General features: G+C 48.4%; 1 protein-coding gene across 1 annotated transcript; it reads left to right on the top strand.

Moving 5' to 3' along the window:
- Positions 1 to 1,027: 1,027 nt before the first annotated feature.
- Positions 1,028 to 179,683, top strand: LOC138516035 (protein NipSnap homolog 3A-like). The gene is made up of 6 exons (XM_069630842.1): positions 1,028 to 1,432; positions 53,964 to 54,171; positions 74,850 to 75,005; positions 154,875 to 155,024; positions 162,640 to 162,726; positions 179,444 to 179,683. The coding sequence occupies exons 1-6, from the start codon at positions 1,388 to 1,390 to the stop codon at positions 179,518 to 179,520; spliced, it is 723 nt and encodes a 240-aa protein (XP_069486943.1). The 5' UTR covers positions 1,028 to 1,387; the 3' UTR covers positions 179,521 to 179,683.
- Positions 179,684 to 243,793: the final 64,110 nt, after the last annotated feature.

Here is a 243,793-nt window from a genome sequence, read left to right as displayed (position 1 = left end):
AGTTTAAGGAACTGGAGGAATGAATGTAGTGCAACCTCCAACCGATACCTTACCGATTCCTGTTGCTAATGCCTTGCGCAGCCAACATAGCCCCCTGCCACATGGGGTGAGGCTTTTCCAGCATCCGTTGAATTACTTGTAGACTCAAATGCGAGTCATGTTGCTCACTATAACTGTTTCACAATAATTTTACTTGTAACTGGCATATTCTATTAATTCCTGCTAACGACTTGCGCAGCCGATGTAGCCCTTTGCGACATGGGGCGAGGCTTTTCTGGCATGAGTTGGACTACTTGTAACATCAAATTAGAGTTATGTTGCTCACTAGAACTGTTTCACAATAATGTAACTTCCAACTGGCTTATTCTATTTATTCCTGCTGCTAATGCCTTGCACAGACGGCATAGCCCCCTGCGACATGGGGTGAGGCTTTTCCTGCATGCCTTGGGTGAGCCACCGTTGTACCATTCCCCTTCTGGCTTGATGTGATCCCATACGTTTTACCATGTGGATTATGGGCCCAATTGCGCGTCAGGTAGTTCACCATTTCACAACAATGTAACATGTAACCTTTAACTGCCCAGTAACTTTAACTAGCACCTAAATGACTCAGGGCTTTGTGCACTGCTACACATGTAAACATTAAATAAATACAAAGGCAATTAACTTTCTTTAGGGGTGGCAGCTGTGTGGTGCATAGATTATAATACAAAAAGGTTTTCCAATGTAAAATCACATTTATCGCCTTCCACAGTAAAGTAAAAACTGCAATCCTGTTTCTAACGGCAGTTACAACTGAGTTTACCTTTTTGACATGTGGGCGGTGCCTTGTGCATTCGGGCGGAGTCACTTTGTGGCTGTGGGCAGGGCATACATCCCACGGTTTTTGATTTTCAGCAAACAATACTTCCCCATGGAATATTAATTGTAAGTAAACACACACGTGCCCCCCTACAGATTCACTTTGCAAAGAAAATAGCCCTTTCTCATTCACATACAAATGTAGCTGTTGGAGAATTGTCAGACTGAACTGAAAGGTCCCACTCGGAATAGGAAGGGAGGTTGGAAGAAATTCTTATCGATTCTTTACACGCACGAACAATATTTTGAAATCGGCGTAGATTGGGGGGAAGTGTCACAAAGCAAACAAACAATCTGCAAAGGCCATTTGAAAAAAAGGAAAAAGGAGCGCTGGGTGGCACAGCTGTGCGCGCCTCAATGTGACCCGCGGCAAGAGCCCCTCCTACTACTTCACGAGAGACATCGGCTGCGCCTGAAAGTCAAAGGAGAGGTTTCAATTCAATTTCAGGACCCTGTAGGATTTCTCTTGGTTTTATGGGTATTTATTTCCGAAACATATCCAGAGAGCGATAGGAACTACAATACCATGCTGGCATTACGGAGTTTGTTGCGCAAAACGCCGACGATACAGGTAAAGAACATGTTTTCCAGAGAAGGCTGATAGGGGGCAAGAACCTACGAAACTAAAATTCTCTGTAGGCACGACAATCCTAACTGCTACACACGTGTCTTTGATCTAATGACCTTCATCGTTTAAAGGTCGGTCGACCGTCCATTCACTTCCTCCGAAAACGTTATTTTGGATAGAAAGGGAAAAGGGATCCTTCAATCATAAACAGAGAGCTCTTATAAAGAACTAGAGCGCTAACATTCGAGCAATGAATGTGACAGCTATAGACGCCATGTTGGTGGATAAAACCTTACAAGCCCTAACTTTTTACGGCCGGTAGCAGTGTTTGTATTCAAAAATAGTTTTTCTCCTCTTTCATACTCCGAATCGCAGCAATAAGGGTTGGGGCCCTGACACAGACTATGATTCTGTTCTTAGGACAGGTGCAGCGGTGCAATTAGGCTAACATTGAGGGCGGGCCGCCGGGGAGAGGAGAGACGGAGGGTCGGGGTAACTCTCATTCATGCCGACATTCTGAAGCACATGGGAGGGCGATTTCGTCAGCAATCGGCAGAAATGAATTTCCCCATAGGAATGCATTGGGGTTAGCAGTGGTAGAAGTGTATGGTATTTGATGGAAAAAAGTTTGGAGGGGCGTGGTCAGAGGCGGGCCAACTGAAAGAGTGTAAAAGTGGGCGGGGCTAGAAAAAGCATAAATATTCTGATTGACTATTTAAAATTGGAGAGACTAGCTATTAAAGGTCACTACTCAAGAACAAGGGGGTGGCTTCCAAAATGTTCTTTTTTTTTCTTCAATTATGTAATTTTACCACTTTAGGGCTTGTTCAGGCCTGCTCCTGGATAAGAGGCGATAGAAAGAATATAGAGTAGTGTAAATGATGTGGAGAAAGAAGTATGTTTGTGTGTATATATTTGTGTGATCAAGCACCTAGTGTGCGGTGCAAAACACGCTGCCTTTTTTCCTTTCTCACACCATATGTTTTTTTTGGTCAAACTTTGTGTTGGACTGTGATTGTCTAGTCCGGGTCTTTATTTTCGCAGTGTGGCCAAGTTCGATCCCGGCACTTTGTGTGCCGTTTTGTGGCACAACTCCATTAGCCTACTAGAAGACATTCTTTAACTTAACGCTTTAAGCGTTATCACTCCACTCACCCAATCACTACATCGTCCGCCCAAAGCTTCCTCGTGTAAGCACAGCCAGGCAGCAGCAGTCGCAGATTGTGTGTATTTGTGTAGCAAAAGAAAAAAAGACACGCTAGTAAGCAGGCTCAGGGCCTGATTTACAAAAGCGTTTTTCAATGTGTAAACCCCATTGAAAAGCGCTTTGTAAAACAGGTCCTCTAGGTGGAACAGAGGCTAGACACTGTGTAAAGGCATGCTTCTCAATGTAAGTGGCGTTCGGATCTTATGTTTTTGAAATGGCGACACCTCCGTGGGGCACTAGTGGGGTGACTCCCTTTAAATCCTGACCCTACTTCCACAAAGCGAATCCTCCGGGCATGGCTCCACCCCAGAAAGCATCATACGCACCTGCAGCAATGCAGGCAAGGAATGAAATAAACTACTGAACTTTGGGAACCGTTCCTGGACCAAGTAAAAAAAGTAAGGGAATGATGTCTACTTTTTTTTTTTTTTTTTAAATAGTTCCCACCCACTTTGACCTCTGGGGGTTAGAATTATTTTAGGTGCGAGAAAGTGAAAAATCGCTTATTTTTCATTGAAAAATCAGGAGTCTCCTGCCTAAATTGGGAGGGTTGGCATGTATGAACTCATCAAATGTTGGGAGAGGGACTAACTGCAGAGACAGGGATGGAGCAAATTTACTTGAGTGGGGGCATCTAATTTTTTTTACACATTCTAATGATTTGACAATGGGCTCCCTCCCAACCTTATTTATATGGCCCCTCAGCGTTGAAAGCAGACGATTTTGTATTGGGTGGGTGCAAGCCCATTGAATTCTATGGGTGGGTAGCAGGGAGGCTTGGCAGGTGATTTAACTATATCTAATGTGGGGGATACCTGCCCAAAGGGTGTGAGTTGAGAGCTGTCGCCTGTCCTCCCTACCCTTTGAATCTCTCCCCTGACATGCAAGTACTAACACCCCATCATGATTTCAATTGCCTAAAAATGTATGCATACAAATGCAGTGCTAGCAATTCAAAATGCTTTAAATTAGTCATTGCAGAGCCTTTGCTAAGGGTGCAGATTCGGGCACCGTTCATTGTCTGTCTCCCATTCTGTCCTGCCATGGCTCTGTGGGTCAACCAGGACAAATCAAAATAAACGAAAATTTCAGGGGGCTAAAACCCAATCTGCCCAATGGTAGCTGCGCCACTGGTTAGATGCTTCACATCCTTTGGAATGACTGTGTTTCAAAGTGACTACCACCAGTGTTATTGGTTCTTTAAATACCGGATGAGCCGGCGGCCTGCATGAAGGCCGTATAAAGGCCCTGTTTGCGCCTAGGACCCCCTTCTTCACGACGAGCACCGAGGGTAGAGGGCAGGAGCCCCCCTCCTCTGATGCTGCCACGGACACCAGGCTGCATCCCCAAGCAAGCACAGACCGGCATTACACGGCCTGCCTGACCGTGTCGCAATCCTGTGCCTGACCTGCCCATGCCGGGCGCGACGCGGCACCACAGCGAGGCTGAGCCTCTATCTGGCCCTTATTTTGCATTCAGCATCCGCCGGCAGGCGGATGAGCCGGCGGCCTGCATGAAGGCCGTATAAAGGCCCTGTTTGCGCCTAGGACCCCCCTCTTCACAACGACCACCGAGGGTAGAGGGCAGGAGCCCCCCTCCTCTGATGCTGCCACGGACACCAGGCTGCATCCCCAAGCAAGCACAGACCGGCATTACACGGCCTGCCTGACCGTGTCCCAATCCTGTGCCTGACCTGCCCATGCCGGGCGCGACACGGCACCACAGCGAGGCTGAGCCTCGATCTGGCCCTTATTTTGCATTCAGCATCCGGCGGCAGGCGGATGAGCCGGCAGCCTGCATGAAGGCCGTATAAAGGCCCTGTTTGCGCCTGTTAGCGGCCTGGAGCGGTATTGAGCGTCCCCAGAAAACTCCTATAGGCAGAACTAGAATCGCATCAGGAGCTCAAACCGCCCGTTCTCCGCATGCCCTCGCCGCTTCTATCATCCAGTCTCGGAGCATGCATCTGCAAACATCTGCAAATAACGCTCACAGCATGAAGGTAAACCTATAGGCAAACGTTCAATATTATCCTTGCATGAGCTGCCTGATTGTCCTAGCATCCCCGCCCAAGACTGATTTCACAACTTCCATAGTACACCCCACCCATCGTCTGCCGTACCGCATTTCTGCTATCGTGATATCTCTAAGTGATCTGCTCCTCCATAGTATCACATATTGTGCCCCATGGTCATGTGCAGTCTCCCTTTGACCTATGCTGAGCCCTGTGTTGTGTCCCATGGTCGCCATTAGACCACATTTAACCTATGCTGAGCCTTGTGTTGTGCCCCATGGTCGCCATTAGACCACATTTAACCTATGCTGAGCCCTGTGTTGTGCCCTATGGTCGCCATTAGACCACATTTAACCTATGCTGAGCCCTGTGTTGTGCCCTATGGTCGCCATTAGACCACATTTAACCTATGCTGAGCTCTGTGTTGTGCCCTATGGTCGCCATTAGACCACATTTAACCTATGCTGAGCCTTGTGTTGCACCCTGTTGCGCCTTAGATGTGCTTTATTAGTGAATGCCTCACCTAGCCTATATGTGCCTTGTTAGTGAATGCCTCACCTAGCCTAGATCTGCCCTGCCACTAAATTACCCATTTGTGCCTTGCTAGTGAATGCCTCACCTAGCCTAGATGTGCCCCTCTACTGAATTGCCCATTTGTGCCTTGTTAGTGAATGCCTCACCTAGCCCATTTGTGCCTTATTGGTGAATGCCTCACCTAGCCTAGATGCGCCTTGCTACTGAATTGCCCATTTGTGCCTTGTTAGTGAATGCCTCACCTAGCCCATTTGTGCCTTACTGGTAAATGCCTCACCTAGCCTATTTGTGCCTCGCTACTGAACGCCCATATGCACCTTGCCACTGAATATCCATTTGTGCATTGTTAGTGAACGCCTTTACGTGCCTCGCTACTGAATGCCATATGCACCATGCCACTGAATACCCATTTGTGCCTTGTTAGTGAACGCCCCACCCTGCCTATAGTCCTAAGCACCCACGTGCACATATCTGGATTCACTAAAAATGCTGCATCCATTATTGCACTACAGCATTATAGCTGTTACTCTAAGTTTTATCACCATGACCCAAGAACACCTTACGGCATCTCCTGCTTCGATATCAGACCCGACCCTACATACGTTGCCCAACATAGTGACTAATAACCCTACCAACTCCCCACCAAATAATATTAGTACCAGAGGTGAAACCTTCACCTCCCTCCCACGCACCTTACCAGACAGAAATCTTAAACTTCGCGCAAGACTCGCACAACTATATGAACCACCTACAAGAACCTTACCATCAACCAACCTAAAAACAAATTACCCACATAAACCACACCAGACGGTAACAACAAATGTCACTACAATCAAAACACAAAAGTTCAAGACCTCAGATACCAACTTAACTACCCCTAGCCAAGCAAACATGCCTAAAGAGACGCTAGTACTCAAAGGAGCGCTCCTTAATGCGAGATCACTTGTCGCCCATGCCCTTGACATAGCCGACCTCATTACAGAACACAATCTGGACTTCCTGGCAGTAACCGAGACCTGGCTACATAACGCAGCTGGACCATCGCTAATGCCAGCCATTCCAGAAGGCTACACCATAACAAGACAAGATAGGGATGGCACACGAGGTGGTGGAATTGCCATCATCTCCAAATTGAGCCTCTCTCTCAGAACACCCCCTCCTCAAATCCTACAATCCTGTGAAAATATCTTGGTTAAATTCCAGATAAATAACATACAAACCCTCACCATCCACTTAATTTATAGACCCCCAGGTCCTCTCGGTACCTTCGACGAGGACTTGCATAGCCTAATCACCAACAACCTTAAACCTACCTCCCAGCTTCTATTATTAGGAGATTTTAACCTTGGCTTTAATGATCCTATGGACAAACAAGCCTCAGACATAGCCAATACCATCAATGCATCAGGCCTGTCTCAGAAAGTCAACAGACCCACTCACTCCAAAGGGAGACCACTAGACTGGATAGCAGATTACAACTGCACAGCTTCTATCACTTCCATCTCTCCCCAATCATGGACAGATCACTCTCTCATAACCTTTAACCTATATACAGCCAGACCCTCTCCGACGGTCCCATTGTTAGCACCTCCTTGTCTAACCAGAAACAAAAAAAGTATTACAGCGGAAAAAGTCACTTCTCTAAAACATCCCCACTAGAAGTAGAAAAAATCATTCTTTCACTCAAACCATCTAACTGCAAGGGCGATACTTGCCCAGCACAGTTAATAAAAGACGCTGCCAGAGACCACTCACCATTTATTTCTAAATTAATCAATGCCTCCTTCACATCAGGCACTATCCCAGCCAATTTAAAACACTCCTGGGTGCTCCCACTTCTCAAAAAACAGACCTTAGACCCACCTATCCCAACCAACTACCGCCCCATTACCACTGTGCCATTCCTCCTCAAAATATTGGACAAAGCCGCCTATATTCAGATACAAAAGCACCTTGACTTGTATAAGCTCCTAGGAGCAAGACAATCTGGTTTCCGTCCACTTCATGGAACAGAAACCGCCTTAATTGATTTAAAGACGCAGGTCGACGAGCTGAGGGATGGAGGAGGAACAACACTCTTGCTCCTACTTGATCTCTCAGCAGCATTCAACTTGGTTGATCACAAGGTACTCTGCAAACACCTGGACTCTGCTGCCCATTTCTCTCCTGAGGCCATCAAGAGGCTAGAATCTTTCCTCAGCGAAAGAACAATGAGAGTTTTTTCCCCTTCGGCCGCAGCTGACCCTACCCCTATATTATGTGGTGTTCCCCAGGGTTCCTGTGTCTCGCCTACCCTATACAATATCTTCACCAAACCCTTGTTCGATGATCTGGACCTTCTGGGTATCACCTACACTAACTATGCAGATGATACACAGATTCTCCTCCCGCTTTCTGGGGATCATAGGAAGGACTCGGAATTGGTGAACAGGGTATATCTCGTTGTTCAAGCATGGATGGCCACACATGGCCTGTGCTTGAATGACGACAAGACGGAGTTGATAATCCTGGGAACACATATGAACACCAAAAAATTAGGTCAGGAATTCTCCTCCTTCAACATTGATGGAAATCCTATCAGGGTCTCCAAGGAAGTAAAAACCCCTGGTTTCTACTTGGATTCCACACTATCATTCGACAAACAACTAAAATCCTTGGCCTCCACCACCGCCTACACCTGCAAACTGATAAGAGCAGGTAAGCCTTTCCTCTCTAATGACAGTTGCATGATCTTGGCTAGAGCACTTATCCTCTCCAGGATCGACTACTGTAATGCCCTTTACAGTGGCGCCAACAAATCTACCATCCAGAAACTTCAAATGCTCCAAAACAATGCCCTGCGAGCAGCGCTTGGCATAAATAAAAGAGCACACATTTCCACCATTAGACGTCAACACAAATGGCTATCTACAAACCACAAAATTCAATTAAAAATGATCTCCTTGACTCATAAAGCTCTTAACAACGCCGCCCCAAGCTACCTCACGAACAAAATACAAAAAAAAACCTCCATCAGACCTATTAGAGCTACCAACACTAACTGTCTGGTAGTACCTAGATTTAAACTAACCACGGTCGGTGGGAATAGTTTCCCTGTGAAGGCGGCTAAAACCTGGAATCTATTACCCAACAATCTAAGAGCAGATCAGACGTACCCACTATTCAGAAGGAATGCTATCCAATATCTTATCTCCAACAACCACTAGATATAGGTTTATAGTATTCCCAGACCTGACACTGGTCCCTCTCCTCTGTCTCACGATATGTTATGCGTACCATCTTCTATGTAACTCATCGACCTGCACGATGATGGTCCTGCACATTTGTATACTATTACTGTATCTTGTATAATATGTATAACTTGTATAATATCTATAATATCCATTACTGTATCTTGTATAATATGTATAACTTTTACTGTATCCTGTATAATCTGTAATGATGTAAGCTTCGCATTATCCTACCTGCTGCGCCCTTCTACCTATGGGTCTGGAGCGCATTAGAAATAAAACAAACAAACAAACAAACAAACCATCTATACAAATACATTATAGTTTAAGAAATTGATGGTCTATTTTATTAAATGATCTGAATTTTTGAATCGTGCAATATTGGAACAAAATCAGTACAAGAAAGTCATAGAATGAATACAAAATAATTGTAAAAATCGGAATAGCGCAAAGACAATCTTTAAAGAAATTTATGTTTTTTTAATTAAATAGTATGGATTTTATTGTAATTATCCTAAATGGAAATGTAAAAGTTATAACTTTTTATAACTAAAACATTAAAAAAAAATTAAATTATCTGTCCCTCTGCTGGGAAGAACCTTTTGCAAATTACAAAATAACAGTCAGCGTCACAGTCTATGGCAGGTTAGGTGATCTTGCAATGTTTGAATAGGAGAAAGGAAATTCTTGCTCTATATATAAAAGTGAAATCTTTATATATATTTGGCACTGTGCAGTGGATTACAGCACAGCACGAACTCATGACGTAAAATTGGATGTCTGTGGCATGGCCCTATTGAAGTCAATGGAAATTACAACATTTTTGTTTTGGGGCAAAGGTTTTCCTGAGCAGGTGAGTATTTTGGAGTCTATGGCATTATGGAGCCTGCTGTGAAAGTCAAATCAGTCTTGGGGAGTTGGCACCCTCTGTAACCAGACATACCTCTCAACCTTTTTAGTCTCAAAGGCAGATCAAATCAGATATTTTTGAAGGGTGAGAGCCCACTGAAGTTGAGACTTGTCGTTAGCATGAACTGAGTCCAGGGCGGGTGACCGCCTCAAAATGCAGGTGAGTTGAGACCATAGGTCTCAACCTTTAGTGGCCCAAGGACGGGTGAAAACACTGATTTGGTTTTTGGTGGATGAAAGCCGATTGACTTATATGGGCGTGTAAGGGGCCTGGCAGGTTAGAAAACTGCTTACATGGCGAGTGACGACCCCCAAAAGCATGTGAGTTGACAGGTCTGGTTGAAACAGTGATGGGGGTTAGCAATCGGTGGGTGGCCCATCAGACTCTACACCTATTATTATAAATGCTACCCTCACAATTTTATGTTGTTGCTGAAAATATTTTTCACCTTTTATGAGCATGCAGCAGCAAGGAAGATGTCCTTGGTTTCCCTTTCAGTATTTCAGAAAATATTGCCCTTTTTACTCTCTGCCTCCTAAAGTATTCTCCAACCAATGTTAGTCAAATTAACTAGACATCATTCATGATGGGGAAAGCAAAGCTACAATAATGCTCCTTTTTGTTTAACGTAAGGATATATGTTTGTCATTTTGGTTTATAAGGCATCTCTATGAAACAGAGTATTATTTTAACTCTTTAAAGACGTACATTATCACATATTATCAGCTAAATGTGATACAATATGTGTTCAAGTTTTTGGAGTTCAGAATATTCTCAAATATTGGCTTCAACTCTTAAGTAAATGGTATGATCCTGGGAAAATCATTTCAGATTACATTTCTGGGTCTGCCAAAAATGGAACACTAAGTAAGGGTTTTGTGCTGTGGGGATGAGGATGTAGGGTGCCAGGTATGGGTCTTTTGCCAGATCATCTTGTGTTTGTCTCTCTTTAAGAGCCAAGTGTGAAGGCATCATGAAGCAAGACACAGGCAACAGATTCAAAGTTCAAACAGAACTTAAATGTCAGGATGGTTGAAGGCCTAACTTTCCCTATTATAAGGTGGGATTTCCCTACCTAAAAAAACCAAGGATAGTTTGAGTCAGAAAGTTCAACTTAAAAGTCTGTTTGTGTCCAAAACCTATACTTGCCCTCAGAACTAAAGCTAGACAATGTGTAGGGATGTCAGCAATACAAGAAATAGTGTTCCAAATCAAGTTCTGTGCTTCTTCCAGCTCCTGGCTTACTTTTCAGCTCCACTTCCCCAAGTTCAAAATAGTTTCACAAAAGTCTCCGGATTTCCTTTCACAAGTTCAAGACGGTTCCACAACACTTCGGGGTTCCTATCCCCAAGTTCAAAACAGTTCCACAAAGTTACAGGGTTCCCTTCCCTAAGTTCAAGACAGCCAATTTCTACTTATTCTCCCTCTTTCAATATTCAAAAAAGAGCTCCAGATCAATTCTACACTTCTTCTGGTTTCTTAACAGTTCAATCAGATTTCTTTCTCCTGTTTCACTTCGGCAACCTCTGTGGCTTTCACAATTGGGGTTCCCCTGATATAGGGGCAGTGGTCAAACCAGACGATCCTCCCATTACAGGTTGCGCAACCAGGAACCCTAGGCTCTCTTGCCCACACAGGCTCTTCTGTATCTTTACCTGTGTGATGGTTCACACTCACTTGGCTTCTCCTTCTCAGCCTCTTGGCTTTACCCCAATGTGTTCTTTCCTCTGCCAGTCTTTGGCCTTGCCACAATGTATTTTCACATATAGTTCACTCTGTTGTGGTTTCGTTCCTTTACCACCTTGCTTTCGTGCTCTCTGGCCATCTTCCATACTTGCTTTCTTCTGTGTTTCATACGACTCAGGCTTTGCTTTCAATAGGCAGTATATGAATTTCACACACACTTGTCATCAGGTTATAGCTTTGCCAAAAGCTTTCATTTAGTTTGGTATTCAATATCTGTGATCTTTTAATCTCCCGTTTGCATGTTATATCGTCCTTCTTTCTCTCCACCGGTTGGTTTGGGTTAATTTCATCTTGCGCATGCTTTTTCATTCATTCATTATCTATTTTGGTTTTCCCACAGCCCCCAGGAGCATCCCGGTTTGAGTGATCTTCCCTCTTCACTCACCGGTCTCTGGCGTCTCCTGGTGGCAGCTGTGCTGTGCTTTCGGTTTGGGCTCCGCCGACAAGTTTTCCTTTGACGGCAAGCCCCGATCGCACTTCAGTTTCTCTCTGTATCCCAGGGGCAACTCTGCTTTTCTCTCTGCGGACGCTGTCAGTTACTTTCCTTCTTTCTTCAGTGTCCACAGCTCTGGCTGTGGACCTCTGACCATTTGAGGCTCCCATATCTGTGGGCTTCTCACAGACCGCCTGGCCCTTGGCCCCACAGCTTCTTGGGGTCACCTGCTGGCATCCTGGCTCTCCTGCAGGACCCACCTCAGTTGCCTCCTCGTATTCAGGATTCCCAGATGGTCTCTTTGCTGCTGGTGTCTTCCTTTTTTATACACATGAAACCACTTGACAGGTTGCAGGTGTGTGTCCCAATTGGTAATTGCCTGGTTGCAATTAGTGGAGCGCTTGAGACATGTCTGACCTTTACAACACTCTGCAGGTCTCTTCCTCGTCTCAGTACTATAGTGGTGAAATTAGTTACTCGTGTTCACTACTCCTAGTCGTCTCTTCCTCGTCCCAGTACTATAGTGGGTTAAATGAGGGGAATTAAGGGAAGATGGTTTGCAATAGTCCTTGAAGGAAAGGGGGGGGGGAGATTGGCTCTCATAAGAGAAAGGAGGATACACTTTCTCGTCTGCCGACCTCCCATTGTTCGTCCTTCTGCTAATATTTCCGACTCCAGCACTGCCACCTACCTTCTCGGTCATCCGACCCATGAAGTGTGTCAGTTGAGGCTTTCCAGGGTACTTCTCCTCATCTGGCACCTTTGGCTGACTCACCCTGACACAGCCCTCTCTAACCTTCATCTCTCTATCTCTAACACTCTGGGTGTCCTTGCCCTTGTCATGAGGATCCGCTTGAAGCCCAAATCCCAAAAGTGCAACTCTTGGTACGATTCCGACCTCACCGCCCTTAAACGCAAGGGTAGGGCTACGGAGAGGGAGTGGAGGGCATCGGGCGCACCCCCTGACAAACTGGCCTGCCGCCTGCTCCAAAGGCATTACAGGCTCTCTGTCCTCTCTAAGAAGAGAGCCAACATCCAAGCCCACATCTCTGTGGCATCTAACAACTCAGCCGAACGTTTCAAGATCTGCAAGGAGCTGGTCAATCCTGCTGCAGTCTCTAACTCTCCTGTTCCCTCCCAGGCCCTCTGCACGGTATTGGCCTCTCATTTCACTACTAAAACTCAGGACATCCTGTCCACCCTCTCTTCCTCTACCTCCTCCTCTACCACTCCTGGCCCGTCTGAGGCCGTCTCTCCTCCTCCTTTCTCCTCCTATCCCCTGTTCACCCCTGACAATGTTTCTAAATAAGTCTGATCTATGAAAGTCTTGTCAAAGCAGGTTCTCCCCTGATCATCCAGAACAATCAAGGACCACATCGACACCCTTGCCCCAGCCTTGGCCGATTTCTGCAATCACTTCTTTGCCACTTGAACTTTCCCCTCCCCCCATAGCACTCTCTTGTGCACCCCCTTCTAAAGAAGCCCTTGGCCGATCCTTCTTCTCCGGCTAACTATCGCCCGATCTCCATCACTCCTTTCCTGGGCAAACTCTTGGAAAAGCTGGCCATCTCCCAGCTTAATCTACATACTGAATCTATTGGTTGCCTCCATGACCACCAGTTTGGATTCAGAGCTGGCAGAAGCACGGAAACCGCTCTCCTGAACACCCGTGAAGACTTGCCCTCCAATCTTGACTCTAATCTCCCTTCTGTCCTCATTCTCCTTGATATATCCTCTGCTTTTGACACGGTTAACCATACCATCCTGCTCAATCGTCTCCAAAACAACCTTGTTATTACTGATCAAGCCCTGGCCTGGTTGACCTCCTTTCTCACTGACCAACCCTCTCAGATCCAACTGGGGTCTTTCCTCTATTCTTTCTATCTCTCTACTTGTGGTGTTCGCTAGGGGTCTAACCTCTCTTCCGCCCCGACTCTTCAACCACTACCTGGCACCTCTTTCCCATTACATTGCTATTTTCTGCTTCAATTTTCAATGTTATGTGGATGACACTTAGCTCTCTTTCAGGCTCCCATAAGCCACCTCTGCTTCTTCTCTCAAACCAGACTGTCTGCCCATAATTCAGGAATGGTGTGTCACCAATGGTCTCTGCCTTAATGCCAGTAAGACTGAGATCCTCCTCATCAGGACACCCGCTCCTTCCTTCCCTCTCTCTCTCTCTGGCCACCCACTGTGGGCCCTCATCCTGCTCCTGCCTGTGAGGCTAAGAACCTTGGTGTCCTCTTCGACTCTACCCTCTCCTTCTCTCCTCACATCTCTGACGTCTCTAAGAAGTCAAACTATCAGCTGCACCTCCTCAGAGGTATTCTTCCTTTTCCCACTTTCCCCCAGAAGTTCACTGTCTCCAGAGCTCTGGTCCTCTCTAGGATGACCTATTGCAACAGCCTCTTTCTAAATCTTCCTGCCTCTACTCTTTGACCTTTACAACTTATCCAGAACAGGACTGCAAGACTTGTCCTTGGCCTCAAGCCCAGGGATCCTATCTTTCCAGCTCTGAAATCTCTTTGCTGGCTCCCCATGGCTGCAAGGATCAACTCTGCACCATCCACAAGGCTTTTTGGGGCCTGGGACCGCTGTACCTCCAACTTTCTCTTCCAAAACATCTTCCTTCTTTAGCTCTCCGCTCATCCACCTCCAATTCTCTGAGGGTCAGACACCTCTCTCCAAGCAGAGAGTCAGGGGCAGCTCTATCTCCTTGGCTGGGGCCTCTCTCTGGAACAGCCTCCCTGCCTCTCCCAAACTTGAGCAGAACCACCTCCGGTTCTGGAATCTACTCAAGACCTTCCTTTTCGCTTCCGCTTTCTCTCTTCCTCTCCACTGCTGATGCACCGGACTGCTCCACGCACTGGTCACATGGTCACCCTCTGAACTCGGGCCCAGGCTCCTGCATGTCCAGTTGCCCTTGCACTGCCTCTGGGCTCCCCAGCACTTAAGGGTTTGTATCTGCAACCCTACAGTCCCTTCTCTCTGCACTTATGAGCAACCCGCGGGCTGCACTTGTGAGTTAACTGCACTTCCCCCTTTGCCTACCCCCTGGCCCTTCTCCCCTTCCTTCTTCCCTGCACTTGCGTGATCTGAATAACACAAGGCCTAGTAAGATCGTTATTTTTTTCCTCCCTTTGTTTCCCCTCTCCTTGTCTTGACGTGCCTAGAAACACTTGTGTACAGGCACGTTATAAATGCCACATCATATCATATGATATCATGCATGGTCAATGTGATTTGACCAGGCTCACACAATTTAAGCAAGTGCCCTAATTGAAATGTAGGCCTCGCTTCTCACTTTGTAAAACGTTAGGCCTCTGTAATACATGTTTCTATTTGGGCATTGTTATTTTCTAAGCCTAGGTCGCCACACTTGTCCTCCCTGCCACTACATTCTCTAAGACCAAACAACTAGCACCCTACATGCACTAGCACAAACAGCGACAAATTAAAAATAATCATGATGTGTTTAACACTGGCCATCATTACGAGTTCGGCGGAAAAATGGCTGAATTACTGTTACCCCCGAGCATCCTGGCAGAATTTCTGCTGAATCATAAGTATGCGGGCACGCGCGCCACCCATCAGCGACAACATCAATTGTGCCGCAAAAGCGTACACCGACGGTAAGTCTGCCAATTTTCAGCAGAACTACGGTTACTGCTGTATTTTGACAGAATTACTGTACGGTAATTACCACTGAACAGGAAGTCGTCATGATGCGAACAGAAGTTCTCTGGTGGCCATCTTTAAAATCAAAATCCAGTCTTAATCACCATTATGGAAGTGCCATCCACCCCCAGAAGGCACAATAATCATGTCAGGAGGCAAGGCAAATGTGCCTGGAATGTGGCAACGCAAGCAGAAATTCACTGAGCAGGAGCTCATGTGCTTGCTGGGCAGGTGGTGGCCAAGGCAAAAGAGCTGTACGGGTCACAACACCTCAAAAAGGTGGTAGCCATAGGACATGTCCCACGAGGCAGTGAGGACATGTGCAAAAGGTGGAACAACCCCAAAGCTCGAATCCACACTCTCATCTCCAACCACTGTCGGTAGACAGCAGCCACTGATGGAGGAACTGTTGCCCCACTGCATCTGAAACCCTGGGAGGACGGGGAGCAGCATCCTCCACATGGCAGCCCTGGAGGGCGTGGGATCGCTAGAGGTCAGAGCCAGCAGCCAGGAAGACCCCAGTGAGTTCATGGGTGAATAATGGGCCCCATGCACAACAACACAAATAGCATGTTGACATACACATACTTGCATCCAGCTGAGACTAACTCAGACAATGTACAAACATTCAATGTGACATGGCAGGACAGTACATCAGGAGGCATGGAAGGCCTGAACCCCAAAATGTAGAAGGAACGGGCCATGTTGTAAGAAGCATTGGGTGTCTGTTCATGATACTTGCTGTTCCATGGTAGTTGTCTAACATGGAACAGCAAGTATCATGAACAGTCACCCAATCACAAGTCACATCCCCACCACCCCTATAGCGAGCATGCCAAGCACCCATGTACAGACATATCAGCCAAACTGCTCACACACACGTAACATATGGCACTTAATCAACACCTATAGATGTGCGGCTCAAACGTACAACTAGCCCAACAGCCAGTAGCTGTAAGGCCTGCATGAAGATTGTATCCCACCTAATTTTGCACTCGCACCGCCATAGCTAGCAAGGTATTTCATAGCTAAGAGTACAACAGGATACATATGCATTATTGGGCCTGACCTACATGGGCACACATTACCTTGCACAACTGTGAAGCACATGACACCGCAGTCCAAGCAATGCACACATTCTCGACTGTCCATATGCACACACACCCATAAAGCTAGTAAACCATCATACTGTCTGCCACATGAAGGCCCCCATGGGGCGGTAGCACACTTTGACCAGATAGTAGATAGAACACTACATGAAAAATCACCCTACTAAATTCCATAAAGGTATGGATGCACTATTTCCTGTCTCGCAACAGGCAAACAAGACAACCAGGACCCTATGGAAGGCAGCAGCAACTCCAGCACACCTGCCCCAGGAACTTGCAAAAAGGGTAAAGTCCATGCTGCACTCACGAAGGGAACTGCCCACAAGACCGCCAAACACCACAGTACAAAGGCACTGCTGCTGCCACCTCTGGGGGCACCGGCAAACCTGGCTCAGTCGTGCCACCAACTCCGGTCTTTACGAAGGCTGCAGGACCTCCCACCACTTCTGGGCAGTCTGACGACCAACCCATCCACACAAGTGCCAACTACATGCAGGCACGTCACCAGGCCACTGCACCCGCTGAGTCTGCTACCACTGCCCCAACCTTTGCAGCTTCCCCTGTGAGGCAGATATCCTCGGACATATCGCCCCTGCCCAGCCTATAGCCCATGCAGTCCAAACCTTTCCCCTTGTCTTCTTGCCGTACGCTCCGTTATCACTGTCCCGAGGATATGGATTCCCAAACTCAGGATGAAGAGGAGCAAGGAGGCCAGGCATTGAAGGAAGGTGCCCCAATCCGTCTCCCAGGCCAGTGCAGGAACACACCCTCAATGCCACCTGGGAGAGGCTCGCCCAGATCGAGCAGCGCCAGGAGGCAATGCAGCAGATGGCCCAGGACCAACTGGGACACTCTCAGGCGATGTGTGATGCTGTGCTCAGTGCCTCCAGACAGGTGGCCACTTCCCTGGACCGTCTGCGTTGGTGTGCAGCAGACGCCACTGCCAGCAACACCCTAATGAGCCAAAGGATACGGGAGTTGGCTGAGCACTAGTCTGCCACACCTGAGACAATGTCCAGGGCCTTCACCCTCACATTGCAGCACCTCCAGGGCAGTGAACCTGACAGTTCCATGTCGGCCACCCCTATTCAGGGATCAGTGGCAAGCATACCACCAAGGCGCTGCCAGCACCGCACAAGTCATGCAACCACACCTACAACAAACGGGGATAAGGGAAGAAGGTAGTGGACACTTTAATGGGACAGACTGGAGACCACAGGGTGTGGGGAGAGTGATGGTGTTGGGGATGAGGGTTTGGGGAGGGTGAGGTGTTGGGAGGGTGATGGTTTTGGTGATGATGGTTTGGGGAGGGTCATTATGTTGGGGATGAGGGTGTGGGGAGAGTCATGGTGTTGGGGATGAGGTACATAGTTGTACAATAAATCACTTTGTACCACAGCAATTGAATCCAGTGCTTATTTCATTAGAGTGATATATGTGAATACAGTGGCAGTTAAATGTACAGTGATGGGTGAAGAATGTTGGCCCTCTATTAGGCAGAACTATATGCAGTACCCTTTGGGAATACCACACACACAATTAAGACTACAAGTGACAGTACAAATTCACCTTTGGTCCAACCCTGTACTACACAGTAAAGTGGTAGCGATGGATGAGCAGCCAGACTTATCTCAAAAGTAAAGTGAGCAATAGCAATAGTTACACAAAGGACAGCAATTACTATGGTTAAAACAAACACTGACTCAAGGTTTCTGAGTAAACGAATATACATTTATTTACACATCAGTTGTAAAACAATTCACTAAGTAAAGCAGCAGAAAAATCACACTCTTAATACACTAGACAACACCTGATGAATTCTGGACAAGTTAATCCCAAAATGAAGTGTGAGCAAAATGGCACTCCAGTAATTTAAAAGGGAGGGAAAGACAAGGTTATACAAAATTAAGCAGCACCAACAAGTAAGTAGGAAGGGCAATCTAGAAAAGGCTTGCTACAATGAGGATTCAAATCAATAGGCCTGGGCCAATGTTAATGGTACAGAGTCTTTGCAGAGGATCACACAGTTCAGAGTAGTTTGCGGTTAAGTCTTTGCCAAGAGTTCGAAACGAAGTTGGTCGGAAGAAAAGGTACTTAAAAGAGTAGAGAAGGACAAGCCCTCGGATTGGTGAAAGATTTCAAACACTTTCACTGCGGTTGGACGGAACAAATGACCGGGTTAGAACAGTACCTTAAATGAAGAAGAAGGCTGTAGCTGAGGCAGACGTTCCTGGCAGATCCTGCAGGATCACGGTTCCTGAAGCTTTCGGACTGACGCGAAGTAGGAAGACTGGAGGGTCCTGCACTGCCCAGGGAAGAAACTAGCAGCAGAGCAAAGCAATGAAAAAAAGGTGCGCCCCTTAAAACCCAAACAGGGTCCGGTCCTCCTGGCTATCTGGTTCACTGCAGCTGTGCACAGCAAATTCGACCAGGGGAGGGAGGCCTTGCTTGGTGTTTGGTGAACTGGTCGATCCACCCAGCTCAAGGGAAGAAGATTCCTTGCAGATCTTCTCTGTCGTCGAAGTTTGGAGATTCGGACTCGCAGCAGGGCTTCACCGGGAGGTTCAGTCGTGGTAGTGGTCCTCTTCTTTCAGCTTCTCTTGGCGACTCTGCCTTCCAAGCCCCAGAGACCTGCTTTTTGTGCAATTTTCCCCCATTCACACAGCCTGGCTGTCAATCATACAGCAGGGTGCCTGTCCTGGCGGAACAGTCACCACAGCCAATCATACAGAGTGCGACATGGGTCTCCAAGGAGACCCTGTGCAGGGAGTCTCAAACCCCTCCCTCACATCCTGTCCCCCTCAGACATTTAGGCGCATAAGGAGGGCTTCTGTGCAGAAGTCCACCAAAGGACTGCAAACAAAGCAACCAAACCTGGTTTGGTGTGCAGAGTAAAACACGAGAAAGACCTTTACATAAAGAAATGGCGAATAAACCCAGCCGGAACCAAATAAAAGTAAATGGGGTCCAGCGGATTTAAGTTTGAGGCTACTAACTTAGCCTAAAACAGTACCAAGGCTATTTACATATACTGCGGTAGGAAAAATAGGGTAGATGCCACTGCCACCAGCCAAATCTTAACGAAAGGAGAACGAAATAAGAGAGACAGACAAAAAGGGATAACTATTAACCCTTTCCAGTACTCTATGGAAGATAGTTTGTACCAGGTCTTTGCATTTAAAAAGACTAATAATGTCAATGGAAACTTTACATGTTCTGCGAGACAGTAGTCTGTCCCAGAACATGGAGTTTAAATTGGGAAGTCTGAAAAAGACAACCCTGTGTCACTGCACTAAAGGTGCTGTGTGACACACAGTAAAAAGATGATGCCTATGGAGTAGGTGAGGCTCCACATTCTAGGAACACACAAATGTTAAACACACACAGTAAAACACATGTAAGAGTGGGAAAAAGGCTCACACTCTTACCAGGTGAAAAAAATAAATCCTAGAAATCCAGCAAAGCTGCTGAGGGACTCAGTAGGTAAGGGAAATTAGCCATTCTGAAGAATCCTCCCTAATACCCTCTACTCGGTCTTAACAGACAGAACCAAAATGCTGTGGTGATCTTGGCAAGGGCAGCATAATTATAGACCAGTCTCTAAGCACCGGACCGGGATTCGGACCTGTGTTACGCTGTGTTGTCTTGCTTCCAAGTGAAACGCTCTGGCCCATACTTGTTTTCTTTTAGTCCTAACAACCATTTCATATTTTTTTTATATCGTTTTACATAAAATAGTACTTTTGGTGAACTACTGGTGGCTGTAACTCTATGAAGCTTTTTATCAGTTGTGTTATTCTTTTTCAGTTTGTAGTATTATTTTTCATTAGACTGTTGTTAATCACACTGTTAAAAACAAGCATCCAATAAAAATGGTTTTGATGGTTTCAGTTTATTGCATTTTCGATTACAAGGCAAGAAAGTAGTAAATACGTGTTCTGAACTTACTCAGCAATTCCAAGAATCTCAGCAGGTTGGTGCTTGCCGACACATTATTAATAGGCATAGTAAAAACAGCTCATTCAGCATGGTGGACAAATCTATCCTCCCCTGAAAAGGAGTTGTTACATTGCTTGATAGAGACAAGAACTATTGTTGGCACATTTTGTTTACAAATGATTTGGCATTGTGTGTCTTGATGCATATACACTAACAATGAAATGGTGTTCTTCAGAAAAACGATTTGGTTGTGTGAACCATTTGAACAATCATTTTTATAAGAATTGGTGTTACCATGATTATGTTTTATAAATGTATAAATATTAAAATATGTATGTTATTTTTGATAATTATGAGTTGTCTCTTGAATTATGTTGAATAGAATATGTGTGGATGTGCCAGGTGGATACTAGAAACAACCTTCTAGCTTAAAGGGAGGAAGCTGTAGTTGTGGGATTTTCCGTTGTACATGTTATATTGTAGTCCTCACCCACACGGCCCCTAAAAAGAGGACAATTACAGCTCTGTAAAGCTGATGAGATTTTCGATTACAAGACAAGAAGTAGTAAATACGTGTTCTGAACGTACTCAGCAATTCCAAGAATCTCAGCAGGTTGGTGCTTGCCGACACATTATTAATAGGCATGGTAAAAACAGGTCATTCAGCATGGTGTATGGCATTCTAATTACTATGTCTAACACTACCAGAACGTATGCCTAAAGAAAAAGGTACATTTGGGAAGGTGACCTGATTGAACCAAACTTGTAAAAATGCAACAAAAGAACCACAGATTGGTTTCTCTGCTGTTTCGTATCATCTTATTCATTTTGTGCAACTTATTTGATACATGCATAAAAACATTTCTCTAGAGAGCAAGGAGACAGGGACCAGACGGAGATGGGAATAATACACCCAATGCAATTAGTGACCTCCCGAAGAGTGGTTAGGCCAGCAGTTCAAGAGAGCAGCAGTGCCGAATTCCATTTTGCCCTGTTAACACAGTAGTAGATTCCATTATGCCAAGGCAGCACAGCCGCGTCTGGTTCCATTATGGCCAGAGTGCCATTATGGCCCAGAATACCACTGTAGTGCCAGAACCCTTTATGGTTAGTACAATAAGGCTTATTTCCGGTATGCCAAGTAATACCAGATTCGATTATGCCCAGTTAACAGAGAAAGCCTGGCCAGATACCTTTACACATAGATAATACAGTAAGGCATAGTGTCATTATGCAGAGTTGGCACAATATGACGTATGGTTGTGTGTGTTGCGGTAGCAAAGCCCAGCTGGGTGTTTGGACTTTGCCCTTGACTGGATATTGTGAGGTTAGGGGGGTGATCCCAGAATGCAACATTTCCCCTTGAGGTGGCCGTCGGCGGGACCTCGCAGGGAGAGATTCGCCATTTGGGTACAAGGACTTGCATTCTGTGAAGAAACTCGCTCCCCCGACCTTCCTATGAGCCCCTCACACTATCACTACCTTAAAAGATAAAAACTGAACAGAGCACTGTGTGCTATTGTAACACAACTTCTAATATTAAAACCCAACACAAATCCACTGAGAAAAAAAGAGCAGAGGAGTAGCTTTGATCAATCCTCAATGGCAAATAGAGAATAGTGTGAACAGTGGGAACCACAGAGTAAGAAAGAATACTCCAGGGAAAGAGAAGGACAACGATCCTCCGCTGGTGAGGACCCATCTCAGATGCATAAAAAGCAAAGAAGGACTGGTATTAGAGAGACGTGTTCACCGAGCAGGTGAATTCCGAGGAGTTTGAGCCTGGGAGAGAGACACCAGGCATTCCAGGAGGTCATCAGTCAAGAGGCCATGGAGAATGAAGAAGGAAAATGCTGCAGGGGCCAGCAGGAAGCTGACGCGTGTGTTTGTGTGTGTGTGTGTGGCAAGCATTGCCAGGTGGTGGCGTGACTCTACCGTGTGATCCGACAACGATGCTGAGACTATCCAGCAGAATACTCTGCGGCTCCGCTAAGACCTAAGCAGCAAAGGAAAGGAAGATGCTGGTAGCGTTTACTGCCACAGCGTGACCACGACCCCAAGGAAGAACCAGTGATGCCAACCCGACAAGCTAGAGGTAACGGGAATGGCGGGAGACCCGGGAGGTGCCACGGGTGGGTGCTAAACAGCAGAGAATATCACAAATACCGTGAGTTCAGTTCATCATACTTGTCTCAGTAACTGTGACAGCAGCAAAGAGTATAACGAATACCAAGGGACTCATCATACCCGTCTCGGTAACTGTAGAAGCAGCAGTGTATACAACAAATTCTGAGGCACTCTTCACACTGGTCCCAGTGATTACAAAAGCTGTAAAGATAGCGAAGAAAGTCAAAAGACTGGTAATACTTGTCTCAGTCCAATACGTAAGTAAAGAGGATCAGAAGGACCTACATGCTGGTTCCCATCAGTGGATATACTTGGAAGATAACGAAGTGGTAAAAGGTCTCAGTGGAATGAAAGACTGTGAAACAAGTGCAAGTGAGAGAGATATTGATACAAAGGAAATCCAGGGGAGTAGAGGCCAAGACCCTCGAGCAGGGAAACTAGGAACTGTAAATAAGTCAAGAAAAGGGGATACTTGAGAGAAGGTGGAATGAGGAAATACAGAAACTGATTAACTACATCACACAAAACTATCTCAAGATAAACTATTAAGGCTAAGAAGGCTTGTCCAGGAAAAGGGAGTCTTTTTCCTGGAACCCCTTTTTGTTTTATTGGTTGGCGCAACCCTTAGTGGTAGGGTCAGTGTAGGGTAGTTTTTGGACAGAGGATAGACTGTTTTGATTTGGACTACCTCACTGATGACAAGCACCCTAGTTTGATTTCTGTTAGGTAGGGAAAACCCCTTTTTGGTAGGGATAAATGGGTCTTTTGTTTATTATTTTGATAAAATCACAGGTATAAATGCCAACTCTTGGTCTTTCTCCTTCTTCTGACCTACCACACTATCCACCTTCCTCTCCAACAAATCACACATATTGTACTTGCCACCCTTTTCTACTACATCTCACCCTATCTAATATGGGGTTCTGAAAGAGGCATCTGCCCTGCCCCCTGATGTTTAGCATATACCTTAGCTCTGCAACTGCCCTAATCCGCTCCTTCCGGCTCTTGGTAGAACTACACTGATCACAAACCAATCATATTCAAAATCTCTAAGCACTATTCCTCCATTAAACCTGCCTCACATAGATCAATCGCTGTATGACAATCAATCACCTTTTCAACCCAGGCAAAACAGAGATGATGTTATGTGAGATCACCTCCCTCTTTAAACAACCTACTTCATAGACCATCACTTTGAGCCCTCCACCTCCACCTACCAAGACCAAAAACCAAAACTATGAACTATTGGTTGTCTCATGGATTTTAACCTGTCCCTGAGCCTCCAAATCAACTCTATGGTTAAAAGCTCATGTGTTAATCGGTTTCCTCAATTCCAGCATTACCACAAAAAGTTATTGTAATCATCTTCTTGCGCTTGGATTACATTAAGGCTTTCTGCTGTGGGTTCCAACTTATTGTAGGATGTTTTAATTGGGCGACCTCCAATTTGGGGGAATTTTCCAGTCACCTCAAACATGGAGTGCACAATTCTTATTTATTGAATAAAGTTCTTTATATGAATTGGGACCCCCAATTTAATAATAGGGATTCCCACCAGCCCTCTTTTCCCCCAACCTTTTGGGACAGGAAACATGAAAGATTGTGCATAAGGTCTATTTATTAACAAAATAGAAATACTTGAATCAATTAAAATATAAACAAATTATGCATCTCGGAAATTCTAGCATCAATGGTCAAAGATTCCTTGGTTGCAGTATATGTGGAAAAGGTCTCTTCAATGAATGCACCTGCACTTTTTCCTCCTGATATCTTACTGTCTGATTTGGAGAAAACAGTTTATATGACTTCTTTTAGTATCTTGGTTAAAGAACAGCGCAAGTCCAATGAATTACTGGTAGCAGCTAATCGATTGATTGCATCCATTAGGCAGGCGGACTTGCTGCAATTCTATCTCACTTCGGGTTCCCAATAATCTGATTGGTGGCTGATTGCTCAGGCTTGTTTTATTTGTTTAAGGCTTGTGCTCATACAGCTAGTTAGAAAGGTTTTCCCTACTCCTTTTGTGGGCATGTGAGGATGTTTTGCATTCTATAATCTTATGTTCTGCCTATGATAAAATCGGACGATCATCGATTTTTCTGCTTCTTAGTCTCTGTTATTTTTGTTATAACCAGATTTCCCGTATGTTGCTTGGTCTATGTTAATGTTCTTAAAGAGGGCCATGTTTGTCAGGAGTACTATTCATACAGTTAAATAATTGAAATAGTTGAGAACTTTTAAGTATTCGTTTGAACTGCTCTGGCTTTTTATGCTTGTCAACGTAGATTTCTATATTTGCAACTGTTATGTTATTTTCACTGTGTGTATTTTAATTATTGTTTGATGGATTTGGTTTTATCCAAATAAACATATTTTTATTCAGGTGTCTTAAGATGGACTAGCACCTCTGTTTTCTTGTGGGTTGTCTGTATATCTATGGGGGGTCGGCTACTCAGGCTCTCGTGTACTTTGCCTCCCTTGGATATCATGGGATTTTGTATTTCCCCATAGTTGTTGCAGACCTTGACCAGCCACCTCCCTTTCTTATGCCTAAACGACATACCTGATACTCTGTTGTACTCTCTCTAAAGAAGGTTGGTGTCTCCAGTGGAGGTAGGCTGCTTCATGTTGGACAACGTTCTGGTGCTCTCCAGTGGCAGCCTTCTCAGGGGCTTGCTGGAGGCTCTTTTGCTGGCTTCCTCCATCGGTGGCCTCTTGATGGTCCACTGGTTTTCTTGTATTTCTATTTGTATCTATTTGGTTTATATATATTGTATTTATTTGGTTTCTCTTCCTCTTTCTTTCTCCTGCGGCGGCCTTCTCATGGGCTTGCTGGGGTCTCTTCTCATTCCTGTGTCCGCGTATCTCTGGACGAGAGTGGAAAACTTTGTTTGCTTGGAGTTCCTAGACTCAGCAAAGTTCTCTGGGCTACTCGCCCACCAGGTAAAGTCTGTGTCTTACGTCCAGGTAGTGCTGGTACCATGCGATGGTGGTGGCATCCGCATTTGCGCATTTCCAGTCCAGCTGATTGACTGTACGTCAGCTGGTCTCGGTCTCCAGGTGATGATTGAAAACTCTTCGTATGTGTCTTTGGAATGAGAGACAAAGTTATGTTGCCTACTGGATTTAATTGTTTTGGGGTCAGTATTAATATTAGAAAAAGAAAAGGCTTTATCACTTTAACAAACTCTTTGGTACCCAAAGGCAGCAAACACAGGATTTGAGGAAGATCTTGATTAAAACTGGGAGTCCTTGTCCACTAAGGGGAAAGTCATTTTCACTGAGATCCTCCTTGCCCATAAACCTGGGGTGGGTCTTGCCCAGCAAGCTCACCTTTCTAGTCTCAATGAGGATGGCTCCCCCTTCGGGATAAGAGACAAATACACTTTTCTCTGCAAGGCCTGGTTGAGAATCGACACCAGACAAAATTTATAGTTGAGCTCCAAAGCCAATGTTTAGACTCTTCTTCTGGGAAAGCAAGCCCCATGATGTCCTGTAGTTTGTTGGCGGATGGAAGGAATACCATTTGGCAGTTCAGGCATGCCGTTCATACTGGTAAGTACACAGTAACTTAACTGCAATAATGACTATAAAATAAAAACAAAACAAAGTTACACTTTCAATTTTTCTCACCTTAACTTGAGCAAATTTGTTAATGAAGGATGAGAATGAGAAATCTAATGACATGGAATAGTTCAATACTTCAGATACCAAGCGTGGGCATGAAATTGCTGATAAGAGTGAAAAAACATGGAATCACATCTGGGATGTCTGTAGAAAAAAACAGTCATTGGGTACCAATACCCAAACCTAGCATATGTATCCATTTGTGCGTACACATACATTTATAGCACATTTGCATTAACCATTCTAAAATATCATTTGTTTGATTTTGTTTGTGTGAGAACTATGACTCAAAGTGATGCTACAGAGACAAGTCACAAAACAGTGTGCACAAAAAAATTGTTAGTATCATAACTTTACATGAAGTAATACTATTGTCAAACAATGTATGAGTGAGACTTTCCGCATAGTGCATAATGAATTTATTCACTGCTGTGTGATTCCAGTTGTTGTGGTACTTAAGGAAAAATATGGGATGCTGGGCTTTAAACCCTGGTTTCTTGGTTACACAGTTTACAGTTCAAGCAGTACTGTAGACTGTTCCCTCTTAAGTGTTTAAACCAAAAAAGAATTGTGTATATTTGTCTTTTACAGGCTAAACCATGACTCTCTTCAATAAATCTGACTTACAAAGGACCAACTCATTTTATAAACGTAAGCTGATATTAAGCAATACATTGAAATCAAAGCAGATTTGCAAGAACAGGTATGATTCACAAGGATTAGAACACCTGCAGGGCTTTACATGTTACCTACAGATCTCAGCAAGAGCAAACTTGCTGAGCTACCCATTATATGTAAAAACAAGGGAAACTGTGAGGAATTGCCATCTGGTAAGGCTATAAAAGCACTCGCATGTTTGATTTTTATTAAATAAGTAAAATGCAGGTAATTTGATTTCAGGATGGGTGGTCTGCTAATCAGACCCCCTCTCTGAATGCTCCATGCCAAAGGACAGTGTACACCAGTGACCAGCTGTATCAGTCTCCACAATCTGCATCTCCTTCTCTCCAGGTCCGAAGAGCAGGTTCAGAGGTCACAGGTGCTCTGTTTGCCAGCTTCTGTGATGGCAAAGTCTGCATTTAAGTCTACACTTTTGTTCCAAAACCATTCTAATTATGCTAAACCATCACCTGGCAGCAGGATAATCTGGAAATATAAGCCATACCTAGGTTTTGGTATGGTTGCTGATAGTTCACATAATTATTAAAGCCACATAGCATACAACTGACAACCGTGTGAGCTCAGAACTGCTATGAGAGGTGATGTGGAATTCAGGCACCTGGCGGCATAAGTCACAGGACCCTTTAAAGCAGGATTGCTTTTGCCCAATCCTAGGGGGCCTTTTCCCTTTGTAAGGAAAGAGTCTACCATTCCTGTCTTGATTAGTTTTGGCCCTTTACAGCGTCAAGAAGAATTTGTTTGGATCTTGTTGAGGGGTGGCGGGAGGGAGGAGGGGCGCAGGCCTTTCCAAAGACCTCCATTTGTGAGGTGAAGGCAGGTGTTCAAAAGCAGAGGTAAAGTCTGCTCCCTAAGCATCCCCAGGACACATTGGGGTGAGCTGCTGGTGGAGCAAGATTGCCTCTCTCTGCCAGCTGCACTGGTACCCAAGCTCCTCACTGGAGCTAAAGAACTCCTGCAGGTACTACCTAACCCGCCCCCCTTTGTCAGTAGTGAAGAGAAAAAGGACAATGGATCAGGACTTACATCACCAGAAGAACCAATGTAACTGGTTCCCTGCATTTCTACAGCATTGATTCGCCATCGAAGTATCAACAACCATGTTCAAACACCTTCAAGCCAACAGCATCTCAAGTGTTGCGTTTCACACTTTTCTTTTTTTTTAACTCTTTACCGTTTTCATACAGTGTCAGCAAACAAATTACAATCACAGGTACATAAACAGCATGATACTTTTCAACAAATCAAATGACAACCTTGTCGAAAAAGTAAGAATGGAACCATTCCACTCCTACTTTTAAAGCCACATATTCCAAGGCCATCATATACCACCAAACCTATGCCTTTTATTAAACAGAATAAAAGATACACAAACACATATAACCCACACTACACAACACACAATCATACAGACACAAAACTAGCACACATACCTGTATTCTCACAATGCTTTTCAAACTTTTTCTAAACTCTTTAAACCATGTTGCTGCTCCTTGAACCAGTTCACTATTGCAGGGCACAAGCTGAGCATGTTGCTTGCGCCGGCTCGAACAAGAAGCTTGCGGCTGTGAAATACTTCGAACTGCCGGTTCCATGTGTTAATATCCCCGCAAAAATATCGCCATACAAAAATATCGCCATATTTTTGCTGCGATATTAAGGCATGAAACCTGCGGGGGACACCCCTAGTGCCCCTTCATTATTTCTAAAGGAGCGGGGTACACCCCACTCCTAAAACCCCCAAAAATTATCCCCACCAAAAAATATCGCCTATGTCCGCAGACGGCCATATATACAGTGATATTTTTGGTGAGGATAATATGTAGGGATACCGAACTGCTACGTTTTGAACCATGCCTCAAACAATCTGCATCCTCGTCATTGACCCAAGCTCGACCATTAAACTGAACCTGGCGAACCCATTGACCTTTATCCTTTAAACACCCGAATGGAACCGCAACAATCTTCATCTCAAACCCATCTCAATACCTGCTCCCTGTCTGGGTCAGTGACTCATGGCATCCGAACCTGGTGCGACCCATTCACACAACGTTAAGAACCCTGGTTTGACGCTGTAGAACCAGAAAGAATAAAGAAAGGTACTATTGCAAGACCATAGCCCTCTTGATCCACTTTTGGGACCCTAGAGACTGATAAACCACCCATTTGAACCTGTCATTAACCATGACATATCATTTTTCCTAACATTGTTTTGATTGTTTTGCCTTTCACTCCTGCTACATTACCCAGAGTCCTTCCACCATTTACATTCTGCATAGCCTATGTTCTTTCCACAGGGGTGTTGTTTTGTTAGAATTTTTATACTGCGTGTATTGCACATGTTGTCTTTAGTTAAAGTATATATAGATGTATAGAATATTGCTGGGGCATTCCTTTATTTTGGCCTGTTGTACTGTTGATGTTGTTGCTACTGTCATCACATGTATATCCCTCTTAGGAGTATAGCCTGCTCTTGACATTGCAAATGTATATTTTTGATTGGACTCACTGTTGTTTGGTAGAGGTGTGAGGATTGACTGTGCGATTTAGCCAATACTCATCCTTGTACAACTGTGGGACAGTCAGACATCCACTGTCTGTTCAAGTGCTGTCCAGGCAGCAGCAGGGCTATGCTCCCTACCTGATGGGGACAAAATATGTATGCCTCCATAGCCTTCTATGTTCCTAATGTCTAGGGACGCCCCGACCATCCATGTCCACACACCGCTAGTCCACAGGGAAAACTTAAGTAGGTAAGGACCCAACACCGGATGGGCAGGGAGGGACCAGAATCCTGTAACCTAAACATTGGCCAACCCCATGGTGGGGGGGAACACGCCCGCATCAGCCAGGTACACATACCACTAGAGTAATACAGAGGAAAACTGCCACTCCTCAACATGTCTGCCAACTAGGCGGACAAACTACAATACTCCCAACACACAGGATAATCGTGGATGTTTGAGCACAGAAATGCAAAGACAAAAGGTAAGGAAAACCCACTAACCCAACTCTAAAACCTCAACTTTCTGCATACACTTCTCATACAGAAACTCACACAACCACCTCTTTGCACAGCAATCCGCACGTACTTCACCACATTGCAACAACAGACTAACTACACATAACCCGGCACAACAGCACATGGGAATTCACACCTACCCGAAAACTGCACTTAAGCTCAGCAAACGGTGAAAACCGAACTGAAGCTGCCAACGGGACATCACAACTCTCGCTCTCTTATTCCCACCCCACTCCACCCTTTTCTTCACACCCTCCTTTTCAGATCCACTAGAGCACCTGGGGAGAACTCCGGTGGTGACGGTGCAGGGTACAAATACCTTTAACATTATACATGTAAGTCTAATGGTTGTTCTCTCTGGCCACAATAAAAGCAAGGGATGTAGGATAAGAATCTGTTTGATGCATGGCCTTTGGTTTGCCCTGCTGACATCTACATACCTAAGGGCTCGATTTCCAGGCAATCTCACCCTCTGCTCACAGAGGAGTCAAAGATGGGGGCACGGCCCAATCAGGGCCTTCCCTAGAGATGCCACTGTCTAACACAGCGTTATTCAGACTGTGGGGCACGCATGAACAGAAAAGAAAACATGATCCATTACAAACGGATCGGGCTGTTACTTCATCAACAAGCAACAGCCCAATCCATGGCCCCTGCCACACATGCTTAGTGCGACTGGGGCCGGGTCTTTGTGGGGCCTCAGGCTCCAATAAGGGCCTATTCAGGAAGACCAAAGAAAAAAGCACACACCTTCTTTTGCCGTGATGACCAGTCATCGCGGCAATAGAAGGTATGTGCTTTTCCTTGTTGTTTCATGGATAGGCTCCTAATGGAGCCTGAGGCCACACAAAGGCCCAGCCCCTGTCACACTAAGGACAGGACGTGGGGGCCTTTGTGGGGTCTCAGGCTCTATTAGGAGCCTAGTCATGAAACAAGGAAAAGCACACACCTTCTTTTGCAGGGATGACCAGCCCCTCCCATCTGAATGATGCAGAGCAGGAAATCACTAATGATGGCTCATTAGTGACATACTGCCCTACCTTCAGATGGGAGGGGGTGGTAGGGTGGGTGGGCCAGTCCATGTCAGCCAGCTTCTGTAAACCTGCATTTGGCAAGGGTCACAGCTATGCTGCTGGCTCATTCTGGCTGACAGCCAATGAGGATGGAAGGCACCACTTCTTCCAGCAATAAATAATACTCACCTGTAGCTTCAGTGATCCTGCTGCAGATTGCGTCCATCAACTCCGGAGTAGCATGCTGGCACGAGGTACCTGCTTTTCTATTCTTTTACTTTCAAAAGGTAAGTGGTATTTATATACATGACCAATAAATAAAGTGCCCAGAAACACGAGGAACGAGGCGTGGGGGCCTCTGTTCTATTTCATAGAACAGGGCCCCCAAGCTCCTCGTTTCTCCTGCAGCAGCAGTGGCCAGGGATACCACCAGGGCATTTCATCCTTTTCACATCAGAGGGGCCTTCACTGAGTCTTGGGGGTGGGGGGAGCAAAGGCCCCCATGTTGCCAGTCAGAATTCATTTAGCTCCGCAATGTATTCAGTTCTCTGTTTTTTGTCCTGGTGCTTAAAATGTGTGCTTTGCATTAAAAGCTATGTGACGCAGACTGGTTCCACTCTAAGCGGGGAAAAAATTAGGACTGAGGGAACTCTGTACAAGTGAATAGAACGAAGACCCCATGGTCCTCCTTTCTCATGCAGCAGCAGTGGCCAGGGAAGGTGCTAGGGCATTTCATCCTTTTCAAATTAGAAGCACCATGGCATTTCAAACGTTTCACATGAGACGGACCTTCACTGATTCCTCCACATCAGCCTCTTGCTGACATAGAAGGGTTTATAGCTGCTCAGTGGGCATTTAGTGGTTTAGAACCCTGCTAGCCTGCCATCTTGTGATAATCGGTAGCTACTAACCTTACCTTTGTTGCCATTGCAGGCCTCACTTGTCCCACAGCAACAGCAGAGTCCGCTTGCCAGTGCCTGATAGTCCAAAAATTCTCTTTAATTGTATGCACTTGTAATTGCAGCACTATTTACAATGTGAACTAGAAGTGTGTTTACAATGTTGATTGTTCCAAAATAGATCTCCTAGTGTGCTGTTTTGGGTCAAGTGGCCCCCTTTAGGCTGTACAAAATGATACATTGTCTGGTTGACATACTTTGTGATTTGTGTATTTTGAAAAGGAAACTATAAGACCACTAGAATTCACCACTCCACAAACACCCAATCCCACCTTTTGGGGCATTCATGGGGACGTGGGAACCCTGAGGTAAGAGCCATAGCTGGGTATCCTGCTGAATTTCGGTTGTACAGTTCTTTTGGAATGCTGTAAAATGGAGGAGTTGTGTTTTCCAAACCATTGCCTGGTTTATTTTTTGTGAAGCGATGGGTGAAGCCGCTATGGTGGGGGTCTGAAGGCTTACTGGAGGCAAAGGTAGAATTTCTTTCTTAAAGGACCACCACGTAATGTCCCAATGGTTTGTGGCTAGTACAAGCAGTCAGCAATGTCCCTTGTCTTTCTTTGTATTCTGGAAACTAAACAGATCTTCAAACCGGGACCCATAGGAAATATAAAACACCACAACACTTGTGGTGCACTGTTGGCGGACCATGTTTTTTCCAGCCCCTAATTTTTGCTCAAAAGCCTTCTGGTGCATGTGTGATTGTGTCACAGCTACATGTTTTGCATTTTTGTTTTCGATTATCGTTTTCACATCCTACTGTACCTCATTCGTATATAAATGCAGTTATCAACAAAGCATATGAAAAGGCATTAAAATGGGAGTTCAAATGTTTTCATAGGTGAGGAACCCATTTTGAAATGGAGCACTTCTTTTTGCCCAAAAACGGTACTGTGAAAAGGAAGGCAGATGCAGACATTGACACAGGAAAAAAACCTGGAAAACCCAGGACGTATGATGGCACATATTTAGATCTTGGATTTACTTCCAATGTGATCAGAGGTGAAATGAGGCCTCAGTGTGTGGTGTGTGGAAACTTTAGCCAATGAGAGCCTGAAACCAACCAAATTAAGACGCCACTTGGAAACAAAACATGGGGATCTCATTGGCAAGAGCAGAGACTTCTTTGCTCGCAAGTTACAAGTCATTAGTCAGCAGAAAAGTACAGTGTAGAATATATTGCTTCTACTCCAGCCAGTGCACTAAAAGCATTTTATGATGTTGCCTACCGCCTTGCCAAAAATAAAAAACCTTTCACCGACGCTAAGAAAGTAGTTCTACCAGCAGCCATGGCAACGTGCAAGAGAATAGGTGCTAAAAGTTTAACAGGTAGGCTAAAAATGATTCCTCTGTCAGACACCACCATCAGCTGAAGTGTGTCTGAGGTGGCAGAAAATATCACTGCACAATTAATCACACAGCTGCAAACCAGTCTCTTTGCTTTACAGTTGGATGAGGCAACAGATATATCCCGAGAGGCTCATTTAATAGCGTATGTAAGGTACTTTGGGGCAACCACAATATTGGAAGACTTTTTGTTTTGTAAGGCCATTAAAACCAGGGCAACAGCATCAGAACTGACATTTTAAATGATTTGATAAGCAGCCACTGTTTGAGATGGGAAGCCTATGTAGGAATCTGCACAGATGGTGCCCCTTCAATTTTTGTAGATAGAAGGCCAAAGTGTTGCATGGACACACTGCATAATTCACTGTGAAGCGCTTGCTGCTCGGAATATGGACAATTAACTTTCTGATGTACTCAATTCAGCTGTAAAAATAGTTAAGGCCATCAAAGCACAGCCAACAAGAGCACATCTCTTTGCAATTATGTGGGCAGAAATGGGGTCAGAACAAGATGGTTTGCTCTTTCACACAGAAGACAGATGGCTGTCCAGGGGAAGAGTGATGCAACGTGTGTTTGAAATCCAAAACAAAGTGCGGGAATTCCTATTGGATGTAGACACTGGTAAAGCAAACCATCTGTGTGATCCCCGCTGGCTTGTGCTCTTGGCATACCTTGCTGATATTTTCGATAAGCTAAATACCCTCAATATGTCTTTGCAAGGTGCCAATTAATTTACAATGAATAACAAGTATTTGCCTTCAAGAGGAAGCTAGAACTCTGGAAAAGAACAATTTGAGCTGGGGTAGCAGTTTAGTTCCCATTGCTTGCAGAAGCAATTGAGGAAACAGAGTACAACTTGCTGCATGTCCTAGAACCAATCACAAGTCACCTAACAACGTTAATGTCCAGCTTTGATAAATATTTCCCTCAAGAAAATGCTGGCATTAATGACTGGGTGATGCAGCCTTTTCTGGGAGAGGAGGTGGTGCATCTTCCTTTTGATGCCCAGGAGGAGCTGATTGGTGTTCAGTCGGACACTACTCTGCAATCTGAATTTAGGAACATTGCAGTGGGTGACTTTTGGCTGAAGGTAATCCTGGAGTATCCTACATTGGCAAGGTCTGTTATACAGTCCCTCTGACCCTTTGGGCCTTCTTACTTGTGCGAAATGGGCTTTTCGGCATTGGCTGTACTGAAAACTAAATGCTGCACAAGGCTGAAAGTGGAGGACAACCTCAGAGTGGCAGTCTCAAAAATAAAGCCACACATCGACTCACTTTCTGCAGAGAGACAGTCCCACCCTTCCCATTAATAATTGCTCTGTAAAATCAAATAGCTTTCTGCTGAATATACAAATAGGAATGTATTTTGAGAAAATAAAAGCCCTACTGGAGAATGTTGTGTTTACTTGCACGGTTTCTATGTTTGGATTGGAAATGATTGTCCCACTGTCTTGGAATAGACAGTCCCAACAACATATCCCTTCAAAATGATGGCACGACGCATTCTGCAGCCATCTCTATAAAACACCAACACAGATGTGCGGGGCAGGGGGATCCCGAACAATTTATTTTTTGCTCAGGGGGTCCTTGGCATAAAAAGTTTGAAGACCACTGGTCGAACAGGTCTCAAACTCCTTTCCTACCTCTGATAAATACACCTTGTCTGGGGTGAAGCAACTATCCATCGTTACTGTTATTAAGTTGTGTTTTATAGAACCCAATCCCTTGATACATTTCTAAGAAATTGCACAATTTTCTCACAGAACATCCCGCGATACAAACACAATGATTTATTCAGGTATCTTACATGCATAATGAAATTCCCTCTACATACCTCAACTCAAAAAGTCTTAATTGAATATACTATCTCCATGTGGATAAAGAACAAACACGTCTCCAAATGAACACAAAAATACTGATCTATAATTCATAGTAAAATGAAACATTATGATGGACTTTATATGTTGAGACTATGAGGAAATGTGCACCACGTTGATGTGAGCCATCCCTAAATGTGTTTGGTATGTTTTGGAGGGCTACATATGTAGGTCGTGCCTTGCAAGGCAAAGAGGCAATGCTAGCTGAATGAGGCACAAGATCTGGACATTTCCGCAGGCCGCACAGGCTGCATGCGGGAAGCGAACACGTTCCTGAAAGCAGGAGGATCATGCAAAGTGCAGGACAGTGATACATCTTGACTCCAGTACTTCCAGTGGCCTCCAGATTTTTGTTAATTTTTTTTAAAAAAAATGTATTTTATAAAAACACACACTCCTAACAAATAGGCTTTTCCGTAGCTGTTTGTGTATATATGTGTGGGGATTGATGCACCATGGGGGAGGTGTATTTGTGTGTGAGAGTGTGCGTGGATTGATTTAAGGTCAAAGCTTTTCTCTGTTAAACAGGATGATGTGCTGTGTCTGATCGTGTCTGAAGATAGAGTGATATGGCCATGTGTAGTGAGCAGTGAGTTATAGAGCAGTGGTGTGGGTCGGTGAGTTTGCCCCTGGGTGGAAGGGTGGGCAAGTACATTTAAGGTGGGTTGGGGGGAATGAGTGCCTGGACAAGATTTGATGTCATCCGATGGGTTTGTGGGTGTGTGGGGAAAATGGGCATGTTATTGGAATGACGAGTTTGTGTGTGCATTAAAAAGTCAACCAGGGGGGGCATGGTCTGGCACCGACGAGGATGGATTCCTAGCGCTGCATCACCCTCCTGCGTTTTAAGAAAATACTTCATACCGCAATGCTGCATAACCTTTCTTTTATCTATAAAGCCCTGAACGTACCTGGTGTGGCTGGTGGTGAGGTACGGTCTTGTGGTCTCACTTTTCTGCAGGATGGGAGCATCCGTTCTCGGTACTGACAAAAGCTGCTACAGAAGGCGGTTGATGCTGTGGAGAAGCTTGGTTTCACTTCCTCAGGCAATGTTACACACAGTAAAGGCCTACTGTTGTATCTACATCACCACCTAATTGACAAAAGAATATATACGTATATGAAAGCTGACTTTTCTTTGTAAAGGTAACTTTATCCTAAATAACACTTTTTGCATGGTGGAAGCGGTTCTAATAATTTATATAGGCTTGAGGCACTATCTGCCTATATATTGACAGCCATTTTCCTTGTTGAAGGCATTTCCTTTCTCAAGCAAAGAACTCTGCTGGGATACTTCAATTTATAATCATAGTTATTTATTATTATCATTATTATTATAGTGTCAATGAGAAGTGGTGCTAAGACTCAGGAAATAAGGAAATCCAAGCCGCTGCCCTCCCTGCCACCAATAAAAGGACAAAAAGTGAATTGCCTCCCCCTGTTTCACCTACAGAGGCTAACATGGATATTCTACTACAAGCGATAAAGTCACTTAAACCTTTTATAGAGGCTATAAATAATAAGCTACAGTAATTGGATGACAAATGGAGCACATTTGAAAACAGAATTAAAGGATAGTTCCGGGACTTTTTTTTTATTGTCCCTACGGGTCGGCCATGTGTTTGTAAGCATAAATCGGTAGATCGTAGGAAACTTTCCTATGGACCTTACCCGACTTTTCGCCCATTATCGCACTCGAAATCAGCCTCCATTTTGTGATAATCCTATCATTCCGCCGCATCGACCTGGCTCACCTGCCTTTGCGGCACTAAATCAAATCCCCCGCCCCTGAAACAGACTTTATCAAAACATTCATATTCCCCGCCTCTATCCGTGACGTGACTGAGCTGCGTAGGCAAACGCGCCCAGGCGTCTTCTACGCGACTCCACACAGACCCCGGAAATCAACACAGATCAGCTCACAATACAGCGCACCACAATTCGGAATATGAAACTGTACTTTGAAATCAAACCGCAAGATTGTAAATGTGGTAAAGTACATTTATTTGACATCAAATGTTTAGAGAATATTCAGCGATTTGCATTTTTATTTGCTCATGTTCCAAAAAGTTCGTATTGAGGAACGCGATGGTCCTTTGCTGTACACAGGGTCTTAGAGCATCTCACAATACAGCACCACAATTCGGAATGTGAAACCGTGGTTTAAAAGCAAACGGCAAGATTGTACATTTGGCAAAGTACGTTTATTGGACATCAAATGTTTAGAGAATATTCAGCGATTTGCATTTTTCTTTGCTCTCGATCCAAATTAGTTCGTCTTGAGGGAAGCGATGTTCGTGTGCAGTACACAGGGTGTTGGTTTACGATAAAAATAAGCTCTTCTGTCGCACTGATAATCGCATGGCTGTTCCAACAACGAGGCACTAGGCCACCACAACGGTAGGTATGTTGCTCACGGTAGCAGCAGTTCTCCTCCTCAGTTGGCATTAGCTCGCACCGATTGCACGTGCACCAGGTGGAGACGCCGTCCATGCGACATGGTCCAGGCTCTTCATCCGTTGACTGGTCCTCCCAACTGCCGTCCGAATCCCCATCGTTTTCGCGTGCTTGACTTTCCAGTAGTTCTTCCTCGGTGTACTCGGGCTCGTACATATACGGCATTATTGTGGCCATTGTGCGGTAAAGATAGTAAAATAATTTACAGAGATGGTACAGGTGTTCACACGGGCTACAAGCGGCGAAGGTAGCTGACCAGAGCACTGAAACGAGTCACAGAATACTCAAAGTAACACAGAGAGAGGAATGGAATCGAAAATCTGCTGCTGTGTGTTGTGAAACGGTCTGTTTATACTTATTGGGGAAAGAGGCGTCCTGCCATTTCCATGGCAACACGTCAATAGCTGAGGCGCAGCGATTGTTGACACGAGACGTGCTTGAAATGGGCAGTACGCGTCTGCTGATGTCAGGCTCAGGGGCGGGGGATTTGATTTAGTGCCGCAAAGGCAGGTGAGCCAGGTCGATGCGGCGGAATGATAGGATTATCACAAAATGGAGGCTGATTTCGAGTGCGATAATGGGCGAAAAGTCGGGTAAGGTCCATAGGAAAGTTTCCTACGATCTACCGATTTATGCTTACAAACACATGGCCGACCCGTAGGGACAATAAAAAAAAAGTCCCGGAACTATCCTTTAAGGAGGTAGAGCACAGAGTGAGTTCTGTCAAAGATATCTCCCCAAGAGTTATTTCCCTGGAACAATCTGTTAAGGACCTACAGAAGCACAATGAGGAATTAGAAAATAGGGGGAGGCGTAACAACCTTTGTATTTCGGGCTTACCTGAAAATGCTTCCAGCCCTGCTTCACACTCCTCCAGATATTATATTCAACATTCAAAGGGCACATCATATTGGTCCTGTGAGATCCTCTCGATCTGCTCATCCCATGCCACATGCTATAATATTTTTACTGTTGGAATATACACAACTACAACATATTATAACCAGAGCAAAACAAAAGAACTCCCTAATTTGGCATGGCAACATAATCTTTATCTCGCAGGATGTAGCCAAGCAGACTGCCCAGTGAAGAAAGGAATTCCTCACTTATCTCCCAGCGTTAAAACAACTCAAGGCAAGATATGGCCTTTACCATCCATGTTCATTTAAGGTCACCATCAACACTAGAACTTCAGTCTTCGATGATCTGGCTGATCTAAAGGCTTTTATTAGATCCTTAAAAAATTACAGGATGACTACATCATTGCCTGTATATCCCTCAGACTCTGGCACATGAGTTTTCTAAGGTTATTCATTTCACCTCATGTTTTTTTATTGGTCTTGCTTTGCGGTCACATTAACAACTCTCTAGTTCACGGGTGGGGAACATGTCTGGGTAGTCGTCTTCCCCTTGAATCTGTTATTGGTGCCACACACTCCTATTATTCTACTTCCACCTTTTGTAAACTTGATGTGCTAATTTCTTCCTACGTTTTATCTCTTCACTCAGACTCCTTCTATCCTAAATATTCCTCTTAACTCTATTATATTAATGTCACGTTTTTACTTCTCCTTACCCTTCTTTTTGTGTCTACCCCATATGTTCTACCGTCCCGTCATGGTGCACTTATTTATAATCGCAAAGGTATAGATCTCTGAATTGGCTCTTTTTCATAATGTGTTGCTCAATTTGATTTCTATAATGTTTATACGCCTTATTAATTGCTTTTGAGTTATTATGATGGGTGTTCATTGTGTCTCATGGAATGTTAAAGGTATTAATAACCCAATCAAGCGATATGAAGTTATTGCGTATCTTAAGAAATGTAATCCCTCTGTTGCCTGCATTCAAGAGACGCATTTGTCCTTAACGGAATCCATGAAAATTAATAATTTTGGGTTCAAGAGGTCATCTCTAGCCCTGCCCTGGGGAAAAAAATGGTGTTGCGATATTAATTAACAAAAATGTTCCCTATAAATTACTTGATCAGAGCATGGATAATGAAGGAAGATGTGTTTGGGTAAAACAGCAAATTGGACCCGATATAATATTCATTATGAACATTCATGGACCACCCGCCCCTGACCCAGGATTTTGGGATACCTTCCAAAGAAATGTATTACAGTCTAATCTTACCAACCTTATTGTTTGTGGTTATTTTAATAATGTTCTTGACCCATTTCTCGAAAGAAGGCATAGATGCATTTTTAAACGATCCAAATCTCATGACTCATTAATTCGTGGAATAGCTGAATTAGGCCCGATAGATACATGGAGGCCCTCTCACCTTACGCATGCTGGATATACCTTCCATTCTCTCTCACATGACACCCTCTTACGTCTTGATTATATTTGTGCTGCTAAATCCTTGTCGGGTACAATTATCGACTCCCAAATTCATAATATTATTATCTCTGACCATGCCCCTGTTATAACCACTTTCGATTTCCTTGATATTCCAAAACACCCCACCAGATGATTCAATAATATATTATTAAAAGACAAACACTTCGCTGCCAGTTACCAGTTTTACGCAGCAGTTTTTCCGGGATAATAAGGATGATGATACGTCAGCGCCTAATAACTGGTATGCTTTTAAGGCTGCCTTTAGAGGAGATGTCATAGTTTACGTGAACAAAAAAGAAAAAGGAATATAAAAAGGCGCTAGATACATTATTTAATTCACTTAATAAAGCTGAGAAACAGTACTATTTATCACCCTCTCAAACAGGACATCATGAGGTGTTGTCTTTGCGAATTCAAATTGATAAAAAACTAACTGAATTGGCATCTGGTACTATACTAAATATAAATCTAATATTTATCAAACCTCCAATAAAGCGAACAAAGCTCTTGCGTCATATCTCAAAGCCCGAAAAGCGAACACTTTTATCTAACACATTAAAAACGTGTATGGCGTTACTGTCACTAAATATGATTACAACCTGCATGCATTCCAAACATTGCATACTAATTTATACCCCCCGAAACAAATACTTCAACCGATTTGGATTCTTTTTTCCAGAACATCAAAAGGGATTCATATTCTGGCGCCAATCTTAAAGGCCTGGATGCTCATATCAATATCCATGAGATAACTTGTGTAGTTTCTAATTTACGAACAGGCCAGGCCTCTGGTCCAGATGGTTTATCCATCGAATTCTTTAACCACTCTCTTTGAATTCCCCTAAACTGGAGGCGTTGTTTTCTTGTTTTAGTAACAGGCATTTCTCGCCTCAAACATTCACCGAAGCATTATAAATTCTGCTCCTGAAAGCTCAAAAAGATTCAGACTCCCAAAGAATTCTAGACCTATTTAATTAATGTAGAATGCAAAATCTTTGCCAAAGTTTTGGCAAACAGAATTGAATCTCTCCTACCAAAACTAATAACATCTGACCAAGTAGGATATGTGAAAGGAAGGAATATTTCTTCCAATGCAAGATTGCTATTTGATATCATACACCTTGTGGACGAAAACAGACAGACATGATTAAGCAGCAATTGCAAAAAAAAGGCCTTTGATCGTATCAGTTGGGACTATCTCTTTAGGGCCTTACGCTGGCATGGTTGTGATGATGGTTGTGTGTCCCTTGTTAAACTATTATACTCGGATCCTAAATCCTCTATTTATATCAAATGACAATCATCAGCATTTTTCCCCTCTTAGGACGAGTATAAGGCAGGGCTGTCCTTTATCCCCAATATTATACATCTGATCTCTTGAATCACTAATTGAATGTATTAGAAATGATACAAATATCCCGAGTATAGGATGTGGTAAATTCAAATCCAAGATAGCTGCCTATGTAGATGATATTCTCATTCTCCTGAAAAAAACCCTAAAGATCACCTCCTAAATTTACTTGCGGTATTAGACTCCTTTTCCTTGGTTTCCGGGTATAAACTTAATAAAGAAAAATCTGAGATTCCACCCTTAAACGCTTTTTGCTTCAAACATGAAATTGACGCTTATGGTTATAAATGGTGTCATAGCTCATTAAAATATTTGGGACTTATTTTTTTCCCCCCTCAGTATGCGGCTCTGTGAAACTAAACACAGACGCCCTCCTACATAGAAATAGTCAATCAACATCCCTTGGGTCTCCTTTGTACTTGTCCTGGTGGGGGCAGCTAGGAACAATCAAAATGATGCTTTCGTCTATTATTTTTTACTATTTGCAAATGCTACAGGTCCCCCTTCCTTCTACCTTTTTAAATCGGTCAATTCAATCTTGTTAGGTTTTATTTGGGGAAAGGGAAAAGTAAAAGAATTGCTATAAGTAAACTTCAAGCTCCTTACGAAGAAGTCAGAGTTAGATTCCCAGATTTTAGGCATTATCATGAGGCATTCATTCTCAAACAAACTCGCTCTTGGTATGCCTCAGGTGCTAATCTGGATTTCTCTGTCTGGTACTCTTTGGAGAAATACATAATTTCCCCTATTCATATTTTTATTTTGTTTAAATATTTAGTTCCACATGCTCTAAACTCAGCAGTCCTATCAAAGCCTATAGATGTGCTCGAAGAACGTTTCTGTTCCCCAAGGTCAATGCCCCCTCCAGGGCTTTTTCATAAAAAGGATACCACTTTTAAAGGTTGGCCGCTACATCGGAAGCACTGGCAAAATAAGGTAATTAGGTTTATTTACCAAATTTATCAGGGAACCAGATGGAAATCCTTTCATGATCTCAGAAATTATTTCAATATTCCTCCATCGGAATATATTTTCTATAATAAAATGGTTAATGGTTGCCTTGATGCATTTGATCACTTTACTAACAACGTATTAATCCCCGATCCTGTTAGAATATTGACTCTGGCCGCAGCTTCCGATGTTAAAGCCACACATTTTCATAGGATGCTGGGAAGTGTTATACCATGTGATCTCAGATGGCCTGTTGAATCCCATTGGGGGAATGACTGTGGCGCTAAGTTTGATAATATTATCTGGCGCAAATTATGGCCTAGAATCAAATGCATATCTCATGCAGCAAACATAACTCGTATTCTTTTTCATGCACGGAGCCTTCATAACCCCAATCAAACTTCTCAAGACTCCATATGGCTCCAATGGTGGCTGTTGGTCATGTGGAAATGATTGTGGGTCCTATGTTCATATGTTCTATGAATGTCCTTATGTGCACTAATTTTGCCAGAAAGTTTGGGCCTTATTAGAAAAGATATTTAATATGCATCTCCCTTTATCTCTCACAGATATTCTGTTGGGAAGTATTGCTTGTGGTATGGTTATTAATGACCCCCCCTCTTTTATTTGACCTCTTCAAAACCATTGCTATTAAACTAACTACAGACAATTGGAAATCATCGCAAAGCTTAACTGTTAGGGGTTGGTGGAAAAATATTTGTCATATTCAGAGACTGGAACATTATATGGTCCCCCGTCTCAACCTAATTTCTGAATATGATGCTAAATGGATGTACTTTACTAATTAACCTTTCACAATATGACGGCTCATGCCTCATAAATGTTTATCAGATTATTATGTACCATATATGATCTCCTTTTCCCTTGACAAGCCTGCCCCGGCCCTTCTGTGTTAAATTCATTGTACCATTAATTCCTTCCCTTCTTCCTTGTGTGTCGTGTTCGGTCGTGTTGGCTTTGTCTAGCCCCATGTTTGTCTGTCCATCCCATAGTTTAATAGATTTAGATCATACAAGATTGCAGGCTTAACCCTGTATTAATGCATTGGTTAGTTGATCTCCTTCTCAATGAATAATGGAGATCTAACCTATTCATGTTTTTTTCACTGTTCATGTTAATTGAATAAGGTGCATTATGAATGTTTATTTCATATGGCATTCGAAGTATATCTTGCCAAACTATGATCTAATGTTATGCATTATTTGTTTTTTTATATCTTAAAACGTAATTGAAATCTACAAAACTAAAAAATAAAGTCAACCAGATTTTGCAGGATTGTGAGATGGATGCCTGGATGGACAGGTGGAGTGTGGAGTTAATTGACCTTGTGGAACAGGAGTAGAAAATGACGGTTTGGCAACACCCTCCATCCACCACCCTTCTCTACTGAAAAATGCCTGGAAAGTGCAAGCACACGGCCTAAAGCACACACAGACATGCATTGCAAGGACAGCAGCTGGTAAGCTACCTTAGCGCAGACTCAGTCCAACAATGGGGGTCATTACGAGTTTGGAGGCAGCCAAGGTGCGACTAGCACCATGGCTGCCTCCAAACCCGTGTACGGGTCCGTGGTGTCGGAATGGGGACTTACCGGGACATTCCGACCTTTGCGGACCCGGTAAGTCCCCATTCCGAAAACCATTCCCCATTCCCATTCCAGCCCCCATAGGGCTCAATGGGAATGGGGAGGGAGCTAAGAACGGGCCAGCAAATAGCGGGCCCGTTATCTCCCTGGTCCCTTAACGGGTCGCGCTAAGGGCGGCTGGTAAAACCAGCCGGCCCTAGTGGGACCCGCAAAGGGACCTCGGAATGCGGCGGTAGGGGGTTAACGGTGCCGTTAACCCTTTTCCGCCGCACTCGGAATGAGGCCCATAACGACAGAACTAGTTTCACTTACATAGAAAGAATAGGTGTAGCATCATGGGTTGCTGACTGGCTTCCTTAGACACGGATAATGTACCACATGGGCAGGTTTAGAGTAGTTCACCATCATGCTCAAAAAGCATCCAACAACTTCACATGCTTTGCCAAGCTGCACGTGCCATGTGAAACGCACCGACCTACTGTATGTTTTTAATTATCTTGCTATAACACGCATTCTAATATGCAACGTCTCAGTCAGGCAGGTTCTCAAATAAGCCATCAGAATTAGAAACAGTGAACATATCGCGAGAGCAAATATGCAATAAATAACAGGCATGCTGTTACCACAAGGCGATGCATTGTGTGCGGCGGCTGAGTCCCTCTTCCTCTCCTGTCCTTGCACAGCAGGCGACTGGAAAAGCAGCTGCTGCAGAGAATTTTACGTTCTCTCTTACTGGAGGTATTCACCTTCTACCACCAGTAACTTTGTGGATTTCTGGCTGCCCGCCCGCTCGGATGTTAGCTATGCCCAGAGCATTTTAGCAACCATCACAATGGTGCTTGCACTTATCACGCCTCACTTTAAGTCAAGTCACAAATAGTGTCGTAACTCCTTTGAAGGGCTACAGCAACTCCATTCTGGGGCGGCGGAAGCGTTGTGACATGTAGCACTGGCATTTCCCTGTCTGCGTACAGAGTGCTACTATTTTGGGAATCTTAAATATCTAGTTGCATCAAACAAATGAAAATGCATGTGTTGCGTGTTTCCATGACGTTTTCACATCATCTCTGGGTGTAAATGAGTGCATGGGAATGGATACTGTGTACCTGACGATATCTCCTGGCCACGCTGTGGGCCTATTTCACAGAAGCGTTTCATAATGGCAAAGTCCCATTGGAAAACAGTCTGTGAAGCAGGCCCCATATATTTGACCATGAACGCTTACTTCTATCTAACGGGCAGCTACTGACTCCAGCACCACATTTTTAAAGGGGCCCTTCCTCATTTGCACGACTGCGCTGTAGCTGGGCTAGTGCTAGACACAAAATCCACCAGGCTTAAAATCGGGCCTTTACTGTACCCTTCCTTACCACACTAAGCAGATACAGCAGCAGCAGCAGGGAAGGTTTCACTCACTCAAAATGCAGCATATGCATTAGCAGTAAAACATTACTCGCTTAAAGGAGAGGCTTCTCACAACGAAAAGGCACAGCACAGGTAGCGGCAGTGCATGTTTCCCTCATGCACAGAAAATGCACTGCAAGCCAGGCACAGTGTCAGCGTCCTTCCCCTGCCAAAGTGGTGCATCCCAGACTTCTCTCGCATGAACAGAATAGGCAGAGAACAGTCTGCAGCAATGCAAAATCACCCCACAGGCTAAATAGCCACAGAGGTGGAGTACAGGCAGCAACCATGTACTCCTCCCTTACACGCACTGCAGAATACGATGTAGGTACAGTAGCAGTGCAACCCTACAAAGGAAACCCAGGAATATGCGGTATGGGCAGCAGCAGATGAAGCCCCCCCCCTCCAATTTGAAAAACATATCCTGGGCAACAGAGCAAGATGACCTCCGAAGTAGAACAGGCGCAGCACAGAGAACAGCATTGCAGAACACATTCTTGTCCTAACTTGTTCAAGCTGCAATGAAGCACTCATCCGAGAATTCCAGTTTCCGGATTTCTCCCATCTTTGTTGCAAAATCTTAAGAGAGAGCTGTATATGATCCCTCTGGAGTAATGGGGGAAAGGGCTTGTAGCGAGATCATCAAACATCTCATTTTTTTGAGGTAGGCATGCTGAAGTGCTGCCTCCCAGGCCTCTCCCAGCCCCTTAGACCCACCCTTTACCTGGAAGAGCTTCTCAATAAAGAATCTTGGGCCTGTTAGATTATTATTCGGAAATGAACATAGTAACGTGTAAAGCACATCCAGTGTCAAGAATCACTGTGGAAAATGCATCACTGTTATTACACAGTCTTTGCAAAATCGGTTTGCATTGCACACATCACTCCTTTTTGTAGTCTACAGTGCCACCACACCCTCTATAGTCTGTTTGCATCTGAGGACTGTATCTTATTTCTCCCTTTAATATCTAAATAGTTCGAGGGACAGTCTATCACAGTGGTCTTCAAACCTTTTTGGCCAGGGCCCCCCTGAGCAAAATTTGGGCAGGTCGGGACCCCCCAGAAATGCCAAATGGACAGTATATATTGCGCGCCGTCACCTGCTCCCATCAAAGTCGCTGGGCTCCCTCATCCCACTCCTACCCAGTCGCTGGTCTCTCCCCACCCCATCACACACCCAGGGCTCTCCCCACTCTGCTCCCATCACTATCCCATGGTTCCCGCCCATTGTGCTCCCACCATAGTCCCTCGGTTCCCCCATCCCGTTCCCAACACAGTCTGAGGGCCAGTGGCGGCTGGTGAATCTTTTTTAAGTGGAGGGGCATTAAGGGGAGGTTCGGGGGGGTTTCCCCCTGTGAATTTTTTTTTAAATAATAGGTTAAAATGTTGCATTGTAGAGCATAATTTTAACAAAAAATGGGTAAATAGCCAAACAGTTTGCAATTGTTGCTGGGAGTCCAGGGGGCAGGCATTGATATTTTATTTCTATCGCGCTCGTACACAAGTGTTTCAGAGCGTGACAAGGCAAGGGAGGGGAACAGAGGAGAATAAAACAGCGATCTTACTAGGCCCAGTGACATTGAGAACGCGCAAGTGTGAGGGGAAAAGTGCATGGAAGGGGGGAGAAGTGGAAAGTGCGAAGCAGAGGAGAAACAGATAAATAACAATAAATAAATAATAAAGGCAACAAACAGTGGTAGTGCAGCCAGCAATTTGCAAGTGCTACGTTTAAGGCAGCAGACAGGGTAGGTCTGATAAGTGCAGGAAGAAAGATGGTTCTCCTCAAGTTTTAGAGTGGCAGGGCGCTGTTCCAGAGGGAGGCCCCAGCCGAAGACGGAGATCTACCCCCAGCTCGTTTCTTTGATAAACGACTGACCCTGAGGGAGTTGGAGGTAGAGGAGTGAAGAGCTCGAGAGGGGAGGTATTTGCGGAGGAATAGCTGAAGGTATTTTGGACCGAGGCCCCAGAAAGCCTTGTGGACAAGGCAGAGGGTTTTGAATGATAGATGTCCGGTAAAAAGATACCATCCCTGTCCCCTGGGCCCCACTGGTCCTAACACAATGAACATGATTATGTGTATATGCAAGGCGCTGCACATTCATACAGCAATCACTCTATCATTCACATGAGCATCCATCACCATACACTCACTCATAACGCATCCATACACATGTTTAAATAAAAACAATGAACATAAACGTACCTTCTGCATTGGCCTGTGTGTGGGTGCTGCTCCAGCTGCTCTGTCCGTATGTGCGAGGAGGCGCAGGAGCTCCCCCTCGGACATACAGACATGCAGTGCCCCAGCCAGCATTTCCAATGAGCTATGCAATGCTGGCAAAGCAAAACGCCCCAGCACTTGCATGGCTCAGTGAGCATGTGCGGCTGGGGAACTAAACTGAACTGTCAAAGGGAAACAGTGTTTCCCTTTGACAGTTCAGCCAGCCCAGGAGCACTCCATTAGCTGGATAAAGCAGCTGAGGGAGTGCTCACTGTTTCACTGGGCTGGCTCCTTAGCTCCTCCATAATGGGTGAGGGGCCACTATGCAGTTAGTAATGTTGACCATTGTTGCTGAATATATCACAATTTACTTACATTTTAACACAAAGCACCCCTTTGGGTACTATTGAAACAGTGGGCTTCATAACTACTCTGGCGGTAGCTGTGCCGGTAAAACCGGCACGGCTGCCACTGGAGTTGCATCCGGGTCTGGCACCCGCGAATGGGCAATTACTAGGTCATGCCGAGTTAGGCGGACATGATAATTGCCCTTTCGAAGGTGCCGGTAGATCCCCATTCCCATTTGAGCCCCATATGGCTCAAATGGGAAGGGGGAGCTCGGATGCACCGGCACCGTTAATAACGGTGCCGGTGCATCCGACGAGCTGAGGTCAGACCTGGCGGGGGCTGTCAAGCACCCACGAGCACAACTCTTACTATGGCGGAACGGTAGCAACGGTGCCGGTAGCTTGCCAGCACCGTTGTTACTGGTCCGCCATAGTAGTAATGAGGCCGTCTGTGACGAAAGGAATGAATATCCATTTACAACTGTGGGCCACTTTTTCATTGTTGCCTGAGACAGTTTCATGCTTCAGCCCGCCCATGTGGGCCACCCCTGCCCATTTCTTCCAATCTAAAAAGAAAAAAAAAAAAAAAAAAAAAAAAAAAAACTTTTTTCATGCTGAGCTCTCAGGGCCCCCCTGGGATGCACCCGCGGACCCCTAGGGGGTCGCGACCCACAGTTTGAATACCACTGGTCATCTTTCCGCAGCACCAATTCAGACTAAGTGAAGCAGTTGGAAGCCAGTTCCAAATGTAAAATTCCCAATTACAGCATTCGTGGCATTTCTTTCAGTTGTGCTGTGCAGTTCTTGCAATTAAATTATCTGGTTTAGAGCTGCTATTCTACCCCTGCTTGTTTTTCCTATTTTGCAGAGCTGCATGCCAGAATGCCATTTTTTATAATGAACATGGAAAAGAACCCAACAAACTCCCTTTCGATGTCCACACCGGAGGTGACAGAACTAGGTTTCAATCCACATCTACCTGTAGAACCATCTTTCTTTTAACAAATATAAAGAGATGGAAGGCTCAGATTTCACAAAAAATAGATCATATGTTTATTATTTTATCATAAATCATAAAACAGACCATTAGGGCACATTTGCAAATCTCAACAACATAAAACATATTCTAAAAAAAGACAATTAATCAGCAATTTAAATTCTTGCGTTCATTCGAAAGGTGCATTGTAGAGTGAGTGATGTTAGTAACACATGGATGACTTTAGAATGGCCCATTCATGTTTGCTTCAATGTACAGCCCCCATCTAAGTTGTGTCGACGTAAGTAGATCTGTTTCCAGCCTTAATATTTAGTTTGCACCACGACTGTCCCTCGTTCTTGAACTGGTTGGTCGTGTGTGTAAGGCTTTCCTCAGGACACATTAAAACCCTCATCTTGGAGGATGCCACGTTTTACAAGTACTATTGTAGAGTTGTCTTTCAAAATCTATAAAAACAGACACATATATATCAGTATGTACAAGCTTGAGCCTATCATTATTCACAGTATCTTTTGTCATAGAGTGGGTGAGGCCATATTTTCAACCTCTCAAACTATTTAGGTGGCCATCATATGATTTATTGCATTTTTCGGTATTTTGCTAGTTTGTACAGTGCTGCTAGTTTCTGCTTTCGCTATCATTTAGGTTTATATCTTACAATTTCATTAGGTCTTATATTTTAACCTTTTTGAATGAGTAACCTAAGTATTTCTACTACTATACATGCAATCTTCTTTTATAGATATCGATTGTTATCTGCATATTATTTATATTGAGAGAGTAGCGTAGAGACTCGAAACATACCTTTCTGGCTTCTTATTGAGTCATATATTCATTCATCAATCGATGAGTGTCACAATGTTTCTTAAAAAGGACCGTATTTTCAAAAAAGTTTTCTTTCAAAGTCTAAATGTAGATGACAAAGCACATAGACGTGTTAAATTGGTGTAGTGAAATCTGCAGAACTGCGTATTTATTGGGCAAGAAGGCAATTAGTTGTATCATGCAGCCTAGCTAGTGCAACCCCTGTTGCTCATCTGTGGATAACTCTCTCAGACAAACACTTTTCAGTGTGGTTCGCGGGGAGCCAGCATACGTGAATGGCACGCTGAAAAAAGAAAGAAAAGAGACGCCCAAAAGCACGGACGAAATTAGTATCATTCCGCACAGGCGCGAGTGAAAGATTCACGACTATTGAATCACTTACTATTTTGTTTCTTTTCCTATCAGCACTCTGGGATGTGTAGTTGCTACAGAATACCGCTGCGCAAGGAGAATTCGGAAGATGTTGTTGTTGTAAAAACGCTCAACGTCACGGGCAGCGCTTGCGCTGTATAAATGATCACATGATGTTAGCGAGACTAGCCCCTCAGCCCAACAATCACAGTGTCTTTTTTAGGCCGCCATCTTGAGAAGTTCAAGGCAGCTATCTAATGCAATATATGGAATTAGCATTAGATATTTTAGAGACAGATGCGTGTGTTAATATAAGCGCTGGAGCTATTCGTGCCTCAGACACAGATATATTCTCAGAAAACTGAGAGGTATGTGGATCTATATCAAATTGGACAGAATCAAAATGTGTCATATATGTTTTTCTCAGTGCTGTAATGGGGCTAGATGATTATTTACGTAAAAAAAGGCCACAGATAGATTCAGACCATGTTTTACTGAGTCCAAATTATATATCCACTTTTGTTCCAGTCTTCGTAATTTTAGATCGCGGTCGCCACCGCGGGGATGATTGTCAATTTTTTGTAACACACACCAAAAGATGTCATCGTGTGAGTGTTTGGCTTTCTTGTAGTGTTCCACAAGCGGTTTATCTGCAGTGCTATTTCTAATACAACATCGATGTTCACCAATTCTGGTCCGTACTGGCCGTTTGGTCTTGCCAATGTAAAAAAGCCCACAAGGGCATTTAATGCAATAAATGACCCACTTGGTGGCACAATTGCTGAATGCATTTAGCTTCCACATTCTTCCTTTCAAGTCAATGGTTTTGAGATTGTTGGTGAACTGGCACATGGTGCATTTTCCACACTTAAAGTGTCCTATCACTGGTGGTAAATGCCAGCGTGTGAGCTGAGTATTTTCACTTATCTTTGGCCGTGGATAGGTATGAACTAATTTATCTCCGATATTAGTTTGCCACTTGAAGGCAAAACGAGGAGGTGGAATGTTGAAGTCTTCAGTGTTAATCGATTTCCAATTAGCTAGTATCGTTTTTCTTAGATTATTGCTAATGGGAGTAAAAGTAGACACACAAGTGATTTTTTGTTTGTTAGATAAACACTCAGCTCTCGAGATATTTGATGCCTTTTTTATGATCTTCTAATGATGTGGGGTGGGTATCCCCTAGCCTTCAGACTTTGTTTTAATACCTGACTCTGATTTTTGAAATCTGCTTCATCAGTGCAGTTACGTTGAATACGGAGGAACTGACCAAAGGGTAAGTTCTCTCTCGATGCTTGTGGGTGGTAACTATTGAATTGTAATAACGTATTCTTTTGAGTAGGTTTTTTGTACTGGCTGGTTCCCACCTTGTTGTCAGGCCTACGATAGACCAAAAGATCCAAAAAGGCAATTCTTTCACTGTTGGATTCACATGTAAATTTTATGGAGACGTCTCTTGCATTGAGCCATGTATTGAAAGCACTCAACTCCTTATTAGTGCCATGCCACATCACAAACATATCATCGATGTAGCGGTACCAGGCTTTTATATTTTCCCGGTATGATTGTCAAGGGCATAAACATTGGTGGTCCATGTGCAGATTGGCCAAGTCGGGGGCAAACGTAGCCCCCATACATGTGCCATGGAGCTGTTGGAAAAAAACACCAATGCGTATGAAGACATTTCTGGTTAGAGCTAAATAGATGCATTCTGCAATAAATGCTGAAGGCGGGTGTTTATCCTCACGTGTTTCTAGGAGATTCAGCATAACCTCTATACATTTGGTTTGTGGTATATTAGTATAGAGAGACGTCACATCAAGTGTGACGAAAATGTCTCGTGATTCTATGGTAAGTTCATTTAGAATTTTTATCATGGCGGTAGAGTCCTGTACGAATGACTGTATCCTATTGACAAAAGGCCTGAGGAAGACATCTGCATAGACCGACAGTGGTTCAAGCAATGAACCAATAGCCGAAACAATTGGGCGACTAGGAGGTGTGTTAGGATCTTTCTGGACTTTTGAGAGGCAATAAAAAGCTGGAATAACAGACTGTCTATTGATGAGAAACATCCTTTTGTCATCATTGATCCATCCCTCATCTGAGGCATGTGTCATCAGGCTTATTATCTCCTCCATGATATCTTTGTTAGGATCAGTGGGTATTTGTTTATAAATCGATGTATCGAGCAGCTGTTTTTCCACTTCCAATTTATATAAATTGGAGTCCCACAGAACAATTCCCCCACCTTTGTCGGCCGGTTTTATGACAAAAAGAGTGTTATTTTCAAGGTTTCTGAGAGCAGTCCGCTCTACTTTAGACAGATTGTCTTTATGGTAATTTTTTTGTTCACAGAGAAGTTTTACATCTCGTAGGATTCTATTCTCAAAGGCCAAAATTTCTGCTGATACCATCAATTGTACTGGTATAAAGGTGGAGGGTGGCTTTTTTCCAGATCGATTGTCATCGATCTTCTGATTGGGTTCTTTATCATGGAAGAAGTACTTAAGTCTAATGATGCGGAAAAAGTTTCTCATTTCAATTTCAGTCTGGAAGGCATTTGCCTTACAGACAGGGACAAAAGATAAGCCCTTACTAAGCAAGGACTGTTCTGCAGAGGACAGTACATTTTATAATCCTCTCCTTATCCAACAGAATGCAGTACTTCCTCTCTGCCTCATCTGCCTCGAAACAGCGCTTCTCCCTCCTTCCCCATTTCCTACATACACCTGCTCTTTTCCACAACAGCACCCTTTTTCTTGTCCTCCCGTTAGCCTTTACTTCACTTCCCCCCCTTAACCTTCACCCGCACACCCTCCCTCTCATCCCCATTTTCTCCCTTCTGTCCCACTCATATAGCTGCTAAGCCCCCAATGTTGTGTGTAATACCTTCTGTCAGAGAAATAATTTCAGCCAATAGCAATTTTCAGTTGGGAGTTTTGTTTTCATTTTTCCATTCCAAAATAGAGGCTTGCACAAACTATAGGACCACATGTGCCAGAATGCAAAGTTCTTGCTGTTGGCTAAAAAGCCTGGCTTGAGACAAATTATATGGGACCACTCGGAAGCTAGCCTCACCCTTTTTCCGTGCACTCTTCCTTTCTGTTGCATTCTTCTGCACGGTCTTCCTCTCCACTGTCACATATTCCTTTTCTTGACAACCTCCCCTCCTTCTATTCTCCACCAATGTGCTCTCTCTCCTCATTCTCTAGGCATACGAAAATCCTTCCTATCTCAATCACGCTTAAACCCTTTGTTCACTTTCTGTTTGTTTCTGCCGTTTTTCTCCACTACACATTTCCTCCTCCTTTACCCCTCATCCCTAGGCTCACAGGAGGGCAGCCTGATCAAAGAATTGAAAAGGCCTGCTTCTCATCATTGTGCTGAGTAGTGCAGGGGCACAATATGCCCTTGCTTGCCCCCCCAAACCAAGCCCCTCTAACTTCCCATTCATTGTTATGCCACTGCAAGAATACCTGCAAGGACATTTGTGAAAACAAACTCCACACAGCGAATGTATTTATCAACCCAGTGCAACTTTGGAGGCAAGTGCAGGACTGACCCTTGCTTCATACACTTGCGCCCCTTGCCGAGTTTGCCACAGGCGAGCACCTGGGTGGCCTAGTGGTAGCACCGGCCCTGAATGGATGCAACACACACACACACACAATAATGTAGCAGTGCCTAGTGCCACTGCTTGGCCTGTGTCTCTCCTTCGCTGGACCTAGGCAAGTACCATGAGGTAAGGCAGGAGTCCTAGTCCTACCTGTACCAGGAGCTTACTTTGTGACAAGTACTCGCTGTCTACGCTTTAATTTGGGGTCTTGCTACCCGGGTGACGAGATATTGAGAGGGAGGGGAGCCCTAAAGTAGGTCACTGGAAGAAAGAGTGGTTCAGAGAGCCTGGCGGAAGTCACTCTTTTGCAGGTGTGCTTCATGTCAAGCATCCATTGAACTCCCTAACTTGATGGTGTTTGTTATCTTTCAGCCTATTTGTTTTAATCAGCATCAGTCCCCTGTTTTCTCCATTACGTCTAGTCACCCGTTAAAGCGCTGCAACCCATGTGGAAGACCTAAACACATGCCAGCCTGTGCACCCAAATGTGGGTGTTCAATGCAAGGGCCATCAGGGAGAATGGTAATTGGATTCTGTCAGCTGATGTTTGAGTGAAGGACTTTTGATTCTTTGTCTCCTATTTGAGTCCTTTTACATATTTCTTCCTCAGGCATGTGCATCCTTTGCATCCGCACCCCAGCAGGATCATGGCAGATTCTATGAACTGCGTACATACGACGTTAAACCAGCAAAGATGAACGAGTGCATGAAACTACTTGCTGACCGTATACATCTGCGAACAGCTCATTCGGACATGGTTGGCTTCTGGACAGTGGAGATGGGTGGTCTGAACAAGGTCTTCCACATCTGGACATATGGTACGTTCCTGAAGTCTTTCATTGGTATGATCCAGCCATGCTGTCTTGGATGTGCTGCATAAAAGCATTGGAGCATGCTTACCTTTAATGCTTATGTACTACTGTCCCAGTCAAGGTGTTGTAAACGTTTGTTAAAGATAGATTGATAGATGTACATACTTTTATTGAACATACCGGAAAAGACCTATGACCCTAAAAACGACCCCATGTGCACATGTATTTAAAGACTATTTTTTGGTGTTGGCAAGTGCACCAGACATGACCCACAGTATCTGCTGAATCAGTTCAAAGGCCAAATGCAAAGAAGTTCTCTACAGTATTCTTGGCAAGCAATGTAGGGTTTGTAACTACAAGTACTCTGATATTCTAGCACTGCCTTCCTCTAAGCCTTTGGGATGGTCACTCTAGCAGCTGGAGGGAACTCAAGTATTTGCACAGGACAAATAAAAGCTTTGGTCACTGGGTGGAGTGAGATAAAACTCTTGTTACAACGGGTACTATTACAATGGTACGTGTCTACGTACACATGTCCCACTCCGGTGTTCACTGTAAAGCCCATCCCATACCCGGTTTTCATCACATTTATTTGTAAGGTCTTCGCTGTCCTCACAGCCCTTTCACTCTTACAGGCCTGGGGTCAATCCTTTCTCTGTTTTGCACGGGGGTGCCTCCAGTTGTGTCCTTTCACACTCTCCAAAGTCATGTCCTTTCTCTCAATTGTGTCGCGCCACTGTATCACAGGCACTTTCTCCTATCCCTGCCACTTGCTAGATAGACTTGCCTTCTCCCATTACAAATCATTGGGGAAGTGGAAAGATGGTCGGCAGTATCACATACTGTGATGAATCTAACAGTATCGTCACTTCTACCATGGGGGAACTCTCTTCCGAAATGGCATGGGAAGGGCAGCCGCTTAGTTTATCCCAACCCTGGGGTGGATGCCTGAGGTTGGATCATGTGGGGAGAGAGGACCCTCATGAGACGGAGAGTGGTGAGTCACAAGAAACGTGGCACCCACCTTTCCATTCTGGATATTAACTCCCCACTAGATTCACAGACTGTTGTAGCTTACTGTGGTATTGAACCCGTTCAGCCATCTTATACTGACATTAGGGTTCTTCCTGGCAAATTACACCAAAGTACTGAGATAGCCTGTTGTGGTATCAAACCCGTCCAGCCATTTTATATTGACATCAGGGTTCCTTCTGACAAGTTATACCAAAGTACTGAGACGAGAAAGAAGACTGGAGTGATGAAGATTACTAGAAACGGGAGGCCTACACTGCGTTCTATTCATTAGCGTGACCTACACAGTAGCGGGACGTTTAAAAAATACCCATCAGCTGTGTGAATGGAGAGGATCACAGGGAGAGGGACACTGCAGAGTGGACCCACTGCATGCAATGCTGGTCAGAAGTTGGAAAGCAAGCAGAGTGCTGTCCGGCGCTGGAAATGTTATCCGGACAAGGCTGGGAAGCCAGAGGTCTGCTGTAGTGAGAGTGACGGCAGGCTGTCAGGAGACGCATCAGATCATGCGAGAAGAGGAGATGGGGTGGAATTCTGCACTGAGCCGCCAGCAAGCCACAGCAACTGCGGGACGACGCGATGAACACTGGAGCAGCCAAAACAAACTGATGAGCCCAGAGGGGTAGAGCGGGGCATTTCAGGGTGAATGCCACGCACTGTAGGGAAGGTTCAAGACCCTGTTGAGGCGGGCGGAAAGCCCTTTGACAAGTAATGAAAATACCGAACAAGACGGTCGAGGCTCTATAATCAAACTGATAAGAAAAGCATCTAATAGGCTATTAAGTGTACACGTTTGAGACCTACCTATGTTGAAAAGTCCTGGCAGGAGAGTAAACCAGGCCTAACTGACTGTGTAAATATTGTGAAGTTCTGGTAGGAGGACAATCCAGGCCATAGTGAATGTGAGTCTGGAGACCCGCATTTTAATTGTGTGAAAGCTAGGGTAAGGGAGCCATATACCCCCTGAGTGGAAAAGTTGTGGAAGAACTGTGAATTGCAAAAGATCTGTACACTGTGGAGTAATTCAAGAGGTGAGGGAGAACCCTTAGTGTGTGATGCTAGGGGAAGGGCACCATTCCCCCTTCATTGGAAAGTTGCCTTTTGCGAAGGAAAAGAACTGTGGTAGAGAACTGAAGAGAAGCAGAAAAAAGAACTTCTCCCATTGTGCTGAGAGCTGTGAAACCTTGGGGAGCCTTATTGTAAAAGGAGAGGAACCCTTTATTGTATGAGGTACATGGGAAGGAAGATACACCTCATGCTCTGAACAAGTGTATGAGGAAAAGTGTTGTAGAGAAATAAAAATGCGTTAAACAGCACAAGAGAAAGAGGAAGAACCCTTAAGTGTAAAAGGACTAGGCGAAGGAAGTCCCTTTGAAAGATTTAACAAAGAGAGATGGCACGTGAAGTGGAGACTGGTGATTAAACAAAAACTGGGGAAAATCACGTTGTGGAAAGAACAAGAATTTGGTAGCTATTTTGTTTGCAACCAAGGAAGTGGTTGATGACCTCCATAGGAGAAAGAAAAGCCCTCCCTTGGAGAACGGTGGGCTTTGTAGAGACTACAGGTGGCCAGTTGAAAGACCTTTTCCCTTTGACTTTTTCTTAGGTTTAGCGTGTAAAGGTCAGGATAGATTTTGGACACAGGATGGAGAACTCTTTGTAATTTTGGACATTCTGACACTGACATCCTTTAGTTTTGTTGAGGCTGGGAAACCCCTCATAGTATTAGTGCGATATAGATCTTTCTCCAACCCTGCTTTTGCTTTAATAAAAATGTATAACCACCACTACAGTGTCTCTGTGTCCGAGCCTTACTCCTGACTCATTACAGTATGCAATAACATGATCCTTTCTGATTGGGTGGTGTTCAGTGGAGGGGTAGAGAACAGTAATGTGCATGAGCGAGTCAGTGTGTATAAAGAGAAAGCGGTTTGTTTTAGGAGGTTAGGGTGGGGCAGCTGGAGATAAGGTTGAGGCCTAGTGATTCCTGCTGGAATGGGTAGGGTGTCAGCGTGAATTTGCATGTTTTTTGGCAGAGAGCCGAGAGGCAAGGTTCGGAGCTTGCATGAAGTTTGCAATCAAATTTGATTGGTCCGGGGGGGATGGAGTCTAGGTGAAGATCTTTGAAGAATCAGTCTTTCTTGCTGGGGTGTTCAGGAAGGCACATTTGAGTTTTAGGGGGGACTGAAAGCAGACTGTGATGTGATGTAGTGAAGACAGTGTAATGTCAAGCGGTGGAGAGTTAGTGATGGTTTTGTTGTGCATGATACCCAATCCGACCCCTGTTTTGTTGACCCAGTGATGTTGGCAAAGGAGATAATGTTACTGAGGCGGGAAGTCATGTGGATTTTTTTATTCAGCTATATCCAGGTCCGGCGCTTAAATGAATAGTGGTCTTGCATCACAATTTGTGGAGATCGGAGAAGACAGAAAAAAGTAAGGGGAAAACAGGGAGAATTGGAGGAAAGAATGGCAACGGATTAAGGGAGTGGATGGAAAGGGAGAAGATGGGAAGGCAGACGGCACAGTATTGTTCCATCTTCAGGCACTCTTACCTGGCAATGCATGACAGCACCGGCATCCTGGCAGCCCATCCATGTGGAAAGATCTTACCAGGATCGACCATTCATGGTCCTTTTCAGGCAGCTGATATTTGTACCCTCCTGCTAGGGGTGCTTATTCTCAGATCTCTCTGCAGAGAGACACGGTCCTATGTTTCACTTCCTCACCATCTGTCCTGATGGGGCAGCCTATGTCTTGGGTTTTGGAGATTTTCCACTGGATTTTCCTCAACAAGATAACCATGGTTTACCAAATTCCGGTGTCCCTGGGTTTCGAGGGGGTCTGGATCAGCCTGTCTGCTTCATTCCAGGATTAATGCTGTTCTGGTGTTTCCCAGATTTTCTTACTGTCCTGAGATGGTACGTGATCATACAGTATGGCTTGGGATTGGCACCCTCCCTGAGCGGGCTGGCCAAGTCTGGTGACTGGTTGGTTCCTGTTTGGCATCAGCAGGGATCTGGTTCGCTGCTCTGTTGATTTCCGTGGTGTCACATGGTCTTTGTACAAGCAGGCAGAACTTTTCTCCCCGTTAGCAAGTGAATCTTATGCTCTCTAAACTCTGAATCTGCAGCTACAGTGCAACATTCTGTACTTTTGTGTTGGGTCTTTTTTTTTTACAAATGCTTGTGGATGCAGCAAGCTCCAAGAGTGGTCTCTCATGTTCATGGGGCTTTCCTATTCTGCCTGTTTGTTGTTTTTCATGGACTTTGCGTTTAGGGATTTTATACTGCTATCTTTCATGGGTCTCAGTATATATTGGGTCTTCCATTCACACTTCACTCTGGCTTTTCAGTTCCTAACATCTCCATCCTAATTCCTTTGTCCTCCTTTACTCTTCTTCAACCCATCTCCTCAATACATTCTTCTGTCTCTCCTCTGATGTCTCCTCCAAACACTCCTCATTTCTCCTTCCAACTCCCTCCATAGTACACTCATTACCAGTCTCTATCTCTTGTCTCGTCCAATGGCCTCCTGAACCCTGTGATGAATCCCACAGACACCTCACTAATTCCTTGCTCAAGTCTCTTCCCAGGTGGGCAGGGAATGGCTGTCGCTTTCTGATCCTCACCTTGGGGGTTCTGCGGTAGGATCACCTGGGAGGAGGAAAGGCCCTGGGGAATGTGGGATGAGACACGCAATATTTGTCTTCCTCTAGGGGATGGCTCTGCAATGACAAAATATATAATGGCTGTAATTACCATTGTGCTGTTCCATAAGATACACTTATGATTATGGGTGTAAAAATCATCACCCCCTAGACCTTAGGAGAAATCAAAACCCTTCTAAAATTTGGGAGACCTGGAAACCTGAAGATCTCCCTAACACCCAAAGGTGCAGTGAAAGGAATGTGTAAATAATACTGGCTTAAAAGAGTTGCCTTTCCCTTTTCAATCAAGGCTAATGACTAAACCTTGTAAAGTTCCTTTAAAGAATTCCATAAGGAACAAACTGGGGGTTAAAAGTAAAACAACTGAAATAAGAAAACCACATTTTTCCATTAGGGACTTCAAGTCCCATAATCCCCTAAGTACTGGGACAAAGAAGAGGGCTGAAAAGGTACAATGTTGCAGGAGTAGTCAGTTCATTTAGGCAGATGACCCACACCTGAGGGAGACAGACTTAAAAGTTGTCATTGTTGATGAAGAGCAGAGAGAGCCAGAAGCAGCGTGGCACATGCTGGCAGCCCAGGCAGAAGCTGGAGGAGAGGAAAGACGCCGGGACCACTGATTGACAGATATCAGCTGCTGGTCCTGAGAGGGTCTGTGTCTCCAGAAATCTGAAGTGCAGAGGTTGTGCAGTGCGAAGCGTGCAGGAGGAGAGCTTGCCCCCGTGGTGAACTGATCTGCAGCAGCTGTGCAGCAGGAAGCGTTCAGGAGGCTGTGTCGGTTGGCTAACGTGCACCCGAGGGCCTCAAGGCTGTCTCCGTTGGCTGGCATCCAGAAGAGGGCCTCGGGAGCAAGAGGAGCTCCAATTGCAGTTGGCGTGGGCGAAGGTGGACTAACCAAAGTAGTTTGCCGGATCGTGAGGCGCCACAGCAGCAGAAGTCCTGTGAGCGATGAGGGAATGGAATGGAGGCATACGTCTTACCCGGTGAGTCCACAAGCTATTAGTGACCATGGAGTGCTCAGTCCCCGCTCGCTTGTTGAAAGCAGGCATTCGGTGAGTTAGCAATACTCAAATAGAAGAAAAAGTAGTTCAGAGAAGTATATTGAACACCGAAACAGCAATCGCATGTGAGTGAAAGGGATTCCCGAGTTAATTTTGAATACCGAACTATTGCAAAGCAGCAGAAGCAGCACTCGCGTGTGAGTGAATGTGATTCCCATGTTAAAAAACAGAAAAACCCTATTATAACAAAGCCAAATGACTGTATCCTTAGTATGTGGAAAACCCAGCAACCCGAGGGAGTGGCCTTATGAAGAGTTAATGTCTATAAGCATTGCCCAAGCCAAGAGAGACTGAAACCAAGGCAAATACAAACTAGCCAATGTTGGCAACAGTAGAAGGAGGCTAATGCAAGGCCAATGGGCTCTGAAACCTGATGCCCATACTGTTTACAACATATGGTACAGGCTGGGGTAGATACACACTGCCACAGGAGAATCAGGAAGCAACCCTATGCCTATCAGTCTTTGGTTACTTGTGTAGTGGGGAAATTGTGTAGTGGGGAAACAAGAGTGGCAAAAACGCTGCCCTTCTTCCAAAAGATGTCCAGAAGGAGAGGAGCATCATTTGCAGAGGAGTATTAAAGAGCACCAATGTGAATCTTGTTTTCCCTGAAAAGCTGTTAAAAGTTTTGAAGCTGCAATTTGTTGAATACTGTGAAGCTGTTGTGAACCTCTTGTCAGTTGATCTTAACTACAGAAATTGTGAAAGGGGAGTATACCCAGATGTCAAATCCTTGGAGGATGTAGGCCTGGCATGGAAGTAGACCAGGTGGAAGTTGAAGCAGTGCTACAAGGTGGTCCTGACAGAGACACTTAAAAGTTGTTTGTGTTGTAAAGGAAGAGCTGGGCAAGGCTGTTACAGAGAAGTTATATTTCTTTGAGTTATCAGTGTGGCCAATCACCCTGACTAAGACAATCATTGTTGCTATTGAGGAACTGAGAACCTGTTTAAGGAAGAAGAAGAACCTTATATCTTCTGTATTGGAACTTTGTTGCAAACCGGGATTTCCTTGTGTCCTTTTCTTGAAATGTGAAACAGAATCACGTTTAAACCTGGGTAAGGGGAGTTTGCCCAGGTTATAGAGACTGTGAATTATTATTGTTTTGAACTGCCATGTATTTCCTTATTTAGTTGTTATATGTAAGTGTGAGGGACAGATATCCTTTTTTAGAGTGTCTCTGTTAGGCATGATTTGGAGCAGTGCCCTTTGGGTGCACTACAACAACCATGTCCTCCTGGCAATAGGAACCCAACCTTTGGTATACGTCTGTATTACACAGGTTGGTAGTGTGGCTGAGCAGCCAGACTTATCTCAAGAGGGGTCAATGTGAGCAGTAGGGGGGTTTCACAGAGATTCACAGTGACAAGTATCCAAATAAACACTTACACTCAGGGTTCCTTGATTAAACAATTATTAATGTATTTAACAGTCAGTTCAAATAAGCCTTCTTCAGAAGGGGGGCAATATATAAGTAACACACAAATACACTCCAAAATACATACTCTTTGTTTCTCTAAATCAGCAAACACCCATTGGGGATGGCACACAGACACTTCCCTCACCCTCAGGTGACTTAAATAGTTAAGACATTGTGGACATTAATATATTACTGGTGCATTTAGAGCAATACTGAAAAGCATGTCAATGAAAAGGTTATAGTATAAAACAAGAGATTGCACAAGTATTCTTAAGCAGGTAAGTACTTTTGAACCCGCAATGCAAAATAAATTAACCCCTTCCTGGAAGGAAAGGTAAAACACAATGTCAGAGGAAAGAAGAGTTATCCAGGGAACCAGGCCAGCCAATGTCAATTGGGCAAAAGTCTAGGTGGGCTGAAGCACTTCTTGTAGGTGAATAAAAGTCTTGCACAATGTTTTAGAAGTCTTTGTAGAAAAAGTGGAATCAATGTAGGGCCACAAGCTGGGAGGCTTGTGAGAGGTAGAAGGTGCAAGCAACTCAGAAGCAAACAAGACGAGTCTCTACTGGGATCAAGTAAGACTACACCAACAAGAGGTAAGTCCTCTCAATCTTTACAGTACCTGGTTAGAAGAAATGGTTCCAGCTGGCTTCTGTTCCTGTGCAGCTCTGCAGATCTGTTTGTTCCTGGGCCTCAGTTGTCGGGATAAGAGGGAGGATGTCTGGGGACTCCTGCACTGCAACGGGATGTTCAGCGGCAGAAAAGGACAAACTTCTATTCAGCGGCACTTTGCGGTTTCAGCTCCTCACATCTCTGCAAATAGCACCACAGTGGTCTCACGGATACCACTCTGGACTTTCCTTGCATCTGGGGTCCAGCACTCTGTTGAGGTGGCTCAGGCTTGGTCAGTCCTGCTTCAAGGGATTCTGGGGGATCTTCCTTCAGCACGGGTCCGTCTTAAAAGTGATGCACTCTGTTTGGTGTTCCTCTCCCTGGCACTTCGGTTCCAGCTGCAGCAGCAGTGGAAGTATAGCCAGCTCCGAGAGAATGTCCAAACAAGTTCACTTTGGAGTCGATTGGTCCCACCAACTCAAGCAGAGAAGTCGTCCTTGCAGGGCTTCTCCAGTTGAAACGAATTTGGAGCTTCAGCACAGCAGCAGGGCTTCACCGGGCAAACCAATGGTCCAGGAGTTGCAGCAGGCGTCTCTTCCAAGTTCTTCTTCGGATTCATTCGTACAGTGGTCGACTCTGCCTTCCAAGCCAGAAAGCCTCGCCTTTTTGCAGGGTTCTCCCATTCATTCCAGCCTAGCTGTCAATCCCACAAACGGTGGCTTTCCTTGCCGGACATCCAGCCGGCCAATCACCTTTGGGTGCATTTCTGTAACCAAGGGGATTAAGCATAGGGAGTTTCGGGCACCTCCTTCACTTCCTGCCCCTGCCAGACATCTGGAGCCAGAGGCAGGCTTCGCTCGTGAATCCCGCCAAAAAGACAAAACAAACAAAGGGACCAAACCTGGTTTGGCACACAGAGTAAATCTCAAGAAGGACCTTTCTGACAAATGCCAAAAAACGAGACCGGGCCATTTTGACAAAATGGGCACCCATGGGTGCCTTCCCAAGGCTGCAATTGCAGCCCGTGCCAAAAACACACAATGGTAGTAAAAAGTAAACCACTGCCACCAGCAATTAATTGTAGAAATGGTAACATAAAATTGTTACATGAGAAACTAGACAAAGGGGATATTAAGTAACCCCTCCATCACCCTATGGTAAAATAGTGTGTGCTGGGTCTAGAAAGTTACTAAATGTGTAAGTAAAGTCAATTTCACTTTAATGCTCTTGGAAACAGTAGTTGCACCAAGAGAAGGTATTTAAACCTTTGGGAAATCTAAGGGATTCCCCTGTGGCACTGCACTGAATGTGCTGTGTCACAATGCAAAGATGATGTCTATGGAGTTTGTCAGACTCAATAACCACAAGAAGAAACACAGAGTTCAAATCAAAGAAAATTACATGAGAGAATGGGGAAAAAGGGTCTCACTCTCTCCAGGTTAAAAATCAAAAGTCCTAGAGTCCAGCAAAAGTGCTGGGGGTCTCTAGGGTAGAGAGGAATTAGCACATTTCTGAGAATTCTCCCTAACACTTTCCTTTAGTTAATATTAGGCAGGGAAATCCTCGTCAGGGTAGGGATAGTGAGGCGTTCACCCAACCTTCCAATATAATAAAATGGCATTTGTTGAGAAAACTTTACAACATGGTATGCCTCATATTTCTGACCCTTCACAACACACTCCCTTACCTATGCTCTCCATGCATCCTCACAAGCTCACTCTTTGCCCCTGTAATCTACCTTCTCTCTACCTGGTGTTTAACTGTTACTCATCACTCCTTTCTTCCTCCTCCTCTCCTTTACTGTTCTTCCACCTCTCCTGTTCACCACTCAAATCACCCTCCTCTACCGTACCAATTCCCTTTTCGCCTTTACCATCAAACCCCTCTCCAGATAGCCTCCATCCTCCTGCTTTCACCCCCTTTTGTTCTCCTCTTGTGCTGGGGAGCTGGCCCCTATATAGAGCTTGGACTGAATTACCTTTTCCTTTTTGGCTAAAGGGATGTCCTGACCTCTTTAAGCATGCTCAATCCCTTTGATATACTGTAGATGAGACATGTTAGCAGTTTTCAAATGGGGCAGCAGCCATTTTACCACCAATTTCCCAAGGTTTTTCCTGCTGGCTGGGTGGCATTTGTTACTCTTGCTGTATGTTCACTGGTGGGAGTCTTCCCCTTCTGGAGTTCACTATGGCTGTGATATGCACACCACAGGTGAGTGAGCATTCCTCTGAACCAGTAGGGAGGCTGAAAAATCACTTAACCTGCCTGTGGCTTTGCAGCATTTTTTCTCCAATTGGTTCCATTACGAGGAGGGGTAGAACTACCTTCTGCTCCCTCTGATATTTACCATGAAAATGTCACAGGTTCCCCATGGATGTTCACTGCTGCTGTTGGAAAATGCACCTGTGAGGTTCTCAGGCTTTCCCAGCCCCAATCTGCAAGGGGACCTTTTCAGTTCAGTTTAGTAAATGGTTTCCTTGAGTAGAAAAGGTGGATTATGGGAGATGAAGTTCTTCTCTTTATGGCCTGTTGACACAGTCTGGTTAGCCTGCATTTGATGTTTTTGTTCTGGTGTCCTTCTTAACTCCAGGGACCAATTGGAGATGTTCTACATGCCTCTCCTTCCCATATCTGTAGTTGACTCTCCTAGATCCTGTCCATGTTTGTCATCTGACCAAAAGCCAAATTGTGGGTGTCCTGGTTTCTGGATCTTGTGGTTTTCAAACTGGTATGAGTGACTTGGCCTGGGCATGCAGCTGGTCTTGAGACACCAAGGATGGCATCTCCAGGTTCATATGACTATGAGTATGACTGTGAGGTCACTTCGTCAGTAGATTACTTGAGGCCAAGTACATTTGATATGGCACCAGTTTCACCCAGGGGTCTTTCCTGCAACTGTCAGTTGTTGCTAAGTTTTGTATTGGTGCAGTTATGTGTTTGTCTGGGGTTCATGTCCAAGTGGAAGGTTTTTCTTCTACGTGTGTGATCATGTGTATTGTTGCCTGACCATGGAAGAACCATTACTAAAAAGGAGTTCTTCTTTAAATTGGTGTCTGAGGGTCCTTCATGCTGTATGGGATATTTGGTTTTCAACTGAGACAGGTGCGGTGTCTGGCCTTACTTATGGTTTACAGTGTATGTACTGATGCTGGTTATTTTTCCCCGGATGCTTCGTGCAGGTAGGGTGAGTCAGAATATTCTGTCAGTCTCGTGTTCAGATGAGGCAGAACATATGGGGTATTCCTTATTATGGTTTGGAAAAGAGACTGGTTTTCCGCAGTTTCTGAAAGGTCAAGAGATTCTCCAGAATGCATAGTTATCTGGGCACTGGGGTTCCAGAGGTTATTGGCCATCACAGTGAAGGTGATCCCTCCTTGCCTTTTCCTGTTGTACTCGGGAACCATCACTGAGACACCCTTGTTTGACCTTCGCATCTTGCTCGGTACATAAAGGGTGACGTTTTGCACAATTTCTTTCAGCCTTTGCCAGGTGTGATGTGGAATGTTTTTTTTTAAATCCTTAATTTGACAGGAAGCTTGTACAGAGTTTAAAGGGCCTAAGTCATGTGCCTGCATCTGTTTAGACGCAGCAGCTGTCTTGCAGCATCATATTGTGATCTCTGAAGGCTGTTTGTGGGGTAGTTGGAGAGGACTATGCAAAGGCTGTTTGTGTAATCCAACCTTCATAGCATCAGGTGATGGCCTTGAGGGCTCTGTGCCGGAACGACAGATGGGGCATGAAACACTGGATAAATCATAAGTGAAAAAAGCATTTTCTCACCAGTCCTTTGATTAGTGGTTTCAGAGAGGAGGAATTGTTCATAATAAGCCCACGGTAGGGATGATTATTGTTTCCCTTCCTCTTTGTTCTGTTGTACAATGCCAGACCCAAACCTCTGATATCTCACACCACATTATTTGAAATGTCCTTTGGGATATCATGGTGCAAACACCTTCCTGTTACTGCCTTAACGCCTCTGGAAGAAGTTCCACTGAATGCCACATGGGTATGAAACATGTCAGGCAGGGTGACACACCCCAGGATTGCTCAAAACATTTTTGTATAGGTAAACAAACCTGAGTAAACAAAGCAAGCTCAGTCAGTGTCCATGGAGATGTAGTTGAGTTTAGACAGACACAAATAGGCAGACATGTATTGGCGATATAATCATTCACAGGCCAATGCCCATGATCGGTGATCGCAGGGACAAAAGACCATGAACGGAAGCCAGGGGAGCTCAAAGGCCATGCCCCGCCACTCCACCGCACATGAGTGCGCACAGGGGCTGGCCGGCCCCACCTTAAAGTGACCCGGAAGACACAGTAGTGTTGTATGGGAGGCATGGTATCACAAGTATGACACTGACACAAGAATTACAAGTTTCAAAACCTTTATTAAATTCTTGGATTTTGGAAAAACTTCTACTTTGCCCTACAGCTATGATGGGAGTAGTCTCTACTGTGAGAAACAAGAAGGTGTCTCACCCACTAGTCCCCCGGGATCTGTCATCCAGGTGGCCAGGACACGGTCACCACTTTTGGATCCAGTTCCTGTGGGTGGACCAGTGCGGGAGGATCACCTGGGTCAGGGGGGTCCTGTGGGAGTGGGACACCGGATGGTGAGACTCGGTATCCCCTTCCCTGTAATTGGCGCTGAGACGGACAATCGGATTCTGAAAGAAATAACAAGGTCATTTAATAGCGATCAGGAAAGCACTAAAAGTAGACAGAAAAAAACTGAGGAAAAAATTTCTAAACTGCAAGAGACACTTAAAACAACAACGGGATTCTCTCCTGATGAACCATGGAAAAAAAACATGGTGACACAACATGGTGTAGAGAGAGAAAATTAAGAGTGTGAGAAAAAAAGGGATATACAGAAAGTGTGAGAAAAAATAAAAGAAGCAAGAACTAAAAAGATTAATGGATTATTGTGATTATTGTTGAAAAGCAATCACCCTAAAAAGATATATGTAGCTTAACACCTGAGCAGTATACATGATGTGTCCCAATACAATGGTCAGGCGAGGTCAGGCAATTACTGACCGACACTCACACCTGACTTCCATTAAGCTTCCCCACACGATAAAAGGCGGTGAACGAAAGCACACTCTTGAGTGAGGCAAAGCACCCGAGGAAACGGCAGTTTTGATATGGCAGTTGAAAGAAGGTGAACTACGAGGGATTTGCAAAGAGGGCAATTCCCATGACCTTTCTGGAATAAACCATTATGATCAAGAGACCCCGATATTGTACAGTTTAGGACCCGGAGACAAGTCTGAAGAATCCTGCATTGTGTGTCGGAGGTACCTGCGCTTCTCCTACATGACTAATCGAGTCGGGGAGAAGCACCATCCGCTGTGGTACCGTCCTTGGCTCCAAGAACAAAGTAGCGACAGAGAAATCAACACAGCCGGTGAGTTGAGGAGACAGATACAAGACCGGACTGTGATGAAGCCAAGGTTGCAACGAACATTGTAAAAACGAATCTAATGAGAGAAGTGAGTAAAATTGAACTGCTGATGAATGTTTGAACTTTGAAAGAATACAATATTGTTGACAGAGCGGTAAGGCACTGCGTGTGTGCTTAATTAAAGGTCTCTGTAAGGTATCCTGCCAAAAGGTGGCGGAAGTGAAAGTAAAGAATTGTAAAGAGAAAGATTTTGTGAATCGAAAGTGGTCCTGCGGTGGGTCAAGAAAAATCACGTGCATAATGGCAAGTTTGATATAGAAAAGGACAGATTAGAAAATGAGATAAAATGGTCTGAGCCCGATTTGAGGAAGATCAATTAAGAACATTGTGATGAAGTGAGTCTGAGCCCAGCGCAGGGGGGCCCAGGGTGAACAGTAAATCAACTGAGAAATTGTCCATATGAAATCCTGAGAGAAAAGGAACTTTGCCGCATCAGACCCTCTGAAATAAGAGACTTTGAATGGCAAAGAGACTTTGGCACAGCAGGCCCTGATGCTGAGGTTTTGAACTGCATCCTCATGCCACAGAAGCCAGAGTGTGTGCTAAGCTCGAGTGAGCTGCCTTGTCCCGTCCTGAAAACGTGGAGAAGGGGAGCCAATGGCTCAAATATCCGGACATATAATTTCTTGAACACTTCTCTTTTGCATAAAATTGTTTCCCACACTATTTGTATTTAGAAGGAAGAATTGGCAATAGGTTTATTAGTATAGGCCCTTTTATTTTGACAAGACTCTACTAGGACTGCATAATTATTATTATATGTTGGTTGCAGCTTGTTCCCATCTTTAGATTTAGGATTAGATAGGCATTTTACCAACCCATTTGAAAGTTCATTAAACACCCTTGAACTGTGATCACTTGTGTCTGTTTTACTGTTTGATGCCATGCCTTCCTTATATGTGGTGTCAGGAGTGGGATGTGATTCAATTGACATAAATTGAGAATCTATGCTGATAATCGTTGTACCACCAGAAGGGGGGAATAGAATTGTTGAACTCCTTAATCCCGATCGAGTATCCACTCAAGGTTTTGTTTTCCCAGCTTCACGTCCCAACTGGTCAACAAGATTTGTTTTTCAAAACCCAACTATTATTAGATACCCTTCCTCTCTCCCGCTATAACATCCAACAATGGGATTGAATAGTCTTAAAAATACATCCAGCACACAGCTTCATTAGACCTAGCCCTCTGAATCCACCTTTTCCCGAACCTTTTCTTTTTGGTACAAGGTCAGCTTCGGTCCCTGGTCTATCAGGTTTAGAAATCAATCCGTCTAGATTTTCTCCTCCATCGAAATCAGACTAAGAGGAATCAGACGACTTTGAAACCTTATCAGAGGGAGTAGAGATTCATTTTTTCTCTGACTCAAAAGCCCGTTTTCAAGAGAATTTAATGAAATTGGTCGAGCTACAAGCAAGACCCCTACTACCTCTAGGGGTACTACAACCATACCAAGGCCTAGGGAATTTCTTTTTGAACTTCAAAAGAGTAGCAGAGCAATTGGAATGGGAAGAAATCTAAAAATGCGTTATTTAGGACCCCTGTTGAAAGACGAACTAGAGACCGCCTACCAGTTACTTAACCTTGCCCAGGGGGGAACATTTATATCTATAAAAGAGGAGCTTCTAAAAAGGGTAGGTCAAACCTGTAATTTTTATTGGCATAAATTAAGGGCTATTAGACTAAACCCCCGGGAGACCGCCCCTTGAATTGGGAGAACGAATTAAAAACATGGTTGCCCTGTGGATTAACAACAAAACAATGGAAGAATTGGTAGAAATGATCTCTCTGGAGCAATTAACCAATTCTTTACTCCCCCTTTTTGCAAAAGGCAGTACTACAGCTGAACCAACCCACTCTAGTCATGGCTATTGAGACTTCCCAAAACCACTCAGATTCAGTCAAACACTTCCACTCCATGCACAGAAGTGAAGAGCAGAAGGGTCACAAACTAACTTACTGCTACCAGCCCCAGGCACTACATAGAGGGGGAGGATCCTCCAAATCCAAGGAAATTATACTATGAGAAACCTGAAGGTGTCTCCCTGGCTAGTCCCTGGGGATCTGTCATCCAGGTGGCCAGGACACGGCCATCGCTATTGGATCCAGTTCCTGGGGGTGGACTAGTGAGGAAGGATCACCTGGATGGGCGTTCTCGGGGAGTGGGAGTGGGACACCAATGTGTGAGATCCGGTATCCCCCTTCTTTCAACACCTTTTCCCCATCTACCACATAGGACATTCAGAATCACGGCCCCCCTTTTCCGACTGGAACACTTTCACACGACACACCAGAGAACGGACTAACACCAGAGCCGTTTACCTGACATGTCCCAATAAAAGGGTCAGGCACAAAGTCAGGCACAGAATCACACACACCTGACAGCCCTTTCCCTTCCCCACGGGGATAAAAGGTGGATCAGGAGAGCACAGTATGAGCATGGCAAACAGCATGACGAGACAGCTAAGCAGGCACAGCAGTTCAAGCAAAGGAGAAAGGTGGCAGGAATCGAGAGGGTGGTGAGGAGAGAAATGACCTTGCCCTTTTCGTCCCAGACCCACAGAACCTTTGAGGAAGAGAGCCAAAGACCCCAAAAAATAGCACAAGTGTCTTGCAGCAGATGTCAACTGTACATGGGGCAAGCCTATGCTGATAAGCAGGAGCAAGGCTAGCTCCTGCGACCATGGTACCGGGCTTGACTCCAATGAAGAGGAAAGCCAAGTGGTTCAACACAGCCAGTGAGTCGAGGGGAGAACCGATAAGAACCGGGCTGTGTTGAATGAGAAGCGCAAAGTGGCAAGTTTTAACCAAGTTTAATGAACTGTATAAAGAACTGTAAAGTGTTGAGGGGAGACCAGCTGTAGAAGGAAACCAGCCCCACGTGGGTGCTAACTCAAGAGGCTCTGGTCGATCCTCATCTAAGAGACACTACTGGTACCAGAAGGCCATAGAACAGTTGCCGTGCCATAAGAGGTTAAAGTGGTCTTACAGGAGGTCTAGTAACATCCCTGTACAATTAAAAGACATTGATCTACATCAGTGTGAAAGCAAGGGAAACAAATCCCGCCATAAGAGAAAGCATGGTAAGTGAATCTCGCAAATACAAGCAAATATGAAGTTGTTAGGGGTCTGAGCCCGGCAGAGGGAGATCCAGGGGTCAAGCCATCACCCGAATACTGCCAGTCAAGAGGAGTCTGAGCCTAACCGAGGGAGATCCAGGGGTGAAGCTATCATCCAAACTTCAAGTAAGAAAAGAACTGAGATATAAATGGAGGAATACGATATGTGAAGGGTCAACGCCCAGAAAAGGGGGATCCAGGGGTGAAACCATCACACTATCTGGACTTTGGATTACAATTGAGAAGGGTCAGCGCACAGAAGAGGGGGACTCAGGGATGAATCATTGTCACCCTAACAAACTTTCATTTGGTTAAAGGAACCTTTGTTTTTGTTATTTGAACACATCAGGTCCCCGAAAGCAAAAGACTTTCAAAGTAAATGACACTTGTCCAACTACGGTCCTGAGAACTGCCATTGGAACTGTCTGGTGCTGGAGAAGCCCAAGACTGTACTGTGCTACAAACTCCCATTTTACCCCGGTCACAAAACGTGGGGAAGGGAAGCCCAGGCTGCCGCATCCTGACATAATATTTGAGAACACTTCTTTCTTTTCTTGAGAACTATCCCTCACCCCTTTTTGCATTAGTTGTGAGGTTTGGCAATAGGATTCTTAGTATAGGCCTTTTATTTTGACACAATACCACTAGGATTGCCTTATTTTTAATTGGATGGTTGAGGCTTGCTCCAATCTTAGATTTAGTTTTAGATTAGGTGTTTTTCCAACCTTCATACATCATTCATTGTTCAATAAACACCCTTGAACTGTGATCACTTGTGTCTGTCTTACTGGTTGCCACCATGAGTTCCTCACATATGGTGTCAGGTGTGGGATATGATTCGACTGATAGAAATTGAAACCCATGCTATTAATTGTGGTACAACCAGAAGGGGATCATAAAATAGTTGATCTCCTAGAGTTGGACCGTAAATCCCGCTTAAAAGAGGTGGTGTCCTCTCAGTTACATATTCCCTCTGGTCAACAGGATCTGTTTTTTTAAGACTCAAGTCTTACTATATACCCTCCCACTCTCTCATTATATCCAACCGTGGGACTGAATAATTTAAAAAATCTGGCCGGTCCTTTCTTTCATCAGACCCAGTGCTTTAAATCCTGCGCCATTCAAGTGTTTCTTTTTCCCTGGTATTCAGTCTGAATCAGCAGCGGGACCATCAAGGTTAAAACCTAATACCTCCCAGTCCACATCTTGGACAGACTCAAAATCGCATGGCTTTGAAGATTTTTAAACCTTATCCGACTGGGTTGAGAGTTTTTCTGATTCAGACAACACAGGGAGAACCCTTACACCCCCGGAAGAAATGGCAGACCTAGCCAATATTATTGGCAGCTCATCAGATACAAGCCTAAAAACAGACTTCAGGAAAATCTAACTAGGCTCACTGAATTGCAAGCAAGGCCATTAATACCACAAGACGTTCTTCAGCCATATCTGGAAGGTGAAGATCTGGGAAATGTTTTCACAAACTTTGAACGCTTGGCCAAATCAACGTGGGTAGGGGGAGAACTTTAATAAGTGCTATTTGGGACCCTTATTAAAAGGGGAACTCCAAACCTCTTATCAACTACTCAACCTTTCACATGGAGCCTCCTTCCTAGCCATCAAAGAAGGCTTGTTAAAAAGAGTAGGGCAAACCTGCAATTTTTATCAGCAGAAGTTACAAGCCATTATGTTGAACCCAGGAGAAACTCCTTTTGAGATGGGTGAACGGATTAAAAACATGTTGACCCTATTGACTAATAATACAACCCTAGAAGAACTGATCGAAATGGTACCACTAGAGAAATTTACAAATTCCTTACCCCCCTTTTTACAAAAATCCATCCTTCAATTAAATCGACCTACCATAACCATGGCCATTGACACTGCGCAAAACCACTCGGATGCGGAAAAGTACTTCCACCGATCCCATTGATGGGAAAATCGAAGAGATCATAAACCCATCATCGCCCTCCATCCCAGGGAATAGATAAACCAGGGGGGTTATATAGAGCCAAGGAAGGCATACCTTGAGAAAGACTAGAGATTAAGAAGCCCAATTCAAGAACTAAACATGAAAGCAGAAGGGAAGAAGTAAAAGGGAGTAAACCACCTCCTCTGTTCTGTTTTTCCTGTAGAGAAATAAGTTATCTAGCTAGACATTGTCAAAAGAACATCAAAGATAAATCTATGGAAATAGGTTGTATGAAGGGTGAAAGCCGAAGAAGAGTTGGAAACCGTTAGCATCTGTTTATGTCAAACCTCGACCCAATTCATATATGAAAAGGCTTGGGTAAATGGGAAACAAGTAATGGCCCTAATATACTCGGGCCGATTTAGTTACAACAAAAGATCTAGACCACGTGGCCCTTGTCCGACTAACTTGTCTACTTGGAGACGACATATACCCAGAAATTCCAGTACACATTGAAATCTGAGGTGAATCCTGTAAAGTACCATCAGCCATCATTCCAGGCTTGCCGGAAGAAGTTATACTGGGACTGGACGTCCCCATCCTCTGTAATCTCTTACAGGAATCTCCACCTCCCTTTGGAGATTTTCTACCCCAGAGATCCTGGCAAGAGACGTACAACTCCCAAAACGTGCCCATATGGAACTGGGAAAGCCCAGAACCAACCAAACTTAAAACAACCCTGGAAGCCTTGTTCATGGGTTATTGTATGGAGAGCAATGAAACCACTCTACCTCTAACTCCTAAAACCGATCAGCGGAATATGCAAGAGTTCATGGACATCTCTCATCCCTGTCCTCTACTCGGTCTTGAACACAAAAGACCTGACCAAAGAACAGGCATATCCACCTCGCATAGGGGAAGGGCATGTGAGAAACCTGAAGGTGTTTCTCACATGCCCTGGGGATGTGTCATCCAGGTGGCCAGGACACAGCCATCTCTATTGGATCCAGTTCCTGGGGGTGGACCAATGATGGGAGGATCACCAGGATGGGAGGCTCTGGGGGTGTGGGAGTGGGACGCTGACGGGTGAGACGCGGTATCCCCCTTCTTTCAACACCTTTTCCCCATCCTACCACGGAACCACTGCCACCCCCCCCCCTTTTCCAACACGAACACTTTCACACAACACACCAGAATCGGACTAGCACCAGAGCCTTTTACCTGATATGTCCCAATACAACCAATACAAGGGTCAGGCAAAGTCATCAGAATAACACACACCTGACGGCCTTTTCCCTTCCTCACAGGGATAAAAGGTGGAGCAGGAGAGCACAGTACGAGCACGGCAGACAGCACAACGAGACAGCTAAGCAGGCATGGCAGTTCAAGCAAAGGAGAAAGGTGGCAGGAATGTCCGCTCTTGGGCTTTCCAGCATGGGAGCGGGCGTATTTAATAACAATAGGGCGCTGATGCTTTCACATCGAAGTCCTATTGAAGCCATTACCTCCCAGCTCCGGCACGGGAGCGTGGCGGTTTCCATTAGAATAGGGTGCTGATGCATTAACGTCTGCGCCCTATTCCAGTGATTAACTCCCTACTCCAGCCCGGGAATGGGTAGTTACAAAAAAATGTGGTGAGCCCCCACCCCCGGCATTGACCAGGGGCATGCAGCGTGGGGGGTGCCAAATGTTTGTTTCACTGCCCAGGGCACTGCTGGCGCTAAGGCCGCCCCTGCTTCTGATGCCTTCCTCGTTTATGCCTTCTGATATTTTAAATATTGACACCCGATATGCTAATCACCCAAAATATTGTTGGAGACAAAACTGTGTAATGTATTTTGATTATCTTTACTAATTTACTTTTTGCTTTCACAGAATGTAGCCACCACTTTGTGTGTTTGATATGTATATGAACCTGCATTTCATGATAAAGAGAAATGGGGTGGACTAGGAGACTTATAGGAGAAATACTAAGGGCTTCATCCTGAGTTGGGCGGTATCCCAGCGGTAATTGCGCCAGGATACCACCCACCGCTACTAGCATTACCTCAACTCTGGCTGGCACAATTTTGCTGGATCCCGCCTTGTGGTGGGGAGATAAATCCCCATTCCCATTGGTAAAACTCCCACTTTCCGCCCAACTCAATGTTTGGCAGAGTGGTTAATGCAGCGGTAATAGTGTTACCGCCGCATTTTACCTCTCCGACCAACTCAGGATGAGGCCTTAAATGATGTAGACAATGAAAGCCACTTTGGTGTTTGACCTGTACGGATTCCATGCAGACGGCATGTAGGCCTTCTGCCAGCACCCCTGCACTGTGCATAAATGAGTATTGCTATTGTTTCATCAATTGCTTATTTCCTACGTTTTGTCTCTCTCCATCACAGACAGTTTTGCCCATCGGAAAAGAGTCCGCTCAGCACTGCCTCAGGACAGAAACTGGCAGGACACCATGTCTACTTTATTGCCAATGCTCGACAAAATGAATGTGGAAATTGCTTATCTGGTTCCTTGGAGTCAGTTGGGGAAGACCGATGAGGAGGGTGAGTAGAGGCCGCTACTTTCTTTCATTTAATAATACAGTTTGTTGTATTTTTATGCCTAGTGTAGTGGCTAAAAGGTTAAAGCAGAACACTGCTCACATAGTCTTACCTTGTCATCTGCTACAAAGCTTTCTTGTGGGTCTTTTAACAGACAGTTTAATCGGCAAACGTGAAAATAGACAACCGAGTGCCTTTCCTCAAGATTAACCAGCTCAAATCTCTCAAAGCGACCATCACATTTTTCAGGTCACCCTGCTAAACAATGTGGCGGTCCTTGCATATTTAGGGGTGAGTTGTATGTCACATTCAGCTCACATTTTGTATCCGTGTCCTTCAGGTGATCTGTTGTTTGCCTGCTCTTGTGCCTTTTCACTTTCAGGTTTCATTTTCTTTCCTTTGGGGCTTATTGCATGTTTGCTGCCCCTACCGTTCCGTTACTGGCGCCTCATATCCTGGAATTATCGGGATATTCTAGGTGCAGGCAACAGTGATAAATCCCCATCCCATGGAGTTCCACAGGACGCCATCGAGGGGATTGCTGGAATTACCAGCACTGGTAATACTGGTGCTGGAAATTCCGGCATTTATTTGCTGTTACAGACCTGATTTACGTCCAGCTCTTTGTTGGAGGTAAATCAGTTCCCCCACCAGCAAACTTGTGTTTTGCCAGTGCGGAAACATTTCTACCGGCACATTTTCTTGAACGGCAAAACTGTAATGAGGCCCCTTGTCTCCATTAGTGTGCATGCTCCTCTTGCCTCTCACTGGCAACCCCTTTAACGTAAAAAGCTGTACCACCCACTTTAGGTCTAGGGGATGGTGCACCCCGCTTTGTGGGCTCCTCAGAGGAATCCACACTTCACCTTTTATCTTTCCTGCTCCTCATCTTATCGAGCTCCCTGTGAAGAACCCCATGCAGGGTTGCAGCACCATTCTGATCACTAGGCAAGAGGGGCAGCTGGGGGATTTCAGTATGGTCTTCTGGCTGTGTCAGAGGGGTTGGAGACCTTTTGGATACACTTTGCTGTTCTGTATACCATAAGAAAAGGGGGAAGTGCCCAGCTTAACAAGGAACTGCAAGTGTCTTTATTAGTGAGTAAGCTAAGCCTGGTAAGCTGAGCCTGGTAGTATGGCTGGCTGGCTGTTGCACCACACACCCAAGCCAACCTCCCACCCTACTTTGGCAGTGCTGCCAGCTATCACAATAGAGGCGCGGCACCAGGGTCATGTAGGCTGACTTTAGATCAGTGTGCTGGCATGACCAGCAAGAGTTCCCAGTGCGGTCACGTTTCAGCTGTTTATGATCTATGAAACTATATGACTAGCAGAGCAATGCTAGTGTAGGCCACTGTTTTCATTGTGGTGCGACCAAGACTGAATGTTTAAAAAAAAAAAAATTGATCGAACACTTTATCAAAGAGTTGAATGGAGTCTGAGACAACGATTGCTGGTCCTCAGAAATAAGTGTCAGGGTTTAGCCCTGTAAATACCCCCACAATGTAAGCATTAGCCAGTCATCTATGGGAGCAGCACTAAAGCACATCCCATTAACCATCTAGGGATGCTTAAAAGGTGTTGGTTAAAGCAGTGGTGCATAAGGTCTGTGCTACGTTCTTCAACAATACTAATAAACAACAAAATATTGCCTGGCAATCATATTTCTCTCACTGGTTGGGCTGAGGTAATCTTAATTATCTATTGACAAAGAACCAAGCTGCTTGCAGCAGGATTAAAAAGATACATTTCCACCTGAACCATTTGCATGGAGGAGAACAAGTATGTACACCGCTCGTCCCTTGGGACAGGGATGAGTTCTCTGATTCATTTGTAGAGGAGCAGGTGGATGCTTTTTCCCTAACTCCTGCCCCCTCACCGTCATCCTATTGGAACAGTAGGAGAAGAGCCCTATATGGGACTCCATGTGTTGTCCCTATACTGCATCAAGTGTATGAGAGATGATATGCACTCAGACAACCGTATCGAATGTATCCTCGCACTGAAAGAGTGGAAGGATATTGTGTATAAGGATGTCGGCATGCACCATTGGACATCGGTGAGTGAAATCTGATGAGGTCAGAATGATGATATGAAGACGTGTGAAGACCTACTGAAACGATATGAAAATACTTAAGAGTGATGATGTAACTGAAGCAACAAGAGAAACATCTATGAAATAAACGAGTACTCATGTATACAAAAGATGATAAAGTAACTTGTTGACCAATACGTATAAATACTCAGTAACGCAAAGTAGATAAGACATATAGACGCTTGCTATAGGAGAATATGTAACGTGGCTAGGACGGCCATAATTGGAAGATGGGCGCCGGCTTATGCTAAGATTCAATCCAGCTACCTCAGAGACAGACCAAGGTTGCAGAGTCAGGAGATGCTGGAAAACAGCTACATGTGCAAAACTAAGTGGAGTCTATGTTTGCCTGGGGTCAAGGATGCTATTTTTAAGGAATAGCTGCAAACCACAAAGGGAGGCAGACGGATAAACCATGTGCGTGAGACATATTTCCCTTATATTAAACAAGAAGAAAACACCTTCAAGAGCCAGGTATTGAACAATTAAAAGGGTATAAACTCTATACAAAATGGACTGAGCAAGTCTCTAGAGGCCAAGAGGAGTAGTGACACCCAGCATAATTGAATCAAATAGCAGTAAATAAGCGGTCAAAATGGACACATTTGTGGTCTCTTCACACGTGATTCAGAAGTCGAAAACAAGGGCTATTCATTATGCTGTGGATGAAGATAGTGATGTGCTTACAATCCCTTGGATGTCCCGGAACAGAGAGCAGGCTGCAAGGTCAACTACAAATGGGAAACTTTGGCTCATGGTCGAACTGATGAGAGATGATGGACTAATTTGAAAAGAGGGGAGTAATTTGACGTGACTCAAGAACCAGGGTTTCGTATCGGTTACATGCTGCTAACAAGCCGAAAGTCCAAGGTTGGTTGAGAAGGCCAACCAATCAGTCGGTCTATGGCGTAACCTGCTATACAATGCTGCATAGACCATTCCGCTGTCAACTTGTCCGCTATAATCAGTATTATACATATTTAGAGGTAGTTCGAGACTTGCGTTACAGATAAGGGACAGCCAATGGTGCACTAAGCCCTATGTATTTTATAAGTAGATATGTTCCTCTAACCAAGTGTTAGGGAGAATTCTCTTAAAAGGCTAATTTCCCTTACCTATAGAGTTAATTTTTTTCTCCTGCTAAGAGTGAGACCCTTTTATCCCACTCTTAGACAGATTGCTGGTGTGTGTTTTAGGCTATCTTGTGTTCTTATGGTGTATGGGGTTTTCTTACCCTCATAGGAATCATCTTTTTAACATGTGTGGTACACAGCACCCTCCGTGCCATACCACAGGGGTGTCGTAGCGACCCCCAAACATAGACTCCATACCCTGGGACTGACTATTGTCTCCAAGGTCATGTAAAGTCCCCATTGACTTTACTAGTCAATTCTTATGAACAAAACCAGTACAAACTATCTTACTATGGAAGTACTGGGAAGGGTTAATAGTTTTTCCCTAGTGTTCATTTTCGAGAGGGTACCATACAGTCCCTCTCTCAAAAGTTTCTGGCTGGTGGCAGTGGTTACTACCATAAATATTCGACTGCGAATATTTCCCTATGGGATTTTCACATTGTTCGAGGCTACCACTTTTACTGACAGCCTCTAACATACCGCCGGTTTATTTTTATACTAACTTTACTCTGGTAGATTTTTATTGCCAGAACTTTGATAATATTGCTTTCTCGTGTCTTTCTCTATAATCCTAACCCAGGTCGGGGATCCTTTGTTCGTCCTTTTGGCGGGCTTCTGCACAGAAGCCCTCCTCTCGGCGCCACTGAGTCTGGGGTAGACAGGATGTGTGGGAGGGGGAATAGGCACCCTGGACAGGGTTGCCTACGCAACCCAAGTCGCACTCTGCCCTGATAGGCTGGGGGGTTCTCCCACCAGGAGAGCCACCCCACTGTGTGAGTGACAGCTAGGCTGTATGAATGGGGGTCTTGCTGGATAAACGCAGGGTCCTGAGGACTGGAAGACAAGACGTCATCACTGGAACTAAGAAACCAAAGAGGAGAGAAGCTGAAGACCTCTGCAACGACTGAACCACCGGTGAAGCTCTGCTGCAGATCCTCACCTGCAGATCCTCACCACTTTTCTCCAACGACTTGAGAAGATCTTTGCCTGCAAGAGTCTTCTTCCCTTGAGCTGGTGGGGCCAACCAGTTCGTCAATCGCCTTCTAGGACCTGCCTTGGTCGAATCACCAGTGCCCTGCACTCGGAGACCGGATAGCCAGGCACCCGTCCATCAGCGTACCTTTTAATCTGTTTCGGCATCACCGCGGCTGGCTTCTTCCCTGGGCAGTGCAGTAACTCGAACCTTCCTCCACGACGAGAGCCTCTCTTCCTCTGCTGGACAACACGAACTGCAGGAACTTCCAGGAACCACCGCCACCGCAGGAGCCACTTCCACTTTTTCAGGTATATTGTTCCACCAGGCCTCCCGTTTCGAGGGGTACTGCTAAAGGTGTTTGAAATCCTTTACCTACCTCCTGGGTTGGCCGCCCCTATCGACTAACAGTATCTTATACCTTCTGCATACTCCTTTTGAATCGTAAACCAAAGACTTGACTGCAGCTACTAGAACAGTTTGATCATGGGCACATTGCCCTGTACCACTAACTCTGGCATAGGCCTATTGACTTTGGCTAAATCTGTTACAACTGCCTTCACTAGATTGCTTTTCACCCTCAACTGTGTTGATGCACCAGAAACTCTAATAACCACTCTTCCTTCCCCCTTAAATATTGCTGAAGTGCCATTTTGCTTGGTTTTCACCTATGTATGACTATTGCTAAAGTGCTACCTTGCCTAAATTGTTCACAATCCACTTGGGAAGTATTGTTCGTGTGTTTAAGAGGTTAAATCTGTATAACTTGTCCTTTCCCTCCCTTTTGAGAAATTACTAGAGTGCCATTTTTGCTTGGTTGACCCTGTGCCATTTTGCTCCGTTTTCACTCTTGCTCAAACTTTTCTATAATTTAAAGAGGGAGTTGTGTATACTTTTCCTGACTGTTTTAACTTACTTTGATAACTGGGATTTATGTGTTGAACTAGAAGTGTGTAAAATAAATATATATATTCTTTTTAATACAAATCTTTGGTCAGTGTTTCCTTGTACCATAATACTGTAGTCCTAATGTGTAAACCCTGAATACTGCTCATCTTCCTCTTGAGATAAGTCTGACTGCTCAGCCACAGCTACGAACTAAATCTTTGCGGTACGGACTGATACCAAAGGGAATTTATTGCATATACCTGTAGTCTTAATCTGCTGTAGTGCTCCCCAAGGGAACTGCAGTGGATTCTGCCTAACACCAATCCTCCGGCCTATAGGTTTTACAGTGTGCCATGTAGAATGTCATCATAGATGTCACATATTGGGGTATAAAACCTCTATGTAATCAAGTTTGTGTGTCAGTGTGCAAGCATCAGTCTGATGCCTGCCAGTTTACCCTGGCTTTATTAAATTGACAACAAAGTAGTACTTTTCCTTATTCTTTGAGTCTGTCCGGTTATTTGGTCTGAGATCTTTATTGGTAATCCCATCTAGCACAAGAGAAGCTTCAAGGTGCTAGAGCACAGATTCTAAGAGGGAAACCGAATCCACAGAATCTCTGGGGCCAGGATGGAGGAATCCAGATGAATCCCAGTGTAATGTGTACAATGTTTAGAACTATAAACCGCCTCCTGCAGTTCCTTTTCTGGATCGCGAGTCGACCTGTGCGATCGCATGTGAGAGCACATCACAATTTCCCTGTTTTGACCATGCATTTCCAATATATGCAATGCAGTAGCTTGTATTCTATTGGCCTTTCACCATAATATTCTATTTCCTACCCATCTGATCCTTGCTTCATAGCAATGACAGAGGTTAAGATTATTTCTAAACCTTTCAGCCAGCACCTCTCTTGTTTTGCTGTAGTCACCCCGAGTGGGACGAGTATGCCCAGACGTGGGTCCTGTGCCTGCTAGGCCTAGAGACCCAAGCTACTCCTCACTGATGAGGCCCAACAAGGTCGAAACATGTTTGGGAATGCTTGTGGTCTCGTGCAGAAGAGATGTGACCAAGCAGTTTGGGCTGGATTGCCCCTTTTGGGGTGGGACCCAGCCTGATTTGCATATGGTCTTTCCCCTTTTGTAATGGCTTGGCAGGCGAAGAACGATCGTCTGGGGGGTTGCCCAGAGCAATGCCAGAGGTTAAGATTAATTCTTAACCTTCCAGCTATCACCTCTTTTGTTGTGCTCCCTGCTTCATAGCTCACAGACCTAACCGATATAATCTAACTTCAGGCTCACCCCTGAGCTGGCATTAAATGCTCCCACCACAAACCCAGCTATTCCTTGTAGTGGGAGTTTTCCCACCATATCCCTTGACTTTTGATAGAGGATTAAAGGATTGTCAGTTGAGAAGGTAATGTAAAGGTGAAGAAGTACGAGACTGACACAAAGGTGGCATAGTGGTTGCTATAAACTTTTATTTGTTTTAAAAGAAAAGGGAAAAACCTACCTATCCCTAATACTAAGAGAGGTTTCCCTGCCGCAAATAATAAATTAAGGAGATTGTCAGAATGACCAAAAATCATAAATGTCCACCATTTTATCAAATCCTATTTCCATCCCTTACACTTAAATACAACTAAGGAAGAATACTCTGTTGGTTCCAGAAGAATGACTCCCTTCTGGACAGAGGATTCAAACGTTTCTTGAAAATGTACCAGGTGGGATGTCTCCCTTGCCCTGGTTTCTCTTAAAGTTTCCATTGTCCGGGGAAATATCTTCCTTCCCCTGCCTCAATGTCACAGAGGACTGGGGGAATTACTCCCTTTCCCTGGTTTCTTAGCTTCCCAATGCCAGGCGGAAATTACTCCCTTTGCCCTGGCTTCCTTCTTAGTGTCCAACAACACCAGAGGGAATGACTCTCTTCCCAGAGTTACTTTGCTTCTCAATGCCAGGAGGAAATTACTCCCTTTCCCCTGGCTTTCTTTTCAGGCTTACTTAAAGCGTGGGTCTCAGACCACCTGTGGCAGGCCCGGTTCTCTCCTTTACAAGGCACCGCAACCAAGAAGAAGGATGCTGCTTCTTTTGCTTCTGGCTATACTTGGTTCACTGTCCTGCCAAGTCTCTTTGTGGTTTCGTCCCTTCCCCTGCTGCTTGCACAATAGACCTGGTTCACTATCCTGCCAGGCACTATCTATCACATGGCTGGGTGACTGGTAGCTTCTACTACTTTCCAGGTCCCAGACCCTCCTTTCTGAGCTTTCCCCAATCCTCTCTGCTTGCCACCTTCTTCTTAGCTCCCCTTTGCCTGTTCGGCAACCTGTGTACATTGTGTTGTGGTCCACGTGGGTTCCGACCTCTTCCATCCATCTGCGGTTCAGCAGGGGCTTTTCACTGCTTTCTGAGACTTCTTGTTGTGAGCAGTGGCTCTGCACCTTCTACGTTCTTTTGGGTGGTGTGGCTATCGTCCCAGGCTTCAAGGACTGCAAGAGCTTCACTCCGCCAGCTCGGTATGTGGTCTTACCACGCTGGGTCTGCTGCGGAGTGTCCTGCTCCTGGTTCAACTTCCTGGTCTGCTCTGCTCCTTGTCTCATTCGGCTTCTTACGGTACCTTCGGGGAGGTCTTGACCACATGTTTTGTCCTTCTTCCCTTTTTATACCATGGATCCATATTTACTAGTCCACTTATGGTGGTTTTGCTGAATGCTCTACAGCACTCCATGCCTCTACTTCCTCTCAGTATGCATGTTGTTGTTCTCAATTGGGTTAGTGGAGTTCTTCTTCACCCTAGTGTTTTTACAGGATTCACATGGGTAGTCCCTACTCTCCCTCGTCTCAGTATATGGTAGTGAGGTGGAATGGTCTACCTTCCACATATAGATAGAGGTATGTGGGATTAGGTTACCCCGCATACAGTAAGAGTGTGAGGGAGGTTGTAAAGGGGCGGGCGTAGACTGTGTTCTCCGTACCATGTCATCCCACCACTCATAAGTGGTTTTGCTCCCCATCTGATCCTCCTGCAATGCAACACCCCCAAGGAGACTGTTGAACCGTGGCCGCACCCCCTGGCCCAATGGGAAGGGTCTCCCCCTACGGGAGAAGGGACAACTCATCACAGTAAGTATCAATTTCATCACACAATCGCTCATTCGTATCCAAACATTGCCTCATTTGTACCAAACCATATTCATCCCTTAAGGTTGAGGACCATCAATAAACAAGGACGTTGGCAGCGTCCATATACAGAATACACTCAATAGAAATTCAGTGTCCTCTGAGAGGATAAAAAAGCTTAGGCTGAGGTTTAGGGTCAAAGCAATAGGGAGTGCCCAAATGTGTGGAAATAGCTTCTCTGTAAGATCGGTCAGACAGAATACTGAGCCTGATCCCATATAATTTGGAGCAGAAATTAGGTAAAAGTAAATTATGCTAGCTGTACCTATTTTTTTTATCATGCTCCATAAAATACCTTTGTTAGTATATTCACAACCTGCTTCGATGCAGTTTGTGTGGCTTGAACACCAATCCTTCCTCCACCTTCTCCTAGATATTAATTGGGTCCTTGGCACAATCTACCAACGCCGGCCCAATTCCATCATGGTTGTGCAGACTAAACGATCCAGGAATAGAGCCAGGGAATGCGGTTACATTAGTGCAGGAACCAGTGGAACAGGCATAGGAGAACACAGCATGTCGGAGCAGGTGCTGGCAGGAGGAGTGGAAGAATGGTAGACGAAAACCTGTCAGGATCTACCTGGTTTTGCAGCATTATGTGAACCGATCTGAATCGGCGGGGATGTTTTAGTCGCATCATTTTTTAAATTTTTTATTTGTTTATTTATAAATCAACACACAGAGAGTGAAGGGCTCTTGCAATCAGGCGCGGTTTGTGGGTCAGGGCCGGGTAGTTCAGGTCATAGTCCAGTACTGGCGCCCAAATGTCTCGAAATCGATGAAGCAATCCCGCTTTGGCTGCCGTGACCTTTTTGGCTATCAAAATATCCCAGAGTTTGACCCAACAGAGGGCCATCAGGGGCCCATCCGCAGACTTCCAGGTGCGGGCCACCATGATTTTTGCCGCTAGCAAGAACTGGGACACCAAGGCAGCTCTTTTCCCGGACCTCGGGTATGAGCCTGGCAGTGGGATCCCTAGAAGGACCTGTTCGGGCGTGAGCGTAATGATCACCTGGATGACATCCTTTATGGTAGCTAAGTAGAGAGTCCAGAACTCCTTCACTCGGGGGCAGGTCCACCACATGTGGAAGTAGGATCCCGGGAAGCCGCAGAGTCACCAGCAGTGAGGGTCTAGTGCCGGTTGGAAGTGGTCAAGGCGTAGAGGGGAGTAATACCAGCGCAGGAGCAGCTTATGGGCACACTCCTGGTTGGTAAACGGCGGGATGCCGTACGTGTTCTTGTCCAGATGTCCACCCACGTGTGATCCTCAATGGTGTGCCCGAGGTCCGTTTCCCATTGAGACATATAGGAAGGCCTGAACGGAAGGGGATCTTCCTGCAGCAGTCTATATAGGGCAGAAATATTTCCCCGGGCCGGTAGGTCGTTCACCGTCAGCTCTAGTGAAGTAAGGGGTCTTGTGGCTGCCGCACGGGTCTGTGGGTGGGAGCATCAGTGCCTAAATTGGGCGTAGAAGTACCTATCCGTTTCCGCTAACTGGAAAGTCATCTTACAGCGTTCAAAGGTTAGGGGGGAGTCCCCCTCGAAGAGTTGCCCTAGAGTGGCCAGGCCTCTCGCGACCCAGTTTCTAAAGTTCTTGGGATGGGTCCCGGGGGAGAAAGCTGGGTTGAGGAAGATTGGGGAGAGCGCACTCGGGTCTCCTGGAACACCCCGGTATCTGCGAGCCCACTCCCAGGCCTTGATCGTTTGTTTTGTGGCTGTTAGTCTTCCCGGCCAGCTTAGGCGTAAGGCTGTGGGCAGGAACGGGAGGAAACGAAGGGGGAGAGAGAGGCAGGATTGTTCGATCTCCACCCATTTCGGCCGACCCGTAGCAAGCCCCCATGCTTGTAGGTGGGCCATTTGCGCCGCCATTTGGTATTTACAGAGGTCGGGAACCCCCAGGCCTCCCAGTTTCGTGCTGGCCATCATTGACCTCCGTGGGATACACACTTTCTTTCCCCCCCAGATGATGTCCACCATCTTCCTTTGGAGCCGCTGTAGGGGGGGAAGCGGAATGGTGATCGGGAGGGCGGCACAAGCATAGAGGAAGCGAGGAAGTAAGTTCATTTTGCATGTCATGATACGGCCTAGGAGGGAGATCTCTTGCGATTGCCAGCGAGTCAGATCCTTCTCTAGTTCCTCGAAGAGTGACGGAAAGTTAGCCCGATAAACCTTTGTTGGATGTGCGGGGATCTGGACCTCCAGATAGGGGATCGATTTGATGCTCCACTGAAAGGGATATATAAACCATAAGTGTATCCTACCCTCTTGATTCAGTCTAATTTAAAGTAAATTCTGGGGGAGCAAGCAAACAATTTCTTTTCGAGAGTGCTATAAATTGTCTCAATTCACTAAAGCTAACATTTGTCCTCGTCTTAGTGAAATTGAGCTGGTTGGAGGGAGAAAACAACAGTCCTGTGTTGACCTATACCAATAGTCATTGAAAAATTCAAAATCATAGATAAAGTACTCATTCGGAAAAGTAATTTAGTCCAAAACATTTGTACATTTTCTAAAAACTCTTTATTGATTTCTTCAAGGTATAATACATAGATACACATAACAAAGATCAATCAATTTCATGATTCATTGTGTGAAGTGATAGAAAAAACATAAATGAATTCTTTCAAAACATTAGAGCAACTTGACAAACAAGGGTTAAAATTACAACAAGTGTGCTTCTAAATACAATCAAACGACAAATACGGGGAGGAAAAGAAAGACAAAAAAAAACACAACAAAACTAGGGGGAAACTCAAACTGGAGCTGCCCTCAAGTGTGTGGGAAGTTCCTTTCTAGTTAGATTCCCTTGGTTCCCTTTATGGATAGGTATGTCTAAACTGATCCTTTGTCCATAGGGTTGGCTAAATTTATTTTCTTTGGGCTTCAGTTTTCCCCAACCTGTGGGTCTTTAAGCGGTAAAAGAATTCTTTGCTCCACTGAAAGGGACCTCTCTCCTCTAAGGACTCTCGTTCAGCCGGGGACAAGCCCACTCCCAGCGCCGCTGACTTTTGGAAGTTAGTCGCAAATCCCGAGACCACCCCAAAACTGTGGATTTCAGTTAAGGCCTCCCTCATGGATCCCTCAATGTTTGTAATGGTGAGCAGAACGTCGTCCGCATAGAGGGCCACTTTATGTTGCGCGGAGCTGTTCCTCAGGCCACTGATTCTGGGGTTTTGCTGAATTCATTAAGCCAACGGCTCCATAGCCAAGGCAAAGAGCAAAGGGGACAAAGGACATCCCTGTCTCGTTCCACATGTAAGGGAGATAGAGTCTGATAAGCGGCCGTTAATTCTCAGACTAGTCCTAGGGGCCTGGTAGTTCGCAAGGATCATTTTCTGGAAAGTCGGGCCAAAACTAAAGGCCTCCAGAGTGAGGAAGCAGATAAGACCAATCCACCTTGTCGAACACTTTAGTTGTGTCCAGCGCCAGTAAGGCCAGTTGTTGGGAATCCCGAGTGGCGATCTCTATTAGGTCCAGGGCCCTGCGGATGTTGTCTTTTGTCGACCTGTGGTTTATAAACCCCGTTTGATCCGGGTCTATGATGTTTGGAAGGATAGGTGCTAGGCGATTGGCCAGGATCTTGGAATATGTATTGGCACCCAGATTCAGCAGGGCGATGGCTCTATACGAGCTGATGTCATGGGGGTCCTTCCCAGGCTTGGGGATAAGGACCGTGATAGATTCTTGCATTGTTGGAGTGACCGTTCCAGTGGCCACGAAAGAATTGAAGAGGCGGGCCAGAGGGGCCACTAATTGGGGCCGGAAGATTTTGTAAAAGCGTGTGGAGAATCCATCCGGGCCCGGGGCTCTTGGTTTTAAGCTCTTAATGGCTGCCTCCACCTCCTCGGTCGTAATCGGTGCTTCAAGGTCTTCCCTGGCCTCTGGGGTCAGATGCGGGAGGGCCGCCTCTCGAATGTATGAACGGTGCTTGATCGGGTCTTCGGGGCCGCCGTCATTATTTCCAGGTGCTGGGCGGTTGCCAGGCGTATTTTCTCATGGTCCGTGTAGTGGGTCACCCCCTGAGGATAGCGGAGGCCCAGGATAGAATTCCTACTCTTCACCTTTGCCAGCTTGTTAACCAGGAGTATATTGGCCTCGTTGTTATGAGCGTAGTACCATTGCTTGGTCTGGTAAGCAAATTCGCTGTAGCCCCTGCGTAGTGAGCTTCAAGCTTCTTCCTGGCCATTTGTAGGATCCTGTAAGATTTGGGGGCCCAGCCCTTCCTTTTGTGAGTAGCTTCAGTTTCACAGACTTCGGCTTCCAGGATGGCACGAATCGCCAGCTTTCTTTTGTGAAATGCGGCACCTTGGGCAATCAGCTCCCCTCTGAGGACTGCCTTCATGGCATCCCAGGTGTTGGCCGGGGAAGTGTCCTTGTCCCGATTTTCAGTGAAGAAGTGCTTTATGGAGCTGGCAATTGAGTCTCTCACTGCCATGTCTCCCAGGATGGGGTCGTATAGGCACCATCGTTGGCATGGAGGGGGCTCCGTGTCGTGGGACTGCAAGGTCAAAGTGACTGGGGCGTGATCCGAGAGGATCCGGGGGCCGATTACCACATCATCAATGAAGGTCCGGATCTGCGGGGAGGTCAAAATCAGGTCGATCCTGGAGAAAGTACGATGCACATATGAGTAGAAGGTGAAGTCTCTTTCATCCGGGGACAGCACCCTCCAGGAGTCTACAATGTTCAGTATGCGGAACAGGTGGAGCAGGCCTGTGGCCAACTTCAGGTCTCTGGGTGTCGGGGGGGGGGGGGGATTTGTCCCTGAGGGGGACTGGGGCCCTGTTAAAGTCTCCTCCTGTGACGACATGCCCCTCAATGAATGGGAGGAGGGAGTGCTCCAGGTCCTGGTAGAAGCCCTCCTGATATTCGTTCGGAGCGTACACCGAGATATGGGTGTAGAGCTGGCCATGAATGGTGCATTTCATTGCAATGAAGTGACCCTCCTGGCATCGCACCGAGTCAAGGATCTGGGGCTTCAGGTCTTTTGCGAATAAGATAGCGGTGCCACCCTTCTTAGTTCCGTTAGAGGTGAGGAATTGTAGTGGAAAAAGTCTGCTTCGCAAGCGAGGAAAGTCCACTGGGATTAAATGTGTCTCTTGCAAGAAGGCGATCGAGGTCCCGCCGTTTTGTAGCCTTTGTAGAATTGATTTCCTCTTCGGGGGGGGGGGGTGGAGTTGGGGCCCCTAACATTCAGGGTGGTGAACTTGAGTTTCAGGTGCGAGGGTTGGTCCGGAAGATTCACTTGCTGGGGGGGGGGGGGATGTTGAGGAGGAGTCATATCAGCCATGGACATGAGAGCATGTTTATTTCGGGTTCTCTTGTGGTTGAGGGTTTTTGAACTGGTCTTCAATGGGAGATATTCGCATTCAAGAATGACCTCCAACGGGAGGTCCCAACTGCAGCCAGGGGAGTTGATTTAAAACTATCGGCGTGGCCCCTGGGCGCCAAGGCTGTCATCCGACAGAGCCAACATGGTTGAGGGTTTCTCCAAGGGTATAGTGATGGCATCCGCCTTGGAGGGGGTTATGGGCCGCATGGGGTCCGCGGCGAGATGTAAAAGCTTTAAGCGATTCCAGTGCCGAGTGTCTTGTACAGGCATTACTGTGCTTTATTTAGGTTTGCGGTTCCTCTGCGTTCTGGACCATGGGGTCCGTTTCGGCTTTGGGGAGGTTGTGTCTGAGGCCGGGCTGGCTCGGCCCGGAACGGAAGGGTCTGAGGCACCGGGGAAGTCCGGACGAAGGATTGATGCTGCATCGTCAAGGTGGCTGATGGTGCGCGGGGTGCCCTTGTACGAGAACTGCAGAGCCGTAGGAAAGAGCCATCGATAACGGATCTGCTGATCCCAGAAGAAGAGCGATAGAGGCCGGAGCATCCTACGCTTCTGAAGAGTCAGCGGGGAGAGGTCCTGGAAGATCTGTATCGGGATTCCCTGGAATACGAGCTTGTCCCTTGAGCGGCCAATTGCTGCTATGGCCTCCCTGGTGGTGTAGAAGTGGACCCTAGTGATCACATCTGCGGGGGGTCCGTGTCGACACCCCGGCAAGGACGCAGCCTTACGTATTCAGGGAGCTTCTGATCGGAGATTGAAGTGGGCACCCCATGGAGGCACATGTTGTTGCGGCGAGAGTGGTTTTCCATGTCCTCCTGCTTATGTTCAAGGATTTCGGTTCTCTCCACGAGCGACTGGACGGCGCGTTGAATTTCCGTAAGTGAGGTGGAATGATTCGTGGTTAAGTCCTCAACCTCCCCAACCCTCTGCTCGATGCCGGCGACTCTTTGTTCTGTCTGTTCCAATTTGGCGGTGAGCTCCGTCATGCAGGCTCGAAATTCCGATTTAATATCGCTCATGAAAGCTTGGAGGTCCTCCTTGGTCGCGAGCATTCCCCCGCCGCCGGCCGCCTTCTGGGGAGTGAGATTGGGGGGGTCTGTTTTCTTACCCCTCTCCGAGGCTTGCAGCATGGTGGAGATGTTGGCCGATTTAGGGGGCTTCAGTGTTTTGGACATGGCTCCGAGGCAATGGGACGTCGCCCAAGGGTGAGCCTTGTGTCCACGTTCTACGGAGGGCAGAAGGAGGCGGCCAAACAGATGAGTAGGATGGATAGGGCTAGAGCGTCCGAGGCGGTGAGGCAGGCAGATTAAGCTTCTAGATCCTCAAGGAGGTGCAGTCCACCGTGGTTGAGCAGACCAGCAAGATGGGTGGCTGCCTAGAAGGATGGCAGCGGAGACCGGCACCTCCGGCCAGTAGCAAGGAGACGTGGGCAGGGGCGCCCCAGGAAGTCGGGGGAGGGGTCACACTCCATGCAGGGTCAGGACTTGTGGGGTTCGAGGGTCCTCTGAACAAGTGGGGTCAGAGAGGATCAGTAGGCACCCAGGGGGGGTGTTGCGATGGGCCCCAGAGCAAACCGGGGAGAAGCTGGAAGCAAGTAGCGGGGTCTACCCCTAATGGTGAGGGGCTGCAAGTCTCACCTGGGTGATGTACGTGGCCCCCTCACGCGCCGGGGCCACGCTGTAGCTGGAGGGCCTCCGGTGGTAGCCGGGGGAGGTAGGGCCCCCCCGGAACAGCAGGCAGGAGATGGGCAGGGGCACCCCAGGAATAAGAGAAGGTGCTGGTGTAGGTCGGGGGAATGCGCCTGCAAGGGGACTGTGAGGATCGCTGGGACACCAGCAGGGCCGCCGCTGTGAGAGGGCGGTGAGCAGGCCTCCACCTCCAAGTTCAGTTCAGGACCCACGGGGCCGCAGCCACTGGTGGTCTAGTAGCCGGCAAGAAGCCGCCAGAGCCCCGGGTCGCCGCGGCGGGGCGATGGGGTGCGGGCCCCCACCTCCAAGGCAGGGCCAAGCCCCCAGTTCGGCCCCTAGGGCCTCCCCGAGGAGATCCGGGCGGGAGCCCCCCAGCAGGCCCAGGGGGACAAAACGTTGATGCGATGCCTGGCAGGATGGTGCAGCGGACCTGAGGGCCCCGGCTCAGCAGGTGTCAGCAGAGTGACCCGCTCCCAGAAGGTGGCGTCGGGGGTGCCCGCCCACCCCATGGCAAGGGATGGTGTTGTGCCACCGGGTCCTGCTCCCAGCGGGCCACCCCAAGAGCACGCCTACCCGGGCAAGCACGGCGGGCTCCAGCAGCGGGTCCCGCAGTGTCGAAGTTCATGCCCGGGGGGGTGTGTCCCGCTGCAAAGTGTCGGGTGATGCAGGCCTCATACGCGGGCCCCCCGCTATCAGATGCGGCTCAGGGGCTGATGGTGACTGTCGGCCGCCGACTTGAGGTGAATCGCGAGATGCGGCTGCCATTTTGGGCCGTGTTACAGGTGCGGGGGTCCGAGTTCTCCATCGCGTTTTCGCCGTTGGCGGGAGCGTTATGTGCTCAAAATGCTACTGACTGCAGCCCGGGACCTCAGCAGCTGAGGGCTCGCACTTTCGTGCCACGAACCCGGCTGGAAACGAGTAAACTAGGGCTTAGCCGCGGACCCATGCAGAGGCCATCAAAGGAGCTGCCTCATCGATGGTGCTCCAGGCCACGCCCCGTCGCATCATGTTTTACAGAAAAAAGCATGACTCTTGTTAGTGTGCTGTCTATCACTGCATAGGGGACCCATGCCCACGGTACTTGCAATGCCTCTCATGATAAAGATACCCCTCTGGTAAACCAGAGGCCAGTAAAATAGGCATGCTTCAATTCTCCAATAGAGATGCTTACTTACCTTCTGGATGTGTCTGTGACATTGCTCGGCTCCCACCATGGGTCATGCTGTCAAGTATTCTGGGGCGCTCCACTGCGAAATGCAGGGACTGCCCACACAGAACCGTAGAAATCCAGGAAGCAGCATTAGCCACCCTGAAAGTGAGAATACATTGCAATTAAGTGCCGTAACGGGATTGATAGAGGATGACTCTATTAGTTGACTTGGAATTGTATTCTTTACAGACTATAATACGAATAGTGAAATTAAGCTGAAAAGCAGGTACATAATTAAGCAAATGAAATAAATATTTACTTTATATACTTAAATGAACATGAAAATATGCTACAAATTAGCAATGTCTTGCTGTATGCTTGATAGATTCAATGAATAGCTACAGATTATTTTCAAACGAGCTGACCTAGATGGTATCTAATATACCTAAGACCGAACAGGTATATAATTGGTACATGGGTTTCTAGTCTCAGAAAGCAAAAATACTAACTACATTTACCACACACTGAATATGAGAGTTCAGAAATGTGCCAAAGAAAAGCATAAAAGTAGAAAACTAATAGGCAATAAGACTCAATTGTCACATGGATAAAAGCAGGGTTAGTGGTTGTATGAACATCCTCCACATCCTCCACTTAACTGTAAAGAATAATTCCATTTTGAGAAAGACATTTTGAATCAAAATTGCAATTTCTGATACTTTTTCTAATTAAACTCGGTTTCCTTCTCTTGCTCCAAATCTTATTCTTAAAAGGACTTCCTACAATTGGGAAATTGAATTGCTACCAATAGATTTCTTTTGTTAGCCACCCATTTATGATATAGGTGTTGCAAAGGGTGTCATAGTAAAAATGTGACTAGTTATTGGAGTTGATGTCCTAGTGACAGTTATTTATTAGCCTTGAGAAAGCCAGAGGAAGGGCGAAACTGTTAGCCACATAGTCGGCACAGTGGCACATTTCAATTGAATCTATCATTTGACTACAAATGTGAACAAAATCTATTCACCCATGATACTAACACACCAATTTGCAATTGTACCAGGTTGGATTTAATAAAAAATAAAAAATGTATGTTTTGAAAGATCTGAACTCATTATCTTTTCTCTATAGATTACCTTAAAGATTACAAGAGCACACGTTTAGAGACAACAGGTTTTCATATTCATTAATTAAGCTCAAGGTTGTGGGCTTAGTCTCAGAAACACACAGCTTTACCAGTGTGGGTAATTGTAGAAAATATCAAGCCAAATATATAAGAGAAACTAAAGTGTGGACAAACCAGGTCCGACAACCACTGCTTTAGTCAAACCAAGGGCCCACCTTTGTTCTTGTGCTCAGCTCAGCAGCATCTGAACACACAGACCCCCTGATATCAGCAGGCCCCATACAAAGTCCCTTCCCTTATTTCCTTGAACGGGATCTGTCTTCATCCTGGCAAAAACAGAATGTAGATGTGGCTATACAAAATGGGGCTGTACAAAATGATGTAGCTAGCGTTGTTGTCTGTCCTGATTGACTTGCAGCCATGATTACAGGACTAGGAAAGAGGGATGAGTGGGTTTTGAGAGGGTGCTACTCAGAAACCATATCGGAATGACTGTATAACAGGCAAACGTGAATTTCTAATCTTACGTTGTTCTTCCCAGTGTGTGTAGAGTTTCAGGTAACGAGGTTGTGGTATATCCTAACGTGTAATTTGTTCTTATTCTAAATAAGTTTCCAATCCCTGTGTTATTTTGTTTAGACAATATGATAACATCCCATCAACAATGCCCTGCTTCATGGTCCTCTGTCAAGATGCCGTGCCTCTCCTCATCTTCTCTGTATCATTTTTATGTTCTGCCTTGGCCTTTTCATGTCACCCTTCGCTAATCTGTCTTCCTCTGACATATGTCACCAGAAACTTACTTCAACTTATTTTTCTCTGGGTACTACTCGTCAGAGTATCCCCATTTGGCCTCTTTTCTAGTCGTTCTCTTGCCCATGGGAAAGGCTTCAAATATAAAATTGGTGACTAATTCTTCAAAGACCAAGTCTTTAGCCTAACTGACATTTTTTATCATGCCCCATTTTCACTTTTGAAAACAGACCCTGCTCGCTTGTGCGTTTATTTGAGGTCAGTCAACACTCCTGGAGCCAATCTTCTTATCCTGGCTCTGGGTTTAGAAAGTCCTCCATGTGACTTTGTGATCAATGTATGTGTTGTTGAAGTGCACGCAAAGAGTGGTTCAAGTGCAGTCTCCACAGGAAGGTTGTGTGGGACGGTGGTTAGAGAAACTACTTAATTGTTTCTGCGTGTGTATTTGTTTTTGGAGCACAACTTGCTGACTGGCTCTTACATTTTGTGAAACTGCAGCTTGGACACATATTAAGATGTCTCCCATACAAGCTTTAAAATGGGCCATCCTGTGCAAAGTTTGTCTAAGTTCATCCCTGACAAAGGGCGGGGAGAACGGGCCGTGCTTTATCTGCAGCTTCTTCCTATATAATCTCCCAGTTCATGTGTGACGTGTAGGATGCGTACATTCGACTATGATGTTACAGAGTCACCTGATGTTATGCGTGCGCAACGTCAAGGCAGACGTCGCGCATGCACGTTTAATAAAGGGGCCGTCTGAAAAATGACAGTTGCCGCCGGGAGCCCGTAACAGACAGACGTGTGTCGGTGTCTTTCTTAAGGTACTGGGGACTGGGCCTAGTTACGGGTGGAGTCCCGGGGTGAATATCTCACTACAACACTGGCGACGAGGATCCCGCTGAGTGGGGGAGGAAGTGCTCAGCATCCATAATAGGATTTATGAACATTTCTTTCAGAGCCCACTAGACGCGTCACCCGTGCGGTGCATGTGTGAATGCCATTTTGTATTTCTAATGGTTGCAGCCCCACAGGGTGCTCGTGCACCGTTTGAGGACATTGTTTAGGCTATTCACAAAAAAAATAAAGAAGAAGAAAACCAAGACAGAACTAACAAGTTATTTTTGTCACAGAACCTCATGTTCTGACAAGATGGTACATACTTAACAGTGTACCACTCAACAGACTGTGGGGAGAGAGCTGCATCTGTCCTGGTGGTGGATTCATGTGGAAAGTTCCTGATTGTGGAACAATTTTTCTGGGACAATTCTGTGTGGGACAGTTGTCAGGAGTCTCACACCCTCATCAAGCTGGGGAGCAACATTGTCCATCCTGGACTGTCTGAAAGCCTGATGTGCCTCCATCTTCTGCTGCGCTATGAGTTCTACACCACAGTGGACTTGCGGCCTCCACATAGTGTGAGGTGCTTGTGCGGCAATGAGTAGCCCTTTCGATGGCGCCCAAACCTTCGTACTGCCTCCTGCGCAACCTTCCGCCAGGATGCTGCCACGCCAACAAGGTACCCTGGCTCCCATGCCGTAATTCGACATGTCAGGACCCCCATCAAAACTATACCCAAAGTGGTTTGAGATGTACTTTAGGGCCTTAGGTGAAACCGACGATAATGCAAAAGTAGCAACGCTACTGTATGCTGCTGGCTCTGAGGTTCATCGTATCTTTGAGACTCTAAACTTCTCTGCTGTCACGTATCAGGCTGTGAAAGATGCACATTTCTTACCCCTAACCAACCTGGATTTTGATCGCTTTGTGATGACGAGTGAAAAGCAGTGGGAGAATGAGTTTCTGGATAATTTCTGTGGGCAGCTGCATTAACTGGCCAGTACCTGCCGATGGAAGAATGAGGAGGGGATGATCCAAAATCAACTAATCCAGGGTTGCAGTTCGAGTAAACTACAATGTCCAGAGCTCGCTCACGCTGATGCAGATGCTCGATATGGGCAGGTCGTATGAGCTGGCCGAGCCGCTCAAATGGATGCATCAGCCAAGCCAGAGAAGGGTGTGGAAGCCTATGCCATCGGACATGCAGCGAACAGCGGACCCCAACGCCTGATATGGACCCAAAAGAAGAACGACATACCGCAGTAGTGCCAGAAATGCGGGTATGACCTTCCGCACTCCAGTGAATGTCCCTCGAAAACGAGGGTGTGTGGACGCTGTGGGACCGGTGGCCATTTTGCCAGGATGTGCCTAGTTACAAATCCAGTGGTCATCCCGCGAGGTCCGAGCAGACCCAACAGTGGTTGCATACGCAGACAGAGAAGTGTGGCTGCCATTGAACAAGAGCTCCAGGAACTAGACATTGCTGAGGAGGAAGAAGACGATGAAGAGGTATTCTTCATTTTGAACATTGACTCCATCTCAAAGAAGTGCAGGCAGCCCACATGTACATTAGACATCTGCGACACCCCCACTCCAGTGTTGATTGACACGGGTGCATCCGTGTGCGTGATGGCATCACGGCACTACGAGGCTGTACCTGGACTGCCAGTTTTGGCTGACACGAGAGCAAAGATATACTCATTTGGCGGCGACCACCCTCTCCCACTCCAAGGGGTGTTCACTACATCAATCTCACACGCAGGATGCTCGATAAAAGTGAAATTCTTTGTAACGAGTGTTAGCTCACACTCGCTTTTGAGCTGCGCCACGTCCAAGGCGCTGGACATAGTACATTTCGCACTGTCGGTGTACAAAACGGACATCCAAGACCTCACCAACCGTTTTGAGGACATTTTCAAAGGGGTTGGAAAGCTAAAGGGAGAGCCGATCCAGCTGCACATTGACGCGTTGGTGCACCCAACCGCACTGAAGCACAGACGCATACCCTTTCGCCTCCGATAGCAGGTCAAGCAAGAACTTCAAAACCTGGTTGATCTAGACATTATCGAGAAGGTCGAGGGCCCCACACCATGGGTGTCTCCCATAGTGGTGGCGACTAAACGAAAACAACTGGGGGCAGTATGCATCTGTGTAGACATGCGACAGCCCAATATAGCCATTAAGACGGTGTGGTGGTGGCAGAAGTGCTCCAGAATGTTATCAGGGGTGCTCTCGCCGGACTCAAAGGTGTAATCAACCTGAGCGATGACATCCTGGTACATGCCACTTCTGAAACGGAGCATATGATCAGGCTGGAGAAGGTGTTGGAACGGATCCGTGAACTAGGTTTGACCCTGCATTGGGAAAAATGCAAGTTTTTAAAGGAGGGCATCGAGTTCTTCGGATTTGTTTTCCACGCTGGAGGACTCTTACCTGACCCACAAAAGGTGAAGGACATTCGGGAGACCAGGCCCCCAGACGACACTCCCTCCGATGTGCGTAGTTTCCTAGGGATGGTGAACTATTGTGGGAGATCTATCAAGAACCTTGCCTCCCTCTCGGAGCTCCTGAGGGTCCTCACCAAAAAAGACACAGTATGGACATGGTCTGTCAAGGAACAAACTGCCTTCAACACCATCAAGGCCGCGCTTACAGGCGATGAGACAATGTTTTTTTTCCACCTGAAAAAAGAATCCGAGCTGGTAGTAGATGCTAGCCCTGTCGGGCTTGGTGCAGTATTGCTCCAACCCGATTCTCAAGGACAAATGTGGCCTATCGCATATGCCAGTAAGGCCCTAACGGACACAGAAAAAAGATACTCTCAAATTGAGCGGGAAGAACTAGCCATACTGTGGGGCTGTAAGCACTTTAGAATCTACCTTCTAAAAAACCCTGTCTCAGTCATCACAGACCACAAACCCCTGATCCCCATCATGACAGGGGCATCCTCCAAACCGCCTCCGAGGATAGAGAGGTGGATGCTCACCCTCATAGAGTATGGCGTCAAGCTGCAGTAAAGGCCAGGTACACACAACCCAGCGGACTATTTATCCGCCATCCCATAGGTAGCGACGCACAAGCAAGTTGTGTAGAAGGGGAGTGTGAGGAAGTCATTTGGCAGGTGGTAGAAGCATCCATGCCGATAGCCCTAACACTGGACGAAGTGGCCGAATCCTCCAAAGCCGACGTGTGCTTTCAGATAATCCAGCACGCGGTAGGAAATGGCGACTGGAAATCAGTGCTGGCAGACCTGTCCAGGAATGGAAGAGAGGCACAGCATGACCTGCAATTACTGTGGCGTGCACATCATGAACTGTCCACATCTGATGAGGGCCTGCTGCTAAGGGGGAGACAGATTGTAATCCCAAGAGTGCTCGTAGACCGAGTGCTGGAATTTGCGCACAGTGGTCATCAAGGCACCGCCAAGACGAAGGCATGGCTGCGAGCAAAAGTCCGGTTCCCTGATCTCGAAAAAAAGGGTTGATGAGTACATACATCAATGCATTTGGTGTCAGGCAGCTGTACCCGTGAGTAAAGAACCACTCATCGAAACCAATGGAAAGAAGTGACCAGCCCTGGGTTACCGTACATGCAGACTTTGGATCCACCGGAAGAGGCATGTACTTTCTGGTCCTTATCAATCAGTGGTCCTGCTACCCAGAAGTGGAAATAGTAGAGTCGACCTCAAGTGACTAGACCATCCAAGCGACGGACAAGATCTTCGCAACCCATGGTTTTCCCTGAGTTCTGTGTTCTGATAACAGACCCCTGTTTCAGGGCCACAAGTTTGCCACCTTCATGGATGAATGCGGAATAGCACACCAGAAGGTGTCTCCTGGCTGGCCGAGAGCCAATGGGAAGGTGGAGCGCTTCATGCGTACCCTCACCAAAATTTTCCGGATCACTCTGGGCCAGAAGGGAGAGTTAAAAAAAAAAAAATCTATACCAATTTCTCTGTGAATATCAGTCCACGCCCCACCAGTCCACAGGTGTGGCCCCTGCCGAGGCCCTGTTCAACCAGTGCCCGAGAGGCTTGATACCAGAAATGGAGGGACGGCCCCCAGGAATCATTGAGGACCAAAAGACCTTAGAAGAACGAAGAGCAAGAAAACGCCTGGAGGCATCTCAAACTGGCAAGCATTGAAGTAGGGGACACCGTCCTGGTATGGAATCAGCACCCAGAGGGGAGGCTGTCCCTAAACTACGAGCTCACCCCGATGGGGCGGGACTCATTCAATGGGTCTATGGTTACGGTGGCTGACAGCCGGGGGATGATCACGAGGAACTCTTGTTTCTTTAATAAGATCGAAGCTCGAGACCCACAAGAGGAACTTATCGAGTGTGGGTCCCCTACTCACACCAATGAGGGATCACCAGGGCGCCATGACGACGACACTGGGAATCCGATGTCGGATGAACTTCCCCGAGCTGTGAGCCATGAGGATGGGTGGTATCCCCGCTGTGAAGGACGACAATGTCCATCCAGGTTCAAAGACTACGTTCTTGACTGGAGTCTGTGAGTAGCAGACAGGGCAGTAAATGCCCACGTTGGGCACCGTATTGGTTTAGTACGATATTGATTTAGTATGTCATGTTGACAACTCAGATAAGTTAATTGATGTTTTTGTTTGTTTGTTATGAAAAAGCAGGGATGTTACAGAGTCACCTGATGTTATGCGTATGCGACGTCAAGGTGGAAGTCGCGCATGCATGTTTAATGAAGGGGCTGCCCGAAAACAGCAGTTGCCGCCGGGAGCCCGTAACAGGCAGACGTGTGTCGGTGTCTTTCTTAAGGCCCGTGGGACAGGGCCTGGTTACGGGTGGGCCCCCGGGGAGGATATCTCACTAGAACATATCTGCCTGAAAGTCATATGGAAACACAACTAAAATGTGCTCTGAAAAAGAACATTGAAACAGAAAATGCAAATCATTCCCTATTAATGTATTCTGTACACTCAAATCAAATAATCTGCCCTTTAGCCACAAAAACTGCACAAGCAAGTAACGCCAATGCATATCGTGAAACAAAGAGAATAAAACAATATTTTCAGCAAATAAATAACAGCACACCACTTGATGCAACACCTATGTAAAACGATTTAGAAGGCGAGTCACCAATTAATTTATTTGCATCCCCAGGACATATAGACTCCAACCGATTATAATTAATGCAACTTCGACACGGCTGGAAAGGGAAACATCTGATCAAGGAGGAAGCTCACAGCTCATAATAGGATAATGGAATTGTGCATCTTCTCTTTAGGTCCAAGGGACATTAAGTAGTGAAAATAATTTGCACAAAGCACAAGTTCAGTGATTCGCTGCGCACAGTGCCACAATTCGCCATTTCCACAAAACAAGGGAAAAAGAGCTCAAATAAATACTATGGCGTCGGCGCACGCTGCCACTTGCATCAGCTACAGGCCCTCAGAGAGCAGTGGCCTGTGGGGGACATCAAGAGAAGGAATGAACGAGCGCTTGGGAGCAGCGAACCATGTATGACCGTCTGCAAGGCCTTTTCCATATACGATGAGACTTACCTAAACTCCAATAAAGACTCTGATTTTTAGTCCAGGTGTAAAATGCCATCATCTCACTGGCAACTAGCTCTGGTGGGTCGCGCCAGGAGTTGCGTGGCAATTGCCATTTCCAAGAGGTGAGCGTACCGGGAGCCTGAGGGCATGAGTGACCAAACCTGTCGGCACGCAAGTTGCAGAGGACTTTGATTAGCAAATAAATATATTTTCAAAGTATACACTGAAAAGAGCAGCACGTGATGCTGCACATCCCCTCACACCAACTCTTTATGTGTGTAATGTCACCATGCGCCCTCACGCAGGGAATGTCAGGCCTCTACATGACCAACCTTCACAAACCATCTATCATTGTCCACTGATTGCCAGTTTCAGCTGAATTTCTGTTTTAAAAAAAGACCTTTCACTGTATCAGTAAGTGCCACATGCACTGTGGATAATGAAGAAACTGAACATGAGTTGCCGTGAAATGATCTAAGCTATAAGAGACATAAGCAGAGCACAAGACCCTGGCCCAAATACAAGGTCCTGGAGATACTGGTGCACCCAGAGAGAAAACCATCATGCAGGGTGGTCCACCTCCCAATTTCCTCGTGTTATGCCTGGAGCGCCTCCAGTTCCCTGGACAATATGGAAAAGAAGCTTTGAGCACCATGTCTAGGCTACTTGAGGATCTAGTTGTGGAATTTAAAGGAAAACATCACTTTTGCTACACTGCCTAGGTGCCGCGGGACAGGAACAGTTTGAGAACCTTCTGCAGTTTTGATCAAACAGTATCTCAGGAACACTATGTGATTTGGGATACACTATGGGCAAAAGGCAATCCCTCACTTGAAGACGTTCTTAGAGTAGCAAAGGAAGGAGAGCATTGGGCTTTGTGTGTGAAAGAGCTGGAAAAAAGAAGGCAAACTAAGGAAAGCATGCAAGAAGAACTCTCACCTGCGACAGAAGTACACTCTGTGTTGCCCAAGCACGCCAAGCAAGGTCATAGGGGTAATGGTAGCAGAAAATCACAAGCCCCTTTCCTCACTCGTACTGATGAAACTGTGCAAGACAATTTTAAAAAGTGTTGCAGGTGCCATGGTCCGTACTCTGTCAAACAGCGATATGTTCCCCGCCACCAAGATGATTTGCCAGAGGTGTAAAAGAAGGGGTCATTTAGATAAATGCTGCAAAACACGTACCAATGTAAATGCTGTTGAGGAATTGCAAGAAGCGATATAGGATGCTGTGTTTACTGTGAAAGACAGAGACTCGGATGCAGAAACCCAAGGAGAAAATAAGTGTCCTTGGTAAGGTCAAAGGCATAATATATTGTGGCGCTTAGTGCACACTTCAATCCAAGACCATATATGATGCAGTGCTGGGGCCTATCAAACCAAGGATGGTTCCAGAGCACACTAGGCTTCAAAGACAGAAATGGTGAATGTTTCCCACAAATGCAGCACTCCCCTTTGAGCTGGTCACAAGACTCGCTATGAGATTAGATCCCAACACAGAGAAAAAAGTCAGGTTGTGCGAATGTGGAAGGAAACTGGGGTGAAAATCTTCAGCTACAAGTGATATATTCAGAGCTGAAATCCCATTGTCTCCAGAGATTTGCTCTTCGAAACCAGGATCGACACCAATTATGCCAAAAGGGTGAATTGTGCCTTTAATGTTATGTGAGGACTTTAAAGCAAATTTTTGTTCCATGGAAGAACACTGAATCATAGAGTGGAATTGTCTGAGCGGGTATGCCCTTTAGTTGTGGTCCAGAAACCCAATAGGAAATTGAGACGGATTCGTACCAAAATGTCGCCCTCACAATTACGACGGCCGAAAATGACGACTTTTTTTTTTTTAGACCCCCCTTACACCACATATATATGTGGGGGGGTTATAGAATATTATATTAATATGGGGGGTTTGTGAGGGTCTATGTGGTGTAAAGGGGTTTAAAATGAAAAATAAAAGTCAGCATTTTCAGCCATCGCAATTGCAAAGGTCGCAATAATCACATAGATCCAATTGAGACTATTCAATGACTTAATAGCTTTGAATTCATGTATCACTCCGGACAAACTCCAACTCACCATTATAAATAAGCTTACCTTTACCCTGGGCAGAGCCAAATACTTTTCCACATTAGCCTTGAAATTAGCTTATTACCAGGTGAAACTCTAAGTGACATCGAGAAATTGAACAACCATCATAACTCTTTAAGGTTTATTTCAATACATCAGGATGCCTTTCGGTTAATTACCTGCCGCACCTGTCTTTCAAAGAATTATGTGCCAATTGTTTTCAGGATGGTCCTGGAGTAGTATCCTTTCAGGACGTTGTTCGAATCTATGGGAAGGATGCCACAGACCACAATGAACGGCTACAATGTAGTCTAGAAATATTAAAGGGGTCTGGGTTGACTCTTAGTAGGGGCAAATGTAAGCTTAAGAGTCAAGAGATTGGGTAATTAGGACATGTTCTCTCCAATAAAAGGGTTGGCAAAACAGACATTTAATAGCAACAATCCAAAATGCACCAGAGCCTAAAGACAGGAACAATTCTATTATCGTTTTCATGAATGGCAAAGTATTATTTCAGAATTGTGCCACCACACTTTGCCAGTGCCACCATTAATATCCCCATGCTTGTCAATAAATTGCCCAACTTTCATTTGGATAAGGCATGCGAAGAGGAATTCTGACGTGTCAAAAATGCCTTGGCTCAAGCTTCCTCATCAAAAAACTATATACCGGTTTTGGAGAACTTCTTGACTACAGATGCCACTGAGAAAGTCTTGGGAGCTGTTCTTATGCAACAAAAGAAGGGAAGGAGTTGATCATTGCATTAACATTGAGCGTTTAACTAGGGCTGAGGCAAGCTACTCCACCACAGAAAAAGATTTACTGGCTGTCAAGTGAGCAGAAGTTTTTTTTTTCTTGGATCTTAGGGCAGTGAAGCATCATGAAGTATGACACAGACTTCTAGTTTAAATAAAAGATATTTATTTAACTGAAACATAAGGATGGCTGAAGGCCTAACCTGCCCTATGATAATATGGGAATTCCCTACCGGAATAAAACTATGGAAAATCTGTGTCAAAGAGTACAACATAAAAATCTGTTGGTATCCAAAACCTATTCTTACCCTCGCAACTATATTAAACCAATGTGTAAGGATGTTAAACTCAAAAGAAACAGTGATAACTCAATGCTCTATGAAAGAAAAGTCTCAAAGGTTACCTTCTTCATTTCAAGGCACTATAGTTCCAGAACAATCCTTGGGGTTCCCTTTCCCAAGTTTTAAGTAGTACAATCCAGAAAAAAGGGATCTCATGATTCTGTTCCCAAGACAACAAGTATAGTTCAAAAGTGTTGCAATGGTAATGTTGAGCTAGTTTCGTAATGTCTTTAGCTCTCACCAATTAGGATTCTATGGTCTAGGCGCAGTTGTTAGAACACACAGCCTTCCCATCACAGGTCACACAAACAGGAATCCTGGACTCCCATTGGGCTGGTTTCTGGATGTCCTTTTCTTTCACCGTTCAGGGTCCTCTGGTCTAGGCACAGTTGTCAGACCATAAGGTCCACCTGTAACAGGTCACGCAACCAGGGACCCGAGATTTTTCAGCCCAACATACAAGTTCCTTGGCACTTGCTCCTGTGCACCAAGTCACCCTTACTTGACTCTGCTGTGTTGGTCTTCTGGCTTTTAGGGCGCAATCTTATATCCTTTGGCTTTTTCTGGATCGCCTCGTCGCCCCGCCACCATGGATCACACGCCCTTCGGCAAGTAGTTGTCTTGCCACACTGCATTCATGCTTTAAAGTTCATTATTCATGCTTTCTTTAGTCTCTACTGTGGTCAATTGTAAGGTTAGATGTAATTCACTGTGCAACACTGCTTTACTATGATTTGTGTTTCAATCCAGAGTTCAAAAGTATTCTTATGTTTTGTAATCAAATTCAAGTTTGAAGGCACACTTGCACTGTTTCAAGGTAAAGGTGTTTTAGAGTTCGTAATTCATTGTGTTTGTTTATCTCAATGCAAAGTTTCCCTATAATGCGATGTTCAAAAGTCAAAGTCTCATATAGGTCGGTATTCAGTATATTTGTATTTCCTTGTAATGTTAAGGTTTCATGTAGTTCGGTGTTCAGCATACCTTGGTTTCTTCCAATGTTAAGGTTACATGTAGTTTGGTATTCAGCATACCTTGGTTTTGTACAATGTTAAGGTTTCATGTTGTTCGATATTCAGTATACCTGGGTTCCTTTCAAAGCTAAAGTTTAATGTAATTCGGTATTCAGTATAGCTGAGTTTCTTGCAAGATTACATTTTCATAAAGTTCAATATTCAATATGTGGATGGGCACTTGGCGGTCCTGTTCGGAGCTCCCCGGGGCCTGTGTGTCCCTCTGACACTCACTGGCGGTTTGCTCCTGCTGCCTCCGGGTCGTCCTGGAGCTCCCTGGTGCTTGCGTGTCCCGTTGACACTCACTAGCAGCCTGCTCCTGTTCCTGACGGCTTTTGCTGCGGTTTCCACTCCGCTTCTGGGTGTGGAACACAGCCGATGTGAGCCCTGCTCACCTTGCTGCTGCTTACGAACAGCGATTTTGTGAGGCCTGGGTCTGCCGGCGTCCTGGTTTGGCATCCAGTCCCTCCATGGCTGTCCCCCGAAGAGCAGATGCCCTGCTGGTCTCTCTGTTTCTCCTTCATGGTTCTCTTTGCTAGCTCTCCTTGTGGGCTCTCTCCTCGTTGGTTGCTCACTTATACACCTGCAGCCATCTAACAGGCTGCGGGTGGCACAGATTAATTAAACCTGCCTGACCATAGTTCGGCATACGTGCCTGACCTTCCCAGTGTTTGAGATGCAGCTTCCTCGTCTCAGTACCTAAGTGATGAAGAGGCATAATCTGCATTACTCTCAGTTGCCTCTTCTTTGTCTCAGTACTGTCAGGTGTTGTGTGTGGAATCATGAGGGGAGTTGGCTTGTAACAGCCTATAAAGGTTGGGGAGGGTTATGTTGACTGTTACTAGGAAAAGGGGGATAACATGCCTCGTATTGGAGCATCCCACTCTCAATCCTCAAGGGCCCAAGGGGAGTTAGATTGAGAATACCCTCAGGTTTCTCACGGGGTGCACAGAGTTCCAGGTATGAATAGATCACAAACCTGTAATAGATATCCTCAGTGACCAGGCTCTTGAGGTTTGTTTTAGAATTAGCAAATGGGTCACATCCCTGCAGTAAGTGGTGGACCTTTTAGGTGCAAACAGAGCAGCGGACTGCATGTCAGGACTAACCAATGCTGATGAAGGGGATGGGGAAGAGCAATAGGACCAAGTTCTAATGATTGATTAGAGTGTGGTATCAAAGGATGAATGGGATACATGAGGAGTCCTTGTCTAGGATTAAAACAGCACTGGAAAGGAATGAGCATGATAAGGCATTGTTTGTTGACCTTGGTTGTGAAGAGTTAAGGAGTGTCGGACTAGTTGTACATTGAACAAGGTTTAGTCATGAAAGGTGATAAAATATTTTCCCATGTAGGAGTTTCCAAAAGCATTATTGATTTGGTCCATTGAGTGCATCAGGGCATGACAAAAACTAAGCAATGCATCCGGCAAGATGTTTGGTGGCCAGCTTGAGATAGTCAAGTGGAAAATGTTATAAGAGATTACAATATCACTTTGTGCTACATGTGAAAGCAATAAGGACGCCTGTGTGCTGCCCTTTAACCCCATGACCATCATGACAGTACCTAATGTTCCTTAGGAGAGGGTACGTTTTGACATTGGAGTAAGGCGCTATATAAATAAAAATAAATACAAATACAAATTGTGGGACTGGTTTGGATTGAGTCCACACAAACATATTGTTTAGTGTTAATAGCCATTCTGTTAGGGCGGGTGGGAGGATGTGGGGTTTGCCCATAATATTTGCACTAAGAAAACCATCACATTTTTTGAGGATATCTTTATAAGGGAAGGTTATCCATCGAGTCTTCTTATGTTTAATTGAGTCCAGCTGAAATCCTGGGAAGTGGGAATGTTTCTTAAAGGAGTATGGCATTGAGCACTGCACTAATTCGGTCTACTACCCACAAACCAATTGCATTGACTAAAGATGCACCAGGGTCAGCATATAGGGCGCCATTATGATGGGAGCTGATTGGAAAGGGGAGAACCAGGAATGGTTGATTTATTAAAAGACATGAAGCATAATACTAAGGTGTGTCTTTCATGGCTCGGTAGAACAAAAAATCTACATATTGAGTTAAATATAAATAAGAAAAGGGTTAGATCAACGCTAATCCGTAGCTATGCAATATATGACAATGTAAAGCAGTGGTGGCGTTGAAATAGTTATTGGTAACTTAGTAAGAATCCTCTTACGATCCCCTATGACATGCTCCACCCATACATGGCCTCTTCCAACCAGAGTTATAGAGATTGTTGCATGGAGATATCAGGACTGCAAATGGGCGAGTTTGGAATGTAGATGGGCTGTGCAAGTACAGGTGCCTTCTCCAGGATTATGACTTACTCCAAAGGAACAGTGATATTGCAACATTTTAAGGGACCAAGGGACAAATCCAACACCTTCAATACCATAGTCTTTGAAATATGAGACTGCCAATAAACATGTGGTAGTCCAAGCCAATATGGAGATGAGGGATACCACTGGTATAGCCCAGGATAGTGGGTGCTGCCCCAGGAGAGTGTGCAGCAGACCTGCTTACCATAGAGAATATGTGTGATTACTGTAAAAAAGAAGGGAAGAAGGATGCCTTGTTGTATTTTTGTGTGTCCTTTGTTTTTTCACATCTGTTCTAGTTTTCCTTTTCTTTCCTTCCTTTCCTATACACTTTTTGAAAATGGGGCGAGAGGTGTGGCACAAGCAGTCACTGCTGTATGCATCCGTTATAATGCCTCTGACAGTAATAGCTGGATGGAATGTGGGGGGACGTCGAGAAGGGAAGAATGGACGGTCAGGAGCAGATAGCTATGTGTGGCCTGCAATGGGCCGGCCCCCTTGCTATACGATGTAAGGCTTACCTCTGCTCCAATAAAGACTGTGCTTCTTAGTCCATGTGCGCATACCATCATTTCAAATACTTCAATATTACCAGCTTGTTACTAGCAGTTAAGCACTTTACATGTGGGTTTACAGTCCTTGCTGCGGCTATGATATTTTATTGGGGAAAGTTAACGGATCAACAGAAAAAAGAAAACAACTTATTTCAAAACCTTTTCAGGTAAACTTTTAAGCAAAAAAAAGGTGTTAACAATTTTTCTGGGAGGGAAAATGGGGAAAGTGAGAGGACCCTCTGAGGTTTTTGTAAATCTTAAAACCAACAGGGCTCGCCTGGCTTCACTCATCATGTGACTGTGTTGGAGAGAGTTACACCTCATAACAATGAAAGCAATATTGAACGTGAGGAAATCAACACTGTTTTCACGGATGCTAGCAATGTGCAAACAGACTATTCAATCTGTTTATCAATGAAGGAAGCAGAAACATCAACTTGCAAGAAAATTCTTCCCTTTCTATGGAAATTCCACTATCGCAAGCATCATTGAGATCTCCTTTGTCCCCAACCAAAAACAACGCCAGCATAAGAACAAAAGGCGAGGAGCTAAGAACCCCAATAAACTTGAATAAGCAGTATTGTAAAAATAACTTTTTTTTTTTAATGAAAGACATGAATGTGTACTTGGTGGAAAGCTTTCAAGCCCTGTATGATTGTCAGACATCCACAAAGACCCCTGCTGAAAATACACAAAATGCTACTAATATAGAGGCTAAGCAACAGCAGCTGGAAGATATGTTTTCCTATTTTCATCCAAAATTTGCCAAGGAAAACAAAGTAACTCACAATATAGTGACGAGAGAAAAGTAGGTTGTGAGCCAACAGTTATCTGGGTAAAAACTGAAGCCCTTATTTGTAGCACAGGGGCACACATTTACCAGATCTTTCGCAAACAATACATACACAGCAAAAGAGAAGTAATGAATTAGAGTGGATACATTTCCTTGCAACAAATGTAAAAGAGGGAGGAGGGAAATACTCCCTCTTGAAGGTTGTCAATGCGTAATCCTGCGATAGTTAGCATGGAAGCTTTATTCCCAGAAGTTTAGCAAGAGCCCTTTAAAGGAAGAATGTTTTGAATAATTTAAATGTTATGCCCACTTTAAGATTAAATCCAAAGATATAGAGTTGTTGGAAATGCCCAATTTTAAAGATTAGTTCAAAGGTAGACTATATTTAACATCTTCAATATGAATCGACCTCTATCGCATAGCTCTTTATTACCTTGGGCTATGATGTGTTTCTTCATCACGGCTCCTTAATTAGAGATTCTTCTGAGCCTCAATGAGATCGGAGCTCAAGTTATATTTATGAAAAAGAGGATTCCCTACTTGAAATGAGAATCCAACTCTCCACTCAAGAATCAGGTTGGGTGGTAGAATTGCTATTAACGCAGATAGAAAAAGTTATGCAACCGCCAATAGAGTGGTCATGGCTGCCAGGAGCCTTACAACGGTTGACATATCATTCCTAACATTTTGCACAATCAATTGAAATTAGTTTCATGGAATGATCGCGTTTAAAAAAAAAAAAAAAAGCATTGCTGCCTCCAGTGTGGAAGTGTTTAAGAATTTGACATTATTTTTCTCCAAAAGGGTTTGGTTATGTGATGATGCTATTGCGTTGGTTCTAGTACAATTGTAAAGAAAGGGACTTCGAGGGCAATCAAAAGGAGGCTTTGTCTGTGCTGTTAGACATGAACCTCCGGTGAAAAATAGTAAGCTACCGAATAAGAACCCTCCTTTGCTGGGTATTCAAATAACTTGGTAGAACTCTGACATGAATCCTGATTAGCTTATCATTCATTTATATAATCCCACAATAAGGAGGATGGTAATACTTTGAGTATTGGTCTAAGATAATTATGACTTGATTGTGCTGCTACAACCGTGGCAGGCGATTTTTAACACCAACTGTGCTGACATGTTTCAATCCGTTCCTCTTTGAGATGATGTTTTCGTTGACACTATTAGTGAACCGGCATTCACACCAAGGCAAAAACTGGGATTTATTGATACACTTGTGGGGTTTTGTCAGTTGATTGGTCATATTGAGTCTAAGTCAATGAACCAGGACAGATGGAAAAAACTGCCCCAATTATTGTTTGAATATTTGTAACAGAGCCACGTTTTAATAAAGCAGCAAGGCTGATGGTAAAGCCTGAGGCTACCAGTGATAAATATTCCCTAATTCTTTGCATGTATTCTTATTATTTTGACAAAGTAGTACATTTTTCCAAGAGGTCTTATTTTAAATATTGGGAGGTATCCTATTTGTTGGCCGGTCAAAAATAAAGCAAACATTAAGAAATGGGCCATGAAAAGTAATCATGTGATCCCCTGATTGAGTGAGGTACTTTAACATGGGGGTATCCAAAATAATGTTTTCTCAACATTTAGAAACGAAAAGTAAAGAAATAGCATACAACACATACATACGCAACAAATACATACATGGCTTCCTGTATTCGAAAATCCATAACTCAAAAATGCAACCATATCATTCGATAAAAGAAGAGGCATATATAAAAAGGTAATAAAGAATTAAATAAGAATTGTACTGATTGGGAAATGTATCAGTTACAAAAATAGATTACAGAGATTTAAGAACTGGTTAAATCCATATAAGAAAAATTAGCTAATATTGGGAATGCAACAGATATTGTCCGTAACAGCAATAAATAACTCCAGGAAATGATATTAAATAACACTTCCTCCATGCAACTGAATCCAATTAATGAGGTAAAATAGAGACAGCATATCACTGAGACAGCATATCACTGAAAGTTTTGCAATGCCGATACTGGCTCTAGAAAAGCTAGTTCCATCTGTTAATTTGAAATGGGTGGGCAGTATCATTAAAGAAGATATTAGAAACATTAAAAACAAATCCAACAGCTCCTGGCCCTGATGCGCTAGGGAATGTGGTTTTAAAAGGCAATTCTCTGTTTCGAAGAGAGGTCTTTACATACCTTGCATGGAAGGATTGTCAATACTAATAAATTACCAGTTACTTGGAACAGATCCATTATTATGCATTGGCAAAAAAGAGGCACTCAAGAGAATCTTTCTAATTATTGATCCATTCTGTTATCAAATGTTGCATGGATGATTTACACAACGTTATTATTAAATTAGCTAAATGCCTGCACCCGAAAACAATATCATGCCACTTTTTCAAACATGATTTCGTAACGGTTATGGCACAATACAAAATGACCTAATTTTAAATGTGTTGAAAGTAAGAACATTACATTCCGAAGGCCTTCCATTTCATGTGGCGTTAATAGATTTTACATCTGCTTTTAACAAAGTAAATATAGAGTTACTTGGGCAAATGTTTAGTAAATGGGGTATGGATGAAGACATTTTCAAATTGATTATGCTTTACTATACAAACGCTTCAGTTCGCATTATACTTTGTAATAATGGTAATTTCACAAAATTAACTTTTACAACATTAACACATTATCAATTACATCCATTCTTATTCATATACTCAATAAATTAAATTCATTTGTGCTTATTACATACAATTATCTTAAAACACTTATTTCATTTCAATCTATTGACCATTAAAATTCCATAGTTATCATTTACATACATTCTTAAGAATTTACCCATTTATGTACTTTCAAAGGTTTCTTATCTGCCTCTACTTGAACTCTATTATTCAGACCAACACTCATTCATAATAAATGGCCTAATATCATCAAGGTTTCATAGCTTTTTCAGTTTAACTCTGTTTTGAACATAGATATAGCTGTTTGCCAAACATTATATAAAGCTATAATCATGGCTTCAGAGCCAGTATTCAAACACAGATCCCAAACATGTGTTGTGGTTACAGTATCATAGTCATGGAAATAACTATACCATCTCCTATACTCTGTTTCCATCTGAACACATCCTGTCAATATGTGTTTAACGGTTTCCAGCTTATCTTCAAGTAAACATATACAACACATGTGTTGGTTCAAGGCCAATTTCCACTGTGTACCATGGGTTGCCCGAACAGGCAGTTGGTTAAGACGCATTAATAGGCGAAATCTTCGAACCTTGGGACAAGGGCATCTAATCGAATACATCTGAGGGGATAAATACCTATGCATACCGTTCTCTAAATATGCATAATTACAAAGGCCACTCATATAAGTTGCTCTCCCAATCTCTTGATTTATCTTTATTCTTGAAGGCATGTTCGATAGCATTATAGTTCCCATAGAGCGCTCGATAGCCCAATTTAGTTCTTCGTAATACTTCAGACAGAGTGCTTCATATGATTTAACTGGCCTTTTAAGGTTGAGCACATAATTTTTTTTTTTTTAAAAGAATTTTATTAGTTTTTCAATACAACCAACAATACAAACCAAACACGCAGTGCAATCCACAATCATTACATTAACATCAATTGGTCTTTATTCACTGCCCCCTGTTCCCACCCCCCTTCACGAGCCTGTTTGTCCTTCACAATGAGTACCTTCTAGGGCGTCATTTTCATCAGATTCCTCTGGATCTAACATTGTTCCAAATAGTCCAGATATCAATACTTTCCATGCCATCAGGGTACCCACTTCTTCTTCCCAAGACATGCTACTTGCCTCCTGCCATACCACCGCTTCAGCCTCCGACCATTTCTGTAATTCTTTCCACCACACCTCCACCCGTGGCTTATGACACTTTTTTCAACCCATAGCTATCCTTCGCTTTGCAAGCACATTCGCCAAGTCTTTCAGTTTCCCAACATGCTTCAGTTTTTGTGGCCTAGGGAACCCTCCCAACAGGCAGGCTGTGTCTACAGCAAGCGTGACCCCTTTCTCTGCTAGCTTTTGTGCGACTTCTCTCCAGAAACACTCGATCACTGGGCATGACCAAAACATGTGTGTCATAACAGCGTTCTCCTCATCGCACTTAGGGCACGCCTGTCTCCCAGCATTCTTAAATTTAGATATCCTCAGCGGGGTCATATATGCTCTATGCGTCACGTACAGCTGTATTTGCTGCAATCTGGCATTCCTAGATACTTTCTTATGGTGTCCTAGGGCCCGCTCCCACATCCCATCCTCCATTTGGGCTCCCACCTCGGTTTCCCACTCCAATCTCAAATGTGTCAATTTCTTTCCAACTTTAGTCATTACCATCTCATACAATCTACAGATCTCATGCCCCCTTCAGCTGTGTCATATATCATCTCCATAATGGCGTCCGGTTCCTCCGCCAGCACTGTCTCAGGCCACGTTATTCGAATCTTCTGCACCAACCTGTGATACGTAACATACTGGCCCACATGTAGTTCTGCCTCCTCTCCAAGTCCTTCAAACTCCATGATGATCCCCTCCTGCCATATATCTCCCAACGTTACTAGCCCAACCGACTCCCAATAGGTTCTGATGATCGCCCTCAGTTGCTCATCTCCTCAGGCCAAAGCGACCAGAGGTACCTGCGGGGAGCACGGGAGCGGGTCCCCCATCGTTATACATGCTCATCGCCACATTTTCCATTCAAGCCTCATCATCCCCGGGTACTCCTTTATTTCTGACTCAGGCAACCAAATAATTTCTTTCAGGTAAAACTGGGCACAGTCCTGCCCAAACAATCTAAATTCAGGGGTCGCTTCATCAGAGAGCCATTTGGCCACAAACTGTAATTGACTCGCTATATAATAGGCTTCAAAATTAGGTAGCTTGACACCCCCTTTCTCATGAAAGTTCTGCAACTTCCAGAGTGCTACTCTATTCCGGGTACCATGCCACAGAAATTCTCTACACATACCGTTCAGTTGGACAAAAAACCTCTTGGGAATCATATGTGGAACATTGCTAAAATAATGTAGGAGCCTAGGTAGAACCACCATCTTAAGCATCGCTCCCCGCCCCATCATTGCTAAGGGCAATTTCTCCCAAAACCTCATACATTTGCGGATTTTCTCTACGGCCATCTCGGTATTACGCCTGTATTCCTCCTCCGTCGTATGGTACACATCTATTCCAAGGTAGCGGAAGGAGTCCACAGTCCACGGCACCTGCAACACCGGCAACCTTTCTACAGGTAGCCCCTTGTAACTGCCCAGCGGGAAAATGCTAGATTTTTGGGGATTCACCGCTATACCGGACAACCTCGCGTACCTTTCCATCACCTCCAGGATATACTGAAGCTTTTCTTCCGGGTATCTCAAGTATAATAACAAATCATCTGCATATAGGGATATCAGGTGCCGTTCCCTCCCGACCTCAATACCTATCTCATCGTATTGCTGCCGCAGATATAGTGCCAGGGGCTCCAGAGCCTGAATGTACAACATTGGGGACCAGGGGCACCCTTGTCTAGTGCCTCTACTAAGTTGCCATCTCTCCGATATCACTTTTCCTGTTCGCACCCTGGCTAGTGGCGCACTATACAGCACCTCCGCCCACTTGATGTACCCCGGCCCCATTCCATACTCCCCCAAAGCCACCAGCAGCCACGACCATCTAACCGAGTTGAACGCTTTTACTGTGTCCTAAGACACGACTGCCATTTCTCCTTCATTGTCACAGCCCCATTCGATCACCCGATGGAGTCGCCTGTGGTTGTGAGTAATATTCCTGTCCGGGACATAGCCCGTTTGGTCCGGGTGTACCAAATTGCTAATTACTTTCCGCAGTCTATTCGCCAGGACAGCCGTTAGTATCTTGCTGTCCTGGTTCAACATCGACAGCGGCCTATACGATCCGCAGCTATGCCCAGGTTTATTAGGTTTAAGGAGCGGTATTATGATCGCTTCTCTGAGCGACTCCGGCAGTCGTCCTACTTCAAACGCCTCATTGAGCATTTCTAACATTGGGGGGAGCACTTCCGCCCCATATGCTTTATAAAATTCACTAGGCAAGCCATCTGCTCCCGGGTCTTACTAGTAGGGAGCTGTCTAACAACCTCCTCCAACTCCTCCAAAGTAATTGGTGCGTCTAATTCTTCTCTTTCTTCTGCGCTTATCTTGGGCAATCCCATATCTTGCAAAGTTTCCAGCATCTCACCCTGGCCGTCTCCTCCTCTGTCCTCATATAGTTCTCTATAATAATCCTCAAATTCCCTGTTGACTCCCTCTTGGGTGTCTACCACCTCCCCATCTACCCTGGTTATTGTCCTAATCGGGGGCCTAGGGGTTTCACTCTTGTATAGCCATGCCAAGAGACGGCCTGTTTTATCTCCACCCGCATGTTGTCTCTGGACATACTTTTTGTAATTAAGGTTGCAGAGCCTTTCCCAGTATTCCGTGCACTGTTGCTGTAGTTTAAGCACTAGCTCGGTGTCTATGCTTCCTCTTTTTAGCTCTCTTTCTAATTCCACTTCTACCTTCTGTAAATCAGCCAGAACCCCATCCTGCAGGCCTTTCGATTTAGCGATGGGCACACCCCGCATCACCACCTTGAAGGCCTCCCACAGTGTCCCCGCCGAATCAACACTGCCTGTGTTCACCTCAAAATAGTTAATGATCTCATCTCTCATATCCTCCCGAAAGACCGGGTCTTTAAGCGCCTCCGCACGGAGGCGCCACGTCGGAATCCGTGCCCTAGGGCGGCAGTATTGCCACCCCAGAACCAGGGGCGAGTGATCGGACAGGACCCTCGCTTTATATTCTATGTGAACGATCTCTATAAGTACATCTGGTGTGGCAAAGACATAGTCAAGTCTAGTGTGCAGCTGTTGTGGGGCCGAGTAATGCGAATATTGCCTTTCATTAGGATGCTTTGTTCTCCACACATCTACCAATCCAAAGTCATCTAGCAATGACTGCAATGCCCTAGCTGCTGGGGCAGGCCTGACCACCTTGTCATCCGACCTGTCTACTTCAGGGTTTAACACACAATTAAAATCCCCTCCCCATATCACTGCGCCACCCATGCACAAGCTCAGGTTGGTGCACATAGTTCGGAAGTACTCCGCCGTGTTTTGATTAGGGGCGTACGTGTTTACAATGCACACCTCTTTATTCTCTACCAACCCTCTCCCTATGACCAAACGCCCCTCAGTGTCCACCGTTTCCTGTATTAGTTGGAATGGGACGTGCGGCGCCACCCAGACCAGCACACCTCTAGCATAGGCCGAGTACGAAGACTCCACTACAGTACCTTTCCATTTGCTCCCCACCAGCTCCAATGTTTCCCGTGTCAAATGCGTCTCTTGTAACAATGCAATATCTATCCTTTGTCTCTTTAAATACAGCATGACCTTATTTCTTTTTAGATAACTATTGAGTCCCTTGACATTCCACGTCACTATTCTAAGATCCCCCATGGCACATCAGTACCCATCCCCCTCCCTCTCAGCCAACCCCCTCCGCCTGCTCCATACAGATACAATTCCAAGGCTATTCCCCGTGGGCTTGTGTTTAAACTCGAACTCCCCAAAACTATATACATAACAAACTCCCCACCTCCCTCTCCTCCCCCCATCATCCCCTCCCCAACAACCCCCTCCCCAACTGTTGCCCAGCTCCATCCTTGGATCTCAGGCACCCCCACATCTAGCCCTGTCTGGTACGCTCAGAGCTCAGTAGGGTGAAGTCGCCCTAACGGCCACTTAACTATTAATCCTAAATGGGGGTGTGAAGACTATCCCTGCAAGGCTCCTTAATAAAGCAACAGTCACAGTGCACATAATACATTATCTATCCTACTCTGGTCTCATCTACGAACAGGCCACATCAATGACTATAATCAAATCCCATAGTCTTAAGCCACACCATCTCCCTGTGCTCACATTACTCTTTACTTATCTCGTCCACCTCCTTCTTCCGTCTGGATGTCAGTCTCCTGGGGGCAACCCTGCGTATCCAACCAACCCATGGCGTCCTCCGGAGTGTCAAAAAAAAAGTTCTATTTTTATGAAAAACCTTCAATTTCGCCAGGTAAAGTAGCGTGTATTTCTGGCCCGCCTCCCTCAGTCTCCTCTTAACAGCCCCGAAGTTCATTCGGCTCCGCTGCACCATCAGGGTATAGTCCGGGTAGGCTGTTATGTTTGCCTCTCCACGCTTGATTGTTCCTCCTTTGCGAAAGTGTTCCAGAATCCTTTCCCGATCCCGATAGTTAAGGATCTTGGCGATAACTGGCCTAGGCGGATTGCCTGGCGGCGGCCTCCTCGTCAGAGCCCTGTGTGCTCGTTCCACAGCAAATCCTTGAGACAGAACACCTCCGGTTATCTCCTGTAGCAACATGTTTTCAACAAACTCTGTGGGGTTGTGGCCATCTGTTCCCTCTGGTATACCCACAATGCGGATGTTGTTCCTTCGGGCGCGCCCTTCCGCTTCCTCCGCTCTACTTTCCAGGTTGCCCACTCTCTGCACCAGGGCATGCAGTTCTGACTTGTGTGAGGCGCAGTCCGCTGTGTTCGAACTCCCTTCTTTCTCCAGGCTCTCTGTGCACTCCGACAGGGACCTTACATCCTGTCGGAGTAAATTCACCTCCTCCTGCACTTCACCGACCTTGAGGTCTAACATTGTTTTCAATTCAGCCACAACCATTTCGAGCTTAGCCTCCCAGGCCGCTTTCAAGTCTGCCTTCAAGTCCGCAATTGCAGCCAGAACCTCTTGATTTGTACCCGCGGCAGCCATGCCTCCTGCAGGGGGCTTGTCTTTGCTCCTGCCACTTTCCGGGCTCAGCAGTGTTCTGGCAAATTCGTCTAGCATAGGTTTCTTCACTTTTTGTCTCGGAGGCTTGTTAGCCATGTCGCAGCAGCCGTATGTAGTGGGTCCGCCCACCTCTTATGCTCCACAAGTAGGGAGAGGGGGGCGCATACCCCGTTCCAACGTCCAAGGCCCTACCCAAGCATGTGGGCCCCAGACCCTCAAAAGCTCTGCCAGCCTCCTCTGTGGCATGCCCAGCAAATCAGCGGCGATCAGCAAGTCCATCTACCCCCGCCTGCCCTGTTGTCTGGGCTGTACCGCGACACATGAGCTGGGTAGCACCTTTGTATTTACTCAGCGCACACGTGATTGCGCTCAGAGGTACTTCGCTGCTATTATCAGGGTTCTGTGCAGCGCGTCCAAGTCACCGTCATTCAGTGCGTCCAGTTATGCACACCCAGGAGGGTTTCTTCAGGCTATTTCAGACCGCGATGATTGTCTCCTCCTGCTCTCAACTCGAGGATCAGAGCCCCCAAGTTTCTGTCTATTATATGTCCACACGGGGGCACTGGCGCCTGTCCTGTATCTGCCCGTTCCTCACATGTGTGCGCCACCAAGGTGCTCATCCACGTGCGCACCCAACTTCGTGTTGCGGTCAGCGATCTTCTCATCAACTTGAACAGTTGGGCAGTTGTATGTGCAGGCACTATTTATGGGAAACACCATCCATTTCAACACACCTCCCGCCCCTTTCAATGTTGATGTCGTCCGTCTAGCGTTGCATGTCCTGCTCAGCTCTGTCTGGGCATACTGTGGGACCCAGCGTGATCGCTCCTGGCGGTGCCTTCATCCCGAGCCCCGTTCCAAGCTCGGAAGCCGCGTGTCCAATGCCCGTGCACTCGGCGTCCCCCGGCTCCTCTCCGATCCTCTGTATAGGGCCTCAGGAACCAGTCCCACTCCCACGCGCTTGTGCGTTATTTCGCCACGAGATATGTGGCAGGGGCTTCACTGGTCCGCCGCTCGCCCGCAAGCTCCGTGTGCACTTCTCCCTCCCCCTCACGGGGGCACGGGCACACTTATCAGCCGCGGTCCGCCGCCTGTCTTCTTCGCGGCTGCTACACTTTCTCTGACACAATGTGTCTACCGCGGCACCGCGTCGGAGCTCCCTCGCACAACACCGCCTCCTGCAAGCATCCCGGTGTCGGCCAGCTGCTCGTGCTTGTCCAGCTGCGCCAGGTAGGCTCTCGTCCTCGTCAATTGCACCAGTCCCTTTGTTCTATGCCGCCGGCCATTTTGGTTTTCTTCCCGGCCTCTGGATGCTTTCAATTCGATCGCTCGCAACTTAGTATCTTCAGCCTCTCCAGCTCCGAGATTGTTCCTATGCATGTGCCCGCAGTTCATGCATTAGACCTGTCGTTTCTAGGTCCCAACACTCCATTTTTCCACTGTGTAGTCCAAGGATCATTCCGGATCGGCAGGAGCCCCTCAGAAGACGCGTCTTCTCACATGGCTTCGTAGCCACGCCCCACTTGCCGATAATGTTTAACATTTCACTAGTGGGATGATTCGATGGGGGTCATTCCGAGTTTGGTGCCTGCCTCCAAACCCGGGTCTGGGTTCTCTGAATGGGGACTTACCGGCTCATTCCAACCTTGGAGGACCCCGTAAGTCCCCATTCAGAAAACCATTCCCCGTTCCCATTCGAGCCCCCATAGGGCTCAATGGGAATGGGGAAGGAGCAACTAACGGGCCTGCTAATCGCAGGCCAGTTATTTGCTCCCTGGTCTCTTAACGGGTCCCGCTAAGAACGGCTGGTTAGACCAGCCATTCCTGGTGGGACCCGCTAAGGGACCTCGGAATGTGGCGGTAGGGGGTTAACGGCACCAGCATCCTTACCAGTGCCGTTAACCCCTTACCGCCATACTCGGAATGAGGCCCAATGTCAGTAAACAGCCCTGCTTAACGCCTTTATTTTTATAGGACATGACAGTTTACCCATTATTGTCTAGGCGTACCTGGGCTGTGTTGTTCATATGTAATTGGATTAGACTTTCCACTAGCCAATGAGGACATTGAAGAGCTCGTAATTTATCCCACAATTTATTACGATTAACTCTATCGAAAGCACAACTAAAATCAACAAAGGTTACGTAGATAGATGGATTCAAACATTGTTTAGCTTTAAACATTATCGCATCATGGGTTGTGCTGGCTCCAGTGCGTAATCCAGATTGGAACGGGTGAAGTATCTGGTTGGCCTCAGTCCAGGATTGAAGGTGATTTAGAACTATTGCTGCAAATATTTTACTAGTGGTATCCAAGAGTGACAGTGTGCGATAATTCTCTGGGCATTCACGTGAGCCTGCCTTATACACTGGTATCAGGATCGATTTTGACCAAGAAGCAGGAATGTGCTTCTCCAAACACACTTGTTTATAGAGTGTCATAAGTATAAGGGACCAAGTGGCAGGGTCAGACTTGACTACGATGGAAGCAAGGCTGTTCGGCCCCGGAGCTCTGTAGTTATTAATCTTATTGATGATTTGAATGATTTCACTTCTCCCAAATCGAAGGGGCCACAGCTCAGATGTACAAAAAGCCAGATCTAAGATTTGTTTATCATAGAAATTTCCAGACATATATTTTAACCATGTTCCCTCCCCGATAGTGTTAAGGGGAGTATGGGACAATATATATTGACATTTCAAAAATCGGTATTACCATCACTGATTAATGCAATTTAGGGGCCGATTCATGGAACAAACGTGCGCCGAAAATCTTCGCGCAAGCAGGCGCAAGCAGGCGCAAGCGGAAAAAAACAGGCGCACGCGTGCGATTCATGGAAGTCCCTCCGCGTGTTCACCTCGGGATGTGCGCCAAACACGTGCATGGTGCACAAGTCACTGCAACATCCCGAAAGGCGTGCGCGACACGCACAGTGAAAGCGCACAACCTTGGCGCATACACCAGAAAGTGGGCGGGACACGGGGCGTAACGCGCGGAATGGGGAACAACGCGCGAAAATAAGGGCGTAACTGGGGATGTACTGAAGGGAAGCAGACGGAACGCCCACACGCACTCGAACCACACGTATTCATGGAATCGAATAGGGCAAAGCCACGCACAGCCAAAGACACGCACAAGCTGAAACACGTCCGCCACACGAAGGCAGGCGGTAGAGTCCCAGCGCATCACAAAAGTGGCAACATACAGCAATTGGGCCTGTGCGAGCGGGGCACGTGTATTGCGGGGGTGCGCGGGAAGCAACACACGCGATCGAGCGGGGTATGTGTATTTCGGGGGCGCGCGGGAAGTTACACACGCGATTGAGCGGGGTACGTGTATTTCGGGGGTGCGTGGGAAGTTAAATACGCGATTGAGCGGGGTACGTGTATTTCGGGGTGCGCGGGAAGTTACACATGCGATTGAGCGAGGTACGTGTATTTCGGGGGTGCGCGGGAAGTTACACACACGATTGAGCGGGGTACGTGTATTTCTGGGGTGCGCGGGAAGTTACACACGCGATTGAGCGGGGTACGTGTATTTCGGGGGTGCGCGGGAAGTTAAATACGCGATTGAGCGGGGTACGTGTATTTCGGGGTGCGCGGGAAGTTACACACGCGATTGAGCGGGGTACGTGTATTTCGGGGGTGCGCGGGAAGTTACACACGCGATTGAGCGGGGTACGTGTATTTCTGGGGTGCGCGGGAAGTTACACACGCGATTGAGCGGGGTACGTGTATTTCGGGGGTGTGCGGGAAGTTACACACGCGATTGAGCGGGGTACGTGTATTTCGGGGTGCGCGGGAAGTTACACACGCGATTGAGTGAGGTACGTGTATTTCGGGGGTGCGCGGGAAGTTACACACGCGATTGAGCGGGGTACGTGTATTTCTGGGGTGCGCGGCAAGTTACACACGCGATTGAGCGGGATAACTGTATTTCGGGGGTGCGCGGGAAGTTACACACGCGATTGAGCGGGGTACGTGTATTTCGGGGGTGCGCGGGATGTTAGATACGCGATTGAGCGGGGTACGTGTATTTCGGGGGTGCGCGGGAAGTTACACACGCGATTGAGCGAGGTACGTGTATTTCGGGGGTGCGCGGGAAGTTACACACGCGATTGAGCGGGGTATGTGTATTTCGGGGGTGCGCGGGAAGTTACACACGCGATTGAGCGGGGTACGTGTATTTCGGGGGTGCACGGGAAGTTACACACGCGATTGAGGGGGGTACATGTATTTTGGGGGTGCGCAGGAAGTTACACACGCAATTGAGTGGGGTACGTGTATTTTGGGGGTGCGCGGGAAGTCACACACGCAATCTCATCAGGGTACGTGTATTTCGGGGTGCGGGGGAAGTATCCCACGCAACATCAGCAGGGTACATGTATTCCAGGGGTGCGCGGGAAGTCCCACACACAATTCCATCAGGGTACGTGTATTACAGGGGTGCGCGGGAAGTTCCACACGCGATCTCATCAGGGTACATGTATTACAGGGGTGCGCGGGGAGCAGCACACGTGAATTGCACGTGTGGGTCCTCCCAGGTGTTCCCTCTACACCCTCCACGGCCCCTGCAGGTGGCTCACACCACAGGGGCCTACCCAGCACATGTCCTGCAGGCACCCCATCCACCATGGCCATGCCCACCAGCCAACCCACATGTCAACTTGCACTACTGCCCACCAACGCATGTCCCCCTGCACCCCCAGCCACCAGGGGCACCCTCCACCAGGCCCCCACCCATGTCTCCCACCACCCCCACCCCCCAGCAGTGCAGGGGCACCCACCACCAGGCCCCCACCCATGTCTCCCAGCACCCCCACCCCCCAGCCACCAGGGGCAGCCTCCACCAGGCCCCCACCCATGTCTCCCAGCACCCCCATCCCCCAGTCACCAGGGGCAGCCTCCACCAGGCCCCCACCCATGTCTCCCACTACCCCCACCCCCCAGCCACCAGGGGCACCCACCACCAGGCCCCCACCGATGTCTCCTAGCACCCCCACCCCCTAGCCACCAGGGGCAGCCTCCACCAGGCCCCCACCCATGTCTCCCACCACCCCCACCCCCCAGTCACCAGGGGCAGCCTCCACCAGGCCCCCACCCATGTCTCCCAGCACCCCCACCCCCCAGCCACAGGGGGCAGCCTCCACCAGACCCCCACCCATGTCTCCCACCACCCTACCCCCCAGCACTGTGGGGCACCTGCCAGCAGGCCCACACCCATGTCCAACTCATGTTCCCCACCACCCCCACCCCCCAGCCACCAGGGGCAGCCTCCACCAGGCCCCCATCCATGTCTCCCACCACCCCCACCCCCCAGCCCTGTGGGGCAGCCTCCACCAGGCCCCCACCCATGTCTCCTACCACCCCCACCCCCCAGCACTGTGGGGCACCTGCCAGCAGGCCCCCACCCATGTCCAACACATGTTCCCCACCACCCCCACCCCCCAGCCACCAGGGGCAGCCTCCACCAGGCCCCCACCCATGTCTCCCACCACCCCCACCCCCCAGCAGTGCAGGAGCAGCCTCCACCAGGCCCCCACCCATGTCTCCCAGCACCCCCACCCCCAGCCACCAGGGGCACCCACCACCAGGCCCCCACCCATGTCTCCCACCACCCCCACCCCCAGCAGTGCAGGGGAATCCTCCACCAGGCCCCCACCCATGTCTCCCACCACCCCCACCCCCCAGTCACCAGGGGCAGCCTCCACCAGGCCCCCACCCATGTCTCCCAGCACCCCCACCCCCCAGCCACCAGGGGCAGCCTCCACCAGGCCCCCACCCAGGTCTCCCACCACCCCCAGCACTGTGGGGCACCTGCCAGCAGGCCCCCACCCATGTCCAACTCATGTTCCCCACCACCCCCACCCCCCAGCCACCAGGGGCAGCCTCCACCAGGCCCCCACCCATGTCTCCCCCCACCCCCAGCAGTGCAGGAGCAGCCTCCACCAGGCCCCCACCCATGTCTCCCACCACCCCACCCCCCAGTCACCAGGGGCAGCCTCCACCAGGCCCCCACCCATGTCTCCCAGCACCCCCACCACCCAGCCACCAGGGGCAGCCTCCACCAGGCCCCCACCCATGTCTCCCAGCACCCCCACCACCCAGCCACCAGGGACAGCCTCCACCAGGCCCCCACCCATGTCTCCCAGCACCCCCACCCCCCAGTCACCAGGGGCAGCCTCCACCAGGCCCCCACCCATGTCTCCCACTACCCCCACCCCCCAGCCACCAGGGGCACCCACCACCAGGCCCCCACCGATGTCTCCCAGCACCCCCACCCCCCAGCCACCAGGGGCAGCCTCCACCAGGCCCCCGCCCATGTCTCCCACCACCCCCACCCCCCAGTCACCAGGGGCAGCCTCCACCAGGCCTCCACCCATGTCTCCCAGCACCCCCACCCCCCAGCCACCAGGGGCAGCCTCAACCAGGCCCCCACCCATGTCTCCCACCACCCCCACCCCCCAGCACTGTGGGGCACCTGCCAGCAGGCCCCCACCCATGTCCAACTCATGTTCCCCACCACCCCCACCCCCCAGCCACCAGGGGCAGCCTCCTCCAGGCCCCCACTCATGTCTCCCACCACCCCCGCCCCCCAGCCCTGTGGGGCAGCCTCCACCAGGCCCCCACCCATGTCTCCCACCACCCCCACCCCCCAGCACTGTGGGGCACCTGCCAGCAGACCCCCACCCATGTCCAACTCATGTTCCCCACCACCCCCACCCCCCAGCCACCAGGGGCAGCCTCCACCAGGCCCCCACCCATGTCTCCCACCACCCCCACCCCCCAGAAGTGCAGGAGCAGCCTCCACCAGGCCCCCACCCATGTCTCCCAGCACCCCCACCCCCCAGCCACCAGGGGCACCCACCACCAGGCCCCCACCCATGTCTCCCACCACCCCCACCCCCCAGCAGTGCAGGGGAAGCCTCCACCAGGCCCCCACCCATGTCTCCCACCACCCCCACCCCCCAGTCACCAGGGGCAGCCTCCACCAGCCCCCAACCCATGTCTCCCAGCACCCCCACCCCCCAGCCACCAGGGGCAGCCTCCACCAGGCCCCCACCCATGTCTCCCACCACCCCCACCCCCCAGCACTGTGGGGCACCTGCCAGCAGCCCCCCACCCATGTCCAACTCATGTTCCCCACCACCCCCACCCCCCAGCCACCAGGGGCAGCCTCCACCAGGCCCCCACCCATGTCTCCCACCACCCTCACCCCCAGCAGTGCAGGAGCAGCCTCCACCAGGCCCCCACCCATGTCTCCCAGCACCCCCACCCCCCAGCCACCAGGGGCACCCACCACCAGGCCCCCACCCATGTCTCCCACCACCCCCACCCCCCAGCAGTGCAGGGGCAGCCTCCACCAGGCCCCCACCCATGTCTCCCACCACCCCCACCCCCCAGTCACCAGGGGCAGCCTCCACCAGGCCCCCACCCATGTCTCCCAGCACCCCCACCCCCCAGCCACCAGGGGCAGCCTCTACCAGGCCCCCACCCATGTCTCCCACCACCCCCACCCCCCAGCAGTGCAGGGGAAGCCTCCACCAGGCCCCCACCCATGTCTCCCACCACCCCCACCCCCCAGTCACCAGGGGCAGCCTCCACCAGGCCCCCACCCATGTCTCCCAGCACCCCCACCCCCCAGCCACCAGGGGCAGCCTCCACCAGGCCCCCACCCATGTCTCCCACCACCCCCACCCCCAGCACTGTGGGGCACCTGCCAGCAGGCCCCCACCCATGTCCAACTCATGTTCCCCACCCCCCAGCAGTGCAGGGGCAGCCTCCACCAGGCCCCCTCCCATGTCTCCCACCACCCCCACCCCCCAGCACTGTGGGGCACCTGCCAGCAGGCCCCCACCCATGTCCAACACATGTTCCCCACCACCCCCACCCCCCAGCAGTGCAGGGGCAGCCTCCACCAGGTCCCCACCTATGTCTCCCACCACCCCCACCCCCCAGCACTGTGGGGCACCTGCCAGCAGGCCCCCACCCATGTCCAACTCATGTTCCCCAGCACCCCCACCCACCAGCACTGTGGGGCACCTGCCAGCAGGCCCCCACCCATGTCCAACTCATGTTCCCCACCACCCCCACCCCCCAGCACTGTGGGGCACCTGCCAGCAGGCCCCCACCCATGTCCAACTCATGTTCCCCACCACCCCCACCCCCCAGCAGTGCAGGGGCAGCCTCCACCAGGCCCCCACCCATGTCTCCCACCACCCCCACCCCCCAGCACTGTGGGGCACCTGCCAGCAGGCCCCCACCCATGTCCAACTCATGTTCACCACCACCTCCACCCCCCAGCCACCAGGGGCAGCCTCCACCAGGCCCCCACCCATGTCTCCCACCACCCCCACCCCCCAGCAGTGCAGGAGCAGCCTCCACCAGGCCCCCACCCATGTCTCCCACCACCCCCACCCCCCAGCACTGTGGGGCAGCCTCCACCAGGCCCTCACACGTCTCCCACCACCCCCACCCCCCAGCAGTGCAGGGGAAGCCTCCACCAGGCCCTCACCCATGTCTCCCACCACCCCCACCCCCCAGTCACCAGGGGAAGCCTCCACCAGGCCCCCACCCATGTCTTTCAGCACCCCCACCCCCCAGCCACCAGGGGCAGCCTCCACCAGGCCCCCACCCATGTCTCCGACCACCCCCACCCCCCAGTACTGTGGGGCATCTGCCAGCAGGTCCCCACCCATGTCCAACTCATGTTCCCCACCACCCCCACCCCCCAGCCACCAGGGGCAGCCTCCACCAGGCCCCGACCCATGTCTCCCACCACCCCCACCCCCCAGCAGTGCAGGAGCAGCCTCCACCAGGCCCCCACCCATGTCTCCCAGCACCCCCACCCCCCAGCAGTGCAGGAGCAGCCTCCACCAGGCCCCCACCCATGTCTCCCAGCACCCCCACCCCCCAGGGGCACCCACCACCAGGCCCCCACCCATGTCTCCCACCACCCGCACCCCACAGCAGTGCAGGGGCTGCCTCCACCAGGCCCCCACCCATGTCTCCCACCACCCCCACCCCCCAGTCACCAGGGGCAGCCTCCACCAGGCCCCCGCCCATGTCTCCCAGCACCCCCACCCCCCAGCCACCAGGGGCAGCCTCCACCAGGCCCCCACCCATGTCTCCCACCACCCCCACCCCCCAGTCACCAGGGGCAGCCTCCACCAGGCCCCCACCCATGTCTCCCACCACCCCCACCCCACAGCCACCAGGGGCAGCCTCCACCAGGCCCCCACCCATGTCTCCCACCACCCCCACCCCCCCAGCAGTGCAGGGGCAGCCTCCACCAGGCCCCCACCCATGTCTCCCAGCACCCCCACCCCCCACCCCCCAGGGGCAGCCTCCACCAGGCCCCCACCCATGTCTCCCACCACCCCCACCCACTAGCCACCAGGGGCAGCCTCCACCAGGCCACCACCCATGTCTCCCAGCACCCCCACCCCCCAGGGGCAGCCTCCACCAGGCCCCCACCCATGTCTCCCACCCCCCCACCAGTGCAGGGGCACCCACCACCAGGCCCCCACCCATGTCTCCCAGCACCCCCACCCCCCAGCCACCAGGGGCACCGACCACCAGGCCCCCACCCATGTCTCCCAGCACCCCCACCCCCCAGCCACCAAGGGCAGCCTCCACCAGGCCCCCACCCATGTCTCCCACCACCCCCACCCCCCCAGCAGTGCAAGGGCAGCCTCCACCAGGCCCCCACACATGTCTCCCAGCACCCCCACCCCCCAGCCACCAGGGGCAGCCTCCACCAGGCCCCCACCCATGTCTCCCACCACCCCCACCCCCCAGCACTGTGGGGCACCTGCCAGCAGGCCCCCACCCATGTCCAACTCATGTTCCCCAGCACCCCCACACACCAGCACTGTGGGGCACCTGCCAGCAGGCCCCCACCCATGTCCAACTCATGTTCCCCACCACCCCCAGCCCCCAGCACTGTGGGGCACCTGCCAGCAGGCCCCCACCCATGTCTAACTCATGTTCCCCACCACCCCCCAGCCACCAGGGGCAGCCTCCACCAGGCCCCCACCCATGTCTCCCACAACCCCCACCCCCCCAGTCACCAGGGGCAGCCTCCACCAGGCCCCCACCCATGTCTCCCACCACCCCCACCCCCCAGCAGTGCAGGGGCAGCCTCCACCAGGTCCCCACCCATGTCTCCAAGCACCCCGACCCCCCCACCCCCAGGGGCAGCCTCCACCAGGCCCCCACCCATGTCTCCCACCCCCCAGCACTGTGGGGCAGCCTCCACCAGGCCCCCACACATGTCTCCTTCCACCCCCACTCCCCAGCAGTGCAGGAGCAGCCTTCACCAGGCCCCCACCCATGTCTCCCAGCACCCCCACCCCCCAGCCACCAGGGGCAGCCTCCACCAGGCCCCCACCCATGTCTCCCACCACCCCCACCCCCCAGCACTGTGGGGCACCCGCCAGCAGGCCCCCACCCATGTCCAACTCATGTTCCCCAGCACCCCCACCCACCAGCACTGTGGGGCACCTGCCAGCAGGCCCCCACCCATGTCCAACTCATGTTCCCCACCGCCCCCACCCCCCAGCACTGTGGGGCACATGCCAGCAGGCCCCCACCCATGTCCAACTCATGTTCCCCACCACCCCCACCCCCAGCACTGTGGGGCACCTGCCAGCAGGCCCCCACCCATGTGCAACTCATGTTCCCCAGCCAACATGTCATCACAATCTAGATCCCTGGTCCCTATGGTCAGCCTCCAAATGCAAAACACCCACCCGAGTATTGCATCCACCCACTTATAATTTGCAATTACATCATAGAACACCAATTGCAAGTTCCGAAACAAACACATTTCCCTCACATACACCCAATGGGTGTCAGTGAATCTCAAAACACATATCATGAAATGCATGAAATCAATGAGATACCACACATTGAAGTTCACCAAAAAAAATATGTATTAAAGGAAACATAAATAGAATCAAAAATGAAGAAACAGAAATGTGAATGTACAAAAATTAAAAGAAGCATGTCCGTGAAAAAAAGCAAAACCAAAAATAAAATTCCAAAGTAATGTTGTCCAAAGTCAATGTCCACAAAACAAAATCCAATGGGAAATAAAAAAGAAAGCCATTGCTCCATGGTTAAAATGTGAAATAAAATACAATCCAACAGTGAACTATGTACATGGGAACAAGCCAGGGTCCATTATCCCAACAAAAGAAAGGAAACCTATCTAACTACACTAACTAATAAAATAAACTATATACAAAAATGTGGCCAATGTCCGAAAGGTCCAAATAAAATCAAAACAAAAATGAAACCTAACACTACCTACATAACTATGTACAAGGGCAGCGGGCTAGTTTCACGGCTCACTTGTGGATGTCCCGGGCCAGGGCATCATCGAACTCCTCCTCAATGTCCCAGAGGCGGTCCTCTTCCATGGCCCCGAGGGTCCGCAGGGCCGTCGATGTGTCCACCTCCAAACCCCTGCGGATTGCCTCGAGGCACTCGGCCCGCCTCAGGGCCCTCCGCATGTAGTTCTCCGCCCAGACCATTGTGAGCCGTGCCTCTTCCGCCCGCTGCCGCTCCGCATCTATGGCGTGGCCCAACCGCTGCCACACGGAAGACACTCTCTGTCCTGGGTCCTCCTGCCCTCCGGCCGATGCCTGCCCCTCCGATGTTGAAGGCCCCGAGCCTTCATGGCTCCCACCACGTTGCTGCTGCTGCTGTGCCTCTGCCCGTGCACTGCCTCCTGCTGCCTGCACATCCTCTGCCGGCTGGGGTGCAGTCGTAGATGTGGCCACCCCTGCTGGACGTCCGACTCCCGACTGTGGCAGGGATGCCTCCTCCACCAGCCTGGCCGCACCGTCAGAGGCAGCTCCACAGGGCACCCAGGTGACTGATGGGTGGGAAGATGGCACGGAGGACGACTGGCGCGTAGGGGGTCCAGTTGAGGAGGGGGTCGTAGCAAGCCCCATCAGATGGAGGAATCCGGCCTGGGTGACCTGTCCCAGCAGGCTGACGTGGTCAACGAGCCATTCGAGATGACGTGCAGTCTCCTCATGAAAAGACTGCAGGTCACCTTGCATGGCCCGTTGACGCAACGCCACACCAGCCAGGACAGGCTCAACCCGGACCCGGATAGCCACGTCCGCAGGCAGAGGAAGGCCAGTTGACGTGAGCTCATCCCCTGCCTGAAAACGGGTCTGGACGTAGGCATCCCTGCTGGTGCAAGATGATGCAGGGACAGGATCAGGGACAGGATTGCACACAGGTACCTCCGCGGCGGCCTGTGCTGCCTCCTATCCCTGGTCCTGCACTGCACCACTAGCACCAGTGGGATCCCCACCTCCAGACCCCGTCTCTGGTGCTTGCACGGCCTCCTCCTCCACCAAACCCCCCACCAACCTGGATGACTCCGTGCCATCTTCCCCTGTTGGGCCCTGTGGGGTCCCAGCTGCCCCTTCTGCTGCCGAGGAGTCCAACTCCAACCTCCGCCTCTTGGACCTCCCCCCGGCAGCTGCGGCCTGGGACGCGGCACCAGACTCCTCACTCCCCGACGAGATCACAACATGGGAGGGGAGCCGGGCCTTGCGTCTCCGGCTGGCGGTGGGATCCCCGCCGCTGTGCTCCACAGCACCTTCTCCGCCCTCTTCATCAGTTGACGCTGCAGACAGGGAGAAACAAAACACAGGCATCAGGGCACTGTACAATGGACACATACACACATGACAGTTGTACATGAGTGGCATTGGCAAACCTCAGACATGTCATCACAATCCCCAACACACATGTCATTACAACTCGCACACATGAGCCATACCACAGCCATATCGCAACTGCCACCACCATCCATACACATAAAACAGCATGAGCAGCCAAAGGTGAGCCAGACATCACATGCAACACAGGAAGTGCACCACACATGTACACACACCACCACACTTGCATGCATGTGTACACCTCTGCCAAGTGTCGCAGTGTTCAGACGGGCATCCATGTCACATCTGCCAATCAGGCTTCCACATACCGCTGTCACATGCATCCATGTTGCATCACTGTTGCACCCTTGTCAAATACACACACATGCACATGTACACAGTGCTGATACATGCAGCCGAAAACAACATACATGCGTGACATCACGGACATGTCTACTTACATACACATTCATCCAAACATGTGTGCCCACACAACTGCATTTGGCATGCAAGCCTACACACACAAGCACCATCCATGTCTCACACATTCCAGCCCTCGCATGTGTTAGCCCCACGGCCCTGTACACCCCCACCCATACTCGATCCCATACAAACAGATGTGCAACCTGCACACTACTGAATAATCACCACACGCACTGCTCACAATAAGGATGCATGTACACTCACCGCTCGACTCCAGACGGGTCTGCCTCTCAAGGACCTGGACGTGGAGCGCTGGGGATATGCGTTCCAGGACCCTCATCTGTTCTTCTGACAAGTGGCCCCGGCGCCCCTTGGCATCCGCTGCCTTCAAGAGGCGCCGGGCCTTGTTCAGGGTCCTGGACCTGAAGTCCTCCCAGCGCTTCTTGACATGTTGTAAGTCGCGGACTGCCACCCCCTCCTCGTTGATGGCAGTCACGATGTCAGTCCAGATCCGAGTCCGTCCTTCCTTGTCGGCGCGGGAACTTCCGAAGAGGGCATCATACTGCCCCAGGACTTGCTCCACCAGGACACCAACTTGGGTGGCACTGAAGCTGGTGCCCCTCTGCCTCTCTGGCCGGGGGTTGTCAGTGGTCTCAGATGGTGTTTGCCCCGACATGACAACCCCAGAGGCAGGAGTGGGTGGGCAACTGGGTCCTGGGGCTGGGCTGTGGAGCGATGGAATCCCAGTCGGGAGTCTTCGGTTCCAGCAGGGGTGGTCACAGCAACAGCACCCCTGGCTGATGTGCAGGCAGCAAATGGCAGGGCACATGGGCAGCAGGCAGTCAGGCAGCAGCAGATGGCAGGTGGGAGCATGCTCGGGGCTCTGGGGGGCAGTAGTTCGGCCTTCTGGGCAGGAGCGTGGTCTTCCGTGTGCTTACGCGTGGCCAGCTTGATACGGAGTGATTTGGCACGTGAAAAATCTGCACGTCAGCGTGTGATTCGAGGAAAGGCCCTAAGCGCGTCTGCACGCATACGCATTTTCATTGGACAGAAGGCCCCTCAAGCGCAAGCGCCCCTGTGACGTGACGCGTACCGACGTGCATGGGCATTTCAGTGTGCGAAAAAATGCACGTCCGCGTGTAATACGAGGAAAGGGCCCATGCGCGTATGCACGGCAGCACGCATATGCGATTTCATTGGACCAAAGGCCCTTAGCGCGTCTGTGACGTGACGCGCGCGGGTGTTTCCCTCATTGCACGTGATGACAGAACACACGTGGATTTCCACCAATCGCGTGTGAAAGTTCCCGGCACCCCGGAACACACGTACCCAGGCTAATTGCGTGTGGAACTTCCCGCGCACCCCAAAACAGACATACCCAGGCCAATCGCGTGTACGCTCACTCCCCTCCGATCACACGCGATGACACTCGGACCTACAGTCTTACCACGTATCCGAATACGGGAAACCCACGCACGGCAAAAGACGTGCACAGGCGTCAACGCGTCCGCCCACATGAAGGCAGGCGGAGGCGTCCCCGCGCACAGCATAAAAGTGTTCGCAAACAACAAACGCGTATATACAGCTACGATGAATGCCCCATTTGTCGCTGCACTGATCGTGGGACACCGCAGGAGGAGGAGAATAGCCAGGGCATGCATTTTCGCACCACGGACAAGCCTTTTTGGGATGCCTGACGACCAGGTCTACGGCAGGTATAGGTTTCCACCCCATATCATCCTAGACCTGGTCAGGGAGTGGGAAGATGACCTCACATCCCCCACCCTTTTTTCCCAAGCATTGAGCCCCTTGGAGAAGCTGCTCAATGTCCTGCATTTTTTGGCCACTGGGTCATTTCAGCGGATCACTGCCATAGTGGGGGGGGTCTCACAGGCCACGCAGTCACGCTGCCTACACCAGGTACTGGCAATCATGACAGCGCGCCCCTCAGTCCGCAGGCACATATACATGCCCAGAACACCCGCAGAAAGGCAGGCCGTTGTCCTGGATTTTTTCAGGGTGGCACACTTCCCCAAAGTGCTCGGTGCCATAGATTGCACCCATGTGCCCTACGTCCACCTAGGGCCAATGAGCACATCTACCGAAACCGCAATCACTGGCATTCCATCAATGTACAGGTGGTATGTGATACAAAGGGAATCATCACCTCTGTCTATGCAAACTACCCTGGCTCCACCCATGACAGTTTCATATACAGAATGTCTGCCCTGAGCCGGGCCCTGGAAGCTGGGCAGCATGGCGACACATGGCTCCTAGGTCAGTACAAATGCCCTTGCACATGCATGCAAGTCACACACAGACAAATATCCAAACCCTAATAATCTCAACTATTATCACCTCCCCAGGGGACAGTGCCTACCCTTTGAGCAACCACATGATGACGCCAATCCGGAACCCCACCACACCACCCCAGGTAAGATACAACGCCGCCCATATTGCAACCAGGGCCATAGTGGAGCGCACATTCGGAGTGCTCAAGTCACGTTTCCGCTCCCTTGACCGCTCTGGTGGGCAACTACTCTATGCACCACCAGTAGTGTGCAGGATCATTGTGGCAGCATGTGTCCTGCACAATGTTGCAACACGGCAGGGCGTCCCGGTGGACATGGTGGTGCCCCCACATCCCCAACCACAGGCACAGGCGCTGCCCATGGGAGGGGACAGGGCACGTGGCGAGGAAGCCCGGACCCAGCTTGTGGCCACATTTTTCACCTAAACTCCCACCCCTGCGGAGTGCACACAGACCTGGCACATACCAGGTGACAATCAATGATGACAAAGAGACAGTCAACTGTCACAACCCTACCACCCTGAGATAGTTGCCATGGAAGTGCCACATCGTCTGCATCCCTAGCTACTTAAACACAAGCTATCCTGTGTGACCAAAAGGCACACATATGACATATGACATGATATGGGCCATACACAAGTATTCCAAGGCGCAATGAGGCAGGGAGGGGGGAACAAGGGAACAGAGAGAACGGTACTACTAGGCCAGGTGTCATTGAGATCGTGCAAGTGCAGGGGTAGGGGGAAGGGAAAAGTGCAAGGGGAAGGGTGGGGGGGAGTCCAGTACAGGGGAAGTAGCCCAAAAAAATAATACATAGGTCGCCTGGTGGCAACTGCAAAGGTAAGTGCAGACAAGTGCTGGGAAGGGAGGGCTGTAGGGATAGAGAGACAGTACTGCAGTGCAGGGGTTGCCAGGGAGGCAGTGCAAGTGGAGAGTGGCTGGGCCAGGGACCGAGGTCAGTGAGAGTGGCCCAGTTGCAGCTCCTGTGCAGTTCCAGTGAAGAATTCTGCAAGGGAGAGGCAGAGAGTAAGCAGAAGCAAAGAGAAAGGTCTTGAGGTGCTTCCAGAACTGGAGATGGTTCCCCTCAAGTTCAAGTCAGGCAGGAAGTCTGTTCCAGGGGGAGGGCCCTGCTGCGGAGAGAAATCTACCCCCAGCTAGTTGCTCTGAGAAGCGGATGACCCGGACATGCAAGGTGTGCATCACACACACCTGCAAAACAGGCCTTGGCCATCACTGTCATGTCACTCAAACCCTCCCAAACATCAACATGACATGGCAAGCAATACCCATACACCAACGCAGTAACGATAAGGTACACATTGCCATGTCCTAAATGTACAGTGGCATCGGACAATGATGCCTGACCCGGAATCAGATGAAATGACAGACCAACAAAATCTCCCACCCAAAATAAGTCATTTCCAAATGCATTACAACAGTCGTAGACGTAACATCACAATGAATGCCTGTCTACATGCACATTATGCATTGCAAAATCAACACTGCAGCTCATGTGTGCAGTGTCCTACTCCTGCATCACACTGCTCAGCGCACAGCACAGTGAACAGCCACTGTGTGTGATGCACACCCTGAGCATCACATCTAAGTGACAGACCACATCAAACATCAAATTAGGCATGTACTGGATCCATAATCGGTCACAGAACATGTGCTGCCGGGACACAGTGGGCACCAGAAGGCAAACAGTGTACACATGGATATGCAAGGGTGGGAGTACATGTAGTGCATCCGAGTGCAAGTGTGTGGTTCTGCAAGGACATGCACTCCACATATGCATGTGCACTCAAGTGACCATCAGTGTTCCCTACACATCACATGTGAACATCCTCCATGTGTACACCCCAGCATGTCAAACCACAACTATCCCCTCGCACCTGAAAGGAAAACACAACACATGAACAGGCATTGATCAGCAGAACACAACATGTACATAGGATACCACCATTACTATGTCAGAGTTCCCATCACAATGCAGGGCAAGGCAACTATCAACAACAACCCCCCCCTCCCTCACAAATGACCATGACCCACTGAACAACTGCACCTGGGTCATGGAGCCTCCAAACCTCAATTCCACCTGGCCACAGGATCACCTTTACCCTTCGTCACCATCTCCCACCTTGTGTGTAAAAAGATGCCTGAACCCTCAGAATCTACACTCATTTCCAAAATCACAAAATCCAAGGCATAAAAACGAACCCGAACACCCTCCAGTAGATGACTTGACGTAGCAGTACCTCACAAAGGCCAAGTACTACCACAATGATGCAACAACCAAGGTAGCACAGCAAAACAATGTCACGACAGGATGTGAGACATGTGTGGTACATGACATAGGATGATGCACCATGAATGGATGTGTACTGTCACAGGTCCCCTGTACAGGCGCGGGAGTGTCACGAAACAACCACCCCCACCATGTCCCGGGTGCCTGCAAGGTCAAACTCACACAGGCCCCTGAGACCCTGGTGGGGAATGAGGTTCAGGGATATGCAGTCGGGACAGGTGTTGACACACTGGATGACTGGAATGAGTGGCAGGAGAGGGGAGGAGGAATGACACATGAAACTAGGGAATACACGAAAATGTACAACCTGCATGAACACATACACAATCCAAACAAACTTGGACATCATTGTCATGGCCTTCTGTAGTCCAGGCTCAGGAGTGGTACGAACCAACCACCCCCTCTAGGGTTTTGGCGCCTGCAAGTTCGGGGCTTACACAGGCATCCGCAACCCCAGTGGGGAAAGAGGGTCAGGGAACGTTGCTTGGATAGGCACGGGAAGCAGGAAAACCGGGTAGAGGGTACAGGTTTCAAAATTGCATAGGATCACGGATGATTAGGGAGAAAAAACATACCAAATTGAACCACACATACATCCATGCATCAGTACACTCCCCAGCAAGCCTATGCAGAGCAGTTCGAAAGAAAAACAACAAGACACTTAGCTCTGGTTTTGAGTGCTGGCCTCCTGCCTGTGCACTCTCAGGTCCGGTTACAGGAGCACTGCAATGCTGCAAAGAGAGCCACAGTCAACAACCTGTACGTGCCAATTACACAAAAACACAACACCAAACATGCCCCATAGCAACAAACTACTCTACAAACAGACAATCTGTGCTCGATGCTTCGTACCCATATATAACATCACCCCTGTGACGGGTCATACACAGTCAATGCAGTAAGTCGGCCGCTGGTGGGTGCGTGGCAAATGGAACACCAATGTGTCACAATTCACACAACATGCAATGTTCCCTGGGTAAGCAGACAGACCCATATAGCAAGCCATGACTACAGAGCAAGTTGCGTACCACCATGACCGAAACAAAGTTGGCAGTGCATTTATCATGAAGTACGTGGAAAAGACATGCACTGCACCCGAGTATGTCCCTTGCTGTATGTCCCTGTGAGCTGCCCCTTTCCATGTCTCGGAAGGCTACATGGTTGATACAAGTGCCTCAATGAACCTTGGTGTACCGGAGGGTATGTGTCACTGCCCCTGCATGTGTCCCAGACAACCCTACTATCAACAGCCATCAGTCCACAAACACATCTGAGCTGCATTGTGTGCTTCAACACCAATATTCGTCTAAGCTCACCCTCAGTGCTGTGACTAAGCCTGCATGTGCAACTCGCCTGGTGCAAGCTTTGCTGTGTCGTGGCCCCCCTGTGATGCTCACCTTGCCTGGAGTTCCTTGGAACATGTCAGCAGTTCTAGGATGTGGGTCTGCAATCACTGTGCCTCTGCTTGTGCACACATGTGCATGTGGGCACCAACAAACGGGTCAAGAATTCCGTCGTCCAATGGGCCATGTCTGCTGGCAAAGGTGCTCTGGAGGCTCATCCCCCTGCAGAAAGGGCATGAAACACATGATTAATGCTTCAAAGTCATCTGTGTGTGTCTCATCAGGCATCTCATTACTTGACCATGTCAGGGAGTCACATCACAAATCACACCATCAGTCCGTTTTTCACCTCCAAAGTGTGGAACACTATCTACAGCATGAATTGCAACAAGCACGTGTACAGGAAAGATATGAAACATACTACACAATGCATAGCAATCAATGTCCACATTAATCATGACACACCCCATCTATCAAAAGCTGAACAGTGGACAATGACACCTAAATCATCCCCACTAGGGGTGTCAACACAAGTCACACAGCACCAGACATGCCACAGATATGACAGTCCAAAGCCCTTGTGTAATATTCTGTAACACCGAACCATCCTTGCGAGCCCATGGATAAGTGAGGCAGGAGTGGCATATGTGAGTCAAGGACCCCAAGCAGCAAACACATACACAAGACAACCATGAAGGGCCCAGCTGGAACAGACAGTGGATGCCTTCAAAAGCCACAAAGCACCGCACCGTCACATGAAAGCACAATAGACTAGCAATTTTAAACTAACTCAACTATTAACTAATTACACTAACTATGGAAAACCTACATTACCTATTTAAACTAACTATCAAACAGAAACTTAACTAACTAAACTAAAAGAAAAATCAAAAAAGGCCACATACGACCCGGGGGGGAGGGGAGGCACCCAGGAGGGGGGAGGTACAGGGTGCTGCTCAACATCCACATGCGATGATGCTGAGCCAAAAAAAAAATCCTCCATGGGCTCAACGCCTGCACAGCACGACCTATGTGGGAGATAGATGGTCGCCTGAGTCTGGCTCATCCTGTAAAGGAGGACGTGGCACAGTAGCCTGGCCACGCCTAGCCGCAGCTTGCCCCTCATCGGCAGCAAGTCTGCCGGACGGGTGAGCCTGGTTCTGTGTGGCGATGTTACATAGGTCTGCATGCAGAACCTCACATGATACACGTGCTTCCTCTTGCAAGGCCTGGCTGGACAACCGCTGCACCTCCCGGCAAGCCTGTAGCTCAGCAGAGATGGTACGCTCAAGCTGTGCAAACCTCTCCTCTGCCTGCTGGGACATCATAAGGACACCCAGAGTGGATCTGAGGGAAGCATACTCCTCCCTCAGGGCATCCATGTGCGCCTCTGCGTGAGCAGCAATTGCTTGACGCAGAGACGACATTTCAGCCTGGCGTGCCCTGTCTGAGGCCGCCATGCCCAGCCTGAGCGAGCGGGCCGTGGACCGTGCCGCCTGCTGCTGGAGAAGCACCTGCCTAGCAGGGGGGAGCACAGATCGGGCCACACGCTCCATGCTCTCAGCGATGTTCTCCATTGCTGCCCCCTGCCGTTCGGAATTGGCAGTCATGTCTTGCTCCCACTCAGTATACAGCGGTTGCGCGCAGCGACCGCGTTGCCGGGCTTGACCCCTGCGGGACCCAAGGACCGGGGGTCCTCGCTGTGTTGGCACCGCCTGCGGCTGCACGACTACATGCCCCCGTCAACGTGATGTCCCAGGCACATCAGTGACTGGTGTGGAGGGTGACCCTGCGTCTCGATCAACCACGGGCGGAGGAACCAAGACTGTCTGATCCCTCAGTGCAGGTGTCGCAGACAGAGGAGTGTCCACATCAGAATCACTCACCCCTGACACATGGACTTGATGCTCATCCAACTCAACATGGACGTCAGAGTCGTCATCAAGGCTGGACTCATAGGCAGCCAGAGACAAGATGGACTGCAGCACTTGGGGGTTTTCGTGGCCTACCACCCCACGACCCCCACTAGTGCCGGGTTGATGTGGTGTTACCAACCCTGTGTCTGGCATGACAACACCATCCTCCGCCTCCATTGCGTCATCACCTGAAAAATAGAGAGAAAAAGGTCACTACACATGTCAGAAGCACACAACACACACACACACCGACAGCAAAGGCATCCGACAGACATGTGACACACAACATATGGCCTGGCATGCATGCTGGGTCTACTTTGAATAGCTTCTGTGATCAGACCTGTTGAAAGGTGGCAGTTTCCATGGAAGTGGGTCTATGCAGTGCAGAAAATGTGTACGCCACTCACTACCTACATGTACAAGCACTCCATGGTGTGTGCCAGGAAATGTGAAGACAGTGCAATGTCAAATTCAGACATCACATGCATTGTGCATTCAATGTGTACCATGTCTAGAAGCCAAGCACCCCTCCACCCCAGTACCAAAGCAGGGATGCCTAGCATGATATCAAAAGGCTGACCATACACCTGTGTATTGACAGGCAGTGTTGACTGGCATCAACAGCTTAATGTGATACAAATTACAACACTGCAAATGATGCTGGGACAGTGGGCAGGACACATGATGAAAACTCATGAGGCCGCCCACGTGTGAAGAAGACACAAGAGTTGGACAGAGTCATTGGCCATTGAACAGGCTGAGGCCTGTGAGCCACACAGATTGTCAGGGCCTAAACATGTGTGCAACGCAGGACTGAGCCACATTTGACATGGGGAGGCCGATGAGATGGCAGGCAATGTATGTAACCAAGGACTCATATTACAGTGATCATCCAGTCAAGGACACATAGGGGCATGCGTGCAATGCACATGGAGCATGAATGGGCACGCATGTCCCTGCGGGACATCTGACCCATGCACAGTACAAGTGAGATACCCTGCATCGAGTACTAAGGCTGTACCACACGGCATATGTCTGGCAGTTTCTACGCTGGAAGTTAGCATCTACACAGGACACATGAACAAGATACTACACATTGGCAAGATTGAAGCAGACCAGTGCAAAGGTGGAACTGGAGTGCAGAGTGGCGGAGGAGGGGCAAGGGAGCATGCCCACATGGAGTCCCGCATGCAGGCAGAGGAGACATGCATGACGGTAGCATTGCATTACTTACACATCAGAACCATGTACGCGTCACATGTAGCAGCAATCATGCACAACACATCCCAAAAGTGAAACACACGTCCTCAACAAACACGCATCAACACTCACTGGACTGGGCATCAAAGTCCAGCATCTCTCCCACTCCTTTGACCAATTCAGGTGGTATGAACTCCGCAACGAGAGCCTCATGCGGAGTGAGTTCTTCCTCCTCTGGTGCAGGCCCACCGCCAGTCACCAGAGTCAAGTTGTAATTTGAGGCACGCTTGGCCTTAGTGCTGCGCTTGATGTCATTCCAACGCTTTTTGCACTCCTGCGCCGTGCGCACCTCATGGCCGAATGAACTGACATGTTCCGCAACATGCTTCCAGTGGGTGTCACGTTGGGCAGCCGTAGTCTGACTATTGGCACCCACTAGCATGTCACGGCTGTGGCCCCGCACGTAGTCCACGAGGAAGTCCAGTTCCTGCTTACAGAAAGGCTTCTTCCTCGACGTGCAGGAGGTTGTGGCTGTGTGTGGGGTCCCAGCCTGTGCTGCAGGTGCAACCTTCCTCCTCTTGGACTGTGGCGCAGACCCTGGCTGGCTAATGCCGCCCTGACCAGTATGGCCAGTGGGTTCGGTGGATTGAGCCAAGGGAGTGGCAGGTGGAGGGATGACCAAAGGCCTGACTTGTGTCAGTGGCAGCTGGGTGCCCACTAATGGACCCTGCGCAGCAACATCAGCTGTGGCAGGGTCATTGACCGCAACGGTCCTGGTTGGCAGACTCACAACCGGGGTGCTGTTGGGTGCATCTGCCCCTGCACTTGCCAACACCCGGCTGTTCGGGGCAGCAGATGACATGACTGCCCCAGGGACACATGTCTTGGTCTGAGAAGCCCGGCGTGCCCCTATGGTTTCCCCCCTGGCCTGTTGGAGATCTACCAAGGGCTCTTCAAGTGCCAACGCAGCCTGCGCTGGCAGACCCTGAGCCTGGGTGGCGGTGTCCACAGCTACACCTGCAGCTACCACTACCCTTGGGCCCGTGGCAGTCGATGGAACGGACTGCCGGGTCATACGGGTGCCAGTGCCAGATGCAGGAGCTGCATCCCCCGGAACCACAGCGGGTGGTGGCATGGCTGCACCGACACATGGCACAACATTGTGCTCAAGTGGCGCACCCCTGCCTCTTCCCCCTCTGTGGCTGCCCTGGACACCCTGGAGTCCCCCTACTCCCTGGTCACCACGGCCACCTCCCCGACCACGCCCGCCACGAGGAGTACGCCCAGCTGAGGCGCCCCTCACCTTTGGTGGCCTCCCAACCATGGCACAGATGTAGTAGTGCTGGCACAGATGGAGTGGTGCCAATGGGAGGTGTACACCACAATTGACCTGGGCAATTGGGTTGAAGGGGGTGGGAAGCAAGATGTTAACAGCCCCCCTGCACCTGCAAGGCTGTATGTGACCCCGGTGATGTGGTGACGGGTCACGTAACGCTCAGGCACCCCAAAACTGCAGTAAAACCGTGCACGCAACCCTGCAGCCTACGTGCGTGGATTCAACCTCCCGCAGTACGTGGTGGCACCCAGTAACACGAATAACGCGTACGCGTGGGACACGCTGGCTACTATGACATCGAAAATGGGTGCGATACACAGGGGCACCCGCAGTGGGAAAAAGAGCATGTGCGACTCACCGTCTGACTAGCGCGATGCAGAAAAACACGCGTAGCCAATACCCCCGCCAAAAGAAGAGATACGTCCTTGATAGCTGTGAAGTTGTGATGGCGCGCGAAACAACAGGAAGCAGCAACACACGTCGGTCTCCACGAAAGGCACGTACAGCGAACTGCTGGGCCCGCTCACCTTTAACCCGTGCTGAGGGAAACGCACGCGCGCGTCACGTCACTTACGCGCATGGGCCCTTTCCTCGTATTACACGCGGACGTGCAGTTTTCCACGCGCGCTTACGCGCATGGGCCCTTTCCTCGTATTGCACGCGGACGTGCAGTTTTTCACGCGCGGTTACGCGCATGGGCCCTTTCCTCGTATTGTACGCGGACGTGCAGTTTTCCACGCGCGCTGAAATGCCCATGCACGTCTGTACGCGTTACGTCACAGGGGCGCTTGCGCTTGACGGGCCTTCTGTCCAATGAAAATGCGTATGCGTGCAGACGCGCTTACGCGCTAAGGGCCTTTCCTCGAATCACACGCTGACGTGCATATTTTTCACGTGCCAAATCACTCCGTATCAAGCTGGCCACGCGTAAGCACACGGAAGACCATGCTCCTGCCCGGAAGGCCGAACTACTGCCCCCCAGAGCCCCGAGCACGCTCCCACCTGCCATCTGCTGCTGCCTGACTGCCTGCTGCCCACGTGCCCTGCCATTTGCTGCCTGCACATCAGCAAGGGGTGCTGTTGCTGTGACCACCCCTGCTGGAACCGAAGACTCCCGACTGGGATTCCATCGCTCCACAGCCCAGCCCCAGGACCCAGTTGCCCACCCACTCCTGCCTCTGGGGTTGTCATGTCGGGGCAAACACCATCTGAGACCACTGACAACCCCCGGCCAGAGAGGCAGAGGGGCACCAGCTTCAGTGCCACCCAAGTTGGTGTCCTGGTGGAGCAAGTCCTGGGGCAGTATGATGCCCTCTTCGGAAGTTCCCGCGCCGACAAGGAAAGACGGTCTCGGATCTGGACTGACATCGTGACTGCCATCAACGCGGAGGGGGTGGCAGTCCGCGACTTACAACATGTCAAGAAGCGCTGGGAGGACTTCAGGTCCAGGACCCTGAACAAGGCCCGGCGCCTCTTGAAGGCAGCGGATGCCAAGGGGCGCCGGGGCCACTTGTCGGAAGAACAGATGAGGGTCCTGGAACGCATATCCCCAGCGCTCCACGTCCAGGTCCTTGAGAGGCAGACCCGTCTGGATTCGAGCGGTGAGTGTACATGCATACTTATTGTGAGCAGTGCGTGTGGTGATTATTCAGTAGTGTGCAGGTTGCACATCTGTTTGTATGGGGTCGAGTATGGGTGGGGGTGTACAGGGCCGTGGGGCTGACACATGCGAGGGCTGGAATGTGTGAGACAGGGATGGTGCTTGTGTGTGTAGGCTTGCGTGCCAAATGCAGTTGTGTGGGCACACATGTTTGGATGAATGTGTATGTAAGTAGACATGTCCGTGATGTCACGCATGTATGTTGTTTTTGGCTGCATGTATCAGCACTGTGTACATGTGCATGTGTGTGTATTTGACAAAGGTGCAACAGTGATGCAACATGGATGCATGTGACAGCGGTATGTGGAAGCCTGATTGGCAGATGTGACATGGATGCCCGTCTGAACACTGCGACACTTGGCAGAGGTGTACACATGCATGCAAGTGTGGTGGTGTGTGTACATGTGTGGTGCACTTCCTGTGTTGCATGTGATGTCTGGCTCACCTTTGGCTGATCATGCTGTTGTATGTGTATGGATGGTGGTGGCAGTTGCGATATGGCTGTGGTATGGCTCATGTGTGCGAGTTGTAATGACCTGTGTGTTGGGGATTGTGATGACATGTCTGAGGTTTGCCAATGCCCCTCATGTACAATTGTCATGTGTGTATGTGTCCATTGTACAGTGCCCTGATGCCTGTGTTTTGTTTCTCCCTGTCTTCAGCGTCAGCTGATGAAGAGGGCGGAGAAGGTGCTGTGGAGCACAGCGGCGGGGATCCCACCGCCAGCCGGAGACGCAAGTCCCGGCTCCCCTCCCATGTTGTGATCTCGTCGGGGAGTGAGGAGTCCGGTGCCGCGTCCCAGGCCGCAGCTGCCGGGGGGAGGTCCAAGAGGCGGAGGTTGGAGTTGGACTCCTCGGCAGCAGAAGGGGCAGCTGGGACCCCACAGGGCCCAACAGGGGAAGATGGCACGGAGTCATCCAGGTTGGTGGGGGGTTTGGTGGAGGAGGAGGCCGTGCAAGCACCAGAGACGGGGTCTGGAGGTGGGGATCCCACTGGTGCTAGTGGTGCAGTGCAGGACCAGGGACAGGAGGCAGCACAGGCCGCCGCGGAGGTGCCTGTGTGCAATCCTGTCCCTGATCCTGTCCCTGCATCATCTTGCACCAGCAGGGATGCCTACGTCCAGACCCGTTTTCAGGCAGGGGATGAGCTCACGTCAACTGGCCTTCCTCTGCCTGCGGACGTGGCTATCCAGGTCCGGGTTGAGCCTGTCCTGGCTGGTGTGTCGTTGCGTCAACGGGCCATGCGAGGTGACCTGCAGTCTTTTCATGAAGAGACTGCACGTCATCTCGAATGGCTCGTTGACCACGTCAGCCTGCTGGGACAGGTCACCCAGGCCGGATTCCTCCGTCTGATGGGGCTTGCTAAGACCCCCTCCTCAACTGGACCCCCTACGCGCCAGTCGTCCTCTGTGCCATCTTCCCACCCATCAGTCACCTGGGTGCCCTGTGGAGCTGCCTCTGACGGTGCGGCCAGGCTGGTGGAGGAGGCATCCCTGCCACAGTCGGGAGTCGGACGTCCAGCAGGGGTGGCCACATCTACGACTGCACCCCAGCCGGCGGAGGATGTGCAGGCAGCAGGAGGCAGTGCACGGGCAGAGGCACAGCAGCAGCAGCAACGTGGTGGGAGCCATGAAGGCTCGGGGCCTTCAACATCGGAGGGGCAGGCATCAGCCGGAGGGCAGGAGGACCCAGGACAGAGAGTGACTTCTGTGTGGCAGCGGTTGGGCCACGCCATAGATGCGGAGCGGCAACGGGCGGAAGAGGCACGGCTCACTATGGTCAGGGCGGAGAACTCCATGCGGAGGGCCCTGAGGCGGGCCGAGTGCCTCGAGGCAATCCACAGGGGTTTGGAGGTGGAGACGTCGACTGCCCTGCGGACCCTCGGGGACATGGAGGAGGACCGCCTCCGGGACATTGAGGAGGAGTTCGATGATGCCCTGGCCCGGGACATCCACAAGTGAGCCGTGAAACTAGCCCGCTGCCCTTGTACATAGTTATGTAGGTAGTGTTAGGTTTCATTTTTGTTTTGATTTTATTTGGACCTTTCGGACATTGGCCACATTTTTGTATATAGTTTATTTTATTAGTTAGTGTAGTTAGATAGGTTTCATTTCTTTTGTTGGGATAATGGACCCTGGCTTGTTCCCATGTACATAGTTCACTGTTGGATTGTATTTTTTTTTCACTTTTTAACCATGGAGCAATGGCTTTCTTTTTTATTTCCCATTGGATTTTGTTTTGTGGACATTGACTTTGGACAACATCACTTTGGAATTTTATTTTTGGTTTTGCTTTTTTTCACGGACATGCTTCTTTTAATTTTTGTACATTCACATTTCTGTTTCTTCATTTTTTATTCTATTTATGTTTCCTTTAATACATATTTATTTTGGTGAACTTCAATGTGTGGTATCTCATTGGTTTCATGCATTTCATGATATGTGTTTTGAGATTCACTGACACCCATTGGGTGTATGTGAGGGAGATGTGTTTCTTTCGGAACTTGCAATTGGTGTTCTGTGATGTAATTGCAAATTATGAGTGGGTGGATGCAATACTCGGGTGGGTGTTTTGCATTTGGAGGCTGACCATAGGGACCAGGGATCTAGATTGTGATGACATGTTGGCTGGGGAACATGAGTTGCACATGGGTGGGGGCCTGCTGGCAGGTGCCCCACAGTGCTGGGGGGTGGGGGTGGTGGGGAACATGAGTTGGACATGGGTGGGGGCCTGCTGGCAGGTGCCCCACAGTGCTGGGGGTGGGGGTGGTGGGGAACATGAGTTGGACATAGGTGGGGGCCTGCTGGCAGGTGCCCCACAGTGCTGGGGGGTGGGGGTGCTGGGGAACATGAGTTGGACATGGGTGGGGGCCTGGTGGTGGGTGCGCCACAGTGCTGGGGGGTGGGTGTGGTGGGAGACATGGGTGGGGGCCTGGTGGAGGCTGCCCCTGGTGGCTGGGGGGCTGGGGGTGGTGGCAGACATGGGTGGGGGCCTGGTGGAGGCTGCCCCTGCACTGCTGGGGGGTGGGGGTGCTGGGAGACATGGGTGGGGGCCTGGTGGAGGCTGTCCCTGGTGGCTGGGGGGTGGGGGTGCTGGGAGACATGGGTGGGGGCCTGGTGGAGGGTGCCCCTGGTGGCTGGGGGTGGTAGGAGACATGGGTGGGGGCCTGGTGGTGTGTGCCCCTGCACTGCTGGGGGCTGGGGGTGGTGGAGAACATGAGTTGGACATGGGTGGGGGCCTGCTGGCAGGTGCCCCACAGTGCTGGGGGGTGGGGGTGGTGGGGAACATGAGTTGGAAATGGGTGGGGGCCTGCTGGCAGGTGCCCCACAGTGCTGGGGGGTGGGGGCGGTGGGAGACATGGGTGGGGGCCTGGTGGAGGCTGCCCCTGCACTGCTGGGGGGGTGGGGGTGGTGGGAGACATGGGTGGGGGCCTGGTGGAGGCTGCCCCTGGGGGGTGGAGGTGGTGGGAGACATGGGTGGGGGCCTGGTAGAGGCTGCCCCTGCACTGCTGGGGGGTGGGGGTGCTGGGAGACATGGGTGGGGGCCTGGTGGAGGCTGCCCCTGGTGGCTGGGGGGTGGGGTTGCTGGGAGACATGGGTGGGGGCCTGGTGGAGGCTGCCCCTGGTGACTGGGGGGTGGGGGTGGTGGGAGACATGGAAGGGGGCCTGGTGGAGGCTGCCCCTGCACTGCTGGGGGTGTGGGGGTGCTGGGAGACATGGGTGGGGGCCTGGTGGAGGCTGCCCCTGCACTGCTGGGGGGGTGGGGGTGGTGGGAGACATGGGTGGGGGCCTGGTGGAGGCTGCCCCTGGTGGCTGGGGGTGGGGGTGGTGGGAGACATGGGTGGGGGCCTGGTGGAGGCTGCCCCTGGTGGCTGGGGGGGTGGGGGTGGTGGCAGACATGGGTGGGGGCCTGGTGGAGGCTGCCCCTGCACTGCTGGGGGGTGGGGGTGCTGGGAGACATGGGTGGGGGCCTGGTGGAGGCTGCCCCTGGTGGCTGGGGGGTGGGGGTGCTGGGAGACATGGGTGGGGGCCTGGTGGAGGCTGCCCCTGGTGACTGGGGGGTGGGGGTGCTGGGAGACATGGGTGGGGGCCTGGTAGAGGCTGCCCCTGCACTGCTGGGGGGGTGGGGGTGGTGGGAGACATGGGTGGGGGCCTGGTGGAGGCTGCCCCTGGTGGCTGGGGGGTGGGGGTGGTGGGAGACATGGGTGGGGGCCTGGTAGAGGCTGCCCCTGCACTGCTGGGGGGTGGGGGTGCTGGGAGACATGGGTGGGGGCCTGGTGGAGGCTGCCCCTGGTGGCTGGGGGGTGGGGTTGCTGGGAGACATGGGTGGGGGCCTGGTGGAGGCTGCCCCTGGTGACTGGGGGGTGGGGGTGGTGGGAGACATGGAAGGGGGCCTGGTGGAGGCTGCCCCTGCACTGCTGGGGGTGTGGGGGTGCTGGGAGACATGGGTGGGGGCCTGGTGGAGGCTGCCCCTGCACTGCCGGGGGGGTGGGGGTGGTGGGAGACATGGGTGGGGGCCTGGTGGAGGCTGCCCCTGGTGGCTGGGGGTGGGGGTGGTGGGAGACATGGGTGGGGGCCTGGTGGAGGCTGCCCCTGGTGGCTGGGGGGGTGGGGGTGGTGGCAGACATGGGTGGGGGCCTGGTGGAGGCTGCCCCTGCACTGCTGGGGGGTGGGGGTGCTGGGAGACATGGGTGGGGGCCTGGTGGAGGCTGCCCCTGGTGGCTGGGGGGTGGGGGTGCTGGGAGACATGGGTGGGGGCCTGGTGGAGGCTGCCCCTGGTGACTGGGGGGTGGGGGTGCTGGGAGACATGGGTGGGGGCCTGGTGGTGGGTGCCCCTGGTGGCTGGGGGGGGTGGGGGTGGTGGGAGACATGGGTGGGGGCCTGGTGGTGGGTGCCCCTGCACTGCTGGGGGGTGGGGGTGGTGGGGAACATGAGTTGGACATGGGTGGGGGCCTGCTGGCAGGTGCCCCACAGTGCTGGGGGTGCGGGGGAACATGAGTTGGACATGGGTGGGGGCCTGCTGGCAGGTGCCCCACAGTGCTGGGGGGTGGGGGTGGTGGGGAACATGAGTTGGACATGGGTGGGGGCCTGCTGGCAGGTGCCCCACAGTGCTGGGGGGGTGGGGGTGGTGGGAGACATGGGTGGGGGCCTGGTGGAGGCTGCCCCTGGTGGCTGGGGGGTGGGGGTGGTGGGAGACATGGGTGGGGGCCTGGTGGAGGCTGCCCCTGCACTGCTGGGGGGTGGGGGTGCTGGGAGACATGGGGTGGGGGCCTGGTGGAGGCTGCCCCTGGTGGCTGGGGGGTGGGGTTGCTGGGAGACATGGGTGGGGGCCTGGTGGAGGCTGCCCCTGGTGACTGGGGGATGGGGGTGGTGGGAGACATGGGAGGGGGCCTGGTGGAGGCTGCCCCTGCACTGCTGGGGGGGTGGGGGTGCTGGGAGACATGGGTGGGGGCCTGGTGGAGGCTGCCCCTGCACTGCTGGGGGGTGGGGGTGGTGGGAGACATGGGTGGGGGCCTGGTGGAGGCTGCCCCTGGTGGCTGGGGGTGGGGGTGCTGGGAGACATGGGTGGGGGCCTGCTGGCAGGTGCCCCACAGTGCTGGGGGGTGGGGGTGGTGGGGAACATGAGTTGGACATGGGTGGGGGCCTGCTGGCAGGTGCCCCACAGTGCTGGGGGTGGGGGTGGTGGGGAACATGAGTTGGACATAGGTGGGGGCCTGCTGGCAGCTGCCCCACAGTGCTGGGGGGTGGGGGTGCTGGGGAACATGAGTTGGACATGGGTGGGGGCCTGGTGGTGGGTGCCCCACAGTGCTGGGGGGTGGGGGTGGTGGGAGACATGGGTGGGGGCCTGGTGGAGGCTGCCCCTGGGGGGTGGGGGTGCTGGGAGACATGGGTGGGGGCCTGATGGAGGCTGCCCCTGCACTGCTGGGGGGTGGGGGTGGTGGGAGACATGGGTGGGGGCCTGGTGGTGGGTGCCCCTGGTGGCTGGGGGGTGGGGGTGGTGGGAGACATGGGTGGGGGCCTGGTGGAGGCTGCCCCTGCACTGCTGGGGGGGTGGGGGTGGTGGGAGACATGGGTGGGGGCCTGGTGGAGGCTGCCCCTGGTGGCTGGGGGGTGGGGGTGGTGGGAGACATGGGTGGGGGCCCGGTGGAGTCTGCCCCTGCACTGCTGGGGGGGTGGGGGTGCTGGGAGACATGGGTGGGGGCCTGGTGGAGGCTGCCCCTGGTGGCTGGGGGGTGGGGGTGCTGGGAGACATGGGTGGGGGCCTGGTGGAGGCTGCCCCTGGTGACTGGGGGGGTGGGGGTGGTGGGAGACATGGGTGGGGGCCTGGTGGAGGCTGCCCCTGCACTGCTGGGGCAGTGGGGGTGCTGGGAGACATGGGTGGGGGCCTGGTGGAGGCTGCCCCTGGTGGCTGGGGGGTGGGGGTGCTGGGAGACATGGGTGGGGGCCTGCTGGCAGGTGCCCCACAGTGCTGGGGGGTGGGGGTGGTGGGGAACATGAGTTGGACATGGGTGGGGGCCTGCTGGCAGGTGCCCCACAGTGTTGGGTGGTGGGGAACATGAGTTGGACATGGGTGGGGGCCTGCTGGCAGGTGCCCCACAGTGCTGGGGGGTGGGGGTGCTGGGGAACATGAGTTGGACATGGGTGGGGGCCTGGTGGTGGGTGCCCCACAGTGCGGGGGGGTGGGGGTGGTGGGAGACATGGGTGGGGGCATGGTGGAGGCTGCCCCTGATGGCTGGGGGGTGGGGGTGCTGGGAGACATGGGTGGGGGCCTGGTGGAGGCTGCCCCTGCACTGCTGGGGGGTGGGGGTGCTGGGAGACATGGGTGGGGGCCTGGTGGTGGGTGCCCCTGGTGGCTGGGGGGTGGGGGTGATGGGAGACATGGGTGGGGGCCTGGTGGTGGGTACCCCTGCACTGCTGGGGGGTGGGGGTGGTGGGGAACATGAGTTGGACATGGGTGGGGGCCTGCTGGCAGGTGCCCCACAGTGCTGGGGGGTGGGGGTGCTGGGGAACATCAGTTGGACATGGGTGGGGGCCTGCTGGCAGGTGCCCCACAGTGCTGGGGGGTGGGGGTGGTGGGGAACATGAGTTGGACATGGGTGGGGGCCTGCTGGCAGGTGCCCCACAGTGCTGGGGGGTGGGGGTGGTGGAAGACATGGGTGGGGGCCTGGTGGAGGCTGCCCCTGCACTGCTGGGGGGGTGGGGGTGGTGGGAGACATGGGTGGGGGCCTGGTGGAGGCTGCCCCTGCACTGCTGGGGGGGTGGGGGTGGTGGGAGACATGGGTGGGGGCCTGGTGGAGGCTGCCCCTGCACTGCTGGGGGGTGGGGGTGCTGGGAGACATGGGTGGGGGCCTGGTGGAGGCTGCCCCTGGTGGCTGGGGGGTGGGGGTGCTGGGAGACATGGGTGGGGGCCTGGTGGAGGCTGCCCCTGGTGACTGGGGGGTGGGGGTGCTCGGAGACATGGGTGGGGGCCTGGTGGAGGCTGCCCCTGGTGACTGGGGGGGTGGGGGTTGTGGGAGACATGGGTGGGGGCCTGGTGGAGGCTGCCCCTGCAAGTAGTGCAAGTTGACATGTGGGTTGGCTGGGGGTCATGGCCATGGTGGATGGTGTGCCTGCAGGACATGTGCAGGGTAGGTTGGGGGTGGGGGTGCTGGGAGACATGGGTGGGGGCCTGCTGGCAGGTGCCCCACAGTGCTGGGGGGTGGGGGTGGTGGGGAACATGAGTTGGACATGGGTGGGGGCCTGCTGGCAGGTGCCCCACAGTGCTGGGGGTGGGGGTGGTGGGGAACATGAGTTGGACATAGGTGGGGGCCTGCTGGCAGCTGCCCCACAGTGCTGGGGGGTGGGGGTGCTGGGGAACATGAGTTGGACATGGGTGGGGGCCTGGTGGTGGGTGCCCCACAGTGCTGGGGGGTGGGGGTGGTGGGAGACATGGGTGGGGGCCTGGTGGAGGCTGCCCCTGGTGGCTGGGGGGTGGGGGTGCTGGGAGACATGGGTGGGGGCCTGGTGGAGGCTGCCCCTGCACTGCTGGGGGGTGGGGGTGGTGGGAGACATGGGTGGGGGCCTGGTGGTGGGTGCCCCTGGTGGCTGGGGGGTGGGGGTGGTGGGAGACACGGGTGGGGGCCTGGTGGAGGCTGCCCCTGCACTGCTGGGGGGGTGGGGGTGGTGGGAGACATGGGTGGGGGCCTGGTGGAGGCTGCCCCTGCACTGCTGGGGGGTGGGGGTGCTGGGAGACATGGGTGGGGGCCTGGTGGTGGGTGCCCCTGGTGGCTGGGGGGTGGGGGTGATGGGAGACATGGGTGGGGGCCTGGTGGTGGGTACCCCTGCACTGCTGGGGGGTGGGGGTGGTGGGGAACATGAGTTGGACATGGGTGGGGGCCTGCTGGCAGGTGCCCCACAGTGCTGGGGGGTGGGGGTGCTGGGGAACATCAGTTGGACATGGGTGGGGGCCTGCTGGCAGGTGCCCCACAGTGCTGGGGGGTGGGGGTGGTGGGGAACATGAGTTGGACATGGGTGGGGGCCTGCTGGCAGGTGCCCCACAGTGCTGGGGGGTGGGGGTGGTGGAAGACATGGGTGGGGGCCTGGTGGAGGCTGCCCCTGCACTGCTGGGGGGGTGGGGGTGGTGGGAGACATGGGTGGGGGCCTGGTGGAGGCTGCCCCTGGTTGCTGGGGGGTGGGGGTGGTGGGAGACATGGGTGGGGGCCTGGTGGAGGCTGCCCCTGCACTGCTGGGGGGTGGGGGTGCTGGGAGACATGGGTGGGGGCCTGGTGGAGGCTGCCCCTGGTGGCTGGGGGGTGGGGGTGCTGGGAGACATGGGTGGGGGCCTGGTGGAGGCTGCCCCTGGTGACTGGGGGGTGGGGGTGCTCGGAGACATGGGTGGGGGCCTGGTGGAGGCTGCCCCTGGTGACTGGGGGTACAGGGGGACATGCGTTGGTGGGCAGTAGTGCAAGTTGACATGTGGGTTGGCTGGGGGTCATGGCCATGGTGGATGGTGTGCCTGCAGGACATGTGCAGGGTAGGCCACTGTGGTGTGAGCCACCTGCAGGGGCCGTGGAGGGTGTAGAGGGAACACCTGGGGGGACTCACACGTGCAATTCACGTGTGGTGCTCCCCGCGCACTCCTGTAATACACGTACCCTGATGGAATCGCGTGTGGAACTTCCCGCCCATCCCTGAAATGCGCGTACCCTGCTCGCATGGGCCCAATCGCGTGTGAAACTTCCCCCGCACCACGAAATACACGTACCCTGATGAGATCGCGTGTGGAACTTCCCGCGCACCCCTGAAATACACGTGCCCTGCTGATGTCGCGTGTGAAACTTCCCCCGCACCCCAAAATACACGTACCATGATGAAATCGCGTGTGGAATTTCCCGCGCACCCCTGAAATACACGTACCCTGCTGAAATTGCGTGTGGCACTTCCTGCGCACCCCTGAGATAATCGTACCCCCAATCACGTGTGGAAATTCCCACGCACCCCTGAAATACACGTACCCTGCTGAAATCGCGTGTGGCACTTCCCGCGCACCCCTGAGATACGCGTGCCCTGTTCGCACGGGCCCAATCGCGTGTGGAAATTCATGCGCACCCCTGAAATACACGTACCCTGCTGAAATCGCGTGTGGCACTTCCCGCGCACCCCTGAGATACGCGTGCCCTGTTCACACGGGCCCAATCGCGTGTGGAACTTCCCGCGCACCCCTGAAATACGCGTACCCTGGTCGCACGGGGCCAATCGCGTGAGGTACTTCCCGCGCACCCCAGTGATACACGTAGCCCGCTTGCCGTGCTGGTACAGGGTTAGCGCAGCCCTTTGCGCTGGATTGGGTATATTGATGGCTTTTCCCTGCGCGAGAGGCGTTCTTGGGGGCGTAACTGGCGCTGCTGCAGGGTCGGTGCGCCACTGTGCGCCACGGCTGGTTTTGGTGGCTGGAATCCATGAATACGCTGTGCGCGGAAATGTATTTTAGCGCACGCGGCTGGCGCAGGGATTCGCACGCGCACACTGTGCGCCAGCCGCGTGCGCCACTTGTGCGCTGAATTCTATGAATTACCCCCTTAATGTCGAACCTCCTGAAAAGAATAGGGTTTACCATAAATGTTGTGAATGTCATTTTTGCAAAATAACTATATAAATACACGAAAATAATTCATTTATGAATGTATGTTTCCTAAGCGTATAAGAAACAAACTGCTTGTAAATAAAATGGATTATATGAATACTAAAGCTTTTTTGCCTAGGTTGTTTTTCGGTATTCCAGTGTCCTTGATAATTTGCACTAGTTGAATTTTGTATGTTTTAAATTATTACTTTTAACACAAACTGTTTTTCAGTTCTGAATTAAGGATGTAGAATTAATTGTTAAATAAGGATTGTATCTATTTGTCATTTTACTTGCAATAAAACGTGCAAGGATTAATGTGAACCAGAAACACAAACATACGTGTAAAATGTTTTGTTTTAAACGCACATCTCAATGGTTTTAACTCCTACATTGATCTTTTGGCATACCATGCCTGCCTCATTGTGTTTTGCAAAGTTACTTATAATTGGTATTGAGTTTTGTAATCATGTCAAGTGTATTCCAACATCCAAAAGTGCTTTGAAGACAAGAAACACAACAAAATGTGACAAAACAATTGTACTTCCTGTGTAGGGTAAAGTTAACAAACTCTGACGTTTGAACATATTGAGAATATATTTTTCTATTTATTTATTTATTTATTTATTTATTTATTTATTTATTTATTTATTTATTTGATATTTATATTGCACCGGTAGCTCGCGAGCCTCGGGGCGCAGAGACAAGAACACGAAAGACAGACAGATGGTGATAGGACGGATAGGACGGGACGATCACATAAGATTACTCTGACTGGGAGTAGAATGAGTGGCGGTTTATTTGAAGAGGGGGGTTTTTACCATTTTTTCGAAAGCGGGTATAGTTGGTTTCCAATCTTAGATGGTCCGGAAGGTTGTTCCAGAGACTAGCAGCAAGAGTCGGAAAGGCTCTGCCCAGGCCGCTTTTGAGTTTGTGTGGGGCCGTTGCAATTTTGCCGAGTTGGGACGATCTCAGTGCTCTATTTGGAACGTATGGTTTGATCCTCGTTTTAAGTACTTTGGTGCCTTTCCGTGGATGCATCTGTGAACGATGGTTAAGGTCTTAAAGTGCACCCAATCTTCAATTTTCAGCCAGTGAAGCTCCCTTCTGGAGTTGCTGATATGCTCTGTTCTAGATTTAAACTTGACAATTCTTACAGCGTTGTTCTGTACAACTTGATAGCTTTGTAGGCACTGCTTGGAGGCACCCAGGATTAAGGCATTGCCATAGTCAAGGCACGGCAAGATGGTGGCTCTTGCTATTGTCGCGCAGTAACCCTCTGATATAAAGGGTCTGATGGCTTTTATTAGTCGGAGGTGGTAGGCACAGTTGTTTTTGATGTACTGTGCTTGGGCATCCGCCCCCAAGGATGCTTCCAGCAGCATACCGAGGGTTTTAACCTTGCCTAAGACCGGTATTGATGTATCTTTGATCTGGAAGGATGTGTAAGATGGGGATAGCTTAGCTCGGGCAGAGGATGAGCCAAAAATCATGAGCTCCGTTTTTTTCCCGTTAAGGCACATCCAATTGGAGTCCATCCATTGCTCCACGTAGTTATATATCGTGGTAAATTGCTTGCTGTCTTTCTGATAGTTGCCACTTAGTTCAAATACAAGCTGCGTATCATCAGCATAGTTAGTGAAATAGGTGTGGATATGGTCGAGAACAAGGCATAGGTACCTCAAGTAGAGGTTAAACACAGTGGTGACATGCTAGCCCCTTGGGGAACTCCACAAAGGATTTCTTTTTCCAAGGAGAACTTGTCCCCCCAGTGCACACTGGATATTCTGTTTTTTAGAAAGGACATAATCCAGCTGATGGCTTCATCAGAGCAGTTGGTGGACTTTTTTAATGCATTCTGGAGTAAGTTGTGGTCGAGGAGGTCGAATGCGGCACTGAGGTCAAGTAGGATGAGAAGGCCTGTCTTACCCTTGTCAATAATACCGAGCATTTTGCATTTTGGTCTGAAGGTCTAACATGGCTGTCTCGGTACTGTGGGCAGGGCGGAAGCCGGACTGTTGTGGGTGGAGGGAGTTTGATTCCTCCACATGGGTCTGGAGTTGCATGGTGGCGATCCTATCCATGATTTTGAGGATGAAGTTGCAGTTTGTTATGGGTCTAAGGTTATTCGGGTCCCGTTGGTCGAGATTGTTTTTTTTTTTTACCAGGGGGGTGACTGTGACCTTTTTGATGGCATCGGGAACTTTCTGGTCTCTGAAAGAGGCGTTAATGATCTTTGTCAAGGTGGGGGCGAATATTATTTTGTTGTCCAATATTATTTTGGGCGGGATGATATTCTCTGCACATGTCTTGGGTTTCATTGTCGCCAGTACCTTGATCATATCAATGCTGTTGATCTCTGTGAACTTAAAAATTCCAATACCTGATGTTGCGGTCTCGACTGGCAAGGTGACTGTCGTTTTTTTATTGAGAATATATTTTTCAATAAACCGTGTTGTGCAAGTCAGATTAACAGGCCTTTGCATGTTATGCTATTAATATTGTTAAAATAGGCGAAATTTCGAATTGTGTGTGCTTCACCGTCAGTTTGTATAACTTCACACCATATAATATCAGTGTTTTGTTTAGTTTTCAACGTGACCATCTATACCTGACAGCCCTTTTTATTGGCCTCATTAGAGGTTTGGGAGTGCAGTGAAAAAAAGTGTGACAATTCTTTTTGCCAGTAACTGAATTTCTTCCATTTTGACTGCACTACCAAACGAGGGGTTTGACCAGGATGCTTGAGGAAAATCCTCCACTTCATCAGCATTAAGTGGCAGGTTTACCACAGGTGAATTACCGCCCATGGCAAATCTGTCAAATACATAATGGAGTCTTTCATATTAGAAAAATAGGCATCAGCACCACCGTGCCGCCACTCCTAATTTGGCCGTAGATACCACGAGAACACTGCCAAACTCTGAATGAGGACCAACAAGAGTTAGTTACTTGGGGGTGGTGGGGGTCAAGTGGGAAGTTTGTACAAAATTGAATAGACTGGGGCTGATATATTCATCAATTAATGGTTTGACACCATGAGATTGTTTTTGGACACAGCATAGGATCAGAGTGCAGGACTTGCTAGACATTTCTTCACTGAGTTTTTAAAGTATGTTCGCATACCATTGAGTTTCAAAGATTGCCTTTGACTATTTGATGGGGTATTTTCATGGGACATGATAGTTAAGTAATGGAGCAGGTTATTTTTTAACGTTTCTCTTCCAGGTGTCTATGAATTGGTCAGCTTCCAGATGAAGACTGGTGGTCCAGCACTTTGGGGTGAGGCCTTCAAAGCAGCCATTACTTCCCATGCGCGTACTGGCTACACCAAGCTGATGGGAGTCTTTCACACCGAATATGGATTGCTAAATAAAGGTAATGATTTCATTCAGATGTACTCTTGACCACATCCTCTTCTTAATTCAGTAATGTGATGCAAGGTGGTTTACGTAAAAAATAAAATTGCATATTTCAACTCAAGGATAGCAGGTAAATAAATGTTCAAATACTCTTCTTCATTGATCATCTTCATAAAAGTCCTACTTTACTTTGTTCAAGTCAAGTAGTTCCTGTCTGCAAGGGTCCAATTAAAACACATTGCTGCTGTCCCCCGAATGTGCGAATGCTATTAGAGCCTGGCCACAAGGCCGGGTTTCAAATCTGCCCCTTCAATTTCATGTTTGCACTGTGCAAAATCAAAAAAGGGTGCTTAAAGGAGGACAAATTCAAGATGGCTGCCAACAGAAACAGCACAGTGGCAAGTGAATTGAAGGGGAGGGGAAGGCGGTTCACTGAAACAGAAGAGCAAAGCAGAGGCCACAGTTGGGAGAGACCGAGCCGGTGAGGGTGGACGGCCTTGACTCAAGGTGACACCCCGAGCAGATGCAGATTGGGAATATAGCCAAAAGCATTATTGGAGTTGTGGGCAATTACCAGCAGTTAGTGAGAGCATTACAAGGATAACGTTCTACATCAGGCACTAATTTTTGCATTCTTTTACTGTACCTTTATCAAATTGCATCACATTTAGATGTATGAGAACATGTTCTGACCCACTGTAAAGTGGTGGGCATTTATCCGACAACAGAAGGATCACAGGTTAAGTGATTATGTATGAATGAGACAATTTGTGTTTGCGAAAAGTACTATCTAAGTCTTCTTTGTATAGGCTGATTGCATGTTGCATTGTTTTTGTTATCAGCAGTCTGCATAGTTTGTTTTATCAGGCTTACTGACCCATCTCACTTAATTAAAGGCAACTATATCTGCCTTTATCAGGACCACCTCTTGGTTAGAGATCTGAAAGACTGCTAAATGGGACACTGTGCAGGCATTCTAGTCACCAGGCACTATTGTGTGGATATTGACATGAGGACTCCTGGTATTTTTGCAAAGCGTTTCCGCTACACGTTCTACAGCTTCACACCTCTGTGGTCGTGATATGGAAATGGATAAAAAGTGTGGGACCTGCCTTTGCCATATGGTTAAATGGATTTTGCTAGTGAAAAATGTTCACCTTTGGCTCACCAAGACTTGGTGTGGATAACTGTTACCAACCTTATCTTAAGGATCAGCCTTGATTTTGAACATAGTTAACGTCCTCTGATTCCCTTCCCTTTCTTTAACTGGTCTTTACTCCCTTAGCCAGGAAGTCCATGTTTAGCTGTGACCTTCTCCTTATTTCCCGCTTTCCTTTCACTCCTCCATGCCATGTTTAAACCATCCCCTTTGTCAGAAAATGGGAGACCACCCCTGGGCTCAGCTGTGAATGTCCACCAACTTCTCCCTCCTTTGCCTTACTGCATTGCACTCTGCAGCGATTGAATGATTGCAATGAGCATGGTGCAAACCACCAAATAAATAAATAAATAAATCTAGCAAATGTGACAGGACAGGAACAAAATTCGCCTCAGTGGTGTAGCACAAAATTCAGGGGCCTGTCTGGGTAACCATGTAATTGGAACAACCATGATGATTATTCTGCCAAAGGGGTGAATGGCACTAGGTGAAGGATGTATGTTTTTTATTGAACACTTACATCTTTCACATAATATAGAAAGAAAGGGAACGGTATCTGGCCCTTGGTGCCCAGCCCAAGCACATCAGCCACCACTGTGTGCAACCAGTAACATGAATTTAAGTGCCAGAGGCAACTATTAGTGCTGGGGGGGGATGGCTGCTGCCGAGGGGCACTGGCCTTGCAAATGTTTCATGGTCAGTGGCAGCAGTCTGAGTGACCAAGAGTAGTGGGTGACCTCTAACTAATGTAGGTGGCTTTAGGGGTTTCTCCCCCAAGAATATTTGTAAAATGAAGTGTTGAAATGGTGCCTTTAACGACACAGTGGTCGAGAAAAATGGGGTAGAAAAACATACAATTTTCAATTGGTCCTGTAGGGTAACGCATGAAAACATTCAGTCGATGCTATGTGATCAACAGTACACTGGAACATTTGACAACATTTTCATGATGCAACAACATCTGCCAGCATTGCCATTGTAAGCCACCTTCATGCAGCTGTGCCCATGATATATGTCCAAATTCTCAGTGTAAATCACTTTGATGTTGTGGCCACAATCTGTGCAATTATGGCGACTTTAAATCATTTTCATGAAACTGCAGCCTTAAACATTGCCAATGTGATAACTGCAAAATATGTCCATGAAAATACAACAACAAATCTATGCCAGTATGGTTACTGTAGATCATGAAGCTGCAGTCACAATCTATGCCAGCATGGTCACTGTAAATCACTTTCATGAAGCTCCAGCTGCAATCTAGAATTCCCTTTATGGTAGCACTTGGATCATGTTGCACAACAAAATACGACAGGATTGTCACAATAAACAACTTCCACGATACAGCTCCCTGCCACCAAATACATGCATGCATTCCTCTTGCATATATACAGACGGACACGCATACAATTTGGTGAACATTTGTTTCCTTTCTTGAGAACATTATCCCACACTATTTTGTAACTTAGTTGTAAAGATTGGCAATAGTTTTATTTTGTATAGGCCCTTTTATTTGACAGATGCCACTTGGACTGCTTTATTATTATTTGATGGTTGTAGCTTGGTCCCATCTTAGATTTAGGGTTAGATTAGGCGTTTTCTCACACATTATACAGTTTAATAAACACCCTTGAACTGTGATCACTTGTCTGTCTTTACTGTTGCCAGCATGAGTTCCTTACATGTGAAACAAAGATTCTCCTGAATTAACCTGACCCAAACCGATCTCTGTGTTTATTTTAAGAGGCACAGTCATCCTCCTTTTTCCAAGTCTTTCTCCTTTGTCCTAGTCCTCCTTTGTCCTAGTCCTCCTTGTCCTTTTTCTTCTCAGTCCTTCACCTTCACTGCAGATCCTTTCCACTTTGTTAGCCCCTGTCATTTTCATTCACCAAAGCCTTTTCCTTTGTCCAGCCCCCCTGCTCCTCTTTCCTCCCAGTTCTTCTTTCATCCTAGTCTTTCTCCTTCATTCAAGTACTTTCCTTTGTGCCAGTCCTTCTTCTCCTTTGTCCCATTCCTTCTCCTTTATCCCAGTCTTTCTCTTGCTTCATCTTCATCCCAGCCCTTTTCCATCATCCCTGTCACCCTTCCTTTCACAGTACTTCTATGTTGTCCAGTTCCTTCTTGTTTCTCTCTGTCCTGCAACTTGTACTTCATCCCAGTCTTTGCTCTCCTCCTTTGTCCAAGCCAATGGCCTTCTCCTTTGTCTAGTCCTTTCCCACCTCCTTTGTCCCAGTCTATTTCTTCCTTATTTGTCCAAGTCCTTGTTCTCCTCCTCCACCCCAGTCCTCATCATCTTTCCTAGTCCTCCCACTCTATCCCAGTCCTGCTCCTTTGTCCCAGCCCCCTTCCTTTGTCAAAATCCTTCTTCTCCTCGATTCCATGACTGCCTCCTACACCCCATGCCTTCTGCTTCATCTCAGTTCCTCTTTGTTCACAGGCCTCTGCCTTTGCCCCAGTGCCCCCCTCCACTTTCATTCCAGCCCCCCATTTGGCACAGTCTTCACTCAATCTTTTTCTCTTTTTGGACAAGTCCCCCCCCGACCCCGCACCCTGCCCTTTTCGGCCCAATCCCTCGCCCCCTTTTGGCCCAGTCCTCCTTTGTCCAAGTCCTTTTCCTTTGTCCCAGTCCTTTTCCTTTGTCCCAGTCCCTCCCATTGGCCTGAGCCTCCCCCCCTGGGCACAGTCCTACCCCCTTGCCCTGAGTCCTCCCCCTTTGCCCCAGACCTTCATCTTTGCCCCATACCTTCATCTTCAACCCAGTCCTGCTTCAGATCAGTCATTTTCCTTTGTCCCAATTCTTCCCCTTCTCCCAACCCTGCTGCCTTTTACTTCCTGTCCTTCTTCTTCCCAGCCCTTAATTTACATCCAAGTCCTTCTGTTCCTTTGTCCCAAACCCTTTCCTTCCTCCTAGCCTATCACATCCAATCCATCCTAGACTATCTCATTTGTCCCAGTCCTTCTCCTCAACCGTTCTGCTTCATCCCATTCCTCCTCCTTTGTCCCAGTCTTCCTTCTTCTTCTTCAGCCCAATCATTCACTTTTATCTTAATCCTTCTTCATTCCAGTCGTTCTGATCCTTTGTTCTAGTCCTTCTCTTTCATCCTAGCCATCCCCCTTCGTCCTAAAGCTTCAATTTTGTTTTAGTCCTTAATAATAGTACTTTTACAGTAAATCATACTTTGCATTTCGAGGTTAGGAAAGAAAAGGGTAAAGGAATCTACAAGTTGCTCACTTATTGATCTCATGTGTTTACTTATGGAAAACCCCTTAATTTATGTGCTGTCTTAAAATTCAAAGCAATTAGAAAGGGCATTTAAAACTGACGCTTTTTATTTTCCTTGGATAAAGGGGAGAATCTGTCATGCACAGGTAGGGACGCTGGTTACACTGCATCCGCACGGCTTCCGTGAGTGGAAACTATACGTCCCAGAGTCCCCTTGCCTAAGTTACGTACAGCACCGTGCTTAGGTTCTTTTATCGAACTTCGCAATGCTTCTCAGTGCTGCTCATTGATCGTTCCTTCGGTGGGCTTTACAGCTAGTTGCTCTAGCTCTCTCCCTGCTTCTGGATCTTCTCAGAGCTTCCTCCCTGCTAGTAGCCTCACTTTTGGCCCCCTGTGCTCCTTATTCTTCTGGACCCTGGAACCCTAATTCTACACTTCCCCTTTTTTTGGACCTGGACTTCCTGCACTTGGTTTCCTTCCTGGACTTACATGTACTTTCAAGGTGAACTTACCTGACGGCCTGCTGCGTCCTTGTGCATCTTGTGTCATAGGGTTGCTGAACGGACCTCTCTGGTACTGCAACTGCCTTCATCTTTATCAAGTGGACTTCCTGCCTTGCATCTGCTATCATGCAACGGGTATTACACATTTTCTGCACTCACACACCTTACACCCACCCATGCACTAAATCTGCTCACCTTTCTTATTTCTACCCGTAGCGTCCTGGGTGCTGCTCACTGATGATGCCCCCCTTCCTAGGGTTACCAGCAACATTTTGGGGGTTGTGTGTGCCCCTCAGAGTGGTCTTGGTGCACTGTGGCTCTGTGGGGGTCACGTCTAACAGACCAGACAGAATCTAAGCCACGTGCAGGTGTCTATTGGAATTCTATTCCCCATATCACCATCCACGTTTAAGCCATTTTAAGGACCAAACCAAATAAGTTCATTCAGGACCCCAAGGCCACTTCCTTATTGGTGCCTAGTTCCCTCCCCACAGCCCTACTTCTGCCCATTCACCCAGAGCATCCCCTTGCCCAGGCAGCCCTTGGCTAAGGGCCGTAGGCAAAGGGCTGCTCCCAAGTAAGCAGCTCCAGTCCGTGTTTGCCCATGTTCACCTGGAAAGCCTGCTGCCGTCAACCAGGAGTGACCGATAAGGCAAGTGTCTGGGTGGGGAGAACAGCAATTGCTATACTCCATTGAAACCCTACCACTCTTATTACCTTACATAGCATAGCACACTGATCTTAGCTAGCTAGTGGGTAGTTTTCAAATCACTGCTGTGTCCCAATTGTAGGTGGTTCGCAATGTACTCCTGTGTCTCTAATTTAGGCCTTTTTTCCACTTGCCAAGTATCTCAATGATTTCTATCTACTGCTGTAACTCAATTCTAGGCGTCTTCCCACTTGCCAGGTATCTCAAATCTAGGGGTTTCGTACTTGCTGCAGTGTCTCTAATTTAGGTGTTTTTCCCACTTGCCAGGTATCTCAAATCTAAGTGTTCTCTACTTGCTGCTGTGTCTCTAATTTAGGCGCTTTTCCCACTTGCAGTGTATCTCAAAGCTAAGTGGTTTTTACTTGCTGCTGTATCTCAAATGTTAGGCATTTTTCTCACTTGCCAGGTATTTCAAATCTAGGTCTTCCCTACTTGCTGCAATGTCTCTAATTTAGTACTCCATGCTGTATCTCCGATGTTAGGCGTTCTTTCCCTCTTGCCAGGTATCCCAAATGTAAGTGTTTCTACCTACTGCTGTATCACAAATGTTAGTAGTTTTTCCCACTTGCCAATCATCTCAAATCTAAGTGTTTCTACTTACTGCTGTATCTCAAATGTTAGTAGTTTTTCCCACATGCCAGGTATCTCAAATCTAGGTGTTTCCTACTTGCAGCTGTGTCTCTAATTTAGGCGTTTTTCCCACTTGCCAGATATCTCAAAGCTAAGTGTTGTTTACTTACTGCTGTGTCTCAAATGGAGATGCTTTTCCTACTTAAACCTAGGTGCACCTGCCTCACTGATCCTTTAAACTCCAGGTACTGTTGCTCAGTTGCACCCTCGTGATCAGCCTCCTCCCCCGTGGCCCTTCACTACTTCAGTTGCACCGTCCATACATGTGTGAACTCTCAATTAAGGGTGCATCCTACCCACAAGATGGACACCATGCCCCACACCACCCAAATCAGAGCTGCACGCTTGCATGCCAATATGCTTAATGCGGCCCACTCCACCCAATTCCAACCCTCATCCACGCAAAGCCCAACCACCCAATCCACCAGCCCGTCACACAGCCCCTTCCTCCCTCCCCAACACTCCGAGGTATATGCCCCACCTCCGCCCTTGTCCAATCCTCCCTCTTCCGCCCTGCTCCAACCTCCTAGTAGATCTCGCTCCGCCCAAGCCAGAGCAGCACATTGGAGAACTAGAGTTGAAAATATTGACCCCCAGAACATCCCACACCGCCCACCTACGTAGTCCCGCTAACCCTTCTACTCCAACCCCCTGCTACCTCTTTGCCGCCATCCATGCTCTCAACTCTCCTGAGCGACATGCCCCCCCCCTCCGACTCTCACTTCCCTTCTCTTAGTGCAGCAAGCGCAGCCCTGGCCAACACACTGACCTCAACAGCCCCCTCCCAATCTCACCCACACACCATTGCTGCATTTATTGCAGGGTGAGAGTATTCTACAAAATAACTGCTTCAGTTTTCTGCACCGATCATCCCATTTCAATGTCTTTTTTTCCCTGTATATCCCCATTACGTCTGTTTTGGTGGACCCACTGTTGCCATTCCACATGTTCTTTAAGAAGAACATTTCTATGTAGAGGACTCCTCAGTGTAACTGTTCTGTTTTCAAATGGCCTATAGTCAGCACAATGAATTTAACCTGAGTTTTGCTTTGAAGATTGCACTTGCATGTGGAAGTATACATCTGGGCATATTGGCATGTCTTCCTTAAAGGTTGCAAGGTCTTAACATGCCAAAGACGTAAATCAGCCTTGAACCGGACTGTCTTTACTTACTCCTTCAGTGAAGATGGTTAATGTTTGCCTTTGCAGTTTGAAAGAAAGTATTGAAAGAACTTCGTAATATCTTTTGACCATAAATACTAATTGATTGCTCAGAAATATATGGTTGTAATTTGACTATGTTTTATTTTACTGGTTGCTGCTTTTTAATGCCTGGTGTAAATCTCAAGCGCTGCAACACCTATTTCTTCCTTTCTATGGAAACCCTACCTACTACTTTTTTTTTCGCAGTTCATGTGCTTTGGTGGCATAAAGATCCAGACAGCCGTGCAGCTGGCCGACACTTTGCCCATGAAGATGCCCGGGTAGTTTCTGCTGGTAAGTGGTAGAGTCATTTTTCACCATGGCGCTTAATACATTTTTGGTATTTCACCACTTGTATACTGGTATCTTTTTAAGACAACTAATAATAGTGCAATATTGAAAAATATGTTTAATGTGGCCTGTTGGCCAAGGCAATGGCCAATGAGAACCAGCAAAAGCAAATCCCAGAATCCGTCATGAAAATATAGCTTCTGTAATCCAAACCTTGAGGTGCAAAGTGAAAGCTGGGATATGATGATGTGATATGGCGTTTATAACGCTCCTACAAGTGTTTCAAGGCGCAATGAGGCAAGGGAGGGGGAACAGAGGGAGGACAGACAACGATCCTACTAGTCCAGGTGTCATTCAGATCACACAAGTGCATGGGAAGAGGAAGGAGGAAAGTGCTTGTGGGGGGGCAGGGGAAGGGGACAGTGCAGTACATGGGATAATAAAATAAATCACAAAAGTAAAAGTATGGCCAGCAGATGGCAAGTGCAAAGGTAAGTGCAGACATCAGGTGTCAAGTGCTGGTAGTGGGGCTGTAGGGATACAGAAAACAGTCACCAAGTGTGGGGGTTGCCAGGAAGGCAGTGCAGGAGTACGTCTGGTGGGGGAGGGGATCTGGGCTCAAGATCAGTGGGTGGCCAGGTAACCAGTGCAGTTTCAGTATTAGCCAGGAAGTCAACAGGGGAGAGGAGGATAGAAAGCAGAAGCAAAGAGAAAGGTTCAGAGGTGCATCTGGAACCAGCGATGATTCTCCTCAAGTTTTTAGGGAGGCAGGGAGGCTATTCCAGAGGGAGGCCCCAGCCGAACAAAGAGATCTACCACCAACTCGTTGCTTGGAGAAGCGACTGACCCTGAGGGTGTTGGAGGCGGATGAGCAAAGAGCTCAAGAAGGAAGATATTTAGGGAGAGAGAGTTAAAGTTATTGAGGCCCCATGCCCCAGAAGGCCTTATGGACAATGCAGAGGATTTTGAACTTAATCCTTGCAGCCCCTGGGAGCCAGTGCAGAGATGAGTTGACTGAACTCCCCATCCTTTTATGTGAATGTTTCTCCCAGAGAGTGGATGAGGAGGGATCTTGTGGGCTCACTGTCCCTCGAGAAATGTGGTGATACCACCTCAGGAGCCATACTAAGAGGTGGTGGCCTAAAAGACGTGGACTCTCAGGAAGCCTTGCCAAGGAACTGGAGCAACTGACATTCCACTGTATAAAGATTGAATTCCATGAATCTGCAGTGTTCGTGAGTCAAGCAGAAGAGTGCGTGAATCATATCTCAAAGAGATAGCGAGCAAGGAAAGGTGCACATACTTCACACTTCACTGCTCACAGCACGGTACAATCCCAGGTAGGAGCATACAACTGCAGAATGCCACAAAGCTGCTCACCATGTAGTTGCACAACACAAACCGCTTTAAAACCTTGCTGGCTCTCATTACCGGCAATGCAAACTATGAGAAAATCACCCAATACAAGAGCTACACTCATTATCTAATAATGAAAGGGATGAAAGATTCCCAAGGAAATAACCAATCAGGTTTAAGAATTCGAACCAGGAAGGGGAATAAAGTATCAGGAAAAACATTAGGAGCCAAGCCCCAATCTAAGAACCATAAAAAGGGCATGGTAGAGCTAGAGATTGAGAGAATCCCACAGGAGTCACACATGCCTACTCCTGCTGCCTTGAAGCAAGGGGAGAATCCTGGAGCGAGAAAATGGGAAATGACAAATGCCTCAAGAAAAGCATAAACCACCTGGGAGAAGATCAGACAAGCCAGACTGGAAGGAGGAGCTAACCAGGGTGTAGAGAGAGCACCTGCCAAACCTTCATGTAATTGGATGACCAAGACCTGCGGCTATTGTGAGAAACCTGAAGTTATCTCACCTGCTAGCCCCCGGAGATCTGTCATCCAGGTGGCCAGGACACGGACATTGCTATTGGATCAGTTTCTGGGGGTGGACCAGTGGGGGAGGATCACCTGGATGGGGGATCCCCGGCGAGATGCAGTACCCCCTTCCTTGTAACACCTTTTCCCCATCCTACACCATAGGATATCTAGAAGCTCAACACCCCCTTTTCCAACACGGAACACTTTCCGACATGATGACAAACAACGGACTTACCAAGAGCCGTTTACCTGACATGTCCCAACACAAGGTTCAGGCAGAGTGAGGCAATTGACAACAACTGAACACACCTGACAGCCCTTTCCCTTCCCCACAGGGATAAAAGGCGCAGCACAAGTGCATGCTACGAGCAAGGCTGAACGCATGAGGAAGCAGTTATACCGGACCGGCAGAGAACAAAGGCATTGAGACCCAAAAGGACAACAAGGAGGGAAGTGCCCTTGCCCATTTCAATCCTGACCCACAAATCCTCCATGAAAGGAATCATAAGACCGGCATATACAGCTGTTGTGCAGCATAGCAGATGTCAATGGTGCACGGGGGCCTCCTGTGCTGACAGCCAAGGCGGGGAGGCATGCTAGCTACTGTGGTACTGTCCTTGACTCCAGAGACAAGAAACACCAGGGAGTTCAACACAGCCGGTGAGTCGGAGGGAGCTGATAGTAAGCCGGGCTGTGTTGAGCTGAAGGTTGCAATCGGCAACATATTGTGAACGCAAGGACTTGTGAACAATGTGTGTTTGAACTTTTGGGAAGCCCAGTGACGGGCCAGCTGCAGAGTGGTCAGGCGATGCAGGAGTGCTCATTCAAAGGACTCTGGCTGGCCCCTTTGTTGAAACTACAAGTACCAGGAGGCCCTAGGAGAGGCTGACTTGAGGTGTCAGAGTGGTCCTACAAGGGCCACGTCACATCCCTTGTACACTCGAATGTCTCTGACCCGTTCCCAAGAGAAAGCTAAGGGAAGGGAACCTCCACCCTGTTTTCAGATGAGATTGTGAATATTGTGTTAGAATCGTTATGTGAACCCGATGGAAGGATACCAAGGGGAAAGCTAACAAGAATGAATCCTGTACTGTAATAAAGCAAGTTGAACATTGTGATGACAAGAGTGAACCCTGCCGAGGGATGACCACAGTGAATGATTGTTGAACTTGTGATTGAAAGGCCGTTGTGAATCCGGCAGAGGGAGGCCAACCCAGAGAGAAGGATTGAAACCCGACAGAGGGGGATCCTAAGGCAAAAGGTAATTGTTTTGTTTTGTTGTGTTTGTTTTGGCACTTCAGGTCCTCTGAGGTAAGAGACTTTGTGTAACAGAGACTTTGCCACATAAGGCACTGATGTTTTGGAACTGAACTGTAACCTCGTGCTAGCAAGGCCCAGTAGTGTGCTCTACTCGGAACTCCCACCTTGTCCCATGCTTGGAAATGTGGCGAAGGGAGACCCCAGCCATACCATCCTGACTTATCATTTTGTGAACACTTCTTTCGTTTTTGGTGAACATTGCCCCACACTATTTTGTAATTTAGCGGTAAGAATTGGTAATAGGTTTGTTAGTACAGGCCCTTTTTATATGACAAGATGCCACTAGGACTGCCTTATTATTATTTGATGGTTGTAGCTTGCTCCCATCTTAGATTTAGGTTTAGATTAGGCATTTTTCTCATCCATTCATTCAGTTTAATAGACACCTTTGAACTGTGATCACTTGTGTCTATCTTTACCGTTGCCACCATGAGTTCCTTACACTATCCACCAGCGACCCTAAGGTACCCCTAGCAGGAGGGTGACACAATTTCAGCTACCTGATACAAACCTTTATGGAGGGAGAAATACCCCTAAACGTGAATCCTGAAGAAACCCATGTACTGGGAAAAAATTGTGAATCCAGAAAAAATATAATGAAGGTCTGGGATACACCTTCTCAAAATGCTGACAAACCCAAGGTATGGGGAGATCTGTTGTAAACCCGGAGGAACCTTGGGGCTGGGAGAAGCCTACAATTGATTCTTGTAAGACTTAAGTAAAGTTTGAGGAGAGAAAGATATGAAGCTTGAAGCCTGGGAGAGGACTTGAGAAACAAGGTGAGAGCAGAGAGGCCTGAAGGAGAGACCTGGCCGTGAGCAACTACTGCAAGAAACTTCCAAAAGTACTTCATCTGTTTTTTGTGTTAGAATTGGTACAGACGTTGAAGCATAGGGTTGTTATAAACAACAAACTGCTTCTTGGTTAACAGAATTGATGAAATCAGCGGCCACATCGATGCCTCAAAACCAGACAGAGCCCTTCTAGCCACCACCATGGTCACTGTCATCCTGGACAGACTTCACCCTCCCCTCGCCTAAGGATCTCACAAATGCACTTGCTTCACTCAAACCAACTGATTGCATGGACAACTTACTCCCAGCCTCCCTCATGGGCCCCTCACTGGCCCAGAACTTAACACACTCCTCAGAATTGTGAATGGCTCCCTCAGTCAAGGCGCATTCGCAGACATTTTGAAGACCTGTCTCATACAATTCCTTCTCAAAAAACCCTTGCTTGACCCAGAGGACCTAGCCAACTACAGACCTATCAGGAGCCTCCCATTCATCATAAGGTTTATTGAGAAAGTAGTTGCGACCCAACTGCTTGCCAGAATCGATCAGCTTCACCTCCTCAGAGATTACCAGTCTGGCTTCCTCCCGCAAATGCAGCACTGAGACTGCAACGATCCAAGTGGTGGATGATGAGCTCAGAATGACCGACACTGGGGACTTGTGTCTCCTAGTCCTCTTAGACCACTCAGCTGCCTTTGACACAGTTGATCGACAAATATTCCTCTGCCTCCTCGCCGACAGGATGGATTTATCTGGAACTGTCCTTAAATGATTTGCATTCTACTTATCCGATGGGCACCAGGTCGTACACATGGGCTCATTTTGATCCAACCAACTCCCAGTCAGGTGCGGGTCCTCCAAGGTTTCATTCTCTCCCAAATCATCTTCATTCTATACATGGAACCCTTGGGAACTCTCCTAAATGCCCCAACATAGCCATCCATCACTACGCTGATGACACTCAGCGGTACCTTAAGGTCAGTGGCCCCCAGGAGATTGCTTGCCCCGCGGATGCCTGTCTACTATCCAGACTTGGATGTCAAACGCTTACCTTAAAGTGAACCAGACGAAGACCAAATTTGGCCTCATCGGTCCCTACACCAAATAACAACTTGTGCAACAATGGCTGTTTGAGAAGTGCCTGGAATTATTCACTCCTCAGCTGTGAAAAACGGTCAAATCCCGGTGCTTTATTATTGACAGTAGTCATTGCTTCAAAAAGTAGGCAGCCCAAAAGGCACAAACTGCATGGCTACTGATCCACAAACTGCAAAATCAGCACCTTCATTCCCCCAAACGAATTACGTATGGTGGTCCAAGCCCTCGCTATCTCCCTCATCGATGGGAGAAAAGGCCCTCCTTACTGGGCTTCCAGCCACACACCTGGCCCCCCTCAAAGCTGTACACCATGTTGCAGCCCGCCTCATTACAAGTGCCAGCAAATTCTACTGTATCTCTCCAACACTGCACATGGTTCACTGGCTCCTCCCCACAAGTTCAAAACTGCCTGTATCACCTCCAAAGCAATCTCAAACGGAACACCAACATACTTGGCGGTTTAACTCCACACCTCTGGAGAGTCTTGCACCTTGCGTCGCAAAACTATCAAAAGATTGGAGTCAAACCTAGCCTACAAAAGGAAGGCTTGCAAGCAGTCCTTCTCCTTCCATGCCCCAACCATCTGGAGGTCAATCCCGGTAGAGGTTTGAAATGCCCCTACCATCCTCCAGATCCGCAAAACGCTAAAAATTTGGCGCTTTAAACAATATCTGCTGGATGAAAAAAACTCCCTCTCGCCCTCCAACAACAGTACTGCGTTACTGTATGAAATGCCAAACCCTATTTTGGCACAATCCTGTTGTAAAGCGCTCAGCAGCCCTTGACCTAGGTTTGCGCTATATGCAATAGAAATTCAAATAAAATGATCTTTTACATTGGCCTAAACTTTGGAACATTTTTACTGTTACCTCAGGGTAGCCAGGAGACTAAAAGACTTGTTAAGATTAGGTGTAAGAACTTTCCATTTGCCGTTTATTTTGGGACTTTACTTTGTATGATAAGGTGTTTCAAGTAGAGACAAGGCGTTGTAAGAGTTGGTTGGGAACTTACGATTTCACCTGAACAGCAAAGAACTATGTTCTTATATTTGGATGAGTTACCAACTCAGCAACCCAGTTGAACAGAAAGACTTTCATTTTCACAGAGTTTGTTTAGTGTATAATTCGCTCCATCAAAAAATACCCTTAGAGGGAAGTCACCCTATTCCCCCACTTCCCTACCCCCACATACACATATACATGTACTAGAAATTATACCCGTGTTTCGTACGCTAATTCCTACAAAAATGTTTTTATTAGACAAAGGTATATTTATATTTTATACTTTTTACAATGTCTACATCACAAAACCTACCCACACGCTAAATTTCAGGTTTGTAGCATGTTGGTAAGTATGCTGAACATTACAAACAGACACACGCGCATATCTAAGCTTTGCAGACTGCATACAAAAATGCTTAAAAAAGCAAGATTAGAAAAATGTATATATTATACTTTTTACATCATCTACATCATAGAACCTACCCACATGCCAAATTTCAGGTTTGTAGCATATTGGGAAGTATGCTAAACACTTCGAACAAGCACACCCACATATCCACACATTTCTCTAATAGGGCGGCAAGCGAGTAGGAGGCAGGGAGGGAGCTGGAGTCCCAATGAGAAGGATCTCAGTCTTACTGGCATTAAGGCACATATTTTAGCCATGCACCATTCCTGAATAGCAGACAAACAGTCAAGAATGAGAAAGGAAGAGGAAGAGGTAGAGGAGGGAAACTTGAAGGAGAGCTGAGTGTCGTCTGCATAACACTGAATGTTAGGAGAGAAGGAGGAGATCAAATTGCACAGAGCAATCCACAGCCAAGGAGCAGAGGTCCTAACTGAGACAATAACAATCTACCACCGAACAAGACCACTTAGCTCAAACAATGACATTCTCTTAGAACCAAAACCATACAGAAAAAGAAAACTCAGAGGATCATCTTTCTCTCACCTGGCATTAACAACCTGGAACGGCCTACCAAAAAACATATGCAACTGGAATTCAGGAAATTACTCAAAACCTGCCTCTTTGCTCCAGAAACAGGAGGAAATGACTAAGAAACATAGACCCAGCAGGAAACTAGAATCACAGAGAGCAAACCTGACCCGTAAGTTAATATTCCCTGACCAGAAGGTGGGGGGGAGGGAGCGCCCCAACCACCCATGTCTACCATGTACGTCAGCTTACCCATGATGCTAATGTATTATTCCTTAACCAAAAGGCAGGGGCCCTGACCACTCATGTCAACATACTGCTAATCCACAGAGGAAACCTAGGCAGGTAAGGACCCCACATGGGATGGGCAGGGAGGGACCAGAACTCCCTAACCTAAACATCGCCAACCCAGGGCGGAGGAACATGCCTGCATCAGCCACGTACACACACCATTAGACTAACACAGAGGAAAAATGCCACTCCCCAACAGACCTGCCACCTATGTGGACATAATACAATGCCAAACATACTGGATAATCATAGATGCTAAGCACAGAATCGGAAAGAGAGAGGTAAGGAAATCCTGCTAACCAAACTCGTAAAGAACCTCACACAACCACCTCTGGGCACAGCAATCCACACGCACTTCACCACTTTCCAACACATAACCTTGCACAACAGCACATCGGATTTCGTACTGACCCGAAAACTGCACTTGAGCTTGGCGAACGGTGCAAACCGAACTGCAGCTGCCAACAGAACATCACAATCTCTCACTATCCTATTCCCACTACACCCTACAAACCCCCCACTTCTTCACAATCACCTTTTCAGATCCGCCAGAGCGCCTGGGACCACTCCGGTGGTGACGGTGCACGGTAAAAATAACTTTAACTTTAACATTTACACTGAATGTTAGGAGAGAAGGAGGAGATCAAATGGACTAGAGGCACAAGGTAGATGTTGAAAAGCCAAGGCGAGAGTATAGAGCCCCGAGGGATACCGCAGGTGGGGAGTGAGATGAATGAGAGAAAAGGCTGGTCAGAGAGGAAGGAGGTCAACCAGTCGAGAGCCAGGTCTGTGATGCCAAGGGTATCGCAAAGCCGATTTATAAGGGTGGCATGATTGACCATATCAAAGGCAGTGGAAAGGTCAAGAAGGATGAGAACGAAAGGAGAGTTGGAATCGAGATTAGAAAGTCTTCAAGGGTGTTCAGGAGTGCAGTTTCCATGCCTCTGGCAGCTTTGAAACCAGACTGGTGGTCGTGGAGACAACCAACAGATTCAGTGTGGTGGATAAGATGGGAGATGGCCAGCTTCTCCAAGGGTTGCCCAGGAAGGGGGTAATGGAGATAGGGTGATAGTTAGCCAGACAGGTAGCATTATCAGAAGGCTTTTTGATGAGAGGGTGAACAAGGGAGTGCTTGAGGAGTAACAGAAAGGATCCAGTGGCAAAAGAGTGATTGCAGAAATCCGCCAAGGCGGGAGCAAGCAAGATCATGTTGTCATTGATAGTTCTATAGGAGCAGGGGAGTACCTGTTTGGATGAAACTTTCATAGAGCGGGCGAGAAAGAGGAGAGGAGAAGGGAAGGGATAGGGGGACCAAGGGAGGCATGAGAGTGGATGAGGGAGAAAGTAGTGGTGTAGAGGACAGTGAGGACAGGATGTCCTGAGTTTTAGTAATGGCGTGCAAGGCCAATGAAGTGCACGGGCCAGGTAGGGCAGATGAGAAATGGAGACTGCAGTAGGATTGGCGAGTTCATTGCAGATTTTGAAAAGTTCAGCCATGTTGTTAGTGGCCCCAGAGATGTGGGCTTGGGTATAGGCCCTCTTCTCTGAACAGATGGAAAGTCTGTATTGCCTTTGGAGCGGGCGGCAGGCTAGTTTGTCAGTGGATATGCTCCTGCCACTTCCATTCAGAAACTCTGCACTTGCATTTCAGAGAGGCCAGGTTGGAGGCAGGCTTCATGCTGATCCTCATGATGGGGACAAGGATGTCCACAGTGTTCGAGATGGAGAGTTGAAGGTTAGTAAGGGCTGTGTCAGAGTGAGAGTTAGAGGAAGGTGTTGGAGGGGTAATGAAGGTGGCGGCAAAAGCAGCGACTGGCACTCGCTCCATAGGTCGAATGATGGAGAAGGCGACTGGTAGTGTGGGTGGGGGCTTAGCCGGCGGACCAACGAGGTCCAGGTGAGAGGAGTGCTTGATCAGACCAGGAGAGAGGGGTAGTGAGACGGTTGCAGGTGGGGATGTCTGCAGAGATGAGAGCATCTAAGGTGTACCCGACTGATTGCATCGGACTGGAGGGAAGAATGGAGAGGGAAAGAGAGTCACAGAGGTTGTGAAAGAGTGCAGACGCTGCATCAGGGGAGTCAAGGTGAATATTGAAGTCTCTGAGGAGGAGAAGCTTGGAGTAGGAGGCCAGGAGAGAAGAGGTGAGGTCAACCCACTCTGAGAGGAAGAAGGAGACTGAGCCAGGGGTCCTTTAGATGGTGGCCAGAGTCAGAGAGAGGATAGGAGAGACAGCAAGCCTGCAGACGAGGCATTTGAAGGAGGAGTAGGACTGTGTGGGTATGATAGTAGCAGGGACCCATTCAGGGAACATCAGGGTCACTCTGCCCCCGAACTGGTTAGGCCTGGGCTTAGAGAGGATCTTGTAGCACGCAAGGAGGAGAATGTTAAAAGTTGTGAAAGAGCTGGCCATGAACCACATCTCAGTGAGAACGAGGACATTGAGGTTGAGGTCTTCAAGGAGGTGGCAGATGTCAGAGGATATGATATTGGTAGTACAAGCACCATAGTTCCCTTTTATATTAAGTTTAAGCCCATAACACTTATAAAGTTCATTTTTATGTATTTCCCCATTTCCTGCTTTAAGGTCTTTGGTTCTCTGGAAGGACCAACAGTTCAATTACCATATAAAGCAAGACAATAGGAAAATACGGTTAAGTTTCCTCCCCCTCCCCCCACTCGTCCTTCAAACACCAAAACATCCCTTTATCCTTACCCTATGCCTTTCATTTTCCTACCACAGGCTCCGGTCTAGACATCCCAAGCAAGGGCCTCACTATGTATGTACTCAAATGAGCCTTGCCATTGGGAGACCACTGTGGTGGTAGCAGGTTGTCTCAAAGCAGATATGGGTCAATCATTGGCCAGGCACGTAGTTCTTTCTCAACATAAATATATTTGTGGCTCAAAATGAGAAGGAAGGTTGAACCAATAATTGGGTTGCAAAAGAAAAGTAAACTCAAGGTTAGTTCAGATAGCCCTGCAATAATATCAGGCCTCTTCCCACAATCCCTGGGACCAGGCCCCTGTCACAATCTCTTGAGGTGGCTTGGCTCAACAGAGAAAAATATCACTAAGTCCTAGGATTGCAGTGTTAGCCTAAATGCCTGTCTTGATCTTCCAGTTTTCTTGTTGGCTCCCCATAAACCTTAGGTTCAGAAACTTTGAAGCTGTCTCCTTAGTCCTTGGCTTTGACTGTCAGCCTCAGAATAGTGAGTGTTGGGGATGAGCAACGCTCAGGCTCCCCCCACTGCTCGGGAGAAGAGCTAAGAAGGGAATACCAGGTTGGTTTTACAAGGTTGGCTTTTAGTCTTGCTACCTACCTGTTTTAGGGTCATGGCTCCACTGCTCACCAGTCCACTATCACCTTCTGCCTACACACTTGCTCTTCCCTTTGCTCTTCCCATTCTTTGCCTGCAACTCCTCCATGATCCACTACATGACTTTTCCTCAACCCATCCCAGGCTCCACGATCACCCAGCTGCTCTCTGCTACCTAAATCCTTTGTGGGCCCAAACTGCCCTTTCATCCAACCTTCCTGTCCCTCTCTCTGATAAAACATCACCTCACTTTTCCTTCACTCCCCTCACCTTTCTCCTTCCTCAACCAGATGTTTCTCCTGCCCTGTATTCTACTATTCTTCCCCTCCTATGCTTTCATGTATGTCTGCTCTGCTACTGTTAACCTCTGCGTCATCTCAAAGGTTGTTCTTCCTTTTCTCCTCCCCTTCGCACCACTTCTCCTTTTCAATGGATGGTTTCCCTTTCCTTATCTCTGCTTTTATTTCTCTCCTCTCCAAAGGGGGTTTCTCCTTTCCACCTCTTCACTACGTTCACCCTCCTCCTTTGTCCAGCAGTCTACTCTCCTTGTTGCCTCTCCTCTAACTCTGCACCTCATTTCTCCAACTCCTGGTCTCCTGCTCTTGCTTCACCTACTCTCTCCCATAGCCTCGTCTGAATGTACCTCTTCTCCTCTCAATGCGCCTCTTCTCCTCTAGGCTCCTCTGAATGCACCTCTTCTCCTCTAGCCTCCTCTCAATGTGCCTCTTCTCCTCTAGCCTCCTCTCAGTGCGCCTCTTCTACTCTAGCCTCTTCTCAATGTGCCTCTTCTACAACACTGCCTATGAAAGCATTCCCTTTTTATATTGGCTTAATCCTGTCTCATTAACTACCTCAGGTTTAACAGGTTTCAGGTTTGGGGCCCTTGTATCATGATTAGATGTCTGTGTAACCTCCATATGGCTCCCTTGGACCTGCCCCCCTTTCCCTGGCTCATTGCTGTGAGTCGCTGAAGACCTGCAATAACATATTTGCTTTGGTTTGCACTAGGTGTGGAATAGGCAATAGGGATGCACTGCTCAGAGCCGCTCGCTCTTCCCTTTCCACGTTGCAAGCACGACAATCTCCAATCTCTTGTGCCCTTCTGTTTTTCTCACCCAATCTGTAATGCATCTTTCTAATCTCCACGGGGACTGTAACCTTGTATTGCCCGCATCCTATGCTATCTGACATACATTAGCTAGTGCCTCTCGGGAGGTATAGAGCGGGTAGTATGTGTTAGTATGTGGGTGTCTCCTGGTGGGATAGCATGACCAGGGGATCATCCACACTCCATCCCGTGGCACAGCATCAAAGCTGAGTGCCCCTGGCCCATCCCAACCATTACACCAAGGGATAGGCATGGTACTTCATCCCATGGCGCAGTACAAAGGACACTTAACTTACTTATTATGCTGCCATTTCTAAAGTTGTTAGTCGCGCCTATGCATACCAGTTTAATGAAATACAGAAACTTAACATCATAACTTTTGACTGTAAGAGCAGTATATATACTGACCAATCAGCATAATAAAAAACTTAAGCCAATTCTAGCGCACGTATAATCTTGTCTGAGACCTCGTTCCCATTAATGAACTTGTTCTACAGGTCTAAATATAGCAAATGTGCACGTGGTCTGGCATTTGATCCTATCGGAAAGCTTTGAACTCAAGCTGTCTCACAAGATATAAGCATTAACCAAGCTTTCTGCTGGCAGCTTCCTCCTACACCGTCCAAGCACCACATAAACCTCATAATTTTAGATTAAAAGCATAGCATGTGGTTGGTTTTTCCTCCATTCTGTCACCCCTGCCACATCGTATTCCACCATGGAAAGTGAAAGCGGGCTGACACATTCCCTTTGCCATTTCCATGGCAGCCATCTTGTTTTGCTGTTTTTTTTTTATTTTTGTAAAAAGGGTTTGCGCTATGTGTGCAAACCCATTTTCCCAAATGCGTTCACCTTTGACTGGGTGCCAATAGACTTACTAACCTTGGCCGCAGGCGTTAGTCTAGTAATGTCACTCATTAAAGCCCACACAGAAAGTTGGACCATAACCAGATGGCAATGCCAGTATCCAGGAGTGTTAATGCTTGAGGAAAATTATGAATCTCCTAACAGTCACGTTCAGTTGCACTGTATAACCTATTGACCCAGTTAAAAAACCCAACATTTTTTATGAATGTCTATTTCCTTTGTCTTGATTTGATTGTCCCTTTTTAGTATTGAAAATGGTCAACAAGACCCACAAATAGTCCGTATTGTTTAAGCTGTTATCAAGGCTTCTGAAAAGTGTGATGGGTAGTTTTTCACTCATTGTGAGAGGCACGGTAAAAGCCATTAAAAGTTGAAAGTAACTGAAAATGCCTGTTGATACAGTACATACCCATAACCCAGCAGAGTATCTGCCCTGGTTCTTTCAAGTTCTCCTTCAATAGTTGCAGCTATTTCCCCAAAGTTGTGATATAACTGTCTGACTCATCTGTGTTAAGTCTGCATATGTTAAGAGATACCCAAAACATCTCTGCTCCAATCCTTCAAAACTTTGCACGTGAGCTAAAGAGTCATGGATCATGCAGCGCTGTGTCACATTTTTTAAAGATAACATTTAGATGATGCTCTGCCTCCTTGTGTTCACGTCTGCAGGTGAGACCTTGTTACATTGGTTCTGTCCCAGACAGATGAGCTGAAATCAGCGAAGCACCTGGGCCTGATCTAGATCTAATCTATTGGATAGGTACCAAAGCATTTATGAATTTACTGAGCCAGATTAGACATCTGACAATCCGCCCTAAAAGAAAGCTCTGGCTCACTTGAATAACCTTAACTTCAGTTGCTCAACTAGAGAATGTTTGCAATGGACTTTTATATGCAGTTTAAAAAGCCACCAGCTACAGCTTGACAAAATGTGCCAATATAAGAAATATTCCTCAGTAGCGTTGGGATGGGCAAACAAATGAGGTGATATAAAATCTACATTATGAACATGCCAGCTATTGCTTCATTTCGCCTGGGCCGATATGCACAATAAGCCTACAGTATTTTAGAGACATGCAGCACTACATTTGCATGGCATTGTTTTACACTGAAGGGGAATCTGAGCGTGCCAATTATCAATTATAGAAATCACTCTCATTTGTATTGTACCAACCCCTCCTGTGAGGGATTGGAATAAAGTCAGTAACCTATTAGGTCTATGTGTATCCATCTCATGACCAGAAAACAAAACACAAGATGGCTTTGTAGGTTCTTTTAAAAATACATTTTTGAAAATTGAATTGTTCACAAAAACATTTCAGCGTTTACCTAAGGGTTAATAACAAGTTCAGTAGGCTTTGAACATGTTCAGAAGTTCAAGATAAGGACTGCAATTTGATTAGAGATGCTAGATAGGGGTTGAAAGTTTAAAAAACCCCACCATAGTGTTTGAACGTTCTTAGTGTGGTTTGGACCTTTTCAAAAGAAACTACTCTGGCTTTTTGAAATGGGCTTCTTAGTAAATGTATCACAATACCATAAATCAAAGGGGCCTTCGAGAACCCTACTGTACTTCTTTAAATTGAGAACTACTATGTGTGGGCACTCCCCTTCCTTCGCAGAAACCCGGGGAACAACAATAGTAAATTCTAACAGAAATTATGTGTCTCGAGTAACAATTCTAAATCTTAGACCAAAGCCAAAGATCCGTCCAGGCAAATGTGTAAGTATGTACGATTTATTAATTTATTATAGTACAAAACCTTATACAAACACAATTATACAACGCACATACAACGAAGAAAGACATTCCATAAAAACATCCTCAATACATGAATTGAATGTTGTGCAAAACTATCCATAGAATGTGCAAATAAGCTTCAAAAAGTGCAAACCAGCAAGAGCTATTTAGAAAGTGTTGAATTGTATACTTTGCTATGTTATTACACACACCCCTATTTAAAAATATTGTCCATAGTGGAAAATATATATTACATATTTTCAACAAAAGTTCCTCTGTAAAATTAGCTGGAAATGGGCTCTTGTGGGCAAGTGGTTATCCCTTTTTAACCACTAGACCCGAGTCTGAATCCCCACCTGTCTGTTTTATGTTGCATCAAATTTTGTTTTAAAAACAATATTTGATTCACTATAAAAAAAAAGACAGGCTGTTGCTTGAAATGTTGTTTTTTTTTAAAAACAATATTTGAAGCATCCAGAAAAAAGCAGTCCGGGATTCCAACTCGGGTTGCATGGTGGCCTAACCCTTAACCACTGGACCACACGCGTACTTGTGAAAGAACAAGGCAAACCCTGCGTCGCTCACACGTTCACAGGCCAGGCAGTCCTATGAATGCCATCCTAATACGGAAAAACAAACACTTTCCAGATTTGAAAAGTCTTAGTTTGCTTTATTAGGATGGCCATTCACAGGGATGTAATTTCATCAAAATGCCAGGGGTAGCGGAAGTGACATCACATGACCCTTGACCCCTGATGACATCACAGGAAGTTATGAGGACAAGAGGTGGTTGTTCCTAAAAATTTAGGAACTCCCGTCCCCTGCACACTGTCTAGTATCTGCAGAGCAGATCAATAACTTTCTTGTATTTTTGTATTACTAAAATTCATAAAACATTTTTTTTATATACAATAAACAATTAGATAGGTGGAGCATTCAGGGTGGATAATAAGTTCACAAAACTTATATAGACAACAAACAAAAAATGTATTGTACAATTTCTCTGAGCCCGACGCATTTCGAGTAAAAACTCTTCTTCAGGGGCAAAATCATATTTCACAATCAATTTCTAGAAAAAGGAAGTGGCATCACATAGCATTTTACACTATGAAAATGGTTATGATATCACTATAATGTGATGTACATTTCATACAAGAATGGATCGACATATGTATCGTTAAGATCAGTGTGTATAGGCCCATATTAACAAATGACTGTGAATTCAAGCAGACGTCCATGACCAAATGATAATGATGTGTTCTTATATAGCACTTACGCTTAAGCGCTTTAGATAGAAAAAATATACAGCCAATATCACTCAACCTGTGTTGGTACTCGTTTATCGACCTCAGAAGGATGAAAGGCTGAGTTGAGGCATTTAAGAACAGACTAAATCAGTGACTCACACCCTGAAGTGTGCCTGAAATAAACCTTTAATGAGTCTAGCAATTATTGTATAGAATTCCAGAAAGACACATTATTTGGTATTCGTATTCTTTTTTTATTTAGGGTCAGTGGTGAAAGTGTTAGACTTGTGGCACTCCTGTTCTTATTTTTCTTCTTTTTTTAAGGGGCCTGAACAAGAAAGCCAGCCACTCCAGAAGTAAAGAGCCACATGGTTCTTTTTTTTGTGTTTTATTTAGGTTGCAAGGGAGACCGCAGTTGCGACCTCTGGCGACCCCTAAATGACGTCCCTGGCCATTCATAGGACTGACTCTCCTATGAACGTGTTATGCAATTCTCTGCTCTGCTGCAGCAACAAGCTGAGGCACGCAGTGGGGGGCTCCTGCTCGATTATTGCCGCGAGAGCAGAGAATTGAAAGAAAAAACTGTTTCTGTATGCAACATGGATGTTTCAAGTCATTGAAAAGCAGGACTTGGAGACATATGTCCAGCTAATTTTACATACGAACTTTTGTTAAAAAGAAAATTTTTGACTATGTACAAGATTTTTAGATAATATTTTTAAGAGCACTTCCACTTTAATCAGTGCTGTAAACACTATACTGGTGCGATACAACGGTCTTAAGCAGGTGTGCCTTCCACCACTCGATTTATAAGCACTATGCATGTCCTTACTGAAGTCCTGTCCAAAACAAGCATTGGCAAAGCCAACAGTTTTGGTTTGTGTATTAGTAATATGCGTGACATGGGCCTTTCCCATGCCTACTCAAAAGCCCAAATCATTTGCATTGCCAATGCTTGTTTTCCTTGTGGCTCATATTGTGCCCCTTTGCTATGTTGTTGCGATTTATAAATGAGAAACGTGCTTGGCGTCACAAAAGCTGAAGAAAATACTACTTCTAACTCTGGATTAGACTAAAGGATGTGTACTAATTGGGCCTTTGTTATTTCCTATTTCAGTTCGAGAGAGCGCCCGATTTCTTGTGTCCCAGGAGAACATGCTCCTGTTCCCTGCCACCTTTTCGCCACTAAAGTAGTCCTCCACTCAAGGGTCTACAGACATCAAGATGGTCTCCAGCTCGTCAACTGATGTGACAGTCATCAAGAGATCAAGATGAATGACTATGCACAGGAGATATTGGCATCTGGCATGTATTGTGTATATATACCCATAATAAATCCGGGTCTTAAAGTCAGTCATTCAGGTATTAAAAGAGTCAGGTCTGTTGAACTGTGTACCTTTCCTGTTTCCACCATTTTCATAATTCAGTATGGTACATATATCCATTTTATGTGAAGTTATGTTTCTATTTCCCAACTAGACATGTCTCCTTTGAGCCTTCGGGGCCTGGGGTATATATGTCTCTTTTGTCCAGTTTTCAAAACATGCTTCAATGCTTGCATGTTATGCAGAAGCTCTGTGAAGCAAAGCACGGCCAATATCCAAAGGTTTGCACTGGTTCGGTTCAACGAGAAGCTTTTGAAATCCGTAGGACCAGCCTTCTTTGTAAGACTCATGGACACCCCGATTACTTTGTATAAACAGAGCTTGATGATCTGGGATGGGGGTTAGTATTTAACCAACAGGACATGTAACTTCATCTAACATTTTTGGAAAGAGTCATACAATTCAACGCCTAAAAAGGCCATTGATTTCTTTTTTCCTTTCATAGCATTGTAGGTGTGAGAGACTTCCACAACAAACAAATGAAAGTCATTAGGTAGGCGAGCAGGCACCCAGAATCTTTCCTCCTTTGTAATCCCGCGAACAATTGAAAGGTGATCAGATTTCTAAGAATCACAGTCTGGGCACAGGGTGTGGAGGTAAGGACGTAGTATTAGTATTATTATAGTGTTTATGAGCGTGGGCCTAGCTTCGAGAAGCAACAGAGCGCTTTACAGAGGTATGCAACAGTACAGATGCATACAGGCATTGCTAGGGGGGACTGAGGGGGCTGTAGCCCAGGTCTTTTGGTTGTAGCCCCTGATAGAAGCTCAGCGGCTACAACCAAAAGGCTATAGCTGGCCCGAGTGCTTTACAGAGGTATGCAACAGTACAGATGCATAAAGGAGCGCTTTACAGAGGGATACAACAGTGCAGATGCATAATGGAGCGCTTTAGAAAGGGATACAACAGTACAGATGCATAACGGAGCGCTTTTCAGCGGTAACAACAGAACAGCTGTGCAGCGGGAAGGTGGGACACAGAGGGGCACACAGGTGAGATGTTCAAGAGGGAAAAATGAGCTTTGGTCAGTGTAAGAATTCATTTTGAATTTGGACTAGAAGCAATAGCTATAAATGCTGTGGTCGGGGACGTCTTGCAGCTAATTGTTCCCTTGGAGAAAGCCCAAAAGAGCCTAGGTAAAGCATTGACAGTCCCCCGATCTTTAAGAATGGGGGAAACACCCAGGGCCTGATTCTCAAAACCTTCTTTTTGGAGCAAGTAATGACATGTGCCAACACCTCTCTTTCACTTCTGTCAAATAAAGACCCATAGAATTCACACATTCAGAGGCCCCAACTCATCCCTTTTTCTCATTTGTCCGAATTAGAATCGCGAAGCTAGGTCCGTGCTCAATAAATACCCTCATAGTAATAATTATAATAATAGGAGAGGGAGCATTTCTGTGCACTTTAAAGGTGCATCCTAGATTCACAAACGCCATGCAATATAACATACTCCGAAAACAGAGGCGTTGCCGGTGCCTATTTGCCACACGTATAGGCAGATGTGCAATGCATGCGAGGGTCATTAATGTGGGACAGCAGCAGTGTGACCTACTAATGTCCTACTTGCATTTCAATTCCCCAAATAGAAGCAGAAATGCTTTTTATCTTTTAATAACATTTCACAATGACGGGTCCTTAAGGTCGTGTTACCATGAAACACAACCACAGGGCCGATGGAAGTGTATAATGCATGAGAAGGGGGCTGGCCGGCACATCATTTACATGGGGGGGTGCAGCCCCACCCCCTAGAAATGCAATGGCCACCTTTGCGAATGAGGGTACCCTTACATTTCCGAAGGACGGCCATACATACAATGCGCATCTTTGGCAATGTTTTTTAGGCCTGATTGTCTGAGAATCCAGCCTGTAGTGCACAGGGAATGGCTCAGCAGTAGTCTGCTTAACACAGAATGCTAGAGTGGGGTCGGTGGCCTTTTACTACTTGGGCCTCATCACGAGTTGGGCTGTAGCCCTGAAATGCGGCTGTAACAGTATTACCGACGCATTTGAGGGCTGGCCCTATCACGTGTTGGGTGCTAAATGTGTTGTTTATTCTCCAGCTTTTTTCTAGAGGTGAAAATCACATTTAGGGCCCTGTTTTCGGCAGTATTATCGCTGGCTGTATTAGTGCATCGCATTAGAGCCAAAAATGCCACATTGGATTCAAAGGACACAAAGGGGAATGGGGATTTACTGTTAATGCCCAACCCGCGTAATACCGCCGGACCGGTGGGTGCTAACACTATTACAGTTGGGCAGTATTACAGCCGGGATACTGCCCAACTCGTGATGAGGTTTTTGTCTTATAAGTGCTGCCAGCAGAATACCTCCGGCCTTCCAGAGGCAGATCGAGACCTGAATAAAAACCAGAACTAAAAAAAAAAGGGGGCTACAACCTCACCGACCTCAGGACAAATCCTATACTTCAATATTGCATCATAGCAATCTACATATTCAGAAGGGGTTTAAGCCACCCAGGGTTATCACAAGCCCTATAGGTCAAGCCATATAGTCATCTAGAAAATGCAGTTTGCAAAGTGGTATTTTAAAAAGCGCTACACCCTTACCTTAAACATCCAATACTCAAATTGGTAATCCATCTAAATACTATTATGATCATTAAACACTTATTATATATAAGTGATATCAATCTTCTGTTTAATGGTTAGCCGCTGGGGGTCGCTTAACTAGTTAGCATGGAGGAGTCTTGTTCGTTATTGGAATTTACCAGATGAATCGCTCCACCATGCTAACTAGTTAAGCGACCCCCAGCGGCTAACCATTAAACAGAAGATTGCTATCACTTGTTTAATGATCATAATAGTATTTAGATGGATTACCAATTTAAGTATTTGATGTTTAAGATAAGGGTGTTGAGGACCCAGGAAGAACTTGCCCTTTTTTAAAAAAAAATTTGGAACACTGTTTGGAACCTTCTGTTTGTTTAACATTGGAACTGTCGGCTAAAGAAGACAAAACACTGTGCACCTTTTGTTTCTTCTTTTAAGTGTAAGGGACAGAGATAGGTTAGACGAAATGGTGGACTTTTATGTTGGACTTCTGACCATCCTTAGTTTTAGTTTTGAGGTAGGGCAAACCCTCTTAGTGGTTAGGGACTGTAGGGGAAATGTATGGCGATGTTGTCACTAATTGTCACTAATTTCCTGGGGAAAATCTTTATGTATTTATTTTATTTATATAGCGCTGGACAAGTGCCCATAGGCATAAGAGCGCTAGATAGGAGATACGACAAAAAATACATAGCTAAACTTAAGTCAGTGCTGATGTGTGGGGCGCTGGTAAATAAATAATTATTTATTTATTTTATTTATATAGCAATAGACAAGGACCCTCATGTGGCCAAAGAGAGGCAACTGCTACCTGATCCTCGACCTGGGTGCGGCTATATGAGGGAGGATCACATGAGGGGAGATCACCCTCATCGGATAGGGTAGACTCGTCAGATGAGACATGTCATCCCCATTCAGTTTCACCTCCTTGTCCTCCCTATACACTTATGACCAAGAGTCCTCTTTCTTCTGCTATTCCTTTACACTTTGTAAGACCTGAGGGTGTTCTCACTCCTATTCCCCTGGGATCCTCTGTGCAGGTGGCCATGGAAAGGCCATAGTTTTTGGATCCCGAACCTGGGGGTAGACAATCGAGGGACGATCACCTCGGTGGAGGATCTGTAGGGTCTGGAAGTTAGATGACCATGGGAGAGACATGGTATCCCCCTTTCACTAATACTGACCAAACCAACCTATCTCCCGTCTTTTTTGGGTGCTACAAAACAACTCTCCTCAATCATTCCCATATGACCATCAAAGGTACTGAGACGAGGAAGAAGCAACCAAGTGAACACTAGTTGCTTTCACCACTTAGGTACCGGTACGAAGAAGAGGCCTGCTGAGAGAAATAATGGTCAAGCATATCTCTTTAATGATGGTCATGCAGGGCTGATTGAGAACTCACACCTGCAACCTGTTAGAGGGCTGCGAGTGTTTAAAAAGCCCCACCTAACTTGTGTAAGAGAGGGAATGGTGAAAAGAAGCAGTGACAATCAATTATCAGCATTAGAGAGGCCTAGAAGTACAGTAGGGTGATGTTCATATTCAACACACCTTTGGTTCAAGGAAGAGCGGCCAGCGAGCAGGGGTTCTGTGCAGGGGAGTTGCTAGGTCTGAAAAAGACCCGGGGCTAAACTGTTGTCAGTACTGTTGGGACTGGGGGCTAGCTAGTCTTTTGGCTGTAGCTCCTGAGATTCTATCCGGGGCTACAACCAAAAGATCAGGGGCTATAGCCCCCTTAGCCCCCCCCTAGCAACGCCCCTGGTTCTGTGGAACTGAGGAAAGCGTGAAAGGGGAGCCGTGCGCGAAGGCTGCCCCTTTTTCCATTGTGCAAGGTGTTTGTATTCCTATGGTCAGAAACCGACCCAGGAGTGCTTGAGGGGCAGGAGGTGGAGCCCTGAAGCAAGAAGGAGAAGACCAGAAGATCTGCATTGCTTGGACGCACATCAAAGCAACCAGTGAGTTTCCAGATAGAAAGAAACCCGGTATACGAGTGTTTGATGCTGCACGTCAGGATACTTTTGGAGTGGTCACGTGGATTAAAAAACACATTGTCAAAGGTCTCTGAATTGTTAATTCATGAAAGTCAAATGAATACTTTGTTACGGAGGGTCGCAGGCAAATGAAAACCTGTTATCAAAAGTCTCTGCACAATGAGAATAATTTAAAAACTCATGAAAATTCTAAAACTTAACGAACTGAACGAGCATGACCAAGTTACTTACACTGAAACCATATACATATCACAGAGATGCCGAACGGCTGAGAATATTCAAGCTACAAAATCAATTTTGAATGGCACATTTAACAATGGACTGAATGAAAGTAACTTACTTTAAACCTTAACATTGTTATGAAGAAGCCAAACAGCAGAGAACAGTCAACTTATAAAACGATACCATTTTGAATACTGCATTGAAGGAAAACCTTTACTCATGAGGAAATCAAGAGAAGGGAAGCTTATTCAATATAATCGCATACATCGGATTTAACATTTAAAGTGAAAGAACTTTTACATTGCAATTAACATTCCTAATTTCATATTGGTTGCCTCCCAATAGAAATACCACCATAGTATGGTGCCAGATAGGCGTTTTTCCATCCTGACATTTAAGTTAATAAAAGTCATGTTTTGAACTTTGAATCTGTTGTCTGTGTCTCACTCCAAGATGTCCTCACAACTTTCTCCAACTTTCCCTTTCCACATCTCTAAAAAGTGCTGACACGAGGAAGAAGATGACCTGCCCTCATGAAGAGTACCTTGTAAGTACTGGCACAAGGGAGAAACGCAGAGGAATTAAGATTACCTTGAGGAATCGCTCTAAGCATTCTAGTGATTGACGGTTTCCTATTGGTTCCCTCCCAATAGAAAAAAGAGGAAGGGAACCAGGAAGTGTTGTCCGTCACTCTCTGGAGGAGTCCGGAGCCAGAGGGACATGCTGCTGTTGATGCTGAAGGGGAGACCCTGAACCAGAAGCAGGAGGACTCTTGAAGGACCAACAGATGTCCTTAAAGGCATGGTCTAGTAAAAAATGTTATTTAAAAAATAGAAAGGCAACATAAAAAAAAATTCTAGCATTCTCTTTTTAAAAACTTCCTATGTAAAATTTTGAGCTATTCAAGCTCAAAATTCGCAAAAGCAAGCACATGGGCGCATCCATTTTGAGAAATGGATGCCCTCCTGTGCTGGCTTTTGCTTTTGCGGCACTAATGAAGGAAAAGCCAGCCAGCTGTAGTAAACAAAAGCTACCACTGGGTGGCTTTCCCAAGGAAGGCCTTGGCAACTAGAAATGAAGAAACTGAGAAAGAGAAAACTCAGGGCAAGAGACACGAACCCAGTAGGGAGTGATCTGGTGGATAGAAAGTGTGAGACTAATTTGGAGGAACACACTAGGGGTAGGGAGACCCCAGTGTGTGTGAACAAGCAAGTAGGAATACAACCCCTTTTGGAGCTGCAGCTGGAATACACCAAGGGGAAAGTATCACCCTTGATGTCCACAAGGTAACACACTTTGTTTTGCCAAGTTTTCTTTGGAACTGCAGTTAACATTGTAGGGGAAGGGAAACCCCCAGACTCCTACAGGTTTGTAGAACTGTGCCAAGTATTCAAGGGAACAACCCGTTGGAATATACAAACCATTTGAACTGTAAAATATTTTTTAAACTTTGTTGACACCCTGAAACCTTCCTTTGAGGAGGACCCAGGAAGACCTTGTCCTTTATTGTAAATTTTTGTTGGAACACTGTTTGGAACTTTCTGCTTGTTTAACATTGGAAATGTTGGCTAAGGAAGAAAAAACCCTATGCACCATTTGGTTTCTTTGTATAAGTGTAAGGGACAGAGATAGGTTAGATGAGGTGGTTGACTTTTATGTTGGACTTTTGACCATCCTTAGTTTTAGTTATGAGGTAGGGCAAACCCTCGTAGCGGTTAAGAACAGTCAGGCCTTTCCCCAGCCCCTTTTCCTTTCATTGTTGTCTAAATAAAAGTTGCTAGCCCAAACAAATATGCCACCCGGCTCATCTCTCTCCTTCTGCACCCTTACAATTAGCAAACAAGATTCACCTGCATCACGAATATGCATATTGTCACCCAGTACCCCGAGAACTGCCCTTAAAATACACATTCACCAGGAGGGAACGTTCCACAGGGTCCGGTACCAATACCAACAACAGCTCCAACGCCTGTCCCATTCCCCACATTAAAACCACAGATGTTACTGTTTATGCAAGTACTCTTATCCTTGCAAACATTGCAAGCTCAATTGGACAAACACCTACCAGCTCCACAGACGCCGCCCCACAAGAGGAAGGAGACCCAGCTGCTTGATAGCACATTCAGCAATCAAGGTCACTGCTCTACAGAGCAAAATGTTTCCCAGACTAATATCACCTCCTCCTAGATCAAGGTTACCTGACCCGAGAATAATGTCACCTGTCCAGCCGAAGTCACCAGAACGCCTAAGGAGGCACCCAACTCCTCCTAGGCAGGAATACCAAGAAGAGGGCGAGTTATCAACAGACAGAGATGCTGATGCAGGGGAAACAGATTCAACTGCATATTTCTTACTTGGGGACAATGACTGGGACACAGATGACACCCCCAAGGACGCTGTACCAGAGGAATCGACCAAACAGTTGCCACCTGATGAAGTGGGGTCTTTCCAAACAATGAGTACAAAAGCCTGTGAAGAGTCTGGTCCCACAGCTACTGAGGTTAAAGAAAAAGATTGTTTCTTTTGTGATTTTATGAACAAGCATAGAAAAGCCATAATTTCCCTTCCCTATATTGGATCATGTGTGGGAAGAAGGCCTTCTTCTCATGAAGAAAACCTTTTCAGAACCGGCATTTAAAGGTAGGCTGGGGAAGAAATTTAGAGCCCTGGACTCTACACCCAAATGCCTTACAGCGTAACCTACGCTGAATTCGCCGGTTTCAGCAGAAGCAAGGACCAAAGCTCAGACTCAGCGTCAAAATGCTCAGTACCTCCCATCAACGAAGGATGGAAGACGGACACCTTCGGCAAAAATGTCTTGGCCATTGGACCAAGGACAGTAAAGTTTGCCAATGCACTAGCGATCATGGCTAGATATGACTTGGAGATGTGGCATAGGATGGCACCCATTCTAGAGCTTCTAAAGAAAACTTACCGTGGGGGAAATCTAATCACTGCACATAACTCGGGATCACTTAGATGCCATCTCTATCTGCTTACACCTATTGCACAAATAGCACCAACATTTTTTATTAATTACTTACCAAAAAGATATCAGTCTCATATAATTAAATGTATTCATCAATGCATATATTTAATCACCTTCGTTATAAACAAATAATTATCCTGCAAACAATTCTTGAGCATGACTTCTTGTATCTCACAAATTCATAAAATATTTACAATGCTCAGTACAAGAGTTTCTCACTGAGCAATACTGTTGGTTCTGGTGTGATAATTCCAGAAACACATTTATTTCATGCTTCTAGTGCAACTTATTTGTGACAAATAAGACCAAAGACGAGCTTCGAATTGGCTAGACATCAATGACATATTTAAACTTAAAGCACTAAACCTGACATATAAATCCATCAACAACAAAGCCCCTATATACCTAATTGAGAGATTCACCAAACATACTTCCAATCGCCCTATTAGAAGGGCCCAATCCAACAGTATCGGAATCCCTAGCTTTAAACTAAAATGAACAGGAGGATCCAGCTTTCCAGTCCTAGCAGCACGACTTTGGAACTCTATCCCGGATACCCTAAGAGCCTCACCATCCATCCACGCCTTTAAGGCCAGTACTAAACTTTGGGTGCACTTGAATGATCTGCGGCATCCCCAGCCATGCTCTGTATAAGATGCACATAGATGCATTTGTCAGCACTTGCCTGTACCTCAGCCATGATTTGTATATATGTGTATTATTGCACTTACTTGAAGTCTGCATATATTCCTGTAACTTATACTGTAACTGCTAAATTTCCATGCACTCTGCTTTTCTATGATATATCCCTCCTGCTCATCGTGTAATTGTAAATGCAAATGTAACTGAATCCACAATCTTTTTAAGCTCCAGATACCTGGCGGCTGGTGCGCTCTATAAATAAATAAACAATACAATACAATGGTGTCCAGTCAATTGTTCGAATAGAAAATTTTGAAAGGCAAACTTTCGAATCCTTTTTTTCGAAATACAAAAGTTTTGAATGACAATTTGATCGACAAAAATTCGAAAGTTTGACATTCGAAACTTGGGCTAGGGTTAGGGTTGGGGTTTGGATTAGGGTTGGGGGGGTGGGAGGGTGGTTTGGGGGGTTGAGGGAGAACCCCCAATATCCACTAAAACCTTGCAACGTTGCAAGGAGCTTTCCAGTGCTGAAATTACAGGACTGGACAGCTCCATGTAATGACTCGCCTTCTTACCAGAATCTCGCGAGTTGGCAACAGGTTCTATCTAAATCTTAAATATAAATACTGCATCTGAGGATTTGGACATTTATATAAGTAATCTGCCATACTTCGCAAATGCTTATTTGTAAATGGATTTGACTTAAAGTCAATATAACCAAAGCACAAATTTCAGTTTATTATCCAATCGTGTTGGTATAGTTTGACCTTTGCGCGCTCTGGATTCCTCAACAAGAGATCAAGGGTTATGGATGCATCAGCTAAGGCATGCAATATATGTTCACACCACTCTTTAGTGAATAATTGATCGCGCGCTAAAAGATGTTCAGCCATTATTCCCAAGAGATTGTTCGTTTTTAAGCCTAGAATGCTTTTTCTCAATAATGCAGCCATTTTCCACTTGTTTTGAGCTTCAAGGGACTACAGACCTAATTTGTGCCTAATAAGTGGCAGCGGTACAGACCTAGGTAACATCAATAGCTCTTTCCAGAAGCGAGATTCTAGTTTTGACCAGTTTGTATTCACAGGCAGAAGACAATCGGTTCCATACAATAGAGCTGGAATTACCTTTTGCTGGTAGAAGGTCATAATATTGTTCAACGTAAACTTCCCATATTTACCTTTAAGAATTTTAGCTTGACATATTAACGTTTGAAGTTTATTAACTCTATCCAATTCATTAATTGTATTGGACGCAAACACTGCAATACTCAATCCCAGGTATTTTTATTGTGAAACCTTAGAGAGACACCTATCTTGTAATTTCCACTTGTATTATTTAGATTTTGTGTTATTATGAGGCAGACACACCATAATTTGAGCTTTAATCAAATTAATGATCAAATTATTACTTAACACATACTCATTCAGCTTATTAAGAAGCCGCAGCAACCCTGATTGTGTCTGAGATAGAAGAATAAGGTCGTCAGCGTAAAGTAAATGTGAGATTTTGTGCTTTCCTAGTTTAGGTGGATCACACTGAACCGATCGTAACTCAACACCAAGATCGAGCAAAAATAAATTAAAAATGTATGAAGCCAAAATACATCCCTGCTTAACTCCTCGAGATGTTTCTATTTTAGCAGTACGTTTTCCTGCCAGTGGTATTACTTGGACAGTGGTATTACTATGAAATCGCATATTTAGAGAGAGTAAGGAGGGAGGACATTTATGTTGTGTGAGTTTATAGTACAAAATATTCTGATCAATAGAATCGAACGCAGAACAAAAATCTATATAACATATATAAAGCACTTGATTTTTTACTGCATATTTCGATTTAATCATGTTCAATACCATCAAATTTGGACCCGTGCCCAAGATGGGAATGAAGCGCATTTGAAAAGGGTCATACAGCCCATTGGAGGACATCCATTCTCTAAAATCCCGCAGCACTAGTCTAGCGAAGATTTTTCCTGGGGCGTCCAATAATGCGATTGGTCTGTAACTCAGTGGACACGACCGGTCACCCTTTTTATAAATTGGGACTATTATCGCATGTGTCCTGGATATTGCCAATGTTTGAGTTATATTAATTATCGTAAATATTTGAAAAAGTATCTTGGACCATAACTCTTTCTTAAGAGTCCTGTTGGATAATCTGTCAGGACCACAAGCCGCTGATTTGCTGATTTTATTTATATAGAAACGTACATCATCCAAATCAAACCTTTGATGGAAAGGTCCCAAATCATCAGGAAGATGTATTACAGTGCTCTGAGGTGCAGTAAAGCGCTCATGAAAGTGGGAAGTCGACACTTGTTCCGTGACATTATTTGCTTGCATTTTGTCCTGCGCTAAGTAGCTTGACTTATTAAGCAAGGACCATGTCATGCCAAGATTTTTTGACTGCACTACCGACAGCATGTGTTCACCATCCTGCTGTAATCTATAGACTCTGGTTGATCTTAACCAATTTTTATATGTTGTTTTAATATCAGCCACTGCGATTACTCTCTCTTTAGATGTCAATTTATGGGCTGCTCTCAGCTGCCGACGGTAGTCAGTCTTTTTCTCTCTTGTAGCCACATCATAAACGTGTAAATTAGGGTTCAACCTCTGACAGCAATGTGCACCTTTGGCCGCTCCACCCCCTTAACAAAGTTGTAACATGTCAGAATAGCAGAGCTGCGAATCAATTCGCCCAGACCTATCGTAAGAGGACAGCTGATCTTTTAACAATGTCAAAGATTTCTCTGACCATCATGGCCGATTACCATTGTTGTTTAACATGAGATTCTCACTCCAACGATTTACTTTTTCCATCGATGAAACACCAGTGGATTGCCATTGCGTGGTCAGTTGATTGTGATCACTATATGTATTCTCCAAAATACTAAACTTAGTAATACTTTGAAACATATTAGTGTTCACATAGATATAGTCAATTGTTGAAACACTATTACCACGATGCCAAGTTGGATGAGGCGGAATATCGGTCGAGAAGGCTCCATTTAATCTCATCAAATTGTTTGAGGACACAAATGGTGCCCATTTTTCCAATCGAGGATTACAAACAGCAGGCTGTTCAATTGTACAATCTAAATTAAAATCTCCAGCAATTATTATTTGTGATACATCTGAATCCAGTGCAATAAGGCTACATAAGTCGCCAAGAGATTTAATGAAGAGCCCATCCGATATTCCTACCGGATTCCAGTACACATTTATCAAACCGTAATATTCATTATTAACTTTCAGTTTTATCAGTTGCAGAAATTCATTGGGCGTTGCCCATCCGAGGTGGTAAGCCTTTGTCCTATGACAAATACCTTCACCCAGTTTAATCGCAATCAACAAACCAGAAGTAGGTCTCCCCGGCGTAGCCTTAGTTGCTGGGTTCAAAAAGAGATCATAATTGTCCCACACTGGGACTGATCTTAACCATGTTTTTTGTAGAATTAGTATATTGAATTGTGCCAAAATACTATTGTCATTATTGATCAAATGAGAAAAACCCCTTGTGTTCCAACTTAGGATTGCAATATTTTGTTCTACAACAGGTTGAGCTAGTTAAGATCTGTTTGTTAATCGATTGCAAATACAGTTAGTTGGTTCCAACTGGGAGGCGTTCTTTTTATTTATTTATTTATTTATTGCATTTATATAGCGCGCAGGCAGCCCAGGGGCATTGTGGCACTGTTACTTGTAAGGAGATTTAGTTACAATGGGTACAGTTGCGCCTTGGGTTACAGTGAGGCAGTGACCTGTGATCAGATATCGGTGGTATCATACAACATAATACATCATACATGATATTCATGAGGGCTTGGTCGTATGGTGTTGGTTTTTAAGTATGGAATGAGTGGGACCATGCGCATTGGTTTGGTATTGAGCTTTCATTTTTGACACATCTTTCACTGTGGTTTCACAAGTAAGTGTAAAACCCAGCAAAAACAACTCATTCTTTGTCTGACATTGCACTCGATCAGATTTTGCCCTTGTTTGCGATTATCATGGTCCCTTGATTGCTCTATCTTCTCACCTGGTCACCACTGGGATAGTTCCTGTGCATATGATGCCTCTGACCTCCACTAAGATCGGACATCATTATCCACAGTTGCCGGTAACGTTCTACGTGGGTGAGATGGGAATCCTTCACATATGGGTCCCCCAATGTTTCCGCTCAAGACAGAATTGCCTAAGAGTGTGGAGAGGCATTCTCATTTGCACCATGGGGTGATTCCAATATACACCTTAGTAGTCGCAAAGGTTTTGAAATCCCCATCTGAGGTGGTAAGCCTTAAACTCGGGGAGGCCTTCACAAACATAACTTTTGGGTAGCAGGTATTTTCATTTAGGACCACCGTGAAGTGTCAATCATGAGGGCCGGGAGTATAGCTCAGGGGCAACGCGAGACAATATAGAGCAACAAAGGTTCGAATTCTGGTCCCGTGCTTAGAGACTGGTCTCCGGTGTTAAGCACGTTATAAATGATTAATTAATGAATGAATAAGAGAGGGGCCAAATCCCTGCTGTGGTCTGTTGCTCAGTGCTGGTAATTGGATGTGTACAGGATGCTTGCCCATCCAGGTTGCTTATTCAGCCCGTACACATTGAACAATCATTGCATTAGTGTTGCTGGTTTAATTTTGCCCACCGTTGGATAATGTGTTTGCTCACTGAGCCAAGCTGTGTGTGATGATAATTATGGAGTCTTTTTGTACTAGACCTTCCAGGGTTGTAGGCTGTTCTGGCAGAGTAGCAAGCAGGCTAATTAAGTGTCAGACATGTATCCTCACTTGTGTATTCCCCTATAGCGAACAAGCTTTCTGGATGGACGGCTGAACCACACAGGGGACATGTGCCTGCATCACGTTGGCCCTCCATTCCTTCTATTGTGTTGTTGCTTTTGAGTGACCTGAGAGAAAATCTAGTTGGTTGTTCACCCTATGTCAGGACTCTAGAGAGACCTAATATTCCTGGAGGCTCAGCAGCACTTCTCCATCCATGCCTGATGACAAGACCCAGTCCCATTCACAATAGGCAGGATGGCTTGTAGGTAGCATCACAAACAGGCTGCCATAAACAAAGATGTGGAAGTGACGGCAGCCCCATAGATTGCCAATTCCTTCATTTTCTGTTTGGGGGTATCTTTGTCCACAGGTCATCGGGCCATGGCTCACATATACCACACAGACAATGAGTGTACCTCTGCCTCTTGGAAGAACAGCAGCTTTAAGGCCACATGAACCTGCCTCTACAATGAACTCTGGTCTTCTATGGATCAAAATAAGCTATTGTATGAGAGGCAATAGCATCCTAGATCACTCTGAATTCCTGGTGGAGCAGGTCAGTCTTGGACCAGGGCGCTCTGCAGCCTTTGTAAACTCCCACAGAGATTCTGCAGTAGTCACCAGGTTAATGGTAAGTAGGCCAGTAGGTGACTATTGCCCTGCAACTGCGCATCTCTGTGATGTAAGGAGACGATCCTGCTTTAAAGTCACATATCTTGTGGGGATCCAGTGATGAAAACCTGTCCAAAGAAATGTGACTTGGTTAAATGAATCCACACTTCTTCTGGTGCAAATTGAGGTTGGAATCTTCTAGACATCGAAGAACCTCTGTCAGTCGGGTATGACTTTCAGATCTGTTGGGTATTATTACCAGGATATCATCACTAACATCAAGTGCTCTTTCTTTGCCTGCCAGGATGCCACACATGGGATCTCCACAGCCAGCAGTGGAGACACCAAGCTGACACGTTTATAGCAATGAACATATATTGAAAATGTCATCATGTATTATGGCTCAGGGATGAAGTGGGAGCTGATGATAGCCAGCATTGAGGTCTAGCGTAGTAAAAACACTTTTCCACTTTAGGTCAGCTACAACATCATGAATCATGCACGTGGGATGACAGTTCATCTTTATGGCCTTGTTGGGAAGATGCATGTCCACATGTTTCCACATTTCCTTTTTTATTCTTTGTGCTTTCATGCCTCTACAATCAGACAGAACCAGGCAGTGGATCCCTCAACCCATTTGATGATATCGGCCACCTGCATCTTTTTGAGTTCAGTTTCTACCTTGAAACCTTTATAGTTTCAAGGCATAAGGTGGACTGCGCTCTGTGCTTCAGAGCAATGCGCGGCAGCAATTCATCGATATACCCACGGACATACTTGGCTTGCAACAACAACTCTGTGAAAGAGGGAGTTATATTTTTAAAGAATTTCCAGTAAGTCATCTTAATAAACCGTCAAAGCACAGTGATTTGAGTTCCAAAGCCCCGGCCAATGGCAATGGTGCAGTGGATCAGAGTGACCATGCCAGCTGACTTAACAGAGAATTCTGCTGACTCCGGCTTGTCACCATGGTGCAGGATGATGTGGTAGATGCCTTTATTGGTAGTGGAGTGATTCTGCAATAGGCGTAGGCTTTCACACCTCTACATTTTAGAGTAGAATGAACTTCAGTGCATGGAATTCTATAACACTCATTATGTTGATCGACACACAGTTTCACTTAGAGTTGTGTTGTCGAGCTTGCATCTGAGGTGGCAGCCTTTTCCACTGTGCACATTCTGTATAGTTGAACTGAAGAACACCACCTGATCATCTTTTGATTCAGAATTGGACATCTCTGCATGTCCGTATGGGCCGGTGACTGGTTGCCCCCTCGTGACAGCCATTGTGACATACACCTTCTGGGAGCCACGGCCTTGCAAACCTTTATGAAATTATTCAATTTTACTCCGTTTGAGCATTGCATGTACAGTATCCATACTCGTTACTGGTGCTCCCCTGCTCACCGGGAGTGTATGCTCAGTGCTTTTGTGAATGGCTTGGGCTTGCATGCAATGCACCTTAGAGACCTCCACCCTGCCCAATGCCACATGAATCTGCTATGCACATGCACTTTGTTTCGTCAATGTCTTCTTCTATAGCTTCATAGAGTGGTAGCCTTGGATAAGTTAGGCACAGTCCTCATCCATTTGATCATCTGAAATGTGCATCCCCGCCAGGTACCTCACACAATGGTAGGAATCCACGGCTTCATCAGAACCCTGTTTTACCTGTGGACATTGGAACCGTTCATAATCCACATTTAGTTTAGAACTGAAATACAGACTGAAGGTATCCACCACGCCTGGGGAAGATCCATTAGAAACAGCAAATGTTTTGAAAGTGTGATGCACTGCCTTATCAGAGAGGTGACTGCATTGGGCCTGATTACAACCCTGGCATTAAGGGGTTAACGGCGCCGTAAAAGGCTGCGGCGCCGTTAAACCCTTAAGGCCAGATTCCCACTTTAATGCCTGCCTTTTGCAGGCGTTAAAGTCCATCCCGCTAAGGGACCTTGGTACTAATTACGGCACCGTAATTTACGGTGCCGTAATTAGCACCTTCCCCATTCCCATTGAGCCCTATGGGCCAAAAATGGGAATGGGGAAGGGGCCATGGTGAATGGGGATTTACCGCCCTGCCAACCTTGGAATGGGGCGGTAAATCCGCCATCCACCATGGCGGAATCTGGCATGGACCACGGTGCCAGTAGCACCATGGTCCAACGCCAGGGTTGTAATGAGGCCCATTGTCTTGCCATGCATCTGCCTTATTGCTTTGAAGTAACACTCAAGGCAGTCTCTTAATGATCAAAAAACCCACTAAAGGATGCCTGAAAATTCTATGGGGGGTCGTCCCTGCGACGAGATTAAAACACAAGAAAGTGGAATTGTACCCCAGATTGATTGAGCAATAGCAACATTGGTCACATAATCCGCGGGGGCTCTCCTAAAGAGAGTCACTGCGGAAGAGCAACAGGAGATGTCCTAATGTTCAGTGTGCATACAAAGGAGATTGTAGGACAGGAAGAAGTTCTATCTACCACTACCTATCTACCCTCTAATGCTAGAAAGCGCTGGTGTGCCGCTTATCTAAAAGTTGAATACACAAAGGAATATTTATCAATTTCTAGTATGCACCTGATAGCAAATGTGATTAGGTAACTTGAATGATCTCCTGTGAGCAGAATGGAATCATACACACTGCGTGGAACATGCAGAGTGTAGGTTGATTAGCAGTAAAGGACAAGCAAGGGTAGGATAATCACACATTAGATCAGTCTACTTCCGGTAAAAATACAATGTTAATGACCTGTAGTGCTGATCTAAATGATGTGGATGTAAATAAAAGATAATCGAAATTATCAGTTTAGTAAAACCGGGTTATATAATAACCCTACTTCTCAACATGAACCTGCTCGTTGTTCACATATACAGGGTAATTCATAGAATTTCGCAGAAAAGTGTCGCAAGCGGCTGGCGCAGAGTGTCCGCGTGCGATTGACTGCGCCAGGCACGTGCGATAAAACCGATTTCCGCGCACAGCGTATTCATGGATTTCATGCTCCCAAACCAGCCGTGGCGCAGAGTATCGCAGCGACCCTGCAGCAGCGCCAGTAACGCCCCCAAGAACGCCCTCGCGCAAGGAAAAGCCAGCAAAATCGCTAAATCATCGCAAAGGGCTGCGCTAACTCTGGACCAGTTTACAGGGCAGCCAAACAAGGAACGCAAAGCGGGTAACGTGCATATCAGGGGTACACGTGAAGTCATACACGCGATTAGCCAGGGTACGTGTATTACAGGGGTACGCGGGAAGTTTAACACGCGATTGGCCAGGGTACGTGCATTACAGGGGTACGCGGGAAGTTTAACACGCGATTAGCCAGGGTAAGTGTATTACAGGGGTACACGTGAAGTCATACACGCGATTAGCCAGGGTACGTGTATTACAGGGGTACGCGGGAAGTTTAACACGCGATTGGCCAGGGTACGTGCATTACAGGGGTACGCGGGAAGTTTAACACGCGATTAGCCAGGGTAAGTGTATTACAGGGGTACACGTGAAGTCATACACGCGATTAGCCAGGGTACGTGTATTACATGGGTACGCGGGAAGTTTAACACGCGATTGGCCAGGGTACGTGTATTACAGGGGTACGCGGGAAGTTTAACACGCGATTAGCCAGGGTAAGTGTATTACAGGGGTACGCGGGAAGTTCAACACGCAATTAGCCAGGGTACGTGTATTACAGGGGTACGCGGGAAGTTTAACACGCGATTGGCCAGGGTACGTGTATTACAGGGGTACGCGGGAAGTTTAACACGCGATTGGCCAGGGTACGTGTATTACAGGGGTACGCGGGAAGTTATACACGCGATTAGCCAGGGTACGTGTATTACAGGGGTACGCGGGAAGTTTAACACGCGATTAGCCAGGGTAAGTGTATTACAGGGGTACACGTGAAGTCATACACGCGATTAGCCAGGTTACGTGTATTACATGGGTACGCGGGAAGTTTAACACGCGATTGGCCAGGGTACGTGTATTACAGGGGTACGCGGGAAGTTTAACACGCGATTAGCCAGGGTAAGTGTATTACAGGGGTACGCGGGAAGTTCAACACGCAATTAGCCAGGGTACGTGTATTACAGGGGTACGCGGGAAGTTTAACACGCGATTAGCCAGGGTAAGTGTATTACAGGGGTACGCGGGAAGTTCAACACGCAATTAGCCAGGGTACGTGTATTACAGGGGTACGCGGGAAGTTTAACACGCGATTGGCCAGGGTACGTGTATTACAGGGGTACGCGGGAAGTTATACACGCGATTAGCCAGGGTACGTGTATTACAGGGGTACGCGGGAAGTTATACACGCGATTAGCCAGGGTACGTGTATTACAGGGGTACGCGGGAAGTTATACACGCGATTAGCCAGGGTACGTGTATTACAGGGGTACGCGGGAAGTTTAACACGCGATTAGGCTGGGTGGGTCCTCACAGGTGTTCCCTGTACACCCTCCACGGCCCCTGCAGGCAGCCTACAAAACAGGGGACTACCCTGCACACCTGCTCATGTCCCCCTGCACCCCCACCCCCCCAGCAGTGCAGGGGCAGCCTCCACCAGGCCCCCACTCATGTCTCCCACCACCCCCACCCTCCCGCCACCAGGGGCAGCCTCCACCAGGCCCCCACCCATGTCTCCCACCACCCCCCGCCACCAGGGGCACTCTCCACCAAGCCCCCACCCATGTCTCCCACCACCCCCACCAGTGCAGGGGCACCCTCCACCAGGCCCCCACCCATGTCTCCCAACACCCCCACCCACCAGCACTGTGGGGCACGTGGCCAGCAGGCAGTCAGGCAGCAGCAGATGGCAGGTGGGAGCGTGCTCAGGGCTCTGGGGGGGCAGTAATTTCGCCTCCTGGCCAGGAGCGTGGTCTCTCGTGTGTGAACGCGTGGACATCCTGATGGGTAGTGAAATCCCACACGTCAGCAAAGGCCCTTAGCGCGTAAACCCGTCAACAGCATATGCGCGCCTATAGTCACCTGCACGTGCAGGAAATTGTTGCGTGACACGTCCCAGTGTCAAAGCGTGTGATTGGTGAAAATGGATGTACACGTAGAAGTGACAAAGCGTGTGATTGGTGAAAATGGATCTACACGCAGGAGTGACAAAGCGTGTGATTGGTGAACGTACACGCCGCGTAAGTGACGCTGTACGTGTGGGCCTGTATATAAGGTACATGTAGAACACCATTTCCTTGTACGTGCTTTTCGTGGAGAGCGAGTGGGTGAAATCTGTACTTCTTGTCGTTTCACACGCGATTTACTTCACGGCGTTTCCAGTTCGTATTCCCTGTTACCTCTGACAGCTTTTTCTATTTTTTCTCTATTACTGGTTTACCTGGGCCTGTTCCCTCAAACAGTGTCCCCTTCTACTGTTGTCCTGTCTTCTCAGACAGCGTACACATCTTCTTTTGGCGGGGGTTTAGCCAGCCAAACGCGCTCATTCTTCACGCTCTTTTACCTGGCAGACGGTGAGTCACGCACGTATCCAACTTCTGTGCTTGCCCCGTGTGTTGCCTACCCCTTCAGAGGTCATTCTAGGCTGTGTGTGACACGCATACGTTCATTCTTGTGTTACTGGGTGCCACAGCGTAGTGCAGGTTTTTCTTTCTGCACACGTGGTCTAGGAGGGGTTGCGTGCACGTCATCTCCCTTTTTTGGGCCTCCTGTGCGTTGCGTGACCCGTCATCTTTCCCCAGGGGTTACAATCAGCCGTGCTAGAGCACTAGGGTACAATTACCATCTGGTACCCAACCCCTTTGACCCCCAATTGCCCAGGACAATTGTCTACAGCCACTCCCATACGCACATTAATATCAGTGCCATGGCTGGGAGGCGAGGATTCCGTAAGGGTGGCAAAGGTGGAAGAGCCACAAGTGGTGGCCGTGGTGGATCCGGTAGGGGACGTGGTCGTAACTTGCAGGGTGAGCCTGTCCCCCCATGTGTGGAGGACCAGTCAAGGGCACCCATCATCCCCCCCCTCCCCCCCTCCCCCCCTCCCGTTGAGGCTGAAGTGGCTGACACCATCCATGCTCAGCCCTTGTTGGACCAGCCCATTGTGGCACCAGACCTGGCTGACTCCATGGCTGACTTCCAGGTCAGCAGGGCTACGACACGTGCGCTGGTGCACGTTGATGCCATCATGCCACGTGGATCTGGGGCAGCAAGGTCATCTGCTGCACCAAGGAGGCAGGGCGGAGTGGCTGCAGGGGCAGCTGCGGCTCCATCCACCCCAGCCCTCACACACCCAGCCAGGACAGTGTCGGTCCTAGTCCATGCTGCTGACATTCCCCCTGACACCATCACACTAGAGCCAATGCCTGCACCAACTCCCATGCTGAGTGTGCAATCCCACACTCCTGATACAGAGTCCACCAGGGCTCCTGCCCCTAGTGTCCAGAGCGGCGCAGGACACTCAGGATCACCACCACCTTCCAAGCGGAAGAGGAAGAGTGCTCGTCCGGCACAGGCTGATGCCCCAGACACGGCTACACAGTCCGGCCCGTCCAGGAAGCCCAGCTTCACGGATGACGAACTGAATGCACTTGTCGAGTATGTGTCCGGACATGACAACGAGATGGTCATTGTTGCAGGATCCAAGACCACACCTGCACAACGCCAGGCACACTGGCAGACCGTTGCGGACATCGTAAGTGCCCTTGGAATCGTGAGGCGCACAGCCAATGATTGCTATAAGCGCTGGAATGACCTAAAGCGCAGGGCAAAGAGTAAGCTGGCCTCAAGTCATGCCGCAACTCTAGTGACTGGAGGTGGGTCTCCAGTAGTAGACATGGAACTCACTCCACATGAGTCAGTCGCTGGGACCTACGTCACGGAGGAACAGATCCAAGGCGTGGGAGATCTGGCTGATTACGAGGCATTGTCCGGTGAGTGCACATGCATGTGTGTGTCATACATGTGCATGGTGTGTGTGTGAGGGCTTCTGTTTGGGTGGCAGGAGAGAGTGTGTGCGCCTCAGTCGTATGGGTCAGCCATGTGCTTCATGCAATACTTCCTGCGCAGCTGCATTTGGCCATAGCAGTATCCCTTCTGCCAACAGTAGACATCTAGCACAACTGCACGCCAGTTGCCCTTGAAGTGTCACCTTGACACAACAGATTTGCTTATTTTTCACTGTTCATTCAGTCAGTTTGTTTGCATTCCACCACTTTCACTAGGCATGTCGCTGTCCACTAGTCACATGTCTGACATGGGTATGGTAAAGGGGAGTGACTTTGTTACCTGGATATCATTTGTACACACATGTCCCTGTGCAATTTGACCATTACAGACTGGCAGCTCCAGGTGAAAAATCTGACCTGTTAGAATCAGAAAAGCTATTACATGCGGGAACTGGACTGAATGAATAGGTGCTGCCCTCCTCTCCATCTTCACTCAATAGCAATGGTACATGCCATCTGTGTGATGGCATGTGTGTTTCACCTGCCAATCACAGGCCAATGTGTGATGCCACTGCCAGGCAGCATGCAGAAAATTTGTTCATCTTCCATCTTGGTGTCATCAGTGTGTGCCGTTTGCCTGCACTTCATACGCAGTGTGGGTGCATGCATGGGAGGGTTTTAGTCATGTGGGACATGTCAATCAAGTACTGGTTCTCTTGCTTCTCAGCCCTCAATGTGTGCCATGGTGCTAATGCCTGTTTCCATTACTTTGTTTTCATGTCTTTGCAGGGGAAGACGCACCTGATACTGCTGGGGTTGTGGAGATGGTGCAGACCCAGGAGGTGTCCCAGGGCCGACCAACCACCAGTGAGGGACGTGGTGTGGTGGTGGGGGAGAACCCACAAGTGCTGCAGGTCGTGCTCTCAAGGGGTGTCTCTGGCTGCACCTCCCCCGAGCTGTACTCAGGTGTTGATTCGGATGAGACCTACGTGCCGTCGCAGGTGAGTGTTCCAGGGAGGGATTCTGTTCTGTCTCACCCACCTGCACCAGGGTCAGTACCCTCCATGGGGATGTCAGTGTTGGCAGCTACGCCTTCGGTGGTTACGGATGCAGGGTCACACTCCGCGACATCTGATCCTGTTCCTGGGCCAGCAGATCAGAGGGGGAATGCAGTCCTGCAGCCTCAGGCAGTGCCGGCACAGCAAGGCGCAGTTCGCCTTGCCCCAGACAGGTGTGGTGCCCGCCGACGTGGTGGCCGTACGCCACCTGGCAATACCGCATGGGAGCAATCCATTTACGGTATGGCTACCCAACAGGCTGCATCATCCGAGATGATGGCTCAGGCCATGGATAGGGTGGCCACTTCCATTGTCCCCCCAGAAAGGCTGATGGAGCGACTAGAGCAGGCAACTGACTCCATCTGCCAGTCACACAGGGAGGACATGTTGGGGTCCAACAGGGACAGGCGGGCGGCACTGGCGACTCTGCAGGAGGCCATCTCCATTGAGTCCCAGGGCCACAGGGAAGCCCTGAGGCAGGAGCTCCTACACCTCAGGACGACTCTTGTTGAGCTTGAGGCTTCAACACACCAAAGGACAGAACAGCAGCTGGAGCGTCTCACCCGTACGCTCTCAGCTGAGATGCAGGCAACGAGGGCGGAGGTCCGGGCATCCCGTGAGTTGTTGCATGGGGACCTCCGCACACTCATCCTCCAGAACCAGACCTACCACACCCGCATGCTTGCAGCCATGGAGGAGCAGACTAGGGCCTTGCGTGGGCTGCCTCCCATAGTGCAACCACCTCCGGATGCAGCTGCACAGGGTGATAATAGCGACAGCAGTGACACTCCCACAATAGGGTAGCCGTGTGGGCCATGAGCCCATGGAGGTGTTTTATTTTCCCAGGATCCACGCAGGTGGGTTCTGGTGTGCATCCTGTCCTCGGACCTCCTGGGTGGCCTCCCCAACCCCCCCGGGCCCATCAATGGCCATTTTTGATTGTTTCTTATTTTTATTTTGATTTTGATTTCTTTTATTCCCAATTTTTTTGGGAGGATCTGCTCCGATCTGTTGGCTCCGATCTGTTGGCTCCGATCTGTTGGCTCCGATCTGTTGGCTCCGATCTGTTGGCTCCGATCTGTTGGCTTCCGTGGTTCCTGTGGGCATACGCTGCATTGTGGCTGGGCACATGCAGGCTTGTAATGTATTTGGTTCAGATGCTTGGGTTTGAGTCACACACACCCCTCCTGCTTCCCGTTTCCATGGGCTTGCAAAGGGTGTGCCCAAGTGACAGTGAATTACACAGTGACGTTGGACTCCCATGAGCTGTGTGGCCAGTCTGTAGTCAATACTGTGTATACATTCCTAGTGCATATTGCTGTTGTGTTGTACACTGCATGTTGCATTGATGTGTAACTCTTCTTCTGTGTCTACCTCCCAATTTGCAGGTCCCTTCCTCAAGTCCACACAAGGACCTCTAGTCTGGCGATGGGGACCATGTTGGCAGCAGTGCACCTACAACTCTACATGGCGCCAACACTGCACAGTTGGTAGTGGTGGGAGTGCAGGCATTTCCAGGTGGTGAGACTACTAATATGTTACATTTTTGATGTCATGTTAATGGTACTACGTGCTCAAGTATGTTGTTGGTCCGGCATTGCTGTGAGCATTTCAGGTGTTGCAGGTTTCTAATAGTGCCACTGTACATAGTGAGAGTGATGTCATGTTGTGGGGATTACTTTGTTTACCTGCAATTAGCATGACATGGCACGGTGTGTCGTGTGGCAGTGCTGGGGTTGGGTTGGCTGACATGGCACTGTCCTCTTGTTGCATTTTGCAAGTGGGTATTCATTTTAGCTGCTTCAATGTGTAACTTCACAAAACTGCATTGGTGGTGTCTGTGTGGGTAGGGATGCACACATTGTGACACTTCCAGGTGAACAATCTCAGGCTGACATGGAATTCCCGGTTCATTCTCCACACATTCAGGATCAGTGTCAGGTTGAGTCATCATTGATTGTCAGATGGAATGTGCCAGGGCAGTGTGCACTCCACAGGGGTGTGATTTCTATGTGAAGTAATTAGCCACTAGCTGTGTACGGGCTGCCTCCCCCCGTGCCCTTTCCCCTCCCATGCGCAGCGGCTGTGCATGTGGTTGGGGATGTGGGGCCACCACCATGTCCACGGCCAGGCCCCGGCGTGTTGCAACGTTGTGCAGGACACATGCTGCCACTATGATCCTGCACACTACTGGGGGAGCGTATAACAGCTGCCCGCCAGAACGGTCAAGGGAGCGAAAGCGTGACTTCAGCACTCCGAATGTGCGCTCCACTATGCCCCTGGTTGTAATGTGGGCTGTGTTAAATCTTACCTGGGGTGGCGTGGTGGGGTTCCGAATTGGCGTCATCATGTGGGGGCTGAGAGGGTAGGCACTGTCCCCTGTGGAGGTGGGGATTGGTATCATTGGTGAGGTTGTGACCTTGCTCAGTATCCAACATGCATGCATGTGCAGTGGCATACATACTCACCAAGCAGCCATGTATCGCCATGCCGCCCAGCTTCTAGGTCCCGGCTTAGGGTGGACATTCGGTAAATGAAGCTGTCGTGGGTGGAGCCGGGATAGTTGGCATATACTGAGGTGATGATTCCCTTGGCATTACATGCTACCTGCACGTTGATGGAATGCCAGTGCTTGCGGTTCCTATAGATGTGCTCAGATGCCCTGGGGGGACGTAGAGCCACATGGGTGCAGTCGATGGCACCTAGCACTTTGGGGAATCGTGCCACTGCGTAAAAATCCAGGGCGGCAGCATGCCTTTCTGCAGGTGTTCTGGGCAGGTATATGTGCCTGCGGACTGATGGGCGTGCAGTCATGATGTTCAAGACCTGGTGTAGGCAGCGTGACTGGGTGGCCTGTGACACCCCACCCACTATGGCACTTGTCCGCTGAAATGATCCAGTGGCTAAGAAGTGCAGTACATTGAGGACCTTCTCCAGGGGGCTGAGTGCTTGGGAGCACAGGGTGGGTGATGTGAGGTCATCCTCCCACTCAGTCACCAGGTCCAGTATGATGTGTGGTGGAAACCTGTACCTCCCATACACCTGGTCATCAGGCATCCCGAAAAGGCTGGTTCTGGGTGTGAATATTCTGGCCCTGACTATCCTCCTCCTCCTCCTTTGGTAGCCCACTGCCACTGCTGCTAGGAACGGTATGTTCATCCTGGCGTCTGAGCTTGTTATTGTTAAAGTCCGCAATTTATGCTTAGCGCGTGTTCTAGGCGAGCGTGTGACCCGCGCAGCCCTGGAATCCTGTTCCCAGTCCAATAGCGTGTGGAAATTCACACGCACCACGGGATACAGCGTGTGACCCGCGCAGCCCTGGAATCCTGTTCCCAGTCCAATAGCGTGTGGAAATTCACACGCACCACGGGATACAGCGTGTGACCCGCGCAGCCCTGGAATCCTGTTCCCAGTCCAATAGCGTGTGGAAATTCACACGCACCACGGGATACAGCGTGTGACCCGCGCAGCCCTGGAATCCTGTTCCCAGTCCAATAGCGTGTGGAAATTCACACGCACCACGGGATACAGGTTCGCTGACGTACTTGCGTGTGTAAGTGGCCGCGCACCCATTAAATACACGTACATAGGCCAATCGCGTGTACGCGCACTTTTGTCCAATTACACGCGATGACACTCTGATGTGCAGTATCTCCACGTGTGCCCCGTCATCACGTCCTGAGTGGGGAACACCCGTGCGGGTCACGTCACAGACGCGCTTACGCGCTGAGGGACTCTGGTCCAATAGAATCGCGTATGCGTGCTGACGCGCTTACGCGCTAAGGGCCTTTCCTCGGATTTCACGCTGACGTGCAGGATTTTCACGTGCCAAATCACTCCGTATCAAGCTGGCCACGCGAAAACACACGGAAGCCCACGCTCCTGCCCAGAAGGCCGAGTTACTGCCCCCCAGTGCCCCGAGCAGCCTCCCACGTGCCATCTGCTGCTGCCTGCCTGCCTGCCTGCTGCCACCGTGCCCTGCCATTTGGTGCCTGCACATCAGCCATCTGCAGGGGTCCAGTTGCTGTGTCCACCCCTGCTGGAACTGAAGACTCCCGACTGGTATTACATCGCTCCACAGCCCAGCCCCAGGACCCAGTTGCCCACCCACACCTGCCTCTGGGGTTGCCATGTCGGGCACTTCCACATCTGGCACCAGTGGCAACCCCAGGCCAGAGGGGCAGAGGGGCACCAGCTTCACTGTCACCGAAGTTGGTGTCCTGGTGGAGCATGTCCTGGGGCAGTATGATGCCCTCTTTGGATCGTCCCGCGCCAGCAAGGAAGGACGGCAGAGGATCTGGGCCGACTGTGTGGTTGCCATCAACGCGGAGGGGGTGGCAACCCGCGACGTCCTGAAGATCAAGAAGCGCTGGGAGGACTTGAGGTCCAGGACCCTTGTGAAGGCCCGGCGCCTCGTGGAGGGGGGCCGGGGCCGCATGAGTACCATCCAGATGAGGGTCCTGGAACGCGTACGCCCAGCGCTCCACGCCCAGATCCTTGAGAGGGAGGCCCGTCTGGAGTTGAGCGGTAAGTGTCCATGCATTTCTGTGTGAGACAGGGCATGTTGCGGTGTGCTGGTTCTATGATACTTGCCTGTATGTGTGCCATAGCCCATGTATGCATGTATGTGTGCAGGGACATCATGGTAATGCATGTGCGACCAGTGATGTGTGATGCACATGGTTGTTGCATGTGTTGATATGCCGCATGGGGAGCCCTAATCAGATTATGAACATGAGAGCATGCCAGTCTCTGTACCTGAACATGGGTGGGGGTGAGGGATGGGTGCTGATGCCAGGTACATATATGGTAGCCATGTCTGTGTGCCTGACCTGCGTGTCTGTGACTTGTGCATGCCATGGATGCATGACACATGTGTGTGACAATGCAGAGATTCAGTAAAGCAGCAAAATTACCCTTGTATCCGCTGTGTTTGGTGTGTTTGGGGCCAGATGGATGTGACTGAGGTGATGTGTGTGCATGTGATGGGCATGAGGCATGATGCATGTGAGTTACATATCATTGAATGTTTCAAGAGTCCATTGGACATGCATGGAAATGTCCATGGCATGCACCATGCCTGTTACTGTGTGTGTTTTGCCTGGACTGGCCCATGTGTTGTGGAGGGACATGATGGAAGTGTACTTTGACAGTGGTGCTCATCTGCTATTGCTTCCTGTCTAGGGGACCATTGTACAGTGCCCTGATGCTTGTGTTCTTTGTCTCCCTCTACGCAGCGGCTAGTGAAGAAGAGGGCGGAGACGGCGCTGTGGAGCAAGGCGGCGGGGATGCCCCCACGGCTGCAGCGGAAGGGGTGGGTGAGCCCCCACAGGGGCCTGCTACGGTGGGAGACGGTGAGGAGCCATCCAGGTTGGTGGTTTGCACAGAGGAGGAGGAGGCCGCCACTGGGGCACACATGGGGCCTGGTGGGGGCATCCCTGCTGGTGCAAGTGGTGCAGTCCAGGGCCAGGGGCAGGAGGCAGCACAGGTCACCGTGGAGGGGCCTGTGCATGTCGCTGTCCCTGACCCTGTGAGTGCACCACCATGCACCAGCAGGGATGCCCCGTCCCAGGCCTGTCCGCAGGTAGAGGGGATGTCCATGTCACCTGACTCCCCTCCACCTGCGGACGTGGGAACCCCTGGCCGTGCGGAGAAGGTCCTGATTGGGGTCGCGTTGCGCACGGCTGCGATTCGTGATGCCGTGCGTGCTTCCCGGGAGGAGCACGCACGTCATCACGAAGTGCACCGTGCCGACGTGGCCCAATTGGGATCGGCCATGTTCGGGGGTTTCCTGCATGTGTTGGCCAATGTGGCGGCCCTCTCCTCCTCTGTGCAGGCTATCCACCAGTCGTTCTCCTTGCCGTCTTCCAGCCCAGATGCCACCAGGGCCCCCTGTGGACCTGCCCCGACCAATGCAGCCAGCTCGGTGGGGATCCCATCCCTGCCACAGTCGGGAGTCAGAGATCCAGCAGGGGTGGACACCAGAGCAACTGGACCCCAGCAGATGGAGGATGTGACGGCATCATCGGGCAGGGCACGTGCACGACGGCGTCGGTGGTTTCCATCAGCCTGGATGCCGTCGTGCTGGCACAGGCAGTTGCGTCGGAGGCAGCAGCAGGCTCAACGTGGGAGGCATCATGGCTCTGGGCCATCAACATCAGGGGTGCAGGCATCGGCCGGAGGGCAGGAGAACCCTGGAATGGGAGTGGCTTCCGTGTGGGAGAGGTTGTGCCAGCGGATAGGTGCGGAGCGGCAGCGGGCAGAGGAGGAACGGCTCACGATGGTCAGGGCGGAGGACTCCATGCGGAGGGCGCTGAGGCGGGCTGAGTGCCTCGAGGGTCTTCGCAGGGAGTTTGAGCTTGACACTGCGTTATCCCTGCGGGACCTCGGGGCCAGGGAACATGCCCGCCTCCAAGCCATTGACCAGGAGTTCGAGGATGCCCTGGCCCATGACGACAACCAGTGAGCCGTCCGAATAGCCCGCTGCCTTTGTATATAGTTGTATAGTTAGGGTTAGGTTTCCTTTGTTTTTTTGAATTTTTTTTGGGTTGCGATTGGACAATGCACCACTTTTTTGTATATAGTTCCCTTTTTAGTTAGTAGTCAGTTAGGTTTAATTTGGTAGGGCTCATGGACCCAGGATTATCTTCTTGATTGGCTTATTTTAATTTTTCATAATTTTTTCTTGGACATTCATCTTGTTTTGTTTGATTTGCTTTGTGTTTTTTCTTATTTGCTGTTCAATACATATTATTTTTTTAATCTTCAATGTGTCGTATCATCTCATTGCTTTCAGGCATGTCATGTTGGGTGTTTTGTCATTCACTTGCAGCCATTGTGTGTGACAGACATGTGTTAAATTGCATTATTTACATTGGGGGTGTAACATGTAATTGGCTTTGATATGTGGGTGGGTGTGATAGTTGGTTGGGCCTTTTGGCAGGGGAGGATGGGCATTACGGACATGATTGGGGAATGTTGGGACCCAGGTGCAGGGGGGCATGGATTGGACATGGGTGGGGGCCTGCTGGCAGGTGCCCCACAGTGCTGGGGGGTGGGGGTGGTGAGAGACATGAGTTGGACATGGGTGGGGGCCTGCTGGCAGGTGCCCCACAGTGCTGGGGGGTGGGGGGGTGGGAGACATGGGTGGGGGCCTGCTAGCAGGTGCCCCACAGTGCTGGGGGGTGGGGGGGTGGGGAACATGGGTGGGGGCCTGCTGGCAGGTGCCCCTGCACTGCTGGGGGGTGGGGGTGGTGGGAGACATGGGTGGGGCCTGGTGGAGGGTGCCCCTGCACTGCTGGGGGGTGGGAGGGTGGCAGACATGGGTGGGGGCCTGGTGGAGGGTGCCCCTGCACTGCTGTGGGGTGGGAGACATGGGTGGGGGCCTGGTGGAGGGTGCCCCTGCACTGCTGGGGGGTGGGGGGGTGGGGAACATGAGTTGGACATGGGTGGGGGCCTGCTGGCAGGTGCCCCACAGTGCTGAGGGGTGAGGGGGGGTGGGAGACATGGGTGGGAGCCTGGTGGAGGGTGCCCCTGCACTGCTGGGGGGTTGGGGGGTGGGAGACATGGATGGGGGCCTGGGGGAGGGTGCCCCTGCACTGCTGGGGGGTGGGGGGGTGGGAGACATGGGTGGGGGCCTGCTGGCAGGTGCCCCACAGTGCTGGGGGGTGGGGGTGGTGGGAGACATGGGTGGGGCCTGGTGGAGGGTGCCCCTGCACTGCTGGGGGGTGGGAGGGTGGCAGACATGGATGGGGGCCTGGGGGAGGGTGCCCCTGCACTGCTGGGGGGCGGGGGGGTGGGAGACATGGGTGGGGGCCTGCTGGCAGGTGCCCCACAGTGCTGGGGGGTGGGGGGGTGGTAGACATGGGTGGGGGCCTGCTAGCAGGTGCCCCACAGTGCTGGGGGGTGGGGGGGTGGGGAACATGGGTGGGGGCCTGCTGGCAGGTGCCCCTGCACTGCTGGGGGGTGGGGGTGGTGGGAGACATGGGTGGGGCCTGGTGGAGGGTGCCCCTGCACTGCTGGGGGGTGGGAGGGTGGCAGACATGGGTGGGGGCCTGGTGGAGGGTGCCCCTGCACTGCTGTGGGGTGGGAGACATGAGTGGGGCCCTGGTGGAGGGTGACCCTGGTGGCTGGGGTTTGGGGGTAGTGGGAGACATGAGTTGGACATGGGTGGGGGCCTGCTGGCAGGTGCCCCACAGTGCTGAGGGGTGAGGGGGGGTGGGAGACATGGGTGGGAGCCTGGTGGAGGGTGCCCCTGCACTGCTGGGGGGTTGGGGGGTGGGAGACATGGATGGGGGCCTGGTGGAGGGTGCCCCTGCACTGCTGTGGGGTGGGAGACATGGGTGGGGGCCTGGTGGAGGGTGCCCCTGCACTGCTGTGGGGTGGGAGACATGGGTGGGGGCCTGGTGGAGGGTGCCCCTGCACTGCTGGGGGGTGGGGGGGTGGGGAACATGAGTTGGACATGGGTGGGGGCCTGCTGGCAGGTGCCCCACAGTGCTGGGGGGTGGGGGTGGTGGGAGACATGAGTGGGGCCCTGGTGGAGGGTGACCCTGGTGGCTGGGGTTTGGGGGTGGTGGGAGACATGAGTTGGACATGGGTGGGGGCCTGCTGGCAGGTGCCCCACAGTGCTGAGGGGTGAGGGGGGGTGGGAGACATGGGTGGGAGCCTGGTGGAGGGTGCCCCTGCACTGCTGGGGGGTTGGGGGGTGGGAGACATGGATGGGGGCCTGGTGGAGGGTGCCCCTGCACTGCTGTGGGGTGGGAGACATGGGTGGGGGCCTGGTGGAGGGTGCCCCTGCACTGCTGTGGGGTGGGAGACATGGGTGGGGGCCTGGTGGAGGGTGCCCCTGCACTGCTGGGGGGTGGGGGGGTGGGGAACATGAGTTGGACATGGGTGGGGGCCTGCTGGCAGGTGCCCCACAGTGCTGGGGGGTGGGGGTGGTGGGAGACATGAGTGGGGCCCTGGTGGAGGGTGACCCTGGTGGCTGGGGTTTGGGGGTGGTGGGAGACATGAGTTGGACATGGGTGGGGGCCTGCTGGCAGGTGCCCCACAGTGCTGGGGGGTGGGGGTGGTGGGAGACATGAGTGGGGCCCTGGTGGAGGGTGACCCTGGTGGCTGGGGTTTGGGGGTGGTGGGAGACATGAGTTGGACATGGGTGGGGGCCTGCTGGCAGGTGCCCCACAGTGCTGGGGGGTGGGGGTGCAAGGGGACATGTGTTGGTGTTCATTAGTTCAAGGAGACATGTGCCTTTGCTGGGGGGCATGCCCATGTTGGGTGGGCTGCCTGCGGGACATGACCAGGGATGCAGGGTAGTCCCCTGTGGTGTGGGCTGCCTGCAGGGGCCGTGGAGGGTGTACAGGGTACACCTGGGAGGAGCCACACTGTCAAATCACATGTGGAACTTCCCGCGCACCCCTGAAATACACGCGCCCAGGCTATTCGCGTGTGGAACTTCCCGCGCACCCCTCAAATTCACGCGCCCAGGCTATTCGCGTGTGGAACTTCCCGCGCACCCCTGAAATACACGCGCCCAGGCTATTCGCGTGTGGAACTTCCCGCGCACCCCTGAAATACACGCGCCCAGGCTATTCGCGTGTGGAACTTCCCGCGCACCCCTGAAATACACGCGCCCAGGCTGTTCGCGTGTGGAACTTCCCGCGCACCCCTGAAATACACGCGCCCAGGCTATTCGCGTGTGGAACTTCCCGCGAACCCCTGTAATACACGTAGCCCGCTCCCCCAGGCCCGATCGCGTGAGGAACTTCCCGCGCACCCCTCAAATTCACGCGCCCAGGCTATTCGCGTGTGAAACTTCACGCGAACCCCTGAAATATACGTAGCACGCTCCCCCAGGCCCGATCGCGTGTGGAACTTCACGCGAACCCCTGTAATACACGAAGCCCGCTCCCCCAGGCCCGATCGCGTGAGGAACTTCCCGCGCACCCCTCAAATTCACGCGCCCAGGCTATTCGCGTGTGGAACTTCCCGCGCACCCCTGAAATACACGCGCCCAGGCTATTCGCGTGTGGAACTTCCCGCGAACCCCTGAAATACACGCGCCCAGGCTATTCGCGTGTGGAACTTCCCGCGAACCCCTGAAATACACGCGCCCAGGCTATTCGCGTGTGGAACTTCCCGCGCACCCCTCAAATTCACGCGCCCAGGCTGTTCGCGTGTGGGACTTCCCGCGCACCCCTGAAATACACGCGCCCAGGCTATTCGCGTGTGGAACTTCCCGCGAACCCCTGTAATACACGTAGCCCGCTCCCCCAGGCCCGATCGCGTGAGGAACTTCCCGCGCACCCCTCAAATTCACGCGCCCAGGCTATTCGCGTGTGAAACTTCACGCGAACCCCTGAAATATACGTAGCACGCTCCCCCAGGCCCGATCGCGTGTGGAACTTCACGCGAACCCCTGTAATACACGAAGCCCGCTCCCCCAGGCCCGATCGCGTGAGGAACTTCACGCGAACCCCTGTAATACACGTAGCCCGCTCCCCCAGGCCCGATCGCGTGAGGAACTTCACGCGAACCCCTGTTATACACGTAGCCCGCTCCCCCAGGCCCGATCGCGTGAGGAACTTCACACGAACCCCTGTAATACACGAAGCCCGCTCCCCCAGGCCTGATCGCGTGTGGAACTTCACGCGAACCCCTGTAATACACGTAGCCCGCTCCCCCAGGCCCGATCGCGTGAATAACTTCACGCGAACCCCTGTGATGCACGTACCCTGCAAATCGCGTGTGACACTTCCCGCGCACCCCGGTATACATGCACACGTATTTTTTGTCAGCGGGTGTCCGTGTTTGTGGGTACCCCTTTGCACGTCATTTTTCCTGGAGGGCCACAGTATGGGACATTCATCATGGCAGTATATAGGTGCTATTTGTTGGCGCACCTTTTGGCGCACATTTCTTACAGCCGCAGAGACGCTACCGCCTCTTTTCTTGTGGCGGTCGTGTTTGTGCCTGTGCGCTGGTTTGAGCGTGCGCTTTTTTCCCCTATTCTATTCCATGAATACGTGTTGTAGGCGAGCGTGTGGGCGTTCCGCGCACTTGTGCCCTGTACTTCCCCCGTGACGCCCACGTTTTGGCAAGTTGTTCCCCATTCCGAGTGTTACGCCCGTGTTCCGCCTACTTTTATTGCGTGCGCCGCGCTATGTGCGATTTTCGCTGTGGCCTGTGCGATTTTCGCTGTGACCTGGCGCACGCTGTTAGATGGCCTGTGCGCTAACGTGCGCCGCGCACTTTTTATCGCACATCCGCTGGTTTTCTCGCGCACGGCCTTCCATGAATCGACGTGCGCTGCTTTTCGTGCGATTTTCGCACGTTCACTGCGATTTTCGCTATTCCACTGCGATTCGCACGTTTATGCCCACTTGCGCCGCGCTAATTATTCCATGAATCGGCCTCATAGTGTTTCAATCTTGAAACGGTGGAAGACAAAAAAGGAGGCTTGCACACTGGGTAGGTGGTGCCTCAGGAAGGTACCCGCTAAGTGGGGAAGCGAGAACAAGTGATTTCTTTGTGTTCTAGGTCTACCGGTTTCAGTGGTGTTTAAATGGATTCCCCCACTTTCTTCAGGACAGTCTTTGCGTCATTACGGATATGTCTGGAATGTAGCACAGGGATTATAGGCTGCTTCAACCCTCCTTGTGAGTACTGCTTTCCAGCCTGTGAGTAGATCAGTGGCCCTGTAGTGTACAAGTGCACAGAAAGGTTCTTGCAGTCACGGCCGTAGCTTCTGAGTCGGCTTTATGCATCAGGAGCTGGGCGTTCAAATATTGGAGGTGAACACCGGATGCCTGGTATTAAGCACGCCACGTGTCTGAAATGATTACGCCGTGCAGTTCTTGACTGGTCGTGGGTTACCGGCGCATGTCCGGATTCTATCAACTTTTAGATAAGCGGCACACCAGCGCTTTCTAGCATTAGAGGGTAGATAGGCAGTGGTAGATATAACTTCTTCCTGTCCTACTATCTCCTTTGTATGCACACTGAACATTAGGGCATCTCCTGTTGCTCTTCCACAGCAACTGTCTTTACGAGCGCCCCCACAGATCACGGGACCAATGTTGCTATTGCTCAATCAATCTGGGGTACAGTTCCAATTTCTTGTGTTATAGTCTTTCAATAATGCCAATTTGGGCCGAGTTGCAAAAGGTGCCCCATCAGCATCAAACTCCCTTATCGGGCAAAGGAGGCCATAAAAGCATGAGATGGCAGTTCAGCAGGTCCCCACCCCTCTTCATCACCTGCCATAGAGATCCTTATCCCGAGTTATGGAGAGACATGGTGATCTGCCTCAGCATTTGTGAAGGTGACTGCAGACTGGTGTTCAGTGTGATGGAGGAAAACAGAGACAAAAGACTCTGGAATGGGGGGACGGAGGTGGGATGATGTTCTCCATCTCCCAAAAATGTGTCGCACAGGTTCCTGCTCAGATGTTATCCTACTCACACAGAAATAATAATTAACAGTGGGATGAGGAAGAGGACCACAGGGGTACATCAACTTTCCTCACTTTTCCTAAGTGTGTCTTTCTGTTGCTTGTTATGTGTAGCTATTCTCTGTATGTTGTCTCCCTCAGAATATTGATTCAGTCCAAAAAGATGGTCATTATACTGTGGGTCAAACAATTCACACTGTAAGACCGCACTGCCCTAATTAATGCTCTTCTTAATAATGATGTTGCAATTCCTCTCTTGTGTGGGTGCTGGAGGAAAGTAAGGCACTTGCACTATCTTCCAGTGTAGAGCGCAATCAAGATCCCTGAGGAAAACATTGGGCCTCATTACGACCCTGGCGGAAGACCATGGTGCTATTAGCACCATGGTCCATGCCGGTAAGTTACCGACTCCGCCATAGAGAAAGGGGGAATTACCACCCCATTACAAGGTTGGCGGGGTGGTAATTCCCCCTTCCTCCATGGCCCTTCCCCATTCCCATTTTTGCCCCATAGGGCTCAATGGGAATGGGGAAGGCGCTAAGTACGGTGCCGTAAATTGTGGCACCGTAATTAGCACCAAGTTCCCTTTGCGGGTCCCTACTTTAACGGCTGGTAAAACCAGCCGTTAAGTTCGGGTCCCGCAAAGGGACCTCGTAATTAGGCGCTAATAGGTTAATGGCGCCGCAGCCTTTTACGGCGCCGTTAACCCATTAGCGCCTGGGTCGTAATGAGGCCCATAGTGTTTTCAGTTTCACACTAATTAGTTATTTACCTTAATGGACAACTTGTGTTTAGTTATCTTGTGGAATTTAGATACTTTTTCTTTGAGCAATATATTTAATAGATGAAATAATATAACAAAACAATTGTTTTCCGTTAGATCTCATTCAAATAAATGTATTGTGGAATTGTTGCATATGCGCGGGGAAGGTTTATTCCGGGGAAGAGCGCAGAGTTAACCAATCAGAGAGGTCTCTGGGGGATCTTTATTGTATTATACTTCATGTATCAGACAACCAAAGATAAGGGGCCACTGGTGAGAGTTAATAATATGATATGATAAGTTATTTATAACGTGCTTAATACCCAGAGGTTTCTAAGTGCAGACCCAGAGATCGAACCTGTGGTGCTCAGTGTTGTCTTGCTTCCAAGACGAGCACGTTGCCCCTGAGCTATCCTCCTGAGACCACACATGCACGTGAATGTAAGTGACAAGGGAAAGGAGGAGAGTGGGGGAGGTTATTTAACAGGAGAGATTTGGCACTTCCTATATGAACTTAAGTCATGAATACCCCATTCCTGTAATGTCGTGTCCCATGTGCTCTCAGTTTTTTCCTTTTAGCAGACTTTATTAGGCCCCCCAAGACCCCTCTTGGCTGAAGGCAATGATGAGCACTAAATGCATGGGCAGTAACAAGGGACCAGTGTTCCTGGAGCAAGGACGTGGGCTCATGTCCAAAGGATCCAGGCCGCCTGAACCAGTAAGAACAATGGATATCTGTGATACCGGCCACTGTCATGGGCACGGTGCTCGGATGTCCATCGGCCAATACGGTAGGACTTTCATGAAAGTAGTTGCCACCCCTCGTAGGCTGGGTCCTACCAGAACTGCATCATTATTACGTCATATTTGTTCATGGACAGTGACAACAGACACAAAGGTATATGAATTGCTCTATTCCGTCTCTTTTCTTCTATCTCGTATATCTGTATGTCTCTTAATATATGAGACTATGCAGTACTACACACCTGGGACAGCAGAATCAAATAGCAACAGCTCAACATCTATAATACAGCTGTGGATTCATGAGGGGACTTAGTAAGTAGGCAACATTGTTTTCTATGGTAACAATAAACCTCAGAGCCAATGAGGAGTGATAGACTATAATAACATTTGGAATGTTTAGGCCTATCTGGTAAGATAGCTTATCAGATTGAGCGCTCACAGCTGCAATCTATGTGTAATTTGCAGGTCGCAGGTTCGAATCCCGGCAAGGACAACTCAGTCTTTCGTCCTTCCGAGGTCAATAAATGAGCACCAACTCCAGTTGGGTGATATTGTATGTAGTAAATATGTACTATGTAACGCATCATTATCCTTCTAGAAATTGGTTGTGAGATGCTCAGAAAACCTTAAATCAAGTGAATGAATGATTGTCCTTTGTGTGGCACACCAACAACCAAGCCCACCCTCTAGCTGCTGATCTGTCATATTGCCTCCAGAATGAAGCTAGGCCAAATACCTTTTGATGCAGGATCCAGACTCTACCATGGAGTTTGACTGTAATCAGCAAAAAATGTTTAATTTCCAGCCAAAAAAGTATGCTTCAGCCTTATAGAGGCAAAGCTGAAGGGATTACTGTGTGCAAAGATTTAAGCATAACTCTGTATTCTCTACCTATCCTCCTGAAATCGTGTGAAAGCATATATGTAACCTGCACCTATACTATGTACCTTATGTAAATATCCTTCGGGCACTATCTGTCATTGCTGCAACCAAAGCCTTGATGCCTAGGGTGTTAGCACGCTTAATAAATAAAAAAAATAAAAAATAAAGAGAATTCCAGTCATATTATAGGGCTTAATTCTTTTGCACAGATAGAGTGGTGTAACCTGGGGCATATTCAAATACCAGTCAGAGACATTGAAATGAAATTCTAGCTTCTAGCGTAACCCAGTGTAGTTTCTGTCTTGAATCAGTGACGTGGTCTCTCTTCCTAAACCCTGTGATAAGTCCCAAAGCAGCATTTTGCGCATTCCTAAGTTGGGCATGTGATTCTCAGGCTGATCTGGATAAAGATTAACCATAGAGTTAAACTTGGAGTTGGCAATGTAGCCAAGTCAAGTGGCACAGCCATTGCAAGTTTGCCAAGTATTGTTTCTAGCATCGGCTGATTTACTATGACTATCACTAAAGTTGGTCTCAAAGGGCCAAAAAACACAGAAGTAAATCTGGCGTATGCCCGAAAAAAATCATATTGTATGCAACTATGTGAGATTCACAGAGGGAAACAGATGGATGAAATCATCTCATACATGTTATTTAAGGACATCCAGTATGCAATGGCTGAGTGCATCAGGCACTGGCTTAGAGGAATGGGCCTACCCAAGGCATTGGCCAATGAGTGGCTAAGAACAGGCCCTGCAAATGAAGTTATCCACTCAAAGAGAGACCACTTGACAGACAGGCATTGCTGAGTCACAAAGCAGGAGCACAGGAGTTGCAGGGGTGATTGTTTTTTTTTTAATCAAGCTTTTCGGAACATTATCAGTGGTTCAAGCAACTTGGGTGGTTATAAATACAGCATGCAGAGTTTGATTTCGGGATTTTGTTACTTCCATAGAAAACTGTTTTCCGAAGTGGGAGAGGGCATTCAGTGGATGGAAACTACTGTGTCATCTTTTTGTAGTGTGAAAAAATGCTTGTTGCTTGCACATTTGAACATTCTTTGTAAGAAGGAGAGTAGATTTGGTGGGCATTACTGAGCCTGCCATCTTGGTGTGATGAGGAACAATCCTAGTTGCAGGGAAAAAGTCTTATAACTGCTTGGATGCAGGATGAGATTATATTCAGTGGTTTTTATTAAAGGCTCCAACTTTTATGGGGCCCTACAAAATACTTGTTGCTTAAGCAGTTGTGAAAAAAAAGTTCAATTATTTTTAGGCAAAAGAGTGCATTCAGTCTCTGTAAGTGAGCGCTCTTCTTTTTGCAGTGAGACAAAATACTAATTGCTTCTGTAGGTAGGAAGAGATTACGTTTAGTGGCTGTAAATCGTGCACCATCTTTTTGTGGCAAGAGAAAACACTTATTGCTTGCAAAAACAAAACTCTCATAATTCTTTGGTGGTAGAACAATGCATTCCGTGCCTTTAATTGAGTGTGACATGTTTGTGCAGCTAAACAAAACGTTCTTGTTGCTTACATGGAAACGATTATAGAATTATTTGCAGTTAGGAGGCTATTCCATTCAGTGCCAGTGAATCAGAGTGCAACACACATGCCATCATCTAGTGGCTACTAGTACTTGGGAGGAGAGAATCCCAGCAATGTAATGACATGGCATAAATGCACATGACATTTATTGCCAGTGAGAAAAGCAACCTCACAGAATTGATTGGTGGCAGGCGGGAGATTACACTCATTTTCCAAACTGAGTGAGTTATCTATTTTATGTCCTCTTACAAAATGTTACACAATGTTGATACTGCACCACATGTCTACCGTATTAGTCTTAGAGCACCTTGACTTATTTGAAAGTGGCATATTGGCACCCGCCAAAGTGTCCACACCGACGAGTAGGAGAAGAAGAGACATAGTGGATAACAAATGAAGTACGAACAGGGAAAGTCATAAGCAAGGCAAGTAGGGCCAAAAGGGAGGAGTAATATTTCAGACAGTTTTGATGCATAATACGACAATAAGCCTGGCATGTGAAAGAATCATGCAGAGAGTAAGTTCAAAGGTGTCTATAGATAAGGGAGAATTTACTTGAGGGCATGTTTAATAATGAATATTATAAATTGTAACATATTGCTGTATGATGGATTCGAGATGTGCTCAAATGACCTTGTGGAACGTATTGGCTTTCATTTCCTAGGAGTATGCTTAATCTCTCCCACAAAACAACCTTCAGAATAGTAATTCTGGGACTGTAAAGCCTATTGGACAAGAGTAACCAATTCAAGAATAAAGTGTGTGAAAGGTGACCGGTGATGGCAACAAAGAGAATCACTAGCTCCAGATGTCTGCCTTCCTGTATGCAGTGACAGCCTGGCACCCTTTTTTGTGAAATGTTTTAAGAACCTGAGCACAGCTTTGGCTCAGAGTTGGTCAGGCATGTAACTAAGCCTTTCATAGTGCCGCTCCGAGCCTTGGCATGTTGAAATCATGCACTACAGAACCACTCCCATTGGCCTCAGATGGTAACACATGGTGACCTGATTCTATAGACAAGAAAGCTGGAAGGAACTACTGCACTTTTAAATGAGGGTGGGCTTTGAACTGTGGCTCCTGTGGAAGCACACTACTTGGTCAGGCTTCCTGGACATTGTTGAGGCTTGCTAGGAACTTCATGGAGATGGCTATTGTGGTGTTAGAGGCAGCACTCCTCTTGAACTGAGGCTCGATTCTTCTGGGAGTTCATCTGCATAATTCAGCTTTATCTACCCATGGCGACATGGCCTGGAGTTACCTGTTCTGTTAAAATGGGGCAGCATGGGGATACTTGTTCCAAAAGGTGTGTGGAGTCTGCTTCCAGTTTAATTTGCAGGAGTACTTTGGGCACTAGAGCACTTGCCATGAAGTAAGTACCACTCATCTATCATTTATTTATGCGGGTGTTTAGCGAGGACTACCTGTCTGCTTTGGCTGCTTCAAATTACTGCCCAGCCTTGTACAGAGCAACATAATAAAGAATATTAGCATGACATAACCAACAAGTATAACAATGACCCAAAAACAAAATTGAGCGTAAATAAATAAACAAATCAGTGCGAAAAATGTCAGAACTCTCTGAAAAACAAATGATGTCATTTTGTTACAAGCTTGCATTTGTGAAGAGAGAATTAACAAGGAATCACAGAAGTTTGGAGCAGGTGGATGAGGTTAGATAGGAAATGGGAACTTCAAACAGGCATGTGGGTTGCGGGTGCAAACACCTCCATACAAGCAAAAGGAAGGCATACATCAAAAGCACAATTTCAATTTAACATTTTCAGTAGAGATGCATTTGGGAACAAAACACACAAGTACTAACATAACCAACCTTGACCATCATGTCCCTGCAGTTTAAACTCGACGAGAGTGATTGCTGTTCTCACCCCAGGGATCGTTGGGGTGCAAATAGATTTAATTAGTTTTTTACTACGGGGCTCAGTGCCTAAAGAGCAAGCTCAATCTGCTGTGAAAAAAAACCAAGATGGCCAACGGCCATGCAAAATAGAATAGGGACTTAGTTCCTTTTATAATTCTGTGGTGGCCATGATGGAGCGCCAGGAACGGAGATTTGTGCTCCACTTCATAACAGGTAAGTGTGGAGGGAGGAAGGGTGTGGCATGACTTGGAGGTGTGGGGTGGATGGTGGGGGTTTTGGGAACGCAAGAGGGAGAGGCTTCCTGTTGCCTCCCCACAATCAATATGCCGACACCCATGGAAGGGCCTCAGGAGGCTGGAAAACACGGGTGGTACAGTGTGTGTTCTCGCCAGTGTTTCTAGTCACCTGATTAGCTGAGCACCTTTCCCCAGGTACACATTAGGAATAACTTCACTACTTACATTATGGAAGCTAAAGTGTAGTTTACTTCCTCTTTAAATGATTGCCAGTACGGAAAACGTACTTTCGGGATTTTTCATCAGGATGATCATTCAGGGTAAGAACAAGAGTAAAGTCCATTTAGGAATTACTAGTTTACATTAATCTTTTCACAGAACAATAGACTGGTGTATGGATTTGACCATGGACCTTGAAGAAGCAACTTACTAATAAGGCCTGAAGATGGGATTGGTGTGCCAACACAGACTATTTAGCTACCAAAAAAAATCTATCTAAATATTCGAGGAAAGGTTTATATTTCTTAAATCCTGTAAAATATCTTTTGGTTACTACTGATAGGCAGTTACATAGGTGTATGCTGTTACTAAGATTCAATCACTTACCATTACTATTGGTCATTGGACCAAGGTGTGACATTTCTAGGAATGCACAGGTGTGTAGATTGCGTTCTGACACTTTGGATTATACTCGACGGCTGCTCATAGACGGCCCTCCGTTACCATCTCCGTTACCATCTATGTCCTTTGGTAAATATGGTAAATATGTGTATGATATCTGACTGACTCTGATCAATTTGGTACCTACATTGTTTCAGAAAGATCAATTCTCTTTTCTTACAGTGTTTTTAAAGTATGGAATCATATGGATGCGGTGTTATATAACCAAAGGTAAATACTGTAAATGGAAAGGGCCTCATTAGGACCCAGGCGGATTTCGCGGTGCTAAATGCACCGCGAAGCATGGCGGAAAGCCGCCGATAGCGCCATGGGGGTTGGTGGATTTACCGCCCCATTCCGACCTCGGCGGAGCGGTAAATCCCCAATCCCCATTCTGCCCTTCCCCATTCCCATTTTTGCCCCATAGGGTATAATGGGAGTGGGGAAGGAGTTAATTACGCCACCATAAAATACGGTGGCGTAATTAACAACGAGGTCCCGTAGCGCCATGGTTTTCTCCGCCTGGTAAAACCAGGCGGAAAAGGCCGCCATGGCGCTACGGGAACTCGTAGTATGGCGGAGAGGTACGCCATGCACTACGCTGGCGTAAAACCCTCTCCGCCAGGGTCCTAATGAGGCCCAAAGTGTAGTTCACAAACCTGATAGCAATGTAGTGAAGTAGTTAAAGACCCCAGTGGCACCTGCAGTCTCCTATCTGTTGGGCCGTTGAGGCGGTGGGGGAGAGGAGTTGTGCCCAGGGCCTCGGGGTGACCGGGAGCTAAGAGGTGGAAGAAGGTCTCATGCAGACACTTCTGCAGAAATATCAATTACATGTGGCAACTGCTGTTTCTGGGGCCTCCCATCAGCCTTGGATCTGGGACACGCATAGACTGCCCATGACTCAGACCGGCAGTGAGGTCAACTGGGTGTAGTCATCATATTTGTATAGGTCTTCTGCATACCTGATGTGAAGTAAATGGGGAGTGCCACAAAAATCAAACATGTTGTGAGCTGTCAAATAAGCAACCATGAACATATAGGAGTCCATTTAAAATACATGTGTGGGAGACATCATATTTGTCTTGAAACAAGGCACAGATGTGGGCAACTAATTGGAGTTTTCTGTGGGATTTCATAGGAAAAAGGCACCTATCACAGATCATATCACTCACATTTGTATTCTTTTTATTGTCTAAAACAATGGTTACCCCAATGAAACATTTAAATGCTCTGGAATAACAAATACAGTGTTAAGTAATTAAATATTTGCAAGGCTGAAGAGGAACCTGCACAACCAAGTCGAGAGAGGTGAGGTGTTGTCTTTTGGGCCTGATGAAGAGTGGGGTGGGAGGAGAAAGGAGGGTCCCCCTTACTAAGAAAACAGCAGCTTGACCACTAACACCTCTGTCCCCTTCCCGCCATTCCCCAGCTGTTTTCTGCATTCATGTGCGCAGTGGTGTGCAAAGGGCCGAGAGGTGGCCAGGTCTGGAGAATGCACACTTGGGTTTTGCTCAAGCTAAAAGTCAAAACCATAAATGTTGCAATAATAATACCAATCACCCAAAGGAATAACACATAGCTGCCAAACAGCCCTTGCTTTATTGAAATACAGTATGCCATCGCATGCCTTTGAATCAAAGGTCCCAGATTGGACTTGGTGACCCTGACTTGCATTAGAGAAACTGGATGACAAGCACCAAACTCAAAATTGTTGCCATTCTGAGACAGGACTGACTGAAAGTGCCACCCATGACAGGTCCCCATACAAAATTTCTATAATTAGCCATTACAAAAGTTATGTCCGGTAAAAAGACAGTTTTGGAGGGATGAAAATAATGACTGATTGTGAGTGTGACGAAATGACTTCAGTTCAGCATGAGCATATGACTAAACCACCTGATCAGCCCTCACACTTTTACAAACCAGCAGTGATCCCAATCATCAAGTTAAAATGGATACCGCCAAGAGGTATACCTTATTCACCTTTTATGTTAACGTGGGCCGAGGAAAGGCTATACTCTCAGAAATGGTGTCAATGTAATACAGTAGTGACACAAACAGCAAAGTATAACATTCCAAAATAAAGGAATGTCCAATCAAGTTTCTATAAACATGTATATAATATAATATTAGTATTAAACACACCATATGCAATAATAACTAAACAGAAAAACACTACACAAAACCCACCCCTGTGGAAAGAATACAGAATACGCATTAGATAGATGCAGCACTCTGATTAAGAAAGGAGGGGTGAAAGGCAATCAAAAACACAATGCTTTTTTAAAAAGGATATGGCTTTCAGTGGAAACAGTGCACAAGTTACCTAACCAGTCTCTAGGTCCCAAAGGTGGGCTAGGGGGGCATTTATGGGTCAAAAGTACCTTTTTGCTGTTGTATGGCAGTTTGACAGAATCGAATCAGGCTTCGAGCAGTTGTGCAAATGGAACAAATCAAGTTCGGGAGCAGCAAGTTGTGGTGGCCAAGCAGCGAGCGGGCACTGTCTGTTTAAATGTGGTGGCTCAGAGTGCCTCGAAGGTGGTGTTCAAGAGATGCAGGTCAGAGTGCCCGCCAGGATCGGTTCAGAGCTGAGCCGGGTTGTGATGTGCTGTAACCTGCTTGTTAGGGTCAGCAAATGCCACTCCAGCAGTTTGAGTCGAGGCCTGGTGATGGTTCGAAGCAGTGATTCTGGTATTCCGGTGCGTGGTTCATTGAAGCAGTGCCACGATGTTGACTCAGTTCCGGTCATTCAGTAATTGCTGATTTAGGTTGGCGAGTGACACTCCAGTGTGTTCAGTTGATGTTTAGCAATGAGCAGTTGATTTGAGCAGGTGACAGCTCTGTGAACAAACAATGTGGCTTCGAGCTGGTCCGAAGTTGCAAGCACCTTGGTTCGAAAATTCAGTTCCCTGCCAAAAGCAGCACTGGTGTGTTCCTCTGGTTCAAGTGAAACTAAAACGGTTAGAATGCAGTTTGACAAGTTTGATGCAGCTGAACAGAGCACCTTAGCTGATGTGCTCCTCCACATGCTGTGAAACCCACTGCAGGGGCTCTGGGATGGGATGAGTGTTCACATTTTGCTCTCCCAGCCTAGGGAGGTTTGGTGCAGAGTGGTAGATCCTTATCCTCAGAAAGAGTCACCCCCAATGTGCCCTGGGAGTGGGTATGGAGAAAAGCTTGCCTCTGCACAGGGCTGCTCCTTCTTCACTTCAATGGACCTCAATAGAGGCCTCTGGAAAGGTTAACTCTCCCAAAAGAGAGGTCCAAATGAATTCCTCCTTAAGTGTTTGTTCAAAAGTGAATCAAAGAAGGAGTGGGAGAGACCTCTTCATTTAAAGGCAAAAGTATGCAGGTGGATTAAAGTAAGCCTGCTTCAGGGTCCAATCCCTGTCCTTGAGTTAACTAGCCTTGGCTAAATCATATCCAAAGTGCTTTGTGTTAAAGGAAGTGGAGGGGACCAGAAGGAGAGAGAGAAATAGGGGGAAACAAGATGGTGGAATCTTCCTCCAGTCTTTGTCTCGGGAGGATAGCTCAAGGTCAACGTGCTTGCCTTGGAAGCAAGACGACATGGAGCAACACTGGTTCGATTGCCGAGTCCGCGCTTAGAAACCTCTGGGTATTAAGCACGTTATAAATAACCAATCATATCATATTATCATATCAGTGATGCTGAGCTCCATCTGTTTACACTAACTCTGCCCCTTCCCTTGTTACTAGCATGAAAGGGCTCCTTGGTGTGAGGCTAGTCATTTTGGGGATCACTGTACCCTTTGATACCTGTTTCCCAGGGCATCCCCTGTTGGAAGGTAGTCCTGCTGGAGAGAGGTGTTACCCGACCTTACACAGGATCAAAGCAGAGGCTCAGCCATGCAGTCTCGTGCCCTGCCTCTGGCAGTGCCAGGCAGTCCGAACAGAATACACATAACCCTTCCACAGCTATGCTGGACTCACAGGGCTAGCATGTGTATGATAGCAGTCAAATGTGGGTTTAGTAATTTCTTTTTTTTTAAACAATTTTTATTATTTTAAACAAACAACACTCCAAACATTACAACCATTTAAGAAGTTTGTGCTCAATGTTAAGACATTACATTATTCACTACTCTCCTCTGTCCTGCCCCCTCCATCCCCAAAAACTCGAGCCGTCGTATCCGTGCCATCTACCTGAACATCTTCCGGTGTCTCAATTATCGTAAACCCTTCCCAGTCTTCCGTTTCATGATTGACCTGGTGGAGGTTTGCCATCGCAGTCACCAGTTGTCTCCAGGCTATCAGGGGCCTACCTCTCCCCCCCCTAGTGACTGCTTCATACCAGACCGCAGTTTCTGCTTCCACCCATTTCAGGAGGTCTGCCCACCACATCTCCACTGTAGGCCGGTGGGCCGCTTTCCAGCACATTGCGATTCTGCGCTTGGCCAAGATATAGGCCAGGTCTTTCATCTTGCTAATATGTTTTAGATTACGTGGCCTAGGGAAACTCCCCAGCATACATGCCCAAGAGGACACCACATCCAGCACCACCCCCCAACTGGCCATTCTCGTCTTAAGTTCGATCCAAAATTTCTTCACCTCTGGGCAAGCCCAGAACATATGCAACAGCCCAGCCTCCTCCTCCCCACACCTGGGGCATTTCTGTATAGCCGAGCCACCAAACCTGGCTATTCTACCAGGGGTCAAGTAAGCTCTGTGGTTGACATATAGCTGGATCTGCTGGAGTCTCGCGTTCCGGGACACCTTCTTATGGTACCTTTCGGCTCTGTCCCACTGTCCCTCTGTCATGGGTTCACCCACCTCGTCCTCCCAGTCAAGCCTCAGTTGGAGCAGCTCCTTCCCCGCCTTCGCACTCAAGAGCTCATATATCCGTGATATTTCGTGCCCGCCCTCCGAGACATCGTACATCATTTCTAAGGTGGCATCGGGTTCTTCTGCAAGTATTGTTTTGGGCCACCTTGCCCTCACCCGTTTCATGATCCTGGTGTAAGTGATATATTGGCCCATATGCACCCCTGTCTCCTCCTGCAGCCTCTGAAATTCAAATGCCTCCCCCTCCTGCCATATGTCTCCAAGGGTGGCCAGGCCCACCGGTTCCCAGTATCTACGGACCTCCTTGATCAGTTGGGAGTCTTCCCCACATAACACCACCAGCGGAACTTGCTGAGAGAGCGGGTCTGGGTCACCCACAGTTCTCCATGCTCTGCGCCAGACCTCCCAGCCCAGCACCAACAGTCTCCCCATCTCTGCCACCTTTGTTTTATGCAGCCACACTGTCTCTTTTAGAATGTATGGGGCAGAGTCACCCTTCAAAAGTCTGGCTTCCGCAGAGTCCTCTGCGGACAACCATCTAGCTACATATAATAGCTGACCCGCCAAGTAGTACAATTCAAAATTCGGCAGGTTTATGCCCCCCTTATCACACAAGTTTTGTAGTTTCCAAAGGGCCACCCTATTTTTAGAGTTGTGCCATATGAAGCCCCTACACAGGCTATGAAGTCTGACAAAAAAACGTCTGGGGATCAAGTACGGGACATTTACAAAAAAGTGCCATTTTGAGCAGCGCTGCTCTTCCCATCATGGCAAGGGGTAATTTGGACCAAACACCATGCTATTTTTAATACCTTCAACTGCTTTCTCCGTGTTGTGTCTGTGCTCTACCTCTATCTTGTGGTATATATTTATGCCTAGATATTTTAACGTCTCGGTCTGTCAGGGTATCTGCAGAATGGGCAGTTTTTCTAGTGGGATACTTTTATACCTTCCCAAGGGGAACACGCTGGACTTCCCAGGGTTTACCGATATGCCCCAGAGGGCGGCATAGCAATTCATCACCTCCAGCACATATTGCAGATTCTCTTCTGGGAAGCGCAAATAGAGGAGCATGTCATCTCCGTATATGATATCAGGTGTGTGTTTCCCATCGTACAAATCCCCACCTCTCTGTATTGTTGCCTAAGGCAAATTGCCAATGGCTCCAACGCAAGAATATATAACATGAGCGACCAGGGGCATCCCTGTCTAGTCCCCTTACTGAGTTGCCACTTGTCTGAGATTATAGTTCCTGTTTTGACCCTTGCGATCGGGGAGCTATATAACATCTTGACCCATCTAATATATCCCGGTCCTATCCCATACCCTTTCAGGGTCACCATCAACCATGGCCACCTCACTGAGTCAAAGGCTTTGTCCGCGTCCAGCGACACAATGGCCAGCTCACCCAGGTCTTTCTCAGTTTGATCCATAATATGGTGTAGCCTCCTGTGGTTGTCTGTGATGTTTCTGCCTGGGACATAGCCTGTTTGTTCCGGGTGTATCAATTTGCCAATCACTCGCTTAAGTCTGTTGGCAAGCACCGCCGTGAGTATTTTGCTATCCTGATTAAGCATTGATAAGGGCCTATAGGACCCACAGTCCACATGCGGCTTGCCCGGTTTCAGGAGCGGTATGATCACCGCCTCTCGAAGGGATTCTGGCAGCTCCCCCTGTTCGTAGGCCTCATTGAGCATGGCCAGCAGTGGCTGGAGTAGCTCCTGCTTATACGCTTTATAGAATTTGCTGGGTAACCCATCCGACCCGGGCGCTTTACACGTGGGCAGGTGATGGATCACTGCCTCCAGTTCGTCTGAAGTGATTGGGGCCTCCAGATCTGCTCGTTCTAAGTCATCTAAGGTGGCCAGCCCTATATCTTCTATTGTTTCCAGGATTTCTTGACCCATATCTCCCTCTGTGTCCTCATACAAATGTTTATAATATATTAGGAACTCCTCGTTCACTCCCTCCTGGGTGTTACGGATCTGGCCTCCCGCATCCCTGACTTCTCTAATCACCGGCGGGGGTGTCTCATTTTTGTATAACCAGGCCAGTAGTCTGCCCAGCTTGTCTCCCCCCGCTTTTGCCTCTCTATGTATTTCTTATAATTTAGCTTGCATAATCTGTCCCAGAGTTCGCTGCTAGCCTTTTGTAAATCTCTTATCTTAGCTCTGTCTTCCTTGGTGGTCCCCTCTCTTTGTATCAGGCCTTCTAACTCCCTTTCAGTTTCCTGTAATTCTCGCTCTATACCCCCTTTGGAGCCCTTTGGATTTTTATATAGCTACCCCCCGCACCACCACCTTAAATGCCTCCCATACTGTTCCCATGGATCGTACACTGCCGGTATTAATGTCAAAATATTCCTCGATGGCCTCCCTCAGGTCCTCTCGGAATCCTGGGTCCTGCAGGGCCTCAGCTCTAAACCTCCACGTCGGATACGCGCCCTAGGGGGGTGGTGTTGCCACTCCAAGACCAAAGGTGAATGGTCCCGAAAGTACTCTGGCTTTATATTCTGCGCTCACCATTTCTCCCGCTATGTCGGCGGCGGCGAACACATAATCCAGCCTAGTATGCAGGTCATGTGGCGCAAGGTAATGCAAGTATTTCCTGTCCGTTGGGTGCAACCGTCTCCACACATCCTCCAGTCTGAGGTCTGTCAACAGTGTCCCCAACGCTTTAGCTGCTGGCGCAGGTTTTGTTAGCTTGCTATGTGACCTGTCTATCCCGGGGTTCAGGGTGCAATTAAACTCACCTCCCCACAATATCGCGCCACCCAACAGAGGGCTAATTTTATTATATAAAGACCTAAAATAGGCTGCGGTATCATGGTTAGGGGCATACACATTTATGATGTACACTTCCCTGTTTTCCAGGAGTCCCGCCACCACCACCATTCTACCTTCCGGGTCTATCGTCGGTCGGAGCAGCTGAAACGCCACATGTGATGCCACCCATGTAACCACCCCTCTAGCGTATGCCGAATATGTGGCTCCTGTGATGCTACCCTTCCATTTTCTCCTAACCACCTCCAATTTCTCCTTGGTGAGGTGGGTTTCCTGTAACAGAGCTATATCAATCCTCATCCTCTTCAGGTACATCATTACTTTATTACGTTTTAGGTAACTATTGAGGCCCCGCACATTCCATGTCACAACTCTGAGGTTACCCGATTCCATTGACCAGATGTCCCTCCTCTCCTCTCCACCTCCCATGTCATTCCCAATTGGCTCATCTTCTGGCTCAGTTCACTCAACCCATAACAACTTCTCCCTTACCCCTTTCCCAACCATACCCCATTGCACACAACTCTTTCCCTCCCCCCACCCTACCCAACCCCAACAAATGCCCAGCTCCATCCCTGGATCTCAGGCCCACCCATGTCTGGTCCTTTCTCGTGATACCGAGGACTAGGACCCCGAGGGGCGTCACCAAACTAATAGCGACCTAACTAAGCGTAATATTATGGGGGTTCAAGGGTTGTCTCCCTGGAGCTCCCACTTCCGTAATTAGGGTTATTCAGTTCAAACGGATCTAGCAAGCATGTACTTTCCCAGCAGCGCTTTCCCTGTGAGCCTTATTTAATGCTATATTCTAGTCCCAGGGTCTCGCGCTATGTCACCTAGGGTCCCACAGCAGTATGTTACTTATCTTCTCCGGCTCCTGCCTGGATACCCGATTCTTGGGGGCGGCTCTGCATATCCAGCCACTCCATGGCGTCCTCTGGTGTTTCAAAAAACAAAGTTTTGTTCTTGTGGAACACCTTCAGTTTGGCCGGGTAAAGCAGCATATATCTATGACCTGTTTCCCTCAATCTTCGTTTTACCGCACCAAAGTTCATTCTGCTGCGTTGTACCTGCAAGGTATAGTCTGGATATGCAGTGATTTTCGCAGGGCCCCTTTCAATCGTTCCCCCCCTTCCGGAAGAATTGAAGTATCCTTTCCCGATCCCGGTAGTTTAGAATCTTTGCGATCAATGGGCTGGGGGGATCCCGGGGGTGGCTTCCTCGTCAAGGCCCTGTGCGCCCATTCAACAGCAAACCCCTGGGTCAGTACTCCTCCAGTTATTTCCTGAAGTAACATGGTTTCCACGTATTCCGTTGGGTTAGGCTCTTCCATTTGTTCTGGCAATACAACGATGCGGATGTTATTGCGTCTAGCGCGTCCTTCTGCCTCTTCCGCTCTGTTTTCCAGGTTGCCTACTCGCTGCACAAGGTCATGGAGTTCTGATGTGTGGACGGCGCATTCTGCTGTGTTTGGGGCCATCTCTTTTTCCAGGTTTCCGGTGCGCTCCGCAAGCGCTCTCACATCTTGTCTCAGTAAGTTCACATCTTCCTGGACCGCTCCGACTTTAAGGTCCAGTGCCACCTTCAGTTTGTTCATAGCCAGGCCCAGTTTAGACTCCCAGGAAACTTTCAGGTCCGCAATCGCAGCCAGCACCTCCTGGATTGTGTCCGGAGCCTCCTCTGATCCGGTGGTAGTTCTGCTCTTCGGTCGTACGACATTGTTAGACATAGTGCTGTGCCAACTATGTTTGGGCCAGCCCAGCCACCTCTCGCGTGAGGGTCTGCGTGGTGTTGGCTATTCCTGATGTTTGGGGCCTGCTTATTCCGTGTCGGGGGTGCACACCCACTGCCTGCTGCGCTCCTGGAGTGGGCAGTGTCCTCCCACGTGCTTGCGCCCCCTCAGTCTTATTCCATCAGTCCCCGCCATGTTTCCTGGCGTGTGGGGCCTACCTCGGCTGTGCCGGGGGTGTGTGCCGGCTGCCGCTTGCGCTCCTGGAATGGGCTGTGTCCTCCCACGTACCAGGTATAGCTCAGTGTTATCCTCGGGCCTTCGCTGTGACTCTCACCGGGACCTGACAGGGCTTCCCGGCAATCAGACCCACAGTGGTGAATTTGTGAGCTATTGGCACTTGCATATGCCGTCCCGTGTTCCTTGTCCCACGTCGAATCTGAGGCGCACCAGGGTCCTTTCTGTCTTCACAGGTGTTTACTGGACAGTGGGTGTACCTGGGCCTTTAGTATCCGTGTCTCCAGCTTGTCAGTGTTGCATGCGTAGCTCCACTATCGTTAAGGTGGTGCCCGCAGTCCCATGTGCATCGTGTCTGCCAGCTATTAGTTGGTATGTATGCTGCCTTAAGTCCCTTGCCAACCTCTTTGCAGCTGAGATTGATTAGAGTACAGGACTGATTTGTGGTTTCCAGCCTACTTCTGTTCTTCTGTGACAGTCACCAGGGCCCCCTCCGTTAGGCTTCCCGCAATTGCTCCCTCTTTTATTCCTGCATGTTCGGGGCTATGCACCTCTCGCCTCCTCCGCTCTACATTTGTAAGGCGTTGCCCAGTACGCTCCGACTCATCCTCCCAAGGGCACAAAGCTTCCACATGCATGTGCACCCTTTAATAAATATTATAATGTTCATCCGGCGGTTCCTTGCGTGAGGCTTACTGGCTTGCTACCCAGCAATGCTCTCTCCTCCTCGGCACTTTAAGTACCTTAGTATATGTTCCACCGTACCTCTGCGAGCTCTCAGCTCTGCTGCTCTTTGTTAATCAATGTTAATGCTTCTCATATCTCATGCGTTCTCCCGATGCAGGGGCCCACGTTGCGTCTTAGCATTCTAATTGCCTGTGCCAGCCTTCCCGTCACGGTTTCATTTCCCCCGCCGCCTCGGGTACATATGCCTCAGCTAGGGGTCCCGCTCTCTGCACAGCCGCTTAGCCAACTCGTGTGCCCTGCCTGTTTTCCGTGGCCGCACACTGCCGTCTCAGCTGACGATCCGTGATACAATGCATCTCCTGCTTCTTGATATTACTGACTGCAGCTGCCGTCCGCTCGCACATTCAGCTCCGCTTTGACTTCTTAAACTGCTGCTGTCTGCTAGTTTCTTCTTGTGGTCTCCGGTGCTGCTCCTCCATGAGATTGGGCTCCGTTCGGTTCGCTCCGCTTCGTGAGTAATCCTTTCCTTTGTTCTTAACTCAGCGCCATTTTGTCGCCCTCGCTAGCAGGAACATCCAAACTTATTTTCTTCCGCGTTCTGTACTGCACACGTTTTCCGTTTCAGTCTTTTCACTGCTGTGTGCCCGGCATGTTCATACTGTTGTGGTGTGCGTTTCAATAGGCATAGCTTGCTCAAAATGCATGTTCACCATTCGGATCGTTGTCGGATTAACATGTGCTCTGGGATGCACGTCCTTCTACGTGGCCTTGTAGCCATGCCCCCAAATATGGCTTTAGTAATTATGAGAGATACGAGATACTAGCCACCATACCTTAAACTCAGGTATGGTTTATAGTTAAAGTTTAGGGTAGTAACTGTGATAGTTATGAGCTTTGGATACAGGTGCATATCTTAAATGCAGACCCAACACTGGAGTGACTTGGCTGTCTCTGCAGCTGTCAAGAGTGGACCTGTGACCCCTGAACCTGCTCCGCAATACTGGAGAGCAGGCCTTGCAGATCAGGATACTGATTCAGCAAGGTACATGTGTGTATCCTGCTTTTGGAATGGAGTTTGCTAAATGGGGGGTCTGGTTAGCAGGCCCCCCTTAATTAGATAAAATAATCATATTATTATTAATACAAATATAAAAAGGCCAGGTCTTCTACACCCTTGTCAGGTGGCAATCCTTCACAGCGAGGAGATGTGACAGCCGGGAAAATCACTTTGATGAATTGTCCTCCCTGAATAAAATGTAGACATTGGGCAATTACCGGGTCATTACGGCCCTGCCGGACCCAGTAATTGCCCATTCACAGGCGCCAGTAAAAAATGCTCCCCATTCCCATTGAGCCCAATAGGGCTCAATGGGAATGGGGAGGCCGGATGCACCAGCACCATTCAGAATGCCGCCGGTGCATCCGGCATGGTCTGCTCGCGGGTGCCGGTCCACCCGCCATGTCAGACCTGGCAGGCGAAAAGGCACCCGCGAGCAGAACTTGTAGTTTGCCGGTATGGTAACAACGGTACCGGCAAGCTTACCGGTACCGTTGTTACTGTACCGGAAACCTTGTAATGAGGCCCATTGCCTGTGTGGGAAAGAGACATATAATAGAAAGTAAAGTACATTGCACAATGCAAATACCTACTGCAAGGAAAACAAATGACTTCAGGGGAATGTGGCATTTGTGAAGTATCAGAACAGACTAAGCAGGAAGGTCTGCACGTGTTCCCCCTTGATGCTGAGCCCTGTGGGGCTCTTGGGGACTTGCAATGGTATGAGAGTACTGTTTTCTTTGTTTTTTTACATTGTGCTCTTTGGTGCTGAATTTATGGGGAGCTATGTGGGCTCCTCTATAGCCACTTAACCATGATGTTGTCACCTGCATGAGTGGGAGCAATAAAGTTCTGTCTAGTGTAAATATACATAAATATACAAGATATGTCTTTACGGACTCACAGGAGGCTCTAACATTTCTGGAGAAGGTCATTGCAGAGGTTCCTACCTGATCATCTATGGTGGACAGCGTTTGCCTATGTATGTCTACAGCAGCCTAGCAAACTGTACTCTTTAATAATGCTCTTGATTGTTAGTTAGAAATACGGGGAGGATGTGGGACTTCCATAATGGATGATTATCCTATTGTTTGTGCATATGGTTTAATTGGCTCTGATCCCTTGTCCCCCTACTTATGTGCACTAACCCCTTGTACCCTTCTTGCCCCTATTTTTACTTATTCTTTCTGTATGCTTTGTTGCTGAGTTGGTTGATTGGGTGTTCTTTAGGCACATAATCTTCTCATGAACTGAGCAGTTTTCTCCCTTTTTACTTTTATTGTGGGGTTGCCTTTGTGCTTCCTAATGTGGTTTTGAAGATTTTTCAATAAAATATATGTCAAAACACAGAAATACCTGGCCAAATGTGACTGAGAGGGAATGCAAATTACTGTATTAAGGAAGTGTGCTAGTCAGCGATGCAATTGCAGTTACTGAAAAGAATTGCATTATGGCGTTAATAGAAAAGAGGGAGAGCCCTGAATGAATGCATTTGAATGAATAAAACATGTATGTAGCCCCCATTTACTTCAGAAATTCTTGAATCGCTTATCTAGAAAATGTAGAGAGTTCCTATTTAAATAGGCATCCAAAATTAGCCCAAATTGTGTCATGCTTGCAAATGAGTATGTTAAATACTTTGGCCGCAAGAACCAAGATGGAATGGCTCCTTGAACTTAACACAGTGGTACAGTTTGTTTTCTGGGGCATGAAAAAAAGAATAGGAAAATGTATGATTTGGATGCATTACTGAGGTTTTTCGTTAGGAACACACAGCAGTATGGTGGCCTTACATTTAACTTTGGAAGCCGCGGGTAGTCAGTGGATAGCCGTCGACCTTGGAAAAGTTATCAGTCTTCCACTGATGATGCCCAAGGAGGCCAAAACATGTCTGGGAATGCTTGTGGTCTCGTGCAGAAGGGAGTTGCCCTAGCAGTTTGGGCTGGACAGCCCCTTTTGGGGTGGAACGAAGCCTGATTTGCATATGGTCTTTCCCCTTCTGTAATGACTTGGCAGGCTGAAGAACGATGGCCTGGAGGGTTGCCCAGAGCAATGCTAGAGGTTAGAATTAATTCCAAAATTACAAGTCATTACCTCTTTTGTTTTCCTTAGGTCACAGACATGCCCAATGTTTTGCAAAGCTCTCCTTTGTGTGGCCTTTGTTGAAAATATAGTGTTGGGGTTACTGCTTCTCCCACAATTGGGCCATGGTTGAGCCATGGTTTTGGAAACATAGCAGAGACATGGCTTTCCAGAGCAGCAAGCAATAAATGAAACATCTTTGGACTACCTTGGAAATGTGTAATTCAGAAGGGTCTAGAGAAAAAACAAGATGAATGTTTACCTTGTTGCAGAAAGTTGTAGTCTCTGCCAGCAATAACAGAAAGCTTAATGATTTGATTCAGTAAGTTTACCTGACCAGAATGCATTTGGGTTTTAGACATTAACCTGGACCTTATCCAGTTTTTAATGCTGCCCACCTCTCTGCCCACCCCTCTTCTCAAATATCTGCACACTCCAAAAGTGGAAAGCGGGTGAAGGAATCTCACTGGAGAGGCACAAGCAGAGTCAGAGATGCTGACAGGAACCAGCGAGTCTGCCCAAAACAGCTGGGGACCCCAGGGGACCCCAGGGGACCCCAGGGCATTCTGACAAGCGTGCCAACTAATGTTTGAATGGTATGAAATTACTAATGCAGAAAATATGTGACATTTCTTTGAATGCAGTCAAGGCAAAGTACAAATTCAACACCCAATAAGAAGAATCTTTGACAAGGCAAAGCACAAAGGCAAACCCCAATGAAGTACAGATGCATGAGATGCCAGTGTGGGAGAAAAGTATGAGCAAATGTTATCATAGATAGATATACCAAGCACCTCACGGTATATGTTATTGTGGTATAACCAAAGAACTATGAAACGCTTAAGAAGTCCTGGCAGGCAAGTACACCACGCAGCTGAAATTGTGTAAGGATTCCTGGCAGGGGAGTATACCAGGCGATCTGAAAAACCATAAAGGAAGTTCTGGCAGGTGAGAACACCAGGCAGCTGAAATTGAAAGATTCCTGGGAAGGGAGTATACCAGGTAACTTACAGAGTTACAAGAGATTCTACAGAAAGGCTATTACAGAACCTATTGCTTAAACAAGAGCTTTGTGAGTCCAGTGAAGACACAAAGGAACGGAATCCATTCAAAATATCTAAAACATTACAGAGTGGTACATTTCAGAGTGGCTCATAACACTGAAAAACACTGCACACAATAATTAAATAAATAAAGGGTAGTGGGGTAAAGGGGTTAAAATGGGTCGGGATTGGATTGGCATGCCCATCGCCTTTGGATCCAGACCCTGGGGGTGGACCAGTGCAGGAGGATCACCTGGGTGAGGGGTCTTTGGGGAGTGGCAGTGGGACAACAGATGGTGAGACGCGGTATACCCCTCATGTCACACCCATAACCAATCCTACCCGATAGGCTATTGAGAAACTCAACGCCTCCTGCCCCCTTTTCCCTGTACGAACGCTTTCTCATGGACAGCCTGCACTGGGAGAAAATAGACTCACACCAGAGCTGTGTACCTGACATGTCCCATTACTATGGTCAGGCAAGGTCTGGCAATTACTGACAATCACTCACATCTGACTTCCACTAAACTTCCCCACACAGATAAAAGGCGGAGCACGAGAGCATACTCTAATCGAGGCAAAGCACACAAAGGTACAGCAGTTTTAAGTCGGCAGCTGAACGAGGGGAGAAAGATGGCAAAACAAGAAGGGTTCATAAGAAACGAAGTACCCTTGACCTTTTCGGCAAGATGCCGTTACTTTCCAGAAACCTTCAAGGCAGAAAGCATAAGGCCAGGAAACCAGACTGAACAATCCTGCATTGTGTGTCTAAGATACCGAGGCCCCTCCCACATAATTGACTAAGGCAGGGAGGAGCAACAGATGCTGTGGTATCGTTCTTGGCTCCAAGAATAAAGAAGTGACAGAGAGATCAACACAGCCGGTGAGTTGGGGAGACCGATGCAAGACTGGTCTGTGTTGAAGTCAAGGTTGCAAGCGGCAATATTGTATAACGAGAGCTGGAATGACCATTGTTAAACGCATGTGATGAAAGACAAGAGTAAAGCTAAACTCGTGATGAATATTTGAACCGGAGAAGGAAAGATACAATACCATTGCCAGAGCAGTCTGGCACCATGAATGTGCTCAATCGAGAGTAAGGTATCCCACCCAGAGAAACAAACGAGGGAGATCCATATCAAGAGGATCTGAGCCCAAACGAGGGAGACCAATTGAGAACATTGTGGAAAAGGTGTCTGAGCCCAAACAAGGGGGATCCGTGGTCCGAGCCCGAAGGCAGGAGACCAGTTGTGAACTTGCGAATGTGAAAACCCTGACAAAGCAAAGGGGCTTTTGTATTTTGTTTGTTACACCGGGCCCTCTGCAATACGAGACTGTCATTGAGAGAGAGACTTTGGCGGAAGGCCCTGATGCTTATGTTTTGAACTGTTGCCTCATGGCTAAGAAGCCAGAGTGTGTGTGAAGCTTGCACGTGCTGCCTTGCCCTGTGCTGAAAACGTGGGGAAGGGAAGACAACTGCTCAATCGTCCTGTCGTATTATTTCTTGAACACTTTTCTTTTGCATACATCATTGTCCCACACCCTTTTGTATTTAGAAGTAAGGTTTGGCAATAGGTTTATTAGTATAGACCCTTTTATCTCGACAGACTTCCCTATGACTGCGTTATTATTATTCGATGGTCATAGCTTGCTCCCATCCTTAGACCTAGGTTTAGATTGACGTCAGTGCTTAATTTGTGGGGGTGGTTGCCGGTTCCCAACACCGGAACTCTTTTTTGGGGACCGGAACATGGCTGGGGCATGTGTAATTACTTTGTTGTTCAGTTCCAACGTTCATAAATCATTCAGAGTCTGCTCTGCAGCTCTGTTTGCAGTTGCAGGCCATGGCTGGCTGCTGGGGCTGGGAGTACAGCGACATACAGCCAATGGAAACCAACATTCTGTTGTTACTATGCAGTATTGATACATTCTGTATAGTAACAACAGAATGTACAGTTTTCATTGGCTGTTCTCCAGCCAGTGAAATGACATGTTGACGTGTGGGGGTGGGTCACGTGGGTCTGTTGTTGCCGAGGCAGGCCACCTTCACTTCACGAGGCACACACACTTGATTTGTTAAGGCGTGGCGTGACTCGTGAGGAAGGAAAGCCTGCCCCTGCACGTGTTGTGGTCCTGACTGTGCGCGGCCTACTTGCAAGTTGCAGGCGCAGCTTAAGTTCCCAGAAGGCAGGCCTAGCTGGCCTAGTGTGTGTGCTGCTGTTCAACTCGTAAGTACTGTAGCCCCCCCCAACTTTGACTGTGGTGCCTTTGGGCTGGTGTCAGAGTCAGACTGTGACCCAGGCGCGCTGTGGCAATTGGCGCCTGCAGGCAGGCGGCCACTCGCCTCGCCTTGCCTGCTCCGTTTGTCATGTGCCCGCGGCCGCTGCAGGCTCAGGTTTGACCGGAGCTGGCAGGCAGGACGCGAGCGCGAGGCATTGAGAGCAGAGCGGGCCGCGGCCTGCAGTGCACACTGTGTGGGCGGCCCGCGCAATTATAATGTAATAACTAGTACAACGCCGCACGGGCGGAGCAGCACTGCTGCAGCCTTGGTCGGACGACCGAGGGCTGCCCTGCCCAGCTGGCTGCCTAGGAACTCATCCGACCAAGGCTACTGCTCGCCTGCTGCTCCGTGCAGCAGGTGCCCGCGGCTGCGGCAGGCTCAGTATTTGACCTGAGTTGGCAGGCAGGCCACAAGGCAATGTGAGCGGAGTGGCCGTGTCAGAGTTAGCCTGGAGAGTGTAGACGCAGTGCACACTGTGCGGGCGGGCGGGGCGGCCCGTGCAATTATATAGTGAAAAACACCATGCGGGCGGGGCAGCACTGCTGCAGCCTTGGTTGGACGACCGAGGGCTGCCCTGCCCAGCCGGCTGAGAACTCATCCAACCAAGGATGCTGCTCGCCTGCTGCTGCTCCGTTCGGCATGTGCCCGTGGCCACTGCAGGCTCAGTATTTGACCTGAGCTGGCAAGCAGGCCGCGAGGCAATGTGAGCGGAGCGGCCCCGTCAGAGTTAGCCTGAAGACGCAGTGCGGCCCGCGCAATTATAATGGAAGTGAACAACACTGCGCGGGCGGGGCACCACCCCTTTTTTAATGTGGAAAGAAAATTGGGTGTAGGTTCTTTGGGAAACTTTATGCCCAGTCCTGAATTTTCAACCCGATTTAGCATAGTCAGTATGAGTTAGAGGCCAAAGTACAAACCCAGACCTCTGTCATAGATGTTTAGTAACCGAAAAACGAATAGAAAGAAAGAAAGAAAAAAGAAAGAAAGAAAGAAAGAAAGAAAGAAAGAAAGAAAGAAAGAAAGAAAGAAAGAAAAGTTCTGTTTTTTCCTCCTTTCATCCTATTTTCCCAAATGTTTATTTTGTATTACCCGAGTACAAACGCACATGTAGTACTTTATGACTGAGATGATTTAATGTCAATGGCTTGCCATGGAGCATTCCTGCCCAGTAAGCAATCAGTTCATTGTTAATAAGCAGGCATGTCCTCACGGAGTGGTGTCATGACTCATGATTATGAATTATTAGTGTTCTCATGAACATTGTATGCAATCCTGCCCATCAGGAAATCCCCAATTTTCAATATTTTGCTTTCGTAGTTCCCCATTTTATGGCAGATAGTTAAAACATTCTGGTTGAGACGGTTTTACATACGCATCTAGTGGCAGAATTCTATCCACCTGACATGGCGGATACAGAAAAATGCCAAAACACTAAAATCAGCTCGGCACACTTAAATGCGCTATATGTTTCTATGTCAACGAGTATTTGTAATTCTCCAATCACCCAGACGCTTTAGGACATTATGTATGTGTATGTAATCTATATACATGGTTTCTGATATTGGGAAAGCTTCTTAAAAGCTTTGCTAATGTAATATACCTTGACTATTATTCGAGCGCTAAGACAAAGGGATGATTGCAGAAGGAAAATGCTAAATACGTTGGCTAGATTAAAATGGGTGTGTAATGGGTTCTAATCTGTACCCTTAAATAGTCTGAAGTCGTTTACATATGAAGGGCACAATTTGTTCAATCTTCAGCAGATGTGTTTGTCATTCAGCTTATATTGGTGCACAGTCTTGTCCCGAAAGATCTTGCCGCAGAGAGTTCACATGCAACCTGCTTCCTGCTGCGGTTCCTCTTCTGTGCTGGGTCAGGGTTGTCTTGGCTGACAAACCATTCTCACTGATCCGTGTTGGTGATGCCATTTCTTCATAACCCAGCTGGAGGCTGGTCACACCATGCTGGGCCTCATGTTGGTGAAGACTTTACCACACACACAGCCCGCAAGGAAGAATGCCTGCATCCTGGCCTTAAGCCACTGGGGCCTCCAAACAACACAGAGTCTAACATGCTGGCTTTTCTCGGCCTACCTCTGCCTCTTTTACTATTGCTGCTTAAAACTTTGTAAACTCTGGCCGATATTCTGAAAGAAGCCCGAAGCTGGGGCAAGACTTGACCCGCCACCAGTGCTTAATTTGTGTGTAAATAAGTGACAAATATGTTCTAGCAACTCTGCAGCATCAGCGCAGCAGATTGCGAGTGACCCGCTGTTGCTCGCTGCAGCTGCAACCCGCCCCAGCACATTGCGAGTGATGTGTGCAGTGCACTACACATTGCAGATGTGCGATTTACAAACACCAGGCAAAATAACAAAACGTAACCCCTGTTCTGCATGGGACACATCCTGGGTTAGAACACAGCCCTCCCCTCCCCGTTCACTATCACGGCAGCGGGTTCACTGACAGTGTTAATAATTCCCCACAGAACTGCAAACTGCAAGGCAGCATCCGTGCAGGGATCTGATCTCTCTCTTTCATGATTTGGCTGCTCGCGCTGCTGCTGAAAAGCACTTCCTTGATTCCAACTCCTTGGAGGGTTAGGCCATTTCCAAACCTGGCTCAGACCCAGGGATGTTCGAGGACTTTGCTTGCGCTGCGGGTGACAGGAAAAGTAACGATACGACAGGCCTGCTCAGAGCTGGGATTAAATAAAGAAAGTTTTCCTCAGCAGAAAGTTCTGTTTATATCAAGTCGCAGTTGCATAGGGGAATCAGCCTGCCAGCAGTGGTCGAAGTGAGCGGGAGCGGTGCTCCTATACTTTTTAAAATTGCCTTGTACAGCTCCTATACTTTTATTTTAAAAAGAAACCGTTCCGGAATGGTTTTGTTTTAAAATGAAAAGTATAGGAAGAAGTTGAAACGTTCACTTTCAGTGCACTGCACTGAACGTTCCCTTAAACAGCAGGTGCAAGTGTTTGGGGGGTGTACTGTGTGTGGGACGGGTTGTGGCAATGGGGTTTGTGGGAACCACTACACCTACCATAACAAGTGTTTTCCAACTTTAAAGCATTATACTTTCTCAACCCATGTGTGCCCTTCCGCATCCATCCCACTACTAGCCTGTGCCAGCAGTTGCTGCAGCACCAAACATGTGACATGGAGAAGCAGCAGTGTGATGGGCTGATGATGGGCCGATCTAGGTCTAGCACTGAACTGGCGCAGGCCGTGCGTCCGCACTGCGGGCAGCGCCGCGCATCCGCACTGCAGGTGGCGCGGTGCCGGGCATTATGGGGCCAATATTTTTTGGGCACTGGCACTTATTTTTTTACAAATTAAGCACTGATTGACGTTCAACCAACCCATTTGAAGTTCAATAAACACCCTTGAACTGTTATCACTTGTGTCTGTCTTCACTGTTTGATGCCATGCCTTCCTTACATGTGGTGTCAGGAGTTGGGTGTGACTCCATTCAGACAATTTGGGGACCATAAAATTCCAGAAACGTAGCCACTGTGCCTCAGATCCCTCCAAACGCCATGAAAGAATCCAAAGGCTTTGACATTTTCAGTAGTAGAGACACTACTATCCCTCCAGGGAAAAGAGGGATGATTCCTACTGACTTAGTCCTAATACCCCCTAAGGGTTGTTATAGAAGACTGGCCCCAAAATCTGGCATAGCCTGAAAGTTTTGTCTGGACGTCCTAGCAGACGTCATAGAGCCCGACTTCTGGGGAGATGTAAAGGTTCTCCTACAGAATCATGGCAAAACTCCATTTGAAATATGTGGTGGGGACAAAATTGCACAGGGAAATCTTGAGAAGGCTCTATTTCCCAATTTTAAGTAAGAAAGTGAACCATAAGAAACTGTGAGAGGTAGCTTAAGCTTTCGAGAGGTTGATAAACCATCCATTATTGAGGCAAAGAGGGAGGAAGAACCTACCATCCTTCCTGATTTAGCCTTCGCCCAGCAAAATGATCCAGCCCTCGCAGAGGCTTTTATACAGCTGATTCCTGAGGGATTACTATATAGAAAGGAAACCTCCAGAGAAGCCCTAAGTAAAGTTCAATTATTAATCCCCAGAACCCATTGTAAGTTTGTGTTATAGATTGCACATTCTCATTTGACAGGGGGACATTTAAGACAATCTAAGACCCAATCTCACATCTGTGGGAAGTTCTACTGGCCTGGTATCCATGCGGACATAAAGAACTTCATCCAGACATGTGAAATATGACCGAAAACCAGTGCACATATTCCCTTACCTGCCCCTCTAAACTCCTTATCAGCCAGCGAAGTTCCTTTTTCCCCGAATTGGGATGGATATCATTGGGCCATTGGAAACCTCCAGACTGGGCAATAACTATGTCTTCATAATCATTGATTATGCTACCAGATACCCAGAGCCGTCCCTCTTGCGGAACAATGCAACTCAACAGATCTTAAACATCTTTTACCATTCTTTTCTAGGGTTGGTTTCCCCAAGGAAATTCTAACAGATCAGGGATCCAATTTTATGAGCAAATTGATGAGTGTAGTCAAGTAATTACTACATTTCTCCACCTTAAGAACCTCAGTTTACCACCCTGAAACAGACAGATTGGTCGAGATGATTTTGAGAAAATTGGTAGATTAGGATGGAAAGGACTGGGATAGCAACATCCCATGGGCTCTGTTTGCAGTAAGAAAGACCCCTCAGGTATCCACCGGTTTCTCTCCTATTGAACTACTTTATGGCAGAGAAGGAAGAGATGTCTTAGACATGCTCCGGGAGACCTGGGAAGAAAGGGCAGAGGCACCTATTACCCTTTTACAAACAGCTACCCGATTATGAGAGCATATGAACCTTGTCTGAAATCTAGTCTGCACTCACATGGAAAAAGCTTAAGCCCAACAAAAGTTCACCTATGACAAGAAAGTAAAATTAAGAACTTTTTCAGTAGAAATAAAAGTGATAGTCCTCTTACCTACCTCTGAAAATAAACTGGGCCTCATTACACGGATGGCGGTAGGGATTTACCGGTACCGGTAAAATACCGGTACCGGTAAATCCTTAGCGCCTTACTACGAGGTCCCTTTGCGGGTTGGGGGATTTAACACCTGCTTTTTGCAGGTGTTAAAATCCAACTCGCTAAGGGACCTCAGAGCTAATTACGGCACCGCAAAAATGCGGTGCCGTAATTAGCGCCTTCCCCATTCCCATAGAGCCCTATGGGGCAGAAATGGGAATGGGGAAGGGCAATGGTGGAAGGGGGATCTACCGCCCCTCCAACCTTGGAATGGGGCGGTAAACCCCCTTTCCGCCAAGGCGGTGCCGGTATTTTACCAGCAGGAGCCATGGCGCTAATAGCGCCATGGCTCACCGCCTACCGTGTAATGAGGCCCACTGTCTCAAAGTGGCATGGGCCATATGAGGTACTAGAGCAGGGACCTGTACTTATAAAATAGCCCAACCTGATAAGAAGCAAAAGATCTACCTTTACCATGTAAATCTCTTAAAGGAGTGGAAAGAAAATCCTTCCGCTGCCTCCACCTCGATATTGTCTTGTTTAATACCAGAGGAGATAGACACGTGTCGCAACCACACGGAAGCCATGGTGGCCCTTGGGCCCGGTAACCGACACCAAGACCAGAGTGCAGCAAAAAGACCAAATCCCTGAGCTCTGCATGAGAAGCGCATTAGCTGCTGTGCTGAGCAGCGGAAGGTAAACAAATGCTCCGGAAAAGGTAACACTGTGGAAAGGGTCGCACAATTTGGTTTGTGGCTGGGAAGGTAACAATGGTTACGGGAACCAGATAAATCCAAATATAGATAAAGCAATCCGATCAGAGGGCTTTGAGGAGTCCTGAAAACAGGAAACCTAGTGAACAGCAATGGGAAGAGAGAGAACATGAAGGGTTCAATTGTTTGAAAACCAGACAAGGGGCCTCATCACGACCCAGGCGGTAAGTTACCGCCTGGGCCGTGACTTTACCACCATGGCGTAAACTACGTTTACGCCATGGTGGTTGGCGGACTTACCGCCCCATTCCGACCTTGGCGGGGCGGTAAGTCCCCAATCCCCATTTACCCTTCCCCATTCCCATTTTTGCCCCATAGGGAATAATGGGAGTGGGGAAGGCGTTAATTACGCCACCGTAAATTACAGTGGCGTAATTAACTCCATGGTCCCTTAGCGCCATGGATTTTAACACCTGCTAAAAGCAGGTGTTAAATCCGCCATGGCGCTAAGGGACCTCGTACTCAGGCGGTAAGGGTCGGCGCTGTTTACGGCGCCGTAAACCCCTTACCGCCTGAGTTGTAATGAGGCCCAAGGACACGTCCAAGCCCCAATTGGAAAATGGTGTAGTTGTGGTAGAAAGAAAAAGGAAACCGTATGAAATATATATCAAGACTTCAAAAAGTGGCACACAGAACCTGCAGATA

Source organism: Ambystoma mexicanum, chromosome 6q (assembly GCF_040938575.1).
Source record: "Ambystoma mexicanum isolate Mex_15411 chromosome 6q, UKY_AmexF1_1, whole genome shotgun sequence".
Classification (NCBI taxonomy): domain Eukaryota; kingdom Metazoa; phylum Chordata; class Amphibia; order Caudata; family Ambystomatidae; genus Ambystoma; species Ambystoma mexicanum.
Note: the sequence above shows the minus strand (reverse complement) of the source record. Positions and strands in the feature narration are given on the sequence as shown.

Bases quoted from the DNA above. Each gene is read 5' to 3' on its own strand.
- LOC138516035 (XM_069630842.1), top strand. From the start codon at position 1,388: ATGCTGGCATTACGGAGTTTGTTGCGCAAAACGCCGACGATACAG. The intron at 75,006-154,874 runs GTGAGTAGAGGC...TTTCTCTTCCAG, and splicing joins GGGGAAGACCGATGAGGAGG to GTGTCTATGAATTGGTCAGC. The intron at 162,727-179,443 runs GTAAGTGGTAGA...TTCCTATTTCAG, and splicing joins TGCCCGGGTAGTTTCTGCTG to TTCGAGAGAGCGCCCGATTT.